The sequence below is a fragment of the Rhineura floridana genome, chromosome 1, assembly GCF_030035675.1.
Source record: "Rhineura floridana isolate rRhiFlo1 chromosome 1, rRhiFlo1.hap2, whole genome shotgun sequence".
Classification (NCBI taxonomy): Eukaryota; Metazoa; Chordata; class Lepidosauria; order Squamata; family Rhineuridae; genus Rhineura; species Rhineura floridana.
The window spans coordinates 53,271,815-53,538,875 of record NC_084480.1 but is presented as its reverse complement, the minus strand read 5'-3'; the positions used below and the strand labels follow the sequence as shown (position 1 = coordinate 53,538,875).

At 42.1% G+C, this 267,061-nt stretch overlaps 1 protein-coding gene and 1 long non-coding RNA gene across 6 annotated transcripts; both read right to left on the bottom strand.

Moving 5' to 3' along the window:
- Nucleotides 1-48,631: 48,631 nt before the first annotated feature.
- VCAN (versican) lies at nt 48,632-235,856 on the bottom strand. Of its 5 annotated transcripts, none has more exons than XM_061621973.1 (15): nt 235,502-235,856; nt 201,374-201,440; nt 178,283-178,660; nt 166,513-166,687; nt 166,273-166,400; nt 157,136-157,429; nt 144,102-146,324; nt 111,341-116,704; nt 109,110-109,223; nt 107,645-107,758; nt 91,140-91,298; nt 83,037-83,119; nt 51,280-51,424; nt 50,452-50,634; nt 48,632-49,786 (listed from the first exon to the last, which is right to left on the bottom strand). In XM_061621973.1, exons 2-15 carry the CDS (start codon nt 201,432-201,434, stop codon nt 49,656-49,658), a joined length of 9,552 nt encoding a protein of 3,183 aa, XP_061477957.1. In that variant the 5' UTR covers nt 201,435-201,440; nt 235,502-235,856; the 3' UTR covers nt 48,632-49,655. The 5 variants fall into 5 exon arrangements, with proteins under 5 accessions (XP_061477957.1, XP_061477975.1, XP_061477964.1 ...); XM_061621991.1 differs by having other exon boundaries at nt 116,093-116,704; XM_061621980.1 differs by lacking the exon at nt 235,502-235,856 and adding an exon at nt 231,335-231,651.
- A 19,118-nt stretch (nt 235,857-254,974) lies between these two features.
- LOC133379645 (uncharacterized) lies at nt 254,975-258,397 on the bottom strand. Its single transcript, XR_009761268.1, has 3 exons — nt 258,263-258,397; nt 257,934-258,108; nt 254,975-256,762 (listed from the first exon to the last, which is right to left on the bottom strand). It is a non-coding gene; the product is annotated as an uncharacterized LOC133379645 (long non-coding RNA).
- Between the last annotated feature and the right edge of the window lie 8,664 nt (nt 258,398-267,061).

Sequence of the window (267,061 nt, the reverse complement as noted above, 5' to 3'; positions counted from 1 at the left end):
AGACTAAGATCTGCAGGTCTGAACTACATTAATCTTTTCTTAACTGCCATGTGGTTTTGCGAGCAGTTGTAAACAAGGATGTGAATGGAATTTAAAGCAATAGTGCTTTATGAAGTTACCATACGAGAACTGTTTTGCTCTTTAAAATCATGCCTTTTAGCAAAACCGGCTTAATAATCTCATAACATTCCAACAAGCACAGCTATATCTTCTGAACATCATTCCTGGTTTTATTGTGTATGCAGTAGAAAATGTGTGTATGAATAATTAAAGAGTGGACCCTACTTCCTTCTTAATACAAACTAAATATGCCTGAGATAAATTGCATTACCTTTGAGTAGCTTTATGGAGAGTTGTTTTTTTTAACTCTAAAGGCTATTTTGCTAAGCAGCATTTACTCAGGGCAGTTACATATAAACAAACTGCTGGACAGAAAAAAAACACAATTGTATGAAATTTAGCCGCTTGGTTTCATTTTAGCTTTTAAAATAGTATCGTCTTTATAAACAAAACATTTAAATATTTAATATTTCTTTCTTTGTTACACGTGTGAAAGATAAACATTTGAATAAATCTTGAAACATATTATCCACCCTATGGACAAAAGAAAAAACTCTGAACCCAATTATGAAAGGGGAAAATGTTTCTGTAATCAATTCCCCATGTGCACCCAATATGCGCATGGAGCTCTTCTATGTGCTTCCTTACCCGTGTTAATGGAGACAGCAGCTCCATGGATACAGCTCCTTTTGCCTGTGGTGCTGTCCCTTCATTGCAGTGAAAGAGAAAGACAGCTCTTGTGAGCAAAGAAGATTTCTGTGTATTTTGGAATTCTCATGCCCACAAGTGATCCCTGCATCAGGAAGAATATTATCAACTTCATCAACGTTCTTAATTCTCATTCTTTGAGTAATCAGTATTGAGATCATGGGACATTTTCCTCAGCTGTAGAACCCAATATGCAGAGTTCTATATAGGAAAAGTTATCTGTTACATAATATCGCTGATGAAAACCATAAAAAGAGAAACATATACTACTTAGTGGGCGGAGCTGCCTAGAAGACTTGGGCTCTGGTCCATCCAAAGTTAGTCCTGTTGAAACTAATGGAAGAAGTTAGTCATGAGTAACTTAAGTCTCATTGCTGTCAGTGGCACTTATAGTGAAATTCTATACATGCCTGCTCAGAAGTAAGTCCCGCTGTGTTCAGTAAAGTTATTCCCAAATAAATGGATTTAGGATTGTAGCCTGAACTACTAGTTTTAGCTGGATTGGTGCCACTTAATCCATTTTTCAGTAATTACATCAGCTTCTCCCAATACCTGGGAGGAATACAGCCAATTGATGAGGGTCTTGGCTGGTTTATTTGAGGGGACCAGATGTACGATTGTGAAGTGTTCTCTCTTTCTCTCTCTCTCTCACACACAAATATTAGCCAAACTTTTGGTAGAAGCCATAGAGTGCCAAGTGCTAGTTGGTGCCTATGTCAGCAGCTCAGACCAATCTTAGGTGGTTTATTAATAAAATAGGAGGAAGAAAGGCAAAGGAAAGGATATATACATGCATTGATTACAACACAATGCAATCACATCAGGATTCCTTGTGGTATAGTTTTAATCTATGTGCAAATGTGCTGGTACTCACTTTAAGAGGGAAGGGAGAAAGAATGAAACTGCAGTGAACTTATACATGTACTGCCTTGAACAAAGACTGGGAATCAAAAATGGAAGAATGGTGGTTCACCAGTGCATTGGTGGGACTCTAAACAAGATCAGCTATAATCTGGAACCCCAAATCTGAGGAAAGTTTTGTAAGCGTCCTTAGAATTTTTCAGTGGACGAGCCCTCAGTGGGTACAGTTTATTCACTAGTTTGTGTTTAGACAAACACAACCTGGCCCAAGATAGTCAGGAAGAAGGAGGAAGTGAACCACAGCAATGAAATATCTGGAAAGAGGAGAAGTGTAGAGGTGGCAGAAAAAGGAGATAATCACTAAAAAAAGGAAGACTGCTTCACATACTTCCTAATATGTTTTCCTTTTCAGGAACATGCTATAAAAATATGCAAAGCTAAGGACTGATAAGTGAATAGTTTATAATCTACAGCAGCCTTCCTCAGCCTGGTGCCCTCCAGATGTTTTTCACTACAACTTCCACAGCTTGGGCTGATAGGAGTTGCAGTCCAAACTTTCTCAAGGGCAACAGGTTAAGGAAGTCTGGTCTAAAGAAAATGGGTGTGGGGAAGACTTCAACTGGCTTCCGTTTCAACAGTTCTTACTCTACATCTACCCTCTCCGCCTCTGAGCACCTGCAATCCTATATCTGCTTTCCTGGGAGTAAGCCTTATTGAACTCAATGGACTTACTTTTGAGTTGATATTATAGGATTGTGCTGTAGACAGTCTATTTGTCAAAATGCAAGTTTAGCATGCTGTAAGTTAAGTCACTTTCCAAAGCATCTCTCAGACAAAGGATCAAAAACATAGCTACCAGAACCAAACAATGGCTGTTGAAAAAATATAATATTAATCTATTACTACTTTACTGTTGAAGGCAAACAAAATATAGTACTCTTTTCTTGGAGCCATGCTTGAAGCCACATTTAAATGAGATAGTATTCTGTACTAGGACATAACTGATATCCCTTCATAAACGTTTCGGTGCAGGGTTTTTTTTCATTTTCTTTTAGTAAATAAATTGGTTTATTGAATCACTGAAAGATCTGTTAACTAGGTTACGTGGCATGCAGTAGTGTAGTGGCAAATTCAGAAGTGCAGAGTCCCTTATGATAGTCACCACACCCCCTCACAGCCATGCCCCCTTTTCCACTTTCCCCTGTCTCCCTTCTCCCTGTCATCTACCGAGTCCACACTCCACTACAACAGGTGTTTCTAGGCACCAATCAGCATGAAAGGGGAGGCTATGTGTTAACTACTGAGAAGAGTCATCTTAGTGACGGGCTCACCTCTTTTCACTCTGATTGGCTCCAATCAGCACAAAAGGACAAGGACTCTTCTCAGTGACTAACACATTCCCCTTTCATGCTCATTGGTTCATACATAGGGATCTGGCTGGGACCCTGCTCCCCAAAAGTAATGTGTCTACGACGTCTCACGACCCTGGACAACTACACTGCTGGTGGCATGAGTGTATTGGAGTATTGTGATAGCCATTATGGTTTCAAACAACTCATAATACCAAGTGTACCTTTGCACGAATTTGAAAAACATTTTTAGAAAAAAAATATAAATATTAACATATGTAAAAGTATAAGATGACAATCATGTGGGTGAAACAGGTATTTAACTTCCATGAGAGCCAGTATTTCTAGAGTGGATTTAACATTGTATTTGTAATTGGGATGAATTTAAAATTCCCTCTCCAAATGTTACCCTAGAGCTTGGGGTTCTGAGTTAACTGGTCCTGGCCATGAGATTGGACTGAAGGACTAATTTTCTCACAATTTCTTTTGGTATGGAGTTTTGGATTTTCTTCAATTTGCTCTTAACACAGCTTTTTGTTCTATGATTTGTTAGTTTTTTTTCCCTTTTTCAGGTAAGCCATGTGCCAGAGTGATTGTGCATGTTGAAACACCATTGTTTTTGCTTTGTAGTTAATGAAAAAATACAACTGTTTTAAGCTCCTTAATGTCTTTATCTGTTGAGAAGCACATAAGGGAAAAAACATATCACCTGGACAGCAGCATATCCCTTTTAATTAATAATGTGACTCAGTGCATGATCACATCATTCCTTTTAGTTAAGGAGGAAGTTAATGGGTGCTTTAACAAAAAACAAAGCCATCTATCAAATGCTTTAACTATTGACACATTTTTTAAAAAATCATTTGCAGACACAGTGTCTTCCCACCCATGTGCCTGGAGGTTTTAAGGATTTTTTTAACAAATTTACATATAAAAAAATGACATTGATTTGTCTTGCATCTTTCGCTAGAGCTAAATAGCCAGCTTTCTATAGCCAAACTTCAGTGTGCTCTCACAATCAACTTAGAATGCATGTGGGAATTGCATGTTTGAATGCTCCCTGTCCATAGACAGCTAGAATGTCAGAAGAAATATTATAATGTAGCCTTCCTTCTGACATGATAGTTTTCTAGCTTGCATATTACTTGGAGGAACATTCGGACATTGATCTCCTACCTGAATTCTAAAATAATACAATAATACACACACACATATATATGTAACATTTAACTATGTTCTTGGGGAATCTGGATTTCCTAGTTCAGCTTCTCTAGGAAAAGCTTTGCTTATTTTAATTTTATCTTTTTATCATGGGATAATCTGATCTAAACCATTTGTTCTAATGTCGAGATATAGCACTTTGAAAAACATTGACACTCTGAAATTTGAGTCTGGCCAAAGTCTGCAATATGTAGGATCTGGTAACCTTACAGTACCCTAGCAGCTCCCAAATCCCAAAGCCAGCCAACACAGACTGTGTCACACATTAGAACACACTCAAGGCTACTCCAATGTATGTCCATAACCAAAATGGCTTTTTTTCAGCTTTTGGCACATCCCTGGCAAAGCCATGTAGATCAAGGACTTTGAGGGTGGCATCCAAGCAAACCAGTACTGCATCAGAGAAATATTCAAATCAGTTATTCCAGTTTTGTATGGCAAAGGGACGATAGGACAAGGAAAGTGCAAGCCATTCCAACATAATTATGGTCAGTTTTGTTGAGCACTGCTTTTAGGTACAGTTAATTAACTGGTTGCAGTGGCTTTCCAGCATTGCACCACATCCAAATTGGTGTCTGTGCTACAGAGGTATCACATTATTTAAGAAAGGATGTATTCATTTTCTCATAAATATTCTAACCAAAGTAATAGTAGCCTCTAGTCACGACAGATGTCATAGTGCTGATATACAAGGTTGCATTCTAAGTAATTAGGTGGAAAAATAATAAAATGTAAGATCAGAAAGAAAATGAATACAGAGTAAGCAGAAATGATATTTATTTTATACAGTTGCTAATATGATTATTAATACAAAAGCTTTACAACATTACTGGGACTTCCAGAGTATTCTTCTATGTGGAAATGGTGCTTGGACAGTGCCTGAAGGGAATGCTTAAGAACTGGTTTATGTCTGTGCTACTGTTCTTGGAAATAAGAAATGAATTAATGTGCTGTGTCATTCTCTTGTATTTTCACAATGTATCCAAATTTTAATGTCCCCTGAAATGGCAACAATTAAATAATGTTGATCTTTTAAAAAACAGAACTACTTTCTTTATAGACAAGCAGTACTTTTTATTAGTAAAGAAGTATCTGTGTCACGTGTCCTTCATGAGGATTTATGAGGGAGGTAAGGAATGAAATGTAATATATGTACAACGCTTCTTATTTAATACCAAGAAAACTATTACTAGAATCAAAATTGGGTGTTGGGGTGGAATTAATACATCCCATGATTTGAACCCTGGGTATAATATCAATCTTTACTATCAGAACCAGGCATAATTATTGGGATAGCACTGGAAGCAATGGTGGCATTATTTGTGTGTCTCTGTTGTTCAGATCTTCTTGTTCTTCCTTACTTCTGCTTATAGTTACTGCCACTCTTACACACATGGCTTCGTTGACCTGTATCTCAGTCTCAGTTTGGCCAGCCTGCTGGGTTGAAAAAAGCTACATAGGTATGATATTATTGCAGACAATTGCAAAGTAAGGAATGATATTGTTTATTATTTATTTATTTATTGAATTTATATCCCTCATGAAGGAGCAGTATAGCAATGTTTACCCTTCTCACTTCTTCCAAACCAAAGAAAATATTTGCACTGTGGCGAAATACAGTTCACAAGGTATCTATGCCACCAAACATGATAGTAGGTATGTCAAAGTACGGGGCAAGGCAAAGCATCCCAGGACAGATGTTCCACTCTGCAAGGAGTAGGATCACTGCACTGATGCATTTGATTGATTCTTCCTACAGATAACAGACCCACAAATATTAAAGTTTATTTTCATTATGAAAGCCTGCATTTATTAATACAACTTTTATTTTCACTACATAACATTTCCTCCTGGTTGAATTCAGAGTAGAAATGCTGTAATATCCCACAGCAAGTATGAGTCATTGACATTTAGGCTGATAGAAACTCCTGTTAATTGAGCCATTCTTCACTTGACTGAGATGCTTCATACATTATATCTCAGTAATAAAAACATCCTTTGGCAATTGCTAAAAGTAAATTGCATGAGAAAAGGTTATATGAAGCAAATATTTGTTCTTGAGCATTTGTTAATTTATTTGTTTATATATTCAGCTGTACACAAAGAACGAAGCCAGCACAGCACAGAACAATTCTTTTCACATGATGGATTTTATCTAGTAACAAAACATCAACTCCCAGACTTGTCAAGGCTCCTCTGGAAACACAGAAAACAAACTATACTCAGACTGTAGTTGAAGGGTTGGAAGGGGGTAATGGAATATCTGCATGGAGGCTATGGAAGATGTTGGCTCTTGACTGATCTGCTGCTGGAAAAGGAGCCATCCGTAACACTCCTTCCTGAAAGTGTTCTCTCCCTCTTTCCCATCCAGTCTATGGGTAGAGAGAAACACACTGTTCTGCCGGTTCCAGTGCATCTCCACCTCTCCTGAGAATGGGGGCACACAATAGGGGCACACTTTTTACTGTAAAACTGGGTGGGATCAGCCTCTCTCCCTCTCCCCCCCCCCCTCTCTCTCTGTTTTAATTCACTTCAAAGAGATTTCACATCTGATCAGCAGATTAACCTGTTCCCTGTCCAGGTGGGGCCAATGGAAACACTTTGCTGTAGGTGACTAGGGTGCTAACAGACTAGCTAATTTGAGACCAACTAACCAGGAACAAAAGAAAAGAGCTACTCAGAAGCCCATCTGTTCTTTCAAGTCCCACAGAGTCTCAGTGACTGGATGGATGGAATGAAATCATTTCTTCACACTGAAAGACTGAAAACTGATATTTTATCAGACCTTGGTAGTAATTACTTACAAAAAATGAATTACTTGTAATTCATTACTTTTTTGAGGAATGAGTGGCTAATTCCTTTACATTTTGATTTTAATAGAACTAGGAGTAATTTTATTACTTTTGAGGAGTAATTGTAATGTTTCCAGCATCACTTTTGGGCATTACTTGGGGGGGAGGAGCAGGGGAAGTCTTCTGCTCCTCTAATTTGTGGATGAAAATCCTGTGCCTCAAACTGGGCTTCTGTGCAGCATTGCTCTTCCCTCGTGCTCTGTGGGTGGGGAGGAGGTGACGAAGGAGGAGGTGGAGAGTGAGACGGGGTGGAATGGAGAAAACAATTATTTTTAAAAATGGACAGTGGTGAATAAGAATGTAGTGGAGGGAGAAAGGAGCTGGAGGGCAAGAACATGGATAAAGGAAAAGGAGGCGGCAGCAAAATGAAGATAAAGAACTGTGGAGATGAAAGATGACAGTGTGTGTGAGTGTGTGTGTGTGCATTTGCATCAATATTAATTAAAGATTAATTAAAGTTTTAAAACTTTTTTTGCATCTCAAGGAAAAATGTTTGTTTGGGTGAGTGGCAGGGTCCAGGAGGTGTTTAAGAGAGAGAGATTATGCTTGCTGGCTAAGTGGGGAGGGGTTGCACTTGGTTTGATGTGCAAAGATCTGAGTAGTGGCCTCTGCCTCCCTCCCCATCTCCTTTACCAGTGGAGAGACAACCATTGCTGTCTTATGGATAAAAAGAATTATTCTACTACCTCTGTGTGTGTGTGTGTTTATTTTTAATGTTGTTTTAGGTGACTTAGGTGCGTGGCACCAGCAGCCAAGGCCAGCACCTTCTAGACACTCTAGGTTTTTTCAATTAACTAAAGTGTAATTGTAGTGATTACTTTTGAGTAATGGTAAAGTAATCAATTCCTTTCAGAACAATTGTAGTGGTAATGGTAATTTATTCCTTTTTAAATGGAATCTTCCAAGCTCTGTATTTTATTATCCCAGTCTTATCTTATGTCTGTTCAATTCATTGTGAATCTGGCTAAGGTAGGAATATGTTCCTTAAGTGATGCTGGGAATGGACTTTTCTGTAGTAGAGGTGAATTGTTCAGAAGAGCCATGGTCACAAACCAACTGTGTACACTCAAGACTTAAGCAGTACTGTCATGGCAAATTCAGAAGTATATGGTCCCATCATGTTAGTCACAGCCACACACACTACCCCCCTTTTTTTTGCTGGGTTGAGAATGAGATCCTTGTTAATGCCTTCTCCCACGACATCTCTAGGAGCCAGTAAGCATGAAAGGGGACAGTGTTAGCTAATGAGAAGAGTCTTCTCAGTGGCTGACTCACCTCCTTTCACTCTGATTGGCTCCAATCAGCAGGAAAGGACAAGGAATCATGTTAGAAGACTCTTCTCAGTGGCTAACACATTCCTCTTTCAACCTTAGTAGGATGCTGGAGACAAAGGGGTCCTGCTGGGACCCTGCTCCAAAAAACGTAAGGGGCCTACGATCCCCTGAGACTGGAGGACTACACCCCTGGGCTTAAGTTAACCTTGCATTTCAACATGCACCTGGTAGCCACAGGAGACAAATAATTGTATGGAGATGAGTGCATGGAACTGAATGCAGGCAAGTGAGCAGGTTGACTGAGGAGGGATGGAGCACTCTGTCCCTTTGCAAATTTTTGAAATGAAAAATGTGGGTTGAGGAGCAGAGCGCAGACCATGCCTGGTGGTACAACCCTCACACACAGCCCTATGTTTTTTTGCAGGTCCAGGTCAGAACCCAGCAGAAAAACATTCTATTTACCTAAGGTGTACAGCTTAAAAATGCCAAAGGAGCTTTTTAAAGCCTTGCTGCTCGCTTTTCTATCTACAGGTCCAAATGCCAGGTGGGGTTTTTTTTGCGGGGGGGGGGCAGTTGGCACCGTAGAGAGAAAAAGCCATTAGGGGAGAAGACAACTCTCATTCATGCCTTTGCTCCATTTCATTCACCCATTGCAATTTCTTGCTGTTTCTTAGTTGTTTATAAATAATTTCAAGTTAGATTCACACTTTTTATTAACCAAAAATATTTTCAGCCAAATCTTCTCAGTGTTCAAAGCAACAACCTCTCCCTGTGACCATACAATTCTGGTAAATTAGTCAAGACACTGTGCTTTATGAGACTACCATCAGTTAGTGAAATAGGCATCATAGCAGAAACTGTGATTGTTCCGTATTGAAGTGTGATCACAAATCCACTGAGGTCGTGGTTCAATTCCTATTAATATTAATGAAATGAATTTCAGTCCAAAGCTCTGAACAAAAGGAGTTCCCTTGCACATGTGGTGCTCCCACATGCACAAGAGCTTTCCCCATTTACTTCAGCATCCCTGTGAGCTTCAAGTGTACAGTGAATGTAGTAACTAACTTTAGCTGCTCCAAGATGGGAGCTTAGTACTGTAAAAGAGATATCACAAACAGATAACTGGCAACAGGTTGTTGTTAATGGATTTCCACCAGAAAAGGAAAAACCCAGTGGGCTGGCATTTTGATGACAATGTTGTGTAGATGTTGCCCCCCCCAAAAAAAATCTTGCATGCATGAGGAGCAAAAGTCCCCAAATAAGCATCCACCTGGAACAGAGCTTGGAAAAGTTACTTTTTTGAACTACAACTCCATCAGCCCAATCTAGTGGCCATGCTGGCTGAGGCTCATGGGAGTTGTAGTTTTAAAAAGTAACTTTTCCAAGCACTGACCTGGAAGCAGGTGAAAGGATAGCAGCAATGTGGAGACCAATATCGTGCTCATAGCATGCCGTGGTGTGAAACCAAACAGAAAAGCCTTATTAAAAAGGTAGGATTTCAGCAATCCTAACAACGGTTTCCTCAGAAGCTTTTGAACAGCATTATCCAATAAGAAGATTAGCAGATAGGCAATACTTAGAGATATAGCAATATATAGATGATCATCTTGGACACAGGCCTGACAGTCAGTCAATTAAACAATGCTGGCACCTGAGGCCAGCACACCAAGTCATTGATAATTGATGTGTTCCATTATTAATGAAGCACACACTCTCCTGTTAATTTTTCCAAACATTAAAAAGGGGGAAGTTTAGCTTTTTGGTTATGGCAGAAAACACAGTTTTATGGGCAGGTCTAATGAACTATTTGCCTCCCTTCCCCCCCATCTCTTCCCTAAAATGGATGTCAAAATAATTCCGTTACAATCCAATAATAACCTTTATTTTACTACAGTCAGGATTCAAAGTGCCATAGCTTCAATTTTGCTCCTGAATGCCGCCTCTTGTGCTTCCTGAAGAGTTGAGGGATGAGGGCTCATCCAGAGTGACTGTAACTGAAAAAGGAAAAGAGAAGAACCCTTCCATGCATTCGTGTAAGGGCTAAGGCTGTAACTAAAGTGCTTTTCACTCGTATACATACTACATTCCTCAATAAGTTATCAGAATTCAGTAGAATCTGCCAGGACTAAAGAGGAAACGCTGAATGAAGGATATTGGTTGTTGCATATCTGTTTCCTCCTCGGACTGGCAGAATATACTATTCTCGCCATCTTCCCTGTCCATTTCAGTGGTTGATCCTGTATAAAGGGAAATGTTGAGCATAGTAATGGTATACTGATGTGTGGAGGCACCCTGTGGTCAGAGGCTTCTCACAGTAGCTATTCCAGTGTCACCTCCAGTGTTATGTGTTAATGCAGACTGCCATGTTCACTCAAATGGTTGTTGTTATGTGCCTTCAAGTCGACTACGACTTATGGCAACCCTATGAATTAGCGACCTCCAACAGCATCTGTTGTGAACCACCCTGTTCAGATCTTGTAAGTTCAGGTCTGCAGTTTCCTTTATGGAATCAATCCACCTCTTGTTTGGCCTTCCTCTTTTTCTACTCCCTTCTGTTTTTCCCAGCATTATTATCTTTTCTAGTGAATCAGGTCTTCTCATTATGTGTCCAAAGTATGATAACCTCAGTTGCATCATTTTAGCTTCTAGTGATAGTTCTGGTTTAATTTGTTCTAACACCCAATTATTTGTCTTTTTTGCAGTCCATGGTATCCACAAAGCTCTCCTCCAATGCCACTCAAATGGAGGGGGTCAGAAATGACTGGGGAAGCCTTTTGACACATGCGCAAAGACGTTTTACAACCCAGAATAATAATAATAATAATAAATTTAATTTATGTGTTGCCTATCTGACCAATGGCCACTCTAGGCGACTTACATGTGGAAAATTAAAACACAATACAATAAATACAAAATACAAAATAGAACAGTGCAACAGCAAAAGCAATAATAATACAGGGCATGAGGCATTTAATCATAGCAGTTAGCCCTCCCCGGAAATCCCGAAGGCCTGTTGAAAGAGCCAGGTCTTTAAGGCTTTGCAGAAGACATTTAGGGAAGAGGCATGCCGTAGATCTTATGGGAGGGAGTTCCAGAAGGTGGGGGCCGCCACTGAGAATGCCCTCTCTCTAGTTCTCGCCAACCTAGCTGTTTTTGTTGGCGGGATTGAGAGAAGGCCCTGTGCGGTTGATCGTGTCGGGCGGCATAATTGGTGGCGTTGAAGGCGCTCCTTTAGATAAACTGGGCCGAAACCGTATAGGGATTTAAAGGTTAATACCAACACCTTGAATTGGGCCCGGAAAACAACAGGAAGCCAGTGTAGATTGAACAACACAGGTGTGATGTGATCCCGGCGGCGACTATTCGTAAGTAGTCGAGCCGCTGCGTTTTGTATAAGTTGTAGTTTCCGGACCATTTTCAAGGGTAACCCCACGTAGAGCGCATTACAGTAATCCAAACGAGAGGTGACCAGGGCATGTACTACCAGTGGGAGCTGATGAGCAGGAAGGTAGGGTTGCAGCCTTCGTATGAGGTGTAGTTGATACCAGGCTGCCCGGCTCACTGCCGAAATCTGAGCCTCCATGGACAGCCTGGAGTCAAGTACAACCTCAAGGCTATGGACCTGGTCCTTCAGGGGAAGACTCACCCCGTTGAACTTCAGGTCAACATCTCCCAACCTTCTCTTGTCCCCCACAAGCAGCACCTCGGTCTTATCGGGGTTCAGCTTCAGCCTGTTCCTTCCCATCCATCCACTCACGGGTGATAACGATGATGATGATGAATTAGATTTATTATCTGCCGTTCCCCATGAGGTATTAGGGTGGGTTACAAAAATAGAAAAATACCATTCTAAAATCAGTTAAATCAAATTATAGCCCAGAGAACAGGGTAGGTCCTAAAATATTTATTTATTTTATTAAATTTATATCTTGAGCTTCCTCCCAAAGGAGCCGAGGGCAGCAAACACATCTGTGATAAAAATACAATTAAAAAAACAAAATAAAAACATTTTAAAAACATTTTAAATGGTTAAAGCATCTGAAAACTATGAAGCACAAGAAAACCTGTATCCACTCATGTGTCTGGATAGGCCTGCCGACACAGAAAGGTTTTCTGCAGGCATCTAATGCAATTATGATGCTAATGTCAATTGGAAGGGAGTTCCAAAGTACAGGTGCTGTCACACTAAATGAGATATAAATATATATTTCATTTTCGAAGGCCAGAGTAAAGAGATATATCTTCAGCATACAATAAAAACTACTTAATGAAGGTACTCATAATGATTAACTACATAAATCTTTTTTTATTATTTTATTGTCAGGGCCAAGCCATGATAGTGGTAGTGCAACTGGATAAACGTAAGGGGGGATCCTAAGGGTAACCTGGTAAGAAAAATGCAAACAGGTTGGTTACAGACAAGGTTGAGAGGGCCAATGGAAGGCGAAGTAATGATCAGTAGGAAGCACAACACTATAGCATGAAGCACATCCAGGAGGCTCTAACTGTAACTTTTGGACTAGTCTACAAGGAGTCACTTCCTGCTTCCTTTTATAAGGACTGCTGGAAATCTGGACCAAAGACATTCTAGTGGTCTCAGATAAAATTCAAAGATAGGAAAGACAGACTGCAAAGGAGTGATTTTAAGCCTTTTCTAACATTATCAGTCAAAGCCTATGTTGTCTGATGAACAAATTTGCAGGTTGGTCCCAGGAGACTGGAAATCAAAGCCCCATACAACCTATACATTGGCATATCTATTGTGCTTGATCAAATTATTATTTCTTTGATTTTGAAATGAGAGCTTCTGGCTCATGGGATTATTGCCAAGTACTGGATTATTGTCAGTAAAGGATTTTGCACACAAAGTTGCATCCTGCTTGGGAGTAAGCCGCACTGAACTCTGTGAGACTAACTTCTGAATAAGCATAAATAAGATCAGGCTATAAAATTGCCCTGTAAATTATTTTTTAAAAAACATCTCTGGCCAGTGCAAATTCAGTGGCTCTGGATACAGTCATTTCAATTGTGCATTTGGAATTCTCACCCTAAGACTACATTCCAGGAGACGTAGGGTGCTTCCAGATAAGCAAATTTTTCATGGTATCCACATGCTGTCATTGATGTAGATGACAGTTAAGAGGGTTAGATGGACACTTTGAAATATTTAAGCTTTTAGATTTGGGGGGGGTAGGGATACACCTACCTGAGTGGATATCTTACATAATGGAGATGGTGGTCAATCTCTATTTGAGGCTTCTTCCTGGTCAGATCTCTATGTATGGATGTGAAAGTTGGACAGTGAAAAAAGCGGATAAGAGAAAAATCAATTCATTTGAAATGTGATGTTGGAGGAAAGCTTTGTGGATACCATGGTCTGCGAAAAAGACAAATAATTGGGTGTTAGAACAAATTAAACCAGAACTATCACTAGAAGCTAAAATGATGAAACTGAGGTTATCATACTTTGGACACATAATGAGAAGACATGATTCATTAGAAAAGACAATAATGCTGGGAAAAACAGAAGGGAGTAGAAAAAGAGGAAGGCCAAACAAGAGATGGATTGATTCCATAAAGGAAGCCACAGACCTGAACTTACAAGATCTGAACAGGGTGGTTCATGACAGATGCTCTTGGAGGACACTGATTCATAGGGTCGCCATAAGTTGCAGTCAATTTGGATGCACATAACAACAACAAAACCTGGTCAGATGTCTCAAGGATGTGTCATTTATTTGTTATTTAGTGTTAAGTAAATGCTTTTTTTCCTTAATTTACTTTTCATTTTTAATTTAATTTCTTTATTTATGAACCCTTTCTGGAGAGAGTTACTGAGATTATAATTGCTAAACATTGCCAGTATGGTTACAACTTTATTTCTGATAGCTTGGAGTTTCTAAATCACAACTGATGGCATGTTCTGAACTGACAGTTACAACATGATATGCAAAGGGTTTAGAAACAATGATAAAAAGTAAAAAAAAGTATGAAACACTTTAAAACATGCTAATAGCAGAGTCATCTTTCTTCAGGAGACACACCAGAAGAGAATGAGACACTACTCCATACTACCATCAGTGAATGGCCAATGGTATGAGGATTTAGAGGATCCAGGAGGATTTAGAGGATCTTGATTTAAAGAGGAGTGGCTGTGTGGGTTAGTAATCGTTTGGGCTTTACTTTGAAAGCTACACTAAGGGATTACCAAGGCAGGTAACTTTTCCTTAAAGGCACTCTAGGACAGGGGAGCTTTGTTCTAACCTTGGGAACAATTTACATTCCAAACACTAATCAAATTAGTTTCTTGTCACAAACTCTTGAGGCACTTGATGGCTTTAAGGAAGGCTCAGTAAGGGGGATTTGAATTTAGTTGCTAATCCAAATATAGACAAAACGGAAAAAATCCAGAATATCCTTTACCTCAGGTGATAAGCTAAAAGATCTCTTCCTTAAGTATGACTTTCTGGATGTTTGGCATATAGATCATTCAGTTAGTAGAGACTACATGTTTCACATGTAAAAATAGGGTTTTTACTAGAATTGATTACATTCTAATTTCCTCCTCACTTTCCTCTCATTTGAAGCCCACCAATATTGGTCACATACTAATATCAGATCATGCACCTGTACATATGACTTTGGAAGAGGCATCATCCAAACCTTGCTCATATACTTGGCATTTAAATCCATTACGCTTGGAAAATAAGGAAGTTAGAGATGAAACACTGGAAACAATCAAAATGTTCTTTGAGATACATGATTGCAGTTGAGGGGTGAAATAAAACACAGAGACGTCAGCTTGGGTTAAACAAGGGCCACTTTATTTAAATTATAGTAAACAAAAACCCAATTTAAAGTGACTTGCAGAGGGAAACCTAGGTGCGGGAACTGTCTATAAGCAAGTAGCTTGCCACACAGCTCTCGGGCGACCAGCCACTGCTGGGGCAAGGGCAAGCCCATCTGCTTACCCTTTACCCCGGCCACACCTTGCAGGTGAGTAGGGGGGCCTTCCCACATCATCCCCACCCGGGGCCGTATAACCCCTGGGTAGATGAGGATAAGTTGGCCCCAGAAGCAGCCCATATCCTGCCCTCGAGCCGTAAAGCCCTGAGAGACAGGCCTCTGGAACCGCCAATCACCTCCAAAGGTGCCTAAGGGGGCCACGTAGCTGTCCTTACCTATTTCCCTTCCCGCACCTTCCCGTACCAGTGCTAAATACATTGTCCTGTGAGGCATGACCTTTCGAATACTTCAATTAGCCAAATAAGCCAAATCTGCCTATTGAAAACAATACCCCCTAACCCGATTCCCTCCCAGTCCTATAGTGTGGAGCAGGCAAAAAACCTGCCCGCCAATGAGGGTGGGCAGGATAAAAATTCCTACTCGGCCCTGAAGCGACCCCATAGACATACCATTAAAGAGGGAGGGCGGGGTGGGCGCCGCGCAGCAGAAGAGGAAGGTAGGAGGGGTGGCTGGACTTAAATAGTCCTATAGTCCCCGCCCCTTACGCTGCATGTCGTGCTGATGTCACAGGTGCGATGCACAACATTGCCCAATTAACAGATGGGGCAGCGTCTTCACCCCCACCTGCAATCATGCCCCGCTTGTCAGCTGCGCGGCGAGTGGAGCGTCATTTCTTCTCAGTCGCCACCTGCTCTACTTTGGGATACCTTAAAGGCAGTTATCAGAGGAAATTCATTTCAGAAAATAGTAGACTCAGGAAAGCTAGGGAACACTCAAGGAAATTACTTCTTGATGAAATAATTTCCCTAGAAAATACATATAAGATGAACAGTATGAGTGTATATCGCATTTTTACAAGGGAAAAGGCAGAATATGATGCCTTAAGTACATGTACAATACTAACCTCTCTGCAATATGTTAATCAGACTTTCTATGAATTTGATAGTAAAAACTCAAGACTCTTGACAAATAGGCTTAAAAAAAGAAACAAAGGAATGTTGTCTCCTTCATTCTACTGGAAGGGGGAATTAGAACTTTTGCAAGAGATAAAATTACACAGTGCTTCCAGGAATATTATGAATCATTATATTCATCGGTGGATGTAAACGCCAATAAAGTAAATGAGTATTTACAGAGAGCAGGATTGGAAACTATTTCCACAGAACATAAAGAGAGGTTTCATGATTCTATCACGACTGAGGAAATAGATTGGGCAATTGAGAAATTAAGGAAATTGGGAAAGTCACTTGGAATTGATGGGCACATTGGACTTTTTTACAAAGTATTTGGCGCTGAATTAATGCCATTTCTGAAATTGCTTTTTAATGAAATTTGGAACAATCTCAGAAACTTGGAAGCTGTCAGGTATCACAGTTATATTAAAGCCAGATAAAAATGGCGAAGTAGTAGAGTCATACCACACAATATCTTTAATTAATATTGATGCAAAAATATTCACCTCAATATTAATGGACAAGTTGATAAATGTGATCCCATCTTACCTACACCAAGATCAAGTAGGTTTAGTAAGGGGTAGGACTATAGTAGACCCAATACACAGGTTGTTTAATGCAGTACACTATAATAACCGTACAAAGAGGTCATTGGCAATCGTTTTGCTTGATGCAATCAAGGCTTTTGATAAGGTTCTCTGGAAGTTCCTTTTCTAAGCCTTGTTTAAAATGAACCTTGGTGAGAATTTTATAAGCACAATACAGAGTCTCTATGAGGCTTCCAGAGGGTGTGTTCGGGTAAATGAAACAGATTCTCAGATGTTTGAAATTGGGAGAGGTACAAAACAGGGGTGCCTACTATCACCCTTACTCTTTGCTTTGGCAATGGAGCCATTAGCCCAAATTTTGAGGGCCAATAATGTTATTAAGGGATTATGCTTAAAGGGTAAATCACATCTGTTAAATCTCTTTGCAGATGATGTTGCTGTTCTGGTAACAAACCGTATGCAGGCTATTCCTAGGCTAATAGAAATTATAAAGGAATTGGATTTCTGGCTGGCTTACAAATTAATTTTGATAAATCGGAAATATTATGTTTTAATTTGGCACCAAAATTACAAGCAATTCTACAATGGGAAACTCAGTTAAAACTTTGCATTTCTACGCTCAAATATCTTGGGGTTTTCATTCCTAAAAAAATAAGCAAAACGGAATCATTTAATTACACTGCTTTGATAAAGAAGATAAGAAAATTGTTGCTGGATTGGAAACACTTGCCTCTTTCATGGATGGGCCGAGTTGCAGCAGTGAAAATGATGGTTCTTTCAAAGTTATTGTTTCTCTTTAGGACAATCCCAATTGCTATCACCACCAATTGGAAAAATTTGTTACTGAGTTTCATTCAAGGGAAAAGGCCTAGACTTCGTTTATATATTTTATATAAGAGGGCAGCACAGGGGGCTGCAGGAATACCAAATCTGAAACTGTATCATGATGCTGCTCACTTGAAAAATTTGTTGCCAGTAATTAAGAAAGATATGAATAATTCATGGTTGTCTATGGAATGTCCAGCCTGCTGGGAATCAAAAATTAGATTTCTACATTTTATGGCATACAGGCATATGGCATTTCCTAAACCCCTTCTTATTAGCAGACTTGTCTGTCTAGAGGTTGTGGAGGAAGCATTTGATATCTCAGCCAACTCCTATTATTCCATGTCTTCACCATGCACTATTTTATTATCAAAATAAGCTCTCAGACTTTGCTTGTTGGGAGGCGAAGGGGCTTTACACATTACATGACTTATTCATGAATGGAGTTCCCCTTGGTATAAAATAAATTCAGGGAAAACTATACCCACATTAATGTACTTGGTATCAGTTACTTCAGGTTCAGCACTTCATAACAATAGCTTCTGTGAAGGAGCAGGGACAGAAATCATTGACTTCGTTTGAGAAGTATTGGTGGGAACATCATTCACTGATAATGGTTCTTTATCATCTTTATATAAAATATTACCAGACCTAACTACTGGGACTTTACATACCTTACGACAACAATGGGAGGAAGATGTTGATATGGAGATTGATTCTGTAAAATGGGAAAATTTATGGGATAAATTCCCATTTCATTCAATATTAGCAAAACTGCGAGAAAACTCATAGAATATTATTCATAGGTGGTATTTCATTAGTTTTCATAAAATCAATAGCACTGCTACAGAGAAGTGTTGGAGGGGGTGTGGAGAGCTTGGAAGTTATTTTCATATGTGGTGGACATGTGCTGCTGTTCAGGCATTTTGGAACAAAGTGTTTCATGAAATTGGGATGATTACAGGGTAGAACATCAAGTCTGATCCTGTTATGGCTCTCTTGTCGATTTTCCAAGGAGATAATCTATCACTGCACTCTAAGGATTTAATAGTAACCTTACTAGTGGCAGCAAGAATTGTAATTGCTCATCACTGGAAAAAGATTGATTACAATTTAATCAAATTATGGTACTCTCAGGTATGGAACATAGCTTTAATGGAAAAATTAACACAACAAAGATTGGCGAGGTGGGATCCAAACAAAAAAGACAACTGTCATATTAAATGGTTTATATTTATAAACTATGTAGCAGTGGGGGAGCATAATTTCTATCAACCATCAACTCATGCCTCATTATGGAGGGATGTCTTCAGGTAGTCTATGGAGTTTATTGTGCTAAATCCTTCTACCAACAGTGAATTTCTAGATCTCTATGGTGTTCCATGTATTAAATGTTATGCTTTTTAAAGCATACATTCATCTCAGCAACTCTCTTCTCCACCTCTTCTTTATTTATTGATTTCTTTTTTATTCTCCCTTTTTAAATTTGTGTATGTATGTATGTTCTCATTGTATAAGCTATATGTCAGTACATTGTAACAGGCATTTAAATTGCTACAAACATTTTGATTTGTACACTTAAAAAATTGATTTTAAAAAAATAAAAAAAGAATTCAAGAACTCCCCGCTCCGCACGGTACTTACCGGCTGCGGGGCGAGATTTGCGGCCTGGGGTGAAGCCCTAGCCGCCATTTAGAGGAAGGGCAGGCGTGCCAGGACTGGCATGATGTCATCAAGGCGTGCTGCGGGCGATGAGCGGCCGAGCCTATTTAAGCTCGCGCCGGCCCCTCACCCTCCTCTTCTTCTTCCACGAGCAACGAGAGGATGATGAGGGACATAGCAGAGAGAGCTGCAGGACAGTTGGCGTTAGTTGGGCCTATTAATTGGTTACATCCAAAGGGGGTTTGGGGAGCCCCAACAGCTGTGGGTGGTAGCACTGCAGCGTGGCTGTGACTGGGGCAGGCCTTGTAAAGGGGCCTGACCAGCGGGCCTTGTAGCGGGGCCTAGCAGCGGCACGTCCAATACCCCCCCACACCTAGCAGTTGTGGAGGGGTTGATTGAGGCCTTTTATTAAGCAGTGCGACGTTAGTGCTGCTGCTGGTTAAAAGAAAGACACACAGCATACTAAAAGGAAGTTTAAAAATAAATGAGACTATACTGGATATACAAACAAAATTAAATATAGCCAGGCTAATACACTGGTTAGAGACAGACTCATGCACATAAAGGGAAATTAAAAATAAATCAGAATAAAAGGGATGAACAAATGAAATTGGATCTAATCCTTCTAGTTTAAATTCCCTCTGAGCACTCCCCCCCCCAACAGGTTCATCTTAGCCCCCCCCCGATGATACACAGGTTGGTTCTTTATTATATTATTACAGGGTGGATGCATGATGTGATGGCAGAGCCCTTTTGTGAGGCTTATGACTTCTTGCTAGGCCCAGACATAGGGGGAGGATTGCCCACCCCCGCCGGTTATCCAGCTTAGCCCCCCCGATGATATACACAGGTTGGTTCTTTATTATATTATTACAGGGTGGATGCATGATGTGATGGCAGAGCCCTTTCGTGAGGCTTATGACTTCTTGCTAGGCCCAGACATAGGTACAACTTCTTGCTAGGCCCGGGCATGTAGGAGGTTTGAAGTACTTAATTATATGATTATTATACTACATACTAGTATATTGGTGGGGCCTAGTGAGACTTTTTAGCCTTTGGGCCTTTCACAGTTATATGATAATAAGGGCGGAGATAACAGTTTGCTAGAAAATGTCTAAATCGCTGTATCTTAAGTGAGCGATCCTTTTGCATTCCAAGTGTTAATTTCAGGCTATTTGTTCACTCTGAGACAGAAGAGGCATTTACCTGAATTTAGTTAGAAATGGAAAGTTTAGCAGATGGTAATCATATTGATTGGGGAATAGGAATAAAGAGGAAAGCCCGATTTGCCTAATAGAGATCCCTCATATTACAGGATCTTAGACTCTTATTGACATGGGGCTGCCTTTTAAGGTCCAGGCAGACTCTTTCCCCCTTTACTGAGGATTGTGGCACCAACAACGAAACATCATTACCTGAAATTACATTTTAGTTAGGACTTCTGATATCATTACCTGGAATTACATATAGCGTGCAACTGTTGCATTGGCTCATCTATTTTGATATGTGTTGGAAAACCTGCTATAGTGCAGCCACATATTGGTGACAGCAACACATCCTCGGCATCTGCTGCTCTTGGATTTATGATATTTACTAGAAAGGAATATAGGATGTTAATTTTGCATTTTGGACATCTATTATGATAGGTGTTTGGAAGCCTACAAGGGGGAGGCCGCTGCAGTGGGCCAAATATGGGTGGCAGCGCCATATCTCCAGTATCTGTGCTTTGGGGAACTGGGTTGGCTGCACTAAAATGGTGGCTGGGAAAGTGTGCTTACTCATAAATGATTTCCTTTCTTTATGTGAAACAGGGAAATATGAGGCCAGTGGCCCTCACAGCGGTGAGGAGAAGCACCCAGCAGTAGCTGCTCAAGGGAAGCGTTCCTCCCCTGTTAAGCTGAAGGTACTGGGACCTTGCTTGCAGACTGCCCAGTTCCTGGGGAGGTTTGTTTTGTTATGGGGTTTTCTTTCAGTTTCTGGACCCCATATTGTAGTCTCAAGGCTTGCCTTAAGGGACTGCACTCTTAAATTTGTCTTGGGCATAGACGCAATGGCAATCAGTAATGGCTTCCTACCAGTTAGTTAATGCACTGCCTATGGGAAAGTATGACATCTAATCTGTTTTTTCATCTATTTATTTATTATTTATTTTATTATTTCAATTTATATACCGCCCTTAGCGAAATAGCTCTCAGGGCGGTGAACAAACAATCTACTGTGGGGATACAAGGGGATTTATAGCTGCTGGGTTTTTTGCCTTTTCAGTCAATTCTATGAGGTAGAGCATTACATATGGGCTGCTCTATTCTCGCATGGAGCGCTTCATCTCCTTTCTTGAAGGGGCTGTCGGGACGAGAGGGTAAAAAATTTGGGTGCATGTTAACACCTGATGTCACAGATTATGGAATGGCTATGTAACTGGTTCATCTCAATGGCTGTGTCAATGGACCATCCTGCCCGGTTTTAACCTTCCTGGGCATACCACCTAATTCACCACCAATTATACTCATGTGGTCAGTCAGTAGGGTTTCATGACAGTTAGGCCAAGAAAGTGTTTCTTGTCTGCCCTCCAGGTATTAGAGGTCTTTTCCGGTGGTTTATGAGGTCGTAGCAGGACTTCCACAGCCTTACTACAGGTTCAGGTTTGTGGCTGTATAATAGGGAGCAGAGTCAAAGATGGCCATAAGCTGGTCTGTTGCCCCAGCATGCTCAACAGCTATCAGAATGCAGGAGGGGGTTTCCCCAGGATTTCTGGGCCGGCAAGGGCTATGTGCCAGAGTGGCCTATTTGGTGAGTCACCTGCTGGGATTGCCTAGTGAATGGCTGGAGACTGGGCCTCTCAGTCCAAGCACTTCGAGGTAAAGGCTGATGATTTTCCCACTTATTCCAGGGACTTTAGAGTCCACTGTATGTTAGCTGGGTGGGCTAGAGAACACCCTGCCACCCTCGATCCCCGTTGCCCTTTCTCACGGGACATTTTATTGAGTATGGTGGGCCAGTGAAAAACAGTATGCTCCTCAAGCTATGAAGCCAGACTATTCCAGGTGGCAGCCCTTATGCTGTTTTTTGGAGCTTTTTGGATAGGTGAGGTGGAGGCCGGATCCAAGGGAGATTTGTCTCGACGGGCCCTCCAGTAATCAGATGTCTCCATGGAAGGGAGTTGTATCTGTATAACATTGATGGACTGGCAATGTTGCTGGACAGGGATGAAACAGCTGCACACCCTATCCTGGGCTTACAGTTAGGCCTCAGTCAATGGGCTGCAGTGTGGTGGCTTGGCTGGTGAGGAATACTTTGGGACGGGCTCCTACCCACTTTGTCCCAGCTTGGTTCAGTGCAGACATCTCCGCTTGTGGTGGTCATTCCCCGAGTTGGGAATGACCTCAGTATTTGAGGCAAGGCCCTCAGGTGGCGGGCATGTGGAGACATGCAGTTGGCGAGGCAACGGAAGGGCATGACCCTCAGTTTGGCAGGCATGTGCGGACATGCAGTTCAGGAGGCAACGGAAAGGCATGGCCCTCAGTTTGGCAGGCATGTGCGGACATGCAGTTCAGGAGGCAACGGAAGGGCATGGCCCTCAGTTTGGCAGGCATGTGCGGACATGCAGTTGGCAAGGCAACAGAACGGCATGGCCCTCAGTTTGGCAGGCATGTGCAGACATGCAGTTCAGGAGGCAACGATGGCCTCAGTTACTAAAGGGCATGGCCCTCAGTTGCAACGAAAGGGCATGGCCCTCAGTTTGGCAGGCATGTGCGGACATGCAGTTGGCGAGGCAACGGAAGGCCATGGCCTCAGTTTGGCAGGCACGTGCAGACATGCAGTTCAGGAGGCAACGATGGTCTCGATTACTTAAGGGCATGGCCCTCAGTTGCAACGAAAGGGCATGGCCCTCAGTTTGGCAGGCATGCGTGGCATGCAGTTAATAAGGTGACGTCAGCCTTGGGTACGTCTACTTTGGTCAGACATACTCCCACGTGTTGGCACACAGCTGGGGCTTAGCCAGTGGGCCACAGTACAGTGGTTGGGCCGCTGAGGGATGCGCTGGGACGGTCTCCTTCCTACGCTTTCCCAGTCGGCAGTGGTTCGTCATGTGCCACAGTTTTTGGTTATTCACCTGGGTGGTAATGACCTGGGTATGCTGAAAGACAGGGCACTTATCGAGCAGGCGTGTGCTGACTTCCGGGCCATCAAAGGACGCTGGCCGGGAGTGCACTTGGTGTGGTCTGATGTTTTACCCCGTAGGCATTGGAATTGCGAGGGGGACCCTAGGGGCATAAATAGGACCCGCAAGAAAGTCAATAGGCAACTCAGGCTGGCTCTTTTGGGATCTGGTGGGTCGGTTATTCACCATCCAGAGATAAGACGCAGTAGGATAGAGCTATATAGGTCAGATGGAGTCCATATGACAGATATGGGTAATGACATCCTTCTAGGGGACCTGCAGAGGGGTCTGCGTGAGTTGTTGTTTGGAGGTGGGGCAAGTGGGGACTAAACAGAGGTTTGTCCCCTCTTTGGTGGCAAGGAAGTGCGGGAAAGTGTAAAGGTGAAGGGCAGCTAGGTGACACCTTTAGGCATCTTTGGAGGTGATTGGCGGTTCTGGAGGCCTGCAGCTCCGGGTTATACAGCCTGAGGGCAGGATACGGGTCGCCTTTGGGGCCAACATGTCTCATCCACTCGGAGTTTCAGGGCACCGGGGGCAGGCGGTGACGCAGGTTGGCCTTCCTACACACCCTATGGGTGTGGTCAGGGCAAGGGGTTGGCAGATTGGCAGCCCCTTGCCTGGCAGGGGTTGAATCGCCCCAATAGCTGCAAGCAGGCTTTGCCTGACTCACCAGGAGAATCCCGCACTTATGTTCCCCTCTGTAGGTTCTTTATGCAATGTGAATTTGGTTAATAAAGTGGCCCGTTATTTAACCCAAATATATATTGTGTCTGTGTCTTATTTCACCCCTGGGCCGCAAACACAGTAGACAAATTTTGAGCATCTTGGTTAAGTTTTATTGCATATGGAGTTATGTGAGTGTGTGTATGTATGTACATGGACCACTCTAAAAAGACTATAGGAAAACTCAAAGTGGAAAAGAGAACAATTACTAAAAAAGGGCAATTAACACAAAATTGACTTCTTTATATGCAACAATGTGATTAATGGTCCTCTTTTTTTCTTTCTTTTGTTGTGTGTTATGTATTGTTTCATACTGTTCCAATATTTGTATGGCAAAGAAGAAATAAAATGTAAAAAAAAAAAGCCAGCCCATTTTTTTGTCTCCATTTAACCCAGATGTACCTTTCTGGAAAAAATCCCAGTAATTCTTTTTTTAAAAAAATGCTAATGACCCTTTTGTTATCTCTGAATGATGCAATCTTAAGCCCATTATTTTGTAGTTCTTAGTAAATACATTTTAAATCTCCTTCTCATGTGTTTGACGAATATCCTCTACCCAAGTAAACATCCTTTTGGTGCCCTAGAATCTTACTGACATCCAAGAATCTTGTTTCTAGAATATCGCATTACCTATCCATTTCACACTTGTGGGACAGTGTGCTCAACACCAGTAAATGTTTCCGATCATGGCTCTGCCTTTATAAAGTATTCAAGTATTCCATTAGAAAGCTCTGTTCTGCTTTTTAAAAGTATTATAACTGAGCATGAGATGGAGGAGGAAAAAACATGAACAACCAACTACATTAATTGAACAGAGTATATCTCTCTGTAGGAAAAAAATATATGACAGATGAAGTGGCTCTAAGTCTATGTGCCACGTCTAGTGAAAACCATATACAAGACTTCAAGGAAATTCCTCTATAAAATGTCTGCAAGTATTTTTCAAGTGTGTTTTATTTATCCCATTTGTATTCCACGTTTTCTTTGGGTAGCTGAGGATGATGTGTAGGGGATTATAAGGTCATTCCATTTTATCCTTAACCAACAACCATGTGAGGTAGGCTTTGCTGAGAAGTTGTCCAAGATCAAGTTGGCCTTGAAAACCTGGCTCTTCAGGCAGGCTTTTGGGGTGGGCTAGGTTTTATTATTGTTGTTGAGATTTTTAATGTTTTAATGTATTTGTATGTTTTTATTTTGTACGCTACCCAGAGTGGCTGGACAACCAACCAGATGGGCGACTAATAAATTTAATAAATAAATAAATAATAAATACATGCCGTGGAATCTTATGCATATTTAATGGAGCTTACTTCCTAATGCTGCCCTGGTATTTCTTCTTAAAATGAAAGGTGGTATCTGAATTCTACCAACAACAACAACAGCATTTGGGATCCTAGCCTTTGTGATCTACACAACTAAGCAGAGTTCTGCCTCCATGCCTCCCAGCTTAAGTCCAGCTATACAACTGCCATACACTGCCATTGTTTGTACAGTTAAACTAAACTATGGTTTAAAGGAGAATGTGCAAGGTGTTAGTGTATGCTGCCAAAATTGCAGACACTTTGCTCACCCCCACACTCTGTTCCTGCTGTGCTGCATGAGCAGAAAGCTAAGATAATTCCTTGGTTATAGGCAGCTCATGGTTTGTTTGGAGAGAAACAAACCATGAAGCCATGTTTGGATGTAATGCTAAGCCAAACCATGCCTTAGCTCCTGGCAGCATGGCAGCAGTAGGAACAGGGAGGAGAAAAGCCCCTATGATTTAAGAAGCATGCAGTAGCATGCTGCAGGTTCACCTTAAATCAAAGTTTAGCTTAACTACGGTTTAAAGTGAAATGTGAACAAGGCCATTGTGTCAGGTGGTTCAGAATGGATCCTGAAGTTTGAGAGCTACAGTAAATGCAGATGTTTTCCAGATGCTCATGCATCTGGAATTTTTACTGGAATGAAAATTGTTTCTCTTTCATTGGTTTATCATAGAAATGTCTGCATTAAATTATGATAAACTTTTGTTTTCATTTACTTGATGTGCATAAATTAACAAAACCACATTAACTGCCAGGAGTATGCTATGGAAAATAAAAATAAAAATATTCTTTGTTAAGAAACCATTGATTCTGCACACTGTGCAAATCATGCTCAATACTATTAATGCCAGGCTTCCCCTCGCCCCAGTGGATGTTTTGAGCAGTGCTTAGCATTCCAAAAATAGTCAGGGAAGAGAATATATATTCATGAGTACTGATCAGTGGCAGATCTAATATGGGCCCAGATAACCCACACACACACACAGCCAGCACAGGGATCTAGACACTGTGCTTGTTCAGAGGTAGAACAAATTAAATACTAGAAAAAAGGGTCCCTTTCCACGCTGCTATAGGCCCACTCTTCCACTGGCAGGTGCAGGAACGGAAGAGTACAAATACTGGAATTTCCTCTCTGCAGGACCATCCAGCTAATGGCCCAATCCTATGATACCGTCAGGGCGGCAAGCTCCCAATAATCCATGTGATGCCACATTTTCCGGCATCACGCCAGGTTCTGTAAAACAATACCTCTCCAGGCTCAGAAGCAATCACTGAACACAGATATTTGAGCTGTACTGCTGAGATGGGTAAGAGGTAGGAGCTCTTGAGAAAATAGTAGAGATATGCTTGATTGTGGGCAGAGCTGGCTAGCCAGCCTCTAACACACTTCAACAAAGCCTCTGACCTGCATAGAGTTTTCCCATGTTCCAGCCCTGGGGCTGAACAGAAAATGACCGGGGTTATGGTCCCTATGTTGGCACCATATAGCAGTTGAAGTGCACCCAGCACAATCTGAGCCAGAATTGAACCCCCAAACATACTTTCACTGCCAGTATTCATCCCTGGAACAGATGAAGTAATACTTAAGGGGAGTTGTTATTCATTTAGATCCCAGCTTTTCCGTTGTGGGACCTAAGGTGATGTACCTACAGTTCCCAGGCAGTCTGCCATCCAGACACTGACCAGATCCACACCTGTTTAGCTTCACCAACATTACTGCGTCACATGCCTTCAAACGGAGCCCTGGAATATCTCTCTGGGCTTGTACAGAAAGAGTGACCCTTCTTTTCCAGTGAGATCATCAATCATCCAGTACATAAAATGAGAGGAAAGGCTTCATGGAAGGACAGAGGCTTCCTACTAAATTTTAAAAATTTATGAGGCACTGAGTAAATAAGATTGGACTGCCCCTGTTATAAATCTTGAAGAACTGCATACTTCTGTACTCATAGAACTTAATTCTGTAACTGTGGTTACAAATTATCATTATGAACTTTTTTTGGTGAATGATCACAGTTAAGTAGCATTATCACTGCCTCTGGAATTTTTTCATTGCTGACCTGCCCTTCCAAGCAGGGGAGGCTGATCTCTCGGGCCACGTGTGGCGGCACCCTCCTAAGATTCTGACACCACTCCAACCTCCAAAACCCTAGACAGGTCTTTCTCTGACACCCACAGTAGTATGAATACATTTCCACTCATTGAGAGACTTCCTAGATGCATTTACCCTCTGTCACCTCAGGGGAAACAGTTTAAAAAATAAGCATGGTTACAGACTAGTTCATTTTCCCCCTCCTCCTTATTTTCTCTTAGTAGCTAATGGACAGGAAAATAAACAAAGATGTGGGTGGACCTCTAAACATCCCCCCCTCAGCCAATTAGGACCATGCATTCTTCTTTTGAGTATTGGCTGTTCTTTCTGAGTCTGTGCCCTGCATAATTCCCTTCCCTGACTTGCAACATACACTTGCAGCCGAGCTAAAAAATTGGGTGGGGCAGTAGCCATTTGTGTATATGAGAAGAAAGGAATTGATTGAGACAGCTGAGGTTTCCTTGGCTGAGGGGGAGGTAAGCTCTTGTTTTTTATTGTGGTGAGTGAGAGAAGAATGGTGGCTATTGAATTTACACAGCAGCAGGTCATCTTTCCTCCTTAGCTAAGTTGGAGTTTGAGAGAGAAACTGTTCGCTTGCATTGATTTGGGGAAGTGGCTTCCTACCTTCTTCGCTCTTTCTTGAGGTCTGGGGGCTATTAGAGGAAGTGGGAGAGAGAGTAGGGCTGTGTGTGTGTTCATCGGCAATTGCTTTGTTGGATGGGGAGAATATAGCATTCTGGAGGCTTCTGTATTGAAATGCAAGTGGGGAGGCTGCTTAAAGAGGGGTGTGTGTGTGTGTGTGTGTGTTCATTGCTTGGTGTTGCTGGGGTTTTTAATAACAGAAAGTGCTTTTGGCCTCAAAACACACACACACACACTAAAAAAATCTACCCCTTCAAGACTCACCAGACTTCAACATATTTTCCCCAACTTCACCATATTCAGACACAGACTACCTCTGAAGCTGAAGGTTCCATATAGCAACATATTGAGAGATACCTTTCCTTCCTCAGTTTAGAGGCAATCTTCTGGACTTGCTGAAGGAGGCAAACAATAGAAAAGCATTATTGACATCAAGCCCTGCTTGTGGGCTTCATTTATTTTCTGTTGTGGGAAGCAAAATGCTGGACTTTTGGCTTGATCTAGCACAGCAGTAGGGGGATGGCAACCTCAGAAATAGTTCCTCCCCGACCAAGCCTACCACTACCACAGGGCCTGTGCATGTAACAGTAACAATGGTCATTATCAGGGCTGGTGCCCCGGGCCTGCGGCAGCATAGCCCAACATCCCCACCCAATGCAGGCAGCATGGGGCTAGTAAGCCCACGCATGTGGCCCACCTCCCTCCTGCATCTTGTGAATGATATCCATGCATAGTGTGCATGCCTGTCATCAAGCCCCCACCTCCATCTTGGGTGATGGTAGGCATGTGCACACAGTGTGCACAGTGTTCACCCTGACAGGAGAGGTAGTGAAGCCCACGCTGCCTGTATGGAGAGGTGCCTGGGAGTTCCCTTTCTGGTATCTGTTGCAGTGTCAGGATGCAGGATCCGACACTGCCACGGATCGTGGAATGGGAGCTCCACCCACCCTAAGAAGGGGCCCTTCAGAGGCCCCTCTGAGCTGCAGGAGCTTTTGGTCAGAGTCCAGCCTAGCCACCCTTTGACGCCAGGCCTGATCTTTAATATCATTATTAATTATACATGTACATAATATTAAACCTTCACTTTTAGGAACTGTGTTTTGCATTGGGAATCAGCTGGTTAAACCAGTTGCAGCCCTTGAAAATCTTGCCAGCCTATAGTGTTCCATTTAGCGTAATCCTGACCATGTCATATGCTAGTGTAGTGTAATGGTTAGAGTGTTGGACTAGGACCTGAGAGACCAGGGTTCAAATCCCCACTCAGCCATGAAGTTCACTATATGACATTGGGGGAACTGTTATAATTTTATTTTGGTGAATGATGTATCAAGGTAATACACTTTTTGGTGCTATGTATTTGTACAACAGTACTGCTTAAGTGTTTACTTTTTCTTTTTTTTGCAAGGGAGGAGGATGATGACCTCACAGGCTCTGCCTGCATGACCTCATAGGCACCCCAACCAGTCCAGGATCCACCAGCCTCCACTGCCTCCAGCCACGTGTAACTCACGATAACACTTCAAGCATCTCATGAAGTGGATTGTGGTCCTTGAAAGCTTATGCCATAATGCATGTATTTGTCTTTAAGTTGCCACAAGACTCCTTGTTTTTGCTGCAACAGATGAACACAGTGACCACTCTAGTATCATTACTTTTCCTTTGTTGTACATGCAAAAAAGCTGTCCATGTAAAAAAAAATCAGCAGCATCAGAGTTTTTGTTTGGCATCTTGATGGTAAACCTTGCCTCTGATATATAATTAATTATTTTAATTAATGGCACACACATTGTACACTGTGCATCAAACACACAGTGAGCCATCTTCAAAACTATCCAGAAGCTCTTGCTCTGCATAAGATTCATTCAAAGGACTATAGCTAGTCTATGCCAAACAGACTTTCCAACAATAAAACAAGTCTCTCAGGGATCAGGACCCCAGCATTAAAATTTAGTTGGAGGTATGCCATGAACTCCTGTGATCTGGGTAGTATGGTTTACTTATTAATACTACACCTAAGAGTATTCTGGAACAGTTTTCAGGCGTCTTCCTGTGTATATTATTTTCTATTTGTTCTTAGGTGGATTGTTTAGATTCTAACTCCTCCATGCACAACCATGCTTACCATATCCCCTGCTTTGCTGGAGAACAAGAGAAGACCTGAAACAAGCATCCTGCTCTGTGTTTAGATTTCCAGTTCAGCCCAGCCATACATTTAGCAAATGCTTCTTTTTTCTCTTCACCAACAACTGAAAGGCTTGCTGCTCCTTGTGCTTCTGGGTATGCCAGTATAACTTCTGCAGACAGTTCACACAATATCTTATGACTGTGCAAAGCGAAAAGAGAACCAAGACATTAGAGTAAATGAAATGACACCTAAGAGCTGTCTGCGCCTTGCGGGACATGATAAGGTCCATTTGCCTGGGCAATCCTCCAGGCACTTCTGTCTCATCCTCAGGACCCTCCCCAGGCCATGCCTCCTCCCAGGCCACATCCCTTTCCCCAGGCACAATCCTCACTGGCCAGGCTCTGCAACCTCCTCAACTGCTTTTCCCTGGCTGGAATGTGCCTTTGAACTGTGGTACGGCCTCTTGCTTGCTTTGATGGAGAGGGAGAGGTGTGTGGATGTGTGCCTGCATAGCTGTGATGTGGCCTACTGTACAAAGATAAGAGTGTCATCCAGTACTCCACACACTGGCAAGGTTTATTATTATTATTATTATTATTATTATTATTATTATTTATTTTATTTTATTTTATTACATTTTTAAACCGCCCTATAGCGATAAGCTCCCAGGGCGGTGTACAGCATAATAAAACAGGTTAAAATACAAGTGGATGTAAATACAATACACAATAAAACATAATTAAAAATTTTTCAAATTTAAATTCAAGTTTTAAAATTTTTAAAATGCCTGGGCAAAGAGGTAGGTCTTTACCTGGCGCCGAAAAGATAACAGAGATGGCGCCAGGCGTATCTCGTCAGGGAGGGCGTTCCATAATTCGGGGGCCACCACTGAGAAGGCCCTAGCTCTAGTCATCTAATAATAATAATAATAATAATAATAATAATAATAATAATAAATTTCCATTTATAGACCGCTTACTATCTAAAAGATCTCAAAGCAGTTTACAATAGAATACACACAGTACAATAAAAAACATACCAAATTAATTTACAAAGCAAAATACATAAACAATATCCATATACATAAACATATACATAAGCACAGTAATGCAGCCCTTGGGCTGGAAAAAGGTTCCCCTTGGACTAAAGGAGCCATTTACATGACTTTTTTGTGGTTATTTCATACCAGATTGGCTTTCTTAAATATCAAATTGGTTTACTTCAGCAAGGAAAAACTTCCTAACTGTTAGAGCCATACGACAATGGAACCAATTACCTAGAGAGGTAGTGGGCTCTCCAACACTGGAGGCATTCAAGAGGCAGCTGAACAGCCATCTGTCGGGAATGCTTTGATTTGGATTCCTGCATTGAGCAGGAACTCGATGGCCTTGTAGGCCCCTTCCAACTCTACTATTCTATGATTCTAAGTAGTGATGGTGGGTGTCGCTGACAAAAGCCTAGATTGTCATAATGCCAGCCAGTGACTGTACCAGTTTCCATACACAACTGCTGAAAATTGCCAGATTTCGCACATGCAGTCTCCACACATGGCAAACATATTTCACACAACCTACCACAGCATGAAGATTAAATTTAGACTGGGAAATTTATTTATTTATTTATTTTATTATACTTGTATACCGCCCCATAGCTGAAGCTCTCTGGGTGGTTTACAGTAACTAAAAACATTAAAACAAATACAATTTAAAACAGATCTTATAAAAACAATTTAAAACACAATTAAAAAATTTAAACAGTATAAAACACATGCTAAAATGCCTGGGAGATAATAAGAATTGAAATAAGTATTTCAAATGTTTCTTGCCTGTTTTTTCTTTATTTCGATCGGTGTCATCTAGCCAACGTTAACCATTTTTAAGTTCCATTGATTTCAATGAAAGAGTTAAGTGCATGCTCTCTCGAATTGCCTGAATCAACTATATAACCATCCAAGCAACTCAGCCAACCAGTCAAGTAACAGTGTGTCTTTGTCATCAGTTTTGAAGCAAACATCCAAAATAACATACCACTTTTCCCAACATTTTTCTAGGGTGTGTGAGGAAGGTGATTCCCTCTCCCCACCCTTAAACAAAATATTTACACAGATCATTTCTTCAGTTACCTTGAAGAGGAATTTTCTATGACTATTTCAGACCAACTGTGGTAGGGGAAAAAAAGACCAGAAACACTTTCCTTGACATTTTTGGCTGTGATCATCTTGGTTTGGCCTGGCATGTGCAACTGGTTTTTGTATGACATACACATGGCCACACAGCAAAGCCAATTAATCAAAAATTACTCTGTTTTCACAATGTACCTCTCTGTTTCTTCTCCAGGACATCTGAGTAACGAAAAGTAAGTCAAGGTGTGAAGCCTGGGAGGCTCTCCACTCCTTTATTATCTGATTATCTGGATATAGTTAGGGGAGAGAGAGAAAATCCAGTGACTAAAGGAAAATGCAAGGATGTATCACTGAACACTAAAGTCAGGATCATTCAGACCATGGTATTCCCGATCTCTATGTATGGATGTGAAAGTTGGACAATGAAAACAGCAGATAAGAGAAAAATCAACTCCTTTGAAATGTGGTGTTGAAGGAGAGCTTTGGACCATGGACTGTGAAAAAGATAAATAATTGGGTGTTAGAAGAAATTAAACCAGAACTGTCACTAGAAACTAAAATGATGAAACTGAGGTTATCATACTTTGGACACATAATGAGAAGACATGATTCATTAGAAAATGGGACAATTTACGGGGCTTAAATCTCAATGGGAACAGGATTTAGGTTTTGAATTAAAAAATACAGAATGGAAAGATATTTGCTCATCTAAATATACTAAATCTATATCCGCTACCCGTAAAGAAATTAATCTTAAAATATTACATAGATGGTACTTAACTCCAACTCGATTATCATATATATCCTCTAATATGAGTCCATTATGTTGGCGCGGTTGTGCTAATAAAGGCACATATTTTCATTCCTGGTGGACATGTCTTAAAATTATACCATTTTGGAATATGGTGCATAAAAAACTTATAAATATTACAAAAGAAAATATTATATTCATGCCGGAATTATTTCTTTTATTAATGTTTAGAGGAGAAAATGCTAAACTGAAATCAAAATTATTGATCTCTAAACTTGTAATGGCAGCTCGCCAAACGGTAGTACAAAACTGGAAAATATTAGAAAATTTAGATAAAATGGCATGGTACAGAAATATATGGAATTTAGCCTTATTAGATAAAATTACTTATAATTTACATTCTTTACAAGAGAATACTAAATCTGACTTATATAGGGTTACATGGTGGTTATTTCTTGAATATGCAAATAAATATGGTTTACATGACAGTCTCTCATCTATAGCAAGATCCATATGGTTCACTTAAACTTTGGTTCTTATTATTATATATGGTATATCTATAAGTTTATCACATCTCTCTTTTAATGCATTGAAAAATGATGTATGTTATCTATTTCTGTTATATATATGTTTATCCTCTGTGACCGGGGTTGGGGAAATTGTTGTTGTTTATGTTGATATGTATTGTTTTGTTATTTAAAAAATTAAAAAAAATGATTCATTAGAAAAGACAATAATGCTGGGAAAAACAGAAGGGTGTAGAAGAAGAGGAAGGCCAAACAAGAGATGGATTGATTCCATAAAGGAAGCCACAGACCTGAACTTACAAGATCTGAACAGGGTGGTTCATGACAGATGCTCTTGGAGGTCACTGATTCATAGGGTTGCCATAAGTCGTAATTGATGTGAAGGCAGATAACAACAACAAAGGAAAATGCAGAAGATATTGCAAAGGACTGGATGTACAAATTTACTTTACAAATTTACAAATTTACTTCTTTATGTGTGTACAATTCTTTATTTGCTAATGATTTACACTTATGACACACTGGCAGTTTAGTTCTATCCAAGGCTTTTGCACTTGCATAAGACACTGTTTGTTCTGCAACACCGAAAGAAGAATCTTGTGTCAAATAAGTAGGGCAAAGTGCCCAATTTACCACTGAAAATACTTTCTATACATATCTCTTATTTTTGCTCTGGCTGTTGTATAGTCAAACACTATTATGAATCTTAGAAAATCCTGGTGTGTGTTTTTCTCCAAATGGTGAAGAAAATCCATTAGGATGTTCCTTGGGTTTTGAAGGGTTTTAAGATGGTGTTGACTTCACCCTGATATGGCTAGACAGGGAGGCACCATAATTCACACACATTATAAGCCCAATGTGTGGCATACGTTTGTTTTGTGCTGGCTCCTGAACTTATGGAGTCTGGCACATGTTATCAGAGCTAGATGTTCAAAGCCTCATCCTGATGTGAGAATGCAGACAACCATTTCTCCACAACTCCTGAACTGAGGCCTATAAAGGAGGGTAACTGAGGGAAATGTGAGGCAGGACTCTAAATGTAGTTTCACAACACAAGCTGCAGTCCCACAATTGGGACAAAGCCCCATTGAATTCAATGGGATTTTCTTCTGAGGAAACATATATAGGATTGTGTTGACAGTCTCATTACACATGAGTTATCGTGTATTACAGTTGTATTCCATATTACCACAGGATTTCAAAATAAAGGTGATGTGGTTAGTACTGGGTCTTGACTAGATTTGGAAGAAAATAAGGAACTTCCCCACCCCGATATATATATACTATCACCAATCCAGGGTCTCATCCTTGTCACTCCAAATGCTGTATCACCTGTGTGTACCTCAGGGAGACAGCCACTTTTACAAGCACTAGGACAGGCAGGACATATTACATCAAACAGAACATCACCTGCAGGTCCTGCAATATAGTTTACATCATCGAGTGCAAAAGACCAGGATGTCATATCCAATACGTAGGAAAGACCACAACTGACCTACGCACGTGCTTCAGGAACCACAAGTCGGCAATCTTGACAAAAAAAGTGGAGCAACCAGTTGCAAAGCATTTTAACATCAAGGGTCACAGCCTGTTGGACTTTTCCATAACGGCGATAGAGATGCCAGCAGATCCAGCAGCATTGACCAAAAGGGAGAACTTTTGGATATACTCTCTGGACACATTGGCACCACATGGCCTGAACCTGGAGGACAGTACCAGCACAGTAGCTTCTGCAAATGAAGCCTCTCTGAGCATTCCATCCTGCAAGCTCTATAACTGCCGCCTTGGTAACAGCATTTGTATGTTAGCAGCTGATGAAGGCGGAAGCTGAAACGTTTTTGTTAATATAATAAAAACCTCTGTTTGGTTAATCACAATTATGTTTATATATCAGAGCTTGGAAGTAACTAGTTACAAGTAACAAATTACTTGTAATTCATTACTTTTTTGAGTAACGAGTGGGTAATTCCTTTACATTTTGATTATAATAGAACTAGGAGTAATTTTACTACTTTTGTGGAGTAATTGTAACGTTTCCAGAATTACTTTTGGGCATTACTTGGGAGGGGAGCAGGGGAAGTCTTCTTCTCCTCTGATTTGTGGATGAAAATCATGTGCCTCTAACTGGGCTTCTGTGCAGTGTTGCTCGTTCCTCATGCTCTGTGGATGGGTAGGAGGCAACAAGGGAGGAGGCAGAGAGTGAGACGGGGTGGAGTGGAGAAAACAATTATTTAAAAAAATGGATAATGGTGGTGAAGAATGGAGTGGAGGGAAAAAGGATCCGGAGGTGAAGAACATGGATAAAGGAGGAGGAGGCAGCAGCAGAATGGAGATAAAGAACTGTGGAGGTGAAAATGACAACGTGTGTGTGTGTGTGTGTGTGTGAGAGAGAGAGAGAGAGAGAGAGAGAGAGAGAATACTGTGTTTGCACTTGGCACACAAAGTGGCCTCCACCACCCTTTCTGGCTACTGTGCTGCATTTGCAGTATTTTAACTTTTTTGCATCTCAGGGGAAAATGTTTGCTTGAGTGAGTGTCCCTTAGTTGGTGGCAGGGCAGGGTCTGGAAGGTGGTTAAGTGAGAGAGATTATGCTGGCTGGCTGAGTGGGGGAGGGTTGCACTTGGTTTGACGTGCAAAGATCTGAGTAGTGGCCTCAGCCTCCCTCCCCACCACCCTTACCAGCGGAGAGACCACCATTGCTACCTTATGAATAAAAATAATTATTCTACTACCTCTGTATGTGTTTGTTTATTTTTAATGTTGTTTTAGGCTACTTGTGCAGCAGCCAAGGCCAGCACCTTGTAGGCTTTTTTAAAAGTAACTGAAATGTAATTGTAGTGATTTTTGTAGTGAGAAAAGTAAAGTAATCAGTTACTTTCAGAGCAATTGTAATTGTAATGGTAATTACTACTTTTTTGGGCCATGTAACTGTAACTGTAATTTATTACTTTTTAAAAGTAATCTTCCAAGCTCTGTTATATATATATATATATATATTTCTCCAGCTTGAGTCATCATCTGGAGTGTCATCAGCAGTAGTGTTCCCCCGCAATGCTCTTAGTGTTATTCATCTTTATATTCTTGGCTCTCAGCTCGCTGTAACATTATCCACCAGTTGTGAATTATTGATTTGATTAAAAGGCTATTTAATAAGTTTACTTGGCAGAGAAAGTGTTTTGCTGTGCCCTCAGGCAAAGGCTATTAATGCTTGACTCTCTTCTCCGCAATCAGATAATTTATCCATAACCTTTTAATATTCAGGCATAAAGGCTCATGCCTGAAGGTTACAGCAACAGTAAAGGAGCCCAGCCACATTCTTCTTTCCCATATTTGCATCAGAACTGTGAAGATCCACATGAAAGCAAGTTTTAAACATTAACCATTTTATAGTCTTATGCGAGACAATATAAAACTGATCATGGAATAAAACCAAACACAGTTTGGACTTGCCCTTTTCATTTGTAGCAGTATAAATGCAAATACCAGTCACAAAACTAGTTTTGACTTTGCTTTTGTTGTAATACAGAAAAATCTCCACTTTTTGAAAATGTCACGGTTTAGCTCAACATCATTTGTCGGATACAGCAATAGCCATGGAGGCTTATCAAGCTGAGGGGGGGAAACCAACAGGCCTCCTTCCCTTGGCATACCAGCATGAATGTCACAAAAGTAAATTGAAAAGTGGGGGGACATGTCCCCTCCTAATCTGACTGGAGAAGGGCCTCTTCTCAAATGAAAACAATGTGCCCCTTTCCATTCTGGCTTCATGCTGCAAACCACACCCATTAACAATATTAGTTTGAAAACTCAGGCTTTGGACCCACAGAGATTCCAGCTGAGGCTGTTCCAAAATCAGTCAGTTCTGTAGCCCGCTGTATTCACTGGGCTCTGTGAGGTTCAGTTCAGTTCCCCTACAACCAGTGGAAGGTTTTCCCTGGACTGTAAATGGGAGATAAATGGTTTCCTTCAACAATGCATTATGAGTAAATGTCACAATTTTCCCATTCAGCAGCCAACATTCACCCTTTTCAAAACCGGTTTCAACAGATCCTGTGCAATAAGCCATTTGTGTCTGACATCTAGTGGTAGCACGCTCAAATTACAGTTTGTGGAAGAAAAAACGATGTGTTCAAAACCACATCTGTAGGAGGGAAAAAAACCTTTCATATGGTTGATCAGTTCATTGTAATCATATTCTTTCTACAGTGCCTTCATTATATACCAACATTTTCAACAGAATGAGGATCTGAGTGTTTCTGGGGCATCTCATTTCACCAGTGCCCATTCCAGGCTCTTTGCAGAAACTGAAACCATGGGCTGCATTTAGACTAGAGCTGTGCACAGCCGTCCCTGTGTGTCTGTGAACCCCTGGGAGAGCCAATCTGCCCGGTTCCAAAAAGGGGACCATCCACCCTGTCCAGAATCCATCCCTGAAGCTATATGGGGAAGGGGAACTTAGGGCTTTTAAAAAATTAAAAATACAGTTGGGAGGGAGTTTCCTTCTTCCCCCACTCTGAATGAGAGCAGGCGGGTGCAACCAGTGCCACACAGCATGGAACCGTCCTGCTTACCAGCTGGTAAGTGGGAGGATTCCATCCTGTGCATTGTCTGTTGCTGCTCCTTCGTGAACAGTTTCTCTGTGTGCAGGGAAACCACCCACAAATGAGCAGTGACTTACACTGCACAGGATGAATCCTCCTACTTACCAGCTGATAAGCAAGAGGATTCCAGACTGTGGGGTGCTGCTCCTTTACATGTAGTATTTGGATACTCCTTGGGGCTAGGGAAGGCCTGGTGAGAAGGAGAGTGGGGTGGGAAAGGCACCAGCCTTCTCCCATGATGTGGTGCCTCCTCTTCCCCATTTCTCTTTCTTCCTGAACATGCCTGCCTCTTCTTTCTGCCTGATGCCCCACGCCGTGATAGCCCCAGATCACTACCCAACCCAGCCCATAGAGATCTTGGGCTATCTCAACCTGGCTCAGCCAAGGCCCAAATGCCTCTGAATAGGCCTGATTTAGCCCAGGCATTAGCTAAATCTGGTGCACAGCCCAATTTAGGCGGCAGTTTATTCTGTGTTCCTGACATTTCTTTACCTGATAATTTCCACATTTTAGCTATCTTTCACACAACACAAAAGCCACTTCTGGAATTGTAGCAGAATATAGTGGAAGTTTAATGCTCATTTCCATGTTAGTTGCTTCCAGAAAAAAATACGTTTGAAACCCAATTAACCTAGAACATTAAAGTGTAAAGTGACAAAATTTAGTGTAGTGTACCGACATACAGTTCTTTCTTGCCATTTTCATGGGGGAACAGAAGTGCACATGTGTGGAAAGGGTAGGGGAGCTGCAACATGTCCAATGACAGTCATTGTTGTGTCACACCATGCCCACTGAGGGGTATGATATTCAGCACGACATGGTGGTATATAGGTCAAAAAGCCACAGTTTCATAAGGCAATGGGTCCTGCAGTATAAAAGGAACATTAGCAATCAGGACAGAAGTGCTACCATTATAATCTGTAAAATTAATGCAGTAAACCTCATGTCTGAATGTAGTCCATGTCTTCAAGTGTGCAGAGCAACACATGATATTTATATAATTATTTTGCTGATTCCCCGTATGTTATCTAAGGTCCCTTTATGACATCTGTGGAAGGATGGACAGTATATAATCCCGATTACAGAAGGAGGAGCCTGAGAGTGCGAGAGAATGATTTGCTTTGAGTACATGACTGAGGTGGACTTCATAGGTGCAGCCTATGCCTGCAACAAAAAACAAGCCTGGAGGGGCCCAGAGAGAGGCCTGGCAACCAGGGCGCAAGAGGTAGTTGTACACTAGCATAGGAAAGAGATGAAACATCATCCTTTTTTTTCTGGTGGAACCACAGTGTTTATGCCTGCAGGCTAAAGAAAGAAAGGGCTCATTTACGCAGTGGTTTAGTGTGTGTTTGGTGCTACTTACATCTCCTTTTAATTCGTATGATCCACATGACATTACTGGCAAACAAAAGCTATCACGCAGTTTCCCCCCTGTAAATCCCTACTAACCCAATCAGCTGATAATATGAAAAGTTTGGAACAATACGGCCCCACTCTGCTCCACAAGTCCTTGAAGATGGTTTGCTTTGATGGTTTTTGGTGGGCAGGTGAATTGTCACTTTCAGCTATTCCCCTTTCTCCGCCCACAAACTCCCCCATGAATTCAGTTTTGTTTCTGGTGGTTTATCTAGCAACTTCCAACTGCTCTGTCCTCCCCCCTTCACCGTTTGCTGCAGCCCTCCCTTCTTTCCTCCTCTTCTACCCAAGTAAATTTCCTTCACTCCTTGTAGCTGGTGATGGGAACTGCCATTGGATTTTATTATTTTTTCTCATATTCTCTGTCTTTGCAGAGAGAATTTTGAAGTAACGCCTCTCCACTCCTGGTTTCTGATTTTTCCCCTAAAAAATCTGAAGTGGATTTTAAAAAAAAGTCACCTCAAAAATATAAATATTAATATTGATGTTGATATTTTGAGATAATATTGACATTGTTTTCTCAAAATATTGATGTTGATATTGATATATTATTTAAAATATCAATATTATATTGATTTGTTTTTCCAGTGTGGGGAAGGTAACTCAGAAAAAGCAACCGCCAAACTCCAGGAAGAGTTGGGGCAGGAGGGAGTGGAAACAGGGCCGGATTATCCATTAGGCTTAGTAGGCTGAAGCCTAGGGGCCCGGAGCTCTTGGGGTCCCATAGGGCACTGGCCTGGCCCCTGGAGCTACAGAGGACCCTCCACTCTCCTTCCGTGATGCGCGGAAGCAGGACAGGAGCCACGGATTGCGGGACAAGAGCTTCTGAACACTCATCCTTCCCAGAGGAACGCCTACTTGTGTGAATGGAAAACAATGGATTTGAAGCTAAAAGTGCGGACCTTGCAAATCTATTACAATGGTAAAAGCAGTGTATTTGCTACGAAGAAAGGCTCCCATGTGGCTATGCTCCAAGGCCTTGTTTATGACCTATGGGTAAGGGTGGTCCTTCTGGAAATTTTTCTGACAGCTATTGTTCAGCTGCTGGGCCAAATTAACTTTGTCTGAGGCATCTCTCCTACAACACAATTCTTTAAACCCGAATAACTTCCATATGGCACTGCAATGTTTCTTGGCTTCCACTCTCTTTCTTGGACACAAAGGGACTCGGTTTGGAAGACACTTTGGCATCATGAATCAAAAATCTATCCTAAGCTATCAAGGGTGTTTTTTTTAAAACTTCCTTATTAAGTTTGGCTTTTTGCCTTCATTGCAACACAATTAACTTTTTATATATAAAAAAGCATATAGAAATGATACCATTTTCCCATGCTTTATGCTATGAGTGAGAAACAATGTCACTTTGTGGGTTTTTGGTTTTGAGCTTATAGGGGCAAAAGTGCACATGCAAATGCATGCACTAAGCCTTGTTTTCCAAGAGAAAAATTAAAAGCAGTGATTTTGAGTGCAGGAGTGAAGAAGGGATGAACCCTTAAAGAGAAAGGGCTGTAGGGCACAGCATATCCAGGTAGGGCTGAGAGGGGTCCCCTGTCAGAAACCCTAGAGAAGGTAGAAAATATTGAGTGAGATGGCTAAATGGTCTGTTTCGGTGTAAGGCAATTTCCTGTGCTCCTTTCAGTGCTGACTATTTTTCAGCTCAAAATCATGCCCCTCTCCCTGTTCCCTTCCACTCTGCAGAATTGACGGTGCATTTTATGAGAGTAATTGTACATCTGGAGCCAAACAGGGAACTATGTTGGGGAAGTGACTTGGACTGACTCTTAACTAGGTCCTCCCCTCCGTTCCTTTGCTCAGCTTTGCAGCCCCTCAAGACCGCTTTTCTTCTTTATTAAAAAATAACAAACTGTCAAGGCTTACATGCATTTGTATATAATGTGTAATTAACCTCTAAATTTAATCAGGAATTTGTCATTCTATTTGTTAAACCTTTCTTTCCAGAATAAAGGATTGTCCTAGTCCTAAAACCGTTATTTGAACATATGAAGTCTTTTTCTAAGGCCCTATATGCACGATACATGTAAAGCAATAGCATACCACTTTGAACAGTGATATTCTCTTTAATCCTGGTAACAGTTTTTTGTTGAGGACCCTCTCAGGAGTCGTTAGGAGATCCCTGTTCCCCTCACTGAGCTACTTTCCCAGTGTTCCATGGGAAGAGGGATTGCCTGTTATACCACTCTGAAAACTGTAGCTCTGTGAGGGAAACAGGAGTCTCTTAACAACTCCTGAGAGGGTTCTCCCTTAACAAACTACAGCCCCAGAATTCTTTGGGGGAAGCCATGACTGTTCAAAGTGGTATGACACTGCTTTAAAAGTATAAGGCAGATGTGGCCTGAACCAGACTATTGGTCCTTTAAACCCAGAATGGTCTGCTCCAAATGGCAGTAGGTTTTCAGGTTCTCAGGCAGGGGTCTTTTCCAGCTCTATCTTGGCTTTTTTGAATGGAGATTGAACCTGGGACCTGGAGCATGCAAAACATGTGCTGTACAACTTGCTTTGGGAGGGCCACAGGCACAGCTCAATGGTAGAGCATCTACTTTGCATGCAGAAGGTCCCAGGATCAATCCCCAGTATCGCCAGGTAGGACTGGGAACAATTACTTTTCTGAAACCTGGAGACCTCCTGCCAATCACTGTGGATAATACTGAACTAGGCGAACCACTGGTCTGACTCAATGTAAGGCAGTTCCATATGTTCCTATGAACCTTTGTGTACCTCCGCAAACACATGTGCATGTTTGGTGTTGGTGTGCATGGAAGAGAGATGGAGAGAGACAGAGAAGAGGGAGAGAGACAGAGAGAGATGGAATGAATGATATTGAATACAAGCTCCTGGAAAAAATAACTTTCCTAAGTCTTTCAGACATCTCATGCTACACTTTTTAAATCAAAAGAATGTTACTCTTACATATATAAAAACATAACACAGTAAGGCTTTATGCATTTCTCTACTTCTAGAAAACTTTAGGCATGCTGAGAACCCAGGTGCTACTTAGCAAACCCTGGCATTCTTGGAATTTATATATTTCAAGTTCTATATTTATGTGTATAAAACCTTTGCTTGTTTATAATGTTGTATTTTAAAATTGTTGTAACCCACTCTGGGACCTTTGGGTGAAGAGCGGGTAGAATCATAGAATCGTAGAGTTGGAAGGGGCGTATAAGGTCATCAACTCCAACCCCCTGCTCAATGCAGGAATCCAAATCAAAGCATTCCTGACAGATGGCTGTCCAGCTGCCTCTTGAATGCCTCCAGTGTCGGAGAGCCCACTACCTCTCTAGGTAATTGGTTCCATTGTCGTATGGCTCTAACAGTTAGGACTTTTTTCCTGATGTCCCGTCAAAAAGGTTTGTTCAGATCTGAGATTATATGATCATTAAACGTAGCCCAGTTGTGAAAGTTCCTGAGAAATCTAAAATATTTTTCAATTTTAAGAGCAGGAATGGGGAACCTTTGACCCGCCATATGATGCTGCACTACTACTCCCAACAGCCTTAGTAATCATGGCCAACGGCCAGGGATGATGGGAGTTGTAGTTTTGCAACATCTGGAGGGTTTTTCACACCTATTTAAGATAAAACTTAAGACATTTTTATTTCAATCCACAGTTTATTAATTGCTGTGATGAATTAATTTCTATTAAGGCTGACATTACCCAAGCCACAACTAAGCATTGACTCCAATGGACAGTTAAGCATATACTTAACTTTGGCTGGCTCATGCCCAGTAAATGGAAATGAACATCAATGAAATCAATGAGAGTTAGTTCCGTGCATCATCCAATCCAACTCTCTCCATTTATTTGGGAGTCATCCCTATTTTTCAGGTCTCCGTCTGCATTTTGTTCCTATTTTTGCCTTTTAATGATGCCTAGTTAACATTTTGACAGAGTTGCTCGAATTGTCAGGGTTTGGTTGCCCCCCCGGAGTTTCAAGAAGTTAAAACCTCTAGTGGGGCATGAGAATGTATTTTGTCTCTAATGCAAATCCATGAAGTTTCATACCTACCCAAAAGCTGCTGAGGAATATTTTGAAAACACATTGCAGGAGAACTATAACCCTGATCAGATATTCTTGTTCTCTAAAAATATGTTGTGTGGGATTGCACCTACTCACCCTTGCTGGCTTCTTCCTGCCTAGCACACTTCTTCAGCATAATGTCTGAGACATCTGTCCATTAGACTGTGTACCCCATCCATTCAAGGGTCCTCGGTCATATAGACAGAACCTATTGCTCATACACTGTGTGTGGCTTTAGGCTGTTTCAGACATTGCACCAAACAGGCATAGGCTAGGAGGTTCTGCCCTCCATGAGCATTCAGGGAACACCTGAACACTGCTTGTATTTTCAAGTTTATCTGACTTAGAGAACAAACACATGGATTTTAAATCAGTGGGAGATAGGTTAATGCAAAGTAAATGAATGCAGCATACAGAAGGCAGAATAGGGCCTTTGGAAATATGTAACAGTTGTATCATTGTTGATGGAACAAAGTAAGGGAGTTAGGAAAGAAAACAGGAGGAATAACTTACTGACACAGAGAAAAATGAAGATTAAGGGAAGAGCAACCAGAAAATAACAGAAAAGAAACAAAGCAAAAGAAAGCAAAAGGGTCATAGATGAGAGCAGGACTTTCCAAACTGGTTCGTGGACCATCAGTGGCTTGTGAGCTTCATTCAGGTGGCTTGCAGTGTGTCTGTGGATTCGTGGTTGAAGATGGGAGATGGCATATCCATTGCATTGGATATTCATATTGATTTTTAATTGTATTTTGATTGCTTCTTTTATTTCTTACACATACTTTTTTGTATTACAATTTGAATTCTATGGAATTACTATGCTACAACAGGTAGAAAAATCATTAAGTGGTCCAACAAGGCCCTCAGCAATTTTCAAGTGGTGGTCTGTAGGAAAAAATGTTGGGGAATCACTGCATTAGAGGAAATTTAGCAGCTCTGTTGCTTGACTGGCAGAACCTTAGGGATAAGGAGCACACAGTGCAAGAACCACTCCACAGAACTATGGCATAATGTGACCTTGTTGCTGTCAGATTCCTGGCAGGGAGTGCCTGCCATCACATTTGAAGCTTCCCCACTTCTCCAACCCCAGGCAAATTTGATGGGCCATTGAGTGGAAAGGGGGGTAGACAATGGTGAAGGCAGGCATTTTGTTTGAGTACCCATGGGAATTTTGTGCATGCTCACTTGTAAATTGAAAACATTGATCTTTTGCATGTGTGTGCTTACATTATGCACAAGCGATTTAGCACAAGGATGCTCATGCATTCCTAATATCTTTTTTGAAACTGGACATAAAAGGGGAAAAGGAAGGAGTAAATAAGAGCATAAGGATCCAAAGCTTGTTCTTGATCCAATAAACCATGGTTTATTATACTGAGATAATTATTACTGCCACAAGCCACTGACTTTGAGAATGGGCAGGGCCGGTTCTAAAGGGCTGCCAGGCGGGGCACTGGCCCGATGGCCCCTGGAGCTACAGGGGGCCCCTCAGCCTCCCCTCCACTCCCCTTCTGCGATCCACGCCCCCCACGTACCTGTCTACTGTCTTTTACCATTGCCCTTAACGAAGATGGCCACCATGGTTTCCTTAAGGTACTAAAGCCGCTGCCGCCATCTTAGTTGATGGCAGAGATGCGCATGCTTAGCATGCACGCATGCCATCAACAAAGATGGCAGAGGAGGCATCATCCCCTTAGGGAAACTGCGGCCGCCATCTTCATTAAGGGCAATGGTAAAAGACAGCAGACAGGTAGGTGGGGGAGCATGGGGGGCTGCATGCGTGTGTGCATGCACATGCGCGCACACACACACATGCCAGGGCCCAGGGCAAGCTGATGCCCAAGGGCCCCGGCATTCCTGAAGCCGGCCCTGAGAATGGGAACATGGAATTATTGTACAAAACAGAGGTGGTGAACATCTAGACGTATCGGTATTATTGGACTCCAACACCCAGCAGCACCAGCCAACATGGCCAATAGTCAGGGTAGATAGGAACTGTCATCTAGCAACATCTCGAAGGCCACAGGTTGGCCACCCTGGTACTGTAAAGGGTAAAATGTAGCTGAGGCATGCATGCATTCACTCATAGAATCATAGAGTTGGAAGGGGCCTATAAGGCCATCAAATCCAACCCCCTGCTCAATGCAGGAATCCAGTCACTGTCTAGATAAGTGTTTCAGAGCAGTGAGTCCTGACTTGGCAAAGAAAGTATATATGAAGGACAGGCCTGACTCCGAAATGCACATACTTAGCACCAGGCCAAATTATTTTTTTAAATACAATAGAGCACTTCTACTTTGCAAAGAATATTCCCATTTTCAAATCCTTTGAAGAATCTTTGTACTATTCGTTGGATAAGTTGGCATTCAGCAATTCTTCAGTTTCTTTTCCTTTACTTACCTTGATTTGACTCATGATCAACGAGGCACAGAAATAACAAGAGTGAACTTTGTGATGGTACCAAAAAGATCAAAATGTCCATTTCAATACAAAAGCTTAAAAGTAGTGATAAAACCTAAACTAGTCTATGTTTGTACAAAATGACATATATATCGTTTATTGAGAATAATAAAACAGATTTCATAAGTTACCTGCATCTAATTAACTATGGTCAAATCAACTCCTCAAAAGTCAATAAAAAACTGACCCTAGTTGATCAGCTAAAAAGTTATTAGAAAGGTAAAAAAGTTATGAAAGTGTTTGCATCTCTCAGTATTTGTTGTTCTCAGTTTTCTCACTTGACTCATCAGTAGAACTTGACATTATATACACTTAAATTCGAAGACATGCAATAAACAGTAGAGCAAATAAAGATTTCTTTGGTGAGCCAGAAGCTGATATGTAAAAAGTTAACAAAGTTTCTAAAGTTCTTTCACAAAAACAAACATTCACATTACACACTATACAAAATATAATATAAATAGTGGAAAGGGTATTCTGTGTATATGAAAGGAAGAAATGTACAGATCAAAACAGTGGTAGCTTTGTATGAAAGACCTTGATTCTTCTCAGGTAGATCTCACATTTCACAAAAGTGGTCCCAAATTGTCTCAGCCTAGGGAACTGAGTCTATTTTTGCAAGAGTGAAGCTAGGGAATGTGCAGCAAAGTGGCAAAAGATATCCTTGGTTATGTTCATTTGAGACCTTTGCTGAGCAAGCTCACCTACCAACTACCACTGTTTAACATGGAAGGTTAGCAAAGATATTTCCCAAGGTGGGGTAAGTTTTGTAATCACATAATGGGACACCTGAAATGGGGTGTCACCAATCCTCTCCGACTCTGGTTTTTGGCAAGCCAGATTTTTTGCATCATAGCCTTCAAACTGATTTATATGTTCAGCCACGTTACCCCAGTTCCTTTTAAATTCCTCCTTGTTTTGTTTGCAGAAGATTATTGCACAGAGGAAAAACTGATTATAAAAACCTTCAATAAATTTAAATATTATAGAACCTGTCTAAGGTCATCGTAAGTTCTCAGAGTGAAATAATTTGGTTGAAAGGCTTCAGGCGGTGGGAAACTGTAAACTACACAGGGGAAACCTGCCCAAACCATAGTTATTATCTATTTTCTTACATTTATAACTTGCCTTTTTAACATCATGGCACTCAAGGCAACATGCATGGAGGTCCCAGGAGATGTCCCATATTGTGAACTGACAGGCCCAGACTTGCTTAGCTTCAGCAAGGAGGTAGTCTTCACGTGCCTTCAGACCATACCCCGGGACCTGGGAGCTAACCTCTCTTGGTAAATAATTCACATCACTTGAGGCAGCATTTAAATGAACTTCTAGCCACACAAAATTGATGTGTAAAATCACCTTGTTGCACCAATCCAGGGCCAGTTTCTTGACATGTAAGCATACACATGGACTCTTGTTCACAGATATAGGGACATCACATACTAAAAACACACACCATAATTAGATTATGAAGAAGTCTATCAGCTAGCCCTTATTGTTTAATGTTATCTTCTACTTCCCTTACAAACTTCACATGTACTGATACTAGAATATTTTCTTCATATTGTTTTAAAATTCAAAGAACATAAAATTTAAAGTCTTTTCTTCTCTCCTCAGTGCTGCTAAAACACATTATTGTAACTGGGAGGCTTATTCTGGACTAGATTGGACAATATTGGTTCCCAAATCCATCCCATATGCTTGATGCAGAGAGAGCACATTCTGTCCCTCTGCACCCTCCTGGCATGCCAACAGAATCTCTGACATCACCAGACATCCATGCAGTGCAAGCCCATTTTTGTGTGCTTGATAGCCTAGATAAACTGCCCTCATGATCTGGACCTGTGTTCGATTTTATGCACAAAGCTGGATTAGAACATTGCACCCTTGTGTGTATATCTGGCAACTCTGGAGACAAGGCAGACACACCAGATGTATGGAGAGGGAAAGCACATACCTGGGATGAATCTGGAAACTGACATCACCAGCCCTTTAAAGTACCACTTCAAAGTACCAACCCTTTAAAACATTCACTTGTGCAGCTAGTGTATCCCAATAGGTTGTGATAGAGTTGACTATTGACTGGAGAAAACATATCCCCGCCTAACTGTCTCTGCTATGAAGAAAAATCTACAATATTTCTATGAACACATAAATTATTCACAAGTCAAGATGGTGATTGCATACAAGTCACACAGCTCTCATTCATGTCATCACAGACAAATGATCCCATTTATTAGAATATTTTTTTCTCAAGTCAAAAATATTTGAAGCCAACTCTAGTTCTTCCAAATGCATCAAGATGAGTTTGGTAGCTAAAAATGAGCTACCAAGCTATTTCAAGATAAAAAGAACATCCAATAAATTATATCAGTATGGCTTACTTCATTTATTTAGGTACGCTTCACAGCTGCAGCATTCATACACAAACATTCATTACTTTATAAAAGGATTAAAATGGTTATATATATTTATATATACAAAATTATTTACTTTTTCATTTTTTTATTTTATTTTATTTTTTACAAAAAATGTAGGTCTATCTATCTCCATCTTAAAATGCAGAGACCTGTAACATAGACCCACTGTTAGTGTTGTAAAAGTCATCTTTTTAAAAAGTGGCCCTGGTTGAGATTTATTGTATTAGCACTTTTATTATTATTATTCCTACAGGCCCTCCTTGTCATTAAAAAAAAAAGTCCTCCAGGCAAGTCCCTTTTAATCAGTGCCAAAGCTGGAAAGGACAGAAGTCAAGTTCCACATTGCAGTCCTTTGTTCAGGGCCATTCCTGCTTGTTGTGCTCCTTATATGCAAAGTTTGTATCACACAGTTCTCTATGGACCTCTATGGGGAATCAACAGTGTCCTTTGCTACTTTCGTTGTTCATCCTCAGGTTGTCATAGCCGTTTTCTCCCATGGTTACAAAAAAGAGAGCAGACTGCAATTTAAAACTATTTCCAGCCTAGTGAAGTACCTCAAGTCAAACAAAATAAATGATTAAAGACCTCTGAGGCCAAATAGCCATAAATAAGCCTGAACTTACGTGTGACATCTCATTGTATATACAGGTTTTTTTGAACGCAAAACACATTTAAACACCATTAAATCATCTTATTTACATTATCATTGGTGCTAAAATGGAAGAGTTTAATTATTATAGGATGCTGGGATAGAGAATCTAACGTTCCTCACCAATGACATATAGAAATTGACATACTATAGATAGGCTGGATATGACTCCCTTTTCGAATTTTCATTTGTAGCAATCACTGATATGTGTTGTGAGTTCTGAGGTCCTTAAGTTTTCCAAAAATGCTTGGTAATACTCCTATAATAGATTTTTAAAAGGCACAGTTAAGTTAGGACTTTGGCTGGCATGGCGAACATCTCACTTTCACCAGAGTGCCTTCAGCGCCTTGAATCCTGCCATGTCCTGATCCAACGGTGAAAATGTTTTGATGAATTTAATGAGTTTCCCTTTCCTGGTGAAGAATGTTTATAATAGTATTTCTTAGAATAAGTCCTTTGGAATGAGGATGCTGGAAACAAGAGAGAAAGAAGGAAAGTGTTGTAAACATGCCAGCAAAACTAGAAGCACAATGAAGGGATGCAATGTGTTATATACACAACTCAGGCTCAGACATTTCCTGACTCAGGTAGAGTGTTCATGTGGTAGAAGGGAGGGCAACCTCTTCCCTCCAGCATGGAGATGATAGGAGTGTTCAGACATTACATTAAACCAGTGTACAATCTGTGTATCTCTGAATACAAATATCTGAACTGCACTCATACAGTAATTAATGTGTATTATTCAACAAGTGTACAGTCTGTGTACCTGTGCAGAGCTGTACAACCTAACAAGTGTACACTCGTTCACGCAAACACTTGCACATGTGCAGACACAACTTGCACCTGTGTTCAGTGTAACATGTGAACAATCCTAGAGTCATATGTAATTTAGGCACTCTGTTTGGAAGCCGAATCATGCAGATGTTCAATTTGCACAATTCCCCCAGGTTATGGAATAAAATGAGCACCAGAATGATCATATACCTATATGGGGCAGCTTTTTTAAATGACACTACCTACAGGACGCAGCAGAGAGGGGAGTCTCTCTTCTCCATCATGCAAAGAGTCTTGATAGACTGGTAAATGTCTAGCCTGAACCTTAGCAATCACAAATCCCTTTGCAAAGACAACTCACGAGTCATGCAGGTAATTTTAGGCAAATCCCATCGTCCATTTCCTTGGCACCGGATGATTGGAACATGGCGCTGGATAAAACCATCTATACAGTGGTATCTGATCAACGAGTTAATTTCATAACGAGGCTTCATCTTCCCAAAAGTCTTTGCATTTTCTACGACTGGTGGCTGTCCACAGGCAACTAGAAGTATAAATTCAGGCTTACTGTCAGTATTTCCATGTCATAAATTCTGTCAAACCTCCGCTCTAGCACAGATCTCACTAAACCCCTCTGTTCAGCCTGGATTCTCAGTAGTGATTAAAGGAAAGGAAAATCAAAACCATAACATTTCTCACCAATACCTCTGTACCACCTGTCATGTTGCTCCAAAAGGTCCCACAACCCACTAGAATTTTTTTAGGAGAAACTCTGTTCATGGGATGTTCTCACAAGTGGAAGCTTAGTTAGGATCTAACAGCACAGTCCTAACCATGTGTACTCAGAAGAAAATCCTATTTAATTCAGTGGTGCTAACTCCCAGGTAAGTTGAGTTTTTCTCTTACATAGTTGTAACATGAAATTATAAGAAAGCTGAAGTTGGAATGAAGAATTCTTAACAGTTATTAATTTGTTTCACAGTATTTTTAATAATAGCATGCAGCCAATTTCAATAATGCATAACAAGGCCTGAGTTTTGGAGCACTAATATAGCCTGTGGTGTAATATGCCAGCTTTTGGACATCACAGTGTGAATACATAAGTTTGTTAAGACCTTGTTTTTTAAAGAAGTTGGAACTCTTGTGAATTTCAAGTAGCAAATTGTGACTCCAGTCTGAAAGTCTTTACCTGTTCCTTTCTTGCAAGTGTAGGTGAGATGATAGTTGCATGGTACATCATTCCACTGGCCATTCTCATGCCAAATCATAACAACACAATCTTCTCCAGAGGAAAAGAAACTGTCTGGCTGGTTTGGTCTCCAATTTTCATATTGCTGAAGAAGATGCAAAACAAAACACCAAAACCATGATTTAAAAGAAGCTGAATTCCACCAGGGCTTGCTAGTTAAGGACAGAAATTCTACCATAACAATGCCATAACTAGAAAAACCAAATACTGAGACCAGAATGTTTAGGGCCAAACTAAATGTGATGTTAATGCATCTTTGAAAGTACATACATGCATTTAAGGGGAAAGCTTTTATTTTAAAATACAGATAGCTGGAGGCACTAAAAATCACTGGGATCACAACAGGAGGGGAAAGAAAATGTAACTATTTCCTTCCTTGATGTAGTACTCAGCAAATCTGTCCTCTGAATTTATGTTGGGAAGAAATCTCCCTCTGCCATCAATGGAAGCTTCACTCCTAATGCAAACAGCAAACAGCAGCTTCAGAGAAGGGATTTTAATCAGCATCACAGGAAGGGGGGAAGAGTTAAACTCACTGGTCTCACCTGTTGCAATCCCAATAATATCCTCCTTACTTGAATTTTTGGAAAATGTGTACATTACATGCAGCAAGAGCGGCCGGGAGGATGGGCCGTACTGCCAACTGGCTTCCCATCACCGGTGACGCTGTGAGTGATGGGTGAATGGTGAGGCTGGTGGAAGGTCAGTGCTGCTATGTTTCCACAGTGCTGACCTCTCCACTGCCTCACCCCTCCTCCACTGTTGGATGGCCAAGTGTGTGCTACTGCCCCTCCCCACTGGCTGTTCCTGAATGCAAAGATGCATTTAACATTACATTTAGTTAGGACCTTAGTTTAGTAAAAAGGAGGTTATCAAATATAATGTATTTGAGGATTGTTTTGTTTGATCTCTGATTTCTAAATTTTTTAGATGTCTTGCCATCAGATTTTCCTTCCCCCCCAAAAATGGTAAAATACTTGTATGAATGGCAAAGAAAGCTGAATCGTTTAGTCAAGATCTTAAAAAGAATGCATCCATCAGGGTTTACCATAGGAACACTCTCTGCTATCCAGTCTGCACTACTACAGTCTTGTATGTTATTTCTCAGATAGCAGAGAAAGAGAAAATGCTTGCTTTTTCAAAAATAATCTGTTTTCATTTCTAGCTATGCTCTGCAATGTATATATCTAGCGCATGTTTCCAAGCTGTTATATAAATAAACAGTTATATGGCAAAGTAAATGCTAAAATTCACTATTCTTTGTCTTGGTTTTTCTTTTAAATAATATGACCAGAATTTGAGAGAAACAGAGACAGAGGGAAAGAGAGTGAGAAAATGTTTGAAGAAGTCTATTTAGCTATTCTTCATGGTGCTACACATTTTTCATTTCAAGTAGAATTTAACAGAGGATAAAAATAAGTCTCTAGAAGAGCTAGAATCCTCATAAATACCTGGCATTTACAAGTCACTCCGTCCATTAAATGGTCATAAATGGCACAATTCACAAGTGCTTTTATTTAATGTCAGTGCTTACATTTTGGAGCTAGTCCTCTTAAGTACTTATAAAAGGTCCAACTTGTTTTGCTTTAACTCTTTATAAAGTAATCCAAATACAATGTCTTTCTAGCACATTTTGCCAATAAAGTTAATGAAGCACACAAAAGTGGCACTTATTTCCTGTGGCTATGGAAAAGCTGAGTATAATATTTGAAATCTTTCCTACCCTATGTCATCTGATCAGCCTCAGCATTTTAATTATCTAAGCAAGTGAACTGCAGGATTCTAAATTGGGCTGTATTAACATTTTTGTGAGTGCCATATAATAAAACTAGGGCTACAATCCTATGCATACTTACCTGTGAGTAAGGCTCATTGAATTACTGTGGTTCTTTCTTCTGAGTAAATATGCATAGGATCAAACTATGCATGGTTATTTTTGCCTCTCCAGTGCAGGATGCAGCTTATCTGGTATAATACATGGGTAGGTGCCACACTTAGCAGCTGTTTAGCTAGATCAGGGGTATTAGCCAATGTGATGTCCCCCGGATCTTGTTGAACACTAATTCTCATCGGTTCCAGCCAGTATGCCCATGATCATGGGTGAGAGGGGTTGTAATCCAGCTATATCTGGAGGGCACCATGTTGGCTACCCCTCAGTTTGAGCAACTTAAAAAAAAAGACTATTGATTGCCTCATACCTTCTTCATTTTTTAAAAGCTCAGCCTCAGAACTAATATATAAGCAATTTATAATTACAGAATTATTACTTCCAAAGTGTCCTTAATGCAGAGAGGGGAACTGTGACCCTCCAGATGTTGCTGGAATACAATTCCCATGATTCCTGACTATTGACTGGGGCTGGTGGGAGGGCCACAGGTTCTCCATCTTGGCTTTAATGCATACATTTCTTTCTATTTGGCCCAATATAGAGGTGTATAAGATTATGTATAGTTTGGAGAAAATGAATAGGGAAATGTTTTCCTCTCCCATAACACTAGAACGCATGGGCACCCAATGAAGTTGAAACCTCTTCACACCATGCATAGTTGAATGATAGAATTCGCTCCCACAAACAGTAGCAAGGGCCACCAACCTGGATGGCTTTAAAAAAAGGCTTAGACAAATTCATGGAGGACAAAGGGAGAGTGTTGTGCTCAGGTCCTGCATACAAACCTCCCATATGCATCTGGTTGGTCACTGTGAGAACAGAATGCTGGGCTAGGTGGGGTTTTGGTATAATCCAGCAGGATCTTATGTTTTTATGTTCACTTAATAAACTGAACATGTCTAGTTTGGGACAGAGCTTGTGACCATGTTGCCACTCTTCCATATATTCATTGTACATGAATGCTCAAGGAACCAGGGCTATTTATAACACTTTTTTAAAATAATGTTTTTTAGGTGGGTAATTTTTTCCACTTTACAAGAGAAAAACTGCTTTCAATTTCTTTAGATTTACAGTCCAGCCAATTCCTAATACTCAGGACAAAAGTGTTTATCTTTTATTCAGTGCTTCTGCACAAAAAATAAGACACTATCATTCTGAATGGTGGACTGAGGCTTAGATACACTTTCTTAGCCAATCAATCTATGGTTCAATAAGTCTTAAACAAGCATAAAACATAAAAATGAGCAACTTTTCATCTGCTGCTATCTTCTTTAATAAATTTCCAATAACACTTGCCATGGAATATTACTCCCTTATATTCAATTAGGGAAAAATGAGATGGAAGGGGAGAAGCCCACTCCTTAAGGGGGATCCAGTGGTGGCTTTCCCCCATCCTCAGATTTTACTCCTGCCCCTGGTCTCTACCTGCTTCTATACAATGAAATAAAGCACAACTACTTTCTATGATTATACAGAGGCAGATAAATGATGATGTGGGAGCAACATCCAAGGGAGGAAGCCTACCCTTGCAGAGCCTCCAGTGAGGGTAGGTTCTCAGCTTTTGCCCCTGCAACCTCTTTCACCCTTTCTTATTTCTATTTATTCCATTACTTTGGAGACAGGCAGATGGAAATAGGCTCAGACTTTGGAAGAAATGGGTATGGGGCTCCAGACTAACTTTGAAAAATTACTCAAGCCCTTCCCATTTTTTTCCAGAAAAGACCAGGTAATCTCTGCATTAGTCTAAGGCAGCCTTTCCCAACCAGTGTGCCTCCAGATGTTGTTGGACCACAACTCCCATCATCCTCAGCCAGCATTGCCAATGGTCAGGAAGATGGGAGTTGTGGTCCAACAACATCTGAAGGCACACTGGTTGGGAAAGGCTGGTCTAAGGGAACTTTGGGGAGGATGCCCTTCCTTAGCCTGCATGATAAAGGTCCTACCTCCCCCCAGCCGTATATTTTATAATGATGTCAGGTTTGAAAGAACAAGGTGTTTCCTGTATGCACAACACAGGGTTAGGGATTAGCTGGTTTGGTCTGGAAAAGCAATGAAATCAGTTTGCTAAGGTAGCAGAAAAGGAAAACTGAACATCGCAAAGACGAGTAATGGGGGAATGGAATGGCTACATGCTACATACTGCAAATACAACTTCAATCCAGATGAGGCAACAGATGTTCTCAAACTAAGAGTTAATCAGTCTACTAAAAAAATGTTATGTTCCTGCTAGGGATCATCAGCACACAAACGCACAACTGGAAGATCACATGTTCCTTCACACTAAAAACAAACAAAAACATATTTGGATACAGAAAACTATCACATTTGGCAGAACAACTTCTATGTATAGCGAGATCATTTGATTAAGGTAAACATTCAAACATTCAATTGCCTACTAAAGTTGTATAAATTTATTGGTTTGGAGGTCTTATTAGATCTGCTCCTGTCACTGGAGGCTCAAGTAGCCTCGGTGGCACGGAATGCGTTCTACCAGCTTCGGCTGGTAGCCCAACTACGACCCTATCTGGATAGGGAGAACCTTGCCACAGTTATCCATGCTCTGGTAACCTCTAGATTGGACTACTGTAATGCACTCTACGTAGGGTTACCTCTGAAGATGGTTCGGAAACTTCAGCTGGTGCAGAATGCTGCGGCCAGAGTTCTTACTGGGACAAAAAAAATTGATCATATAACACCTGTCCTGGCCCAGCTGCACTGGCTACCAATATGTTTCCGGGCCAGATTCAAAGTGTTGGTTCTTACCTATAAAGCCCTTAACGGCATCGGACCGCAATACCTGGCGGAACGCCTCCCCCGCTATGTACCTACCCGGTCGCTGCGCTCGACGTCGAAGGCCCTTCTCCATGTCCCAACGCATAGGGAGGCACGGAGAACGATAACTAGAGCTAGGGCCTTCTCAGTGGTGGCCCCCGAACTATGGAACGCCCTCCCTGATGAGATACGCCTGGTGCCTTCTTTGTTATCTTTTCGGCGCCAGGTAAAGACCTACCTCTTCGCCCAGGCATTTTAAAAATTTAAAAATTTGAATTTAAAATTGAAAATTTTTAATTATGTTTTATTGTGTATTGTATTTACATCCGCTTGTGTTTTAACCTGTTTTATTGTGCTGTGCACCGCCCTGGGAGCTTATTGCTATAGGGCGGTCTAAAAATGTAATAAAATAAATAAATAAATAAATAAATTGGGGGCAGGCTATATCAAATGATTTTTCTATACAAAAATGACCCTTATATAACCCAAGTAATGAATTTGATTTAATTTCTATCCAGATGCAAAACTTCTAATATAACAGGACGAGTCAGGGCTTCCTTTCCAAACCTCATCCAAAACAACTAAGTGACTTCAGTCACTCTGCAGCCAAGCCTCTAACACCTTGTACTCCAAAAAGCGGAATATTCATTTTAGTCTCCAAATGCTAGTAGGGGATGTTGGTGGTCAACTCCTGGCAGAAATGACAGTACTGGGATTTCAACATATTACATTCTATCCAGCAAAGATTCAAGAGCCTTACATCAGGAGCCTGCAATAATAGCTGTGAGCCCTGGCTTGCATATGTTGTTGGCAAAGGCCTTCAGCTGAATGAAATGGATTCTGTGATTTTGCAAGATTGCACCACACACCCAGGTGTTACACGCTGTTGCTTCACATCTGATATAATCACTGTGCACATTTACTTTGGCTTTCTGACCCTCATGCTGCTTTTTACTAATGCCAGAACCACTTAACAGAGGAGGTTCAAGACTCCTGAAATGCTTTCTTAACTCTCCACACTACATATACTGAAGTTTTCCATTTCCTTATTTAGGCAAGCATCACTGATTGAGAGATTAGCCTTCAAAAAAACGGTTCCCTCAATCTGTAGTATAACATGGCACAATACAAATGCATTTAGATATTTTAAAATAGGGATGGATTTTTTGAAAGACAGGGACCTCTTTCTACAAATATGGGTAGAAAACATTTAACTGACACAGACTACTTTGTTGACATATCTCAGTGCAGATAGTGCTTTGATGCCTTCAAGGCTGGGATGGGGAATCTATGGTCTCCTAATGTTGTTGGACTCCCAACTCCCATCAGCCCTAGGTAGCATGGCCAGTGACCAGGGATACAATCTAGCCCAACAATATCCAGAGGGCCACAGGTTCCCCATCCATATCACATGCAGCTCATATTATTATCAAGCCAAGCTTTACATTCTGCTACTATCAGTGGCACATGTGGCATCAGATGGTAGTAGGTAGAAAAGTAATAGCAGGTAAATGACTCTCTGATGAGAAGAAGGGATCTCAATCTTCCACTAAGATCCAGAGCTTCAATCTGCCATTGGACTTTAAGCATAGAGATTTGGGCTATCACAATATCAATGCCCTGATGTATTAGCAAGGCTGCTGCTAGAAGTATGATCCAGGTGCACCATGGCCCATTCACTTCAGGATAACGGAGAGCTTGCAGAGACATAGCACATATAGAGGTCTTTACACTGAAGTGGTCAGAGCTTGGAAATGTTACTTTTTTGAACTACAACTCCCATCAGCCCAATCCAGTGGCCATGCTAGCTGGGGCTGATGGGAGTTGTAGTTCAAAAAAGTAACTTTTCCAAGCTCTGGAAGTGGTATATAATTTGTGTTGAACAAACAAACAAATGAATGAATAGCACTCTTAGGACTGTTATCAAGCTTGAGAGGAAAAGAGGAAGGTGCTCTGTTTATGGATCAAAGGCCTACCTAACCTCGGTTCAGATCCTTAGTCTGGGATGTCCATATGGGAACCATCACATTGGTTACAGTGGGTGACAGATAAAGGCCATCCACAATCTGATTAGTAATTAATCCATAAAGAGATTAATTAACTAGACAAAAACAGGCAATTTGGAAACTCAATCCAGCATTTCCAGATTAATTATAAATTGGGCCTGAAGGGTTGCATTCAATATAGCGCTAAGTAAGTAGTTTCATCAGCACAAAGATGGAAACATTTATCTGGTGCTCTGCAGTCTCCTCACCTGTCTACACTTCCTGATCTAGAAAAGCTCCAGGGAAGGAGTTACTCGATGATGTTTTTCCCTGACGTACAGGAAGTCAGTGAGCCTGTCTATCAAAAGCCTGAGACTTATGCTCACTGACTTTGTTTTTAAGTAGGGTTCTTTCTTTTATTTTATTTTTAAATGTCTACCCTAGTTACTTTGGGTTGTATTCAGCCTAGCACTAAGCAGATTGTTCTGTTAGCACAAAGATTTCTCCTTGTGCAATGGAACAATCTACCCCTCCCCTTGTGTACCCTCTAAATTTGTTCTGGGGATTGCCTCAACACTCCACAGCAGATTTGGAGGTTAAGTGAATGCAAAAAGAGCTTCTCTTGATACACTCATAGATGTCTCTCGTGCAAGAGCTTTTGATTGATTTCTGTCAATTGATTTCAATGGGGCTTATGCACAAGACAATCCTGTGGTTTGTGCTCCATGTGTTTGCACTTTCTATTTTATTCTATTTCCATATCTTTCAAATAACACGCTCAAGAGAAACAAAATGTTTCATTTCCAGTTTTGGCACTCCACTTTTTTATTTGAAGCTTAGCCAGCCAAATGAACGGGCAGATAAAAAAAACAAGACTCTTGTCTCAGTTACTTCCAGCTAAGCTGCATCTTTGTATAAATGGAGATGTGAAATTAGCCTTCAGCTAAAAGTCTAACTTTTACACTTGATCACTCCAAGTGTAGCTGCAAGCTTCCACCTATACAATAATGCCTGGAATATGTTATGTGTGTACAGAATAGTGCTGCTGCATGGGGTAAAATCTAGTGTATAAAGCACATGGGACTGATAGATGATTGGTACTCCCAGCTTTCACATCCATTTGAATCCAAGCTCTCCCTGAAAGAGAATCGAGTGCAGGGCTGGCTCTACCATTAGGCTGAGTGAGGAGCCTGCCTCAGACTGCAGGTGCTGTGGGCTGGAGAATCCTGCAGAGGTCTTAGAAGACAGACATGTATTTGGCACATTGCCTCCCCTGCACCACCTAAGCTAGCCTGCTGTCTTCAAGAACAGAGGGCACTCAGTCCCCCCGAATGCCGGCAGAAAGCTCCAGTAGTATAGATGTTCCATCAATGGACTTGTGAGGAAAACTGGGTATAGTGGAGAAAGGTGTGGATATACTACATCCAATGCCCCTTCATTTCCCCGACACACCCACAGAAATGGCACAATCCTATGGCAGCACATTGAGTGTGAGGAAAGAAGACCCTCCCCCTCCACTTTCAGGCCACCCCATAACAAAAGATCAAAGCAAGGGATGTAGAGGCTCCTCCGCCATAAATGTGCTCTGGGATTTCTCCAGAGCACACTGTAAGTATATTTATTTATGAGCTTTAAGAGATTTATTTAATTGATGAATTAGTTCATTAATACATTGAATTTGCATATTAATAGAACCATGGTTCTGAAGCCCAAAGCATACTGTTTTTGCTTTTTTGGTGATGCAAATGTGTTGTAGCAGACATTACCATAGAAGAGGCATTCCCAATTATGTGAGACAAAAGGGAGAATGTCTCTTTTAAATTAGTACGTGCAACCTAGAGTTTTCAAATAACTGCTTGTATTAAAAATAATAATAAAAACCATTTTTCACTTTGAGACGTGTGTGAAAGGTGACATCATCATCGTAGTATCTGCTACCCAATGAAGTGAAGCAGCTTTCAGTAGACTACAAATTCTTTAAATTAATGTAAATAAAATAAAATTCAACTCCACCTTAATCTATCAGTTTAACAAGTGCTGAAAATAGAAGACTATTTTTAATTATTATTTTTGCAAGAGTAGTGGAGAAGGATATGAGATTTTAACTGGAAAATCCATGGCTCAAATCTTGAATTATCCATACACTGTGAATGTTAAGTGCCACTGACAAAACATTCTTAGAATGTGTAGGTCTACATAATTTTCCAAGACTGCCCAATTGTATTTTTGAGATTGTAAACTACAGTGAGGTTTTTGGAAAGTGTTGTGTAAATATTTGAAAAACTAATTATTAGGCATGGAATTTTAGGTCCTGTTCCCAAAGTTAGAGAATTTAAGAGGCCATTTGGGGCAAACCAACATGTTGCTGAATTTGATGCTAGAACATGGAAGCTCCCGGTACTTTTGGAAGAGTTTCAGAACAGCAACCCCACTTGAATCTTTTCCCTGTGACACTTGGAAAGAGATCATTTTGCCAGTGGCCATTTCTATTTTCTCTCATAAATCTTCCTCCTCCTCTGAGTTGTGAAAGTATTTATCCCTCTGTATCTTCCAGCTCATCAGTGTGCGCCTGATAAGTAGAGCATTCTGGAGTGAGTGGCTGCAAAGTTGTATGTTGCTTTAATAAATACATATGGAGAACCATTTAGCAAGGATCACTGATGCAGCAGGATATAGCTCTTGTCCTGGCATGTAAATTGCTTTGTTTTATTGTACACAGTCCTGCCTACTAATCTCATACATCTATTAAAAATTTGAAAATGGGAGTGTCAGCTTAAGATTGCTTGTTGTTTTCATATTTATTTACTTTATTTATATCCTGTCCTTGCTCCAAGGAGCTGAACACAATGAATGTGGCTTTATCCCCCATTTTGTCTCACAACAACCCTGTAAAGTAGATTGGGCTAATAAACACTGGTGGGGCCCAAGGTCACCCAGTGAACTTTATGGCTGAGGAGATATTTGAATTGGAGCCTCTCCACTTCTAATCTGACAGCCTAATTATTATACCATACTGGCTCTCATATAGATCTTTCTTGACAAGATTCATTGCAGAAAATTAAGGCTACCTCTTGCCTTGCCAAATAGTCATTAACACTTTCCAGTTACGTAAGAACATAAGAAGAGCCTGCTGGATCATGCCAATGGCTCATCTGGTCCAGCATCTTGTTCTCACAATGGCCAACCAGTTGCCACTGATTTATTGTTGTTTCAGAGCAAAGAGAGTTTATAGTGTGGTCATTCCTTATTAGTTATATGGCTGCGTTCCTACTGCTATCCATTTCCATGTTATCTAACATTTAGGTTTCCATTCAATCATACTGTCCCATGCCACCTGAGATACAGAATTACTTCAATGAAATTACATTTAAACGAAACAAGATGAAACAACAATAAATTAATTTTGTTAACCACTTGCTAACTTTTGTCATTCACTGATGAGACACATCTACAATAAACAGCCCTAGCTTTTCTATCTTGAAATCTTCTCTAATATTCTAACATATTTTGGCTTTGTAATAATTTAGTTACTTGGGTACCTAATAAGTAATCCTCATGGCTCTTCAGATGTATGAATGTTGTCAAGGTGAATCTGTCATAAGCTGTAACTTAGCAATGCAACAGATACTGAGTGGTAACAGCTATACTTTTTATCTCTGAAATGCCCACCAAGAGCCTGGGATCAATAGCTGGGATTTCACATTCCAGAGCAGTCAAGGGGTCACAGAATGTAGTGAACTACAACTAAATCAACGGTCAATGCAAAAAACATAGTTGATCATTCAATGTGTGAAAAGCCAATAATCCCCTCTACATCTAAGGTCAAGTATGTAACTATTTACTATAAATAAGTCCCCAAATTAGATGTATGTCATTTTGTTTTCAACATTTTGAAATGCTTCATTAAATGAGAATTTCATTTTCTTCCTTTCACTGTCCCCTGGAATTCTTTGTCAATGGGGAAAAAATGATATGACCCTTATACTAGCCTTTCATAAAGCCCAAAAAGTGTATATCAGGAAGTCCAAGCAAGGACATGTTCAGTTCTGCCAAGTAAAGTAAACCAAAGCAATAGATGATTAGAGTTTATCAGTGACTGACTTAAAACTGAGCACCGGAAACCTTCATTATGCTATGCCATTAACTAGTGTTGTCTTTCCCGTAATCCTCCCTGTCTTTTGGAAAACACTCTTCCACTGTGGCAGATAAGCCCTTTGAAGTTGTTATCTAGAAAGTGTGCTTCCCACACTGATGAATTTCTTCTGTAGTTTATTTAATTTTCAGAAAATCCCTTCCATTGCCTACATGAACAGCTGGGCTGCTTAAAAGTTGACCCATCAAGGGGACCCTCCATTCAGACTGAGCTGCATCACAATGAACTAAACATGCCTTCTGTTTCGTTGAAGAAGCCTTTCAGTGAGTGTAACTTCACACATTGCTTAGGGCACATAGCTTTAAAAAAATAAAAAACCCAAAGATTTTTCAATGCACACCTAAAATATATGTTACAAACACATTTCAAGCATGCACTATATAAAGAAGAGTTGGATTGACTGCAATTTGTTTCCTGATAAAAATGCAATCTGTAACAGAATCAGGTGTGTTGTCGTGTACTGTGTGAAACTTTTCTGAGTTGTGAAAGCAACTGAACTTATGTGATTAAGAAAATACCTACAAGATTCTGTCTAGCCTATGAGTATGCCCCCCTAATCACTCTGCTGTCATTTTTATTAACCCAAGAGAGCCATAACACCACACCAATCTCAGAAACACCTCAGCCAATTTTTAATCGAGTGTATTCTCTTTAGCCCATTTCCCCCTAATCATTTTTTCTCTCTACATGCGATAATTGCGTGTGGCAATGGCATGCTGTATCCTGACAAGGCCTTAGCATCCAAGGTCCACCACTGTACAGATTCCTGCTCTGGATTCCCTACACCAGGCAACTTGGAGCCACCATTAAAATCTAGCACAGTACCTCTGTTGTAACATTGCCTTCTTGTTACTGCCCAGTGAGGCCCAATTGACATAGGAAGGGACCTTCCAGAGGGCACTTTGCTAAGGGTTCCTTTAAACTCTAGAGCCGACTGTACTTATTACAGCTTCTTTCTTTACTCAGGTCTCTTTGCACCTCACACTCTGATAGTCCTCCCAGTTTTTTCTCCTGCTGCTTTTTATAGACCCCCAAGTATACTGTCTCTGCACCTTGTTTCATGACACCACATCTCTGTCATATTGTTTTAAAGATGCTTTTAAAAATGTTTTGGTTTTAAGACTTTTTTCAAAGGTGTTTTTAGGGCTTTATCACTTGTTGTTTTCCACCTTGCCACTCTCCCAATCGCCATCAGCCCAGCACTTGCTTAAATACACCCGATTGTTCCACTTCATACATCAGCATGCTGTGCATGCACACCTACTATGTTGGGTGATGGTAGGGATGTGCGCTGATGAATTAACATGCAAGTTGGTGCAATCAGGCATATTTAAGTGCATGTGCATGTAGTGTGTATGCATTCACGTACACACACACAGAGGGGGAGGCAGGGCCCGCGGTGGGCTGGTGCCAGCCCTGGTAGCATATGTTTCCCGGCTCCCATTTTTGTCCTCACCACAATCCTATGAGATAAGGTTATGCTGAGAGATTGTGAATAGACCAAGATAATCCAGTGAGCTTCATGGCTGAGTGAGTATTTGAACCCAGATCTGCAAGCTTGATCTGTTGACCACTGCACCACACTGGTTCTGTTGCTTTTTATGCTTTCTTTAAAGATATTTGCTTTTTGTTCATTTATAGTCTCCCTTCCCCTGCTGCCCTTTTTGTTTCTATTTGTATGTACTCCTGCATGAACTCAACACACATCGCATGACAGCAAACCCGGGTTTGCAGCTGATGGTACTGCAGCCTCCCTTGAGTCTTTAACAGTGTGCCAGAGCTTGGAAAAGTTACTTTTTTGAACTACAACTCCCATCAGCCCCAGCCAGCATGGCCACTGGATTGGGCTGATGGGAGTTGTAGTTCAAAAAAGTAACTTTTCCAAGCTCTGTACACATCTACTCACAGATAAATCGCAATTAGGGATGGGAATGTCTGTCCATTTCAGTTCTCTCAGGTTCTCATTTTCCCATTCTTAAATTCAGTTCTGCATTTCTGCAGCAATTTGCAAATGTTTATTTAAAAAATGATAATTCTTCAACATTTTAGTGTGATTTTCTCCTAATAAACACATTTTATAGGCAGTTATGAATAATGGTCACATTTGTACAAGCAATTTCTCATTACATAATGCATTTTTGTATGTTATTTTCACTCATATATGCATTTTTATGCACACTTTCCCCTAACATATGGGCTCCTGCTGGGAGGAAGGGCGGGATATAAATCAAATAATAAATAAATAAATAACATATGCATTTTTGTAAACATTGTTTGGTTGGCGAACTACATTGCAAACGTCAAATAAGTGCAAATTTCGAAGGATGGGTGTGTTTCTGTTCTCTCATTGTTTCAGAAAGTGTGAATTAGATAGATTCAGCTTGAAATGTGAACTGAATCAAATTTCTCTCCCATCCCTATTCACAATGCTTTAAGTGGAGCCTACTCCCAGATAAGTGCAGAGACTAGGGGTAAGGAATTTGTGACCCCCTTGATGTTGTTGGGCTACAACTCTCATCATCCCATCATTGGCCATGCTGGTTGAGGCTAATGGGAGCTGAAATCCAACAATATCTGGAAAGGCACAGGTTCCCCACCCTGGTGTATAGGATCATAACACTAGAAGTTGTGGACAGCCAATGAAGCTGAATGTTGGAAGATTCAAGAGAGACAACAGAAAGTACTTCCTCATGCAGTGCATAGTTAACTATGGAATTTGCTCCCACAGGAGGCAGTGATGTCCACCAACTTTGATGGCTTTAAAAGAGGATTAGGTAAATTCATGGAGGATAAGGCTATCAGTGGCTACTAGCCATGATGACTATGCTCTGCCTCCAAGGTCAGAGGCAGCAAGCTTCTAAATATCAGTTGCTGGAAACCACAGGAGGAAAAGGCGCTGTTGTGCTGCTTATGGGCTTTGCATAAGCATCTGGATGGCCACTGTGAGAACAGGATGCTGGACTTGATGGGTCTGATCCAGCAGGCTTTTCTTATGCAGTGTGCTAGACTGATAGATGTGTTTGCATCATTCACATATTATAATGTACACTTAAAATCTTATGCACATACAAAAACAGGGTGTTAAGGAGTCACGAGGGAGTCTCACAGTTTGTTTTTGCAGTGGGGCTGGCTGGTTTTGCCAGGCTTGAAAAACTGCACCTATGAATCCTGGGAGAGGAGATGTGGTGCAGAAGAGAATGCAGGCAATCTTCCACCCCAGGCCCCATTGTATACAATCCTATATGAGCTGCACGTGTTCCCACAAAGAGGTGGGAAAAGACAAATATGTATTTGGAACTGCCCAGGATGCTGAAGACAACGAGGGGAGAAGGGTACATTATACTTTAGCTGCATGTTTAAACAAGTCACTGTGTAAATGAATAAGAGGGTTGATGGGTGTATTCAGGAGCAAATGTGCAAACTTTAATGCTAAACAAGAAGTGGAGGAAGGAGGACAGACAAACCATAGGCAAAAAGTTATACAGGTCACATGTGCTACCCACACAAATCCCATTAGCCCCCCACCCCCGGGTCTGTTGATTTGACTAGTGTGGATTGTCTTGTACACTTCAGTTACAATGAGTTGGCACATTAGACACCTGAGAATTCTCCACATGAGAGGACATGATTCTGAGTGACTGTGTGCCAGATTTTAAGTCTCTGGATCTCTCACAAAATGTATGTTCCAAGACGTATTTTCCATGAGTCTTGCAATGATTTCCTGTTATAAAATAACTACCTGCTTTATAGTAAAGTATGCTCTGAAGTTGTATTTTGCTATTACAAAGCAATTATTTAGGTATTTGAAGCTATTTTCTACCTAAACCTGAAGAGATCGCTCAGCAGTAAATGCTTATTCAGCACCACAGAAAATATCCACTAGATGGAGCTGTTTAATCATTACTGAACCAGGATAATAAACGTCCTTGATTAAATGAGGTTAAGAGCTTTAATACACTGGAAATATGTGATTCCTTTAGTACTCAGTACAAATACCAAAGAAATCAATCACAAGCTTCCCATGGCCTTCCGTAAGCTTCATACACACACAAACACATATAAATAAATAAATAAGCTTTATCATATGGTATGTTGTCTCTAGCTAACTGTGCATAGGAGAAGAGGAACATAGAGAAGAATCAAAGGAGCTTGGATTTTTAGAGCAAGTATTAATAAATTGCAAACTTAAGCATACCTTTGCTATGCTAGACCAGTAGTTTACATGAAGCCCTTATCACTGAAGACCACAGTCTCAGAACTCCCATTTCAGGCATTTGTGCTGTCCCATAGTATCACACCTGGCAACAGGACCTGACCTACTATTAGGCAGACTGAAGATGCCATCTCAGGTGGCAGATACTGGGGAGCAAGGAGTAGTGGCAAGGTGCTGTAACACAGGTCTGTATCACAGACCTGTGTTTTCCATGCAGTCCGGCCTGCACTCTAAGCCAGCCTGCTGCCCTCAGGTACAGTGGAGAATGCTGTCCTGTCCCCGGTGTTGAAAGAAGATTCAGCTTCCAGTCCAGTCAGCTTCTGTACACTGAATGGGAAAGGGACACCATCTTGCCTTTTCCCCCAGGCAGCAATATATCTTGGGGCAGCCCTGACTGGCAATGAACAAACAGTCTATCTACCTATCTATCCATCCAAAACATTTTATAGGCTTTCATTCCATATGATTAAGATGGATTTTTCAACTTGTCTCAACTATAACATTAAAAACAATAAAACAGTAAACAATTTATTACAGTCATCTATCTCCAGCTTTGCAAATGAATAAGAAATAATGACCCATTATTTGTCGGAGAGTCACAATGCTGGGAACAGAGAGTTCTGAGCGAGCTTAGTGTGTGTGTGTTTGAATCCTTGCTAAAGATTCTACCTTCCATGCAAATTAGTCAGACAGAGACTTTAAGCTTTAAAATAAGAATAACTACTTTATTCTGGAAGTAAATGCTTGATAGGAAAGAGTCCTATATCTAGCTAACTAGCTAAGTTGGAGCTGCAAACACGGAGCCCAGTGCTTGCCCTCATGCTTTGGAGGAGAGGGAGAGACAAAGGAATATGTCTGCTCCCCTCTCAAGAGAAAGAAGAAGTAAGAAGGAGGGAAGGAACTGTAATCAACATCCTCTGCATATCAGTCTAGCAGGAAGGAAGAGACAGCAGGAGATCAAAGGACAGGTATAGCCTAGCAACCAAGAGGTCTCCTCTCTAGCTACCCTTTTTAACCCCATGCAGCCTCAACCCACAAGTTGGAGTTGAACCACATATATTCCAACATTATACAGATGGCAATCATAAAAGCAATATCTTGCAACCTTTCCTAAAAACAGGAAAGGGAAAGTAGGCTCTCTGCTCCAAAAGAAGAGTATTTCATGGTCTCAGGACAATCACCATAGTGGCCTATTTTTCAAGCAGATATTAGGAACATAGGAAGCTGCCTTATACTGAGTCCATTGGTCCATCTAGCTCAATATTGTCTATACTGGCTGGCAGTGGCTCTCCAGGGTTTCAGGCAAAAGTGCCTCCCAGCCCTAGATGCCTCTCCAAAGTACCAGAGATTGAACTTTGGACCTTCTGCATGCATTTTTGCCTAACACAGCAAAGCTGGATCTGAAGAATGGAGATGTAATCTCTCCGGTCTGTGGGTCTGAGGCTGTGACGAAGCTAAAAGGCAATGATTAAGACCTTGAAGAGGGCTCAGAAGCATACGAGGAACTAGGGTGACCACTTGCATCTATCGGTATATATGCACTTACGTAGATTTGTTTTGTAGATCTGTGTCCTGTTTTTCCCTCTTTTTTAATGATGCATTTTTGGGGGAGGAGGACACATAAGTGGCCACCCTACAGGAAATCAGTGTAACTGGAATAGCACAGGCTCCAAATCTGCTCAGAAGGGGAAACTACAGTCCTATTAGTCACAGGCAGATCTGTGTCTCCTCATAGGCCTGCCGATTCCCCATCTGCATGTGATATGCCACACAATGGTCTGGGAACAAGTAGACTAAATGCACCTTTCCCTGACTGTGTTGGCAACCACACCATCCCTCTTGTGTTTTGCTACCATTTTGCAACAGAGCTCCCTTCCCAGCCCCCATATGCCACTGCATCTAGCTTGACTCTTGTACTCAGAAGTATACTGCCTCTGAATTTGGCACTGCAAGGTTTGCCTTTTGTTTACCTCTGTCCATGGATGTCTGTCCATTTTTTGAGATTCCTTTGAACTGCCAGTTGCAATTCACTATTCTCTCAGACTCAGTCCCACATCTGCAAAATGGGGATAATAATAATGGGCTATCGTACAAGGGAGGCTGGCATACCACAGTGGGGAGGAGAGCCTGGCTGGGAGTCCAGAGTCTGTGAGTTCAAATCCCCGCTCGTGTCTCCTGAGTATCAAGGGCCATCTAAAGATCACCCCCACAGTGAGTGGCTCAGGGGTTACGTGCCCTGCCACCTGTGCACATAGTCCCAAGGAACCCATTCCCCCCCCCCGCTGGCAGGTGCAGACAAGGAAGGGGCTGGCAGGTGCAGCTGCGGCAAGCTGATCAGGCCCTAGCCACTGGGGAGGACTAGCCTCAGAGGGAGACAACGGTAAACCCCCTCTGAATACCGCTTACCATGAAAACCCTATTCATAGGGTCACCATAAGTCGGGATCGACTTGAAGGCAGTCCATTTTCATTTTCATCTTGCAAGGTTATTGTAAGGATGACTGAAATGATACCTGTGAAGTGCTTTGAAGCACTTGAATATACTATATAAATGCTGTGTGTCAGTAATATATACGACTGGTGTGGACTACAAAGAGATTTTCTGTGTAGAATGTTGAGAAATCTGCTGGAAAAACACATGCTCTGTGAGCATTTCATTGAAGAGAAAAGACCTTGGTTGCTTTCACACTGCACTTTATTCCATTATTCTGATGATTTCTTACCCGGTAATTTGCGCATTATATTTGATCTTTCACACGACGCACAAGCTAGCTTCAGAATTCTAGTGGAATGTAGTAGAGGTTTAGCGCTAATTTCCATGACAAATGATACCAGAAATAATCTGTTAGCAAGGCTGGGAACCCAGAAGATTGCAGGAGCTTTTTGCTAGCTGCAGCCACTCACATGACAGGCATCCTAGCATGCAGTGCATTCCCACCCTTTAGTTCCGCAGGGGAGGGGGTTGCCTGACGAACATTGTACTGGTATTCTGCCATCGGCACAGATAGCAGCAGCATTTCCCACACACACCCGTCTTGATACAACTAAAACAATTTTAAAAGCCAGATCCTAAATGGAGAGGGGCTTGCATGGCAATGGGACAAGATCTTAGACCTCCTACACAGTGGGGAACAGTGTGCATGGGTGAGGGACGAAAACAAGCCGTGTGAAAGACAGTTGCGTGAAATCCTGGTATATCAGCTGAAAAGCTGCTGTTCCTTAACGCAACAGGTACTGCAGTGTGAAAGGGATTTTAGAAATCAGGACAGAAGCGCTACCTTTTAAATCCGTTAAGCTAACGCAATCAGCCTCATGTGTGAAAGCAGCCTATATAAAACATCTGTTCTCTGTGCACAAAATTACAAAATGATAAAAACAAATAAATTTGTGTGAGTCCAAAAAGAGAAGAGAAGAGCTCTCCCCCAGTCCCCCATTTTTTCCAACTGTTACTGCTTTTTTAAAAAAAAAAATGACAGGCCCAACCCACTCATGGCTCATGAAGATAGTGGCCTATCTTGTTTCACTAAGCAAAAATACAGGCAAATGCCTCTGTGACTGGCATCCTTACTACTTTGAGGAAAGAACATGATTTTGTCATTAAACAATGTATTTTTAGTAATTATAGCAATAGGCTTCCCCCCACTTTCTCAGGGTAGGTCAAATGGATAACTCAAATAGAACCTGTACCAACTGAAAATGAAAATATTTGTTAAGTTTTAAAATCCTTTTATTCAAGGTTCCCAGGGAACTCTGGCACAACAAGCTTTTTGTCTACAGTCTGCCTACAGCACTCTCAAGCTCAATTGTTTGTTTTATTTAACTCTAAGGCAACTTTCTTCCAAAGGAGGCTCAGGGTCTCTTCTCCTGCTCCCCTCCTTTATGCTGTCTCTGAAAGGGGGACAGGCACAGATTTGTGTAGGGTAAAGCTGTGGAAAGAAAGAAAGAAAGAAAGAAAGAAAGAAAGAAAGAAAGAAAGAAAGAAAGAAAGAAAGAAAGAAAGAAAGAAAGAAAGAAAGAAAGAAAGAAAGAAAGAAAGGCTTTGTTTTGTTAGCATAAATAACTTCTGTTTTCTTCTGTTATAATGTTGCCTCTTCCCATTGGCAACGTAGGGTCCCATATTACAAACATGTGAACTGTGTCTGCATGGAAGGGAAGGGAAATGAGCATAGGTCTCTGGACAGTTTTAAAGTGGCAATGTGCCTGTTTGCTTGCTGCCAGCGAGTCAGGGTTGAGACACAATCTGGCTGCAGAGACTGGTCTGCTCGTTTCATAAAGCACTAATCTTGTGTAATGTGAGTGAGCTCACTGCCATACAAAGTCAGCAGCATTGTCCAGAGGATATGAATAACTCCCCCCTGTGAGAAAGAGGCCCAGAGCACAACCCTGAGTAGCGGTAAGTGGTTAATCCATAACATGAATGGTTCCAATGGACTCCTTTTCAGCTCCGCCTGTTTGCAAATGTCTTCAATAGCAAAATGGTAATCATCCAAGTTCAATGGAAAATGCGCCAAAAACAATACCTGCTTTTTTTGTTTATATGATTAGGCTTTGCTGATATCAAAGCTGGCACTCGCCATTCTAATTGAATTATTTGAAATTCAATTTCTCTACAAGGTTTTTAAACACCTCCTAATGATGTCTGAAGGGGTTTATTTACTTGTGGCATGGGCATACAGTTTTTTTAAGAGTTCAAATAATTAAAACTGGAAGATAGGTTCAGTAGAACTTTAGGGACTCAAATTTAGAGACAGGAATTGTTTGATCAACGGATGTCCCTAAATTTGTTTGATAAAGAGCCTTCCCCAGCTTTAGCAGCAAATCAGTCTTGCCAAAACTTGAATCATAAATTTTCCCTATGCTTTTAAGGAAGCCCTAGGAAACCCAACAGGACTGAAATGTGAGGAAACTATGGTCCAATTCTTTTAGGGTTCAGATCTACCATGGTACCATAGTTTATTTAGCTAAATCATGGTTTGTTTTAATGGGCTGGTTTAACACTAAGTCTCAGTTAAGAAGCTGAGTGCTGAGCAGATGGGGAACAAAAGTAGGTAAAAAACTCTAAGTTATTGTTTGCCTGTTTAACATCTGGAAGGCCAAAACATGATGTGGGGGTTCTTAATTATGGTTAACACCAGTAGTGTAGTGGCAAATTCAGAAGTCTCTTCATGATAGTCCTGCCATACTCCCTTTTCCAAGGTTGCCCCAAGGTTGCAGAGGAATCTTTCAAAGAAGTGTGCAGTTGCACAAAACAAGTACCTTCTTGCTATTTCAAAATCTTTTTGCACAAGTTGAAATGGACAAGGGACCAAGGAAACGATGAAAGTGGACACATCAGCAAGCTGCTCAGCTAGACACAGTAATTGTAAATACAGAATAAGGCATAGTTGTTCACCTTGATAACAAGGTGCACAGCAAGGGCATGCATCTAAATCAGTGCAAGCTAAACTGGACAAACAGTTTTAGATAGCAGCAAGCTATATTCCAATTCCCAGACGTTTTCCGTAAGAAATGCTATAAATCAGATGCTGGTAAAATAAACTTCTGCAGTGACCCACATAAAATGTAGACAATCTCTGTTTGCTATTCAGCTTTGTTTAGTGGGGAACCTGGTTAACCTTAACCATAATTAAGATTGGTAATAGCTATAATATTCTGACATAGTTAAGATGGCGAAGGAAAGCACACCGAAGAGGCAAGGGGAGAGGAAAAGGATGTGTAAAACCCCATGGCCTGATACCAGCCTCTTAAATATTTTTACCCTGATTATTGTTAAGAGATTTACCAGTTACATCTGCACAACTAAATGTCTATTGGGAGGGTCTGACTCCTGTCTACATTTGTCTTTGAAATCTGCCCAACTTTTGGGTCAGAACACTTGATGAAATAAATCTGGACAGACCTATTTTAAAATTCTAATAAGATCTTAGCTTGGAACTTTCCATTTCCTAGGATATCAGTATATTGGATCCTGTGTAAATGATCCATTGTGTAGACACTTGAAAAGATTATTGAGACAGCTTCTTCCACATGGAGACATGAACTGATTCTATTTCAGAGACATTTCCCCTTGATACACGACCTTCTAAGTGCCACTTCATTTAAGCTATATGAAGCACATAGGAGCCTGCCTTATGCTGAGTCAGACTGTTTATCCATTTCACCCAAGGGCCTGAAGTTGTGGCCCTCCAGATACTGCTAGACTACAACTCCCATCATCCCTGACCACTGGCCATCCTGTCTGGAACTGGTGGGAGTTGGAGTTCAACAACATCTGGAGGACAACTGGTTCCCCATCCCTGATTTAAGCAAATATTGTCAACTCTCAGTTGCTTTCCATGGTTTTGAACAGGCTATGTAATATCACCTGCTTCATTCTCTTCTTAACTGGAGATGCCAGGGATTGAACCTGGTACCTTCTGAATTCAAAGGGGGTGCTCAACCACTGAGCTATGGTCCCTCCCATTGTATATATTGCTATGTATGTATCACTTCCATGGAGGAAACCATGTGTACCTTGCATGTACACTATCACTGACGACCTCAGTGTATTTATTTTCTTGCATCTGTATTTGACAGCCATATCTAATGGCTGTGCCAGGGATATGGTGGTATATGGTGTGTACACACCATGAAAGAGGCATGTGAGCTATCTCACACATGATGGTGAACATGATGATATGTGCAATTTCCTGCACAGGAGTTATGGCCTTATAGTATATTTCTCTTGTGTGGATGTGACCAAACGGGGAGCATGTCTGACTGCTTGATCGATAAACCCATCCTACTAGACATCACATCAAACCGGAGCAGATTTGGAATTTTATTTCTTAAATAACAAGCCTTTTAAGTTGAGACCTATCCCAGTCTGCATCTGTGTCAGAATTGTTTAATATGTTTTTAATAAAGTTTTTAACCCTTTTTTAAAGTTGTTTTTTTAAAATGTTTTTAATGCTGTTTTGTTTTAATGCATTTTAAGATCTGTTTTTATGATGTTTTAAAGTGTTTTAGTGCTTTGTTTGCTGCCCTGGGCTCCTGCTGGGAGGAGGGGCGGGATACAAATTAAATAAATAAATAAATAAGATGACACAGGATAGTACAATTATTTGAAGTTTTTAAAGCTTTGGGCCTTACTCAAAGTTGACCATTTACTCTGAAGTACAGTCTCATCTTATTGCTGGAAGTTTCTTTGAAAAGGTGCTTGGTCAAGAGTTGTAGATTATGCCTTTACTTTGGTAAGAGATGTTACTTGCTTTAATTCATGAGGTTCAGCTCAGTTCATATGCACACCGCTGCAGCAATTTTAATAAAGCTGCTTTACCACTAAGGCATGAAACCTACAAAGAGAACAAAGAGAATTCCAGACACCTCCAGGATGCAAGATACTAGGACTGCATTTTTCCTCTTTTTTTTATTCTTGGGTGGTTTCCCCAGATTTTTTTTTTTTAAAGCTTTGGAAAAACTTGAAGTATTACTGGACAAATGAATGAAAGCATTTTTCTTTTGCCCACAAAAATTAATTCTACTGTAACAGCTCATGATTGGCTCTGCAATGATCTAAGCAGTTTTCCTGCAAAGATTTGCTTGTCAGTGAGTCCTCATAGATTAGAAGCTTACTCCACTTACTGGAATTATTTTTGTTAAATTCACATACATTCCAGTCAGGGTATGAAAAAAAATGTAGTACAGAAGTCTGGTATTTTTACAGTTGTTAATTCTGGTAAATTGACAACAGCTGATCATTTCCATGGGAAAAAGTAATCCAAGAATTCTGACAATGAACATGTAGGCTCTTGACTTAACTCTACATCTCATCTAACACATTGTTTGATGAAGTATCAGTGGTAGCTTCTTACTTGTATGAAGATATTATGCAAAGACTGTACAATTTTTTATTTTTTTTTGCAGCAAGATGGTGGTCAACTCACATTTAGGACTGAGTTCATTGGCCTGTCTACAAGGCAGCTGCCATCCTGCCTCACCACCAAAGCCCTTTGGGGACCAAAGTTTGTAATGCTAGGATGGTCAACTAGAGTGTGACCACCCCCACCCCCAGTATCTAGGCCATAAAGCAATTTTATTTGGTCACCAGCAGGCCTACCAACTTTGAAGGGTAGAGCACATAATTTACACATGGAAGGTCTTAGGTTTAATTCCCGGGCTCTCCTGGTAGGGCTGAGAAAATTTCCTTGTCTGAAACCCTGGAGGGGCACCACCAATCATTGTCAACACTGAGCTAGCAAGACTAATAGTGCAACTCAGCATAAAGCAACTTGCTATGTTTCTTTGTTCCAAAGGTGTTTTCAGTAGAACCCTGCTGTATGATCTTAAGAGATGTTCTACTTTGCTTTTCATCTCCCAGGTAAAAGTCATTGCACTAGCACAATATAATGGATAACAGAACAACAGTGAATGGCTAATAAATAGTGGTTATTTCTAACAGATCATGATCTGTTGGTTGATGAAAACACTAAAAAGAAAATTTATGTAAAATTGAACTATGATGCATTTTTCAATTTCAAAGCAGCGACAATTAAATATTAGTGTTCAAAATCTGAATGTTGGTGTGTGCTGAAGTTCAGATTAAGATGCTTATAGTTTATATTTTATTACTTAATGCCGCATACATATCCAAACTCTCAGCACAAAACATGAAAATTCACCTCACTGCAAATTTATGCAAATTCTAGCAAACATATATACAACTCCAAAGCTACACGATTTCACGATCAAATTCAATTTCCGTATTCCACCAAACCATGTAATGAAGCTTCAGAACATGTGAGTTGTATCACTCGTGCACCATTTGGTTAAATGACTTGATTTTTAGGAGTTTTAAGCACTTATGATTTCTCTTAATTCAACAGAACCTGCTGAGTGTTCAGACTTAATTATTTTCAAAGTCAAAAATATTAAGTCATCAAAAGGTAGGTAAGCAGAGAGTGGGAGATTACCATCCAAGTGCCAGCTTGGTACTGAATTCTTATTATAGGTAACTTCCATTAGACAACTTCTCCAGAAAGTCAATAATATTTTTAACAGTAAATTCATCTCACTTTAGACATGCTTTTTTTACCCAATTACTTATCACCAAAATGTTTCTACATTATTATATGGGTAAGAGATTTGTTTTTCATCACATCTATTCATATCTCATGTCATGCGGTAAAGCCTGCTTCACACTATATGGTTTAAACATGGGGTCCCCAATGTGATGTCCACAGGCACCATAGCACTCTCAAAAATCCCAGTAGTGCCCATCAAGGCCCCCTACTGCTCCCATTTTTATTTTTATTTTATTTTTTAAATGAGGGATTTTTGGCTTTTTTGTTGTTGTTCTTGGCAGAGAGGGTTACCTTATCGGAGGTATTGCCTGCTTTTGCCTGTTTTTATTTTATTTGGATGTGCGTGTAGGTATTTTGCCTGTTTTTGGTGGGGATTCTGAGCACTACTATGTTTTCTTCTGTGAGATTATTTTGTGGTACCCATGACAGTTTCTAAGATTTCCAAGTGTCCTCAAGTCCCAAGAGTTGACAGACTCTTGATTTAAACCATGCTTTAGGTGACCATGAGTGAGGCATGCTACGACTAGTGCTTGCAAATTCCCACTATCCTCTTTTGCACATCAGAGGAACGCTTTCACGTTAGAACAAACCACAGTTCTGTATTTCATATGAACTTTGGAAACAATGGTTCGTTCTAGCCAAAATCAGTTAAACTAGGATCTGAAGCCACACTTCAATGCTTCATTCCAAACCTAAACCATGGTTTAGATCAGAGATGGGAAACCCACAGTCATCCTGATGCTATCCCATCAACTCCAGCCAGCATGGCCAATGGTCAGGAATTATGGGAGTCATAGTCCAACAACATATGGCTGTAGGTTCCCTGTCCATTCTTTATATGATCATCTGAACCAGGTGGTGTGGCTGCTGCCAATAGTAGTTCATCATGTGGTTTAACACTACCATGCAGAAGAGTGAAGAAGTTATTGAAATTAAGTATCTATTGTATTTCAGCCAGGGCCAGATTTACATACAAGCTAAACAAGCTACAGCTTAGGGCCTCACATTACAAGGGGCCTTGTGTTAGAAAGAAAGAAAGAAAAAAATGTTTACAACATTGCCACTGGGAAACCATAAACATAATAAAAATGAAGATAATTTTCAGTAGGTATTGAGTATCATTGTTGTGGCTGGTTTGCCGACAACAGTAAACAGTAAACAATTCTATAGAACTTCGTACACATGCGGCCTTTTGGATTCTTGCAGAAAACAGCCCACGTGTATATATAAATTATGTTATATCTAATTTATATATTATAACCTTATATTCTATTGTTTGATTGTGTTATGTTTGACAAACTCCTAAATAAAGAATGTGCAGACATATAACTTGCATTTTTAATACCTATATTACACAACTATCAAATTGTGTTTAATTGTACAGCCCGTATTTTGCATTTTAAAATTTTATTATTTGTTGAAGAGGGAAGGGCCTCAGTCATTATACCTTAGGGCCACAACAAGTTTAAACCTGGCCCTGATTTCAATGTGCAACTTCTTCCAACTTCTACTTCAAAGAAGTCTTTTGTCAAGTTCTAGTTCTAAAAGGAATTTCAGGTAGAAGCTGTTTATTGATTGCAACCATACCCCCCCCAAGATAACATATGATAACATGTGAAGCAAGCCTTACATGTACATATATGTAAACATTTATTGGTGTCTGGGATACTGCAGATTTCTCCTTATCTGCTGAGCTGCACATATTTTAAAATGTGCAGAAGATTATGTTCTGAAAGTCCATGATACTATGCTCAATTCCCTAGACTCTAGTAATCATCAAGTTTACAAGCCGTAGTTAAAAATATTAACCAACAAATGCACAAATACTATTTTTAAAAAGGAAGGATTCCTTTAATTTATCTTTGTATTTCTTTTAAGATCCAAAAAAATAAAAAATGAGGTTTTTTTTTCAAGAAACAAATTATTTCAATAAAGAATTATTTTCTTCCAAGATCTGAAAACAGGAGATGTTTCTCCACATGAGACAAAAGATATGACTACAGCTGGAAATAAGATATCGAATGGTTTTGAACAGAAGTGCTGTGGGATTGTTCTTGAACTCTGCTACAATTTTTCCAACTGTCAGTAATCTGGGAGTTTCTCCTTCCCTTTCCCATTTTAACCAACTGGAGCAAAGCTTTGTTATGGAGGATCCTTGGACTTCACAAACAGCTGGACAAGATAATCTATATGTTTCTTACAATCCTATAAAACACAAATGCAGTCAAACCATCTTGCCAAATGAATTGCCTTAAATGGACAGAATAAGAAAGTCGAAGACTTCCTCAATCACTTCATGAAAAAAAAATAGGCATTGAAGCCACCCCAAAACTCATTCTTCAATTTGATGTGTTTAGGGATGGGATTTGCTGCCTAGTTCCAATCCACGTGTATTCAACAGATCCAACCTTTTTGTGCCTGCTTGCTTTGGATTCGATGTGCTGTGGTTTTTTGGGGGGTGATTCAAGCTGCGGCTCTTTTTTATTTTGGCGCAAAAAAATGTGTAATTTTCAATGTAAATACTTATGTAAATGATCATGGTGTTCTGCATGGGTTTTTTTCCCCTATTTACACATAAATGAGGCAGATAATTGCCTTTGAGTCTGTCTCTTTTCTCGGGCTAACTAAAGTGCCGCTTAATGATTCCCCTACCTTTCTCTATTAGCTATTCTTGCTTTGTTTGCCATACTATTTTAATGTCTTTTTCCCGACTAAATGTTAAACTTTCTTAATAAAAAACAGTGTTATGAATGCAGCAACTTAGAGGAAATTATGAAGATAATTACATAAAATGGGAGGGGGGCATTGAAAAAAATCCTTGCCGATTGCAGCGGGAGTTACCAAAATCAGCTGATTACAGCCATGGCCCACTGCAAGAAATCACTGTTGGTCTGAAAAGATAGTGAATTGTTGAATTCAGTCAAAATCCAGCATTAAGTCTGATTTAGCGGATATTCTTCCCTATCCCTAGTTGTGGTGGTTTCCCATTAAAATGTGCTGTTTCTTTGATGAAAAAAGAAAAGGGAGAAAAACAAACACAGAAGTGATGGAGGAAAAGTTGTGAAGACAAAGCTGACTGGAGTTAAAAATATGTCATTGTTCCATTTCTTAATTTATTTTAGATGTCATTGGTTGGGTGTATTTATCTTATCTCTTTTACCTACTGATTACACTTACATATCCCACTTTTTAAAATTGACATTTATTCTGCTTTTCTTCCATCTTGGAACCCAAGGCAGCATGCAGGGCTGGCTCCAGGCATACTGGGGCCCTTGGGCATCAGCCTGCCCTGGACCCCTCCACTCCCCTTCTGCGATCTGCGGCAGGAGCCGCACCGTGGATTGCCGGACAGGAGCTTCCAAGCTGCCCGCCATCCCCCCGCTTCACCTACCTTTCTCTGCTGCTTTTCGCAGCTGCACGCATTGCGCGCACAGGGTTGCCATCAATCAAGATGGCGGCCGAGGTTTCCGTAAGGGGCTGAAGCCTCTGTCACCATCTTTATTGATGGCAACCCTGTGCGCACTGCAAAAAACAACAGAGAGAAAGGTAGGTGAAGCGGGGGGATGGTGGGCAGCTCGGGCAGATCACGGAAGGGGAGCAGAGGGCCTCTCAGGGGCCCCTCGGGGCACCTGTAGCTCTGGGGCACTCGGGCCAGTGCCCCACCTGGCCACCCTTTGCAACCGGCCCTGGCAGCATGCATGTAATTCTGAGGCTATCACCCATCTAGGCACTGACTAGACACAAACCTGCTTAGCATCACCAAGGCCATGCCTTCAGACCATAGCGTGAGATTTTTCTTTCAGAGGGCCTCATGGATTGGATATCCCAAATGGGTGCAATGTACAGTGAAGCTACTTTTGTTTGTTAGGCATCACTGCACTGGTATTTTTTGCAAACACATCTGCTGCTTGTGGGGCATAATATATGGAATATAATGCTATCTCCTTGGTTTGTAATGACATTCAAAGCTACATGCCACTGAGAAGTGGAGTGAAAAGTGTGAGTTTTCAGTCATGCACACTTTTTTTGTTTTTCTTTATCAAACAACATGAGAAGCAGGTGGTAAATGAATGGTCACTTTTTCATTACTCAGGTTCACCTTGTGCACCTCGACAGCCAATTGATGGAAGTTAATTGAAAGAGAGATCCCTACATTAACCTGTAGTGACTAAAAGAGGCTAAATCTCCAAAAATAGCCGCAAAGGGGGAAATATCACTCCCCAGCAAAGGCCCTGTTACTCCAAGGGTAACAGCCACACACACACCTAGCTGTTTCTGGGGATCCAGACTCTTTCCATCCATGCAAGGTAATGGAGGTATCACTGTCTCAATTAATTTACATAGGGGGAAAGAAAGGGATGGATCCCCAAAAATGGCAGATGAAGGGAGAAGCCTACCATTTTGTCAAGGTCGCTTGAGGTAACAGGGTCCTTTCTCTGTGTGTGTGACATTCTCCCTTTCCCTGAAGAAATGACTTCAGAGAAGGATGTGGACATAACAACCATCACAATTACATTACTCTCACAATCACAAATGTCATCACACCATGAAAAGTGAAGACTTGGGCAAAGGGGCTTTTAAATTAAGCACAGCTGTGTAAATAAGTGCACAAAAAAGAAGCATCCACTATACACACATATATATGTATATGTGTAGATAGATGTATAGATATAGATATATCATGATGATGGTTCAATTAATTATTAATAAACAGATAAAAGAAAGATTAACAAAATAATAAAAAAAAGAAAAAATAAAAAGAAAAAAAAAAAACTGAGAATAAAAAAACCCGTGTTGAGACAGTTCTGCAGGATCAAACCCCCTCCACTAATAATGGCACATGGCTAGTTCACATGGAAATCCACAGTGAAATAGCACCACCATTAGTAAAAAAAGGTCATTATAAAAGTAGTCTGAAAAATCCTGGAATAAAGGAGCATGACTTGTGTGCCTCATGCACAAATGAGAAGCAGCAGCAACAGGAACAAAATTACTAATATGGGGCATGGTGTCCAATCAAGGCTGGCCTTGTGAATACAAGACTTGGGTTGCTAGTGTGCATTCAGTCATGAAAGGGTGGGGCAAAGGATAAACATGGTGAATGGAGAATAAGGCTATTCAAGCCCATAATGCAGCCAAAATGTGTGAGGTTTCCAGGAATGAGACAGAAGTAATGGGAGGGTGCCCTGGGAAGAAACAGTCTCTCTCCTGCCACACACCAAGAGAAACTGTTCCTCAAGGTACAATAAAGCACATTTGTTCCAGCAATAAAGAATCTCAGCAATAGCGCACATTGGAAAAGGAAAGGGTTGCTCACCTTTTTCATTTTCTATCCTGTCACCTGCAACAAATACCAGTTCTTTAAAGAAAAGGGTCCCTCAAAAATAACCCTCTCTGGCAAAGTCCAAGTGGTAGTCAATCAAGACAGATTCTTCAGTCACTTCTTTCTGAAGCTGTCACATCTGATAGTCAGAGAAATGACCCATGTTTGTATGTCTGGAACACAAGGATCAGAGATTTCCCTGGACTCCTCACAACAGAAGGCAAATAATGATAGCCATAGTACCTGTGAATGTTTAATGGGCTAATAAATCACCAGTTTCATATATGGAAGAGGGTATTTTCACCTGATTAAGGCCACAAATGAAAAGGACATCTGAGTGAGTTGAAGCTTTGTTTACTCTGCTTTTGTACTTTGTTTAATGCTCTGTAAAGCAAGGCAACGTTTTGTTTCAAAGCATCTGCCCTTGGGTAGGATAGTGATCTGATTTTAGTTCACACAATTCAATCTTTAACTACCCATGGTGTGAATGAGATGTAATTAGCAATCATGCTGTGGCCTTTTACAAATTAAATAGTAAGTCCAGGGAATGAATTGTCCTCAGGAATGTAATATGGATGAGGGAAGGCTTAACCTTTCCCTCCTCATTTTTGCAAATGGTGAAAATTCCATCCCTCACAGCTGTTTGCATTAGGAAAGAAGTCCACATTAACACCATTTAGACCTGGGGGAGGGGAAGAGAACGGGGAACATTTTCAGTCCCCAGGACTATTTCTATGGCTGCAGGCAAGCAGCCTTTGCACAATGCAACTTGGGCAAAACAGGTCTTGATAGACTGCATTTAGGGGATCCTGAATGCTCCACCAATGTTGCCTGTAGCTTTGTATTAAAGGCCCAAAAGACAGCATAGGAAATGTTAGGGCAAATGTTCACTTATTCAGGGCTGGTTGTGGAAATCATCATCCAGCTGCAAAAATAAAACTCTTCAGGCTATTTGTGAAGACAAATGTCAGCCTGGGACTTTTACTGAGACCAGAATCTGCTATTAGATCCTAGGTTCATTCAAAGAAACAGAGTGTTAAGGGACCAGGGAAATATCTGGCCTCAGCCCCCTTGCCTAAGCAAAATGCCTAAAGCAGGGGCAGCTCACCAGCAACCCTCCAGATGTTGCTGAACTATGGCTGCATCCAGACATGGGATTCATTGCATTAGTTTTCTGATTATAATGGTAGTGCTCCTGTCTCAGTTTTGAATATTCCTTTCACACTGCTGCACCTGTTGCCTTATGGAACTGTGGCTTTTTGACCTATAAACCACCATGTTGTGCTAAATTTCATTCACACCAGTGGGCGTGGTGTGACACAACAGTGAATGTCACTGGACATGTCATTACTCCCCCACCCTTTCCACACATGCGCACTTCAGTTCCCCGATTGCTTCCTCCATGAAAATGGTGGGAAAGAACTGTATGCCGGTATACTGATTTACTCCTATGATTTTCTGTGTTAATGGGTTTGGAAATGGATTTTTTTCTGGAAGCAATTAACTCAGAAATGAGTGCTAAATATCCACTACATTCCACTAGATTTCCAGAAGTAGCTATTACATTGTGTGAAAGATCAAACAAAATGAAGAAATCATCAGGTAAGGAAACGTCAGGAAAATAGAATAAACTGCTGTTTGAATACAGCTTACAACTCCCATCATCATCTCTGCTCATTTGCCATGCTGGTTGGGGCTGATGGAAGTCTTTGTTTAGCAATATTTGGAGGATCCAGATTAGCTACCCTTGACCTAAAGGGCCTACAACGGATGAATATAAGCCAGGTTTTAAAGTGATCTAGTTATCACCGTTTCTCTTATTTCCCTGTATTATATAAGTGAAAGACAGATCTTTGTCCCAAGCATACAATCTAATTTAGATGAGAGGGACAACAGAGGGGAAAAGTGTGAGAAAAATGCTAAGAAGGGAAAACTTTGAGCAAACACTGCTATGTGTTATTAGGCTTACTTTTATGTTGAGAATGAGGACAAAAAGGTTAAGAAAAGAGGTCAGTTTTTTAGCTGAAATTTGAAGAAAGACTGGAAGGAAAGTTGCATATAAACCTCTGAAGTATGACATTGCATGAGGCTTAAATCCAAAACTATCTTGGCATTATTATCTCAGACCTTGCATTACAATAATAAGGAAAAGTAGGCATCATATCAGAACAGATCAGTCTGGTTGTTTGCTAAGAGACACATTTGTCCATTATTGCTGCAGCCTGACCTATTTCCCTTTCTCAAAAGCAATGTCACAAATAACTGAAACATTTTCCAGAAAAATGTTTTATAGATATCTTACCAGCACGCTGCCATCAGTCCAGCGGAAGTCACTCTCATACATCTTATCATTTAGGCCAATCCATTGATAATCATGTCCTATTCCTAAAGGGAAACAGAACCAGGATTATGATTTTTTTTTACTAACTTTCCCATAAAAGGGAATTATCTCAAAATGAAAGCATTTTGATCAACCAAATCAGGCGTTGTGTTTGTGTATTATAAAATCATTATTATTTCTTGGAGAAGATGAATGTTTCCAGAGTTCTCCACCTTTTTTAATCTGAAGATATTTATATATTTAAAAAACCCTACATTTTTTTCAAATGATTTCATCTTTTGCTGCTGACTACCATCAGCTGGATAGTTTGTTGTTGTTGCGACCCAGGGGTGAAATAAGACGCAGACACAATATGATGGGTTAAACAATGGGCCACTTTATTAAACCAAATTCATATTATGATAATGAACCTGCAAAGGGGAACATAAGTGCGGGATTCAACTGGTGAGTCAGGCAAAGCCTGCTTGCAGCTATTTGGGCGACCCAAACCCCTGTCGGGCAAAGGGGTGCAATCTGTCAACCCCTTGCCCTGACCACGCTCCAATTGTGCGTAGGGAGGCCAACCTGCGTCACTGCCCCCCGGTGCCCTGAAACTCCGGGTGGATGAGACCTGTTGGCCCCAAAGGCGACCCGTATCCTGCCCTCGGGCCGTAAAACCAAGAGCTGCAGGCCTCTGGAACCGCCTATCACCTCCAAAGGTGCCTAAAGGTGTCACCTAGCTGCCCTTCACCTTCAACCTTTCCCGCACTTCCTCAATAAAGCGACCATTAAATATTAAATTCAAACAGCCAAATCAATCTAATAACCACAGAAAAACACCCGTACTAACCCTGAATGCCCTTCCTGCTAACCACAGTATGGAGTAGGCAAAAGAAACCCGCCGGCTAAAATGCAGGCAAGCCAAAAATTCCTACTCGGCCCCAGAGGCGACCAAATGAATCACACTGCAGCAGAGGGAGGGTAGGGCGGGTGCCACAATTATGAAGAGGGAGAGGGGGTGGACAGCGCGAGCTTAAATAAGCTCGTATGCCCCGCCCCCTCTAGAAGCGCGCCGTGACTGCATCACACCAGTCCGGCGCGCTTGCCCTCTCCAGGCATGGAGGCTCCGGATTCACCTGGGCCGCAAACACACCCCGCAACCCGGTAAGTCCCGGGTGCGAAGAGGGGTTGTCTGAAATAGCTCCTGTATATGACAAAATGCTTCTCAGTGGCAATTATTTGAACAGGCTTGCTTAGTTTGTTACATGTAAATAATTAAAATTTAACAATGGCCTTATTGTATCAGACCAAGAATTCATCTACAGTTAAATAAGGTTCCCTGGCATAGGTAAAATAGAATGTCACCTTTGTATGTAGATAGCTGTGAGTACACTCAAGTCCTGCAGATAATTGAATAATGTCCAATTGAAAAAGATTCACATGTTTTCTTCCAAGAACGTATTCAAGGACTGAACATCTTACCTCAACATTAACACAGGTAATGATGAGCATTTGGAAACAAAGCTTATGTGCATTAGCATGGAACGTTATTCTTGTTTTTCAGACAGCACCTGGGACTGTAACAACCCCGCTTCGCACTCGGGACTTACCGGGTTGTGGGGCGTGTTTGCGGCCTGGGTGAAGCGTGAGCCTCCATGCCTGGAGAGGGCAAGCGCGCCGGACTGGGGTGACGCAGTCACGGCGCGCTTCTAGAGGGGGCAGGGCATACGAGCTTATTTAGGCTCGTGCCATCCGCCCCCTCTCCCTCTTCATAATTGTGGCAGCAGAGTGCCTGCACTCTCGGCGTTACTCACGATGCCATTTTGAGGAGCACGAGGCTCGGGCGCCAGCCTTGTCAGGCCACGCAACTTAGGCCTGAGGGGCCTTGCTGGGCCGCGATTGCGGTGCGCAAGGCTCGGGCGCCGGCCTTGTTTGGCCGCGCTGATGAGCAGTTCCACGCATCTTTGGCCTTGAGGGCCTTGTCGAGCCACGCTCGCGCCGACAGTCAGCTCCGCGGCGCGATGGGCCTTCCCAGCGGGGCTCTGTCAGCTCCGCAGCAGCGGCAGCGGCAACCTGCGGCAGCGCGGCAGGCCTTCTTTGACGGGCCTTCTGGCCTTCCCGGCAGGGCTCTTCTCTCCTGGCTCCGCGGAGGCGGCAGGAGTTGCCGGTGGTGGCGCGGCGGCGCCCCGCATCAGGCGCAACAACGCCAGTTTAAAGCACTCTTCCCCCCCCACTTACAGACTTTTGGGCTGGGCACTGGGAGGGAGGAGGCGCATACACACATTTTCCCTAAGTATTTAGGGCAGGCCTAGCGGCCTTGGAAGGCGGGTTGGGCCTGATTCTGGGAGAGAGCGAGTGGGTGCGTTCCCCCCCCAATATAAGGCATTTGGTTTGATAGGCTGGTGACCTGGCCATGGAGGGAGGAGGCAGGAGCATTTTCCATCAAATTAGGCCTTGCTAAGGATCGCCTGCCCATATATATTTTAAATATCCTTAGAACTTTTGTCATGGCGCCAAAAAAGGGTCAGGGTGGGCCCAAAGGGAAAGGGAGGGCACCAAGACCATGCCAGGGATCTTTCCCTCCCGGGGTATCTGGGGTGGGGGATGGCGAACCACCATGGGCGGCTGTCCTGGCTCGTCTCACAGCCCTAGAGGGATCTTCCTCCCGTCCATCCCCACCAGCACAGTTAGTTACTGCTGTGGCATGCGCCCCCCCGACGAAGCGCACCAGAGGGCAGGCCCGACGAGCGTCCAGTACAGTGCAAGCCTCATCTTGTGGCAGCCAGTCCAGCGCAGCCACAGGTCGGCCAGCGTCTGTTTCTAATCAGTCACTGTTGGATTCAATTTTAGCCCGTCTGGATGCCCTCGAGGCTGGTCCCAGCAGCTCAATCGGAGAGACTCCCACCCGGGACCTATGTGCCACCACTGAACAGTCATCCATGGAGGCTGGGTCAGAAGGGAAATCCGGTGAGTACGCAGTGACTGGCTCACAAGGGCCGGGCCCTGCGTGGGGCTGGCCACCATGGGGGTACCCATATTGGGGACTGGGGCAGGTTTGGCCTTTTTCTCCTCCACACAGCACTGAGACTGACAATCAGGCAACACTTCCAGCTGCCCAGGCAAGTGATGCACAACAATTACAACCCTCATCGCTTGAGGCCTGTGACCAAGTTTGGGCGGCTCCCTGAACAGGAACTGGGGCTGAGGCAGCTATTTCTACCCAGCCCACTGCTTCTTCGGGGGTTCCAACGGTTCCCCAGAACATTAGTGACCCCCTGGGACATATCAAAGAGGGTGCCATTCCTTTTGGAGAGACTTCTGCTCCTTTAGGTTTCCATTTGCTCCCAGCAACTAAAGAAAAAATCTGGAATGGGGAATACATTGACTTGTTTTCCCTGTTGTATAGGGAGCCTCTTAAGAGGGACAAGGAGAAGGGGGAGGAGAAGGAGCTGGACAGGCCCAGGAGGCGCAGAATTGAGCGCACTTGGGCTAACTGGCTCCCCGCCTACATTACATACATAGGAGTGGTTATACAAAAACAGCCACAGCGCAGTTTGGTCCTGATTAAATATTTAGATATTATCTACAGGGGCTATACAGAGTTTATGGGGTCGGCGTGGCTCTCTTACGATGTGGCTTTTCATATGAGGGCGGCCTATGACACCTCCTTGCCATGGGATAGGAATGAGGCTGAACTATGGTTACAGTTCATGTCTCATTCAAGGCCGGTGGCCAGGGACAGGACTGATAGCAGCCACCTCATAGCTAGACAATTGACACCAGTTCCTTCCCATGGGCCAGCGGGGCAGGGGGTTCAACCCCGCCTGCTCTGCTGGGAGTTTAGCTCCCATGGCTTCCGTAGTAGGAACCCTTGCCGGTACAGGCATGAGTGTACACTCTGTGGGGCCAACACACACCCGCTGCCTGCCCTAGGAACCGACCTTATAGAGGTGGCAATAGAGACTTCCAGGGGCAGCGTAGGCAGGGAACCCCTGGTGCAACTCAGGGAAAAGGGCCCCAGCCCAATTAAGTTACCAGCTTTGCAAAGTTTATTAAGTTTTTACCCTTTAACACAAGTGGCTCGTTGCCTCTTAGATGGTTTTTCAAATGGTTTTCGGATCCCTTATTCAGGGCCCCGAACTTCCTTCCGGTCTAGGAACCTGAGGTCTGTCTTGGGCATGAAACAGATTGTTTTGGATAAGATTAATAAAGAAAGGGAAGCGGGCCGAGTTTTGGGCCCCTTCGCTTCCCCTCCTGTTCCGTCTCTTAGGGTTTCACCACTGGGTATTGTGCCTAAAAAGACGCCTGGAGAGTTCCGCCTCATTCACCACCTCTCCTATCCACATGGGCAGTCGGTTAACGACTTTATTCCACCTCACTTATGTTCGGTACGCTACACCTCTTTTGACTGCGCAGTGAGCATGGTTCGAAGATGCGGTGTGGGGGCCCTCATGGGGAAGTGTGACATAAAGTCTGCATTCCACCTCCTCCCCATCCATCCTGGAGATTTTGATCTATTGGGTTTTGCTTTTGCGGATCAATATTACGTGGATCGTGCACTGCCCATGGGCTGTTCCATTTCGTGCGCTGTATTCGAGCTTTTTAGCTCTTTCCTGGAATGGGCGGCAAGGAGGCGGTCTGGATCATGTTTTGTTGTCCACTATTTAGATGATTTTTTATTTGCTGGAAGGGCACACACGGGGGAGTGCAAAGATCTTATGGATCAATTTATGGAGCTGTCTAGGGATCTTGTGGAGTCCCACTGGCAGTGGAAAAAACAGAGGGTCCATCCCCGATTATTACATTCCTGGGAATCGAAATAGATACCTTGGCCCAGGCATGTAAGCTCACTCTGGCTAAATTACAGCTGCTGCATGAAAAGTTATCTCATGTTCGGACTTCCAGGAGCGTAACTCTACGCACCCTTCAGGAGCTGGCGGGTTCATTGAACTTCGCTTGCAGGGTAGTGGCACCGGGGCGGGCTTTCCTTAGACGAGTATATGATGCCATGTCAGGTTTGTCCCGTCCTCATTATCACATTAGGCTCTCAGGTGCGCTCAAAGACGATCGTCGGTCTGGGCTAAGTTCTTACAGGACTTCAATGGGATTTCTTTTTGGAGGCGGGACCGCCTCCTTGAGGCTGAACTCCAGGTGCACTCCGACGCCTCGGGGGCATTTGGTTTCAGTGTCATCCTTAATGACTCTTGGAGCCATGGCAGCTGGCCACAGACCTGGGTTCAGGAGGGATGGACTAGAGACTTAACTCTCCTGGAACTTTTTCCCATCGTGGCGGCAGCGCATCTTTGGCTGGACAGGCTACGTGATTCCACAGTCCACTTCTGGTGTGACAACCTGTCCACGGTGCACGTTATTAACTCCTTGTCATCAAAGAACCCCAGAGTTATGCATCTAGTGCGCACCTTTGTTTTACAATGTCTCCATTTTAACATTCTGTTCCTGGCGCGCCACGTACCGGGTATTGATAACAGTATTGCTGATGCTCTGTCACGGAACCAGATGGAGAGGTTTCACCACCTGGCGCCGTGGGCCAAGGCTCAGCCGGATGTGGTCCCGCCAGATCTGTGGGAGATTGGCAACTTGAGTCGGAGAGAGCGATAAGCCTGTCCATTGTGCCTAGTACTATGGCCAGCTACCAGAGAGCAGGTAGGGAGCTATTGGCTTTTAGGGTAGAAAGGGGTTACGTACAGCAGTGGCACATCCCAGTGGAACACCTCATAGAGTTTTGCGTGGAAGGCAGGAGGAAGGGCCTTGCCGTTAAGACTGTTCGAGGTAAGCTCTCTGGCCTATCCTTTTTGGCCAAGTCCCGAGGTTTGCGTGACTTTTCTGATGACTTCCGACTTCGTAAGATGTTGGAAGGCTGGGCAAGGGAACACCCTGCCACTTCCGATCCTCGCTCCCCTATTCACCCAGAACTTTTGCTAGGACTCTTGGCCCAATTTGAACGTTTATGTTCATCGTCTTTTGAGGCCCTGCTTTTTCATGCGGCCGCACTTACTGTTCTTCGGAGCTTTTCGGATCAGTGAGGTGCTGGCGGGGTCCAGGACTGACCTATCCTCCCGTGCCCTCTTGTTGTCTGACTTTAGTTGGAGGGAGGGACAGGCTACCCTCCAGCTGCGCTGGTCAAAGACCGATCAGCGCAAGAGGGGACGTATGGTGGTTCTTTCCCCCTCACAGCGGCACGAAATTTGCCCTGTAGCCGCTTTGGCTAAGTTCTTAACAGTCCGTGGACAACAGCCAGGATACTTATTTGTACATAAGGATGGCCTCCCCCTTTCTAGATTTCAGTTTTGGGCGGTTACTAGGTTAGCCCTTGGGCATATGGGACTCGATCCCAACACGTTTGGGACACATTCCTTCCGTATTGGCGCAGCGTCTATGGCTGCCTGCTTGGGTTTTTCCCAAGGCCAGTTACAATCCATGGGCAGATGGCGTTCTACAGCCTATAGGTCCTATATTCGGCCTTTTCGAGGGGTTCCAAAAACCAGTTTGTGACTTGTTTCTGTCACTGTTATGAGTTTCCATTGTTTGTTTTGACAGGCCGCTGGAAGGGAGACGAAAGTGTGCGCATCCTCCTCTGCGGCCATAGTATGGTCTTTTGGGCAGGCCGCAGGGCGGCGAAGTCGCGTTTGGGCACACAGCTTGGGCTTAGCCGGTGGGCTACTGTGCAATGGTTGGGCCGCCGTGGTATGCGCTGGGACGGGCTCCTTCCAGCGCTCTTCCAGACGGCAGTAGTGCGGAATGCGCCACAGTTTTTGGTCATTCACCTGGGGGGGAATGACCTTGGCATGTTGAAGGGCAGAGCCCTTATTGAACAGGCGACTGCTGACTTCCGGGCCATTATGCAACGTTGGCCGGGGGTACACTTGATTTGGTCCAATATTTTACCCCGTAGACACTGGAATTGTATGGGTGACCCTAGGGGGATAAATAGGACCCGCAAAAAAGTAAATAGGCAGCTCCGTCTTGCACTATTGGACTCTGGTGGTTTTGTCATTCACCATCCAGAGATAAGGCGCAGTAAGGTTGAGCTATATCAGTCAGATGGAGTTCATATGACCGATGTAGGTAATGATATCCTTTTAGAAGACCTGCAGAGGGGCTTGAAAGACATCTTGTTTGAGGGTGGGGTAAAGGGTGACTAAACAGAGGTTTGTCCCCTTTCTGTGGCAAGGAAGTGCGGGAAAGGTTGAAGGTGAAGGGCAGCTAGGTGACACCTTTAGGCATCTTTGGAGGTGATAGGCGGTTCCGGAGGCCTGCAGCTCCGGGTTTTACGGCCCGAGGGCAGGATACGGGTCGCCTTTGGGGCCAACAGGTCTCATCCACCCGGAGTTTCAGGGCACCGGGGGGCGGTGACGCAGGTTGGCCTCCCTACGCACAGTTGGAGTGTGGTCAGGGCAAGGGGTTGACAGATTGCACCCCTTTGCCCGACAGGGGTTTGGGTCGCTCGAATAGCTGCAAGCAGGCTTTGCCTGACTCACCAGTTGAATCCCGCACTTATGTTCCCCTTTGCAGGTTCATTGTCATAATATGAATTTGGTTTAATAAAGTGGCCCATTATTTAACTCATCATATTGTGTCTGCGTCTTATTTCACCCCTGGGTCGCAAATGTCAGCTACTTGTAACAGAATGTAACGTGACTGATGCTGCAGTCCCTGTGAGCAACAGTAGTTTTAAAGTGCCTGGAAATGAGATTGTCTAAACAATGATCCTAAAGTAAAGTAAAAAAATAATAATCGGAAGATAAAATGCCTCACTTCAGTTTTCCTTCCAGTGTCTTTGCTCATGAACTAAGTTCCTTAGGATTGTACAAGATTATTTCCTTCAAAGACCAGCAATTTCTACCGCCCCAACTAATGAGTATGCCAGATCCTGGAGATGGACTGAAAGGGACAAAGTAGTGGTCATGGACAAAAGGTACTCTTTTAAAAAGGATAAATGATAACACAAATTATGTAAAGCAAAGCATAAAATAAAATATTTGGAGGCCTGCTGAGTATTTTCTTTACAGCTATTTTATTCCCTCGGCATCCTTAGGCACAGCATTGAATTGAAATGCCACGTACGGTTCACAAAGAGCTGTTCTTCATGAGACAGGATGCTAGTCAGATGAGCTCCCTGGAGGCGGCACTCTCTCTCGGCTGCATCCCATGTGCGGCGATGGGCAAAGTATTTGTAGCACTGCCCTTGGAACTTGTGCCATCCATAATCACAGGTTTCAGTATCTGTAAGAAATAAAGTGCAAAACTCTTTTACTAAACATAGGTCGGCAATGCCTGAAGACTGCTCATTGACTGTGTCAGTGTCAAAATGACATTCAATGACAAAAAGATCCAAAGTTCTGCATACAGAAATCTCAGATGCTTCACTCAAAAAATAAATTGAATATGTGCATAAGGTTTACATAAATGTGTCTATGTATTAATAAGTTTATGCCTTTTGTATGATTTATTATTTCTCTGATTTATTTATTTTATTTAACTAAATTTATATACCACTTAATTTTAAAAACCCTCTAAATGATTTTTTTTAAAATAAAAATTATCAATAAAACAATTAAAAACAAGTAATTAAAACATTTTTAAAACAATGAAAACAGCAATAACTAAAAAGATTAAAACACATCAACATCTATATGCCTGGATAGGCTTGCCTAAACAAAAAGGTTTTAAGCAGGCATCAAAAGGAATACAGTGTAGGTGCCTGCCTGAAGTCAGTAAGCGGGGAGTTCTAAATAATAGGTGCAGCCACACTAAAAGAACAAATGTTTTGCAAATGCAGAATGTGTGCCACCTGTAAAAAGTACTGATCTGATTTTTGATTTATTTATTTTTATTTGCAAAAATGTCTTAACATCAACATTAATTAAAAATATCATGGTGGTGAATAGCATAAAATCAAGAATAAAATTACAACCATTAAAAAATCAGAAATCAGTAGATCAAGTTAATACATCAACACAACTGGATCATGCCTCAGGGATAGCCTGAGTTAATAGGTGAGTTTTAAGCATGTGCTTAAATGCCAGTAGTGTAGGTGCCTGCCTGACGTTCATTGGAAACTCATTGCAAAGGACAGGTGCCACCACATTAAAGACCCTGGCCTTACTGGGCATAAGACAAACCCTAGGAGGATATACTAAGAATATATCTTTGATGCCCACCTTTGAGGAAGAAATAGTGCAAGTGAAGAAAGAGTTCTGGAGAAGTGATTTTTATGAAGGGTTGGAAAGTAAATGCACACTGGCAGAGATCACAAGGAACTGACAGATAAACCTTAGTGGACCAAGAGGCTTCAACCCAAACACATAACAAACTTTCCGAGGACAAGGACAACAACTCCCAAAGAAATTGTGTACATTCCCAGCAACAGCTATGCCTGAAGCCAGAGCTTTCTTTGAAGATTTAATCACAGTGACAGATCTCACTATGATAGAATCAGGAAGCTTCTTAATCTGAATAGCTCATAGGTTGCCTCCTCAACAGAGGGAGCTGCTACAGTTAAATCTTCAAAGAAAGCAATTTGCATATATAGCTTTTTGGATTTTGGCCATTGCTTGTAAGTGTTCCAGATGCGTATACTCAACCATTAGTGCTAGAAAGCAGAAAGGAAATTCTACATCAGATGCCAGATACAGCATTCAGAATTGCAAAAAAATTGAACAATCCCATCTATGTCATTTAAAGGCTTAGAAGACTGTAATATCATTTAACATTTAACTGGAAAAAGAGAACGTAAATGAAGCTGAAAGTCTTGTACACACCCAGGAGTCTGATCTTATGGGCCCACTTTAATTCTTTTAGCTAATACTATACCCTATGCTTGGCAATTAAATATCATCTATTTCCCTCATTAACCATTATTGAATTACATAGTGATTTATGTATTATTTATTATTTCAATTTATATACCGCCCTTAGCAGAATAGCTCTCAGGGCGGTGAACAAACAAGATAAAATACAAAATATCATAGTAAAAAATCACAAAAACATGTGCAAACAAACAACAGAAAGCACAACAAAAACGAAATACAACACAAATTAAGAAGGATACATGTTAAAAGTAGAAAGATTAAGAAAATTAAAAGATTAAAATGCCTGGGAGCATAAAAAGGTCTTTACCTGGAGCCGGAAAGATAGAAGTGTAGGCGCCAGGCGTACCTCTTCGGGGAGGCTGTTCCACAACTCAGGGGCCACCACAGAAAAGGCCCTAGATCTAGTAACCACCCTCCGGGCTTCCCGGTGGGTTGGTACCCGGAGGAGGGCCTTAGATTCTGAACGAAGTGAACGGGTAGGTTCATAGCGAGAGAGGCGTTCCACAAGGTATTGAGGTCCCACGCCGTGTAAGGCTTTATAGGTCAAAACCAGCACCTTGAATCTCGCCCGGAAGCAAATAGGGAGCTAGTGCAGACGCGCCAGAATAGGTGTTATATGCGAAGACCGACTGGTCCTCGTCAATAGTCTGGCAGCCGCGTTCTGCACCAGCTGAAGCTTCCGAACTGTCTTCAAGGGCAGCCCTACGTAGAGTGCATTACAGTAATCCAATCTTGAAGTTACCAGAGCATGAACAACGGAGGAGAGGTCATCCCTGTCCAGATAGGGGCGTAGTTGGGCTACCAGATGAAGATGGTAAAATGCATTCTGTGCCACCGAGGCCACTTGGGCCTCGAGAGACAAGGAAGAATCGAAAAGAACCCCCAAACTACGTACCTGTTCTTTCAGGGGGAGTGTAACCCCATCCAGAACAGGGTGAACATCCACCATCTGAGCAGGGAAGGCGTTCACCAGCAGTGTCTCGGTCTTGTCTGGATTGAGTCTCAGTTTATTAGCTCTCATCCAGTCCATTATCGCGGTCAGGCAACGGTTCAGCACATCAACAGACTCACCTGAAGAAGATGAAAAGGAGAAATAGAGCTGCGTGTCATCAGCATATTGATGGCAACTCACTCCAAAACTCCTGATGACCGCACCCAGTGGCTGCATGTAGATGTTGAAAAGCATGGGGGACAAGACCGACCCCTGAGGGACTCCACAATGGAGAGTCCATGGTGTCGAGTGATGTTCCCCAAGCACTACCTTCTGGTGACGGTCTGCGAAGTAGGAGCGGAACCACTGCCAAGCAGTGCCCCCGACACCCAACTCCGCGAGTCTCCCCAGAAGGATACCATGGTCGATGGTATCAAACGCCGCTGAGAGATCAAGGAGAATCAACAGAGTCACACTCCCCCTGTCCCTCTCCCGACAAAGGTCATCATACAGGGCGACCAAGGCTGTTTCGGTGCCAAAACCGGGCCTAAAACTGGATTGAAACGGATCTAGATAATCGGTTTCATCCAAGAGCACCTGGAGCTGGCCGGCAACCACCCGTTCCAAAACCTTGCCCAAAAAAGGGACATTCGCCACCGGTCTATAGTTGTTCAAGTTATCTGGGTCCAAGGAGGGTTTCTTTAAAAGAGGTCTCACTACTGCCTCCTTGAGGCTACCAGGGACTACTCCCTCCCTCAAGGAGGCATTAAGCACTTCCTTGGCCCAACCGGTGGTCCCAGCCCTGCTAGCTTTCACTAGCCAAGATGGGCAAGGATCCAGAACAGACGTGGTTGCCCGAACCATTCCAAGCACCTTGTCCACTTCCTCGAGCTGCACCAACTGAAACTCATCCAATAATGAAGGACAAGGCCGTGCTCCGGACACTTCAATGGATTCATCTGTCGCAACATCGGAGTCAAGATCCTTGCGGATACATGCGATCTTATCTTGAAAGTGTCCAGCAATTTCGTTGCAGCGGGCTTCCGATGTTTCCGTAGTATCGTGGGGGCCAGAGTGTAAGAGCCCACGCACGACTTTAAAAAGCTCCGCTGGGCGGCATAGGGATGATCTAATAGAGGCAGCAAAATAAAGCTTCTTTGCTGTCCTTACCGCTTTTGTATACAACTTATTGGTGGCACTTACCAAGGCATGATTGTATCCACTGGGAGTTTTCCTCCATCTGCACTCCAGCCTCCTCCTCTCATGTTTCATCGCTCTCAGCTCCGGGGTATACCACGGAGCTGTATGAGATCTACAGCGGAGGGGGCGCGCAGGAGCGATCGTGTCAATAGCCCGGGTCATTTCCGTATTCCACAGTGCGACCAGGGCCTCAACAGGAGCACCAGTCCTATCAGCTGGAAAATCTCCCAGAGCCCTCTGAAAACCTGCGGGATCCATCCGGCTCTGGGAGCGGATCAACTTAATAGATCCTCCACCTTTGCAGAGGGAAAGAGCCGCTGTAAGTCTAAATCTCAGCAAGCGGTGATCTGTCCATGACAATGGGGTAGATGAAAAACACCCCACCGCCAGATCACCATCTCCATGTCCAGTGGCGAAGATCAAATCAAGAGTATGTCCCGACACATGCGTTGGGCCGGTAGAAAATTGAGACAGCCCCATTGTTGTCATGGAGGCAATGAAGTCCTGAGCTGCGCCAGATAAGACAGCCTCGGCATGGACATTGAAATCCCCCAGTACCAAAAGTCTAGGGGATCTCAAGAGCACCTCCGAGACTATCTCTGTCAGCTCAGCTAAGGAAGCTGTTGGGCAGCAAGGTGGACGGTACACCAACAGTATTCCTAGTCTGTCTCCCTGGCCCAATACAAGGTGGAGACATTCCAGACCAGTCGCCATCTGGACAGGGTGCTTGGTGAGAGGGAAAGAACTCCTATAGACCACAGCGACCCCCCCCTCCCCGGCCCTCAGATCTACCACAGTGCTGAACCAAATACCGGGGTGGACAAAGCTGGGAAAGAGCAACTCCTCCCTGATCAGCCACCCAGGTTTCGTTTATACATGCCAGGTCGGCACCCTCCTCCAGAATTAAATCATGGACAAGTGAGGTTTTATTATGTACCGACCTGGCATTCAAAAGCAGCACTTGGAGATCCGAGAGCTGGCTGATAGGACAACCAACAAACCTGTGGGTATGAGGAGAACCGGAACAAGGCACAGACACAATTTGTCTGGGACGAGTTCCCCTTACCTGGCCTGTTCTCCTCCTAACGCCTAATGATAAAGTTATAGGACTAGATGGGACACTCTAGTCCAGCTTCCTACACTCAGGCACCATGCCTAAACAAGGTCTAATACACCCATAAACAAAAAACATACGTAATGATCAAAACCCATTGTGGCATCATACAACCAGACAGCATGATTCATTGAGCAAAGATATGTGTAGGACAGTCAGATTTACCCAAATAAGGAATGGAGTAATCCACATCTTAGTGGTCAAGTTTCCACTGATTTTAATTCATCAGGCCTGTGTAAATAATTTTTGAAACAGACAAAGCCAGAGTCACTACCACCAACTTTATTCCCGATTTCTGACAGTGTGAACATAGAGCTCTAGCGAATTCACTTCTGTAATGAAAAGGATACATTAAGACAGGGGTGGTGAACCTTTGGGCCAATCATGGCCACCCCAGAGGGCTCAATTTGGCCCCCAAAGCTCATTTCCCCCAAACCACGCCCATCCACCCATCAGCTGAGGTCACTAGTGAAGTCAGTTGATGGGGGGAGAACAGGGTTTAAACCTAGATTGGCTGTGCGATACTGTTCCCAGCAGAGAACAAGACTGTGCAGACAAGGCAGCAGGAAAGTCCTGCACAGAAGCACCCTTTGAACCAGCTCATGCCTTGGAGTTACTTCAAAGAAGTTTTTGCAAAAACTTTAAGACAGCTCCTGTGCTCTGTTTACTCAAATGGGAGCACAGGGGCTGTCTTAAAGCCTTTTACAAGCCTCCCTCCTCCGCTGTAAGTCACCAATCATAAAGGAAGCACAGGGAGACTTGCAAGTCTTCCCCCTCCCCCTTTAACCCCTTATCTTAGAGACTTAAAAGAGGCACAAGCAAATTTGACAGGTGGGCCCTGTCCTCCTGTCAGTCATGTGATATCATAATGATGTCATGTGATAGAGAGCTGACTCCACCCTCTTGTCAAATTTGGTCCACAAGGCGGATCCTGATAAGGATTTGGCCCATGCGCTGAAAAAGATTACCCACCTCTGCATTAACATTACTGTCAATTAATACTCATAAAAACTGGAGCCCCCACCCAGACAAAGCAAGTAATGACTAAGTGCCAAAACAGATGTGACAAGTCAGCAACCAGAATTTTTTCATATTCCTAATCAATTTACATATAAAGCAGGGGGTGGGAATCCACTGTTTATAAGAAATGCAGCAAGAGGACAAGGGGAGGGAAAATCCACCTTCAGCTGAGCTAAAAATTATCATTTTTCTGGATTTGGGGGGGGTTGGTCCCCCCACAATGAAAAAGAAGGTTACTTTTCAGAATTTTCTGAGTATTTCCTACCTTTTTTTGTAACAGACATTATTCTCTCTCCTCCATTCCACACACAAACACACACCACCCCAGAAGGATGTTAGACTCAGGGTACTGTGAAGGACACAAAATGGTGCTGTTGCCACTTCTTGCAAGAGGGAAAAAACCCTTAGGAAAAGAGAAAGAAGCTGTGCTACTGCCTGACTTGTGAGAAACTGTTGGAAAATTTCTCCTCCTAATAGAGAAACCTTGTGACATGGTCTCCCCCTCCCCTAGCCACAAACATCTCTGCTCACATACAAGATGGAGATGAATCTCAAGAGGATATTTTAACACAGCTCTAATTTAATCCCAACTTTCCCTTCTCTTGTACTTGTTGTGCTCCATTGCTTGAAGCACTTTCACCCGTAGCTAAATGCTAATATCAGAAATGAGCTGGTTTGGACAGAGAATAGTTTAAAAGCAATAAATTATACTGCAGGAGGGGCAAGGCCTTTGCTCACCTCCTTGTTATGTAAAAACATGAATGTCCCCAACCCCCTATTTTTCGTATGTGAAGAGAACAGATATATGAATGAAATACACATGACTGCACCATCACATCTAACTTGGCCCTAAGTCTCATTGAAAGCAATGGGATTTGAGTTAGCTGCAGCTAATTTGTTCCACCAGTTTCATGAACAACTTTAGCTGGACCAGGGCCTGTGCACTGGGTATTGACAGTACAACAGATACACAAGTTATATCTAGAGACAGAGAGAAAATAATAGATCCAGGTGGATTGCTGGGACCTAATACGGAAGTGTCTTGTGTTTTTTCTCCATCCTCTCCCACTCTCCTTCATAAAAACATTCTTTGAGTTGTTCATTTCAGCAATGTGGTCTGGAAGAACTAATGAATGAAAATAGCCATGGAAGAAAATAATTGTCATTGTGCTGTTCACAGATGCAAAGCTGGAGTGCTACCGCAAGAGAAATTAAGACTAGCCAAATAATAAAAATGTCCCAGAAGGAGTTTTTAAAAAAAATTAATGCAAGGGATTATTTTCTGAAGGCAGCTGTAAAACTGGAACATAAAATAATGAAATGCATTGTCTATCTTCACTCAACGGATGGTACTGATGAGAATGCAGAGCAGAAATGCATTTGTATCAGCCTATAATTCAATTCTGCTAAAGGGAAACAAACATGAAGCTTGGCACTATAGCACATTTTAATGGCTTCAGGTCAATTATACTGCCAATCCTGCAGAATCCCAGATATGAGCTGACAAGTGGCATAAATTCCAGTGCTTCTTTGGATGGTGCCTACTACAAGCTGTCTACAAACGATGGTGTATTTACTTTTAAATTATTATTCTATAGAAATTTTATATTATATAATAATATAATACAATGATTATAATATTTACAAACTCATTTTCTCCAACAAAACCTCATAAAGTAACTTAAAATAAAGCTATACAGCTGTACTCCATACATCTACCAAAGCTGGAGTTCATGGCCCTGATCCATATTACATTGAAAATTGTGCAATCCTACACACCCTTATCTTGGAGCAAGCCCTATTGAATACAGTGGGAATTAGTTCTGAGCAGGTGTTCATAGGGCTGCACTGTTACTTTATCTAGTTATCATTTTCTTTAATCTGTTTTATCTTGAATGCTCTTTTACATTGTATGTATATTTTATTGCTGTCATCCACCTGGGGCTCTTTTTAGTGCAAAAAGGCAATATGGGAAAGTTTAATGGACAATAAATAAATACCCATGGAAAGCAATGTGGCTCAAATTAGTCATGGCAAACTTGTTCTATTGGTTTCAAGTGGAATTAGTCCTACCTAAACTTAACTGGATGAGGCTCCAAGAATCTTGAATTCTGTGTCCTGTAAAGGCTGCAATCCAATATGCATTTACCTAGGAGTAAGTCCCATTGAATTCAATTGTTCAATTGACATGTATTGGATTGCAGCCTAAAACATGAAACTCTGAATGAATTTCTACAATAAGTGGAACATCTTCTTGCCCTTGAGGTAGGCAATATACTAAAGGCAATATACCAAAATGTAGGCAATATACTAAAATTAACTTCAAGCACTGTTGTGATATTTCTTATCCACCCTTCACCATGACATCCCAGGACAGGTTACAATTTTAAAATGCAATATTAAAATCTATTAAAACAAATTACAGCCAAGAGAATAGGGTGGGTCCTAAAAATATATTATTTATTTATTTATTTATTTTATTTCATTTATAAACCGCCCGTAGCTAGTAGCTCTCTGGGTGGTGTACATAACAAGGTTAAAATACAATATTACAATAAAATCAATAACAAATAGCAGCCAGATTCAAAAACTAGAGACATTAAACAGAAAGCATAAAACATTCACATTAAACATTAAAATGCCTGGGAGCATAGCCAAGTCTTAACCTGGCGCCTGAAAGAAAGTACCGTAGGCGCCAGGCGGATCTCCTCTGGTAGGCTGTTCCACAGTTTGGGGGCCACTACAGAAAAGGCCCTAGATCTAGTAACAATCCTCCGGGCATCTTGATGAGTTGGTACCCGGAGGAGGGCCTTAGATACTGAACGAAGTGAACGGGTAGGTTCATAGCGGGAGAGGCGTTCCACAAGGTATTGCTGTCCCACACCGTGTAAGGCTTTATAGGTCAAAACCAACACCTTGAATCTGGCTCGGAAACGAAAAGTCAGCCAGTGCAAGCAGGCCAGGACAGGTGTTATATGCGCAGACCGATTGGTCCTTGTCAACAACCTGGCTGCCGCATTTTGCACTAGCTGAAGTTTCTGAACTGTCTTCAAGGGTAGCCCTACGTAGAGTGCATTACAGTAATCCAATCTCGAAGTTACCAGAGCGTGAACAACTGAGGCGAGATCGTCACTGTCCAGATAGGGGCGTAGTTGGGCTACTAAGCGAAGATGGTAAAACGCATTCCATGCCACCGAGGCCACTTGAGCCTCAAGCGACAAGGAAGGGTCAAAAAGGACACACAAACTATGAACCTGTTCCTTCAAGGGGAGTGTAACCCCATCTAGAACAGGATGAACATCCACCATCTGGGCAGGGAAAGGGCTCACCAGCAGTGTCTCCGTCTTGTCTGGATTGAGTTTCAGTTTATTAGCTCTCATCCAGTCCATTATCGCAGCCAGGCAACGGTTCAGCACATCAACAGCCTCACCTGAAGAAGGTGAAAGGGAGAAGTAGAGCTGCGTGTCATCAGCGTACTGATGGCAACGCACTCCAAAACTCCTGATGACCGCACCCAGAGGCTGCATGTAGATGTTAAAAAGCATGGGGGACAAAACCGATCCCTGAGGGACTCCACAATGGAGAGTCCATGGTGTCGAGCAATGTTCCCCAAGCACTACCTTCTGGCGACGATCAGCTAAGTAGGAGCGGAGCCACTGCCAAGCAGTGCCCCCAACTCCCAACTCTGTGAGCCTCCCCAGAAGGATACCATGGTCGATGGTATCAAACGCCGCTGAGAGATCAAGGAAAATCAACAGGGTCACACTCCCCCTGTCCCTCTCCCGACAAAGGTCATCATACAGGGCGACCAAGGCTGTTTCAGTGCCAAAACCGGACCTAAAACCGGATTGAAATGTAATTTAGCCAAATGCCTTTAAAAAGTGACATTGCTCCCTGCCCCCAGTCCTTCTCAGCTGTGAGAAGTGATCTAGAAACTCTTTCCAAATAGAAATGCTTCTTTCCTTCCCAACTACAATGACTTCCAGAACCAAGCCTGTGGGCAGAGACAACTGCAATCACAAACATTTGGACAAGGAGCTCCTTTATACAATGGAACACTTTTACTAATGAAGAAATCATTTATTTTGTTTAGGAAACTTGAAAGAAAAGATTGGAGCAGGGAGAGACCAATCCTGACTATACTGTCCCAAGGAGGGTTGTCTATTCACAACTGCATCTGCACAGTTTTGGCAGCCGGTTCAAATGCACATCTGCATTTGGTAAACAGTGCAAGCAAAGGAGGGTCTGATGGGATTCAGGCACATGAAAGTTCAATTTTACTTTATAACAATTAAGCTGAGTTAAACTGCCGGGAAGAAATGGAACCAAAAGGAAAAATCTGAACCACTGGAGCAGAGTAAATGGGGAGAGATGTGAAAAAGAACACAAAAAATTCAGAAAAAAGCCTGTTTCTTCCCTTTTTTGTGTGTGGGGAGAAACAACTGGAAAAATGTGAGGAACATGGAACAATTGCTTTTTTTCTTCAGAATATTTCCCTTCCCCTCCCCCAGGCCTTTACATCTCTATGAAAGGATGAAAGAAACAGAACCTAGTTTAAACTATACCTTCGACTCTGGTTCAACAACTGGAATAAATATACAGAAGTTGCATTTCTTCAAAGTATACAGTTATTTTCCCCAAAACTAGGCAATTAAAATCCAAAAGCCAATTTTAGGTGAGGCCAAACTCTAAAGTGAATAGGGCCAAATAGGGCCGGTGCCAGGCATGGTGGGCCCTTGGGCACTAGCCTGCCCCAGGCCCCGGCACTCGGATGCACACCCCACCTACCTACCTTTCCCTTGAAGTGAATGGTACCCGCGCTGTGCGTGCATTCCTGCCATCAATCAAGATGACAGCCAAGGCTTCCCTAAGGGGCTAATGCCTCCACCGCCATCTTGGTTGCGTATACCTGCCATCAACCAAGATGGCAGCAGGGGCATCAGCCCCTTAGGGAAACCTTGGCTGCCATCTTAATTGATGGCAGGTTTGCGCCTGCAGCGCAGCCAGCATTTACTGGAAGAGGTAGGTGGGGCATGCAGGCAGGCATTGGAGGACTGCACAGTAATACAGGGGTGCCTGGGAGCTCCCTCTCTGCAATCCACGTCAGGATTGGGAGCTGACACTGCTGCAGATTGTGAAAGGAAGCGCTACCCACCCACCCTAAGGAGGGGCCCTTCAGGGACCCTCAGCCAGGGCCCAACCTGGCCGCCCTCTGGTGCTGGCCCTGGGGCCAAAGCAACATACCCAACTTGTTCACATACACGTATCCATCCACACAAACACCTCATTCAATACATGAACCACACACACACATCCCATCAACACACAGCCTATTCACACATATTCATCTATCACACAAATACACCTCAGTCACACACATCCATCCACCCCCCATTTCCATAGTCATTTAAAACTCCCCTCTCCTTATCTCTCTATCTGACCTTCTCATTCTGTCTCCCTCTCCCCCTTTTCCCACCTTCATCTATGGCAGTTAGGCTGAGAAAAATGAGCAAGGAATCTTTTTCTAAGCGCAATTGCAACAGACTAATTTTTAGAGGGTGGCAGCATTTGGGGAGGGCTAACTATTTTGTTCCAAGCTGCCCCCCCAAATCCTCCCCATGCAGCAGTCAGGCTTGGAAATAAGTTCATGTTCATGTGAACAGGACTTTAAAAAAAAGTCTAACTGCACCATGTAGGGCAGACCTGAGGAGGGAGGATCTAGCCCTCGAGCTGGACATTTTCCACCCGTTTTACAGTCTGATCTGCCAGATGAATACACTGAATCCAGTGTCAGTAACAAATCAAAGAGGAGCAGAAATCATAAAGTTTTTTTCACAGATGATGTCTGCCTCTGCCGATGGGCCAGCGCTCAATGGTAGAGCATCTGCTTTGCATGAAGAAGGTCCCCGGTTCAATCCCCAGCATCTCCAAGTAGGGCTAATCCTAGTCTTAAACCCTGGAATAGCCGCTGCCAGTCCAATATTGAATTAGGCGAACCAATGATATGACTCAATATAAGACAGCTTCCTATGGTCCTAATTCAATCTGCAATCTTCATCTTTAGTCTAAGAGTAAATGAGGATCTCAAAGCTTCAACATTTAGCCTAATTTTGGAAATGGCTGAAGCTCAGTGGGAGAGCATCTGCTTTGCATGCAGAAGGTCCTGAGTTCAATCCTCTGCATCTCCAGATACGGCTGGGAGAAACCCGTGTCTGAAATCCCAAAGAGCCACTGCCAATCGGTGTAGACAATGTATACATTTTTTAAATTTTATTTTATAAATATATTTGTGTACTGCCATTTTGTTAAAAACATCAAAGCAGTTTACAACAAGTTAAAAACAAAACAAACAACAACCATACAATAAAAACATTTAAAAATGCAATAAAAACAAAGGTCAGCTATTGCAAAAGGACATCTTAATTGCCTGCATAGCTTGAGCGAGGTGGATCAATTATCTGATGTGGTATAAGGCAGCTTCCTACATACCTGTGTTTCTCTGACTATTGGAAGAACTTAGGGAAGTCAAAACAGTAAAACAGTAGTGAAACACAATGTTTTCATATTTCAATTCTTACTTCTTTTCCACTTCTTTTCAGCCAGGATTCACTAGCTCTTGCACCTTTCTTAGCCCTGATATTCCCACTCTAAGCTGATATGACAAAGAAAATATGAGAATGGGCTGAATGTCACCTGCCCTGCATACAATTATCTTATTCTCTTAGTACAAAAAAAGGTCATCTACATCAGTGGCTCCCAAATATTTTTCCCATGGACCACTTGAAAATTGGTGAGGATCTTGGTGGACCATTGAATGTTTTTTCTGTCTGTTGTAGCAACTGTAATTTACTGTGCTAAATGCTGTATGATTTTTAATTGTATTTTATTGCTTCTTTTATTTCTCATATTGTATCTTACTGAATTACAAATTGAATTCCATAGAATGAAATAAAAACAAAATATAAGAAATAAAAGCAATAAAAATACAATTATAAATCAATATGAATATTTAATGTGATAGATGTGCTGTGTCCCATCTTCAACCAGAAATCCACAGACATGCCGCAGACCATCTGAATGAAGCTTATGCACCACTGGTGGTCCCTCTTCCAACATAAGAAATCAGATTCAGTAGCATGAAATCAGGTCAGAGAGCCAACTGAGTAGCATACATTTTTTTATTGTCTGGAAGAATGCAAAAAAATGGCACTGAATGCCTTCCTGAGATCCCAAGCCACCATAGGACATTCTGTGGAGGAAATTTAAATTCCAGAGTTGACTAAGCTGAGGTTTGTTTCAGACTGATAAACTAGAAAATGTTCCCATTAAAGCATATCAAATGCACTTTCCCTGGTTGGTCATAAAGTACAACTTAAAGCTACCATGAATTTCAGACCGTTTCAGCATTTCAGGATTTGTTGGGGGAAGATATTTTCGGAAATAACCTCCTGCTGTAAAAACATTGTCAAATTCTTGTGTTAAAGAGGAGATTTCAGGAGGCTTTTCCAGACTAGGTCAGACTACTGAAAAACTGAAATAAAATGAGTATTGGATGTAGTCCTATGCCAGAAGCTTCAACATTAGCAAAACAAAACAAAGTCCCTTCAGGTTCACAGAATATTTGTGAAGCACTTGCAAATTCACAGCCTTTCACCCAGTACGCTTAGGATGAAAGACAAGTCTGAAATCTGCCAATGTTTATGTAGTTATGTCTAGAAGACACTCTTGTTCTAGCAAATCCAGTTGGAGCAAGATGGGGGGAAATACATTTTCCTATAGGTGATGGTGGGATAAAGGGGTAAAATCTGCACCCTTATAATGTTCCACTCATTTTTCATCTTGGAAATTTCCCTATTACCTTTGCATAGGACTACACCCATGCTGGGAGATTCAAGTTTTTCTGTAATACCACATTTCTAAATGAAGGGCAGAGAAGTAATATTAAAAAAAGGCTGGGAAGCCCACAGCGATATCATGTAATTAACATTTTCTGAGGGTCACTATGTTAACATGTTTCTTATGCCTCTTGACTAGAAGACCCATACACAAATGGAAAGAAAAACATTGTGTCACCTTGAGAAAGAATTCTGAACAAACCCAATAAACCTATCGGGTCCCAAATGTTCTCTCCCACCACAGGCATTAAAATTCACATGGCATAGCTTATCTTGTAAATGACAGAAATATCATATACAGTACCTTTTGCATTTCATGGTCTTTTGGTCCCAAATGTTTACCTTTTTCCCTCTACACCACAGATGGGGAACCTGTAGCCCTCCAGATGCTCTCCATCTACCATCAGCCCCAGCCAGCATGGTGAATGGTCAGAAATAATGGGAGTTGTAGTTCAACAACATCTAGAGGTCCTCATGCTCTCCTTCTGTGGTTTACTCTAAGCAGATTTTCTGGGTTATAATTATGACCAGCCAGGCCATTCCATGCTCACCCCACAGAGTTCTAGATTCTGTCCTACTCCACGTAATTCTGCCTTGGCATCAAATCATCTCCTAACAGATTCCTTGAGACTCCACTGCCAGTCCCTCTAGATTGCATCCTGGTGCCTACTGCAGCTTCCCATATTCATCCAGCTGGTGCCACTCTCAAAGCCAGTATCTTTGTAATCAAAAGCCAGCAACATAAAGGTTGCAATCCTAAACAGACTAAAGTAAACAAACTGAGCACAATAGGTCTTATTTGTAAGTAAACTTGCTGAGGATTACACTACCTTTACCACTCTTTTTTTGCCTTTTCCCATAAATACAACCACAATTATCTCACCCTTATTTGGATATAGAGACAACGTGGATGTTAGGTAGTTCCAAGAAAGATATAGAAACATAGTGGGTGGAGAAGATTGCCAGAAATGCAGGAGGAAATACACCGTGTAGCTAAAAGAACTTTTCCAGTGCAGTTCATTTTTTGCCTCAGGAAGCAGCAGTGAGAATATTCATCCCGCTATAAGGCAGGGTAGTAGCACACTGTCCCTGAAGTAGGATTTTATCTTGTAGCAAAAGGAGAGAGATTGCAGCTCATCCTCTTAACCCCTTCTGTTGGCCTGGCTGGACCTAAAGGGAAACTAGTTTCTTGCTATGTAAATGAGCCATGGCAAGCCAGAGCTTGCACACTGTCCCCACTCCTTTCCTCTTATTCCACTTGTCAGAAGATGGTACTGGAAGCTTTCCACATTTAAGCAAACAAATTCCTCATTATGTCCAGCCTCAGAAAACTGTGGTTTGCTTAAACTCTAATTCATAAGAAGAAACCAAAATCATAATGGGTTTCTGATTCTGGCTTAATTAACTAGATCACAGTTCTCCAAATGTCAGACATAATGGAGTTGTGTTTTCTTCCTCTAGCACACAGAGAGGAGGATTGGGGAAGGGGGAGTGTGAGAACCTGGGATTCCCAAATAGTGGGAAACAATGGCTTTCCATTCCTTCTGAACTGGCCATTATGTAACTATTAGTGGAGAAAAAAATCTGACAGTTTTCACAGCATCCTGAAAATGTTTAATAGCATTAGTTTGAAAGTTAAGTTTCTATCTCTTATGATTTTGGAAACAAATTGGAAAGATATAACAACATGTCTAAGACTTCACAACCATAAGGTTTCTAGATCAGACTTTGAGCAATCAGGAGGCAAAATGTCAATACTGTGAATAATTCTCTATCCCTCTTGCACACCAATTTTTAATAAACTTCCAGACAAGTTGACTTCACTGTCCTGCCAAAGTTCAACATTTGCAAAAAAAACCCAGATCCAATCAGAATCAATGTGCATTAAAAATGTGCACTTTTTCTTTCAAACGTATGGCATTCAGTTATCACAAGTAGTTCACCCTAAAAGAAGTTAGTCAGCATCAGCAATTCACATAGGATGGCAAATTTCAGGTTCTGGAGGCCAGATGGCATAATGATTCATAGGGTCGCCATGATTCATAGGGTTGCCATAAGTTGTAATCGACTTGAAGGCACATAACAACAACAAAAATAAAATAAAATAAAATAAAAGTCCTTCTTTTCATTTGGGAACCTAGGGTGGTATACAGCATGATTAAAATACAGCTGGTTAAAAAACTTTACATTAGTACTCTCTACAGAACCTAACTTAAAACTTAAACATCAGTCTTGAAGCCAAACACTGGAAACATAATGAAAAAATGAAATGGTGTGCCTTCAAGTCGATTCCAACTTAAGGCGACCCTATGAAGAGGGTTTTCATGGTAAGCAGTATTCAAGCTAAAATCAGGCCCCAAATCATTGGCTACCTCAGTAACAGAAACTATAGCAATTTCCCTCTAGCTATGACTATTACCAGCAGGAAGGAGAAAGACAGACTAACAAACACACAAAGAAAATAAAAGCTAAGACAAAGAATTATCCATTAATCACCACCATCATCCTCCCAATAGAGGATTGATTTGTTGGCAGATTTGCATATTTGATTCCACTGTAACCCAGAGTGAGTTAACTATACATTTCAGTGAACTCACCTTTTTCACAAAGACCTCCAACATAGCTTGGAAGACAAAGGCAAGTGAATGTACTGACACCATCAATGCATGTGGCTCCATTTCTGCAAGGGCTGGATTGACATTCATCAATGTCTGTCCAAGAAAATAAAATATGTATTTAAAATGAGGTGTCCTCACTTGAAATATAAAATAATATTTATACATATTAAACATGTCAAATAAGAATGTATAAATTGATTTCAGATATCAATACATAAGAACCTAACAATTTTCTTCAACATCTGCACACAGCATTGAGCAGCATTTGCATCTCAGAATTGGGAAGACAGTTCTAAATAAAATGAACACATTTGCACTTTTTAAAAGCTGGGCCTGTAACCTGCATCCTCAGTTTCTACCTGTCACAACTTGTACTATTCAGGGAAAAAATATTGCAACTCATTGTTTTTTAAAAACTCTGAATCTCTGTGAAGTATCCAACCTGTTCTAACCTAGGACCATGGAACACTGAGTTTCTATATGCTGCAATGCATACATATCACTTTAATGCTGTAGACATTGCCATCTGTTCCTACCGTTTTTTGTTCTTTCATATCTTGGTGCTCATACAAACAGAATTAATAACAGTAGGAATGGGCTAATTGAACATCTTTAAACTAGCTGATCACAGAGCCCATCATCACAAGGAGTCTCACCATCACCACATTTTTTTCTGTCTTCATGCAACATGGCTGGGCCAACCAACCAAATAAAAACCCATTCCTTCATTCAATGAATGTTCTCATGCTACTGCCTGCAATAACTGCTCAAAAGGCTTCTCTTTAACTGATATTCAGTAAATGAGAAGGCACGGAGAACTGAGCAAAGTTGTGGGGATTACAAACATTTGAATGAATGAATCTTCTCCACTAATGCAGCTTTCCTACTTCCAATGTGCTACTAATCTCAAGCCATAACTGGAAGAATTTTCAAGGAACTATTAGCATCATTCATAAATCTGAAGCAGTTATTTTTCCTTGTCCATTTATAAACACCAGATATTAGCATCCCTATATATTTCTACAAAATTTATATGTGTATAATTTGCACTTGATCTTAGCTCTTATCCAGGTGAACATGGTAGCGGCATAAGACTGATCTCACAGAGAGTTGTTGCTTGGAGTGCAAGCTTGTATACAGACTATTACATGGGAAATCATGTAGAATAATGCATGCTTTGCTGCTTTACTGAACTCAATCATCCTTTCCTCAGATGGCTTTTGTCCGCTTAGCACAGTAGATTGGCACATGAAATTCCCATACACAAATTGCATTTGGTGGTGGAGCTAAGCATACATAAACTTGGTAAGCAAGCAAGTGCTTATCTTGCTTAGGTCAGGCTGAGTTTTCTGTATGTCTTGTTGTATACTTCTGCAATATCATGTCCTGTTAAGCACACAGAATAATTAGATAATCAAATACCAGCAAAGAGTTTGCTTCTTACCTACTTCACACCGGTCACCGCTGAAACCCGGCATACAGGTGCAGATGTAGAAGGAGTCACGTGGATAGCAAGTGCCCCCATGCAGACATGGATTACTCTTGCATGGATCTTGGCCTATAAAGTGAGTTCAGTGAAAATTGCTATATTTTCTAAAATTGCTTGTTGGATGCTAACTCTCTTTAAAAAGGAACACATTTCCTTCTTTTTAGCTGGTATTGTCAAATTTGCTATAGTTGCAGATTAGACAGAAACCAAAATAAATTCATAATAATATACAGCAGTAATTGTAAATCAGCCATCAGTTTTCCATGTTGGCAATGCAACCTTATTCACTGGTGAAAACAATTTATTTTCAGCAATATTTCACTTTCTTCAAATGACATTTTTGTATTATTTTTGGCAACTGCAATATTCTACTGAGGATTTAGTTGGCATGGCATGACAATTAATTACAGCTGAAAATAGTTAAAACATATGTGCACAGTGAATGAAATATGCATTTATCTGGATGGGGTTAGTTTATGTGCAATGACTGGGTACACAGAACATGCATTCTTATACCACGCTTGTTGCTTGTCGTTCTGGATATCATTCGCTTTCCACCCAACCATATTCCCATTCTATTTCTTTATATGGTTATTAATGGACTTACTGAATAACAGCCAAACCAATATACATATTATTATTATTTCACATGAGATCACAAATATCTCAGGGTCTTATATCATTTTTAATGCAAAATAATAAATTAATGCTGTGAACCAATTTCGGTCTTGCACGTGATATATGCAATTTAGACCAGTCCCTCATAGGCATTATATAATGCTATATGCTATTTAAAAGTCCTTAGTGGAACTACCACAACAGTTTCAATCATATCTATACTCTTACCATGGGAAGACTTTGAGGAAAGATTAAGATAATCATCTTTTACATGAATAGGCTACAATTATATAGAACTTCCATGACATGTCATTATCACACAGTCTTACCATGACATGAAAGCAACATTGATCAAAAGGGAATCATGTTTATGTTTGATAATAAACACAGTGAGTAGATGTGTAAATCTGTCCTGTCAGAAAGGAACAGATCATGCCTCAGAGTACCTCTTTTAGTTATTTAATTACAAATACAAATAAAAGATTATGTGTCTTTTAAACTTATTTATTTTGCACTATTTGCACAGTATGAAACTCCAGCATGGAAGACAATGGGAGATCTCCATTAAATTCAAGAATTTTGACAAAAGGAAAAAAATCTAAACAGAAGCTAATGAGCACCCATACATACTTTTAAAAAAACAAAACTATATAAAGAAATTTAGAAAAATAGCCCACATAATTCTACCAACATTTCAGCCATACCAAAAGTCACACCAAGAGTACTACAAAATCACCCAGTTATCAGGTTCATTCACAATGGGAGCTCATCATGTGTGAAGCAGCTGTTCCACATGTAAAACCCTACACCAATAGCAAATCCTATATATGTCTACTTAGAAGCAAGTCTCATTGGGTTTGATGGGGCTTATGCCTAGATAAGTGGGTATAAGATTGCAGCCTGAATCTCTTTATACCCCATGTTCAAAAAAGTAAACAACAGAACCACTGCAGATTTGATGGAGTAAGAAGAGAATTACTATCCACCTCTTTTGTCAGGTGTGAATTGCTTTCATTCCAGAATTGGCAAACAAATGGGAATCATGTGAAATTTACCATGAGTGGAACTAGTTATGCAGCTCTCTTTTATACATGGGTATATCTGGATCAAGCCACATATATCTGCAATATTATGAAAGATCAAAGTCCAATAACCTGAGAATACTTATTATTCTAAAATTATTTTACCATATAACTAAAAGTTTTATGGCTGGCTCACACAATATGTTTTTTCTTCATGCAAGCAGACCTCACTATCTATAGGCAATTAATGGACAAATGTTTGGGAAACCCAGATACAGCCAGCAGTAATTCCTGGGGAAAAGGCTGCTGTATTCAAGCACATTTCTGTTGGCCATGCCCACAATTATACTATACACATACCACATCTGTAAATGTGATTGTGTGCTCAAAAATGTTGAGAACGCAAACACTTAGGGAAAATGTACTATGTGACCTAATATTATTATCTTCAGAGATTTCCATATCATAGCTGCAGGCAAATATTTTCATGTGGATAAAGAACATTTCAGAAGGAAAAAGGATTTAATTAGAAAATTAAGCTCCTACCTGGGATCTGAACTGCTGTGCCTTCGACTGAACCCCCACCTGTGCCAATCAGGAAATCTGATCCATTAGTAACATCCAGAAGTAAGAGTGGTGGTGTTACAAATTCAATGCTATCTATATCCCCTGTGTTTGTCTGCTTATTATATTCTGGAGTGTTTTCAGGACCTGGGTTTTTGGTTGCAGTCTGGATTTCTATAGTTGCGTCCATAGATGGTGGGGGTGAAATTGGCCAACTATTGGCTTCCCCATCAGCACCAAATACTCCACCTGTTTTACTTTCATGTGGAATAGAAGAAGGTGTGGTGCGTATCCATGGCAAGTCTCCATCAGCACTATTTTCATCTGACTGATTAAACTCCTTCACTTTCGCTGGATAAATTTCCTCTTCTGAGCTAGATTCTAAACTTTCAGTTCCTGGATGTATAAAGGTTGTTGGTTTATCATCTTTTGAAAGAAATTTTCCAGGAGCAGTGGTTTCTTCTGCAGTAATCAGTTTTGTTGAACTTCCTGGCTTTTCTGTCATGTATTTTATATGAGAAGTAAGTGTCGATTCAGTGATCTTGCTTTCTGATTCCAGTTTGGGAGTAGATGCTAATGGGAACTCTGTGTTACCTGAAGAATCTTTCAGGGAAGGTTTATAAGTTGCTGCAATGTCAGCACTAGCTTCTCTAAAGGTTTGTATCAATAACAAATCATGCTTGTCGTTGTCAGTTGATGATGAAGTACTTGGCATGTTTTCTTCAGGGTACTCAGAAGCTCTATCGAGTAAATAGACAGTCACAGGCAATTTTGGCGATTGAGTTACATGACATATTTTTTCTGGATCTGTTTCTATGGATTCTGTGGCTGCAGTTTTTTTCATTCCTTTGTAATCCTTATGACTTGTTTCTTCAGAATGTGTTACGCTTTGGGAAGCAAATTGTACAGTAACAGCACTTTCTTCAGATTTGTGTGTTGTCAAAGTTTGCCATGGCTTAACAAGTAGGTATGGTGGTGCAGAGGAAGGAGCCACAAATTTCTTTTCATCCATCTCTACTTGTCCTTTACTTGAAGAGCCAGGAGTAGAAACAATTTCACTTTCATCAGCAATTGCTTGGTTATCTGACAATGTTTGTACTTCAGAGTTGTCTTCTATCATATTTCTGGAATCTATATGTTTAGTTTCAAAATCTAATTCTTTGTCCTTTTCATCAATTTTGGAGCTGGATGGAGCTGGCATGGTAGATCTGACAAGAAGTGGCATGGTTGGAAGCAGAGTGAATATTTTTGGCAGCTCTTGAGTGACAGGAGTTTCTGTTGTGAAAGGTATGACATCTCCTGAACCCACATCATCTGATGTAGGTGTTGGTTCAGATATCATGGGTTCACTATATATGAACTTATTGGTTACAGAACTTCCCGGACTATCTCCAAAGCCATCTGATTTATTATCAACTAAAGTAACTGAAGGTGTCGCATTCTGAATTTCCATTATGGAAGTATAAATACTATAGGTTGAGTGTCTCTTAGAACCTACACTTGTTTGGCCACTTATATCCTCAGTATTTGATATCAAGTGATCAGAATCTATAATTGTTGTTTCATCAGATATTAATCCATGGCCTGCTCCAATAGCATCAGTAAAGCTAGAAATATCCCCTGAATAATTTTTTTTGTCACCAGCCAGTGGGATAAGTTCTTCATAGTCTTTTATGCTGTTTGTGGAACTTTCATCTGCAAATGTCTCTGAAAGATCACTATCCAAGTTTGATTGCATTTGTTTTTCTTCTTCATGGTCAGGTGATGATACCAATACCGTTTGGGATCCATTTATTGCTTCAGCTGGGTTCACAAACTCTGAATAGTTTTCACCAGGAGTATGAGATAACACATTTTCTGGTAGCCACGTAGGTGATTCAGAATATTTTTCTGTAATGTCCAACCAGCCAGAACCTTCTCCAGATCCTTCATGAACAGTTACACTCAACAATTCCATTTTTGAGGTGGTGTTATATGCTTTAGCTATTCCAAGAATAGGGCTTCCAATAAATGATTCAGAAACAGGAGTTGTATCTTCATGCTTCATCACTTGAGAGGCTTCCCCCTGGGAAATTCTATCAGCAGCAGCTGGTGCTGATGATATTGTATTTCCTCCATCTTTATTGCTATTTTCATCTTTTTGAGAATTTTCAGGAATGAGCTGCTTTTGCTTTACTGTAGAAACTTCAGTGCCTAGGGTAGATGCACTAGGGCCTATTTTGTCTCTTGCTGCAGGGAACCCTTCTGCTATAGTATGTGGATATTTAAGTTCATTGCTATAATTCTTATTTGTTTCAGTAGGGTATCTGTCAAATTCTTTCATTTTTTCCTCTGAAAAACTTGCTTCTGAACTTTTAGGATGAAGAATATCAATAGTTAATGTGTTTGCACTGTCTTTTAATATAGCAGAACTTACAGGTACAGTAGTAGATGGAACAGTAAAGACTGCATCTCCTGAACCTTGTTCTGAGAAAAATGGAGCATTGCTGATTGCTTTGCTTACTGGCTGGTACCCTTTAGACATGGAGGAAGGTTTGTGGCTGTCTTCAGTAGGGTAAAGATTTTGTACCAACAGTTCTTTCTCTCCTGCTGTTGGTGAAGTGCTTACAACTTTATTTTGAAATGTTTTATACTCAGTTATGAGGATTTTGTCATATGGAGAGGGAGTCTTTTGCACAGATCCAGATCCAGATGCAACATCAAATTTAATTTCTTCTGTGTTTGGGCTAAATGGAAGAATGCTTAAAATTCCTGACTGTCCAGTTACAGGTTCTGTACTTTTAATGAAAGATTCTTGTGTTACCATTCTAGAGGTTTGTGCCATTTCTTCTGAGGTTTTGGCAGCTGTTTCTTCATCAGAATTAATTTCAACTTCCAAACGAGGGTTTGTAGTAAAAGTTCTTGTTTCCAATTCAGCTGGTGTTTCTTCTTCCATGTTTGATACAATAGATACTTCTCTTGTCATTTCTGTATTTGCTGAAGTCATTGTGGTGGTGTGGACACTATGCATGTCTAACTTTGAAGGCGCATCTGTATACAGCTGGTATCTAGATGTCATGTTGCTATCTTCACTTTCATGTTTTATTGTTTGAGCTCCAAGTTTTTCTACCAACAGTTGAGATAAAACAGTTGTTTTTATAGGAGGATCTGTAAAAGAACCTATGTCTCCAGAACCTTGTTCAATCAATGGAAATTTAGTATTAATTGTTTCTTCTATAGGACCATGAGGCACAAGTGCCACATTACTTCTGCTATCTCTTGATTCCTCTCCAGAGCCCACATCCACAAGGTCATTTTTCTCAGCAAACGTCGTTGGAGAAAAGTGTATTGTACTTTCTGGTTGAGCAGATTCTATTGTTACATTTATTAAAAATTCAGAACCTCTTTCTTGCAAAATAATTTTATCTTTCAACAGTGTAGGAGTACTGGCAGAAATTACTATACTGCTTCTACTTCCAGTTGATTCCACAGATGATGTCACACCAGATAACTCAAACATGTCAGTTTTCTCTTCCACTGCTGTAGAAGATGTTATCACTTCTTCATTTGATTCTGGAACAGACTTTTCACTAAATGGCAACAATATGACTGTGTCCAGGTCATGCTTTACTGGTTCTTGGTTACCAGTTACATCATTTGATACTTGACCGTCAGTTTTAGTTTCCATGCCCCCCCCATGTGATTCAGTACTTAACACTTGCATTGTGGGATTACTAATTACTGCATATTTCAAAGGTGATGCATCTGTACTGAGCATGTCTATCTCTTTCAACTGTGAAGCAATGCTTCCAGGTCCAGACCTCAATGGGAATGAAGTCAATGTAGTAGCTTTAGTGATAATATCGATTTTCCCAGAATCTGGATCAATAAATGGGGAGTCAGTACTTACCACTTTGTTTGTGGGACCCCCCAAAAGTATGTCTGTGCCAGGTTTCCTCCAAACATCTGTGGAACCATCCCCAGATCCTTCATCTATGGGAATTCTCTTCTCTGTGGACTCTTTGGTTTTGAGAGGTAGAGCATCTGTCACTGACATAGTTTTAGTGAGAGTTATGGATTCCTGGCTCACAACCCTGAGCAACCTTTCTGTTTCAACAGCAGTTGAATACTCCTTAGTTGAAGAAATGGTGCTCTTACTCTCTTTCTCATCATCCTTCATTTCCACTGCATTTTTGGAAGAGTTCAAAATTAATTCAGTAATAGATTGGGTAGTAATAGCTTCTACAGAACTTTGTTCAAGCATAAGACTAGTCTCTTTATACAAAGATGCAGGAGGCTGTGAAACCCCAGGGCTGCTTTTGGTAGGAATATGTTTGTCATGATCTGACAAAATTTCCAGAACAGGATTTTTTTCTGTTCCTGCCATTTTTATAACCACAGTTGTAGATTTAGAATTCTCTTGTTGAACATCTCCAGAGCCTTCTGGTATGTTCAGTGAACCAGGACTTCTGGTTGCTTCTATTGAACTTTGGACAGAAAAGAGTACATCAGGTCTAATTGTTGATTTATAATCTACTTGCAGAACAGAAATGGCATTTTCTAGTGTTGCACTGTTTTCAGTGCCTATGGAAGCAGGTTGTCCATTTGGAGCAGAAGTTGCAGCAGAGAACCTTTTAGAATCTTTTAGTGGTGTTTTTACTGAGTGTGAAAAGGTGTAACTGTTTGGCTCAGGCTTGGTAGTAAAACCTCCAGAGTATTTTGCATTAATTAAAGACAAAATGCCAGGGTGCTTACTTGAGATTTGATAAAAATCAGTTCCAGATTGTGTTAATTTCTCTGTAGTGTCTGGTAAAGACTGGCCATGTAGAGATGTTATTTCCAGGATTTTATCTGTAGTAGAAACTTCAGAATCTCCACTAAAGACCAGTTCCGTTATGGCAGATTCTGCTGTTAGCTTCTGTGTTGTTGATTCTCCTACAATTTCTGTGGAGTCATTTGGCTGCATTGTGGCAAACACCTCATTTTCAGACACTATGTTAGTTTCATTAATGTGTGAAAATGTTACATTTTTTGAATGTGCTAAACTTTCAATTTGGTCACTCCTTGCTTCTTCAGCTTTTGTATCTTTAGGTACAGTGGTCACCTGCTGCTTTCCATTGATAAACTGCAAAGCAGGTGGAGTTGTGACATCTGTATTATTCTCACAGTCGTCCTCTCCTTCTTCTTCCCCAAGACTATATATTTCTGGGTAGAATATAGGGTCCAGAATTAGAATTTCTGCAGATTCTTCATCAGGAGTTGCTGTGCAGGGTTCATCATGTGTCGATTCAGAATCTGTAGGGTGTTCATCTCTTTCATGGGGATGAACTTGGTAATCAAATAAATCCCAAGCGCCATGCAATGGATCTGCAAAGAAAGAGAGCTTTTAATAATATTTTTAGCAACTAGTTTGACATGGACATCACTTATCACCAAAAGGAAAAAATAGATCAAAATTAGATCAAACATTCCTTGTTCTCCCACTAGAATCCATCTATTGAATGACTTCTAATATTTCACTATCGTATTGTTTTGATTGTACTGAGGTGGGGTTTTTTCAGTTTTGCAACACTGTGAAATAAAAATTTAAAAAATCTTCCCAAGATACATATTTATACATCAATACCACAGTCTATGAAATTGTCAATCATCAGGTGAAGAAACTATTATTCATATCAGTCAGCAGGGTAAATAAACATACACACACACACCATTGCAGTAAATTTTATCATAAATTAATCTTCTATAAAGTGAGAAAAATGAGAACATATATATAATTCAGCTTAGTAAAACTTCAATAAAAAAATTAGCTTGTCAAAGAGTTCCAGCACTAACACTGGAGGGACCCTGCTGGCACCTTCCTGTGTGACAATACTGTATTCACCAGGAAAGGGATATGGCAAGGCAATGGCATTTGGTTGGGAGGAGCTCTATCAGGCTATCAGGATGGTGACAGAGGAAACTGACAGCATCTGAGACATCTTGGAATCTAGTGAGACAATGAAGAGTTGTATGGTGACTCTGAAAGTTTATAGAGCCTTGATATGTTTGGGTGGATATAAGGCAGAGCTTGGAAAAGTTACTTTTTTGAACTACAACTCCCATCAGCCCCAGCCAGCATGGCCACTGGATTGGGCTGATGGGAGGTAGTTCAAAAAAGTAACTTTTCCAAGCTCTGATATAAGGTGAATGTGTGTGGCTGCATTGAGCCAGTTGGCTGTGGCGGGAAAGGGCTTGATATCTGGAGGTTGTGGTAATTGACGGACCAAGGACATGGCTAATTGCCCTAGCTTTTCACACAACCTACTTGATGGACTAATGAAATAGAAGTATTAAGAGCTATTTAAACATCAGGATTATTTTGGGGCACACAATTTTTTAATTATGAAGATGAAAGATAGATAACTGTTCTCTAGTTTTGTTTCTCCAGCATTTTGTAGAAAAGGAATGTCTGGAGAGCCTTTATTGTAACTTAAGAGGCCTATAATACGAGGGAGGAAGCCTTGTATTTTGACTCTCACCTGAGATCTACTCAGGCCTACCCAGGTATAGCAACATTTCTCAGAAATGCTTTACCCTATAATAGTAGTTGCATGAAAAGATAAAGGTTGTGGAGCTGTCTTCACATACTGCAGTAAACCAATCAGTCCTCTGAGGTTATTTGAAGCAATGACAGCAAAACAAGCTACCATGATGTGAAAAACTCAGCAATAATTTTCCTTACTTAGACTCAGTCTTCAATCATTTTGAAACTTTAAAAAACTCTCTGCTGCTGTGGTTTCACACATTTAGCTAATCAATTCAAAATTAGGAACTGAAAACTATGTTCTGCAAACTGTCTATTAATAAGACTAACAATTTCCTTGCCAGTGGATTACTTTTCTAATAACACCACACCAGGAAGACCCACTGCTTGCTGCTTTAGTATAAGCCATTTATAGTGTAATGACCCTAATAAAAAACATCTGTTTTAGGTACCCAGAGAAGAAATAAACATATATGCGTATGTATCAAATAACAATCTATATCAAGCCTAACTATATCTCCTTAACCTTTAAAACAGCTAATGCAAGGGGGGGGAAGCAATATACATAGATGCAATGCTCAAACATGATTCTGCTACAGATTTTAAATAATCTTAAAACCAGGTTTTCTTCTGAAACATTAAAAAGTTATTCCCTACTATATAACAGTTCCCCTGAGTGGGAGGGAATGGTATTGTATAGCATGCGTTATTATATCAGATTAAATACTTTTTTATGCTACATTTTTGTAATTTGGTTGTGATCATCAACTTTTCAGTCCTTATAGGTATTGCTCCCCTCCTTTTTTCCCTCCTGCTTGAGTGCACATTTCCCCTATGAGGAATCAGATTCATTACAATTTTCTCCATCTGGATTCTTGCTGCTCTGTCCAAACTTTACCCCTATATGAGGCATGACTACTGGAAGTCTAGCTAACCACCACAGATAGAGGGCTTGATGACAATATAATTTTCTACACACCACACACACACAATCAATTGATTGATCGATCGATCGATCGACACACACACACACACACACACACACACACACACACACACACACACACACACACACTATTACTTCTACCTGGCCAGAGGGGAGAAAAGGTGTTAGCAACTTTCAGTGGTTTCATTTCTTCTCCAAATGGAGAGATCAGAAATTCATGCAGGCCATTTAGGGGGTGTATCCATACTGTTCTTGTTCAGGAGATTTGGAAGACTAAATTATACTTTAGCATAATCTAGTCCCTCTCAGCTGACTGACAATATGGCTAAGGGAGGCTCAGCAACTGCAGAATCATCAGGGTATATATAGTTCGTATCACTAGCGAGTAGCATCAGCCTCAACTGGATGAAGATCTGTTAATGATGCCACACACCTCTGCAGTAAAACGTGCTCTGACTTGAGCATGTGCTTTCAGCATTGTGGCACCAGTTCTCTGGAATTCTCTTCCCTTAGAAGTGAAGCAATCCCCAATATTGTTATGTTTTTGATGTTTGATTAACACTTCTTTTCTCCCAAGCCTTCCCAAATTCGTCTATTTTATTTCTGAAGTTTTTAATTCTTGCTGGTTTTCATGTTTTATGATCTGCATGATGGTTATTTATGCACATCACTAGGCTATTCTCTGAATATAGAATGATTTATAAATTTTGAAATAAATAAACTTAGGAAAAGGTAGCATGCTGTGGCATCCTTTGATCTAGCAGGTTGGCTACATTCTTTCTACAGTCCTGAGGAGTCATCCCTACACAAGACTTCCTTGACTGGGCACCAATGATCTTACTTAAAAGCCTTGCCAACAAAAGTTTGCTTCCTATCTTCTCTACCACCTGTTCTTCAATTCCTTACTGCCATGGACAAACTTCTCACCTGATACCTTGGCTATTGCTCTCTGACTTGGTTCTCAGTTGTGCCAGTTGCAAATTGCCTTTTAGGAACATAGGAAGCTGCCTTATGCTGAGTCATACCATTGGTCCATCTAGCTCAACATTGTCTACACTGACTGGCAGCGGCTCTCCAGACTGAGTTCTCTGGAGATGCCAGGGACTGAACTTGGGACTTTCTGGATGCAAAGCAGATGCTCTACCACAAAACTACGGCCCTTCCCTAAGCTGCATGTACACCATACAGTTAAAGCACTTGACTTCCCCCAAAGAATCCTGGGAACTGTACTTTGTTAAGAGTGCTGATAACTGTAGCTCTGTGAGTGGTAAACTGCCGTTCCAAGAAGCGTTTGGGAGAAGCCAGGGACTCTGGCTGTGTGGACACTATACATTTAAAGCACATTTAGAGTCCCTGGCTTTGGCTTTCTACTGAGTACACTCTTTTCTTGCCCTACTAGTTTTACCTGCTAGAATGCAGGGACTAGGGGTTACAAATGATAAGACAGTCATATGAACTATATTATGGACCTTGCTGACCCTGCAATTGCTAACATGTCAGCCATGTTGCCAGCTAGCCAGGAGGGATACGATTATGCTAAAGCATTGTTTAGTCTTCTAGAACTCATGGCTAAGTGTTATGCAGAAACAACCTTCAAGTGGCCTGGATGAATCTCTTGATCCCTCCATCTGGTGAAGAACTGAAACCAATGAAAGTTGCCAACAGTTTTACTCTCTCTGGCCAGATGGAATCTAGAATTTGCACAATGACAGCAAGTTAGTTGTGAAAAAACATAGATACCAGTACAAATAAGGAAGTAAAACAAACCAACCTATGCAAAAATGATTAATTTTTATATTATTTTCCTTTCTCAGAGTTGTGCATAAGAAAATGTATGTTTCAATTAGCAGAATCTTCTCAAGTTCCAATTATTTTATGAAGGGCCCAATTTCAGATGATCAAAACTGTTGGCTAAGACAGAAACATCTGTGTGGAGTGGATGTCATCAGAGGGAACGTCCTCACATGCTCGACTCTGGCTTTATCACAGCTTTGTAAATGATTCTTCCAAGCTCAGAATAGTAATTCATTCATTTCAGGTCCATGCATTCATTCATTTCAAGTAATTTCTTGGCCCAGCAGCAGAGTAGCTCTTTAATCTTATTTTATTATGCTCTAATATTTTAAATTAGCACCTCAGCTATATCCTCACTCCTGTCTAAATTATAAATTTATGGCATCTCAGGACTCTCCATTAATTTTCGTCCAAATAAGAAGGGCCATGTTTTTCACACCTGCCCTTCCTTACATTGATAAATTCCAGTAGTGCTATTTGTACATAGGCAGTTCATACTTATCAGGGCCACTTTCACACAAGTAGATGCTGGAGGAGAATGGTTCTCCGTTCTACAACATATCACTGCTTTACAATTGTAGGTTGTAGCCTCCGCTTACTCCCATGTGAGCAGATCCTCTAGGAGAGGAGGTGACTTCAACACTAAGATGTAAGAGGATCTGTTTGTGAGGAAGGCTCCCATGTGAATCAGCAAGTTAAACTGTTCCTGTTTGTGAGTAGACCCACTGGTGGGAAAACAATCAATACAGTAGGGCCCCGCTTCCCGGCGCTTCACTTCCCGGCTTTCCGCTAATGCGGCGGCTTTCATTCCCCGTTTTAAAGCCAATTTTGCACTTTTGCGGCATTTTCGCGCAACACGCCCCATTATACTCAAAGGGGTTCCGCTTTACGGCGATTTCCGCTTTACGGCAGGGGTCCAGAACGGAACCTGCCATATAAGCAGGGCCCACCTGTAAATGAAAGAAAATGTTCCTTAATACTCTAAAATCCTATGGTGAGTTACTACAATCATTCACTGGGCATATCCTGTGAAAGATTAGTGGCACTGTATCAAAACATATTATGGATATACTATACACTCAGCAACCACAAAGTTTCTCTACAACCTATTGTCACATGCCTTTGGCATCATTGTTACAGGGAAAAGCTTTTTGACTGAAAGACACAGGAATAACCCTTGCAAACTACCAGTACAAAAACAAAAGCTGTTACTTCCCTCTCTTGAAAAAAAAAGAGATCACAAAGTTGTGTCTAAAAAGAAACAAGGGGTTGCATTCAGCTAAGTCCTACTTAGAGCAGACCCACTGAAATGAAAGAACCTAGGTTAGTCATGTCTATTGACTCTATTCTGAGTAGAACTAGCATTGGATATCACTCAGGAAACCTAATATCTACTCTTTGGTTTTCTAGTATACTATGTAAATGTTACTGCATTCTTTTATCAAAAACCTTTATATGGTGGTGGTAAGGGAAGAATTTGTGCTGAAATGAAACAACTGGAACAGGCACATACCTGAGGTGAAAATACAGGAGATGCAAGATGAACATAGAGGTGGGCTAGGTTTTACTATTATTGCTTCAGATTTTTAATGTTTAATGTATTTGTACACTTTATTTTGTACATCGCCCAGAGTGGCTGGACAACCTGCCAGATGGGCGACTAATAAATTTAATAATAAATAATAAATAGAGCCATCTACAGTTTCCTTCTTTCCTACCCTATACATGTGTCAAGAATTTTTCCAGAAATTATCACATTGAGTACGCTTAGGAGGTGACTTTTAAAAAATAAGATATATTTGAACAAATAACCAAATATGACAGACAAAAGTTCACAGGTAAATAATTTGGAATACAGGATAGGTTGTTTGCTTTGGTTTAATCTGGAGTTATTTATACCACCAGAGGTTAAGAACAAACTCTTCCAAATTTACTAAAGAGACCATTTATAGTATAGCCAATAATGTCTGCTTTTGGACAATATTACTGATGGAATGTTCAAGGAAAGAACATTAGATTTCAAGATTTCAAGAGAAATGGAAAAAATGTTTTACTTCAGATTGGAGAGGGGGGGAAAGCTTTGCTGTTCTAGTTTTAGCATCTCTGCCTCTTTTCTTGTACCTTTCATTTCTTTTTGTGATTCATTGTAGCCTGATTCTTTATTATTTACTTCTTCATTGGCTGTAGATGTTCAATATGACTGAACATATATACTTTTGGATTGTGTAGACTGGTTGCAATAGCCTTAATATATATTTCACTGCAGTTCTAAAGAAAGTTTAAATCAATACCACACTTGTTAAATATCGACAATGCAAATGCTATTTCTTTCAGCAAATTAGTTAATATTCAGCTGTCCAAGACTTTTATTTTTAGACTATAGTTGAAATTCTCAAACCACTTACTCTGAGGTAGTGCCACTGCAATATGTATAACTACTCTGAAGAAAGTAGTTTGAAGTAGCAGCTTATGATGATTAAGTGAAAGATGTGGATAAAAGAAAGTTATAAACTACAAAGGCAGCATTCTTAAATATTGTTCTGGTTCTGAAGCTATCTGCATGCCTGTATATCGTGCAATTAATAACATGTGTGGTACAATTTTCAAACGCAGAAATATTTATTTATTTATTTGTATATACCAGGGCAGCAAACAAAAACACTAAAAACACTCTTAAAACATGTTAAAATAAACAACTTTGAAATATAATTAAAATACAACATTTAAAAACATTAAAACAAGACTTCTTTAAAAACATATTAAAACAAAACATCTTTAAAAACATATTAAAACAAAATAGCATTTCCATTGAAAATTACTGAGAGAGGTTGCCTTGTCACACATTGGTCAGGTACTACAAAACTGCAGTTTTGAGAGTGGAAGAACCCCGCAAGTACCTATTCTATTTATTACCTGTATTTTTTTTCCTGGTTGTGTCAGTTGTTCTCACTTCTTATTCTATCTAAATATTTGTTCTGCAATGTATGCCCAGAAGCCTCTAGGCCTTGGGGTATGCTGCTGAAGAAGGCAATTCTAAAGGCTTCGGCATCTGCTGTGACCTTCACAGGATAGGCTGGGCTTTCCCTTGCCACCCTCTGCCAGCTGGAAAAGGGCAGCACTTAAGGCCCAAATTCAGTATGTACTATTTCTATCTAGGTCCTGACCCTGCCACAGTCTGCATAGAATAAACCTCTAGGATAACTTGAGTCAAAGGGGAAGAGGCCTATCCAAACTGTAGGTATAACTGACTGCCTGGCTGAATCCAAAGAGAAGACACCACATAATGTGATGAGCCTCTCCTTGAATTCCACAGCAAGTTCCACCTCACTAGACTCTGAAGGCTTCTATCAAGATCCATTTTTTCCAGAATCTTTGGGCAATTCACACAAATGATATTAATATAAGAGAGGACCTATTGACACAAATGGGCACTGACTGTGCATTTTTAATGGTACTGTGCTCAACCATACACTGGCAACAGTCAAGCATGAAGTTGTATTACTTTTTTTAGCCAGTACCTAATTTAACCATTTCAGCTGTTAATGAATGTGTCTTTAATAAGGAGCTAATTGCTTTGCCAAAAGAAAGACCTTATTTCTCACATGTTCTTAACTTAACCTTATGTTTTAAACAATTATTAGCTTACAGGATAAACCAAGGAATTTGTTAATGTTTATTCTTCCTTTCTAAATGAACTTCCATGTTGCCTTTTAAAGTCATGGAAATCCTCCTATAGCCCAGTCCCAGGTCTAAAAATGTAACTTCAGAAGGGTTTGTTCAAAAACTATTGGTTTGCTGTGTATCTGGCTTGGCAATAGAGATTTCTTTCTTGGAAGCCCCATCATGCATATATTCCTAGTGCATGGTTTAAAATCTGACTTAATGAAGAAATTCCATAGTATTTTTTAGTATTAAACACACAATCCTACAAACTTATTCTGAATCATTATTTCTTCACTAATATTAATATGCCAAAACATGTTTTCTTATGCTGCCTTTAATCAAAGATTATTGGCTTTTTTGTCAACAGAACTGTTAACATAGACACCCACCCACTACCGTACACATTATATGAAGATATTATACCAAAACTATCTTTATACTCAGGCAGCCTGCATGCGCCACCATAAAATGAGAAAATTAAGGTTCTTGTGAGCTCAGCATCTTTTATATGGCATTAAATCCTACCCTTAAAAAATCCATTAAGACTCTAAAAGTTCAGCATTGCATATAGGACTGGTAGGGTGAGATAAATACAAAAATTCATCCTTTGGTAAAGCAGTAGGATTAATGGGATAATGAAGCTTTAACGATCAGTGAACCCAATAAGAGGTTTGAAGTCTTTATGCAGATTTTTCACTCCAATCTATGGATTCTTCTCCATGCTTGAGCAAACTGGTTAGTGAAGATTGCCACATAATTTCACTCCAATGGTTAATCATCTCCAAAGCAGTGGACATTAAACACTTACATGGCATAAGTCACATTCAGGAGCATCAATACTGTGATGCTTAGAAATGCCATTGTGGGCACAACCAGTTACTTATATATTTGCTGAAGATTGGAAGAGGAAAGGTCAATTAAGCCTTCTCAAAGTTAAAACATGCTGAGCTTTACTGGTCAGGTTAATAGAGAATCCTGAGCAGCGGGGTAACTGCTAAACTCAAGCGAAGGAAGTAGTAAAAAATGTATCCTTTTTTCAAAGAACACCTATTTGTTAATATCTCACTAGAGTCAAGGATATGATAACTGTTAATGATACTAAAAATTTCTTCATCTCTTTACTCAGGAACACATTGCTATTAACTTTACTGTGTGGTATGTATGCAGAGTAAGACTACAATCCTATGTACTATTGCTTGGGAGTAACTCTCACTGAATTCAGTGTATTTGAATCCAGCAAATCATGCAAAGGATTGGGCTATAAATCAATTCATTTGGCAACTAATCCAATGAGTTAAAAATGACATGGTGGAAAAATTATATTTATTTTCTAATAATCCAACACACAATTTGAAATTAGAAAAACCGGTTCAAAATTTAAAGTAATGAGTCTGTTATTATTCATTCTGGACTGTTTGCATGTGCTGTGCCTTCAAAGAGAAAATAAGCTGCAATCCTCAACATATTTGGTAGGGAGCAAGCTCTATTGAATATAGTGGAACTTACTTTACAGTACACATCCATATTATTGCACTGCAACTCATTTTGGGCGTGCATGAAGAGTACATTCAAACTGATACGTTATTGCATGGAATTAGATAAGAATTTTCCATCATGTCATCTTTCAGGTCAAAGAGTCTGAGGACTAACTCATACATACATTTCTGAGGGAGTAAAGTCCCTTGTAAAGTGGGGATGGGGAAACTGTGTGGCCCTCCAAAGGTTGTTTTCTCCAGCTCCCAACAACCCCAGCTAGCATGGCAGAAATGAAAGGAGTTATAGTCCAAAAACATCTGGAGGGCCACAGTTTCCCCATTCCTGCTATAGATGTTTGTTTAGAGAAAACAATAGCTAGTATATCAAAGAAAGAGCTTGAAATCCTACCATCTGTCTACTGTGGCAAGTTCCATGTTTTTTATGAGAATACTGTCAGACAGTATGCCTCCCCATGTAAAACTGAGGTTACAAAATTATCCATATAGTACCTTGGAAGGTAGGGAAGGGAGCAGAAAAAGAGGAAGAGCAAACAAGAGATGGATTGATTCCGTAAAGGAAGCCACAGACCTGAACTTACAGGATCTGAACAGGGTGGTTTATAACAGATGCTATTGGAGGTCACTGATTCATAGGGTCGCCATAAGTGTAAATTGACTTGAAGGCACATAACAACAACCTTGGAAATGCATGCATAAATTCACCCTGAATTTTTAAAAAGCCTTTATCAAAGGAACATACTATATAATCTATGACAGGTATTGAAAACATTTCCTTGCTGATAGCTCTCTATGTTTATAATGGTAATTCTCATATTTTACTAAAGAAAATTGAGGACTAAAATTAGCTTACTGGGGCTAAGTATAACATTCTTGCATGATTAACAGTGTACATAACCTAGCAAATTCCATAAAAAGAACAGGGCTGTGCCAAGCACAGTTTATCTATCTAGCTGTGATTTTGACTGCTGGCTTTACATTGGACTTGTAAAGGTAGCATTTGAATTTGGGTATAAATTGCTAAAAAGATACTTGGACTACTCAGTGTCATAATTGTGATTCCACTCTTATCACATATATGGGGTGTAGCTCTGAATACCTATGCTGTGGGATTCTCAAAAGCAATATTAGCAGTGAACCAGCATTTGGACTCAAAGTGGATAATAATCATGGACCTCATTGTCCAAATATTCAATAGCAACTACATGTGTCATATCAAAATACTTTGATTCTAGATCTGTGTCTGCAGACTTTTTACCTCCTATCACTGGTCAGAAACTGCATTTTTCATTTAGTAGAAGACACAGTAATTTGGTAATGAGACACCAAGTTAGTTCCTAATATTTACCTCTCTAAATATAGGTCCTGTAAAAGTGAATTACTGACTAGAACAGAACAGTCTTACCTCTGTTATTTCAAAAATGTTCCTATAAAATATTTATTAGATACACAAAGCAGTAACTGGTTTCCAGAAACTTTAACCCAAAATAAGAGCTCTTACCTATCCTTTTTAAATTTATTATGTTCTGCTGATTGTCCAAATTAGGCTGGACTAGATTTTTAAAAGCAAGCAGATGATGCTTCCACTTTCATGCAGTCATTGCCCCATGAATCAAAATAATAAAGTTACAATGGCAAAGGCAGTGGTGACAATCTCTTTCATCAATGATCCCTTGTTATGTCACCTTTGTGATTCCTTCCTGCACCGCTTAGCCAATGTCAGAAATTTTGGACCACATGAGAGGAATGAACACTGTGGTTCAGCAACATGCCTCCCAGAAAATGGGATGGTGCTGATATAGAAAGGAGTGAAGCACAGGGCAGGTGGAGGATGCTGGGGTGGGCAGTGAAGTGCTGGAGGAATGGTGGCAAAATGTTAAAGAGGACTGATTTTTGAATCCTGCCCTTCAATCCTAAACTAGCCATTAGTTAGAGTGGAGGATACTGTCCCATCATGAGTGTAGAAGTTAAATTCAGCTACTAGTCCAGGTGACTACTGTACATGTCATGGGAGGACACCATCTTGTCCTTTGCCTCAGGCAGCAAAATGTGCTGGTTCTGGTTCTGTTACAGCGTGGGCTCTTTCCACATGGTCTGGAGCTTCTGATGTTACCAGCCACATGGAAGGAGTCTCACTGCAAATTTAACTTAAGAAGGAATCCTGTTATCTAATCCATATTTCCATCCCATTGTTGATAATAGACACACACACAAGCAACCACAGTTGGGTGGCTGAAACATATTTTTATTTGCTCTTCATGAATGGTTCTCTTCTATCATTGCTGAGGTCATTACTCTTTTGGTTTTTTCCTTTTCTCCTCTATGAAAGGTTCATAACCAGATATCTAATTTGCCTCGGCACTAATCCCCTCATAGCTTCCCAAGACTTTGGTCTGAACAGTATATTGGTCATTAGAATCATACTTAAATAGCTTCTCATTCATTCACTAATTCACTGGCTCCAGAAACTGATTCCCTATTCTTAGGTCAAGTCATCTAACCACTCCCTTACTCCCCCAGCCACCCCAATGCATAGGGTGGACTGGTCATGGGAATTCATGAACCTAAATACATACTGAGTGGCATGCGAAATGTGTTGATCTGTGAAGACAGTAGCTGATTCACACAAATAGTTCCATTTGTGCATATTCAGTAGAGTTTTTTATAATTATCTGTTTATCTTGACTGAAAAAGAAACCCAATTTGTGATTGTGTGAAATGGCCACAAGTCCTTTCTAATTCCAACCTTTGCCTAGGATATTCCAAATATGAATCTGTCAGTTGATTTTTAGATATGTTGCCTATAATTGTCCCCTGAGGCTTTTTCCCAATTTTCAGTGTGACCACAGAATCTAACTTGTGGGAACTCTTCACTAGTTCTGACAACCCGGTATTTTACAGTCACATTTCTTGAAAAGTGCCCCCTAAGTTGCTATTTGCCCCCTCATCACTTAAACAGGATAGAACGCCCCAGTTTTTGGTTAATAGCAGTTGCCTCTGGCCAATTCTGCATTCTGTGTGTCCTGAATCTACTGCCAAACAATTTTATTGTAGTAACACCAAGTACTAGTCTTATGAGACTTCTTATAAGGAAAGTCACAGGGAAATGCACTGGAGAATATGGGATAACAATTGCTTGATGCAACGTCATATAACCTCCCTGCACACCATGCAGAAGGAATATTCAGACAATTGCTGACATCATCTAACCTCCTTGCAAACTTTGTGCAAACAAATCAGGATGAATGCTCAATCAGCAGATCATCTGAAAGTGACTCAAGTCTCCCTCTACGAGGAAGGGATTTAGCACATGAAATCTTCCAGCACTTTCTAGAAGGACCACCTGTCATCTGTGATCTTTGAAGGCGCAGTTTCTAATATTTTCTTTCAATACATACAGCATACAAATGTAATTAACAAACAAACAGCAATTAAGACAGATGTCACAAGCTAGAGCTAGAATTACAAACCAACTAGGGGGAAAATGGCCTGGTTCAGATTTAGCTTCTTTTCTTTTTTAACAGAAAAGCAAAGGCCAATGTCAATTTTTCCCCTCAGCCATCGTTGGTATTTATTTATTTATTTATTTATTTATTTATTTATTTATTTATTTATTTATTTATTTATTTATTATTATTATTATTATTATGCCACTTAGAATAGGTAGCTTGTGTGCTGGGCTCTACCCCTACAGTGACCAAAGAAGTGCTCAACTGTCCACAGACGCTCCAGGCTCTTTCCTTTGGTCTAGAAGGTCTAACTTCTAAGCTTTTCTCAAACATCAGTTGTTACTGATGATGATTTCAGAGCTGACAAACCTGGCTGAAAGTGATGGGAGAAACATTTAACATGTGGGTAGGAGATTGTCAGGCCTGACTAGGTGGGATTATTTACGGATGATGGGTAAATTTCTTTGAGGTTAGGAATGGTTCATTTTCCTATTTCTGCTACAGTGTTAATATGCCAAAAATGGCTATGATAATAATCACACTTGATAAAGTACTGGACACTCCCTGCAATTTCAGTGATTTCATGACACTGGATGTGCTGAAAAAGAGTGTTCAAAGTAGTGTGCTGTTTACAGAATAAACTATACTTTATCGATAATAATAATAATTCCTCAGTCTTTTAAAAGCACCATTTTGACATTTCTACACCGCTATGAAATTTGCTCGAAAAACAACACATGAGCTTTTTCTTTTTGAAAAAGAAAAAAGGCTTCTGCCCATATAAAGCTATTTGCATTCATGGATGCCAAATGCCACATTTGTTCTGAATTTGGTTTTATGAGCTTAGGCCCATTTTTTTGGAACTAAGGTTCTCACTATGTCCAGATATTTCCCCAGAGGTGACAATTAGCTAACATTTGCAGCAAGAATGGCAAGACATTCACTTTCAATAATGCCTCAAGGAACAGATGACTACCCACTTGTTCCAAGAAGTAAAACATTTTCCTTAGTAGAAAACATATGTTAAGAGTTGCATGTATGTAAAATATGTAAGTTGTTCATGTTAACACTCCATAGGTCCTTCTCTATAAGTACTTCAGAAAGGGATTTTTCTATTTTCTGATGAGAACAGTGAATACAACATGGCACCTATGAATAACATGACCATTCGTTTGTTTCATGAATACACAAAGAACCCATAAGGAAGCCTCAAGTGTTATTTGTAGGGCCTTGAGGTTTCCCTGGCAACAATGTAAAAAACAGCAGAGAATGTGTATATGACTTATGAACAGGGTGCGACACAACGATTTTGTTTTCTAGTGTCTATAAAGGATTCTGAGGAAAGATAATCATTCTTTTAAAAGCTTCACAGAAACAGCTTACAATGGAAGACAATGGACTATTGAGTAAATTATTTAAAATTTAAAAAACTTACAGTTTACTGTAGGTTGGCAATTAACATGAGTTTTCAAGCCTACAATTCACATTTTGAACAAGAGGTGAAAATAACACACAATAGATGCTTCTTCTCTTTCAAACACATATAATAATTTCTCAGACGAAAATCCCTGTTGACTTTATACTATTTCTGTGTTCACTTTGTTTAGAAAGGCATCCATAACCTTCATAGAATAAGTATAATAAACAGATCTTTCAAATAAGCAGACTTAAAACACTGTGGTTTCACATATACTAGTGAAAAATTAAGTGAAACAAATTATAATTAGGGAAGTGACTGAGCCATGTTCTAATGTCCACTTCAGAACAGATTTATGTTCTCACTCACACCACTGAACTTGCTCCAATTCTTATTTGCCTTTTAAAAAAAGCAATGGCCTACTGCCACATTCACCTCAGTAGTCAAAGCCTTTTAGAGATATCACAACCATGGGCGTAAGGGAGGAGTAAGATCTCAGCAGCAGACCCCAGCCTCAATTTATATGTGCTTGCAGAAATCTATGTATGCATAGATTGTGTACACACACACACACACACACACATATGTTCATAGGTTATCTCCACTGCATTGGGAAGCTTGGAAAAGCAGGGTAGCTGATTGTGTGGACAGAGATCAACAGGAACACGGCTGTTAACGCATAAGCTCCACACAGGCATTCAACTGGACCTGCATAGATCCCCCTCCAATAGGGGCATTCACTCACCATGGTTCAGTCACCTAAAAAAGGGTATAAGTAGTTCATTTTCCTCTTGTTTGTATTATCTGAATAGTGCTTCAGTGGCAATTAAATTACTAGTGTTCCTCAGTGCTTTCTCTCAAGACTGATATCCCCTCAGTTGTTTGCAACCCATTTCACACATTATTCATGCACCAAGGTTGGCCCTCACACAGTTGCTTATGCGGAGCACTGTCCATGTGGTTCATACCAAGGCTTGTGGAGGGTTTGTGTGTTCCCTACCACAGTTAGTTACAATGGTGACACAGAGACATTCCCAAAATCACAAGCAGCTAATTATGAGGAAACTTGCTCACACAGTTTACATTCAGCAAGTTTACATTCTTGATGACAGAAGGCCACTAGGGTACCCTTTTAAATAGGCCTCTGAAACTGCATACAAAGAATTTTTCCATTGAAACTTTTTGTACTTAATTATTTCTGTCTAACAAGAAATCAGAATAATTCCACAGGGCATCCTTGGGTAAAAAAGAAAAAAAAGATGGCTACCAGTGGGGGCAGCCATCTTTTTAATCTTAATTTTTAATTTTTATTTTTACTAAGAATGCCTCTGGGACAATGCAATGTGAAGACACCGCATTCCTTCCATTGGACCACTCCATTACTAAAGAGGAACACCACTGGACTGCTGCATATCTTTAAAACAAAGTGGCAGCCAAGTTTTTATGTAAAAGGAAGAAGTAAAATCCTCTGCTGCCTTGCCTGTGGTGGTAAGCCATTTGCCATCTGAAGAAATTTCAGATTTCATCCACCCGAACCCCACACTTTCCCAAACTCTCCAAAAATCACACCCGCACACACGAACACACTTTTGTAAGAGACAAATGGCACCAGGAAAGTGGTATCCCACTCAGCTTTATCTGAGATCCAAGCCTTATTATGGTAAATAATTTTCAGTTGTAAATCAGCAGTCAATCACTACACTGTGGGATAATAATGCGATTTTCCTCATTAGAAGGGCGGGGGAAGAATTGGATCATTAAGAATATGAGAATTAGGACAGCTGTCTGAGTGATTAACTAAGAAATTAACACTCTCGCTGACAAGATGACAACCTAATTACAATGTGATAGCGTAAATCACAGAGTGCCTAAAAGAGCTGTACGGTTTTAGACATGGAAAAGCTTGATCATGTTAAAGGGAAAACAGGCAGGCAAAATCCAGCTGATCTGGGATAAAATAATAATGAAGACCCATATTCGGTTCTTACTGGAAAGCTAATACACTTGGGGCAAGAATTCAATCTTAACCCTTTCTCTCTTACACTAGTTTTGTTTAGGCAGGGGAAATTTATGTCAGTCCTTCAAACAAACAATCCCCCATATACCTTCTGATGCAGCACAGGTTTTTATCTTGTGTTGGGTATTTCTGAACTGGGGGAGTCCATTTATCCATCCCTATCCTAAAGTTTCAGACACTCTAAATAGGTGCCAGCTCCACTCTTTCCACACATCAAAACTACCTTAAAAAAAGTAATTTAGGAATTCCTCCCCATAAAACATCTAGATTTCACAATAAAAATATCAGCAATAAAAAATAATACAAAAGCCCACGCGCACCAAACTAGAATTCACTGATCCAAATGCTTCACATCTTGCTACTTTGTCAAAATGAGGTATCTACCTATATACATCTTGTTCTGAAATCTTTCCTCCCCAGCAACATCTAGTCTGCCACCAAAGCTCATTACATACTATTTGATGTTCATTAGTGATTCCCATTTCTGCTCTTTTAACTAGCTTCTCATACATCCATGACATTTTTCATGCAACACTTACATGCTCACCATCTGGCCTCTCATGTGAAGGATTTTTTTAAATATAAGTAACCATAACATCCAGTCTCAGACAACAGTATGAGTCCTAACAAGGACACTTGTTCTGTTTATTCTAAAGTTTAAGGTTATGATTTTATCTTTGCATTGCGCAAAAGGCTTTTAGTTTCATCAAAGTTTCACACACTTATTAAACCTTGGAGGCAGGAAATATGCACAGTAAAAAGAAATTACATGCTAAATAGCGTTAAAAGGTTGCATTCTCTTTTCATAAAAAGTTGCATTCAAAAAGCAATGCCCCCCTCAACTTCAGACCGTTCAAAAGCAGAAGGGGTCAAGAAACCTGGGCTCCAGCAACCACTTCTAAACATACTAAGTAAATGCTTTTCAATGCCTGCACAAGATGCAGGTGTGCAAATTATTCTTGACGCAGACAGAAGTCATGTTTTCAGTATCCCCTCAGCTGCTATTAAACAACAGTCTCACCTCAATCCCCCAGGATTTGTCAGCTCATGAAAGCTTTATAAGCTGAAGAAAAGTTCTTTTTTCTTCTGCTAATTCACTCCCTCCTTAGTCTTGAATCATAACTCTTCACTACTGCTCTTTTTAAGCTATTACAACAGAAATGACACATGTTTTCCCCCCAGTATTAATGCAAGATGCATATCACTTGCACAAATAGAAAGATGGCAGCATCAAACTGTTGGAGAATAGTTTTTCCTCTTATATCACCTTGCCTTCAATAATACTCCAGAGGTAAAGACATGGAATCCTACTGAAAGTAATGAGCCCCTAAGAAAACATAGTAGTGGCCATATATGTAATTCTGTTTTTAAGGGAAAAAACCCAAGGATGGTTCTCCATACCCACATATCTTTCCTCATTAATTTGCACACCTGCCCTAGACCCCCTCATGACCAACACTATGTCCTGCCCATAGTTGAGGGATTCAGACTCAGCTGTGATTTTTCTCTTTTTATTAACATAATGGATACATTATTTATTTATTTATTTATTTATTGCATCCAAAGCAGTTTGCCGTATTAACCTAACTAGTCATTCTAGGAACTCAGTTCTGCTCTGACTCTAACTAAGCATGACTTCGTGACTCTAAGATGTTGTCTCAGCAACTGGGTTTCCCCCATGAATCCACTTAAGTAGGCTTGGATTATGCTCGCAAACAAAGACTCTGCCTCAGCTTAGTTTGTTGAACTTCCTGCCTCAAGCACCTCCAAGCATGGGGCAAAGGTGGTTTGATCTCAGCTTCCCCCTCCGACAGAGGGGGTCTGCCAACTGTCAGTTCAGATGTGGGAAGCTGGGTAGCACTCAGCCAGGAAATGTCTGACGTGCAAGGTTCAATCTCTGGCAGTGGTGTGTCCAGTTGGAGAGTGTCAGATGCACCAGGTGGTGCTTCCACAGGGGAGTCAGGAGCTGAGGGGGCTGAGCAGTCAAAGATGGGGGCTGGGGTGCCCTATGAGTTGACCCCCTGTCTGCCCCCTCCCCGGGTTCCCAGTCCAAGTCCTCTGTTTCACCCTCGTCTATCCGCCCCCTACCTGCATGGCTCACAACATCATCCCCCCATGCCGATTCCCCCCCCCCCAGGGGCTTGGGCTTGTCTGGATAAGCTTCATGGAACACTCTCACCAAATCCAGCATGTGGCTGTCTGTCGACGCCTCCCAGGATCTTTCCTCCAGACCGAACCCCCTCCAATGAATCATATACTGCAGCTTTCCTTGACACAGGCAGGGATCCAGGATCTGCTCCACTTCATAGTCCTCTTGACCATTGACCATGACTGGTGGGGGTGGAGCCTTGGGTCCTTGGTGGGGATCTGGCGGCTTCTCTGGGGTGAGCAGGGATTGGTGAAATACTGGGTGGATCTTTAAGGAGGCGGGTAGGAGTAAGTGGAAGGTGACCAGGTTGATTTGTGCTTCTACTTCAAAAGGTCCCATCCTCCATACCTCTAACTTGTGGCAGGGGACTTGCATCAGCAAGTAACGAGTGAAGAGCCACAGCCGGATTACAGCTAGGAGTGGCAAAGGTGTGTGAGTGGTAGCCAAAACTGGCAAAGAACAGTGTCTGCTGAGTGGATGTGTGTACCGAATTGTAGTAAGTGAATTCAGCTAGGGGCAGGAAGGATACCCAGATTTTGCTGGTAGTTCACATAACAGTGGAGGTACTGCTCCAAAGCTGTGTTCACTTTCTCCATTTGCCCACGTGTCTGGGGGTGATGCGCAGAAGACATCCTCAGCTCACTCTGTAACATCTGCCAGAGGGCACGCCAGATCCGTGGCATGAACTAGGTGTCCCAAGAGACCAAACTGGTGGGGAGTCCGTGCAGCTGGAAAACGTGTTGAACAAACAACTGGGCCATGTCCCTCGCAGTTGGCAGTCCAGCGCAGAGGAGGAAATGAGCCATTTCACTGAAGGCATCCATGACTACCAAAAATCAACATTTTCCCCTGAGAAGCAGGCAGGTCTGTGATAAAGTCCAAAGTCACCATTCACCACAGTCCTTCAGGCATGGGAAGCGGCTCCAGCAATCTAACTGGCCACCCCAGGGCGTGTTTAGCTCTCATGCATGGGGGACAGGATTGTACATATCTTTCTACATCATGCTTGACCCTTGGCCACCAAATGCCTGTAAAGTTTTAAACACCCCAAAATGCCTTACAGTTGGGGAGTTGTGCCACTGGTGGAGGACGTTGGCTTGAATCTCTCCTGGAGGCTCATAAAGGGCTTCATAGTGATAGACCATCACTCCCCGGGAGAAGCCTGGTGCACTGTCTTGGGAGGGCTGCTCCAGTTCTCACACCCTCTCCTGAGCAAAAAGGTCTTGCTCTTGAGCACAACGTTAATTCCTCAAACCATGGATCTGGAGAGGCGGCCACCACCATTTTGTCCAGTGGTATAATAAAACATAGTGAGGAGGGAGGTTGATCTTCTTTATACTCTGGGTTGTGGAATAAAGCGTCAGCCCGGCAGTTCTGCGCCTGTGGAGTGTAGTTAATACAGAAGTGGAACATAGCAAAGAACTGAGCCCACCACACTTGCTGCTGGTTCAACTTGCGGACCATCTGGAGACTCTCTAAGTTCCAGTGGTTGGTGCTGACCTCCACTTCATGCCGAGCTCCCTCCAGGAGGTGCTGCCAGGTCTCAAACACATCTCGGATAGTAACTTCTTCTCCCAAATTGTGTAGTTTCTTTCCGCACTAGTCAGCTTTCAAGAAAAGTAAGTGCAGGGTCGTAATACCCCCCTTTGGTCTGGTTGTAATAACACCGTTCCAATGACTACGTCTGATGAGTCAGTCTCCACCACAAAACGGCATTGGGGGTCTGCATGCTAAAGCTGAGGAGAACAGCAGCTTTAGATCCTTCAATGCCTATTGAGCCACTTTAGTCCATCGGAAGGGGCCTGGCCCCTTTAGACAGACAGTGAGTGGGGCTGTAAGTTGGAGAAGGCTGCGATGAAATGTTGATAATAGTTGGCAAATCCCAGAAAGCGCTGCATGTCTTTCTCAGTTTGGGGGGGATGCCAGGAGAGCATGCAGCACACCTTCTCTGGATCCATTTTGACTCCTGTGGGGGTGATATGGTAACCCAGAAAGTCCAGGGTGGTCAAGTCGAAACCACACTTCTCCAGCTTGGCGTACAGGTGATGCTCTCTCAGTCTCTGCAGCATCACCAGCACATGCAACTCATGCTGCTCTGGAAGAGTAAATAAGGATGTCATCTAAATAAACTATCATAGAGCAGTCCAGGTAGTCCTGAAAGATGTCATTCATGAAATTTTGGAAGACAGCTGGAGTATTTGATAGCCCGAAGAACATGACCAGATACTCAAAGCGGCCATATTGTGTCTTGAAGGCAGTTTTCTATTCATCTCCCTCTTTGATTCTGACAAGGTTGTCTTGAGCTTGATGATTGGCACGCTGTTCCTTTTGGTGAAGCTCAAGTCCATAAAGTTGCAGGATGTGCCTGAGTCTACCATAGTAAATACCTTAATGTCTTGCCCCTTGGGCAAGCTTAGGCACACTGGCAAATGTAGAGCAGACTTCAGTGGGAGAGGCTTAACTTGAGATCGCTGACTCACAGTCGATCCCAGCTCATGGACCTCTACAAGAGCTGGGATTTGAAGTTTTCCTTCAGTGGGGCCTTTTCCAACTTAGAGGGGCACATCTTGGCCAGGTGCCCCACCTTTCCACAATTTAGACACAGTCCCTCTTTCTGATGCTTCTCTTTCTCCACCTCCATCAGGCGTGACCATGCCCTTCCATCTGCATGAGCTCCACTCCTGGTGGCATCGAGGTTCCCACACCAGGGGAGATGCATGTGCAGGGAAGTGGTAAGGGGAGGCAAGCGTTGAGTTGTCTCAGCTTTGCACTCCTGGTGATGACCTTCAAGCCAGCTGTCTATCTGCAGGCACAAATGGATCAGCTCTGGGAAAATACTCAGCTGGGGGCTTGCGCCAACTCATCCAGGATCTCCGCGCTGAGCCCACTGTGGTACAAATACATTAAACCAAAATTGTTAAAATCTGTTTCCTGGGCAAGGATACAAAAGGTGCTGGTGGAAGTCCCCTGCTGCATGTTTCCCAGTTGGCAGGACATGGTTTCTCTCTGCTGCGGGTCTCGAAAGATCTCAGCCATGGCATCAATGAAGGCGGTATACTGGGATAAGATGGGGTCATTTCGGAGCAACAACAGGGTGGCCCACTGGGCAGCCTCTCCTTCTAAGAGGCAGATGATGAATGCCATGGGAATTCTAACTGCCGCACTCATATGTAAAGCTCACACTGGCAAATTGCTCTACTTCCTCACCATAGCGGGTGGGCATTCCCACCGGTGATTTGACTCAGGGTGCAGGCACAGGCAGGATGGGTCCCTGTCCTTGCTGCGTGGGGATCACCTGAGTCACCAGTTGAGACATTTGCAAGCACAAGTTTTGATTCTCAGTTCTTAGAGACTGGGTCTCGGTTTGGAGGATCTGAACTTCGGTTATCAGGGTTTCAATAGCTCTCTGGCTCCTCTGCTTGCTTCCATTCGTTCCATCAGGGGGGCATCAGTTGGAGGAGGTTGTGGCTGAGTCAAACTGTCCTGCCTGAAGTTGAGGGATTCAGACTTAGACTTGGCTATGACTTTTTCTCTTTTTATTAAAGTAAAACATATATCCAAAGCAGTTCGTTTTATTAACCTAACTAGTCATTCTAGGAACTCAGTTCTGCTCTAGCACTTCCGAGTGTGGGGCAAAGGTGCTTTGATCTCAGAGGGGGGCTGCTAACTGTCAGTTCGAGTGTGGGAAGCTGGGTGGTGTTCAGCTGGGAAATGTCTGGTGTGCAAGGTTGAATATCTGGCAGCGGTGTGTCCAGTTGGAGAGTGTCAGATGTGCCAAGTGGCGCTTCCACAGGGGGGTCAGGAGCTGAGAGGGTTGAGCTGTCAAAGACAGGGGCTGGGGCTCCCTGTGAGTCCACCCTGCTGTCTGGCCCCTCCCTGGGTTCCCAGTCCAAGAGTCCTCATCCTCTGTTTTGCCCTCATCTATCCACCCCCTCCCTGAATGGCTCACAACACACTAATGGTTTGTTTCATATTCTTCATTAACTTGTACACCTGTCTCAAATTTGTTCATGAGCCATTTAAGTTGATGGTACAATGCATTTTCTCAGATAAACCACCACATTCAAACACAGAGAAAAAGTAACCACTTTAATACCCTCAGCAATATTCAACATTTTTGTGAAGCCCCCAAAATGAGACATAATGAGCTTGGTTTTCAGCTACATCTCAATCAGCCCCTTCGTTCCACAGGTAGAATTCTACAACACAATTGATTTTGTGTACCAAACAACATTTTATATGCTGTAAGGAGAGAAGAAATTAAAGGTCACCCATAATCATTTCATGTTGTGCTGTATTAATAGAAGCTATTAAAATGACACCAGCACACTTCATAGGAGTATATATATTTCAGCTGGTTGTATATCTAATAACATGGTGTGAATCTGAAGTAACATGAAACCTAGGAAAACAATTATATAGATCCACAGCAGTCAGAATTATAATCTGGAGACAGTTATAGGTTGTTTCTGCGTTTTACAAATAATATGTACATATAAACACACACCACCACCACCACTAGCACCACCACGCACATATCCTAGGACTGTTGCAAAATGCTCTTCCCTCAGGTCAGTACTCCTTTAGCAAGTGCTGAAGGAAGTGGTGAAGATGGGCCACTGACCATTTTCTGGGGACGTACAATTTGTCAGAGGATTTGTTCAAATAGTGTTGTAGTATGTGCTCACAATTGGTGGGTTCTCTGTTATCCCTTTCCCCCTTATTCTGCTGCTATCTGTTGTGGGAATGGAATTCTTTCCAGCAACCAGGAGAATGCCCTGGAATGATGCTATGTCAACACATAGCATTGCTTTGAAGGAGGTTCTTGGGGAGAAATGGCAGTTCTATCCCCCCAAGGGTCTTCCAACAAGCCAATTGTAGCCAGACATACATCCTTAGCTACTGTCAGCCAGTCACAGAACTAGGTTACAGGACTCCATTGTGTTCTTTAACAGCCTTCTCATATGAGTGACAGCATTGTCTATAGACCATATTTAATTGTTTGGTCCAAGGAATGTATTTTCTGACAGTATCATGAAGTTAAGATAAAAAGAGTGTCCACATATATTACCAATCTAGATTACTGTAATGAGCTCTATGTGGGGCTGCCCTTGAGGATGGTCCGGAAGCTGAAGATGGTGCAAAATGCAGCAGCATGACTCTTCACTGGAGCAGGGGATCGCCAACATATTACCCCACTGCTGAAAGAATTGCACTGGCTGCCCATTAGCTACAGGCCTAAGTTCAAGGTTCTAGTTGTGGTGTACAAACCCTTATTCAGCTTCGGACCAGGATACCTGAAAGATCATCTTACTCCATATATACCCAGTCAATCACTGTGCTCTGCAGGTGAGGACCTCCTTCAGATACCATCTTATGAGGAGGTCCATTCCGCACAACTTAGTGTTGTGGTACCTACCCTTTGGAACTCTCTCCCCTTTAATATTAGACAGGCACCATCTCTGTTATCTATTGAAGAACTTCCTCTTTCAACAAGCCTTTAAAGTAGAGATCTTATCCCGGTCTGTGTCTGTGTTGGAATTGCTTTTTAAGATGTTTAAAAAGTTTTTTTAAAAAGATGTTTTTACGATGTTTTGTTTTGAGATGTTTTTAAAGATCTTTTGTTTTAATATGTTTTAAAGTCTTTTGCTTTTAAGATGTTTTAAAGTGCGTTTAGTGTTTTTGTTTGCTGCCCTGGGCTTCTTCTGGGAGGAAGGGTGGGATATAAATTAAATAAATAAATAATAAACATGCCAAAATGCTGGAAAAAAATTCTTTCAGTTTTCTCTGGGTTAGAACTGTTGCTGGGAAAGGTTGAACCACTTAAAGGAGAACAAATATTAGAGGAATTGTGTTATGTCTTTGTACTCACTCTGCATCTTCAAGCCTGAACACAGATCATGTGGCACCTTCCTGAGTGGCATCCATTTGGCCAATGAGACCGACTTGAGGGAAAGATCCAACTGGCTGTAATTAATGGTGCAATCATTGCAAATTGGTTCAGTAAAACAAATACTGAAGTCCAACAATATGAACTGTTTTCATATGCTCCTTGGCAACCCCACCTTTACCCTGAATCAATGTAACAAATTGGCACCTGACAGGAACATGAAAGGAGAGGGCACAAATGGAAATTGGTTATTAAACCAATTCATCTCTATGACAGGGTCACAGCCTATCTTCAGGTGGCCAGGCAACTTAATATGAGGATGAAAAGATTTGTGTTACATTTTAGCAGGAAGTATGTGAAAAGATAGAAAACTGAAAAACAAAAAGAGAGAACAAAGACAGAAAGAAGAGGTGTCATAAAGGCAGCAAAGTAAATAGGCTCAAAAGTATAGGGGGAGAAACAGAAGACCATGTTTGTGTATGCATACTTTGAAACGCACAAGGCAGAGAACAATAACTTGTACTGATTCTTTTCTGCAGATTCTTTTTTTTGGGGGGGGGACTCAATTACTCCTCCACATTACATGTTAATATTGGCTCTTGTGTTGCAGTCTTCAAACAATAAAGACCTGACATGGTACCAGGACATTTGAAAGGCCTGTTCTGTCCATACAATCTTGCCTGCCCGTTGTGTTCAGCCTCAGAGGCCTTGCTCTATATCTCACCTCCTTTGGAAGTATAACTGGTTGCAACACCCAGGTTGTGGCACTACATCTCTACAGAGGTTCAGTTGACTTGCTCCATTTTAAATTCTAAGTGTTTTGCAAACACTTAAAAAAAATCATCTAGTTTTAAATCTATAAGCTTTTTATCTGAAATGCCGTTGTTATCCCTTGCTGATTATGTTGGTATTTCCTTCTGATCTCATTTTATTGTATTTTAATTGGTTTTTGTTATGCTTTTATGTAAGCTGGTTTGGGAGCCCTTTTTAGGTCTGAAACGCAGCATACAAATAAATAAATACATAAGGCAGCTTTTCTGCTGCATGTCTGGAAAAGCCCTTGTCCTCTTCCAAGATCCCACATAACAAAGGTGGCTATTCTTACACTTTCCTTCTGTATGCCTAGCAACTTGTATTACTACTCGCATGCAATTTCACATCCTAATTCCCTAACTATACTTCCTGCACAGCTGTGTGCTTAAGCAATTTTTGGATTGCTTTCAGTGAACTGTGCCCTTTCAGATCAAGAAAAGGACCATTCAAACCTGGATCTGTGCAACAACGTGGTCAACCTTATCTTTGGTGAAGAGCTTGTTTTTATTTTTACATAATGCCTATTCAGCCATGTTATCCTCCCTTCCTTACACACATCGACAACATATACTCTTATACACGAACAAACTGAAAACATGTTTGAAGACACCATAAACATTTAAAGGGTATCTATTATTCTTGGGAGAATGAATTACCATACAATGCTGTAATCATTTTGATGAAGTCTATCTGATCAAGTCATGGAATTCCAACTATCAAATCAGATTCATCATACAGGATTCTAACCAGTGATAATGAAAGATGTATCAGATAATTCAAACACAACAGACTTTTTCATAATGCTTATGAAAACTTCTGTGTTTCTTTCACTCTCAGTCTTGCTGATTATAAACGTGTGAAAAAGTTACTAATTATTACCACTTATACTTAGGTATGATTACTACTGAACTCTTGCTATAGTGCTAGTATAATGCTAACCACTGGGCATAGCCAACTAATTCAAGTTTTGTCCCCCTCCTGTACCCGATGAGTTCAATTAGGGTAACACTGAGGCCACATCTGCACTATACATTTAAAGCCCTATAATAACACAGTCATGGCTTCCCCCAAAGGATCCCGAGAACTGTAGCTTATGAAGGGTGCTGAAAATTGTTAGAAGACCTTTATTCCCCTCAAAGAGCAACAATTTCCAGAGTAATTTAACAACCAGCCCCTCTTCCAGGGAACTCTGGGATCTGTAGCTCTGTGAGGGGAATAGGGGTAGGTTAACTCTCAGCACCCTTGACTGTTGAAGTGGTATAATTGTGCTTTAAATGTATAGTGTGGATATAGCCTGAGAATAAGAAGGAGGAATTGATAGGAAGCACCACCCCCTGGACTGGATGTGAGTAAGAAGGCAGGCAGGTGGGGGCTGGCTGAGGGCAGGCTGAGGTTGGTGGGACAGTGCCCCAGTTACTCTTAACAGGCCAGTTTCCACTGGAAATTACACAGTCTCTGCGCAACTAGCTTAAATATGCATTCATAAGATATGACGGGTGGAGGTCAGGAATCAATAATAAGCAATGAGAATGGGATGGGGGGTCACACAGCAATGGGGGAACTGGAAATAGTTTAGGGTCTATTTTTGTTCAGTTGAGACTTCCACATTAATTTGGAGTAATTCTCAGTATTTTTTAGTGAACTCAGTCTACCCACACTCTTTCATTGTAAAAGACACTAGACGCAGCCAAGAGTAGTTTATGAAACTATGATTGAAAAAGAGTATTCTGTAAAGCTAACAGAAGTACCTTACCAGTTAGAAAGAGTACTGTATATGAAAAGTAATAATATGGAATTTTATATGAAAAGGTATACAAGCCAAAATATCCAATAAACTATCATGACTATTTTCTCTAATAATATTTCTATCCGACTTCAAAACATATTATCACTGATGAGGTAAAAAAAACAATGTCTCCTGTCAGATCTCTATTCAGTTGACACATTGACCTCTTTCTTAACAGAGAAAAAAATCGTATCACTTATTAGGTTAGTGACAGTTGATGTCTCTGTTCTGGATACCCACAGGACTAAAGCTGCATAGACAGTGCCCTCAGCTAAAACAGAACAGAATAAAACCAAACAAATGTTTGTTCTAATTACAACCTGCCAATTTCATGCAATATCCCTTTCTTTCCCCAAATTTGATAGTACTCTTTGGCATAAGCAAAAGAACCTACACTGTGTTTAGCTGATAGCACTGCAGATGCCATTGTTAATAGCTACAGATTAATGGAATGTTAACACGCTCCAATGCTACACTCAGAAGTAGTAATGAATGGTGTGGAAGCTATGAAATTAAAATGCCTTGTTCCACAGATAATGGAAGTCAATTCAATGATTTGATAATATTAGACAGGAAGCTCACATATATTACTGTTACATCCGCATCTAACAATAATGATAATCCACTTATCTATATTACTAATAACTATTACTAATATCTCATTTCAAAAATATAAACTATTTCTAACACAGAGAAGTGAAGAATAGGATAGTTACATGCTCCAGATGTCAAAGAATAGGTCTTCTAATACACGTTCAAACTACGTGCTGTGGCCAAATGCCCATCATGTTGGGCATATGGCCTAAGAAGCAAAATCTTACCTGTATCATTGCCTGAGATAGCAACAACAAAAACTTTTATGCCAGGTCTGCTTTCCACCTCTGTGTCAGCATCTGAAGTAGAAGGAGGCTCCTCTTGAGACTCTAAAACCTCAGTGGGTGGTCCTGTAGGCTGTGCAGCTGCAGTAACCCTTGATGATGTGAAATATTCTGTATCAATTTCTTGCTCTACCATCTTGCCTGTAAAATCATCATCAGTAGTGGTTTTAATGGGAGTAATAGATTCCTCAATTATTACCATGTCTTTGCTCGTATCTTCATCAGGTTCCCTGTCAATTAAAGGTGGCTGTGTTTTGGTAATTAAAGGCTTGGATGGTGAAGTAGGTAGGATCTTATCTACCGGAGCAATGGTGGCTGTGGCTATGCCACTTACCATCGTCGGTTTACTTGTTGCAATAGCTGAGAACAAAACCAGTTCCGTTCCTATCGCCTCTTCTGTTGTTCCTGAACCTTCTGGGCTATGAGTCGTAAGAGTCTGTACTTTTTCCACATCGACAGATTTTTCAGTGACAGGAACAACAGCTTCTGTAGGAAAGGGAGCTACAAATTTGATTGTGGGCACTCTGGTTTCACTTTCTGTGCTTGCCATTGTGGGAGGAACATCAGTAGTCTTTAACTTATGTTCAGTGATGGCATCCATTCCAGGAGACAGTTCGGGCTTTGTGATGGTTTCATAAATTCTAATTTTCACACCTGGGCCCAAAGCTTTAGTAGTTGCATATTTTTCTTCATATGCAGATCCTTCAGCAGCTATGTCATGTTCAGGTGACAAAGGCAACATTGAAACCATTAGCCTGGAGTCTGGGATAGTAGCCAGTTTTTCCATAGCTTGATCTCTAGTACCAGGTTCCTCTTGAATAACGGTTGTAACCTCTGTTGTTGTATGAATAGTAACAGTGACCACATCTTTAGCAATTTTATCTACTGAGGTTTCAGGAACCAGGGAAATGCCAGGCTCCTTCTTTGATATTACAGTAGGAGTTACCATCTTTGTTGCATCTGTAGATATAACTGTTTCTGTGCCTGATATATCTTCAGTATCCACTGCTAAGGGTATAGTAGTTATTTGTCTGGGAACTCCTAAATCTGGTTGATGCTCAGCAGAACTCCCTTCAAAAGTCCAATCATATTTCTCATTTACAGTTCCTTCAGTTTTTTCTCGTTGCATCTCTGGCGTAGGTGCTATTATGTCATGATGTCTTGACACTTCATCTTCTTCAATTTTAGTGAAAACCCCTGGCACTATGGTCCTTGCTAACTCCACAGAGCCTAACTCAGAGGTAAAGGATGTTGTGCTCCTTTCAATTGGTGATACTGAAGTCATATCTAGATCTAAAATTGGGTGTGTGGGGAAGAGTCTTATAGAATCTTTACTTTCATCTAATTCAGTGGTGGCCACTGTATGCCCTACTTTCCCTGTGGAGTCAATGTGTACTACCTTGGTTCTATCAGTTGCTGCAAAAACTGGTGTTTCATCACTCTTTGTATATCCTGTACTTGTTGGTGTTTTACTTTCAAATGAAGTTACTGTTACACCTGGGGTAGATGTAGCATTTTCAGCTAAGAAGGTTGTTGACACTATATTTTCATCTGGCACCAGAGTGCTGCTAGAGACAACTGGCCTCTGATCAGGCATAATATTGTTGTTATCCTGCTCTATAGGTTCATGATGATCAGGGATCAGCTGTTTGGGGATGACAACAGTTGTGAGTTTTACGTCACTTTTTGCTTCCATTGATTTTTTTGTGGGCTCGATGACATAATGAGTTTTTTCCTTTGTTAAACTAACAGAAGTCTCTGTTTCTACAGGTTCACTGAAGTTATTTCTCAGTAGAGCATCTACAGAAGTTCTTATTGGTCCCACCTCTATTTGTTCAGTCTGACTTTCTGAGCTTTCCTCGCTGAGGTCAGAGCCGTCTTGTGTGGGTGAAATCACTACTAGGTCACTTGGTACAATACCTGCTTCCATCTCTTCTGACGAATCAGAGAAGTCTGTAACAGTCTGAGGTAGAATGGTGGATAAACTAACAATCTGCTTAGGTACCTTCTCTTCCTGTTCTGCCTTAGTCACTTCTTGTGTGACTGAAGAGATAGGAGGGTGAAGTGCAGCTTTAGAAGGTATTAGGTCAGTTAATAAATTGGCAGATCCACTTTCCAAAGGTATATTCAGTTCAACAGATGCAGAATCAGATATATTCTCCTTAGCTAAAAAAAATAAAGATTGACAATTACAAAAATGTCATGTTTACTTGCTACAATATCTACAATCTAAAAAACATTTTTTCTAAATTAATTCTGAACATATATCCTTTATCTCTACAATATCTTTACTATATGCCAGTAGGTCCCAAAATGCATTTGCTGAACATCCTGTCAAGAAAGTAATTGTAATTAAGCTGATTTAGTCCCATTTACTTCAAGAGTAAAGCAATTTAATCCAATTTAGTTAAAATTAATTATGGATTGGACTATTAATATATTTAGGATCACAAGATCAGAGTGGCATTAACAACAACCAAGGCCCATTTCGCATGATCACTAGTCCATAGCATGATTTGAAAAGTCTTGTGCATGGCAGTTCGCAGCTTATGGTAAGTAGGTCATATGAAGCCACACAGATACAGACTTTTTTCTCACTACCACAAATTAGCATTGGCCCTGAATGTTAAAATAAAAGCCTGAATTAGGCTGAATGACTGATTGCATGCTATAGCACTGGAGTTGGGAGACCTGAATTCAATCCTGCTCAGCCACAAAGCTAGGGTCATTCCTCTTACAGACTAACCTGCCTCAATGGGTTGTTATTAGGGATGGGTGAGAATTTAAATTCAGTTCGCATTTCAAGCAGAATTTATCAAATTTGCAATTTCTGAAACAACATGAGAACCAAAACACAGCCACCCTTCGAAATTTGCATTTATTAGAATTTTGGGATGCAGTTCGTCAACTAAACAACGTTTACAAAAATGCATATATTATGGGGAAATGTACATTAAAATGAATACATGAGTGAAAATAACATGCAAAAAGGCATGAAATGATGAGGAATGGCTTGCAAAAATGTGTACCTTTGTCAAAACTGCCTACAAAAATGTGTTTATCTGGAGAAATTTGCACTGAACTGGTGGAGAATTTTCATGAGGATTTAAAAAAAAAATTCACAGAGCACTGTAGAAATGTAGAGAACCGAATTTAACACTGGAGAAATGAGAAATGGAGAGAACCAAAAGAGACGGATCTTTCCATCCCTAGTTGTTATAAGGATAAAATTGGATAAATCTATATATGCTGCCCTGGGTTTCTTAGAGGCCGGGTTGAATGTACATGTGGTAAACAAATATGCAAAGGAATTTAAGTGGCTGCCCCATGGTCCATTGATCTGTGAAATAGCTTTCATTCAGTTATTGTTATTGTATTTCATCTGCCTCCACGATCAGATCTGAATTCAAACACTTTCTGCTTTAGGCTGCAATTGAATACACACTTACCTGGGATTAAGTCCCATTGAACCCAATGGAGCTGACTTCTGAGTAGACGTGTATTGGATTGCAGCCTTAGTCACACTTAGTACACGATTCAGTGCTGTCCTCCAAGTGTGATGGGATACCATGCTTAATTTGTATAAACTCCTATACTTTATGAATTAAGCGTGGAAAGTGTCCAAGTCCAATTGTGCCAACTAGGCACAACAAATAAAGGCCCCAGCATTTATTCCAGAGTTTAGTTTTCCAAATCATATTCAGCCAGCACATAATACAGTTTATCTCCAGCAAACTGGTCAGATGCTCAAACTGATTTCATCTGATTTCTGCCAACAATATTTTAATCCAGGATTGTTGCACCAACATTGGACTTTGCTTTATTACCAACACAGTTCAGGTTTTAAGTTTCAAAACTTAACTTTTTGTAAAAAAAAGAAAAGAAAGGAAAAAGGATGTATGTTAAAGCTGTTTCTTCTCAAAGAAGACATCCTCTACAATTCAAGGATGTTTGTTTTTTAAAAGGGTCTGCTCCAGCTTTAACCAACTCCCTCTCTGTACATATGTTTTGCATTATTAAACTCCTTGAATCATGTGTTCAATGGGATATCATCTTTGCGCTCCTTCTAATGCAAGACATGAGGCAGTTTTTCCTAATAAAATATCCACATCTAATACAGCAAGAAAGCAAATTATCTCACCAACAGCTGCTTACATCAAAGTCTATCCTGAGTTCTTTTTTTAAAAAAAAAAGTGTTATTTTGCATTATGCACAACCTGAATGAAGTTGATTCTTTTGGAACTGGAAGAGGTTCTGTGCTTTTTTATTATCCACATATTTTCTTTATGTTTTTATATTAGAAACAAACTTTCTTTTTCATTGGCTAGCTTTCTTTTAAAAAAGTTAACCAACTGCGATCTTTTCTTGAAATTTTAATTATGAAGAACATAACTCTTGAATATTTAGGTCACAGAGTATTATGGGTAATACATTTGCTTCTAGCATGCTTACTAGAAAACATTTTGCCCCATAAGGAACAGATAATTGGGGAATAAGAGGGAAGTTGCTTTTAATGGTTCCCCATGATGCCTGTTATCTTTGTATGCAGCTGAATGCTTTGAGAATCAGTGGCGTAAGAAAATGGCATAATCGCTGAAGCAAGCTACTGCACAATAATGACTCACTGTCATAACAGAGAGCCATTAAAAAAAGCACAGCACTCCAGAATGAGAATTCACATCACCTTCTTCCCTCTGCAAACCCATATAAAGATCTACATGGGACACTGAATTATGTGAAATGATCCTTCAACAATATATCTACCAAAACCTTCAAGGTGCTGAACACATATTTGTCAGGAACCCAAAAACATGTTGGACCACTTCAGTAATCTACAGCCACAATCAGTGTCTGATAACTGTGCTTGACTTATGACTAAGGGATGGAGAAACAGGAGCATACCTCCTTTTCTCATACTTCCCTCAGCTCCTCATCCAAGTGGTGGTGGCTTAGGAGACAGGCCTGGGATTGCCTCTCCCCAGTTGGCAAAGAACTGCGGCCTGCATCTCTTCCATCCCCTGGTCACACTATCACACACACACACACACACTGCATTTCAGACATAATGATGAATCATGGTTTGTCATTGCAAGTCTTGGCCCCTGCACTCCCCTCTCCTCTGGTGCAGCCACAATGAGAAGCTTTTGCTTCCATTTTCAATTACCCATGATTTAGCATTACATCCTAACTCAAAAGTGCTTGCTTAACTTTAACTATAATTTATTGATTCAAAGTAACTTCATAAACTGAGGTTTGATATTGGCTTGTTTTTGTAAAACATAGTTAAGACTAACTGCAGTTGGTATCCAGTTGGACATAACGCTGAACTTTAGTCAAGATCGGAAGGGAAAGCTTCTGATCTCCTCCTTACAGCTGGCCTGGAAGGGGGGAGGGGTGCACAAGCCTGAGAGAGTTCCAGCTGAATCATGCTTCTCAATAACACAAGTCTGCCAAGAATTTCAATGACATATTTAGCTATAACTACTTAAAAAGGCAGCTCTTTTGTCTTATAAAAACTAGAGCAACTACATTATATGCCCATAACTAAACCTACATATTTAAAGGATCAGGATATGTGGGAACATCTTCTTCTATATACTAACCTCCTGCCTGTACATTAAGATGCCAAGGGCAGGTATTGCTTTGAGTGCCACCACCACATGAGGTTAGATTAACTACTAATAAAAATAGTGTTGTTTTTCTGGTGGTTAACTGCATTTTTGAATTCTTTCCCCAGGAAAATGTAGTGGGCCAGTTTTATTTCAACTTTTAGAAGATCTTTGAAGATTTAGGAATCAATCTAGCTTAATATTGTCTTGCACTAAACGGCAGCAGTGCTCGAGGTTTTCAGACAGGAATATTGTCCAGCCCTGACTTGAGATGCTGGGGGTTGAACATGAGACCCCTTTGCATGCAAGGCATGCTCTACCACTGAGCCATAGCTTTCCTTTAATGCCTTTTAATCCAACAGACTTGATAAGGGCTGGGAGTGTTTGTTTCTGCTTAATTATGAAATGGACTGTGTACCACATTTGTCCATTGTTTATTTTGTTCGATAAATTAATATTTTAATGATGTGATTTTCTTGTACACAGCTTTGATGGCCTTCATGGTTGAAAAGCAGCATTCAGACCTCTAAGTGTTTTAAAAGGAAAACTGCTTTAATTTTGTACACTTTAGCCAAAACTTACAAACTCAGTGGAGAGACTGCTGTTGACTTCATTGGGGTTAGGTCTTAAGAAAGAGGAGGGAAATCTTCCAAAATACTCTATGCCTGACCACAAAACCAGGATCCACTAGGAACAAATTGTTTTGGGCTAAAGTCATTTTCTACTTTACTATGGCTAGGAACAATCAGCATTTATTAGAAGTCCCTCTTTAAATTTTTCTTTAATGCTTCCCCTCCCACCAAAGTCTTTGCTTTTGATGCACAAAAGACTTCTTAAACAACAATCCAGATTCAGCGTAAGCATAAGAAGTAAGATTGTGCCTTACTGAAATTACTTTAGCTACATTTATAAGAGCTTTTGAAAATGAGGATGGCTTTGAATATTATAAGAACAGAAGAAGCTTAAGAAACTGAGATTGTCCAAGTGCCCCCAATCTGAATTATGCCATAACATTATCTAAAGCCTTTATGGTTGTTGTCCCCCCCCCCGCCCCCAGCTATGGAGCCCCTTGTCCAGGGATGTTAATTTGGACACCTTCCTCCTAGCCTTCAGGCAACAGACCAAAATGTTTGTATTTATTTTATTCAGTGCTTTGCTTTGCTTTTCATTTTCTGCTAAGGTATTTCATTCCTTGTGTTTTTGTTTTTAATTTTTTATCTGGCTTCTTATATTGTATGCCTTGATTTCGTACATGGTATTTTATTGCATTTTATTTTAAACATTTTCTCTTTTTTTACTTTTTACCTTTTTTTAGCAAGCAACTATCATGCAGTTTCAGGGGGAGGGAGAGATTTATTTATTTATTTATTTGTTAGATTTTTATACTGCCCCACTAGCATAGCTCTCTGGGCGGTGTACAGCAAAAAATACAAATATACACAATAAGAACCCATAATATAATACAACAAGGACACATATAAAAGAATGAAAGATCTAAAATCAGTTACAGCAAGTTTTAAAAACTAAATTAAAATTAAAGTTAGATTAAAATGCCTTAGAAAAGAGGAAAGTTTTAACCTGGCACCGGAAAGATAACAATGTCGGCGCCAGGCGCACCTCATCAGGAAGACTATTCCACAGTTCGGGGGCCACCACTGAGAAGGCCCTAGTTCTTGTTACCACCCTCCGAGCTTCCCTCTGAGTCGGAACTCGGAGGAGGGCCTTCGATGTAGAACGCAGTGTACGGGCAGGTTCATATCGGGAGAGGCGTTCCAGCAGGTATTGTGGTCCCGCGCCTTATAAGGCTTTATAAGTTAAAACCAACACTTTGAATCTGGCCTGGAAGCATATTGGCAGGCAGTGCAAGCGAGCCAGAACAGGTGTTATATGTTCAGACCACTTGGTCTTCATTATCAATCTGGCCGCTGCGTTTTGCACGAGCTGTAGCTTCTGAACTGTCTTCAAAGGTAGCCCTACATAGAGCACATTGCAGTAATCCAATCGCGAGGTTACCAGAGCATGTACCACTGATGTTAGGTCCTCCCTGCTCAGATAGGGACGTAGCTGGGCTACCAACCAAAGTTGGTAGAAAGCATTCCGTGCCACCGAGGCTACTTGAGCCTCAAGTGACAGGGAAGGATCTAAAACAACTCCCAGACTGCGAACCTGTTCCTTTAGGGGGAGTGTAACCCCGTCCAGGACAGGGTGTATATCCACCATCTGATCAGGGAAACCACCCACCAGCAGCATCTCAGTCTTGTCTGGATTGAGCCTCAGTTTGTTAGCTCTCATCCAGTCCATTATCGCGGCCAGGCAACGGTTCAGCACATTGACAGCCTCACCTGAAGAAGATGAAAAGGAGAAATAGAGCTGCGTGTCATCAGTGTACTGATGGCAACGCACTCCAAATCTCCTGATGACCGCACCCAACGGCTTCATGTAGATGTTAAAAAGCATGGGAGACAGAACTGACCCCTGCGGGACCCCACATTGTAGAACCCACGGTGTCGAGCAATGTTCCCCAAGCACTACCTTCTGGAGACGACCCGCCAGCTAGGAGCGGAACCACCTCCAAGCAGTACCTCCAACTCCCAGCTCCGCGAGCCTCTCCAGAAGGATACTATGGTTGATGGTATCAAAAGCCGTGGAAAGATCAAGGAGAATCAACAGAGTTACACTCCCTCCATCCCTCTCCCGACATAGGTCATCATACAGGGCGACCAAGGCCGTCTCGGTGCCGAAACCGGGCCTAAAACCGGATTGAAATGGATCTAGATAATCGGTTTCATCCAATAGCGCCTGGAGCTGGCCAGCAACCACTCGTTCCAAGATCTTGCCCAGGAATGGAACATTCGCTACTGGTCTGTAGCTGTTGAAATTTTCTGGGTCCAAGGAAGGTTTCTTCAGAAGTGGTCTCACTGCCGCCTCTTTCAGACAGCCAGGGACCACTCCCTCTCGTAAAGAGGCATTTATCACTTCCCTGGCCCAGCCAGCTGTTCCATCCCTGCTAGTTTTTATTAGCCAAGAGGGGCAAGGATCTAGTACCGAAGTGGTAGCATGTACCTGTCCAAGCACCTTGTCCACGTCCTCGAGCTGAACCAACTGAAACTCATCCAATAAAACATGACCAGACTGAGCTCCGGACACCTCATTAGGATCAACTGCTATAAACTGAGAGTCTAAGTCCCGGCGGATGCATAAGATTTTATTCTGGAAGTGACCAGCAAACTCATTACAACGGGCCACCAATGACCCTACCATGTCCTGAGGGCCAGAGTGAAGTAACCCTCGGACAACTCTAAAAAGCTCCATTGGGCGGGAAAGAGATGACTTAATAGTGGCAGCAAAATGTTGTTTTTTTGCCACCCTCACCGCTCCTAAGTACAGCTTAGTAGAGGCACTTACCAGCACATAATTGCATCCATCGGGAGTTCACCTCCACCTCTGCTCTAGCCGCCTCCTGTCTTGTTTCATCGCTCTCAGCTCTGGAGTGTACCATGGAGCTGTATGAGCTCTACAGAGGAGAGGGTGTGCAGGAGCGATCGTGTCAACAGCCCGGGTCATCTCCGCATTCCACAGTTCGACCAGGGCTTCGACAGGAGCGCCAGTCTTATCAGCCGGAAAATCCCTCAGAGCCCTTTGAAAACCTTCAGGATTCATTAGTCTCCGGGGGTGGACCAATTTAGTAGGTCCCCCACCCTTGCAGAGGGGAAAAGCCACTGTAAGTCTAAACTTCAGCAAGCAGTGATCTGTCCATGACAACGGGAGAGATGTAAAACTCCCCACATCCAGATCACCATCCCCATGTCCAGTAGCAAAAATCAGATCTAGAGTATGCCCCGACACATGTGTTGGGCCACTAACATATTGGGACAGCCTCATGGTTGTCATGGATGCCATGAAGTCCTGAGCTGCCCCAGATAAAGTAGCCTCAGCATGGATGTTGACATCCCCCAGTACCAATAGTCTGGGGGATCTCAGCAATACCTCGGAGACCACTTCCATCAGCTCAGTTAGGGAAGCCGTTGGGCAGCAAGGTGGGCTTTATTTAGTTTTATATTGAGCATTAGTTCAGAGACCAAGATAATACACACTAAAAATAAAATAAAATAAAATACAGAGTAACGGAGAAAAGTAAAACATGAAGGAATATAATGGTTCAGAAAGTCTTGCTGTCGAGTGATATATATACCCATTTAATAAATAAGCAAATGTGTTTAATTGGAAGAGCATTAGGGTATGGCATCTTCTTTGCCTGCAGAAGATTCCAGGTTCAATCCCTCGCATCTGCAAGTACAGCTGAGATGGATGCCTGTATGAAACTCTGGGGAGCTACTGCCAGTGTACACAGCCCTTAGCTAGATGGACCAATGGTTTGACAATATAAACAGTACAAGGCAGCTTCCTATGTTCTTATATATAATATAGGAAGCAAGAACTCATTCATCTTCTGTACGCCGCACATCTCTGCCATCAACTAAGATGGCGGCAGCGGCTTCAGTACCTTAGGGAAGCTGCGGCTGCCATCTTCATTAAAGGCAATGCTAAAAAGCTGGCTGACAGGTAAGTGGGGGGCGTGGGGGGATGTGGATCACAGAAGGGGAGTGGAGGGCCCCTCAGGGGCTCCTCAGGGGCTCCTCAGGGGCTCCTGTAGCTCCGGGGCCCTCGGGCCAGTGCCCAACCTGGCCGCCCTTTAGAACCGGCCCTGTCTACAAGTTCTGACTGATATTCCATAGGAGATGCAAGAAGTGCAAGTGCAAATCACTTGGACATATCTGTTGTTCCTAGTTTTTTTAAAAAATCAGAAATTCTGTTGACTGACTTAATCTATGGCACTGAATAACAGATGGCTGGGACTGACAGGGGGATAGATATTGCCATGATACCCTGTTAGTGAACCTCTCAATGACATTCTTCTTAGCCACTGTGACAAATAATGCAAGGTAGATGGGCCATTGATCTGACCTAGCATGATTTTAACGTCCTGGTGAGGACTTCTGACATTCAGAAAGCTGGCAAGAAAGAAATGCAGTTGTTAAATGATGGGAATGTAGGCAAGGGCTTTGTGGAACAGATAAGTAAGGAACCTGTGATAGGGAAAGAACTTCCAGAGCTAGAACCACTATTTTAAAAGTGTGTGATGTTGAAATTGTACTAAAACAACAGAGTTGGACAAAGGGACTTTTGGTTCAGATCCTCAAAACACTTTCATTAGGCTTTGATATTGTCAGTGGGATAGGATCCATAACCAACAGAGAACATGAGAATGATTGGCATTTTAGAAAGCCATGTGGTTTCTCTATGAACAAATCCATGATCAAAGTGGCTATGGCCAATGCTGTGAGTTTCAGTTTTAAAAACTAAAAGCTTAGGGCATAATCCTATAATTCCATTATAGTTAAGTTATATTTTGGGTAGTTACTAGAAGCATAATCCAGAAAAAGTTGAACATGCATGAGAAACCACTGGGACTTTAGCTCACAGTTCAGCATTTGATCCCCACTCATTTCAATGTGAGTTAATTCTACATATTAGGACTGTGTGTTATATTTTACATTAGTTGCTTATATCTTGTGATTTAATTTTACTGGAATTAGATTTTCAGAGAATGTCTTTTTAAAAAATCAGGGGCTTTATTTTCCTTAACTGAAAAAAAAGTTGATTTCAAAATGCTCATTTTGCTCCAAAGAATGGTTTTACTCACAAACAGCCTCAAGCTCAGACACAAGGAAAAGGCTGTCTGTTATGCTGACAACAATGTTTGTTTTTTTATTATTATTAAGACAGATGCCTTTTCTGGCAAAGAACTGCTGCTTTGCTGGATGTGAAAACACCAGTGTCTAGCTGGCTTCTAAGAGGCCTAAATTCACTCCTCCTCCTCCACCACCACCCCTCCTCATTTCCTGGCTTTGTTAGTAGTGACATTGCAAAGCAAATCTTTACATTAATGGCTGCAGAATGGAACAACTCCCTAAGTAAAGGGGTAGGATTTGAGTACTCTGCATTACAGTAAATATGTAACATGTGGTTTAAAAGTACAACAGTTCAACAATTGAGAACTTATCCTGCTCCAAAGCAAAGGGGCAAAGGGACACAGTAAAAGGGTGACATCATTGCTTTTTTTACTGTACGAACATCTGTTCTACAGACTTCAGACACTGCTGCTAGCTAGATCTTAGCTGCATTTTGTCTTTCTTGGAGGTGAATACTCTGTTTCCTGTCCTTACCCTCATTCCCACAATTAACGGCTTCTAGTGTGACATAAATGATTGTAATTATAAACTGTGCTTTGTTTTTATTTCTACATGTATTTCTTACATCAAAAATAGTTGCCTTTCCAAGTAGCTGAGGATAGGGATGGGGAGGGAGTGTAACAGTTTAATAACCATGGCAATCCAAAAGCTTATACAGCTTGTTAAAACTCTCACATGCTAAACTGTCCCTTCTCATTGGACATTAGATAAAGTTGCTTCTTTCCGAGGATGATTCTCGTAGGCTCATAAATTCAAGGACACCTCTGTCTATTGAACAAGGGGATTAAAAGCTTGAACTTCATAAGGTTGTAGACCGGTGGGGCGGGGTCATGAAAATGTTTAAAGCCATGTAAGTAAATTTAAGTATTGCTTGTTATATAATAACAGACTGGACCAACAACTGGAAGCATTATTCAGGTCAGGCCATTCTCATACAAACGGAATGTTGTGTTACTTTCTTTATACCCCTAAGGCATCCAATGTTCACATAATATTTCAGCTGCCGGGTTCAGTCCTGAACAGGTCTCATCCATTTATTTGATGGATGGGACACTGATAGTATGTGGCAGTCCTAACGCTTCTGTCTGGGAGAGGTAGGGTAGGGAAGACGCACAGCAATGGAAAGGGAAGACAGTATTGAGGGGGTGCATGAGAAAAGAGCCAGAACCTGTATTCAAGGCAATAGTTACAGCCAGCCCTGCTTCAATAAAACAAGGTGTATGCTCATATCAGGCATAAGTTTTTCCTTGCGACTCCAGGGAAAGTAATGGTTCAATCAAGCTTGTGCAATATACTATCTAACCCTAGGAAACTGTAATCAACCTTTGTGAGCCTGATAAAAAGTATTTTCACAGAGGTGAGGCATTATAGTATTGAGATGAAAGCTTATATCGACATTTCTTTCCTTTCAAATGTGAAATATCTATAGACAATTAATGTTATTTCACTAATTATTTCAGCGGAGCTCCCTTGCTTGGTTTGTAAAGCCTCAGTCATGAGCTGCTTTTATTACAAGAAAGTGAATTCGGTAGATTGATAGGCTATATTACATCTTCCACTTTTTTTTAATATTAATTGTGATAGGTATGCATTCTTAAACATCAAATAAACTTACGTTGAAAGCAGTAGGCGTCAAATCTGCTGTCTGGTGAAGGAAAGCCTGTTTGATTCTCATAGCGATACAAGGTTCGCACACCAAGTAAGCCTCCACCACACTGGATTCTTGCCACAGAAACAGGATAGCGCACGCTGCCATCAGCCAGCCAGCCATAGTCACATTGATCAAAGCCATTTCTCCAGGCAGCATGCAGGTCACCAACGGAAGCAAGAACTGCACCGTTTGCCTCACACTGATCTTTAGCTTCTTCAAAGGTTAGCTTGTTGGGAGAAGTAATATAGAATACATCACCTAGAAGAAGAAAAACAACATGGCACTTTTACTTCTTGGCAAAACAAATCTAAACATGTGGCTGTGTCACATTCCTACAGGGGTTTAAATGGGGAAAATCATTTCTCGCATTATTGTAATAATGAATTGGTTGTATTTATTTGTATTACTGCTATAATTTGTCTGTCTTGAGCATTATGTATAAAAGATATTGTGTGTGTGTGTGTGTGTGTGTGTGTACAGAGAGGGGCACATTGACATTGAATTGTAAGCATGGATCCATTGTGATACTGATTTGTTAAAAGGATTATCCTGCCCAGATCACCCAATATGCCCCTCCCCATTTTTTTAAAAAAACTCTCCTACTGTCTTAAATAAAATACTCTCTTTGCCCATTCTTCCCAGTTGCCACTTGTTCCTTAAAATTCACTTCCTAAAGATGCAGGTCCTGCCTCTCTCTCTCTCTCTCTCTCTCTCTCTCTCTCTCTGCCAGCTCGTCCCACTGTTTCTTGAAACATTTGTCTTAACTACTTAATTCTCATGCCCAACTATAACGATAACCAGTGCTTTTTGGTTAAAAAAAAAATGAGGTGCCGGTGCTCACATCTTGATAAAAATGCTATGGATGCCAGCGCAAAATGGCTGCCATGGGCAGCAAAAACCAAAAAGAGAGAGTGAGATGCCTATATTCCAATCTGGTGAGTGCTGTCACAAAAAAAGCCCTGACTACAACTATAAACCCAACTGTAACCAAACCTAAGTGCATATAACTCCAGACAGCCACTTACCCTTGTCCCTCTCTCCCTCCCTAACTACATTCCTATATTGACTTTCCAATTGTCAAAATTTTGATTTTTAGTTTCTTACGTGCAGGAAACTTTCTCTTTGTCCCTCCTTATGAAACTTTGTAAAGTACTATGTATATTAATGGTACTATATAAATCATTGGTATTAGCTCTAAATATGATCATAATTACTAGATTTTTCTTCCCTTGTCTTTCTTCTCTCTTCCAGGACAATCAGATTGTAAAGCGCTGAGATCCCTGACTCACTTTCTATCTAACCACCATGCTGTTACTGCAGCCCATTAAAGTGTTGAGAAAAATTCAGTTGGAAACCACTAGATTGCACAACAGACAAAATCCAAAATCAGATGCAATACGTTTGGCCTAATATTCCACTAAACGTTGAATACTGCCTCAAAGTTTTGCGGAAAAACTGCCGCAAAGACTGAGGATGATGATATTTAACATTTGTATAGCACTTTCAAGGATTCAAAGCACTTCACATGCATTATCTAATTGTAATCCTTACAACAACCCTGCAAAGTAAGTTAGTATTATTACCCCTTATTGCAGATGGGGAAACTGAGGCAGAGAGAGAGAGAGAGAGAGAGAGAGAGAGAGAGAGAGAGAGAGAGAGAGAGAGAGAGAGAGATGATTTCCACAGGGCAACTACTGAGTTCATGGCAGAGACAAGATTTGAACCAGGGACTTTGTAGCTCAGTCTCTTAGCCACTATGCTACACCAGCTACACTATGTTATTCTACTAACAATGGCAGCTTCATCCCTTAATTCAGAAACAGCACTAAGGAATGCGGGAACAAGACATGGGGTCCAGTTGGCCTTGAACTCCAGTCAATATATCCAGCCTTCTGCAAAGTACTTCAAACTAACCTGGACTAGAAGAAGGGCTTATCATACCTGATGGTTATCAGCAGTGAACCTTTAAAGTGTAGTGTGTAACAAACACACAGTACAACATTCCATCGCATGCATATATCAACATTCCATCACAACATGATGAATAAACAGGGCCTAAAATGGGCCCATATTGACTGGGTTTAAAGATCACCTGAAGCAGAAAGTAGGTTGAACCCCCATCGATACAGTAGGGCCCCACTCATATGGCGGGTTACATTCAGGACCCCCGCTGTAAAGCAAAAACCACTGTAAAGCGGAACACAATGAATAGAATGGCGTGTGATGCCCGAAAACTGCCGTAAAAGCGGAACAAGTGCCGTATGAGTGAGGCTTTAGTCTAATTGCGTCTAATTGAGACCGCTGTATTAGCGAAGCGCTGTAAAGCGAAGCGCCGTAAAGTGGGGCCCTACTGTATTCTATTAGTTTCCCAAATAATTTCTCCAATATAACTGAATTTCTGCTGTTCATTGCTGTGGGGTGGAGAGTAACATGATCCAGTTGGAAGACTGCTTCACTATTTCAGTGAGAGAACAGCTTAACCTCCAGCCCTGATAGTGGGCAGTTCAGACTTCTCTGACAGAGGTCCTTTTGGGTGGGGAGCATGCTCCTGGGGTCCTTGTAGTATAATAGCCTTCCCTCTTCATACACCCTGCTCTATCCATCATGATAATGGGCATTTTACTAATGCAAGAGAACAGCAAATGCCAAAAGATAGTCACAGGTAGTTTCAAAGGATGAGTTGGGGACTTGCTGATCTCAGAGGGTATCATGGAGGCAGAGAAAGGGCTGGCTCTGTGTTTATGCACCTGAAACCAGAGATTCTAGGCTTTCTTCCCAAGGCACCTAACTAATCAGGTGACATGCTTAATACCTCTGATAACAAAACACTATTTACTCAGATGACCAAATCACAGCAGAAAGTTCCAAAAAAACAATGAAAATGCCAAGAAAATCAACATTACATTTGCATTGCTATTCCATCAACAATTTTGTACGGATCCATGCTACTATGAACACAAAATGTTTAATTATGTTAACGTGCCCAGTTAACATCTATGCCAAACAATTACACCATAGAATCTCTAAATTTCTAGTTTAAAAAACAGCCACTAAGCCAATGGCATAGTAAACAAATTCCAGTTAATGTGTGTTGCCACAAAGAGGCCATAAGTCTTCAAAATACACCATCTGCTTTGCAAGGAAACCACAAATCCTTATGTCAATATTAAGCTGATCTGCATCTCAAGTGGAATACACAACCATTGCAACATGTTAACAAAACAGATTATCAACAAGAAACAATGATCCATTGAGACTGAAAAAATGTTCAAACTACTCTCTTTTATTTTGCTGAATTACAATAGAAAACATGTTTGTTCTATTACTTTGGTGAGTACATTTGAATGTGGTTTTCAAGCCAATAAAATGTTCCGATCTCATTTTGACTAAAGTGGAATATATGTATGGTTTGGGAGATTGTATTTTATGAAATAATGTTTTCACTACCACCAAAAAGGGCATAAAGCCAGTCAGGGATTCCCAAAGTTGCAAACCTGAATATATTTACTTAGAAGTAAATATCATTGAAAACAATTGGATCTTCTGAGTTTGGAGGCAGGGAGAAAGTCCTACTGAAATTACTAGGATACAATGTGTTCTTAGGCATGGCAGCTATTCATGCATCTGCATTTTGATTTTTGTATTCATTGCATAGAGAAAGCCTTGCAGACCTAGGTTTCATGAAAAGGTACATATGTGTTTGTAGCAATAATTCAGTGATATGCATGTGACATGCTACTTGATGGTCACAACTGTGCAGGACTGAATTAAGTCATAGTTCACACAAATTGGAAATTAAATGGTAAACCTGTTCTGTTTCTGTACGGTACCACCACTTCAGATTAGAGGTGGGGGTAATTTCCTGTATATTTGATGTTGGGGAGAAAGGTTCTTGCCTAGCCGCCTGCTTGATAGGGTAGAGGGGTTTTTTATGCAGTTCTTTCATGTACCATTGATGTACTATCTGACTATGAAAACTCCCACCTGCAATCTGAAGTCCAGAAACAAGCTGAGAACCTCATATACTATTTGTGATATGTCACCAGCTGCAATCTGAAATGGTATAGTCCCAAAATAGGCTTTTACAACTATTATCCCCAACTTTGGTTAAGTAAACCCTAGGGAAGAGATCAGAATATGAAAATCCGGAGACTATAAACTTCTTAATAGAGAAGTGTGATAATGCATGAACCTTCACCTCCAGAAACTAAACTATGATTTGATTCTATATGCTGAAACCTAGGCTCCAAGGCTCAGACCCAACTATAATTTTAATCCTGACTACCACAGATAAAGACAAGTTAGGTGGTGATTATTGTCAGTTTTCCATCCATAACATCAAAGGGGGAAGGTTATTTGGACCTGTAAGCAACTTCCCTCAACAAAATTATAACTGTTAGTGAAATCAATAAAATTATTAAAAGTATAATCTCCAAAATCAACTGTTATTCTCACTATGGCAGTGTTACAGTCCACTTTTAAGTGGGGGGATTAGTTCTATCATATACTCTGAGGTGCTGAATTATGTATCTTCACGAGCCAAGGCTTCCCAAACAAAAACAGTTTTAATGTATTTTTTCCACATGTTCCAGAAACACACAGAGAAAATCCATCTGGCAAGTTTGTGAGTGACGTAGCCTTCAACATCAGAGCAATGAAGAAATACTTAGAAGGGAGGAGGAAAAATCAAGAGTTAAAAGTAATCTGTAATGTTTTGATAGCTGGAATCCACACTGAGAGTAACTCAGCAAAATAATCATGGCAAACAACAGGGCCAGGAGCAAGAGGGGGAAGAGAGCTGGCTGTGCCCTGCAATAACAGGGGTGACATGGAAACCATGACAATCTTTGGATTATAGACAGCAACATGATTTCTGTTAGTTTTGGCCCCTGTTTAGGTTGATTGCCTCTGCCCAAAAGTCAGAGCACTCTAAGAATCTCCAGACTTTTCCATTGTGTGTATTTGCATTGCTTAGTTTAAAAAGCACCTGACTAAGCTGCTTTTTATTGCTGTTAAATACAGCAAGATAGACTTGGCAGCCAAGCTTTTGTGTGTGTTAGGCACACACACACACAAATACTCTGCCTCATGCCAGAATGCTTGAATTCCAGAGAGATTATCAGTTAGTGTTTCCTCTGAGACTCAGTTCATAGAGAAGAAGAATAAAGCAAAACTTAATCAGGAAACAATATCTACATGCACCTGCACTAGGGTTTTTCCATAGGGCAATGGCAGTTTGAGCTATTTCTGACCTGTGTTATCTGCATGAAGGTATTTGGGAACTGATTTAAGCATGAAGGTATTGTATTTAGGATCTTTCAGAGAGAGGATCCCCTCCCCCCCCACAATACCCCAGCAGTATGAGGCATCTGCTTAATGAACCTACATACATTATCTACATAGGGATTCTGCCAAACTCTCTGTTGATCATGACTAAATCCAAATGACATTGTTTAATTGTGCCCTGCTTTGGGAAACTGACAGGGTTTAAAAGTGGCCTAAAAATGAGTTGCACAAAATAAAAAATTAATAAAGAAATAGAAGGATCAGCAAGGATGGCACAAAACCCCGTTGATACCTCTTACTTGAGATATCTTTGCCCCACTGCTGGCCTAGCACTACTAAGTGAAGCTGTAGAAACACATTTCTTCAGCTCAGTTTACCAAACTACCAAAATAACCACACACAAAAACACATGTGTGAACCAAAATATTTCTTGCCAGATGTTGTGGACAATGAGCGGGGGACAGCTATCTCCACAATGCTCTGCTTGGGGCAACTGGTCCACTGTGGGAACAGAGTGCTGTATTGAATGTACTTTAGGCCTGATCTAGCATAGGTAATTCTAATGTTCCCCCTTGTTCATTCCTTCCCCCCCCCTTCATGGTTAAAATGTAAATTTTGTTACTTTTACTCTTTTTCTTGCTTATTCTGCAATTATGCAGATGTGTGAGGTGAGCACTGATAGTCTCAACCAGGAGAGGCCAACATGGTGCTCTCCAGATGTTGTTGGACTCCAATTTCCAACAGCCTCACCCAGCAAGGCCAATTGCGAGGAATGTTGGCAGCTGGAGTCCAAAAACATCTGGGGGACACTGGCTTGACTGCCCCTGGTCTCCATCATCTCATCACCCTTCAATACCATCACCATTGTATCCTTCTGGATCATCTTTTATGGGTTGTAGTGGCCATGTTGTAGTGCACCTGGAGCTGGGCTCTGCAGCTGAGAAACCTGCTCCGCTGGTCAGATGTGTCACCTTTGTTAATCTAATAGAGTGGTCAGTGGGTTAATGGGTCTGTCAAGTGCCCATTAACTGGCAAATGGACCAGGGAGATCCTATTGTTATTTAAACTCCTCAGGAGAGCCTCCCCCCCTCTGGTGTCAAAGAGAGGTCTGTGTTTTTAGTTAGTCTGAGGAAAGGCTGGGAACTGGAGACATGCAGAGAGGCCTGCTCCCTGCACAATGGCCGCAGGGTGCCTCCTATAAGCCTGATGGAAAAGTAAGATCTATTGGACTGCTGATGCTTTGAACTCCCCCATCTTATGCTCAGGTTGTGACTGCATGTAAATAAACCATATTTCATAAAGATACCATAGACTCCGCTGACCTTCTTTCCAAGGAAACCAAACCCTGGGCAAGTGCAGGGACCCCTGCAGATCTCTCACTGCTCAGAGAGTGGGGTGGCACGCAACAGTATATTACAGTGCAACTATAATCAAGCATTTAGGGGCAGTGGTGCTGAGAACAATATGCATAACGTTTTTGTTGAACTCAATGAGACTGAGTCCTTAACTTTGTAAAATATTCACTGCATAGTAGACTTCCTTTTGTAAACTTTTTTACATGCTTGATAAACATGCAAGAAAGCTTTCTGAATGGTAGGTGCACAATGCACCTTTTTAGAGAGAGAGAAAATGCATAGGGCCTAAAAATCATACTTTAGAACAGCTGCAGCTTTTGATTTTTCCTACAATTAACATAATGTAAAAATCTATCAAAATTAAGGTTAGCTGTCCTTGCTTTTTCAAGTGCAAGAAAAACCAAATTTGCTAAATGCTTGTGAATCATTCATCCCTGAAAAGGCCTCATGCTGAGCTGCACACACCAGGAAACTAAGAAATTAGGCCTGAGTTGCAGCCAAGGTGGCCAGCCATCCATCTAACAGAAGTGTCCATAGCAGTGTTTCTATTCTTCTAGAGCTGCTTTCATCCTTTGCCAAGTACTCAAGAAAAAAATGATTGTGACTATAGTGAATGCTTTAAAAGAGTAAAGGTTAACTTAGGGTAGCCATTTTTCAGATCACTTTAAATTATCTATTTATTTCACCCTCTAATAATAAGCAACCAATTCTACTCTACTCATTACAGTAACTGCAGATTAAAGAATGTCTTAGTCTTACTGCAGGCAAACAAACATGCTTTTTTATTGCTATCTGGATAGAGAACACAGCTGAAACTGAAACTGAAAAGCAAAGGAAAGAAAAGTCCAAGGGGTGGAGTCTAACTCTAGTCCCTAATACAACGTTTTAATATTTATCTTTTCTAGGCTGCTCCCCCCCCGGCCGATCACTTAAGTAATTGTGATCATGAAAAATCCACACTCAGGGAAAGTTTTGAGTGAGCAGACTTTTGGGGGCTATTCCAGATGAGGCCTTTGTTGTGCTTTCGCCCTGCCTTATTCACAGGATTTTTCAGTAGGTCCTATTCTTAAATTGCTCCTGTTCTTAAAACACGCTGACATTCTTCAAATGGAGATTGTCATTGTCTGTCATGTCACAAATTAAAAAGAAGACAATTTTCCAAAACAATCCTAGGGAGGGCAAAGCACAGCTTGAGAGGTGTGCATAATCCCCCCCCCCAGCTACAGGACTGCCTGATGCCTTCCAGATGTTTTCAACTGCACCGTAATAGCCTCAGTCAGCAAGGATGATGGTCAGGAATGATAGTCCAAAACATCTGGACAGTACCAGATTGGCCAAGGCTGCTCTAGGCTAGCCTTCCCAAACTTGATGCCCTCCAAAGGTCTTGGATTACAATTCCTATCAGCCTCAGTCAGCATGGACAATGGTCAGGGATGATGTAGTCCAAAATATCTGAAGGGCACCAATATATTAGATATATTCAGGTCATTTCTTATTTTTTTCCGATCAACTTCTTTGGCTAGAGAGAGTGTTTCTGAAAGTTTCAGACCATTCTCACTAACTTCATTGCTGCTTACTTGCTGATATGTTTGTTTAAAATTGCAGCGAGAAGAATGTAATGTTTGCACACATTACAATCTGCATTCTTATAAGTAGAGCTTTCCCCCACTCCCAAACTATAAGTTGATCCCAACTCTATGCTCTATTGTTTAACATCTCTCTTAGCAAGAGACTAAGAAGGGCTTAATATGGGAACAAGTTATTAAAGAAAGCACTGAATCTTTCCTTTTAAAAGATAAAAGTAAATATTGAGCTGCTATGGAAAGCTTAAGTTTTCTTAAAGCTTACTGTATGATGTTGGTGCTCTGAAAAATCCCATGAGCTATAAAGAAGCTTTCCCCATCCTGGTGCCTACCAGATGTTTTGGACTCCCATAAGCCCGGACAATTGGCTCTGCTGACTTGGGCTGATGTGAGCTGTAGTCCTAAACTTCTGGAGAGCATCAGGCTAAGGAAGGTAGCTTTAAAGTAGGGGTTCCCAGACGATGATCAGTGGGCCATCAGTGGTTCATGAACTTCATTCAAGTAGTCCCCGATATGTTTGCATTTAATATTTATATGGATTTTAAGTGTATTTTTATTGCTTCTTTTATTTCTTATATTGTATTTTATTGTATTACAATTTGAATTCTATGGAATGCAAATTGTAATGCAATAAAATACAATGTAAGAAATAAAAGAAGCAATAAAAATACACTTAAAAATAATGCAGCATCTAGCATGGTGCACTGCAATTGCTACTACAGGTAGAAAAATCATTAAGTGGTCTGCCAAGACCCTCAGCAGTTTTCAAGTGGTTTGCAGGGGAAAGGTTTGGGAACCACAGCTTTAAGGTGTAGCTGAACCTCTTGACTTTATTTTATCCAACATATACAGTGCTATAAATAAGGATTATGCTTACCATTTAAGCTTCCTACATAGCAATAGGTATCATAGGTTTCATTAAGATGACGATATCCATAGGTTCTGACTCCTTCCTTGCCCATCATGTCTCCATAGCAGCCAACTCTTGGTTGTCTGATGGGATATCTGCAAAAGAGGAAGTGAAAGCTAGTGAAGGTGAAGTTTAATTTGTGGCTGCAGATATACAAAAGCCATTTATTATAGGATGCACAGTCAAGAAGCAACTTAATCATCTCACCTGACAGTCTGATCAGACAACCAGCCAGCATCACACTGCTCAAATCCATCTTCATACGCAGCTTTCAGCTGATCAGGATTTGCTAAAGCAGCACCATTCTTCAAACAAGCCTCCTGAGCCTGCTTGAAATTCAGGGTGTACCGACTGGTTGCTGCTCGATAGTGAAACACAACACCTGCAAAGACAGTGAATCCATGCTAGTCACTACTGTTGCATCAACATATATTATATTTGCAGTGAAATTGAACTAGTCTGGTTAAGCAGTAAGGTTAGACATAACATGAAGGGAGGCTATCAGATTTTATTCTTCATCACCATGATTGCGGTTTTGACAACTAATTTTGGTTGACTTACTTTTCCCAGTGTACTAATCTGTAAAATAAGAGTTATGTTATTTATAATTTTACATACTGTATTTTTGCATTTCTGTTGTGGCCTATGGCCAATGTGGAAATAAAACTGAAGTTTTACCCCTACTGAGATTTCCTGAAATAAAATCCTCTGCCCTCCACTCTGCACCCCAAAGGGAAGAGATAATTGGACTGTATGTATTCCTTCAAAGCTCAGGTCCAAAACTTTTAAGTTTATCCTAGATCATGTATAGGACTTTAGAGTTGTAGAAGTGTCTCATAGTCACCACTTGGGACTCTGCCAAGCTGAAATTAAGAGAAGACAAGTCTCAGCTAGGAGACATAGAGAAGAGCATGTGTTTGGACTTTTAAAAGGTTTCGTTATGAATCTGAAATCAATAATGGTACTTGCATTTGCAACCAGTGTTGTCCTTTACATAGTTGTGCTACAGCTATCTCAACATTTTCCTTAATGAATAATTCTGTATAAATGAGAAAGCTTGTCAAACAACAGAAGTCAGAAACAAGGGTTTATTTAAAGAGATACAATATATCTTCCATGATAGAATGTGTCACTAAAAGTACACGGTAATTTTTTTTACAGAAACTCTGATTACATCTAACTAAAGACTATTAGAATAATGTGCATATTATTATCATCATCAACAATAACAACAATATGAGAGTAATGCACAAAACATTACTACTTGGATGTGACTTTTGAAAGAATCCATAAAATTCAAGAGCATTTGAAGCATTTACATTTTATGAATCCATAATCTGCAAGAGATCTCTTTCTAGGCATGCCAGTTCAGCACCTTAACTGGACATACAAAGAACAGCACCGAGGGGAAATGGTTTCATTGTTTGAGATCTGCACATCTTTCCATTGTGTCAGCTGCTATGATCATGCAGTTCCCAGGACTGCTGCATAGACTGTCACAGCAAAGATCCATATGCACATAAAGTATAACTGTGTACCTTTCAGAGACTAGGTGCATACATTCAGTGCATTTGCTGCATGACTCTCTCCAAAAGTAGGGTGGAAAGGCAAGCATGCCTTCAGAATTGTCCCATGAAAATCACTGGGCTGCTCCAGAGTATGTAGATTGTGTTTGTGAAGAGCTTATACAATGTCACAACCAACAACTGTTATCCCACATCCTGTGCATTTTCCAGTCACTTTGCTTTCTGCAAAAAAATCCAATTTTGAGGAGGTTTGTTGCACTAGAATGCCAAATCTACTTTAATTTTGCAATTGGAATTTGCTGGTATGTGACTGAATCCCTCCTGCAAAATAGTGTCAGTCTGGAAGCAGCCTCAGAATGTGGCCAAATGTCTTTTCTTATTTTATTTTTTTATTTAAAATATTTCTATTCCGCCCTTCTACCCTACAATAGGGCACTCAGGGCGGCTACAATAAAATTGCACACATATATAATAAAATACACAATAAAAACACAAACATTACAGTAAATTAAAATGCATAGATACAATTAAAATACATTAAATGTATTATGCATACACATACACACACATACAAACATACATACTTGTATATATGTGCATACGCATATGAGGGAGTGAAAATAAAAGAACTTAAAAGATAAAAATAAAAGATAAACTTAAACCAGTGTCAGGCTGATTTGTCAGTCCGACCAAAAGCTCTATGGAACAAAATAGTTTTTACAAGTTTCCGGAAAACCATCAGAGAGGGAGCAAAACGGGCTTCTTGGGGCAGGGAATTCCAAAGTCTGGGAGCCACAATTGAAAAGGCTTTCTCCCACGTGCCTGTCAATCTAACTTCTTTCATTCCAGGCACGCAGAGGAGACCAGAGGCAGATGATCTTAAATCCAGGGTAGGCACATATGGATGTAAGGTGTCCCTTAAGTACACTTGTCCAAGGCCATTTAGGGCTTTAAATATCAAAACCAGCACTTTGAATTGGTCCCGGAACAAATTGGGAGCCAGTGAAGTCGATAAAGTGCAGGGTAATATGCTCCCTGTGCCATGCTCCAGTTAACATTCTGGCTGCTGCATTTTGGACCAACTGTAGATTCCGAATCATTTTCAAAGGCAGTCCCACATAGAATGTCACCAATGCAAGTGTCACTTCTGTGTTTTTCTTCTGTGTTCTTTCATCATTGTTATGTCCATGTCTTTTCAATAACCTTGTGGCACCAACTGTGAGCATTACCTAAAATGTTTTAACTCAAATAAATATTTCAACATGATTAATTATGTGCAAGATTGCAACCCAAATCCTACTGAAATTAGTGAGACTTAGGCATGCTTAATGGGGATATAGGCTTGCAGAGTTTCACTGTAAAACACTCTTACTATTTCCACAGAATTTTTATGATCAGACTATGCTCTCTCACTCACTGACAATGTGGAATGATTCCATGTAGTCCAAAAAGTTACTCCAAATGTATAATTTATCTGCACTGACAGTTACATTGCTAACAATTTAGCCAAACAGTGTTTGGAAGAGGCTTGGAATAGTCTTAATGTTATGAGAAGATGGCAAAGAGCCAGCTCTACAAGGTGTTTACCACCCTGGAATGTCCTACATGCAATTATCCTGCATAAACAAATTTATAATCCCTTTTTTCTGCAAACACAACTATCCAAGTAATAGCAATAACAGTAATATTAATAATAGCTTGCTATTACTTGATACTGAAGCATACACAACCATAACAATGCTGAGGGAGCTGCCTGGTAGTTAGAAACCTGGACTTTGACTAGGTTGAAGGTTCAAGACCCAGTGGGCCCCATAACAGATGGCTACCTCCTGTCTATTCAGCTATAAAAGAAGAGATTGATCCATTGCTTCAAGAATAGCAGAGGCAATCAGACATGTTATTTGCTACTTCTCTTCCCTTGTGAACAATAGACCACAGCAACTGATGTCCAGGTTAATGAACTAGAAAATGGCTCCAGGTTTTGACCACAAATAGGTGAAGGTATTGAACTGGTCAGGTTGCATCTTAATATTCATTAAAATGTAATTTTCAAGTTAATTTAGATTTGGTGATGTGGCAGATTGCCAACTAAATTTGTGATGTGGCAGACCCAATTTCAGTCTGTGAGGTATTCTCCACTGCTACAGAGATATAAAAGAGGCTAGATGAAGTAAAAAAAAATGTTTCTTTTTACCAGTGACCATTACACAAGGACAAAGACATTTCCAAGGGCTGAGCAAGGATCTGTTAAAATGTAAATAGAAACACAACTCATCCCTCTGTGATAACTGAGCATGTTTACTTAGAAATAAAATCCACTGATTACAGGGACTTTCAGACCTTACATGCAAATAAGGGCCAAGCTTACATGTGAGCTGGGACTTCTGTGTTTGGAACTCCTGACATCTTTTTAGTTTGGGAGAAGAAGGTGAGATATAAATCTGATAAAAATAAATAAATAAATAAAATGGTTTACAAAAAGCAGCAGCAGAGCCCTGCTTTGGATCAGGGGCATTGTTAGGGTGTGGCCTAGGGTGTCCAAACCCTGCGTTTATATGTCAGATAACAAATCTCCTTCCACTTCCACCTTTTTTATTTAAAAAAAAGTTTTTACTTCGCATACCAGGCATCTGAGCATGCTGCAAAGTATAGTGCCAGTGAGACTTCAGCCACGCACCATCTTAATTTATCCACAGGCACTCTATACATTTTTATGTATATGTCTTGTTGGCTTGTGCCTCGCATTCTTTTTATTACTTTAGCAATGGCCCATATCAGGGCCATGGCACAGCCAAGAGGAGTTTAATCCTTTGCCCTTACCTAAATCATCCCATGAAGCTGTTTTTACCAGCAGAGAGGAACAACTACAGGTTCAGAGCACAATCTACTCATACACATCTACTCAGAAGTGGGAATTTTAATCCAGGAACATCTGAAGGGCCACAGGTTCTTACCCTACTCAAAGGTTTCCCACTCAATGGCTAATTGCAGCTTCAGGGCCACAATTCAAGAACAAAGGGTTAGATCCTCCTTGCTCTTGCACCATAGCCCAGGTTTAAGTGGAGAAGAACACCTGCATTTTATTAAATAAAAACAAGTCAAGGATTCCAAACAGAACTTCCATGTCACATGTAGCTTGCCTCTTATATTTAAGCTACATATATTAACTCATTGCCAAATCACTCATAGTTAAGGATGGCTGAGAATTTCAATTCATGTTTCAAGCTGAATCTATCGAATTATCACTTTCTGAAACAATATGAGAACTGAAACACAGTGAAGGGTGTTAGTGAAGGGTGCTGAGAGCTGCTAGGAGATACCCTGTTCCCCTTACAGAGCTTTAATCAGAGTGGCTGACTCTTGAACCACTCTGGTCACTGGAGCTCTGTCAGGGGGATAGGAGTCTCCTCTCAGCACCCTTCACAAACTACACTTCTCAGGATTCTTTGGGGGAAGCCATGACTCTCTCAAGTGAAAGAAAGGTCTGGTGTCGGTGTGGCCCCCTGATTAGGCAAGCCAAGCAGCTGTGAGTCTGGCTTTTAGAACACTTACAGTTGATTCTTACTGAGCATACCCGGGTGTATCATTGACTCCAATGCCAAATTTGTACCCGTCCGGGATTTAAGATCATCAGCCTCTGGTCTCCTCTGCGTGCCTGGAATAAAAGATGTTAGACTGACAGGCATGTGGGAGAGAGCTTTTTCAGCTGTGGCCCCTAAGCTTTGGAATATCCTACCCCAAGAAGTCCACTCTGCTCCCTCCCTGTTGGTTTTCTGGAGACTTCTGAAAACAATCTTGTTCCAGAGAGCCTTTGAGAGGGACTGAAGGTAGAGCCTGACACTGATTTTATGCCTTCTACATTAAATTTTACCTGGCCATTAATTCGGCCAGATAGGCGACTCAGAAATATAATTTTATTATTATTTTATTTATTTGTTGTCCCTTTAATACGACCTCCTATATATTTATATGTGTGTGTGTGTGTGCATAATGTATTTTAATTGTATTTTATGTATTTTAATTTATTTTAATGTTTTTGTGATTTCACGGTTTACAATTTTATTATGTATGTTTGATTTTATTTTTGTAAGCTGCCCTGAGTGCCCTATTATAGGATAGAAGGGCGGGATAGAAATATTTTAAATAAATAAATAAATTTATTAAATTAATTAAAAATCAGCCAGGCTTTTTTAAAAAAACTTTTAAACTGCAGAAGATGAAGGTCAGAGTATGGGGCAAGATCAGTAATAGGATTACAGGTACTCTGTGAACATGGCTGATTTTTAATGAATTTCAACAAATTATGAGAACTCTGACAGAAAAAAGTCCAAAAGGAGCTCTGATTTTTCTCTCTCTCTTTTTACACTTTGAACTCTCGATTCTCTCTGACCATTTTGTGTATCACCATGAAAATTTACAGGGTTGTTAAGCAAGCGTTTCTGAGTTCAGGACTATACATTTTGTAAGGTTTTGTTTCGAAATGAGTTTATGGGAATCATCAGAATGGCATGGGTGGTATTTTTAATTTAACATTGCGGAGTGTGAAAAATCCATGCTGACTATAATATACAGCCACCCTCGTGGCTGATGTTGTGCTCAGTGCACAACACTGAGGGCTTGGCTGTGAGGTACAGTTCTACCACACCCTCCATGTATTCCACTGGGATGATTTATTTGTAGACCCCTAATGAAATAGTTAACAAATGTGCAGAGAGATCTGTGGTTGTTCAAAGAAAGTGCTGTGGGATAGAGAGAAAAGCAGGGGTAAAAAGACTGAGATACAGAGGAATTTGTGGAGTAGGGAAGTAGAGAGAATTGAGTGGATGGCAGAAAGGTGCAGAACTCAGTGACTGAGCTGTGCACCCACTCTGGTCATTTCCATATACAAGCAGGAAAGAGACACAAAACTCAACACCTCTCCTGCACAAGACATTCCTGGTGGATTGTGCCCAATAGCTCCAGCAGCAAAGAAAAGAGTCAACATCCTTCAGGAAGTTCTCCTGTGCAAGGCTCATTGAAATAAGTGGAAAATGAGGAAGATCATTCTCTCCTACTCCTCGCTAAAAAGGAAGAATCTCTTTTCTCCCTTTAAAGTTAATTCTTCTAACTTGCTACTGAATCAAATTCAAACGAACAGGCTAATATCCATGAAAACAGTCCTTCTCCATGAATTAGTCAGTGAGACAAAGAAAAGGTTGATCTATTGCTGACATTCTGAGTTAATGAGGTTTTAAAAGAGAAAATAAAAGTTATAAATAAAGATGTCAACTGTCACTGCCACCCACTGGCAGTCTAGACCTGTAAAAATCTTTTGAAGTTGTTCTGAAATTCTTGACTTTTCCAAGGGACATTTATTTTGATTTTGTGTTCTACTTGGCTTGAATGCTATATTGAGTGTTGCAGCTTATATCAGAGTAATGCTGGTTTACAAAAGCAACTGGAAACAACATGGAACAGTTGCAGCTGCCCCACAAACTGATGATGGTGGGGGGGGGAGACACAGTTTGATCTTCAGTACATCTATGGGATAACAAGGAACAGAGGCGGTATTTGCTTTCTTTTGCATACTCCCTAGGAGAACTCATTGAAATGCATTGGGTCAGTTCAGACATAATGGCCATGATCTTATAAATCATGCCTGTGTACTCTGCACTTAATGTGTCCACCCCCCTTCTCTCCTCTCTGCTCATGCACCGGAATGAAAGATTCCAGAGCTTGCTACACCAGTTTCTGGTGACATATGAATCAGGAAAAAGTGGTTTAATCTCTGTTTACTAACCAAAATATGAAATCAGAATCAGATATGGTTTCACAAACCCCAGAAAGCCTCAATCCCAGCACACAATTTACTGGAGGGAGAGAGTGGAAATGGAACATGTGGATACAATGTTCAATCTCGGCCTAAGAACATAAGAACATAAGGAGAGCCTGCTGGATCAGGCCAGTGGCCCATCTAGTCCAGCATCCTGTTCTCACAGTGGCCAACCAGGTGCCTGGGGGATGCCCGCAAGCATGACCCGAGTTCAAGAACACTCTCCCCTCCTGAGGCTTCTGGCAACTGGTTTTCAGAAGCATGCTGCCTCTGACTAGGGTGGCACAGCACAGCCATCATGGCTAGTAGCCATTGATAGCTCTGTCCTCCATGAATTTGTCCATGCTTTATTAGCCAGGGGTTATTATGTCTGAACTGACTCATCTTTCCCAGAACCGTCTCATTGTTTTCAATGTACCTGTATCAGCCAAGTTTAATTTTATTTATTTATTTCTACATTTGTATCCCACCTTTGCTCCAATAAGCTCAGGCTCACATTTACCTTCACAAACTACTTGTGAGATAGGTAACAGGTTCAAGTTTTCCCAGTGAAATTAATAGCAGAGTGGAGATTTGAACCCATGCCTCCCAGATCCATATCCAACACTCTATTTGTTTATTATTTCTATTTATATCCCACCTCTCTGCACATAGCATCTAAAAAAATCAATTCAGTTTCTCCCCAAAATGTTTGCATTGCATTGACATATCACAGCATTCAGTTTATTACATTCATGAAAGATCAAATGAACTGCAAGTGGTCAGATCTGATTCACAGAAGGAAAGCATGTGCATATTTTGAAGTGTCAAAACTACACTGTGTCATGTGCACTCCAGGAGCCCCAAGAATTTCAACATTTCCCTCTACTGACACCATGAATTATTAGGAATATCTACCCACATTGTGAGTCATTGGGAAAAGACAAAAGAAAATACTTCTTGACACAACATGCAATGTATTTATGGAATTTGCTAATACAGTAATAGACAAATCCATGGATTTATAGATACAAATAGCTATACCTCATGGTAACTAAATGGAACCTCCAGGTAGGGTATGCTGCTGAACACCAGCTGCAGGGAAGCAAAGGTGGGATAGGTCTATTACTCTGATCACCTATTAGTGGGCTTCCCAGAAGCATTGTATGTTTTATTGTTGTACACCACCCTGATGTTTTATATTATGGCAGTATATAAACAAACAAACAAACAAACAAATAAATAAATACATTTTGTTGGCCACTGTGGGAATCAGAATGCTGGATTAGATGGAGCCTTAATATAATCCAGCAGGGCTCTTACAATTTTTCCTATGGGAACTGGCAAACGTCAAATATGATGATGTTACAAAGTCGAGAGTATTCACTGTATGTGTGAGCATGTCAATATGAGGTCCGCCTTCTGTGTGTGACCATGGTTGCAGAGCCAAATGCAGTTACAATATCTTGATGTGAAATATAATCCCTCTCTCCTATTTTCTCCATCTCTTGTTTTGTTTTTGTACATGTTAAGGTCCTGGGTTTGCAGAAGCAGTTTTCAAACTTTTGAAAAACATAATATACACATGAGACCAAAAGTATTTTGATAATGAACACAGATACATTTCAAAACATGATAATATGTTATACATTGGTGATGCTAAGATATGAGATTTTTACTGCTGACATGATATGTCACTTATCTGTTAGTGGAGTTCCATAGATGTAAATATGGCCTGAACAGTAACAAACATGGTTTCTCTTCAAAATATTAAAAACTTTTGACCCAGCTTTATGATTTTTGAAAACCCATGTCATACTTGTTAAATATTTGTGGTCAGTAGTGTTTTCCCTATTATTGTGTTGAAGAAGACATGCTATTCCGTTTATGAATGCAAACAAAGTTACTACTATGTGGGTAAGGGGTGGTTGTCCAGCCTTTCACTAGTTTCAAGGCTGCAGTGTTAATATAATCTCTATATCATCCAACATGGACACCAGCAGCATTTGAGTTTGGTTGTGTTTAGTGTGGAGCTGGACAAAGAATTTGAATTGCCCGGATAGAGTAAAGAAAACAGATCTCCACTGCTCCTGAAGAAGGATAAATTCCAAAACGTGTTGAGCATACAATAAATTTATTCAGCACCAGAGCCTGTCTCTCTTTCCTGCCTTCAGTTTGGTGCTTTTTTCCTTTAGTTTCCATCGTTAAATACTGCCACCATGGCTTTCAACAAATGTCATCTGTTCCGTTATATTTTCACTCTGATAACCTTGATTTATTCTGATAAGTTACTCTGTTGAGGATATACTGTATGCTTTGAGCCCTCGTGGTTGAAGAATAAAAATTGGAAACATGATTGCATGCTTGAATCATTAGCAGCTGGAACGCAAAGGAAACAGAAATGCTTATTTTGTCATATTTGCAAAGTCTCTTAGCTTTTCAACCAGTTTGATGAAACTGGGAAAGTTAGTTAATCATTTGCGGTTGGTAATGCTTCCCATATTATTATTGTGAAGGAAGTATGTTATCTCCTCTCTGCGTGCAAACACCACCAGCTTAAGAAAAAGGGGAAAGTTCCCAGCTTGTATTTGACTGTCTTTCGTGACACAGTCCTGATTCCTGCACAAAATCAGATGCAAGCTGGAAACTTTCCCCTCATTTTTCTTGTAAAGTTATATGATGAACAGACCAAGAACAGCAGTTAGAGATGTTACAAGATGGGCATGCAAGGAACAGAAGTAGGGGCAGCACCATTTGCAGGGCTGGAAGTTAGAGTAACTATACAAGGGCATTAAAAAAGAACACAGAGCTCCCTGCCTCTTCAAGGAGCAATTCCCTTACTGTGTGCTCAGAGAGTTAAATCAGAGCTGTGAAGAATCAGCCTGGGGAATCCTGAGCATTCTTCATTATTTTTACCCTTCCTCATTGCAGATAACTTGGCTTGAGCATCTGGTTACCTTTACTTAGCTCTTCCTTGGCCCCAGCTACCTGTAATGGGGGTCGCCTTGTGTGCTTCTAAGTGTCTGCGTTTGTAACACTGTAATCTAGATTATATTGTACAAGTGATGAGGGCAAAATAAGTGTTCAAATTTTGGGGTGCCTGCCCACCAGTTTAAGTGCTGTAATTCTGGTAACAGTCCTATGGCTGTAAAAATTATCACATTTCTATTTTATTCGATTTGATTTTATAGCCTGCATTCATTGTAACTCATTCCTCCTACATGTAATAAAAAGAATTTGGCACCATAATATATGGAAGCTACTGTGGTGGTACAGATGTTATACATGATTTCTTAACAATAGTTAATGGATGAGTGCAATCCCCTTTTCCTGACTTTTTGGCATGAATTCCTTGAACTCAGCCACTGCCAGCTTTAACCACCCTGAAGCTTACATAAGCATTGACGTTAACTGCAGTTAATAATAACTAACTTTCTTTCTAAACCAACAACTTCAAACTCAGGTATCAATTCCTGGTTAAAAGGGTTAATGGTTTTAACACAGTGATGAAATAATTCTGGTTAACGTTAGAGAGGAGTGGGGGAGAGTGGGCAGAGAATGTCATCCCATATTCAGTTCCTGGTCTCTTTACTAACTCCTAAGAGGTTACAGCATTACATCAACTCTAGTGTGAAAGTAGAAACAGTGGTAACGGCAGTGGTTTCACAGGAGCCCAAACTGGAAATATTTAGAAATATAAAAAGGTAAGGCAGGAAAAGAATTATCTGTTTTGGGGTGGTTTTCAGTCATATACCAACATATTCAGGTTGTGCAATGTTTGCTCATTTGGAGATCTTGCGCAACAAACTTGCTTCTCCCAAAGACTGGACTTTTGTGATAAGAAAAGTGATGGGGAAATGCACTGAAAAGTGTGGGATAGCACTTGCTTTGACATGGCATCATTTAACATCTCTGCAGACAAATCACAATGAATGCTCATTAAATAGCCCATGTCGTCTAATTCTCCTGCAAACAGTTCAGGATGTATGTTCAATAAACACATGGTCTAGAAGCAGCCAAAACTAAGGAAACCTTTATCATGAGAATCAGCAACTGGAGGCTTTGTGGCCCAATAAGAAACAACAACAACACCCCCATTGCCAGCCCAGAGGAAAGAGATGGAGTGTGTCCAGTGTCAGCCCTTACTAGCAGCCCACTTATTTATTTATTTATTACATTTATATCCCACCTTTCTTTTCATAAAACTGAAGACCGCTTACATATGGTTCCCAGGTGATCTCCCATCCAGGCACTGACCAGACCTTAGCTTTAGCAGGGAGCCAGCCTTATGTGCTTTCAGACCACAGCCTGGGGGGAACAGAGGGAAAGCCCTGATCCAACCCTCCATCTTCTCCTCAAACTCACTCTCCTATGAAACTAGGATAATAGTAGGAGTAGAAAGAAAAGTTAAGAAATGTAATTGATATTGTATTTTTGAATTTGTAATACCTAAGCTACCACGGAGGAGGATTTCTTGGAACGGCAGCATATAAATGTTTTAAAATAAACAAAGTAGAGAAGTGTAATGTAACAGTATCTTGCTAGCTAGGGAAAAGTTTTGTGAAGGGTATTAAACATGCTGCTTCATTATATCTAATGATTAGTGTTGTAATTTGAAATTAATACAGAAAATGAACAAATATAGCAAATGCAATCTTACCATCCACAGTCAATGAGACAACATCTTGGGTATCTTCAATTCCATACATGACATCACAGCGGTAAACCCCAGCATCGCTTGCCCGCAACTTCACCATAGTTAATGATGCATCACCAATGTCTTCTGGGTGGCTTGGAACCGACACCCTGCCTTTGTAGCCTTGCCCTATCTTAATATTCCCACTTTGGGCCACCAAAACAGTGGTTTCTCTTAGATCTTTTCCACCTTTATCCTGTTCAATCATCGACCACTTAATCCGGAGAAATTCACTTGTATTGTGATAGCTAGGAGGCAAAGTAGGCAAGGTTGAAAAGAAGCAAGGGAGGATGGCTTTTCCAGCGAGTGAGCCCTTCACTGGTGGGCTTTTTTCCAGTTTAACTGAAAAAGAAAATACCATATTAGTGAGCCAGCAAAAGCTGATCTATATGAAATCCACAGAGATGTAAACATCAGGCAAAAATCTATTACTACAGCTGAGGCTCAATTAATAGTGAAAATGAGTAGGAATTGAGGCCTGCTTTACATGTCACATTAAACCATAGTAAAACCTTGCCTATTACTCATGGTTTATTTTTGGGAAACGAACCACGGTACCATGTTTGGACAACACAAGCCAGACTGTTTTGTCTGTGGCACAGCAGTAACAAGAGAGGAGTAGGAGCACCATGTAGCACATTGCTTTAATGGCTTTTTTGAATTAAATCATTTTATATTTTATTGCCTTGTAAATAACTTCAGGACTCTTTCTCAGAGTGTGAAGTGATATATGCATTTCATAAACTTAAATCTGGGAGACTACAAGTTGGCTACCCCTGTTCTAAGTGCATCCTTGTATGACAAATACAACCACATAAAACTCAGCCATTGAAAAAACACATTGCATTTCAAATGCTGAACTGAATTTTCATTATATGGGGGTGCATATATATGAAGAAGTCACCTCAGGTTTAAAGCAAATGTATATGCTGGTGCAAAGGTTGCTGATTATCTTCTAATTATCCCCTTTCCCTTATCAGATTAATTTAGATTCCTGGGGGCAATCACTTGAACCCCTTTACACATTGAAATAAAAAGTGTAGAGGTCATGGGGTTGTGATACATAGCTCTAATCCCTACCAGCCATGCATTGGGTGACTATGGGAATGACCCTACACACACATAGAGCTCCTTTGTGGGGTGGGGCAGTTCCTGAGTATGTGCATAGGGCCCCTTCCCATATTCAATGCATAGCCAGCAGGAGGTGTGGCCAAAGGGTACATTGATGGTGGCAGGTAGGACTAGTCCACACAGTCCCACAACTCCCTCACAACTTGTAACACATGAAAGAAGTCGTGTACTCTCTCATATTTCCAGTCATACGACACCAGTGATATTCAGTGGCCAAGCATGCTTTCACTAAGCTCAGTACAGAATTGTAATATGTCCCCCCCCTTTCCCAACATGAAAACCCAGCCTGGTATAAAATTGAAACCCTTCGCCACTCCCCAGCTACTAAGGCTTTGTCTGTCTTGACAAATTGGGGTACTGATTTGAATACTTTAGCTTCATTGAGTCCCTTTGTTAAAGTTTATGTCTCTGGCTCCTTAACTGGTATTTATAGCCAGACATGGCAGTATCAAATGTATTTATAGCACTATTCCTTGTCCCTGGGATCTACTGTCAGTTGTCCAGTGCACTCTGGAGACCACAGGCCCAGCTCATTTACTCAGCTACGTTCAGGGTCCTGTAAATCTTTTCAGCAACACTGGCTCCTGCTGTTCCTAGCTATTATGGTGCTTGTCACTCTCTTTCACTGCCACGCCTTTGATAGTTCCTGTGGTGGTTGGACAAGCCAAGAAGGTGTGGCAGTGAAAGAGAGCGACAGTGATAATCATGTAGTTCTTGACATGCCACATAGGATGGGGTGCTTCTGGATCTATCCTTGGCACTAGAAGCTCAGGTGACCTCAGTGGCTAGAAGTGCCTTTTACCAGCTTTGGCTGGTAAGACAACTGCGTCTGTTTCTGGACTGGGATAGGCTGACCACTGTTGTCCATGCACTGGTAACTTCCAGGTTGGATTACTGTAATGCACACTATGTGGTGCTGCCCTTGAAGTGATTCAGAAGCTGCAGCTAGTTCAACATGCAGCGGTGCGACTGCTCACTAGGGCAGGGTGTCACCAACATGTCACCCCACTGCTGAAAGAATTGTAGTGGCTGCCCATTAGCTACCAGCCGAAGTTCAAAGTTCTGGTTTTGATGTACAAAGCCCTATATAGCTTGGGACCATGATACCTGATAGATAGTCTTACCCCTTATCTACCCAGTCAATCACTGCGCTCTGCAGGTGGAAGCCTCCTGCAGATACCATCTTATCAGGAGCTCCATTCCACGTAACATAGGAAGCAAACCTTTAGTGTTCTGGCACTTACCTTTTGGAATTCCCTCCCCTTAAATATTACACAAGCACCATCTCTGTTATCTTTTCAGGGCCTAATGAAGACCTTCCTCTTTCAACAAGCCTTTTAAGTACAGACCTTATCCCAGTCTGTGTCTGTGTTGGAATTATGTTTTTAGATGCTTTTATGGTTTTTTTCAAAAAATGTTTTTAAAGATGTTTTAATATGTTTTTACAAATGCTTTATTTTAGTATTTTTTAAAATATTGTTGTTAAGATGTTCTAGAATGTTTTTAGTGTTTTTGTTTGCTGCCCTGGGCTCCTTCTAGGAGGAAGGGCAGGATATAAATTTAATGAATAAATAAGCAACAGCTGATTTCTATTTACCATATATCTAGAAGAAACAGCCACCTTTCCATTATTTCCAGAAAAAATGCTCCAGGCAATGTCATTCTCTATTAATTATTGTCCTTCCATTCTAAATGCTTAACATATCACTGAAATAATACATCCCTCAGCATTTTGTGGGAGAAGGGCCCAAAGAGGAAGTGAAGTACGTGGATAGTCACTACTTGATTAAAGGACTTTTAACCCAGTTTTATACATCACCAGCTGCAAACACTTTACAGTAAAATGTTTCCATACAACAAAAGAATAAGGGTAATGCTGGCTACTGTTCATCTAACCTGCCTGCAGCATGTCTGGAAATGGAACTTTATATTTGCTAACATTGTATGCCAACCCTTAATCCCTCATTAAGCTATTCAGTGTGACTTGACAGACCTGAATACAAAAGCAAGCCCTGTCCTTATTCTGTTCAAAAAGAAGAAATGTATGAATTCAAAACAACTGAGAAACATAGTATCTGTGGACTAATACTGGCCACCAACAGTGTAAAGCAAGAAATTAGCACTGCTGATACATGAAAGTTATTTAACTGTTTAGGAATCAACTTTTACTTGCATGTAGGATGTTCACATGTAAACAGCCAGAACTGATTTAAAATGATTTAAAGTGCCCATTTATCTGTACTCTGTAAAATACACAACAGGTCAAGAAGCTATTATGCACTAAGATACATGAGGGAGAATAAAGAAAACTAAACACACAGGGATGGAATGACAAGGCTACTAGCCATGATGACTATATTCTACCTATATTCTACTATTGGAGGCAGTATGTCTCGATATGCCAGTTGCGGGGAATCACAAGTGCTGTTGCTTGTGGGTTTCCCATGGGCATCTGGTTGGCCACTGTGAGAACAGAATGCTGGACTGGATGGGTTTTGGTCTGTTCCAGCAGGGCTCTTCTTATATTCAGATTACAGAAGATTCCTTGCCACCATCCAAGGAAGAAAGAGACTACAAACATTGTGCAGCGCTCATGAGTCCATTGGCACTCAAGTACCACAGCTAGACATTCAAGTCCTATTCTTGTCTTTTCTCATTTGTAGGGCACTCATGTGTAATACAAGCAGTAGTATGGCTGAACTTTGGATCCCACCCCAGACATTGCATCCCCATCACAGAGCCATTCACCTTTGCATGTTGAGTACAAAGGTCTGAAAAGGAGTCCCATACACATGCAGCTTCTTGCAGCTGCCTGTGGAAAGGGTTCCCCATTTCACACCTCCATGTTCAACGTGTGAAGTTCAGAAGCAGCATGGTGATGGCAATGCAACATCAGGGGCAGACTAGAAATGTAGGCATGTTCTGGCTGTTACACATGAGCACCCTACATGGGAGTAAATTCATAAATAAGGCTGCAGTAATATTAGCTTTGGAAGAAATGTAGGGACACTTCACACATTGCAACACTATTACATCCACTGTATACTATAGCCAGCATGGATTTTTCGCATTCTAAAATGTTAAATTGAAAATACCCCTCATGACATTCCAATGCTTCCCGTACGCTCATTTCAAAACAAAACCTTACAAAATGTGTAGTCCTGAACTCAGAAACACTTGCTTAACAACCCTGTAAATTATCATGGCAATACACAAAACAGTCAGAGAGAATTGAGAGTTCAACATGTGAAAAGAGAGGGGGGGAAAACTAGATCCCTGTTGGACTTATTTCTGTCTGTTTTCTCATAATTCACTGAAATTAATTAAAAATCAGCCATGTTTACAGATTACCTGTACTCCTATTACTGACCTTGCCCCATATTCTGACCTTCATCTTCTGCAGTTTAAAAGTTAAAAAAAACCTGGCTGATTTTTAATTAATTTAAGAAATTTTGCATTGGAGTCAATGATAAGACTGATCATGCTCCGTAAGAACCAACTGTCAGTGTTCTAAAAGCCAGACTTGCCCCTCCCCCTCCTTTGCCCCTTCCCTTCCCCTCCCCCATTCCCTTCCAATCGCTTCCTTCCCCACCTCCTCCTTCCCCACCTCCTCTTTCCCCACCTCCTCCTTCCCCTCTTCCCATGTGCTCAGAGGCATATGTTGTCAAATTCTTCCAAGCTACACAGGAAGTGGACTGGACTGTGAAAGACCAACCCATATTGTATTTGCATTTTTACAAATTTGTAGGGCAGTACAATATCTCGGAGAGGAGGTCAGGTCTCCTGCTCCCCTGGTGTATTCACTATAGCTGCCCAATTTCCTTGCTTTTAAAAGTTTGATAGAAATATATGTTGGCTATAGGTATGTTCTTAAACCACAAGGGTTTTTTGCCTATTAGTGAATATCTACAATGTTTGCAAAGGAAGAAGAGCTATTTCTTTCCAGCTTCAGTGACCCTGATTACAAGAGTATCTGCACAATCAGTTATCTCAAAATCACTGCCATCAACAGTTGCCAGTCCAAGATACAGAACATAGGAAGTGGCCTTATATTGAGTCAGACCATTGGTCCATCTAGCTCAGTACTGCCTGCACCAACTGGTAGCAGCTCTCCATGTTTTTAAACAGGGATTTCTCCCAGACCTACCAGGAGATGCCGAAGATTGAACCTGGCACCTTCTGCATGCAGAGCAGCTGCTTTCCCATTAAGCTATGCAGCCACCCTCGCCAAGTCAAGGTACACAGTACCCAAAACGGTTATTCTGGAACTTTCGACATAAGATCCCAAAAGTACATTTCACTGGGAGTAAAAATGCAACAATAATAAACTAAATAAATAATAATCAGCTGCCCTTTCTTAATATACAAAACCAGGTGCTTGCAGCAACCAATGCACAATGGTAGGACCAGCCACAACACATGATACACAAGCTTTCCTTTCCTATCTAGGGCTCGGTTTGGAAGAGAAAGAGACAGTGTAGCCATAGATATATTCAACTACTTCATAACAATACGAATCCCAATGTAGTTTCCCCCTTAGGGGTTTTTTCTGTTCTAGCTTGCATTTTAATCAACTCAAACCTATGATTGGAGAGAAATGAGGAAGGGATGATAAAACAGAGAGACTGAGTTATGATACTTCTGCTTCTTTCTAAATAAATAATCCACACTCCCTATTCAGGAATGATTGATGGCCCTGTATGATGAAGTAGCCATTTTATCAGTTTAGCATTCTACACGTACAATGGATGCTATTTTGAAGTAAAATTAATTTGCCTCAACCATAGAACCATAGAATCATAGAATAGTAGAGTTAGAAGGGGCCTATGAGGCCATTGAGTCCAACCCCCTGCTCAATGCAGGAATCCAAATCAAAGCATTCCCGACAGATGGCTGTCCAGCTGCCTCTTGAATGCCTCCAGTGTCGGAGAGCCCACTACCTGCCTCTCCTACTGCCTCTCCTAGGTGCAGGAAATAATACATGTTCATTTTGTGTGCAAATATTTGTTATAGTCACTTGTAGAAATTTAAAGTAAGTCTAGAGATGAATAAGAAAACCTTAACCAAGTAGCATGAAATTGGCCAAATTAGTTTTCCCCAGCACAGCAGCAATCCTGCTTAACCTTTCAGAGCAAAAAATAAAGGACTGGAAATATTAAGCGATAGTTCACATGTCCAACAATGGGTAACAGCTTTGTAAATATATGTACTCACTCTCACAAAATACACCCCTATCAAAAGATATGTAAAAATGCAGTGTACACTAGGGTGGTCACTTACACATCCCCAAAAATGCGAACAAATGAGGACACAGATTCCATAACATTTCCACGAACAGTAGGGCCCCGCTTTTCGGCATTCCACTTCTCGGTGTTCTGCTAATACCGCGGTAGCATGCCATCATGTGGGTAATAGCGCCATCTAGCATCCAAAGGCAAGAATGCACCGAAGTCAAGACCTGGGGCATCCATGCCCCTCCCACTCCAGTTCATTCTTGCCTTCGTCCAAGGCACTTACAGTCACGTGTACTGTGAGAACTGAGTCTTTAAGTTAAATGTGTGTGAGAATGTTGTGTGTGAGAGAGTGTGCTGTTGGGTTTTTTGTTTCCGAGCTTTTTTCCTCCCTCCTCTTTTCTTTTACCTTTTCAGAGACAGTTGGGCTGGTTGGGGTGGTTGTTTTCAGTTGTGTCCCCCCCTTTCGCTTCCTCCTGCCCTACCTGTTTCTCTCTTTTTTGGGGGACAGTGAGGGCTGCTTGTGCCGCCTCTCTTTTTACAGCAGTGGTGGTGGCTCCCCCCCTTCAGGGCTGTTAGCGGCTTATGCCGCCTATCTTTTTGCAGCAGCGGCAACAGAGGTTTCCCCCCCCCTTCAGGGCTGTTAGTGGCTTGTGCCGCTTCTCTTTTGCAGTGATGGCTCCCCCACATTCAGGGCTTTTTCTTCACCCATGGGCAGAAGTGTCCATCAGCAGCAGCAGTGAGCTTGAAGCTTGCAGCGGCAGCTTCAACTCGTGTTCTGCTTGACTGCCGCAACCTGCTTACCTCGCCGCGGTGGTGCCTTTCCCCTTGGGCTGCTACTGAGGCCACGAGGATCTTGCGGTGGCAGCAGCTCCCTGCTGTTGCTCCTGCATCACATTTGGTGCTCACAGCGGCGGCTCTTTCCCTCTAGTCCTTTCTCTGCCCCCCCAGAAGGCTGTCTCCTCTACTGTGACGGCCGCCATTGCACTCCTTTGAGCTATGTTCTCTTCACCTCTGTGATGGCTGCCATTTTGTTTGCCCGCCTTTTTACTGCCATTTTGATGCTATGTTCCACTTTTTGGCAATTTTTGCTTTTTGGCAGGAGTCTGGAACCTAACCTGCCATATGAGTGGGGCCCTACTGTACTGATTTATATGTATAAATACAAATTTAAAAATAATTGATGATAAGAACATAAGAACATAAGAACATAAGAAGAGCCTGCTGGATCAGGCCAGTGGCCCATCTAGTCCAGCATCCTGTTCTCACAGTGGCCAACCAGGTGCCTGGGGGAAGCCCGCAAGCAGGACCCGAGTGCAAGAACACTCTCCCCTCCTGAGGCTTCTGGCAACTGGTTTTCAGAAGCATGTTGCCTCTGACTAGGGTGGCAGAGCACAGCCATCATGGCTAGTAGCCATTGATAGCCCTGTCCTCCATGAATTTGTCTAATCTTCTTTTAAAGCCGTCCAAGCTGGTGGCCATTACGGCATCTTGTGGGAGCAACTTCCATAGTTTAACTATGATGATGATGTACTGCCTTCAAGTCGATCCCAACTTATGGTGACCCTATGAATAGGGTTTTCATGGTTAGCGGTATTCAGAGGGGGTTTACCATTGCCTTCCTCTGAGGCTGAGAGGCAGTGACTGGCCCAGTGAGCCTCATGGCTGTGTGGGGATTCGAACCCTGGTCTCCCAGGTCATAGTCCAACAGCTTAACCACTACACCACAATCAATACATCTCACCAAAGTGAGGATGACTGACCAGGTGACCTACATGCATTTCCTGTCCAGATGTGAACTGTTGGTGGAAAATTCCCAAGTGCCTGCTCTCCTGAGCCCTTTTTAAATGTTTTAAACCTGATTTGGCTGGATAGTTCTTCAAACAAAGAATGGTTTCAAATAGTGTATAGATATTATCACTCTAAGTCTGCTTCCAGACTCTTGGAACAAGAGTATTTGGCTGTATCTGAACAAGATCAGGACTACCAAAAAAAAAATTCTAGAAGGATGAGTAGAGTCAAAGACAGACAACCAAAATCTACACAGTAAAGCATCCAAATTAGTGTGTGAGGAAGTGAGAAACTACTGCTGCTGTTTCAACAGAGGCCCAGATGTAACAGAGCTACTTTCTGAAAGCTAGATAAGTGCAAGCAGGCCACAACTTCAGTTACATGGCATTTATCATCCTTTTGGAAGCACTACTGAGCCAAGTGGGAGCACTGATAAAAAAAAAACTGTGCGAGAAGCTCAGAAAGAAAGACCCACCAGATAGCTGCTGGGAGGTGAGCTTGGAAAGCTAGCCAACAACTGCAGAGACCTCATCTAGGAGCAATTCCTAAGGGAACTGGGCTGTCAGGTTGTGAATCAACAATTCAAGTTGCTGAAAAACACTGCACTGGAGCCTACAAAAACTTGTCCCTGTAAAAGTGCCTCAGAAGAGCAGTTCTTTATAGTATAGCGCATTTGTTGGCTGCTGAACAACTGAAATGAAATGAAGAGAGGAGTTGGAGCAACTCCTCTAAGAGGAAAAGCAATGTTGTTTAGGGCTATTTAATTTAGGGATGAAAGGTGTGTAAGGACAGGGGGGCATGACAGTGTATGAAATTATATATGCGATAGAGTACTGGTTCCCAATTTATTTCCCCCACGGACCACTTGAAAACTTTTGAGGGTCTTGAGGGTCCACTTAATGATTTTACTGCCTTTTGTAGGAACTGTAATGCACTATGCTAGATGCTGTACAATTTTTAATTGTGGTTTTACAGACATGCCATGGACCACCTGAATGAATGAAGCTCATGGACCACTGGTCCACAAAGCACAATTTGGAAACCCCAGGTGAAGAGAAAGTGGATAAAAAGAAGTGCTCTCTCTCTCTCAGAATACTAGAACCCAGGGTCATTCAAAGAAGCCGAATGGTGAGACATTCATGACAGATAAAAGTAAGTACTTCACACTGTGTGTATAGGGGTGTGCCTACCATTAGGCAAAGAGGTGAATGCTGGGCAGGGTGGCAGTAGCAGCAACCGCCTCCCCGTCCCAGACATTCTTCCTGAGTTCTTCAACATGGTTCAGATCAGGCTCCACAAGTAATGCCTCATAAATGCATGGGGGGGGGGGAGAAAGAGAACAAAGCATACATAAACCCATAGAATATAATGTATCTTATAGCAACTATTTATCTCTGGCCCTGCATTACTTCTTGGGGTTTTGGGGGCCCATATCTTCAGCCCTATAGAAAGACAGCATAGTGGTATGAATTCTTCTTGTTCTACCGACTGATATAAAATAAAATTTTCCTTGTGTATGTTCAGGGGTACTATGCAACTTGACGTGGGAGAGCAGGGGAGAACGCCATTTGGAAACTTGGTACTAGGATGCCTAGCAGATAGCTTCCCCTGGGACATACCAAGCTGATCGCTAAGATCTTCTAAGGGGACCTGCTACTCGGTCCACAACCAGCAGAATGTCTCTCAGTGACAATGAGGAAGTGTATCTTCTTGGTGATAACATGCAATGCAGTCCCTCAGGTAATTCATGAGGCAAAGACAGTAATGACCTTTAAATGCCTCTTAAACACATACATGTTTACCCAAGCTTTCCTGTCCTGAATTAAGTGACTCTGACTCGTCCTTTTTTGTTTGTACACTGCTCAGTTTCATTTGTGATTGTCAGGGAATGCTTATACTGGGCTCTTTAAAGGTGGTTGCTGATGGATTCTGAAGTCTCCAGAGGCTCTGTTGCTCTCACCAGGCTCTAAGTGGCTCTTCCCACAGGTCAATTTCCCCAAACCACCACCCCAGCCAAATTCTCCCACAACCCACTCCAGCTACTGAGGACAATCTGCCTCTGTGCCCCCAGAGTTCCTCTGGTTGTCCTGGCTGCTTGGACAGTTCAGCCAATCTTATAACCCACTTGTGACACTTCCATCTGGCGACTGCGGTTCTGCAGTCGCAACTCCATTACAGCCAAACAAGACTGCCACAACTACAAAACCCACAGCAAATTCAAACTTTCGCGCTCTTCTGGCCAGTCTCAAAAGCACCTGCATGTTGAAATGCAGATTAGACGTGCTTGGGCAGACACGGGGGAAGCTAGCACACGTCATATTTTGCAACCAATTGGCTCATAGGGGCACAGTGACAAGCATAACTTTGGGAAAAACTGCAATGAATGTATTTCACGTCTGGGCATGAGAACAGATTTGTTAACATTGAAAACAGTGGACAAACAGGCAAGATGGGGACTCCCCAATGACAAAGCGAATATGGAAAATATGGATTATTGAGGTAAGTTTGGATGGGCTGTCAGTCACTGGCTCCCTTCTGATCTTTACCAGACAATTATTACCAACACAGTAATTCTCTGGTCTTATTCCTCACATTGTCCTCATGAACCAACTCCCTATCTCCTTAACTCCTAACTCTAACCAACTCCCAACTGACACAGTATCTGATTGTCCTGATGCACAACCTATACTCTGGACAAGAGGCTACTGTAAGGACAGAATATGGAGAAACCGAGATGGGTGCATTTTATCACCCTATTTGTTTAATCTATACACAGAACATATCATACGAAAAGCAGGATTGGACCAAGATGAAGGAGGTGTGAAAATTGGAGGGAGAAATATCAATAATTTAAGATATGTAGACAATACCATACTCTTAGCAGAAACCGGTAATGTTTTGAAACAAATGCTGATGAAAGTTAAAGAGGAAAGCACAAAAGCTGGACTACAGTTGAATGTCAAAAAGACTAAAGTAATGACAACAGAAGATTTACATAACGTTGAAGCTGACAATGAGGACATTGAACTTGTCAAGGATTATCAATACCTCAGCACAGTCATTAACCAAAATGGATAATAGTCAAGAAATCAGAAGAAGGCTAGGACTGGGGAGGGCAGCTATGAGAGAACTAGAAAAAGGTCCTCAAATGCAAAGATGTATCACTGAACACTGAAGTCAGGATCATTCAGAGCATGGTAATCCCAATCTCTATATTTGGATGTGAAAGTTGGACAATGAAAAAAGCGGATAAGAGAAAATTCAGCTGATTTGAAATGTGGTGTTGAAGGAGAGCTTTGTGCATACCATAGACTGCGAAAAAGACAAATAATTGGGTGTTAGAACAAAGTAAACCAGAACTATCACTAGAAGCTAGAATGATGAAACTGAGGTTATCATACTTTGGACACATAATGATTCACTAGAAAAGACAATAATGCTGGGAAAAACAGAAGGGAGTAGAAAAAGAGGAAGGCCAAACAAGAGATGGATTGATTCCATAAAGGAAGCCACAGTCCTGAACTTACAAGATCTAAACAGGGTGGTTCATGACAGAAGCTATTGGAGGTCGCTGATTCATAGGATCGCCATAACTCATTAGGCATATAACAATAACAACAACAATAATCCAGGCCCCATCTAATAAAATCTTAAAGCAGTCCTGTCTCTCTCCTCTCAGAACCTGTCACCAAGCAACCACTGCTCAGCAGGCTTGTAACAATGTAACAACACAAGGCTTCATGACACTAACAGAATATTTTTTTTCTTCTAACACAAACAAATGTAGATCCAGCATTTCTCTGCAAGGATATGCAATTGTGTTTTGTTTTTATCTAGATTTTCAGACATTTTATTTAATGTTGTTGTTGTTGTATTTTTATAATTTTATGTAACTTGATTAGATATCTGGATTGTATTAAGTATAAAAATTACATTATAATTTTTATACTGCTTAATTACATTAAGCAGTATAAAAATTACATTAGTCTCCAAATATCTAAAGGGCTGTCAGCAGGAGACAGAACAGGCTGTTCTGTGCGGCTCCAAAGGACAGGACTGCAACTAATGAGCAGAAATTGCAAGGAAACAGATTTTGGCTAAACATTAGGAAGAATTTCCTAATGGTAAAAGCAGTTTGACAGTGGAAGAGACTGTCTTGGCAGGTAGTCGGGTCTCTTTCATTGAAAGCATTTAAGCAGAGGCTGGATAGCTATCTGTCAGGAGTGCTGTAGTTGCATCCTGCATTGAAAAGGTGTTGGACTAAATGACCTTCCAAGTCCTTTCCAACTCTAAAATCCTATGAATCTATGGCAAAATACATCCCATGGATTATTCTATATTTTAACATGTTATTCCATGTTGTTACAACAGCCAGGATGTTGTAGTGATCAGAACGTTGGGCTAGGACCTGGGAGACCCAGGTTCAAATCCCCACTCAGCTATGAAGCTCCCTGGGCGACCTTGGGCCAGTCACAGTCTCTAAGCTATCTCACAGGGTTGTTGTAAGAATAAAATGGGAGGGAGGAGAACCATGTGTGCCACCTTGAGCTCCTTGGAGGAAAGGTGGGATATAAATGTAATAATAAATAAATAAATAAATGTTTATTGATGGATTTGTTTTTCCTGTTTTAACATACTAACACTTCAGATAAGGTTCTACACCAACCCTCTTATTTTTTAGCTACAAATTTTCTCCTGTCATTGAGGCAGCTCAAAGGTCCCACTCTTTAGTTAATGTCCATAAAACACATTGGCAGAACTTGTGGTCGTAGTCTTCTACTGAGAGAGCTAATGTATCCAGTTGCTAGGTAGTCATAAGGGCTGTTGAGCTGTTTAATTAATTTAAAGGGAGGTAGTTACAGGCAGAGATCCTGGAGAAGCTATAAATTTTAAACCCTACCTCCTAGAGCTCTTTGTGAGATTCTACATTGAATAAAATCTGCTCTCTTTTTTTACCTTAATCAGGATTGAAGCGTTCTCTAGTTCAAAGGGCCCAACCCTCTTGGTTAAAAGTCTGTGCTATTAAACCTCATATTCTTATCAATGGCAAAATTGGTATTTGTTCCTGAAGTTTCCCTAATTAAAACAACAGATTTGCTATGGACTTGGGAGGAAACAATGAAATTGTTACATGATTTTTGCTATGACCATAGAAACATCCTTCATCTCTGCAGAACTTTGCCTCTGAAACATGATATTCTCATAATCACAATAAATATAAGGCTTTCACCCAGCCCCATGATCAACTATGAAGGCACAGATCCATGTGTGCTCATTGTTCTGTGGCCAAAAATAGGAAAGACTTATACAAATAAAGTATTGCAGAATATTGGGATGCCTCTGGCAATCCAGAAAGCTGCCTTTGTCTCCTGCACAGCCCCAGAGCTGGCAAAAAGGATGTTCTCCTGAGCCATTGTTCAAAGTTGATGTCAACCTTTGGATCATTCCTGTTGTGGGGCAACATGAGAATCGTATTTGGTCCAACAATCAAATAGGATTTGGTCAGTGGGCCTGGGGGAGGAGCAGAAAGTAAATAGCCTTAGCTGCAACTTCATTTGCAAACAGGGCTGTAAGGGCTGGCAATCTTAGCAGAAAAGTCTGATTAAATTTAGTGGGCCTGTTCAGGGGCTATCAGAATGTGTCATACTGTATCAGTATGGGGTGAGAATGGTGGACCCCACAGGAAGGAAACATCTTTATGAACTAACCTAGTTAAGGGCACTATTGGTACGAAACGCAGCATGACTGAGTAAATGAACAAAACAGCTTATAACAGATTGTATTTACATGACAGAAAAAAGGTTATCAACAGCCTGATGGCATGTGCTCCACAAGAAAGAATGTCATTCTCACACTGATGCATTGGCAGACAAATGCCATGCTTTGTGACATTTTTGCTGTTGTTGCTGTTGGAACACTAAGGGTAACTTCCAGCTGATTTCAGACCACTGCTCCCATCATGCCTGACCATTAGCTACATTGGCTGAGGCTGATGGGAGTTGGAGTCCAATAACTTCTGGAGGGCCACAGATTACCCAACCCTGTTCATAGATTATCATGTTTGATAAACGTTAATCAGTGCATTGTGGTCCAAATAGACTTTGTGCTGACTTGCTAGAACAGATCCAAAGTCCATCCAGTCTTATTCTCTGTCAAACCGTGGCCAACCTCCTGAAATTCTGCTGAAAATCTCAGAAGCCATCCCCTGTTGTTTGTCCTTGATATGTAGTTTCTTTCAGGATTACAAAGCCTTCTATTTAGTAATCAGAGCTAGGGATTTCCAGTTCATATACTTTTGTGTATTCACTTATAAGTCTTTTCCAACCTGTTTCCACATTAAACTGTGGTTTATTTAAATATATATATACAGTATGCATGAATATTTGTATTTAAATACTATTTTAAATATTTAAATAATATTTAAATATGTATTTTTGAATATCTTTTTTCACAGAGTGCATTTCTGAACATATTTTATCCTGAAACACACATTTGGTACTTTTTTGAGCTGCATGCTGTATCACAAAATTCAGAGAAGTGTGAAATCTGAAGGATGTCTATGTTTTGATCTGCACATTCGTCCAGGAGAAGTGATTCAAGTCAGTTTGTATCAGAATTCACAAAGATCAAATTCCTCAAGCATTCCAAATTTTCGGCTAATAAATTATTGATAGACATATCTTCTGTGAATTTGCATAATAATTTATGAAGCCATCTATGACGCTGAATTCTATAAGTCTCTTATGCATTGTGTGAAGAATTCCAGCTTTTTTGAGTGAAGTTGTACATGTGCCAGGAAGTTGCTACTAGCAATCTTGACTTCTCAGTAATAGTGCACATTGTACAATGCATATGCGTTTAATCATCAATAGTGATGATCTACATATGGGCTACAGGACACCATTTGGAAAGGGCAACAGGCAGTGCATCCATTCTGACTACTTATGGTTTCAGACCACATATGGCTTTTCCTTAGAAGAATCTATATATCAGGTTATTATATTTTGAGGCATTGAAAACAAATGCTTTTAAAACACACTTTTTTCTTTTCTTTTTGTAGTTCAGTTTTGAATATAGCCATGAGCAGTTCTTTGTGAATCCTAAACAGAAAAATATATTTTCTCCCCCTCCCCCGACACACATACACACATGCCCCTTAGGCACATGTAACGGGTTCACCAGATATTATCTACACGGAAGTGCCTTCTGTGCATGACTTTCATCAGATGGTCTGCCCTTAAGATCTCTCTGTTAATGTATAGATTACTAGAGCAGATATACAGAAATATTCAGGTCTACCAGCAAAAACTTGCATGAGGCTTTGACAACGAAGGTAGTAAATTGAATCCCAACAACTGAATCCCTTTCTGTCCTACCGGATGGCTTCTGGTCTGAGTTTCTATACTAAAGAGAGGGAGGATGTAAACCAGGCATAATGAAGGATCAGGTACTGCTCAAACTGACGGTAAATCATGTGAAACTAGGCAAATGTACATTCCATCTACAGCAGTAATATTTTGGAGGGCACATACATCTAAAAGTAGTAGTATGAAACACCCATGTACATGAATATGGAACACATGAATACATGCTTCTATGAGCCTGGACTTGGTGGTGGGTTAGATGAGGGTCAACAAACTGACTCTGAATCCTGGAAAGATAGAAACGCTGTGGGTGAGTGATTCCCACATCTGGATAATTGATCAATTGCCTGCTTTGGATGGGGGCATATTCCCCCTGAAGGAGTAAATTCATAGTCTGAGGGTGCTGGTAGATTCATCTCTGTTGCTAGAGGCCTAGGTTACCTCAGTGGCTAGGACTGCTTTTTACCAGCTTTGGCTGGTAAGACAGGTACAGCCATAGCCATTTCTGCATCAGGATATTTATTGATTGATTGGTTGATTGATTGATTGATTGATTGATTGATTGATTGATTGATTGATTGATTGATTGATTGCACTTGTATACCACTCCATAGCCGAAGCTCTCTGGGTGGTTTACAGCAATCAAAAACATTAAAACAAATATACAATTTAAAACACATATTTTAAAAACGATTTAAAACACAATTTTAAAATTTAAAACAATATAAAAACAGTTTAAAACACATGCTAAAACACATGCTAAAATGCCTGGGAGAAGAGGAAAGTCTTGAACTGGTGCCGAAAAGATAACAGTGTTGGCGCTAGGCGCACCTCATCAGACAGATCATTCCATAATTTGGGGGCCACCACTGAGAAGGTCCTCTCCCTTGTTGCCACCCTCCGAGCTTCCCTTGGAGTAGGCACCTGGAGGAGGGCCTTTGATCTTGAACGTAGTGTACGGGTGCATTCATATCGGGAGAGGTGTTCCATCAGGTATTGTAGTCCCAAGCTGTGTAAGGCTTTATAGGTCAAAACCAGCACCTTGAATCGAGCTTGGAAACATACAGGCAGCCAATGCAAGCGGGACAGAATCGGTTTTATATGTTTGGACCGTCTGGTCCCTGTTACCAATCTGGCCACTGCATTTTGCACAAGCTGCAGTTTCTGAACTGTCTTCAAAGGCAGCCCCACGTAGAGTGCATTGCAGTAATCTAATCTGGAGGTTACCATGGACAACTGAAGCTGGGTTATCCCTGTCCAGATAGGGACATAGTTGTGCCACCAACTGAAGTTGGTAGAAGGCACTCCATGCCACCGAGGCTACCTGAGCCTCAAGTGACAGAGATAGTTCTAGGAGAACCCCCAAGCTACGAACCTGCTCCTTCAGGGGGAGTGCAACCCCATCCAGGACAGGTTGGACATCCACCATCTGGTCAGAAGAACCACCCACTAGCAGCATCTCAGTCTTGTCTGGATTGAGCCTCAGTTTATTAGCCCTCATCCAGTCCATTGTCTCAGCCAGGCACCGGTTCATCACATTGACAGCCTCACCTGAAGAAGATGAAAAGAAGAAATAGAGCTGCGTGTCATCAGCATACTGATGGCAACACACTCCAAAGCTCCAGATGACCACACCCAACAGTTTCATGTAGATGTTGAACAGCATGGGGGACAGAACTGACTCCTGCGGAACCCCATACTGGAGAGTTCAGGGTGCCGAGTAATGTTCCCAAAGCACCACCTTCTGCAGGCGACCTGCCAAGTAGGAGTGGAACCACCACAATGCAGTACCTCCCACTCCCAACTCAGCTAGTCTCCCCAGAAGGATATCATGGTTGATGGTATCGAAAGCCGCTGAGAGATCAAAGAGAATCAACAGAGTCACACTCCCCCGTTTCTCTCCTGACAAAGGTCATCATACAGGGCGACCGAGGCTGTTTCTGTGCCAAAACCAGGCCTGAAACCTGACTGAAATGGATCCAGATTATCGGTCTCATCCAAGAGTGTCTGGAGCTGGCCTGCAACCACTCGTTCCAGGACCTTGCCCAGGAATGGAACATTTGCTACCGGCCTATAGTTATTAAGATTTTCGGGGTCCAGGGAGGGCCTCTTCAGGAGTGGTCTCACTACTGCCCCTTTCAGGCCGCCAGGGACCACCCCCTCTCGCAGAGAGGCATTAATCACTTCCCTGGCCCAGCCAGCTGTTCCATCCCTGCCAGCTTTTATTAGCCAAGAAGGGCAAGGATCCAGCACAGAAGTGGTTGCACGAACCTGTCCAAGCACCTTGTCAACGTCCTCAAGCTGCACCAACTGAAACTCATCCAAGAAATCGGGACAAGGATAGGTTGACAAATGTCACCCACGTGCTGGTAACCTCCAGATTGGATTACTGCAATGTGCTCTATGTGGGGCTGCCCTTGAGGCTGACCTGGAAGCTGCAGCTAGTGCAAAATGTGGTGGTCTGACTGCTATTTGAGGCAGAATATCACCATCATATTACACTGCTGCTGAACAAACTACACCAATTAGGTGCTACTAGGTTCAAGGTACTTGTATTGGTGTATAAAGCCCTATACACCTTGAGACTAGAATACCTAAAAGATTGCCTCATCCCCTTTATACCAAATTGATCACTGTATTCTGCAAGAGAAGGCATCTGCAAATGCCATCCTATCAGGAGGTATTTTCCACATGGAATTGGGGCTTTAGTATGGTGGCCACTACCCTTTGGAACTCCCTCCCACTGCATATCAGACAGGCATCTTCTCTATTGTCTTTCCAGTGCCTGCTGAAGACATTCCTCTTTCAACGAGCCTTCTAAAAACTTTATCCCAATTGGTATCTGTCTTGGAGTTGAACTGATTTTATGTGTGTTCTGTTGCTGTTTTTACATTTATAACGATTTAAAATTGTTTTGATATATGCAATAGTTTTAACTGAATATGTATACGTTAACTGTTTTATATATGGTATTAACAAGAACAACAACAACAGCAACCTGTTAAGACTGACTGGCCTTTTCAAAACCAATACTATAGAGCTATAGGCAGCTCTATGCATTTCTGCCTTTGGGAGAACATCTTTTAAAAACGTAATGTGAGTGAGCAGCAGTAGAGACTGGTTCATTAAGGCAAATGGGGCACTGCCCCACCAACTTCAGTCCACCCTTCAGGCCAGCCCCACATGCCTGCCTTCCTATTTACAACTGGTAGAACTGCCAGTTAGCTTTCTCCTCAGCCCCAGTGTTGCCATTACAGAACTCAGTAGGGAAGAGGACGGAGATGAATTGTCCATCCTACCAATCCCAATGAGCACCAGCCACTAATGGCTAGCAGAGTTGTCATCCTTCAGGGTTCAAGGTCCCCCCAGCAGGGACTCTAGAAGTTAAATCTGAGTAGGAAGTGGGTGTATTTTATCTCCAGAACACATGCAGGTAAATGCATGGACATGAACACTAAGGCACCAGGCAGAACACAGCCTGCCATTTCACAGACTGCAAGTCCTGAAGTATATTTTGAATAGCTGAAAGCCTACTGTACAGCAATGAAGTTTATCTTAAGCATATCTATCACCAAAAGAGCAAAAGGTTCCTTGGCTTTTAAATCAGTGGAAGATGAAAGACTGCAGAATAACTGGATGGAGCCCCCACAAAAGGGGGAACTCCCAGCAATGTGTGGTAGTGGTGGAGAGAGCCTCAAGTGGTGGAGAGGTCCTTTGCATGAGATTTGGGTGTTACAAGTGTTTCCCTATTTTTCACTCATGAAATGTTGTGGGGGGGCGCTATGGGAAGTAGAGCGGGATAGAAAATGCAGGAGATCAGACAGAGCAGAGAAATCCCGTTTAAATTAGGCTAAGAGTGAGATGCATGTGGCAGCTGCTGTTTTAGATATGAAGGGGAAATCATAGAGTATTGTGGCAGCTTCCAGGCACTTTCCTGATGTGGAGTGGTTTAGAATTGTGCTGTGAGAGAAAAAGGGAGAGGTGTAGGAGGAGGCCATGACTGGAGAAATCTTCTCTGTCATGTATAAGAGTTCTGGACAAAACCCAATAATTTTGAGTCTCAGATATGAGGCTTCCAAACTTTGACCCCATCTGCACCATACATTTAAAGCAGTAGCATACACTTCAGATGGTCATGGATTCCCCCAAAGAATCCTGGGAACTGTACTTTGTTAAGGCCGCTGAGAGTTGTTAGGAGACCCCTATTATCCTCACAGAGCTATTGTTCTCAGAGTGGTTTAAAAGTCAAGCCCTCTTCCCAAGAAACTCTGGGAATTGTAGCTCTGTGAGGGGAATGCAGATCTCCTAACAACTCTCAGCACCCTTAACAACCTACAGTTCCCAGGATTCTTGAGGAGCAGGGAGCCATGATAACTTAAAGTGGTATGATACTGCTTTAAATGTAAAGTGCCGATGGGGTCTTGCAAGTTGCTCCCTAAAATAAATTAAAGCAGCTGTTACTAATGTTTAACTATGGTTGAATGCAAACAAGAAGGGTGCTGCTGCATATTGCTCAAAAGTCTCTGCTTTTGTTGTGTCCCTGCTCCTGGCCGTGCTGCACTAGAAGCAACAAACCACAATCTTTGGCATCCAAATCCAGGCTTGTGGTTTGTTTTCCCCCAAGCAAACACAAGGAGTAAGCCAACAAATCTTGACCACCACTTGTTGCTTTGTTTGGAAAGAAACAAACCATTAGTCTGGGTTTTGATGACATAATGCCAAAGCTTGTGATTAGTTGCTCCTGGCATGGCCTGGACCAATGGAGGGGTGAAGAGGAGACTTCTCAGCAGTGTGTCCCAGGACGCTGCTCATGCATGTGAAACCCTAGCTAGACATTGGCTATGGTTAATATGATATGCAAATCAGGCCAGTGATAAAAACCATTGATAAAATTACAACAACTGCATGGGACCAATCCACTGCATGGGACCATTACAAGGGATAACATTAATTCTTATCAAGATAAACATATTTTTGTTGTTATAACTGAAAAGGCAGGTAGTATTTGCACATTTCAGGAAAAATGGGGCAGGGAGTCTTTAAGGACAGGCTTCTAATATGGAAAAATATGAAAGTGTAAGAAGGATCAATTAATTTAGATCATGTGCATTCTTCTTATGCTAGGGGATTTTCTCCCATACCATCACAAGCATTACACCCACTTGCAGATATTTAAATTATATCACAATTCATGTCACACAACAAATCTAGCCTGTTATCAAAGGTAACACCTTAACAACAGACAGTGCAATCACCTCAGTGAAACATATAGCCTGTAAAAGTCTTCTAGTGGCCTAATCTACCAACCATTGAATCAAGTAAAACAAAGTAAGATACAAAATTCTTTACACAGAAAATACTTCTGTGTAGGAAACAGCATGCAATCTCTGTGTATATTGTCATATGTGAACAACCATGTGTACATATAGCAAAGTACCTGTGTTCGATTGCAAGTTGTACACCACTTCTTTCCATACAGCAATATTGTAATGGTTGAAGTTACCACAATCCTTCCAGTTTCAGGTTAAACTGGAATCCTATGCAGATTTACCTAGTGTAACCCAATGGGACTTTCTTTGTACTATAAATCTAAGTGTTCTGGTTTAGCTAGTTTGAACTATTCATGCAGTATTAGGTTTGCCAAACAACCAGAAGATAATAGGCCTGGCTGATGTGCAAGATGTGTAAAATCAGCAGATGAAGCTTTCCACATAATAGAGATAAATATTATCACGTCATAATGTCTGCACTGTGCACAGCAGGCTGCTGTTATAGGCACTGAAGCAGTGGCCAGTTTAAAAAATGGCAACTTTGTGCAGTACTAAAAGATTTAGATATAGAAAATCACCCAAGGCCCATTGTGGGTGGGTTCTTCTCCTCTTAAAAGAAATATTTTAAAATGTATGACAAAAGCACTATTTTGTCAACAGCTTTCAGTGCTATTGCCTCAGTTCAGACAAAGACCCTTTTCTGATGTTCAAAGACTATGGACGATCAACCTCTGGAGAAGGAAGCTGGAACGTGCGACTGTCCCTACTCCAAGCCTCCATGAGCTGGTACAAAAGTCTTAAAAGAGCCTAAATGCATTACAGTTTTTATTCATAAGAGCTGATACTCTGCCTTTTGCAAGTAGACCTTTTTGCACAGGTTAGACCTTCTGATAAGCACATGAAGGTCAGGATCAGGAACACCTGGTGTGATCCCATTCCACACTCTGATTATCCACTGTTTATGAATGCCTGGAAGATTAGAGCAGGGATGGGAAACCTGTGGTCCTCAAGATGTTGTTAGATTTCAAATCTCATCAGCCCCATATAGCATAGCAAAAGTTTGGAATGATGGAAGCTGTAGTCCAACAACATCTAGAGATGCACAGGTTCCCCATCCCTGAGATAGAGTGTACAGCACATTAAATATTGCCTTCCCCTTACCACTGAAATACCTCTACTCAAAGGAACCAAAAAGATGAGACACAGATCATTGCTGGCACGTAAATATGAACACATGGAGCTGCTTTACACCAAGTCAGGCCATTTGTCCATCTAGTTCAGTATTGTCCACAGCAGAGGCAGCCAATGTGGTGTCCTCCAGATGTTATTGGACAACAACTCACATCATCTGCAAGCTGCGGCTGATGGGAGTTGGGGTCCAACAACATTTGAAGGGCACCATATTGGCTACCCCTGGTCTACAGTAGCTGGCAACAGCTCTCCAGGGTTTCAGACAGGACTCTTTCCCAGCTCTGCTTCAAGGAACTTCTGCATGCAAAGCATGTACTCTACCACCAAACAATGACCCATTCCTCTGTCAGCACAGCTCCTCTTACAACGCAATTCTCACTCAGAACTTTCACTAGCAGTTATGTGAGGAACAGAGTGCTCTCTCATTGGCTGACTTCACATGGGAACACAATTTAAAAAGAGCATTGTCATCTCCTTCCTCACCAGTCACCTCAAAAGGCACTCTCTGCTGCGTGATAGTGAGATGTTTTTTTTTCCTCACCACTGGAGGTGGTAACAGCAAACTCCGTATTTCATAATTTTTGTCATTGTCAAGAAGCTGTCACATGCACATAGGAATCCTGTCAAAAAAAGGAAGTGGCAACCCTCAATGATATACAATGATTTTCCTTCATTTCTGTGTAACTTCCATCAGGATAAAAGAACCACACAGGTATGCATACACACTCACACACACACACACACACATATTAAAGTTATGTACCTCAGAATAACTAAATGTAAATGTACTGTCTTCAAGTTGATTCCGACTTATGGCGACCGTATGAATAGGGTTTTCATAGTAAGCGGTATTCAGAGGGGGTTTACCATTGCCTTCCTCTGAGGCTGAGAGGCAGTGACTGGCTCAAGGTCACCCAGTGAGCTTCATGGCCGTGTGGGGATTCGAACCCTGGTCTCCCAGGTCATAGTCCAACACCTTAACCATATTCCCACTGCCAAAAATCATCAGGACAACTTTTCCAGCATCTCTAAGTAGCCAGCAAATTCAACAGATATTCTTGTCCACAATGACCTTACCTTTGCGGAGTGCGTATGTTATGGCTAAAGTCCAATAAATCCATAAGATATTTTTTAACATCTTGACCTACAAAAAGTGAAAACACAAAATAAATTAAATTGACTCTGTTGTGGCCTTATAAAAGATTATAAGTAAATGCTTGTTCTGGTAATTATATAGATGTATCAAATTAAACACATTATGCAAGTTTATGGGCTATTTTGTTGGCTTCATTCTGGCTCTGAGGATAAGGAATTCTATCCAGTAGTGTCCTTCCACCCTAGACACACATGCATTGCAAGTGACAAGCACCATTAAAATAGGCATTCCCCATTTCCCCATCACTTAGGAGGGAATGTCTCTTCTCTCTGATTTTGCCTTGTATAAACTGAAGACTGACGTGTTTATAGTATAATTGTTGGTTCAAAATATTGTTTTTACACATATGGAAATATAATCGTTAGCTTAATTTATTAATCAATTAAAATAATACAATTAAGATTAATGAATTCATACAATTAATATTATTTTATAGGGGGACAGTACCATTGCCATTTTTCAGTTCAGATACTCAAAATCACCACGTCAGAAGTTTGAAACCGAGGCTAGCTCTCTCTCTTAGAACATCAACAGCATCTTCCAGTCTACTATACTGAGTATAGGGAGAACTTGAGAAAGACTTTCAGTTACAGACCAGGAACCTGAGGCTCCTCAGATGTCGGACTACAACTCTCATAATCTCTTATCATTGCTCATGCTGGCTGGGGTTGATGGGAGTTGGGAGTCCAATAAATATTTGGAGAGCCACAGGTTCCCCATCTATATTCTAAAGTTTATCTTGCAAGCTGTATTAGGTCCTGATCTTAAAGCATCATCTGTTATCAAACTGCTTACAATGTGGTATCATATTGTTTCAGTGCCAGTGGTTCCCAAACTTGTTTCCCCCATGGACCACTTGAAAATTACTGAGGATCTTGGCAGACCATTTGATGGTTCTGTAGCAATTGTAATGAATTATGATAGGTACTATTTGATTGTCAACTGTATCTTTATTGCTCGTTTTATTTTATTGTGTTTGAATTCCATAGAATTCTATAGAATTCAAATTGCAAGGGCTCTTCAGACATGCCACAGACCACCTGAATGAAGCTCATGGACCACTGATGGTCCACAGAACACAGTTTGGGAACCTCTGTTCTACATTAATTGCTTATTACTGTACAGTGAATGCAAGAGAAAATATTATTGATAACAATATTTCCAGACAGTTAAAGCTGTAACGAAGCACTATATAGTCCTATTGTTAGAGATTTTGACAGCTTCTCCTTCTAACCTGCAAAGAAATGAATTCTTTAGATTTATACACACACACAAATAAAATATAAACTGTGCATGCAAGCTTGGAACTTCATGTTTCTAGTTGTCACTGTGATTTCCTTGCCATATTTCTTGCAGCTGCTTTTCTTAGGTATCTAGTAGTAATGAAAAGTACTTTTCATATCCGATGAATAGTGTGAGATAATGGCTACATTCCAGCCCACAGTTATGCATACTTAGACCCATTCACCAACATGAAATAAATGTGGGTAACTTAACTGGACTGCCGCCATCATTAATGTACGTTATATTATGTATGTTTATTCTCTTGCAAGAATTGTAGTATGAAAGAGTTTTAACAATGTCCGCAGCCTGAAACAATGTCTATTTAATGACGTGAGGATTAAGAGAGAAATCAGATAAATTAGATACCTACAGAACTAAATAAATGTATAATACTACTTTTGCTTCCACAGATTAAAAGCTCTGGCTGCTAAAACGTTTGGTGGAAGGTATGGTTTACAATATGTATTTTTATATTCACTAATATAATAGGCAAAAAACCTTGCGGTTTAAGAATGTACCTATAGCCAACAGATATTTCTATGAAATGTTAAAAAGCAGGGAAACTGGGCAGCTATAGTGAATGCACCAGGGAAGCAGGAGACCTGACTTCCTCTCTGAGATATTGTACTGCCCTACACATTTGTAAAAAAGCAAACCCCATTTCGGTTGGTCTTTCACAGTCCAATCCACTTGCTGTGTACCTTGGAAGAATTTGGTAACATGTGGAAGAATGTGGTAACAGAGGTCAGATCTTCTGCTCCCGTGGTGCATTCACTATAGCTACCCAATTTCCCTGCTTTTTAACGTTTCATAGAAATATCTGTTGGCTATAGGTAGGTTTGCCTACGGCCATACTACCCTAAACTCGCCCAGTCTCATCTGATCTCAGAAGCTAAGCGGGGTCATGCCTGGTTAGTACTTGGATAACAGACCATCTGGACCAGCTGCTCCACGAGCTAGAGGGAGCCCCAGCTGACAAAGCGTCAAGGCGAGTTAAGCAGCAGAGCGAGTTCGGCAGCAGGGCGAGGAGGCCAGGGCCCCCCACTCTGCCCGTCTGTTCCCTGACCTCAACTAAACCGCAGTCTCCAACCCATTGACGTAATAAACCTTAAACAAAATGATGCAGGTAAGAAGCCAGCAGGGGTGTGGGGGCTTTCCAGTGTTTTGCACCGCCTGCAGCATGTACGACTATCTGCCTGTTGGACAGAAGTCGTGGGTATGCTCTCGGTGCAATGAGCTCCTGGCTCTCCGGCAACGACTTCATTTCCTTGAGGCCAAGGTGGCAGACCTGGAAAAGCTGAGAGAGGCAGAGATGTGTATGGAGGAGGCCTTCAGGGATGTTATAGCTGTGTCCCACTCCAACGATGATAGCTCTCCTGCTATCATGGAGAACGATGGTCTCGGGGAAGTAGAACATCCAGCTGAGGAAGAGGGAAATGATCCCTTAGAAGGGACCCATTCCTTGGGGGATGAGCAGCTATCCTCTCATGCCGAGGATACATCTCCAGGGGGTGGAGGGATCCTTGTAGTGGGTGATTCGATCATTAGGAACATAGACAGTGGGGTGTGTGATGGGCGTGTAGACCGCAAGGTGTTTTGCCTGCCTGGTGCGAAGGTTGCGGATATCGCCTGTCGTTTAGATAGTTTGGTAGACAGTGCTGGGAAGGAGTCAGTGGTCGTGGTGCACGTTGGCACCAACGACATGGGGAAATGCAGCCGTGAGGTCCTGGAAGCAAAATTTAGGTTGCTAGGTAGGATGCTGAAAGCCAGGACCTCCAAGGTGGCTTTCTCTGAAATGCTACCAGTTCCACGCGCAGGACCAGCCAGACAGGCCCAGCTTCGCAGTCTCAATGCGTGGATGAGACGATGGTGTCGGGTGGAAGGGTTCGGATTTGTTAGGCACTGGGGAACATTCTGGGACAAGCCGGGCCTGTACAAAAGGGACGGGCTCCACTTGAACCAGAATGGAACCAGACTGCTGGCACTTAAAATTAAAAAGGTAGCAGAGCAGCTTTTAAACTGACTGAGGGGGGAAACCCGACAGGAGCTGAGAAAGGTCCGGTTTGGAATAAACCTCCCCCCTGGGATAAAAACCAAAGAAATGATGAAATTTTAAAAGGGGTAGGCCTAGAAGTAGGCATTGTGAGAGCAGGGGCACAGGATATAAATTCAGAAGAGCAAAATTACCACAGGCCTAACCACAAGTGCCAAAGACACTTCAAGAGAGACACGGCTTACAAGTGCCTGTACGCTAATGCTAGGAGCCTCCGAACCAAGATGGGAGAACTGGAGTGCTTGGTCTTAGAGAAGAGCATTGATATAGTGAGCATAACGGAGACCTGGTGGAATGGAGAAAACCAGTGGGATACGGTTATCCCTGGATATAAACTATATCGGAAGGACAGGGAAGGACGTATTGGTGGCGGAGTCGCTCTATACGTGAAAGAAGGCATTGAATCCAGCAAGCTCGAAACCCCAAAAGAGGCAGACTCCTCCACAGAATCGTTGTGGGTGGTGATACCGTGCCCCAGGAGGGACTTAATACTGGGAACGATCTATCGTCCCCCTGATCAAAATGCTCAGGGAGACCTTGAGATGAGATATGAAATTGAGGAAGCATCCAAACTAGGAAATGTGGTAGTAATGGGTGACTTCAACTACCCAGACATAGACTGGCTGCATATGTGTTCCAGTCATGACAAAGAAGCAAAGTTTCTAGATATTCTAAATGACTATTCCCTAGACCAGTTGGTCATGGAACCGACCAGAGGGACGGCAACCCTGGACTTAATCCTCAGTGGGGACCGGGACCTGGTGCGAGATGTAAGTGTTGTTGAACCGATTGGGAGCAGTGACCACAGTGCTATTAAATTAAACATACATGTAACTGGCCAATTGCCAAGAAAATCCAACACGGTCACTTTTGACTTCAAAAGAGGAAACTTCACAAAAATGAGGGGATTGGTAAAAAGAAAGCTGAAAAACAACATCCAGAGGGTCACATCACTCGAAAATGCTTGGAAGTTGTTTAAAAACACTATATTAGAAGCTCAACTGGAGTGCATACCGCAGATCAGAAAAGGTACCGCCAGGGCCAAGAAGATGCCAGCATGGTTAACGAGCAAAGTCAAGGAAGCTCTTAGAGGCAAAAAGTCTTCCTTCAGAAAATGGAAGTCTTGTCCGAATGAAGAAAATAAAAAAGAACACAAACTCTGGCAAAAGAAATGCAAGAAGACAATAAGGGATGCTAAAAAAGAATTTGAGGAGCACATTGCTAAGAACATAAAAACCAACAACAAAAAATTCTATAAATACATTCAAAGCAGGAGACCATCTAGGGAGACAATTGGCCCCTTGGATGATAAGGGAGTCAAAGGTGTCCTAAAGAACGATAAGGAGATTGCAGAGAAGCTAAATAAATTCTTTGTATCTGTCTTCACAGTGGAAGATATAGGGCAGATCCCTGAACCTGAACTAACATTTGCAGGAAGGGATTCTGAGGAACTAAGACAAATAGTGGTAACGAGAGAGGAAGTTCTAAGCTTAATGGACAATATAAAAACTGACAAATCACTGGGCCCGGATGGCATCCACCCGAGAGTTCTCAAAGAACTCAAAGGTGAAATTGCTGATCTGCTAACTAAAATATGTAACTTGTCCCTCGGGTCCTCCTCCGTGCCTGAGGACTGGAAAGTGGCAAATGTAACGCCAATCTTCAAAAAGGGATCCAGAGGGGATCCCGGAAATTACAGGCCAGTTAGCTTAACTTCTGTCCCTGGAAAACTGGTAGAAAGTATTATTAAAGCTAGATTAACTAAGCACATAGAAGAACAAGCCTTGCTGAAGCAGAGCCAGCATGGCTTCTGCAAGGGAAAGTCCTGTCTCAGTAACCTATTAGAATTCTTTGAGAGTGTCAACAAGCATATAGATAGAGGTGATCCAGTGGACATAGTGTACTTAGACTTTCAAAAAGCATTTGACAAGGTACCTCACCAAAGGCTTCTGAGGAAGCTTAGCAGTCATGGAATAAGAGGAGAGGTCCTCTTGTGGATAAGGAATTGGTTAAGAAGCAGAAAGCAGAGAGTAGGAATAAACGGACAGTTCTCCCAATGGAGGGCTGTAGAAAGTGGAGTCCCTCAAGGATCGGTATTGGGACCTGTACTTTTCAACTTGTTCATTAATGACCTAGAATTAGGAGTGAGCAGTGAAGTGGCCAAGTTTGCTGACGACACTAAATTGTTCAGGGTTGTTAAAACAAAAAGGGATTGCGAAGAGCTCCAAAAAGACCTCTCCAAACTGAGTGAATGGGCGGAAAAATGGCAAATGCAATTCAATATAAACAAGTGTAAAATTATGCATATTGGAGCAAACAATCTTAATTTCACATATACGCTCATGGGGTCTGAACTGGCGGTGACCGACCAGGAGAGAGACCTCGGGGTTGTAGTGGACAGCACGATGAAAATGTCGACCCAGTGTGCGGCAGCTGTGAAAAAGGCAAATTCCATGCTAGCAATAATTAGGAAAGGTATTGAAAATAAAACAGCCGATATCATAATGCCGTTGTATAAATCTATGGTGCGGCCGCATTTGGAATACTGTGTACAGTTCTGGTCGCCTCATCTCAAAAAGGATATTCTAGAGTTGGAAAAGGTTCAGAAGAGGGCAACCAGAATGATCAAGGGGATGGAGCGACTCCCTTACGAGGAAAGGTTCCAGCATTTGGGGCTTTTTAGTTTAGAGAAAAGGCGGGTCAGAGGAGACATGATAGAAGTGTATAAAATTATGCATGTCATTGAGAAAGTGGATAGAGAAAAGTTCTTCTCCCTCTCTCCTAATACTAGAACTCGTGGACATTCAAAGAAGCTGAATGTTGGAAGATTCAGGACAGACAAAAGGAAGTACTTCTTTACTCAGCGCATAGTTAAACTATGGAATTTGCTCCCACAAGATGCAGTAATGGCCACCAGCTTGGATGGCTTTAAAAGAAGATTAGACAAATTCATGGAGGACAGGGCTATCAATGGCTACTAGCCATGATGGCTGTGCTGTGCCACCCTAGTCAGAGGCAGCATGCTTCTGAAAACCAGTTGCCGGAAGCCTCAGGAGGGGAGAGTGTTCTTGCACTCGAGTCCTGCTTGCGGGCTTCCCCCAGGCACCTGGTTGGCCACTGTGAGAACAGGATGCTGGACTAGATGGGCCACTGGCCTGATCCAGCAGGCTCTTCTTATGTTCTTATGTTCTTATGTTCTTATGTTCTTAATATCGGGTGCCGTAGGCTTAGAGAAAGGCAATAGTAAACCACCTCTGAATACTGCTTACCATGAAAACCCCACATATAAAGATTCATACGGTTGCCATAAGTCGTAATTGGCTTGAAGGCATATAACAACAACAAACACGTATGTTCTTAAACTGCAAGGGGTTTTTGCCTATTAGTGAATTTCTCTGCTTTTTAATCTGGGAGGTAAGAAATGGGATCCTGTGCAAGTTTGCAGAGACTGTATTGATTATTTGCATGCTGATTAAGTTCAATGGGATTTACTCCCTTGTAATCATGCTTAGGATAGGTGAAACTGACCACAGGGGATGGGAAGGGGAGGAGGAGGAAGGGCAGGGGTAGCAGAGGAGGAGGAAGGAGGGAAGGGCAAAGGGGAGGAGGGGGATGGGAGCAGAAGGAGGGGGAGGGGAGGAGAAGGGCAGGTTTAACATCTGCATGTTTATTGAGTTCACTGGGATTTACTCCCATGCAATCATGGGGAGAGGAGGAGGGAGAGAGGGCTGGAGTGGGCATGGGAGGAGGAGGAAGGAAGAGAGGAGGGAGGAAGAAGGGAGGAGGAAGGGAGATGAGAGGGGAAGTAGGGGAAAGGCAGGTTTGATCATTTGCATGCTTATGGTGTTCAGTGGGATTTACTCCCGTGCAATCATGGTTAAGATAGGTAAAACTGACCATGGGGGAGGAGGAAGGGAGAGGGGAGTGGAAGGATGGGGAGGGGGAAGGAGGAGATTGGAAGGGGAGAGGAGAGGGGGAAGGAAGGGAAGGGGCAAAAGGGAAGTGATGACAGGGAGGAGGAGGGGAGGGCAGGTTTGATCATTTGCGTGTTCAATGGGATTTACTCCTGTGCAATCATGCTTAAGATAGGTAAAACTGACAGTGGGGGGGAGGGGAGGAGAAAGAGGAGGAAGGGGAAGGGGCAAGAGGAAGGGAATAGGATGGAGGAGGAGGGGAGGAAAGGTTTGATCATTTGCATACTTTTTGAGTGTAATGGGATTTAGTCCTGTGCCATCATGCTTAGGATAGGTGAAACTGACCTGGTGAAGGGGCAGGGAATGGAGGAGGAGGACAGGAAGGAGAGGGGGAGGGAGGAGATTGGGTGGGTGGGCACTGGGCAGAGAGGAAGCTCCTTTCCTTTCCAAAAGGAGAAATGTGAATAGTATCATTGCTTTTCAGGGTTTTCCCAACCTTTAATTCTACAGCAGGCACATGCAGTCTCCCACCCAAATTTAAACCAAAGCTGTCCCTGGACACATCCACACCAGACCTTTCTTTCACTTTAGACAGTCATGGCTTCTCCCGAAGAATCCTGGGAAGTGTAGTTAGTGAAGGGCGCTGAGAGTTGCTAGGAGATGCTCTGTTCCCCTCACAAAGCTTCAATCAGAGCGGCTGACTGTTAAACCAGTCTGGCCACTGGAGCTCTGTCAGGGGAATAGGAATCTCCTCTCAGCAGCCTTTATAAACTACTCTTCCCAGGATTGTTTGGGGGGAGCCATGACTGTCTAAAGTGAAATAAAGGTTTGGCGTGGGTGTGGCCCCCTGACTAGCCAAGCAGCTGTGAGTCTGGCTTTTAGAACACTGACAGTTGGTTGTTACTGAGCATGCCCAGGTGTATCATTGACTCCAATGCTACATTTCTTAAATTAATTAAAAATCAGTCAGGCACTTTTTTACTTTTGAACTGTGGAAGATGAAGGTCAGAGTATGGGGCAAGGTCAGTAATAAGATTACAGGCACTCTGTGAACATGGCTGATTTTTAATTAATTTCAAGAAATTATGAGAATTCGACAGAAAGAAGTCCAACAAGGGTCTGGATTTTTTTCTCTTGTTTTACACTTTCAACTCTTGATTCTCTCTGACTGTTTTGTGTAGTGCCATGAAAACCTAAAGCAAGCGTTTCTGAGTTTTGTTTTGAAATGAACTTATGGGAAGCATCAGAATGGCAATAGGGGTATTTTCAATTTAATATTGCGGAATGTGAAAAATCTGTGCTGGCTATAGTATACAGCCACTTTTATGGCCGTATAATGAATAATAAGTGAAACAAATGTTCATTTGAAATTGTAATTAAAACCCAATGCTATGTAAAAGGAACTTCCACTGTGTTTAATAAGACACATTTCCAAGTCTATGCGCACTTATTTGAAAATGTTCCACTATCAGCACAATCTTATGCATGTTTGCTCAGAAAACATGGGATCTTACTGCCAAGTAAGCATAGATAGGATTGCAAGCCTGTGGCTGGGAACACCAGGGTAGAGCAGAGCAGCAAATCAACTGATGCAACCCAAGTCCTGCTGCTCAGCCTAACCAGGTTTGAAGATGGGAATGGGTTTTTTCCTTTATTTTTTGCTGAACCAGCTTCAGGCTGACACAGTTGAAGGGCCTAGGTTCTCTGTTTCTCCCCACCCCTGACATACCACCATGTTTTGAGGCCATATGCTAAGTATCACCAACCATGAGAACATTGCTGATGGTAGTGTTCCATACACCACATTTTCTGTGGGTACAGTTGCCAATACCACCAGAGGCCAGTGAGCAAACTCATCCAGTATACTCTAACCCCCTCCAGCAGCTACAATCAAGGGGTTAAGATTGCCCTCTCAGTCATGAGTTTTAGTTCAATTAATATATTAATAAATCTGCATACTCATATGAATAAAAGCAATAGTTCCAAACCACAGGATTTTTTGTTTGTTTTTGGATTATACATGCATACATTGAAGCAAGCATCACCTTAAAGGATGCATTCCCCTCTGAGAGGAAATATATAATGCCTCTTTTAAGACGTTGTTTGCTATGTACCATTTTTATACATACTTAAACCAATAGTGCTGTCTGATTAGTATGAGGCATCTTTTTAGCTGATCAAATGTTTTAAATAGATTCATTCAACTATCCACTCAGCAGTCATGTACCTGCAACTTGCTAAATAGCCTTGGTACTTCTGCCTTTACCTACTAACGAACCCCCCCCCCAAAGGTTCCTCCTTCAAATGGCATTCAGAAGAGGAAATTGGTAGTCCACCAGCAAACTACCACATGAACAACTACTATTATATATGTTGGGAGTGGGGCAAGAGCAACTCCTGTTTTGTTCTTTTGTTTATGTTCCAGAAGGGAGATAGAGCTAGGGCCCTCCAGATGGATAGGCTTGTTTACCTTTACCTGTGATACTCTGACTGACTTCCTTCTGTTGCTAGACTGTTATGTCTTTAGGGAAGCTTACCTGCCCCTCCTCCTTCTGCCCTTTCCACTCCTTCCTCCTCTGACTGTCCGGGAGAGAGGAGACATCCCTTTGTCTCTGCTCTCTCCTAGCATGGGGTTAACTCCCGCACCTGGGCGTTAAGCCTCCAACTTAGTTTGTTGGAACTAGTTATGCCTTTCTATCTACTATGTATTTCTATAATAAAGTAGCCAAATAAGAGATGGATTGATTCCATAAAGGAAGATACAGACCCGAACTTACAAGATCTGAACAGGGTGGTTCATGACAGATGCTCTTGGAGGTCGCTGATTCATAGGGTCGCCATAAGTCATAATTGACTTGAAGGCACATAACAACAAAACATTAATTCAAGTTTGTCCTGTTTGTTTCCCATACTCTGGGCATTAGTATACAGACATCAAAGACCATGTGATTTATGGCCTGGATTCCTTCCTACATTTGTATGAAGACTATTACAGGGCCCTATTAAAGCCATTCCCTCAGTTCCTGTTACTGTGCACAAGCATTACCACCTAGTTTACATCTCCCTCCCCCTTAGGATTCAGTTTAAAGTTCCCCTGATGAAGTTCTCCATGCTGCAGCCAAACACGTTCTTCCCATTCCTTGTGAGGTACAACCCATCACTTGCCAGCAGTCCGTCTTCCAGGGAGCATTACTCTTCTTCTTGTCGTGGGGCGTGGTTTCATTGCCTCGGCTTGACTGAGCTTCAGCCTCTCGCTCACTGTAGTGTGGCGCATCCTGTAATTCTTCCCCTGTAGGCTGCCCTCCAGTCAGAGCTTGGAAAAGTTACTTTTTTGAACTACAACTCCCATCAGCCCAATCCAGTGGCCATGCTGGCTGGGGCTGATGGGAGTTGTAGTTCAAAAAAGTAACTTTTCCAAGCTCTGCCTCCAGTCTCATCCTCAAGTGCCTGGAAGTGGTTCTGTAGTTCCACCCGTGAAGGGTGTCCTCCAGCTCTTCTACTCGTGTCACCCTTTTCCATGGAGTTTCCTCCACTTCGTTGTTGCTCTCCACAACAGTCTCCTCTTCTATTTCAACTTGCTATTGTTCTTCCACCTCCTGTACTTCTCTTTGCTGTTGTTGTTCCAGCATTCTATCTAAGAGCTCTTCATCTTCTCTTATACTCTTCAGTGTGGCCACCCATTGTTCCAGGCCCCTCACTTTTTCTTCCAACAGGGCCACCAGCTTGGACTTGTTGCATGTGTACGCCATGTTGTTCTCAGGCAAGAAAACAAACACCTTGCAGTTCACCACCACTGGAATGTCCTTCCCGTCCATAGTCTCTACTGCCTTTTGTTTCTTTCTTTCTGCTTGGATTGGAATGACCTGTGCTTTGTGCTGCCCTCCTTCAGGGTAAATAGGAGAGTCCCACTGGTATGTGGTGTGCTGCACAAGAGAAAGAATTAGGGATCTCCCTGTTGACCTCCCCCACCAAACTCCTCTGCCAATCTCCTGTTAGATCTCCCTGTTAGCTCACTGTCTGAGATCTGGCTCACTTATATCTCCTCTGGACCAGCTGACACAGCTCTCTGCTCTGCTCAGTTAGGAGTCAGGAAACAAATGAAAACTCCTAGCACACACAGCTGCTCCTAGTTGCATTCACCAGCTATCAGCCCATGCCCCTTCAGCCAACAGCTATCAGGCCATGCCCCTTCCAATCAAGCTGCTATGGAGCCCTTCAAAGCACACGGCCAGAGCATATGGCCCTCTTTGTCTTTGTCTCTTCCTCCCTACACCTCCTCTGCCAAACTCCTGTTAGCTGTCCCTGTTCGTTTGCTCTGTTCACTCGATCTCTGAGAGCTGTCTCGCTTGTATCTCCTCTGGACCAGCTGACACAGCTCCCTCTGTTCTGCTCCATTAGGAGACAGGAAACAGAATGACTTGTTTTTTTAAGTCCAACTCTACAAAAAAAAGCACACTTTGTTTTGAAATCTTGACAATATAGAGAAAATAAGAACACATTTATTAATGAAGGGAGCTCAGTACCTAGCACCAAACAGAAACCAGAGCCATAGTCATGTTCTGAAACAAGTTTTGTTGTTTGTCTAATTCAGGGATGGGGAACCTGTGGATCTCAAGATGTTGCTGGACTGCAACTCCCATTATCCCCAAACACTGGCCGTGTTGCCTGGAAATGAGGGGACTTGGGGTCCAACAACATCTGGAGGAGCACAGGGTCTTCCCTCTTGAGCTAGTTGGCCAGATCAGGAAAGGCAGTGAAGGACATGGAAAACATGATATGGAATATAATGAGAAAAGCATGAGTAAAGATGAGTAATTTCTGTCTCTCAGTTGGAGTTTAGCAATGATGATGAAAGCAGAGGCAAAACATTATGGTATTTCCAGGAAGCATTTTCTTCACATTCATTGTTAGGCCTAAATTTCCAACAGAACATGATGAGAACTTCAGGAAGCGTCTACATTCATCGCTGCCATGTAGTATTAGTAATGAAGTGGTAGTCAGTTTGAGTTAAGGGAGGCCTGCAAACCGAAGTGATTCTAAAACAAATGGTCTGGTGGTACATAACTAAATTTCTCCTAATTACTAATTTTCCTGACATTGGAATTTAAAAAGTCAAGCCAATTAGCTGCCTTTCCTGCTATCTTCTGTCTCCTGTGAATCAATCCAAACGCATTCCTCCCTGCTGGAACAAGTCTTGACATATCTGGCAGGGACAGACAAGGATGCAGACTTTTAGTCTTCAATTCTGTAAGAATTCAGGATTTGACCAAATATCTTTCCCCCTCCGTCATTCATTTTTATTGGGGAGGGAGGCAGGGGATGGATGACATTAAGGTCTGGACATCTTATTGGAATTTGTAGGAAACAAATACTGCAGTTGAAATGACACTGCAAGACACAGGATGGCTCATTGCACCAACATTGCATGCCAGTTATTTACATCAACAAAAACTCCCCCCCCTTTTGATTGTTGACCCACCCCATACACCAGCATTCCCAGGATCAGAGGGCTTAACAATAAATCCTCTGCCTGGTGAATCACTACCAATACAAGGGGGTTATTTATTATTTATAAAAGTATTTTTATACCAGCATATCATAAAATATTGGGGCAGTGTACAATGTTAAAACACAAAACACAATTTAAATAATAAAAATACAGATAATCATTAAGGTGACTGGCTAATCAAAAGTATAAATCAAAAGTATAATTAAACACCTGTAAAGGCTTGTTGTTGTTGTTGTTATGTGCCTTCAAGTCTTGTTACTTTACTAATAAGTAAAGGCTTGTTAGCATTTTTTAAAAAAGTCTTCAAGAGATGCCTGAAAATCAGAAGCAAGGGTGTCTGCCAAACCTGTGGCTAGGTACTGTAGAACACCTCTCTGTAGCAGCTAACATAAAGGGCATCCTCCATATGGGCACCTGAGTGGAAACCCTGAGGCCTGATCTGGGCAACAACAATGGATCCATCTGACTACCCGCTGTCCTTCAGATCTAATAGTCTAATTCATAGATCTAATTCATTTAAGAAGCAAGGACCAAGAGTAACTGGTTTTCGAATTGCATTTAAAGCCATATACTGGGAAAACAAATACACTATATTTGAGTCTACTGCAGATAAAATGGGAAGATGCCCAAATGGTAGTCCTTACGGCTCAATATTTCAATCAATAGTGTCTCTCTCTTCTTGTTTTTACAGGATACATTTCCAGTGTTTACATGCTCTCTTTCATTTTTAAAAGGATAACAGTCCTGTATTACATGTTCCAGCTTGAAGGAAGCTAAAGCATTAAGCAAAATCAACATCATTTCAAATTGATGTAAAGAATGTTACAGGGCATTTTTTTATTTGGATTTTTTTTTAGCAATTACTCATATTGCCACTCTAGTTCTTCAAACAGCAGAGAATAAGAAAACCTCAAATATTCAAAATTACTTGGGAAACTAACCTCTAAGAATCTATATTAATCCTGTGTAATTTTAGCCAGCCAATTTCAGCAGCAAGACAATGCAAAGGTATTCAGGGAGAAGGCATATTAAAAAGAATACTCCTGACTACTTCCCTCCTATTCATGTGACTGTGGCTGACTGAGCGTATTTCTAGGTCATTTGGAGGTAACCCAATCAGAATGGTTTGGTTTTATGATGATTTTATTGTTCTAGTGTTTATTTTATGTTTGGTTTCTTTTGATGTACACCACTTAGAAATGCAAATGATTAAGTGGTATATAAATGTTTTAAATAAATAAATGAGGGTGACAAGTTATGAGGTACTGTATTATATTGCCCTGCTACCAGAGTTGGCTGGACCCTGAAGACACAGGATGTATGTAAAAACTTCCTAAACTAAACTTATTTTGATAGCTAGCTAGCTAGCTAGCTAGATGTGTGTGTGTTTATTGCGGGATTTGTGTTCTTCATGAAGGATTTTTTTTTTTGCAGGGTCTACCCAACATCATTGGCATCAGAATGCCACCCTGTAACCTCCCCCCAATTAATCCAGATTTACACTTTCCAGAGGCAAAACCAACAAGTAAAAAACCCTGTTGCCAATGACCCATTTGTGATATCTCAACAACCCATTTGCAAATTAACCTCCTGTCTGGAAGCCACGACAGGCGAAGGAGGGCATGAACTATCTTAACCTTCTGTAATACATTTTTTAAAATGAAGTCGATTTATTAATTGAGGAGACATTTGCTCCACATACCCTGAAAGAAATGACAATTAAGCCAAGAACGAAGTTTGAAGCATCAGTGATTGAGCAGCAGGCATCAGCATTGTCATGTGAACTAGCTCATTATGAGTGCATGCTTTTTCGGATCTACAAGTTGGGAAAAGTAATGGGTGAGGCAGCCTCCAGTGGATGGACGAGCAACTGTGTGTACAGCTCTGTGAAAGCAGGTTGGAATTTCAGTATCTTTTATGAAGTTGAGGTGTGCACAAAACTGAGCCCAGGAGCTCAAGGAGATGCTTGAAGGGAAACATGTCTGAGCTTGGAGCACTTTAAATGAAACATGATCAGAAAAGGGTCTATGGGAACTGTGACTTTTTCTGCCCTTAGCTTGGTATGTTGCTTGTCAGAACTGTTTCTTGATGGGAGAAAGTTTTTTGCCTGCACCCTACTTCTTCCTCCATTTTTAAAAGTCTTCTTATAAGCATACTTGTAATAAGCCCTTACTTCTTGGGCCACAGAGTCAATCAGTGTCTTGTCTCTTCCTGTTCATCTGCTGTTGCTGCCATGAAAGAGCCCTGGGGATATCTATTCAGTTAGAAGAGTCTTATTCCGCTTTTTGGATACAAAAAAATGACAGAGATGCTAATCTAAACTTCCCCAAATAGGCAGACAGATATTGTTCCTTCTGGTTTAGTTAATGTCTATATCTTACTCCCGAGCTGGGGAAGTGTGCTGAGCCTACTGCACATATAAAGCTATGGCAGTGTTTCCTCTGATGCTTCAGCAAATATTTTAATTAGGTATTGCATGCTTATGTAGTACTCCAAATATCAGGATGGTTTTGCCTTCCCGTTACCTGTTTGTGAAGGTTTGTGTCATTTACGTCATAAGCAGAGTGATCCAAAGCATGTTTACTCAGTTCCACTAAGGTCTGTTTGACTTGCTTCCTGGCAAGTGTGCTAAAGATTTTAGTCATAGAATCATAGAATCGTAGAGCTGGAAGGGGCCTATAAGGCCATAGAGTCCAACTCCCTGCTCAATGCAGAAATCCAGGTTAAAGTATACCCGACAGGTGGCTGTTCAGCTGCCTCGTGAATGCCTCCAGTGCTGGAGAGCCCACCACCTCACTAAGTGATTGGTTCCTTTGTCATACTGATCTAACACTTAGGAATTTTTTTCTGATGTTCAACCAAAATCTGGCTTCCTGTAACTTGAGACCATTATTCTGTGTCCTACACTCTGGGATAACCAAGAAGAGATCCTGGCTCTCCTCTGCGTAACAATTTTTCAAGTACTCGAAGAGTGCTTTAATATCTCCCCTCAGTCTTCTTTTCTCAAGGTTAAATATGTCGTGGGCTATGCTCACACCATACATTTACAGCACATTTCGTTTGTTACGAATTGAAGTTCTATGAGCCGTAAGCTACAGTTCCCAGGATTCTTTGAGGGAAATAACTGTGCTTTAAATGGATGGTGTGTATGCAGCCCTGGTCTCTAAGCAGCCATAGCACTCTGACTTAGGGTTGCTAGATCTCTGGTTTTTGCCTGAAGACTCCAGTTTTTTTGGGTCCTCTCTGGGTCTCCTGGTGAGTCACCTTAATCTCCAGACTCTTAGCTTTCATTGAAAAAAAAAGTTTCTAGGTGGCCTGGTTCAAAATATATAAACCAAAATGTCAGCCACCCCCTCCCCCGCAACTTCTGTTAGTTTCAGCTGCTCTAATCCCTGCCCTTTTAGGTTTTTAACCAATAAGTGAAGTCAGGGTTGTGATTGACAAGATTTGTTGACCCCCAGGCAATAGCTAAACCCACAGTTGCCTTCTCATGCTTGTCTCACATCAGGAATTCAGTAAAAATATAGGTTTCAGGAGCATAAAGAGTACTTTCTCTGTACAGGATTTGAACTTGCTTCTGAGTAAACATGAATAGGATTGCACTACAACAGAAGATCACAGCAGGAACTTGGTAGGTATTAAAGTGTACATGCAGGGTTTTTTTAATTAATTGCAAAAATGGCATATTATACATTTTATCTTTCAAATAATTTTTGAACAGAAGCTTTAAAAAGTGTACATGCTGCAGTGTTATACTTTCCCAATTAAGGAGTCCAACAAGTTTAAATTTTACTGGACTGTTGAAGAGGGCACTTTATTTGTCTTATTCATTACCTATTTTGAAAACCTTCCCAATAAGAAGGTTTTCTGGGGAAAAAGCTGCAATGGTAATTCCACATACGTGGGAGCCAACCACACTGAATTCAGTAGGACTTACTTTTGAGTAGACATGACTAGGATTGTGCTGAAAATCAGCAGTGTGAGTGTATATGGAATATTTCCAACAACCCTGTGAAGTAGGGTTGGAAACCAAGGAAGCTCACAACAAGAAATAAAGCCATTTAAAATCCAATAATCTTAAAACAAGTATAAAACAGCTGCAAACAGCTTAACATGGCATGATTCTGAATTTTAGATTGGGGGAGTGAAGTTCCTTATCACTTAATTGCAGTCCTGTGCATGCTTCCCTGACTGAGTAAGCCCCATTGAATACATTGGGACTTGCTTCTGAGTAAACATGCATAGGATCGCACTATAAATATGTAAATCATAAACATCTTTGACATACATGCTTATATACATATTTCTTCATACTATGTCTTGATATGTATCTGATTTCATACTATGGTTGTAAATTATTATTTACAAATTATTGTTTCCTTTACATTTTAAATGTGCCCTTCTTCCTTGGGGTGGTCATGCCCCACCCCCGTTTTTTTCACCCTGACAGGCAGATTAGGCTGAGAGATGGTGCGTAAACTTTGTAGCTAATTTCCATTTTAAAATTTAATTAAAATAATTTATAAACAGGCAAAGGTTATGAAGTAATGCAGATCCACATAATATATTTAAAGCACATCCAACTTGCATTTAAAGTGCATGACTTCCCCCAAAGAATCCTGGGAAATGTAATTTCCCCTTCACAGTTATAGTTCCCACCACCCTTAACAAACTACTGTCCCGAGGATTAATGTGCTTCAAATGTATGTTGAATCTGCTTTAAATGCATGGTGTGGATCTGCCCTAGTATGCTGTGTATTCATTAGTGAATTGAAAAGAACAATTTTAAATGATACTTTTTTAAACAGGGCTGTACGTCAGTGCTAGGGCACATGCTTTGCATACAAAGGTCCAAACTTCAATATCTGGAAGAGACTATTGCCTGGAATTCTGGACAGCCAATACTAATCCATGTCATCAGCACTGAGCTAGATGGTACCAGACTCGGTATAAAAGAGGAAAGAGACCCAAGGGCCACAGTGACTCTGAAATTTTATTTATGTATTTTATTTACAACATTTATATACTGCTTTATTGTAAAAAAAACCTCAAAGCAGTTTCTAGAAGGAATTAAAACAATAAAATTATTGGCAAAAACAGTTAAAGACAGGTATTTAAAAACATTCAAAATAATAAAACCAACAATGAGTTAAAAACAGATTTAAAAAATAATAGCTTCTACATGCCTGGATAGGCTTGACTAAACAAAAATGTTTTTTAGCAGGTGCCAAAATGAGTACAATGAAAGCGCCTGCCTAATGTAAATAGGGAGGGAGTTCCAAAGCGTAGGTACTGCCACATTAAAGGATCAATTTCTTACAAGAGAAGAACAAGTACTATGTGGAACCCGAAACATGGAAACCACACCTTGAACTTGACCTGGAAGCAAAGCAGCAACCAGTGCAGATTTCAAAGCAGAGGTATTATATGTTGATAGGGTCTCACTCAGGTCAGCAATCATTCTGCAGAATTCTGCACTAACTGCAGCCCCCAAGTCAGGTTGTGTTGCATGGGGATTTCTGTGACCTTGGCTGACTGGCTGCCAGGATATTTTTAGTTTTGTTTAGGAACCCTGGTTGTGGGATGCTGAGTTTTCTGCCTTACTCATAGGAATCTTGTTGTGGTTGGCGTGGTATTGCATTTAGGAAATCATCACTGTCTTTTGGTTTTCTTTTTCTATTTGTGTTTCATTTACCTTTGGCCTTACTCCCTTACATACCTAGAAGCAACAATAGTGTAGTGGTTCCATGTGGTCAGCTTAACCCTCTTAAACCCACTGATGATGCACCTTGTTGGTTTATGACAGTTTGTTTCTTGCCCAATAGTGGTAAAAGGGGATCCACATACTGGGAATTGTGGCTTCAATTGCTGTTGTTGCCAAGCTACTGTCTGTGAAGGTAGACCAAACCATGTGTGTTTTCTGTCTGTCAATTATTACTCACTGGAATTGGGCTGGCTGTCGAATGAGTTTATAGCAGCCCACAGAGTAGGCAGGAAAGAGTAGAGAATTTTCTTAACTCTTACTCATTTCTCAAACCTCTCTCTGCAGTGAAGGGTCAAGTCTGTAAAGATGTTTGGACCAGCCATGTTAAAAGACAGGCAGGGCATTCCAGGCAGTGGGTGCCAATCCTGCTTGGATATGGATATCTTTGCAGAGGATCCCTAGTCAAGCCTTACCAACAGCAAAATCCTAACAATTTTTACACAGAAGTAAGTCTTGTTGAGTTCTATGGGGCTTAGTCCCTTAATTGTGTTTAGAATTGCAGCCTTCAGGGGCATCCATCTTTTCTCCTGAGTGCTCCCATCTACCGTCTCCACAACATTAGGCTTTCTTCCTACAACAGTCTTCTGGTGACTGGCCTGGCCTGAGGGCACTTAAACCCTTATTGCCAGAAGCAAGTAGGGTAGACTAAATGTTCCTTACCCAGGCTCTCTAAGCAGGTGAGAAGGAATGATCCCGTCACTTCAGCTGGACCTGGAAACACACTAATTTAGCTGAGATTTCTGTCTTAATTTCCAAACAGAGAAATTTTTTTGTTTGAGTGGCATGCTCCAAGCAACTGTGGTCGATGCTTAATGTATCATAGTTAATAACATCACTAGGGCCCCCTATGACATCACTAGGGCCCACCCCATGACATCACTAGGGCCTGCCCCCATGATGTCACTAGGGTCCTCCCCTGAAATCTCAGCGTTTGGGATGTTTCTGACCTGGCCCTACTCTGACTTGTTGCTTGTTTTCAGGGATATTGAAAAGCCTTATTCTCGGTATGGGCTATTGAAGGGCATAGATCCAAAACAAGCACTTCCCTGCTTTATCCAGTTTATAAGCTATGATGGAAATTAATGCAGCAGCCACAACACATAGCTGTACCCTGTATTTTCAACCATCACCAATATTTCAAAACTCTCTGCTAGACTGTTAATTGCTAAACACTGATTAGCCTCACCATAAATGCCACAGCTTAAATATTCTACCCTCGTTTAATTAACTTTGCCAGTTTCACCACATTACTGCCAGTTGATTAATTGCTCTGTTGCTCACAGTTGGTTAATTTGCACTATATTCAATTAATCACTGTCTCTTGATGAACTCATTATCACTTGCCATGTCCTGCAAGCACTAGCTGCCAGATCATCAAAATGATTGACCCCAAGGCAGACTTGAGTCCTTGTCTTCACACCAAACCAAAAGCATTACTATATTGTGAAAGCTCCAGAATAGTTTGTCTCACACTGGAGAAGCTAAAGAGTGTTATACAGATCTAGGTACAGAGCAGCAAGCCTGCACAATTTCTAATTCGTCAAGCCAAAGTAAGTCCACATGCAAAGCAGCTCATCAAGGCGACAGTCAACCTTCTAGTTTTTCTGTTTGACAGGGACTGCAGAAATAATAATCTATGTTCATGTTGGCAGATCATTGTGCAGGCTTGATACAGAAAATGAATAGAATATTAGAATAGAATATTTATTGCGGCCAAAGGCCAATAAAACCTTATCATACCATTAAAACCATATTTACAAGAAATAAAACCAGCCAATCAAGGTTCATTATATAAACCATTAACTTAACAATGTTCTACGAATTGACATAGCCGTGGCACAGAATTTAGCGACAGCAAACGTAATCTGGGGTTGTCGATCTTGCAGAAGATATCTTGTATAATATAGAGTGTCTCGGCCAGGTATCAACTGAATGATAGGATTGATGCTGAGCAATCGAATATCGTTATAAAAAGGACAATATAAAAGAACGTGGGATATTGTCTCAATTTCTCTGATTCCACACGGGCACAGCCTCTCTGAGCGCAGAATCCCCCGAAACCTGCCCTCACGAAGAGCTGATGGGAGCACGTCGAATCTTGCCATGGTAAAAGCTTTTCTATAGCTAATATTAAGGAGATCGCTAGGATATTGGGCAGGGATAAAACCCCTGGAGTAGGTGATGACGTCAGCTTTAATGGATGCCACAGATAGATGATTTTGCATTTCTATGTCCATTATTCGTTGTGACAAGTCTAACCACGCTTTAGAATATCCTAAGTTAAGAATTTTGGATAGCGAAAAACCAAGAGATGTCAATTTCTTATTCACTGACTTAAGCCAGGATGATTGACAAGCATCATATAATACTAGGGGGGCCTATCCGACGGGGGAAAATTGAAGCTTTAGCCACAGCTTTAACTTAAGTTTCCAAATTCGTGCTTCAATGGAAGGAAGACCAGCTTCCAATCTTACGATCGAATTTGGAACACATGATGGAATCCCAAACACGGCTCTCAAAAATTTTGTTTGTATAGATTCAAGCGGAACTGTCTTCGGAAATATCATCGTATGTGTGGCATACATTAGTTGTGAAATTACCTTCGCCACAAACACTTGGATGGAGGAAGTGCTCTATAATCTACACTGGCTTCCAGTTGCTTTCTGGGCTCAATTCAAGGTGTTGGTATTAACCTTTAAAGCCCTGTACGGTGTCGGCCCAGTATATCTGATGGAGCGCCTCCACCGTCACAAATTGAGCCGCCCTACAAGATCTGCCACGCAGGGCCTTCTCTCAGTCCCACCAACTAAAGTGGCTAGGTTGGTGAGGACTCGAGAGAGAGCTTTTTCTGTGGCGGCCCCCTCGATCTGGAACTCCCTCCCAATAGATCTTCGTCATGCCCCTTCCCTGGATATATTTCGCCGGGGCATGAAGACTTGGCTTTTTAATCAGGCCTTTGCAACCTTTGAGACCTCTAAGGTGAATCAGCTTTGAACTAAAATGTTGATAAATCTATCATATTGTGAACTTTGTATTGTACTGTACTGACTATATTTATTATTGTATTTTATCGTGTTTTATTGTTCGCCGCCTAGAGTGGCCATCGGCCAGATAGGTGGCTTATAAATTAAAGTTTATTATTATTATTATATGTTGACCACCCTTTGTATAAAAAAAGGATAGCAACGCTCTGGAAGTCCTCCGAGCCACCAAGATAGTATTCTTTATGTGGAGGTGCCAGGAACCTGAGGAGCAAAAAGTCACCCTCAGATATCTGAAGGAAGAAACTTGTTCTATTTTCAGCCCGTTCAATTGCCAGTTATGCCTCACTTTACTTTTGGAAAACACCAATACTTTTGTTTTATCCTGGTTAATAATTAAATGATCTTTATTACAGTGTTCTGTTAAAGCACGCAGGACACGGTGTAATCCACTACGAGTTAAAGACAGCAAAACTGCATCATCAGCATAGAGTAATATCGATATCATTCTGTTAGCCAACGACGGGGGTTGCGATGCAATCGACGCTAAGGATCCGACCAGAGAATTAACATAAAGATTGAATAAGGATGGAGCTAAAACACATCCCTGTTTAACGCCCGCATAGGTGGAAATTGATTTGGTCAGATGACCTATATTATCACATCTGACCTGCAATCTAGTATTTTCATGCAATAAGCGTATCAACATTAGCAAGCGCCTGTCTATGTTGGTTAACTTAAGTTTTTCCCATAGTTTGTTTCTGGGTATAGAGTCAAAGGCGCTTTTAAAATCTATAAAGGCCGCGTATAGGGCTCTCCCCTTTTTTGCATATTTTTCCACCAAGTGTTGGATAACTAGAAGATGGTCAATTGTGGAGAGTTCCCCTCTAAACCCCACTTGTTCGTCAGCCAGGATATTCTCTTGAGCCAGCCAAACCGATACAGAAAATGTTGGAAAATCAAGCCCTGGTCATTCATTCTGGCTATCACACACACTATCTTGCAAGGAGGAAAGTGTGGATAGACCCACTGGCCCTGTCCCCACTTGCATGTCCCTGTCACCACTGGTGCAGCCCCTTACCCCACGTGATCTTTCAGAGTTCTTATTTGCACAAAGAACCAATGCAAATAGAGCAGGCTTCCCAGTGCAAACATTCAGCCTCTTAACACATGGGTGGGCTACAGGAACATTTGGTTCCCAAGGTTGTTTTCCAAAAACTATGCCCAACCTCCCTATCATATGTGATATCAGTTGTAGGCACATAGAGACACAGCTGGAGCAGCTGCTCATGCAGCCAATCCCTGTAGAAAGCAGGACTGAATTTAATCCTGCTTGGTTCAGATGTGCAAGACAATTCCCCGTGGGGTGGGGAGATAAAGCTCTGCTCCTCCCATGCTGAAAACATCCCCCACTCCTGACCTGCAGGGATATGTGAGATGGGGAGGATCCAATCAGATCTTCCCTGCATTTCTCCTCATGGGAAGGTAATTGTGGGGGAGGCAAGGTGAAAAATAAAAGTAAATACAGCTACAGTGTACTCAGCATTCATACACAGTTGTAGCTGCTTTGCTCCCATGAGCTACCAAAGTAATGAACTAGTTAGAAACTGTGGCAACTCATTTGAAATGTGGTGTTCAAGGAGAGCTTTGCAGATACCATGGACCATGAAAAAGACAAATAACTGGATGTTAGAACAAATTAAACCAGAACTATCACTAGAAGCTAAAATGATGAAACTGAGGTGATCATACTTTGGACATATAATGAGAAGAAGGGAGTAGAAAAAGAGGAAGACCAAACAAGAGATGGATTGATTCCATAAAGGAAGCCACAGACCTGAACTTACAAGATCTAAACAGGGTGGTTTATGACAAATGCTGTTGGAGGTCACTGATTCATAGGGTCGCCGTAAGTCATAATCAACTTGAAGGCACACAACACACACACAAATTGGTGGCTCAGGCCCAAAAGTCAATTTTTTTTGGTATCTTTTTGCATTCCCAATAATCACATTCCCAATTGAAATCATTTTTAGTAGTCATTTTGAATTCCCAATAATCACATTCCCAATTGAAGTCATTTTTAGTAGTCATTTTGCATTCCCAATAAAGGATTCATCGCATTCCCAATAAAAGATCCTCCTGTGTGCATATATTATTGTCTACTTCATTTTATTGTACAAGACACTTGAACCTACAAAGCCCATCAGTCTGCAGTGTGATATGAATCTGGCCTCGATTTTTGCAGCAAATACATATGATGTGCATCCTCTTTTTTATGCAACTGCATGTTGGCAGTCTCTGTGTATGGACAAAAAAGTATGGGCAAACACAAGCCCATATTTGTGCCATACTACTCTAGCTGCCCTCTGTCCTGCCCCTGTCTTCCATTAATGACAACAGCCACTACATTTGAGGTTCTCTGTTTGGGGTCCATTTGTCTTTCTAATAATGTTTTCCTCCCATTGCTCCCAGTGGGAGAGAAACTACCTCCAAAGCTGGGATAGTTTTTCCCCAGCTCCAGGGACATGTTGAGGGAATGGGAAGGCTTTGGATCTTGTAGATCCACAGGTTCTTCCAGCACACCCCTATCATGCCCTCAGCATATCTCCTTTTTGTCCTCTCCAACTCTGGAGCTTTGATGTTGGAAAAGCACCAGTTGAGGACCTTTACACAGCTATAGGTAGAAGGGTTGCAAGGTCAGATCCCCCTCTCTAAGAGTGGGCACGTCTCTTCACTCTAAGAGAAGGGAATTTCTCAAAAGAGTAGGGAAATTTCAAACAATCCTATGGTCTCTGGGACACCCTCCCAGGGACCATCCAATTGTACTATAAGAGAAAGACATGATATTCCTGATATTGCTGGTTGGCTGGGCCATTCAAACAATCAGAGACATGAGTCTAAAAGGATGCGTGCACCATAACTAATATCTGGCACACTTGAATGTGGCTCCACAAGTGCAACCTATCCCAGCCATGTGTACCCCATTTATGTTGCAATGTTCAGAGTTAAGCCTATCTAGACAGCAGTCTGTCATTATCTGTGTAATCAAACCACTGGGGCCTTCACATACCCCAGCACCCAGTTTTTACTAATAATGTACAGATGCTAATATTGTTCTCCATTGTTGAATCTCTTCCAGGTATACTTCCATGTGACAATTTCTGTGGCTAAGGAGATCGACCAGAAGTTGGAATGCAGTTTGTGCAACACAGGAAATCTGCCTTATATAACTGGTCCATCAAGCTCAGTATTGTCTAACAGACTGGCAACAGCTGTCCAAGGATTCAAACAGAAATCTTTTGCAGCCCTACCTGGAGATGCCAGGAATTGATCCTGAGAGCTTCTGTGTGCAGGGCCTGCACTCTACCCCTGAGCTATGGCCTTTCAATATGAAAATCTGACATTCTGAACTTGGTCCCCATGAACTGTACAGAATATTTAAAATTCAAATTGGTTATCAGTGTCAAAGTACTTTTACGGTACATATGAAAATTACAGTGGAGGGACCAGAAAAATATAGATGAGGGAGCATAGAAGGGCAAAGTGCATTTTGGTATGGATGAGCTTTGTCCAACATGTTAGATTATTAAAAGAAATAAAAATGGGGAGGGGGAACACCCGTCCCTTACTCCCTTGGTACCATCTATGTAAATTACTATTCTAGAACTAGAGCTTCAGGACAGCTCTTGTTTACATGAGCAGTGTAGTCTCTGAGTTTATATCCAGGTTGGTTTCCAGGAACAATACAAGGGTGCTAGCTTTATTTCTATTTATTTACAGAAGTATTTATATACCACCCTCTCATAAAACATCAGGACAGTTTTAACCTTTAAAGCACTTCAGTATGTGCCAAGTTAGCCATATATCCCCCATATATCCAGTAGCAGACAGCATGGAGATGTGGTGCCACTTATGTGATCTCTGGTCAGGCATGCTGCTGATGCTTACTGGGAGGTAGAGAGGGAGGGACAAGGTGGCAGTGAGGCCTGAGTGGTGGCTCCTCCAGTGCATTTGTAGCACACTGACCTCACTACCTCTTCACCCCTCCCCCTCTACCTCCCAGTAAGTAGCAGTGAAAAACTGATTAGAAATTAGGTGAGCTGCAACACTCCACCATATATACTGCGTTATATCCCAGTCCTTGGACTTTAATATCTTCTAAGGAAGCCTTGTTCCAAGAGTCATTAGCTGAATTACAGTGGATGTTTATGAAATTTAGGGCTTTCTTAGTAGTGGAATTCCTCGCTCAAGAACACTCATCTGGCCAAGTCTCTCTCTCTCTCTCTCTCTCTCTCTCTCTCCTTTTAGCTAACATGTAAAAAAAGCACAAAATCCATATTAAAGCAAGACCTTAGGCCAACCAAAATGTCACAAAAGAGTGTACAAGATTTTGAGTTCTCCATAACTGATCAGGCTATGGTAAACAAAGGAAATGTGAGGGGGAAGGAGTTGGCTGATGGTGAAACATCTGGCTGCATCTGTCCTGATGAAGAGTTCTGAAGAACTCAAAATGCTTGCACGTGACTTTGCAACATGCTGATTGGCTTAATAAAAATATTGCCAAACAATGGCTTTTGGATTTTTCTTATGGACCAAAACAGCTACCTTTTACTTGTTATGTAAAAAGGCAGGTTTATTTCTGGAAGACATTTTCCCTTCCAGAACAACACTGGAGTTAAATGGCTCCTGGGTACAATTTTAATGCTTTCATTCCTTGTTTGGTTTGTTGGATCGATTTGTTGTTGTTGTTATGAAGTGATTCTCTTTTTACAGTCTTATTGTACTACCTATATTGTATTTTATGGTGAATTTTATTGTTAACCTCATTTGGAGCCTTGACTGGGCACACGCTACAAATATGAGATATAAATTAATAAATATGCCAATTCTAGGCAAATAACAACTGTGTTTATTATATCCAAAGTATTTTAAGACAAACTTTTAAATCTGCCTTTCCCCTCCTCTTCCCTTCATTCATAGCCCACAGGTCTTACCAGTTGAGATACAATGGGTCAGATAATGACCATTGCATTTGGAATAAAATTAGTCCCAGAGGGATGTCTCATTATATGCATATCTTATAGACTCTGGCAGCCTATGTGTCCTATAGCCATTTAATTTGATAGGATCTATATCCTCTGTGGACTTTCAAATACACGCTCATATACAATTCACACTTGGAAGATTTGTAAGTGTTTGCTTAGAATGCAACTGATGCCAAAGTGCCTATAACAGCCTTCTTCAACCTGGTGTGCTGCCAGATGTTTTGGACTACAGCTCCCATCAGCCCCACCAACATGGCTAATAGTCAGGAATGATGGGAACATATGGAGGGCCCCAGGTTGGCAAAGGTGGTCCTAGAATATTTGCTCTCCTTTCTTTAAGCAGTAACAAGGGGGTTAAGAGGGTAATAATAATTTTAAAACATATATGATAAAACTATTCAGAATCACCCCAGCCAGTGCTAGATGACTGATTGCTAAATATTCGTAATATATGCAAAGATATAAATTGTTCTCTGCGTAACAAACCTGATTAGTAGGGAAGGCCCGTTAGCAGCTACCATGTTAAGAAACCTTTAACAAAGCTGGCATGTGGAAGCAGTAATGAGTATGTTGAGGGGGGGATCTAATATAAATTGGAAAGTTTGAATCAGTGAGATTCCCTCCCCCCACAAGAATTTAGGGACACTCTTCCTATCTCACGCGATGAAACAGGAGGGGTGCTTCAGATGATGCAGAAAAGACAAGACTGCTATATGTCCATTGCTTATCCATTAAGGTCTTAAGATAGAGACCTGTTTACAAACAGGTAAGAAATGCCAGGCTCCCAGACACATGGTTATTATTACACTGTGTTTGTTTGCAGGCTCGCAGGCCCCCTTCAAATGGTATAGTGCTCACCACAGCAATACATGATGCAAACATCTCTGCTCCACATTGTGTGAAGCACTCCTGAATGATGGGATATTTCACAGGATCCAAGGATAAGGAGGTGTGAAGGCAGAGGCACATGTTCATCCTGCCTCAGTACATGTAGAACCAAATGATTAATACTGGCCTGCTTGGGGGAGCCTATGCAGAACTCTATGTTATGCCAAACTTCTCTGATTCATATCACAATCTGTCTCTTGCTACACTCACACACAGCAACAGACATCCGTCTTCTTTCCCGCTAATCCTGCACCTGGAATGTCCCTCTATATACTGAGCTCTTTCATTCTGCTCATCAATGGGAACATGCCCATTGATAGGGTGCCTTGTGATAAGACAACACTGGAACTGTGGGGAGTATAGGAAGTAGGATTGGTCCAATCACACAAAGGCACTGTCTGATCATTCTGTCACTGCAGGACTCTCTATTTGCATATTTACCCAAACAACTACATCATCGCTGCCTATCCATCGCTAATGCTTAATCCACACAGAGAAATGGCAGGTCCCCCTTGAGTTCCTGGCCTGGCGTCTCTGTTGGAAGAGATCTGAGAAGATTATCTGGGTCAGTGTATTCTTCTTGACCCTGGGCATACTTGCCCTTGCACTCTTGCCTCCTCCAGGGAGTTTATTGCCCTCCTGTGAGGTTTGCAGATGAAGACTTAAAGCATGGTGATGAGTAAGTTCTAATGACTTAATCATATCTCTTTCCAAAGTCAGAGTCTGTATGAAAAATTACCCAAGGGCAGGGGGTTAGAAGGAAACTTGGTCCATGCAGAAACTCCCTACCTCTGCAGGAAATGAATGGGAGGGTCATTCTGAGTCCACAATTTCCTATCCAAATCACAGCAGGCAAGGGTTGTACATGCACACGTCCTTCATGCTAGCTGGTGAATATGTCACCTTTGACAGAAGCTGATGTGTTGTTTTGGAATATTGGAATTTGGAATATTGGGGGGATTGAACCTGGCCCCTTTCAGCTCTGTCCCTCAGCTTTGGAAAAGGGAAGTCTTAAATTAAAGCACTCCATCCCACCCAAACATGTGATTAGTTCCATCCAATCTGGCATCAATCATCCGTTGGGGGTCTAGGCCAGCACAACATACTTTGGGTACCCTTGAAACATTAAGGGGAAATCAGAATACCTGATAGAGGCAAGATCTAATTCAATCAAGGAATTTGGAAAGCCCAAAAGAGACTCACAATACAGGGATTGGGTTTAAGAGCTTGGTGCAGGGGTGATGGAAGCCATAGCCATTATGGAGAGAAACTCCAGCAATACCACTTTATAAATGCTTTTAAATAAATATGTGTGGACATGAAAAGAGAATAGGGACCATCAGTTGAGAGGGTATGGCTTTTCTAGAGTGACAAGATGCGGATGATCTTGCACCATATGGATAAGATGCGAATGTACAATTGGTCAGATAAGAGTAGTGGTGCACAAATGGTAACTTTTGGGTCAAATCTCACCACTAGATGGCCTAATTCCACTTCTGGTTTTTTTTTTTTAAGGCAAGCTGGCTTCCAAAGGGAGAGAAAATGGCACAAAATATATTGGCTGTACTGCCCAAGTATGTCCTAGAATATCCTCACATAACATGCACTGTGCTCAGCTGGGACATTCTGTCTCAGGTAGCTCAATGTACATGGCAGTAAGGAGTGAATTATGGGTGGGTGAGGGGTTCAAGCATCCCTGTGCTTTGCCTCAGATTCAGTGCATTAATCCATTTCCTCGCCAGTCACTGTATAGCAGACCCCCAAAATAGCTATGCTGGCTTTCAACAGCAAAAAAGGAGATTAATTGTGCTGTGATATATTTGAAATACTGTTCATAGGAGCATGTGATTTTGAAGGCAATCAGCAACTTCATTTGTCATTCCCTATACCTGCTACAAGATGTAATAAGGTGGCTTTAAAGGCAGTGTAGTGTAGTGAATTAGTGAAGGAAAAGTCACATTATTAGTCAGGATGACCAGATGGAACCTCCAGGTTCAGAGACAGTATAGCTCTGTGTACCAGATGGTGGGAGATAAACAGTGAGAGAGGGCCATTACCTTCAAGGCCTGGTTCACAGAAGCATCTGGCTGGCCGCAGTGGGAAACAGGAAGCTGAACTAGACAGACCCTTGGTCTGATTCAGCAGGGCTCACCTTATGCTCCCACCTAACACATTCTTTGTCTTTTTCACGCAGCTTTATTGGCTGCCTACCGAAGCTGATGTCATAGGAAACCAGTAAAGTCTCCCACAGCACTCTTTGGAGGGGAAAGACCAGCTAATTCTGATAAATGCTCACAAAGGCACCCTATCCCACCGTGTGATCTTTTCCCTCGCCCTCCCCCCTCCTCCAGTTTGGCCCCGCCCCGCCTAGGGGCTCCTTTGCTAATAAAGCGATCAGGGGGGTACCCCCCGCCTGCCCTGTCGCTTTTGGGTGGCACGACCTTAATATTGCTTAGGCGTCTGAGGACGGCAACTCCCTGATCATCTCTCCGACTTCCAGTCTCTCTCCAGGCTGCCTTTCTCCCTCTCTCCCTGCGCTCGTCCTAGTTAAACAAAAGGCGCCAGGCAAACTGCTCCGCAGCTCCCAACTTCACGCCAGCCGAGGAAGGACAAAGGAGCAAGGCAGCCTCCCCGCCGAATTTCTCAGTCCACGTGGCTCTCGGAGACCAAGACCTCCCAGGCTCCCGCTCGCTCTGCGAGATCCAGGCATTGCCGGAGAAAGCAGGATGCGCCGGCTGGGAGTGCCCCTCCCCTCGCCTCGCCTCCCCTCGCCGCCTCCGCGCACACACGCACCCACCCGCCGGCCCAATTTCGCGCGTTATCCCGCGGGGAAAAGGAAGGGGTGGGGCAGTTATGGATCCCGAAGCCCTCGGGAGCTGCTCAGAGCTCCACCTTCTGCCACATTGCTGAGAAAGGGACCCCTCCCAAGTCCTCGGGTTTCCTTTGAGAAGCAGATCCAACATGTGATAGGAGCCCTTCCCGCTGCTGTTCTCGGAGCCTGGACTCATCTTCAGTCACTGTCGGAATTCCATTTCCCCAGGGAACAGAGTCAGCGCGGGCGGGGACTGGGGGGTGAGAGATCCTCCCTTCCCCCTTCCTCGCCCGCCCGCCCGCTCGCTGGCTCTGAAAGAAAAGGGGAACAGACTGTCCATTCTCTCGCAAAGGAAAAGTCGGCTTAATTGCCTGTCTTGGAGCACATCTTATCCATCGCTCCTTACAGAGCTAACTAAAAAAGTTACATTCACGCAGACCCCAACAATTCCCTTTACATAACAGGACAATCTGGGGTTTATTGTCATTAATTGGTTTCGTTTGTTTATTTTTTATTTTTTAAAAAATATATATCAAGAGGAGTTTGGCAGTTAAGTCTTTACCAGCCTCTAAAGCTGAGCAAAGATTAAAATCAAGCGAGGCAGCATGAAATTGAAAAGATGGTAAGGCAAGACAGGCAAGAAGCTGAATGAAAAGGCGGCGGCTGGAGCTCGTGGTCTTTTTTCGACTCTATGCTCTTCGCGGGCGTAAAGCTCTCTTTGCTGACTAAGGCTGCAATCCAGTACACACTTACCTGGGAGTAAGTCCCATTGAACCCAATGGAGCTTACTTCTGAGTAGACATGTATTGGATTGCAGCTAGGGATCTTGTACCCTGTTGGTACCATATGCCGGGGATGGGGAGCCTGTGGTCCTTTCGTCCTTCCTGCCCATTAGTCGTGCTCGGTGGGACTGATGGGAGTTGGGAGGGACACATGATTCTCCAGCCCGGCTGCATGCATACATAAAAACATACATAAAGTATGCCAGAAAGTATGCCTCCTTATTTGAAAAGCCCTAAGCCCTGCTTCCAGATTTTTGGAGCAGAATAGAACGGTCAACCCCGCCCCATACACACACAAAAACCTGCCTGTGCTTAGAAAGTCAGTTCACACGTGCATGTGACTTTTTTAATCCACTCGCAACTTCATGAAAAAACAGTGTTTAAAGTACTGTGACGTGACCCTGGTGTGTGAACGTTTTCTCTGTGATCCCTAAAGGCTCGTTCATTCACACATGCGAGGTTTCACTTGAAGACACAAGTCCTCGAACTAGTCCGGAGTCAACGCCTCTTTATGATTAATTTCATGTGTTCCAGGCTTGAGCACTGGCATAGAAAATAAAATCTGGGATCCCTGGCTTCAATAAAGTTAGTACACATGAAGCCTGAATGAACTGGGCTTTATTATTATCATTATTATCATTATTATATTATTAAAGCGAAATTCATTCCCTACAACGTTTGTTGTACAGAACGTTTCTTCCCTACTTCCCTTCCGCGCTCAAGAAAAGGGTATGTGTATGGAAGCGAACTGTAAAAAAAGGCGCTAACAAATTATGAGGAAGACCGTTATTTGGCATTAATTAGTACTGTAATTGCATTAAGAATTCCAGGGCAGCGTCACGCGTGTGAATGAACTCCCCGTTTCCCCACCCCCTCGGCATTCACACACCGTTTCCCCAGCAGGGGGAGCCGAGGGTCTATCCGAAGCAGCCCGATTCCTAGATTTCAGGCTCTGGAGTGAGGTGAGCGCTCTGCGCTGGAAACCTGCCCTTTCGATGTCCCGGTTTAAAGCGTCGCCTATCAGGACCTGTGCGCGATTGGACCAGGAGGCTGGCAAGCAGCGGAGTTCTCTCTGCAAGCAGCCTCTTCATTCGCTGCAGCAGGAGGGGAGGACGGGTTCTATTTCTAAGCCCGTCGAGGATTTCCAGGAGGAAGATCCTGGGAGGAGGAGAATGGGAGATGTGCTTTTGGACCGGGCCAGCCCAACGCTTTTGTTCTCCAGCTTTTTTAAAAAAATCATCTGCCAAAAAAAGCCTCCTCCCCCCCCCGGACTGGGAGGGTTCGGGAGTCTGTCTAAAAGAAAGCAGCTGGGCGGTGGGGGGCGGCGGAAAGCGATTCCTCGCCGAACTAACAACGATGACATAGACTTTTCCTGTAGCCCAGAAAATCGTGACCCCTCGCCCCACCCCGCGTGACATTTTGGAGCCCGCCAGAAGGGCTGGCTGTGCCTTGGGAAGTTTCACTTCGCTTGTTGCAAAGAAGAAACCTCGAAGCTGCTCTCCCAGACAGAAACTCCCTCGTTGCTGCCACTGTACACAAAGCAACAGACGCACCGAAAGCAAACGCGGGAGCGGCCAGAGGAAGGTCTCCCTCTCCGCTCCTAGAACATCAGCAACATGCCCGAAGCAGAAAAAACAACGCTCCATCCTCCGACACAATGTTTCAACGCACAAAACCAAAAACTTTTCCCTCCCCCACCATCACCACACCCACCCTCCGCTTTTTTCCATGTTGCATTAGCGCTTGCTGACCTGCCAAGTCTTAACTCAGTTTTGGATAGAGTTATCTCCCCTCTCGAGATGATGCCTTTTGCAATCTGGATCAGTAGGTCAAGATTAAAGTGTGTCCGTGTATTTATTTATTTATTTGTTTATTTATTTATTTAAAAACCTCTCGGATACTTTGCAAAGCTCCTAGCCCCCTGACCGACCTCTCAAGCAACCCCTTTCTGAAACCGGGCTCGGACACTGATGCTAGAGGCAGACAAACGAGACGGCCTAGGATGCGACCATCACAGAGCACGCTGAAGCCTTGCTGGAGTTGCCCAAAGGTGGATTTCCCCACCCTTTCCCCAGAAGCCATTCAAAGGGGATTTCGGTCACTTCCCCGAGGCAAGGCGTCTCTGCTTTCGCGATCCTCTTTCTGCGCAGGGGCTTTTCCCCTTGCCAGTTCAAAGTAACCATTCCTCCCTCTTAAAACCAAACAAAACGGGCGTGCGGGGTGGGACGACGAGAAGCAAACACGGAAATGTCCCCCAAGACCGGCTAAAGCCGGCTGGGGGTGCAAAAGGGAAGCGAGGGAGCGTTTGTTTCCCCAGACCCCTGTGAGGGTTTCTCCTTCGGATCGCTTCCCAGGGTGGCTGGGGAGGTTCTGTCTCTCCCCACACACACACACACAAACATTTCCCTCCCGGGAGATCTCCCGAGACCACCACCCCACTGCTTTCCAAGAATCCCCAAAGCCGCCTCAGCGTGCCGGCAAGAGGTCCGGCGTCGCGGGCTGCTCGAGCCCATTTAGCCAAACCTGATCAGAGCGAAGGGGGGGGGACACCCCCAACCTCCCACCCCGGGCCACTTCGCTTTCCTCCACCACCACCTCCTTCCTCCAGCGCCGCTTTGTGCATTCAAGCCCCTACAAAGACTTTTTCCTCCCTGCCGTTAACCGTGTGAGCGCCGCCAAACTCCAACTCTACCTTGCCTGCCATTCAGTGACTCGGGCCACACACACTTCCTCCATTCTGTTCACTTTTCTTTGTCCTTTCTCTCTCCCCCCCTCCCCAGATTTTGTGGTTCCCACCAAAAATAACCCATTCCTTCCCCCTCCCCGTGTTTTTCTTAAAGATCCCTGTCTGTTTTAAGTAATAAGAACAATCCATTTCTTCCGCCTCATCCCTTTCGCGTCTCCCAAACTCTTTGTCTCACAGGTAAACCACAGCAGCAAATCCTACATGGTGAGGGAACCTTCCCCGGCCACCCCCACCAGACAAACGCAGAAAATAGCGGGGGGATAGTTACCTTTCAAAGTAGTTTATTGTAGAGACTGCCCAAAAAAAAATCAAAAAGGGGGGAAGGAGCAAAAATAACCCCCACATACACACACCAGAGCGTGCTGTTAATCCAGAAGTGCCCTCCTGAAAGTCCTTTGCTTAGTGGCTGGTCCAGGCTCGGGCTTTTCTCCTCGCCCCCGCCCCCGTGGCGAGCACCTGGTTCCAGGCTGCGAAGTCCGGCTGGAGAGCTCCAGGAGAGAGAAGCACCCAGCCCCGCTTTGCCTGCAAGTTCAAATGCGAGTTCCGCCACCCATCATTATTATATCATGGTACCGTCAGCGCTCCAGAGGAGGGGCCCTGCCCTGCCTCTCCGAGAGGAGGGCTCTTTCTCGCCTGCAACACGCGCTGAGGTTCGCCAAGACTGAGCCCGGAGCCAAAGGGGGGCAGGAAGAGAGCGGCGGCGACTGCTTCCTTGCAACCCGCCTCGCCTCTTCCCCACACCCAGTCTCTTCTCCCCCCCCCCCCGAACTCACCGAGTCCCAAGAGGCTATGCAGAGCGCTGCCTCCTTCAGCACCTTACCAGGGATGCCTCGGCAGCAGCTGCAGGAGACCTTCCCGACTACCCTCGCCCAAACTGGGAGAGCAACTGGCGTCGATGGAGACGCGCGCGCGCGCGCGTGTGTCTACGTGTGGGCACTTCTGATTAACTAGTGAAATGCCCTTCATGATGGGGTGCTGTGGGGAGTGTATCTTGCGGAGGATGAGCTGGGGTGCTCTTCTTCATAGCTCTCCATGTCACTGGCCGCCCACTGTCCCCATGGTAGAGCTTGGGAGCTCATCAAAGTTTGCCTCCGCTTGCAACATGGTCCCCAAGTGTGGCTGCTTGCTTTCATTCATTTTCTATTGTCCTAGTCTCCACACAAGAATAAAAGGCAAGCAATTCCTTTAGAGGAAGGGAAATGAAGGAATGTTCTCAGGGACATCTCTGAGGCCAGGCTGAACCCTCTCCCATTGGCCACTGTGAATCCACAGTCTGGGTGAGAGCAGTGTTTAAATTGGGAAGGACCTTAGCTCAGTGGCAGAGCATCTGCTTTGCATGCAGAAGGTCCCAGGTTCAAATGATGCACACTGGCGCACAACATCTTAATGTCACATATACGCTCATGTGGTCTGAACTGGCGGTGACTGGCCAGGAACGAGACCTTGGGATCATGGTGGATATTCCAATGACAATGCTGACCCAGTGAGCGGCAGCTGTGAAAAAGGCAAATTCCATACTTGGGATCATTAGGAAAGGAATTGAAAATAAAACTGCCAATATTGTTATGTCGTAATATGCATCTACGGTGTGAACAAGCGTGGAATACTGTGTACAGTTCTGGTCACCTCACCTCCAAAAGGATATTGTAGAGCTGGAAAAGGTTCAGAAAAGGAAAACTAAAATGATCAAGGGGATAGAGCAACTCCATAGGAGAAAAGGTTGTAGCATTGGGGGCTTTTTCCTTTAGAGAAAAGGCGAGGAAGAGGTGACATGACAGAAGTATATAAAATTCTGCATGGCGTGAAGAAAGTGGAGAGAGAAACATTTTTTCTCCCTCTCTCATAACACTAGAACTCAGGGACATCAAAAGAAGCTGAATGTTGGACAATTTAGGACAAACAAAAGGAAGTATTTCTTTGCACAGTGCATCGTTCAGTGGTGGAATTGCCTCCCACAAGAAGCAGTAATGGCCACCAACTTGGAGGGCTTTACAAGAGCATTAGACAAATTCACTGAGGCGGTGACTACTAGCCATGAAAGTTCGGTTCTGCTTCCACTGTCGGAGGTAGTGTGTCTCTGAATGCCAGTTGCTGGGACTCACTGGCGGAGAGTGGGCTTCTTGCAGGCATAGGCCCATCTGGTTTGCCACTGTGAGAACTAGGTGGGTCATTGGCCTGGCCCAGCAGACTCTTCTTATGTTGTTAGGTTCTTAATTCCTGGAATCTCCTGGGATAGCTGGGAGAGACTCCTGCCTGGAACCCTGGAGAGGGGCTGCTCGCAAGTCAATGTAGACAGTCCTGAGCAGGATGGAGCAAAGGCACCTTCCTATGTACTGGGGAATGCAGCGGAAGGCTAATGTTTGGGATGGCTCCCTTCTGTTTTTAGAAGGCTACTGGGGGATTAGGTGGGGGCTTGTGGATTCAGGGTCCTCCCTCACCTATTCTGCCCCAATAATTTGAGTGCTACTTTATTATTATTATTTTCACAGTTATATCTGCCAAGGAACACAAAGAAGAATACATACCCCCTTTCCCGATCATTTTCACTTCTCAACAACCCTATGATAAGTTTCATAGCTGAGTGAGGATTTGGAGTCAGGACTCTCCCAGTCTTAGTCTTCTGTGCTGGCTGAAGGGCACATTTTGCCCCCTCTCAGCTGTGACCCGGATTGAAGCCCATTTGCTTTAGCCCATAGGAACCGCTGAGAACTGAACCAGTCCCTATCTGTGTTGCCTCACATTGAGCATAGATAGATAGATAGATAGATAGATAGATAGATAGATAGATAGATAGATAGATAGATAGATAGATAGATAGATAGATAGATAGATAGATAGATAGATAGATAGATGATAGTGTATGTAGCACTTTTAAACCTTGTTTGCAGAGTAATGTGATCCCTTGGCAGCCATGTTTTGTTTTAACCACCAGCAGCTGGCTTTCAGTCATGCTAACATTGGCTGAGTCCAACATTTGTTAACCTGGTGCCTTCCAGATGCTTTGGACTACAACTCCCATCGGCACCAGCCAGCCCAACTCCCATCAACTGGCCAAAGCTGATGGGAGTTGCAGCTTAAAACACGTGGAGGGCACTAGGTTGATGAAGGATAGCCAGCCCAGTTGGGTGATGGCTAGCAGTATGGCACTCAGTTCAGCACAGCTGTTGATTAGCCAATAGTGGCAATTTATATATACTGTCAGCAATCAGTATGATTGGGTCAGCCTCTAGCAGTGTAACTTAAAGTCAGCATGGACTGATGAGAACACATGGTGACCAAGGTCTCAGCTTGCTGTGAAAACGGCTCTTCTTTTACAAAAAAATAGTGGATGGCATTCAGTGCTAGTCCTACTCAACCCAACAAAGTTAATAGACATGATTAACTCAGGTCCATTAATTTCACTGGGTCTATTCTGAGTCGGACTTAGCTGAATACAATCCATTCTTCTTGCAAAAAAGAAGTTTAAATCATGTGTTGATGTTTGATTTAAAATTCCTGATATCCCTGCAGTGCCATCCCATCCATCAGCACTTTGACTGGAAATAAATAAATGCCCAAAGTTGCCCTTACTTTTCCTGTCACCATCATCATTCCCCTCCCACTTCTGTGTGGCAAAAAGAGCAAGCTGTGGGCAGGAATGCACAGCTTTTGCATCCACATTTGTTCTGAGGCACATCTATCAGTTTGTTCAAATTAAATAACCAATTTTCTAGGAATTCTAATTAAACATTGCTGTTTCCAGTGTTGCCAAATATATCTGCCAGCTCAAGAAAAACCTGTGATAAGGACAAAATGCATTCTTCGTATATATCACAAACATATTCACAGCACTTTACAATCCTAGTGTGTTGTTTCTCATAATAAGCTGCAGTGCAAATTCTTAATGCAACCTACCCATTTTATAAATGAGGGTGATAGACTCCATGAGTTTGGCAAGGTCAGGGCTTTAAAGTGAGGTTTCCTGGGCTCTATGCTAAAGACTACCTTTATGGTGGCAGGCATGTTTGGTGTATTGACACTGATTTTCCTAGCAGGGAATACATCACTTGTGTTGGGTATGGAAATATTACTGACTTGATATAAAGTAGATATCGGTTTATTTCCTGATGACCTGACCCCAAACATTCCAGTGGCTAAGTGAATAAAAGCCTGATTGAACTGGAAATGTGCTCCCCTCCCATTTCCTTGTGAATATCTATACTCAATGTCTTATATGATGTTACCAACTGTATCACAAAAGAATGCCTATGCTTCATTTACATGGTTGTAGACCCTGACACGCATACTCTTACAAATGTAGAAGATGTAACCTGAGTGCATTCTTAGTTTAATGATTCCACTTGTAACCAAACCTCCCCTGCTCCTATCTATCCTTTGTTCCTCTGACTCTGAGTGCTTATCTCAAGGTCGTATAAACTATGCAAGCCTATGTCTGAAAGAAGGCAAGATGTTCCTGGCTTTTGTTATCCTAAGCACCCCTTTTCCCATATCTAAAATGTTACTATGTCTAGCAATGTTTTCTATTCTTTATGACGTCTGCTCCCCATTTTGTAACCATTGGGGAAACTATATAAATCTTGTGTGTATCAATAAACGGGGTTCCCACTTCTGAAAGGCAACTTGCTGACAGGTCTTGGGACCCCTTTGCAAAGGTAATATTGTATGTTATTTCCTGGCCTCTGGCAATAGGTTCTTGCTCTCAACTCCGCACCTTCCCGGGTGTATGTGAGCTGAGTAGACAGTGACAGCTTGCGTGTTGGGTTTGGACCTAACAATTGGGGGCTCGTCCAGGATCTCCTGTGCGAACTGTGTGCTGCCTGTGTATTTCTCCCCTCTTGACAACAGGCGCCAGAGAGATATTCTCTCGGTTGTCGTGGGAGGTGAATCGGCTGACAGCACATGGGTAAAGCAGCAGTTGAGAAATCTTTGCCAGACGCTATGGGGCAAAAAGGGAGCGTTCCGGTGGAGGACGGCCCTTTGGGAATAATGTGTAAATTGTGGGAGGAGAAGAAGTTGCCAGTGTTAAAGGGCATGAAGAAGAAAAGAATGATTGAGCTCTGCGTGGAGGTGTGGCCGCGGACAACTGCAGTTTCGGTCCCGGGTAAAAGGTGGCCGAGAGGTGGTTCCTTTGAAGCCGCTCCGTTACGGGGAGTTAGGAAGCGGATTGAGGTAAACCACCCAGATCAAATAGATTTCTGGCTCCTGTGGCAAACCGGAGCGCAGAAATGGAAAGGATTTACTCTAATGGCAGTGAGATCTCTGACCAGTGAGGATCCCCCTCCCAGTTATTTTGCTGATGATGAATCAGATAGAGGAATGATTTTAAGTCGTTCCATTATACCTTCTGCCCCGCTTCCACCTCATAACCCCGGAGGTGGAACTCCTCAGGCGAGGCAAAAGGATTTCCCTCCTGACTCAGATGATGAGCTTGGAGAGAAGGAAAATATCAGCTCTGCACTGAGTCAGCAGTGGGGGTTGGAAATACCTGGGTCGTTAGCAGGGAAGGGAAGTCCTTAGCCGGCAGACTGGTTGTAAATCTACCAGGCCAACGAGGAGGGAACCTGATAAGGGCCAGGCCTGTCTGAAGCTTACTTGCCAAGTCACAAGTCCAGAAGCGAGGTCAGTAGAGGTCCGGGATCAATTGCCAAGGGGTCAGTCCAAGAGATGCTGCAGGGAAACTAGGTATACACGAAGCCACGCCTGACATTGCAGTCAGCAACAAGCTGAGGCCAAAGTGTGCCTTATAAAGAGCAGGTCTGACAGAGGTGTGAGCCCTCAGCGTTTGGGCCTTAAGGGGACAGGCCTGCCTCTCTTCTGCCTGACCTTCTGCTGTCTATGTTCTGCAGGTGAGGGGAAAGTATCCTGTTCACTGTCTGTGTCTGGCTGCAGGGCCTCTGCTGTATCTGGGGTGCTCTGCAGCTGAGGGGGAGAAGGAGCTGGATTCTCAGGAGTTTCCTCCGTGTCTCCTTCTGGGTCTGCTGCTCCTGGGTCTGCTGCTGTTACTCCCGAGTCGTCCTCATCGGAGGAGTCCTCTGATGGGGCCATGACAGAAAAGGAGGAGGGGGCCTCAGGGGGAATGGTCACGCGCAAGCGAAAAGAAGAGGAAGAGAGGAAAAGGAAGGAGAAGGAACGGGAATTAGATTTGCTTTTGATCATAGAGTTGCCTTTGATTGTGCGCGACCAACCGTATCTGGATGCTGCTCGACAGGTCCAGCATACGGAGGTGGTTGAGCACAAGACTTGGCTGGAATGGGATCTTAAGGAGTGGAGCAAGTTAGCTGGAACTTTTGGAGAACAACCAAGAAGAATAAGGGAATTGCTAAGCAGACTGTTTGAGAGCCACAATCCCACATACGGGGATGTGGAGCATCTGCTTAGGAGAGTTTTAACTGGAGAAGAGCGTAGTAGATTGTGGGCGCTGGAGGCTGCATGGGCGGCTGAATCTTTGGCGCGAATGGCTTGGGCAACCACAGCACAAACGGCAGCGGCTTGGAGTGCGGGGGACTGGACGCAGCCCCGCCGCACCCAGTTGCAGGCCGATAGGGAGAGGATTTTGGGATATCTGAGACAAATGTCACAGAAGCCCCCCAACCAAGCAAAATTCATGGCCATTAAACAAGAAGCTAGCAAATCCCCAAGGCAATTTTGGACGCACCTGTTGGAGGGAGCGCGTAGCTTCACTAATTTGGATCCAGAAAAAGTACAAGATCATCCCACCTTGATCTCTTCGTTTGTCCATCAGGCACAACTGCCTGTTTGCGACTATTTTCTAAATTACTGGCCAGGATGGGGAGGGGAAGCTGTGACAGTGATCTTAGAGGTAGCGGATTTCATTTGGGATAAGGAGAAAGAGCGGAGTAAGAAAAAGGAGAAAAAGGAGGATTTTCAGATGTTGGCACTGGCAATTCGAGGCCAGCCGCCGGGTAGAGGTTTCCGAGGGAGAGGGAGAGGATTTCTGAGGGGGCCTTGGGCAGGAGATCAAAGAGGAAGGGGACAGGCGTGCCAGTCCTGGCAAGGAGATAGGCAGAGCTTGGAAAAATTACTTTTTTGAACTACAACTCCCATCAGCCACAGCCAGCATGGCGCTGGCTGGGGCTGATGGGAGTTGTAGTTCAAAAAAGTAACTTTTCCAAGCTCTGGAGATAGGGCTTGTTATCAATGTGGAGATTTTACTCATTTTAAGCGGGATTGCCCATGGAGATCGGGAAACTCCGATCAATCTCAACAATATTCTAATACTTCATATTCAGATTTTTCAGGTGCGCCTGCGGATTTTCCTCCTCCGCCACCTCCAGTGCAGCAGCAGCAGGCGGCACAGCAGCAAATGCCACCTGCGTGGGTGCAGTATAATCGCCAGCCGCCTGCTTCCCAATCACTAAGCATGGAGGATGGCAATGCACATGTGTCGGGATTAATGAATCTTATGTCTTTAGCTGGTCTTTTCCTTTCTTTGTCTTCCCCCACCTCGGAACTGCGACTTTCCCTTAATATACAGGGTATCAACATGTCTTTCTTGATCGATACAGGAGCCACCTACTCCCTGGTTAATATTGCGCTGCTGGAATGGCTGAGTAATGATATGAAGTTAACCATGGGAGTGGATGGAAATCCTACCTCAATGTGTCTTACCTCTCCCCTGACTGTTAATTACAAAACAGAACTTTTAACCATGTCTTTTTGTACTCTGCTTCTTGTCCCATTCCTCTGATGGGGCGCAATATGTTATGTAAACTTGAGGCCACTTTAACCTGCACTCCTGAAGGGGTGGGATTATTAATGAATATGTTGGGATCATCCGATAGTCAAGTAACGGAAAAAGTTAAGGGATACCGATTACCGGAAGATCTGGCTGGACTGCCAGTGGAACTTTGGGGTACGGAGGAAACTGATGTAGGATTACTTCGGTCAGCGCATCCAGTAAGAATACAAGTAAAACCTTTTCTTCCCCCGCCACGAGTTGCACAGTACCCATTGTCGCTGGAAGCAAGAGAAAGCATAAGACCCATAATAGAGGGTTTTATAGAGAAGGGCATCATCCGGCCTCAAAGAACTCCATGTAACACGCCTATCTTACCAATAAAGAAACCCCCAAAGAAACCAGGGGATTCATTGGAGATTTTGCCAAGATTTAAGAGCAGTGAACAGGTATGTGGTCCCTTTGCATACAATCGTACCGGACCCAGTGACTATTATCAGCCAGATACCATGGAATGCCAAATGGTTTACTGTTATTGATCTGAAAAATGCTTTTTTTAGTATTCCTTTGCACCCAGACTCTCAGTTTCTTTTTGGTTTCTAATGGGACCAAAAGTCTTTCATCTGGACCCGAATTCCACAGGGCTACTGCGATTCACCCGGAATGTTCAGTCAGTGCCTACGAGAAGATCTCGAGGGGTTTGTTCCAGAACAGGGTTTGACCCTTGTTTTGTACGTGGATGATATTTTGATGGCAAATGAACAACAAGAAGGGTTACAACATGACGGTAAGACCTTTCTGCTTTATTTACATACAAGGGGCCATAAAATTGACCTGAAGTAAATACAGTGGCTGTCACCAAGAGTTAAATATCTGGGCTTTATTTTAACCCCGGATGGACGGGAAATGGACCCAGGGCGAGTAGCCACAATACAGAACTGCCCACTTCCGCAAACGAAGCACCAGCTGAGAGGCTTTCTGGGGCTTATTGGATTTTGTAGGCCTTGGCTGCCCTCCTGTGGTGAGTTGAGCAAACCACTCCATGTGTTAACTGCAAACAAGGCACCAGATCATATCAAATGGGACCGGGACACTGAAAGGGCTTTTCAATTGCTTAAACAGAGTGTAGCTACATCAATGTCTCTGAAGCCCCCGAATTACAACAAATCCTTCCATCTGTTTGTACATGAGAGGGCGGGGGTTGCAAGTGGGGTTTTGACTCAGTTATATGGCCCTAGCCATTTCCCGGTAGCCTTTTATTCACAGCAGATTGACAATGTTGCGCGAGGTACACCTACTTGCACGTGCACGTTAACGGCAGCAGCCTTGCTTTTGACTAAAGTAAAGGGACTTACACTTGGACATTTTACGACTGTTTGGACTTCACACGCTCTCTTGGCATTGTTGCGTAAAGGCACTACGCAAGTTTTCTCTGCTCAGAGACAGCAGCAGCTGGAAGCGGAGCTACTGGAGGATCCAAATTTGCGTTTTGAGCGCTGTGGCCCATTGAATCCTGCCACGCTTTTGCCCAACTTACCCGTCCCACTTCCTGATCATGATTGCGTGCAAGTTCTGCAGTCAACGTTGCAGATCAGACCGGATCTTTCTGACGAACCGTTGCCAGACTCAGACCTCGTTCTATTTACTGATGGCAGTTCTTACTATCAAGATGGGGTAAGGTATAAGAGTTTTGCTATCACGACTCAATGGGAGATCCTAGAAGCGGCTGCATTGCCTGGAAAATGGGGTGCACAGGCAGCAGAGATATATGCCCTTGCACGGGCTTGCCAGCTTGCTTCGGGAGGAAAGGTGATGATTTACACGGACAGCAGGTATGCTTTTGGGGTTATCCATTGTCATATACATCTGTGGTGATATAGAGGGTTTACTACAGCGGGGGGGAAACTGATTCAACATTTACAGCTGGTGCAGAAGCTGTTACATGCTATTCTTGAACCCCTGGAAATAGCTGTGGTACATTGTAAAGCACATACTAAGGAACAAGATCTAGTGACTTTGGGAAATGCCTTAGCTGATCAGATTGCGAGACAAGCTCCTCTTTTGCCTTTAGCATTACCTACATTGGCATTAGCCACAACCGCTTTTGTGCCACCTCTAACTGTTTCAGTTCCCCCGCAGGAAACTAAGCGATGGGCTGCCCTAGGAGCAATGTTGCAACAAGGGCTCTGGACCATGCCGGATGGCAGAGCGTGTCTACCGCGTTCATTATATCAAGTAGCGGCTGGATGGCATCACGCTCATGGAGGGCATTATGGCACACGTGCCTTAGTGGAAGCGGTAACTCGGTCTTGGTATGCCCTGGGGATCCAGCCTGTTTGTACAGCAATAGTGAAAGCATGCCACACTTGCCAGGCAAACAGCCCTGCTCTTCCAAATAGGGCCCCACAAGGGGGTAGACCGATGCCCGCTGCTCCATTTCTTCATATTCAAATAGACTTTGTCGATTTGCCAAAGGCGGAAGGAAAGCGCCATTTACTCGTGTTGGTCTGCCCACTCACAGCTTGGATAGAAGCATTCCCTACAGCAAACGCAACGGCAACCACAGTAGCACGAATACTACTGAAATAAATTATTCCTCGCTTTGGTGTTCCAGCAGCAATTGACTCAGATCGAGGAGCACATTTTACGGGACAGGTTTTGGCTAAAATCGAGGAAGGCTTGGGTATTAAACATTTATTTCATACTCCGTACCATCCACAATCATCTGGGACGGCGGAGAGATATAATAAAGAAATTAAATCAGCTTTGGCTAAGTATACGCAGGAAACAGGGTTGAAATGGCCTCAGGTACTTCCTATAGTTTTGTTCCACTTGCGCACGCATCCTACGCGGGCTTTAGGGCTTTCCCCATTTGAGTTAATGTATGGGAGACCCCCTGTGAAAGGCGGTTCCTTGCCAAGTGTGGATGTTTCACTATTGGGGGGGATCATATAATTGTATCCCAGTATCTTTCATTACAGCAAAAGCTGCGAGAACTGTGGAGAACCGCCCGATATTCAAAGACGGTGCCTCTCGAGGACCAAGTGCACCCGTACCAACTGGGAGATTTCGTGTGGGCTAAGAAGTTCGTGAGAGGTGATTCATTACAGCCACGATATACGGGACCGCACCAGGTCCTGTTATCCACACAGACGGCCATCTTCCTAGAGGGAAGAAAATCGTGGATTCATCATTCTCATCTGAAACTGGCAGTAGTATCAGTCTCGCCACCACCATTAGTTCCCAAACTCCATTTACGAAGAAGTGGAGAGACAGGACAGTGGCACACGGACCAGCTTCCGTTCCAAGACGTTGATATTGACTGAATTATCCTACACTGCCATAAGACTTTATTACGTTACAAACATGTTTTTTTCTCCAGTTCAGTTTTATGTATTATTTTTCTTTTTCTCTTATGTAACGTGCCTGTGTTGTCCGCCAGGCATCAAGATCTGTGATGATTCAGATTATCACAAACTTGTGGACTGGGGACGAACAGTCCCAAAGACACTTGAATGTCCGGATCCCTTTTGGTACGATATAAGCATGATACCTGAAGGTCTGATAAAAGCGGGAATAGTAGGCCGTTTGTGTAAAGCAGCAGTAGTGTTGCAACATAATCACATGGGAAAAATGGCCACTCATTGCACACGAGTAGAGATAGAATGGCCAATCCGATTAGCACTGAATTGTAAGAAACTACACATGCCGCCAAACCAGCAGGGCTGCCTCCCCGACGTGGATGAAAATACCATAATGAGAGAATATAACGTGATTTCTTACAGGTCTAAAAGAAACAAAGCTGTGAAAATTTGTATAGGTATTGGTGAGTTAACATGTTACAATGAGTTAAAAGACAAACTCGAACAACGAAATAAGGTGCCGTCTCTGTCAGACCCAGCCCGTTCGAACATAAATTTCAAAATGTTACAAAATACAAAAGCAGTTACAGGATGGGGTGGGAATACTTTTGTGGCGTTATTGGAAGCAACAGCACCAAAACAAAGAACTTGTTATGTTTGTGCTCATACTCCACCACATGGGCAGGCGGGAGTCCCCTTAACAGGGGCCCCTCTGCCGCTTAAGGAGTATGTTTCTTTCGCCTCCCACTCTAGTTCTCAGGTACTAGAGGGGGGCCTGGTTATTAGTGGATCCGTAAACAGCGAAGTTTGTGTGAGCAGCAAAACGCAAGTACAAGGGGGAATGGTGTGTGGGAATGTAATATTTCCGCTTGGTAACGGCAATTGGACTTTGATAAATGGAACACGTTCAGTAGGTAATATGACGTGGCTTTCGATTTGGCAGTATTTATTACAATTAACATTTGCCGATCACCATGCGGTTCCCTTTTTGCTGAATTTAGCAGACCACCAGACACCAGCCGGCCTTTGGTGGCTTTGCGGGCATTCCGCAGTGCGGAAGTTACCAGAATATGGCTCATGGACATGCACACTGGGTAGGGTGGTCCCAGGGCTCCGAGTGACCCCCCTACTCCTGATATCTCACCACAGGAACTGTAGGGGAACAGGGGAAGCTATAGTAAGAGGAGCCTTCCCTAATTACGGTGCAGCCCAGAATTACCAAGAATTAGTACAACTTTCTCAATCTTTTGAGCGGTTTATGAACGAATCTGCTATTTCCTTTTCAGATTTGACTAATGAACAAGGCCAAATAAGAACTGTAGTTTTACAAAATCGATTAGCCTTGGATTTTTTATTAAGCTCCCACGGCGGTATATGCACGTTAATTGGCAATGAATGCTGCACCCATATTACAGATAGTAAGGCTGATGTTTTAAAACATTTAAACAACATTGGGAAAATTTATCATGACGTGGAAGGTATTGAGAAGTTTTCCCTATTTTCAAGTGTGTCTGACTGGTTTTCTAGCTGGCCCAGCTGGAACAAAATACTGTTTTATAGTGATAATAGTTGTTTTGCTTATATTGGGCTGTTGCTGTTTTCAATGTATTCCTAACATAATCCAGTTAGTGTCTACTTGCTTGCGTAGGTCTTTGGCTTCATTCTCTAAAAGACCAAAGCCGACCTTAATGGAAATGGCGCTAAGACCTCTTTGGGAACAGAAATAGGGTATTCAGCTGACTGAGTGAATATGGATTCACTCAGTGCTGAGAGGGGGGACTGTTGGGTATGGAAATATTACTGACTTGATATAAAGTAGATATCGGTTTATTTCCTGATGACCTGACCCCAAACATTCCAGTGGCTAAGTGAATAAAAGCCTGATTGAACTGGAAATGTGCTCCCCTCCCATTTCCTTGTGAATATCTATACTCAATGTCTCATATGATGTTACCAACTGTATCACAAAAGAATGCCTATGCTTCATTTACATGGTTGTAGACCTTGACACGCATACTCTTACAAATGTAGAAGATGTAACCTGAGTGCATTCTTAGTTTAATGATTCCACTTGTAACCAAACCTCCCCTGCTCCTATCTATCCTTTGTTCCTCTGACTCTGAGTGCTTATCTCAAGGTCGTATAAACTATGCAAGCCTATGTCTGAAAGAAGGCAAGATGTTCCTGGCTTTTGTTATCCTAAGCACCCCTTTTCCCATATCTAAAATGTTACTATGTCTAGCAATGTTTTCTATTCTTTATGACGTCTGCTCCCCATTTTGTAACCATTGGGGAAACTATATAAATCTTGTGTGTATCAATAAATGGGGTTCCCACTTCTGAAAGGCAACTTGCTGACAGGTCTTGGGACCCCTTTGCAAAGGTAATATTGTATGTTATTTCCTGGCCTCTGGCAATAGGTTCTTGCTCTCAACTCCGCACCTTCCCGGGTGTATGTGAGCTGAGTAGACAGTGACAGCTTGCGTGTTGGGTTTGGACCTAACACTTGTAAAGGGGAGATGTTTTGGCCGAGGATGATGGGAATTGTAGTCTAAAACATCTGGACAGTGTCAAGCTGGCAAATGCTGATTTGGGGGATTGTATAGCTGAACCATGCTTCTGCTTGTACTGGTCTGACACACACATACATGTGAAACTAAGGACTGTTCAGTTATTATATCTCCACTGGGGATGGAATGATCTGTCAATTTTGGTTTTTTCAATTTCTCATTTTTCTAATCTTAAACTCACTTCTCCACATTTCTGCAGCAATTTGCAATTTTAAAAAATCCTCATGAAAAGTCTGCAGCATTTTAGTGTGAATTTCACCTCAGAAATACATTTTTGTCTGTAGTTTTGACTAACGTACAAGTTTTTGCAAGCATATGTTAATATAATGCATTTTTGTATGTTATTTTTATCAATATATTCATTTTATGCACATTTGCCCCTAAAATATTGCATTGCAAAATTTGGATAAGTGAGAATTTCAAAGGATGGCTTTTGATCTCCGACATGCCCCTTCCCTGGATGTATTCCGCAAGGCCCTGAAGACGTGGCTATTTCAACAGGCCTTTGAGATCTTTGGGATGGGTTAATCTCCATGATTTTGTCATCTATTATATGATGTATATGTAAATGTTTTTATAAATGTACTGATGACTGTCCAGTATTTTATATATTGAGATTAATGTGACTGCATTTGATACTATTGTATTTTATCCCATTTTAATGTACGTCGCCTAGAGTGGCTATCTGCCAGATAGGCGACACACAAATTAAATATTATTATTATTATATTATTATTATTATATATTGGTTCTCATATTGTAATGGAAAGTGGAAATTTGATCAATTCAGCTTTAAATGCAAACTGAATCAAATTTCTCCCCCATCAATCTCCATACATACACTGTACATGTGAAGAGGGAGCAGGATTGCCATCTCAACATCTACAGAGGTGGAAAACCTGTGGCCTTCCAGATGTTGTTGAACAACAAATGCCATCATCCCTCACTATTGGGACTGAGGATAGCTGGAGTCCAAAGATATCTGGAGGGCCACAGGTTTCTCAGCCGTGATTTGCCCCCCAAACATCCATGCATTAGACTATCAGAAAGGAGAATCTATCCATCTGTTTCTTAGACATATTTGCTTGTGAGGCAAGACTCTACAGCTGGAGGCAGTATGCTTCTGAATAACAGTTGCTGGAAACCACAGGAGGGGAGAGTGCCCTTATGCTCAGGTCCTGTTTGCAGGTTTCCCACAAGCATCGTGTTGGCCACTGTGAGAACAGGATGTTGGACTAGATGGGCCACTGGCCTGATCCAGCAGACTCTTCTTGCATCTGAAAGCTGATTCACGTGATACAAAAGGGCTCTCTACAGAATGCACAATGCTGGGAACACCTTAGAATCACAGAATAGTAGAGTTGGAAGGGGCCTACAAGGCCATCGGGTCCAGCCCCCTGCTCAATGCAGGAATCCATATCAAAGCATTCCTGACAGATGGCTGTCCAGCTGCCTCTTGAATGCCTCCAGTGTCGGAGAGCCCACTCACTACCTCTTTAGGTAATTGGTTCCATTGTCATATGGAGAGAGAACCACAGCATGTGTGAATCAAGGTCTTCACAGGGGCAGGGGCAACTTAACCATGACAATATAAATGTGTAAATAATGAAACTATAATATACTTGTGAGTTGGTGTTGTGTAAGATCAGAATCACTATTATGAAAATGCTCCTCCTCACACCTAAGTTAGAGATAGGTTAGAGATTTTGTCATTTTGCACTGCAGAATTCTTGCCCATTTTATAATCCTAAAAAATAATTAACTGGCCCATGGGGGAAAAAATCTTCTGGGCCTCCCTTATAACCTTCTCATGCCACTAAAAGAGGGGTGTGTGGAGGAGAGAAACATCATCAACTCTTTCCCATTTAGAGGGAGTTTTAAAGAAAAATACATTTGTATTGTTAACTTCATCTCCTTCTCTGCCAGAATTGCGGACAGTCCAACATTCACAGCTTTTCCTGCCAGGGATGTTTTCCTCTGAGGTTTAGCAATCTCCAGCCCTTTAACACCAGGATTCTTACAGTGTGATGCTGCCAGCCTCCCTGCAGAGCGGATGCCTTTTGTTGAAGGTGACAGTGGGTGTTTCTTTGTCAATGTGCCATCCCTTTCTCCACAGTTTTCATGCTCTCCCCTTGTGGTTTGGCCTTGTGGTTGGATTGGAGTTTGTTTGTTTTCCCTTAATTACACTTGGAGAAGCTCACGCTTTTTGTTTCTTGGCCTGGGGAACTTTGTTTACAGCAAAGGTCGAAGACTTCTGTTTTAAATCATTCAGTTCTTCTCTTTCAGGTTTCCTGGATGTGCTCTAAGGTCTGGTTTTTGCAGCATGGGAGTACCTTGATTGTTACTTCCCTGAAGTTGCTACCTAATATGTCATCCCAGTAAAATTAGCCGAGCAAGATCACATGGGAGGGGCCGACAAAGTGCTTCCATCACATGTCTGTCCTGCCCATTCCAGGGGATAGAGTGAGGCTGGTGTAGCAAGGAACCATGTTGTTATCCCCTCCCACATCATCACTTTTAATACAACCAGAGTAGAGTGGGAAACAACTATGGGGGAGCACCAGCTATGCTATTCATGCAACATAAGAACTAGCCCTAGAATGACTGTCTGGCTCTATTATAAGGATTCCCACTGAGGCCACATAGGAAAAGATCTCTGTTAGTGCTTCCATGTGTAGGTCTGTACTTAATTATTCTAAGGAAAAAAAGTTGTCTGATATTATTTTCTATAGTTGCTGCTGCTAGATTTTTTGACTGTTGTTAAAAGTACTCTTGATCCCCATTTTCTGCTTAATTCCTGTACTTACATGATAAGAATGTTTACACTTCATGATTTCCAGAGAAGTAGCCGTGTTAGTCTTTTGCATCAGAAACAACAGAGAGTCTTGTGACACCTTAAAGACTAACACATTTATTATGACATTAAAATTTCATTACTACAGGCTACATCATCAGATGCACAAAGTGTTATCCTGAGGCACAGATGCATACAGTGCCTTGCAAAAGTACTCAGGCCCCTGACCAATGCTTTCATATTACTGAATTACAAATAGTACATTATAATTTTGTTATGTATGATATTTTATTTTGCAACACTGAAACTTGAAATCAATTGTTATAAGGTGACATTGGTTTTATGTTGGGAAATGTTTGTAAGAAACATCAAAAACTGAAATATGTTGCTTGCATAATTATTCAATCCCTGTGTTGTGGAAGCTCCCAGTTTATACAGATGAAAGGAATTGCCCTATCAAAGACACAATTACCTTACCACTGGCCTCCACCTGTGAACCATTAAAGTTGCTGTCACATTGTCAGAATAAAACCCCCACTGTTGAAGGATAATTGGTCAGGCTGTGAATCTGAAGGAAAATGAAGACCAAAGTGAGAGATAATGTAATACAAATGCATAGATAAGGGAAAGTGTACAAAATAATATCCAAGTGTTTGGATGTCCCAGTGAGCACAGTTGGATCAATAATCAGGAAGTAGAAGCTATAATACCACCCAGGCACTGCCAAGAAAAGGCTGTCCCTCAAAACTCAGTGCTCGAATAAGAAGGAGCCTTGTGAGAAAAGCCACAGAGAGGCCAACAATCACTCTGAAGGAGCTACAGAGTTCAGTGGCTGGGAATGGAGGAATGGTGCTCCAGTCAACCATATCAAGAGCTCTGAATAACATTGGCCTGTATGGGAGAGTGGCAAGAAAGAAGCTGTTACTCAAAAAGTACCATCTGAAAGCATGTCTGGAATTTGCCAACCTGAACAAACTGGAGTGAATCTGCCAAGAGGAATGGGCCAAAATCCCTCCAAAGCTGATACATACCTACCCCAAAAGACTTAAAGCTGTTATTGCCGCAAAAGGTGGCTCTACCAAATATTAATGTGTGGGGGTTGAATACTTATGCAAGCAACATGTTTCAGTTTTTTTATGTTTCTTACAAACAGTTCCCAACATAAAACCAATGTCACCTTCATATATGATATGGACTGCCTTCAAGTCAATCCCGACTTATGGCAACCCTATGAATAGGGTTTTCCTGGTAAGTGGTATTCAGAGATGGTTAACAATTGCCTTCCTCTGAGGTTGAGAGGCAGTGACTGGCCCAAGGTGACCTAGTGAGCTTCATGGCTAAGTGGGAATTCGAACCCTGGTCTCCCAGGTCATAATCCAACACTCTAACCACTACGCCACTGTTACCTTACAATAATTGATTTTGAGTTTCAGTGTTTCAAAATAAAATATCATACCGAACAAAATTCCAGTGTACCATTTGTAATAACTCTCTCTCTCGCGCGCGCGTGCGCTCTCTCTCTCTCTCTCTCTCGCGTTCTCTCTCTCTCGCGCGCTCTCTCTTGCTCGCTCTCTCACGCTCTCTCTCTCTCGCGCGCGCGCTCTCTCGCGCTCTCTCTCGCGCACTCTCTCTCTCGCGCGCACGCTCTCTCTCTCGCGCACGCGCTCTCTCTCTCTCACGCACGCTCTCTCTCTCTCGCGCGCGCTCTCTCTGTCACGTGCTCTCTCTCTCTCTCTCTCATGCGCGCGCTCTCTCTCTCGTGTGCGCGCTCTCTCTCGTGTGCGCGCTCTCTCTCTCTCTCTCATGCGCTCTCTCTCTCTCACGCACGCGCTCTCTCTCTCGCGCGTGCTATCTCTCTCTCTCTCGCTCTCTCTCGCGCTCTCTCTCTTGCGCGCTATCTCTCTCTCTCTCGCTCTCTCTCTCTCTCGCGCTCTCTCTCTCTCCCTCTCTCTCTCTCGCGCGCTCTCTCGCTCTCTCTCCCCCTCCCTCCCTCTCTCTCTCTCTCTCCCTCCCTCTCTCTCTCTCCCTCTCTCCCCCTCCCCCTCTCTCCCCCTCCCCCTCTCTCCCTCTCTCCCTCTCTCCCTCTCTCCCCCTCCCCCTCTCTCCCTCTCTCCCTCTCCCTCTCCCTCTCCCCCCTCTCTCCCTCTCTCTCCCTCTCCCTCTCTCTCTCCCCCTCTCTCTCCCCCTCTCTAACTCTCTCTCCCTCTCCCCCTCTCCCTCTCCCGCTCTCCCGCTCTCTCTCTCGCTCTCTCTCGCTCTCTCTCGCGCTCGTGCTCTCGCTCCAGGACAGCTACTTGAAGTTTATTTACAGAATGCCCCAGAAGGTTGAAATGTCCCCCCACCAGTTTTGGAATATAGGCATTTCTGATAACACATTTTGCCCATTTTTTTTTAATAATGTCTGGTCTGTTTGTCTTATGGAGAATGCAAAAGGTGTTGCTGGGAGATAATGACATACAGCAGATGAGAAGGTGAATGAACCCCTGATTTGTGGGAGACATTATTAGGTCACTGTAATAGCATTGCCAGAATACATACATGGAGAGAGGTGGCATCTGGTCTGCCACAGGGGCTACACTATTACTCTTTGTTGTTTTTACACTTTGTTTCCTTGCTTTATGGTGTAAGGGAATTTGGAAAATACAGCTATGACTTTACCCCACTGGCATCAGGAATTGGCAGGGTTGGACACTTGCCAAGGTCCATAAACCTGCCAAGACATATATCTTTCAGTTGCTGCCTGTTCACCTGACCCTCTTGAAGGAAGTGAGTGATAGAGCCATATTCTCCACTTGCCTTGATCTTCCCCAATGGGTGGATTGGGCCCAAAGGAAGAGGGATCAGCAGCAGTGATGGAAACAAGAAGAAGGCAGGCCCACTTAGGGATGGGGATCCATTTAAATCATCTTGCCCAAGCCCCCCCATCTGAAGATGGCACTGCTCTACCCAATTATTTGTGCTCAGAAGTACAAACGTAATTCCTAAAAAAGTGTATTTCAACTTCAAGGATGCCCAGAAAAACATCTGCATCTTGCAGCTATTGCCAAACAAAAAAAGTAACACTAAACTACTGAGTTGCAAGTGTGACCCTAAGCTCACATTTGTGTGATAGCACCTTGAAAGTTCTATAAACTCTAAGCATGCCTCCCTTTGCCAAACAGGTGTGATAAGAAGCAGGAGGATCCCTGCTGACACGTGGCAGGTGATACAGGCTACACAGCTGTTCCAGGCCTACAATCACATTATGCATCCAACACAGTCATGATTTCAGAGACTGTTCTGGATGATCCACACACATCACTCTAAGTGTTCTAGGAGCTTCTCTGAGGTAACATTTAATACATGTGAACAAGGCTAACCAGATGCTAAGCTTCTATATCACAAGACTATTTAAAGACTCCCCCCCCCATTGCAGGCAGATACAAGTTCCCAAGGGTTCAAAAATTTGGAGTAAAACTGACATCGTTTAATGCACACTTCTCTAATTTAAGTTTGGTGGCTTCCAAACTATCCTCTATTACTCCAAAAAGTAGCATGTCTTTAGGTAAGACATTCTAAGCCATGCTGTAATCACAGAAACATAGTGTGTTGTTGACTGTGACCTCTTACCATGAGGCAAGCCCACATCACAGCAAGTCTTCTTCCTGCAACTTCAGCTTAGAAGCTCCTCTAGGTAGGGACAATCATGCTGGGATGATTATTCTGTCAGATATCAGCCACTTAATGCAGTCACACAGCAATTGTTTTTAAGTAGTTCCTGGTAGAATATATATCAACCAAAAATAATGAAGCAGAAAAAAGTGTGAGCCAACTTCATTCATTCATTCAAGGCTTGCAGCGGGCACAGAACCTGTGGTATGGTGAATCAGAAGTTCTGCTTCCCCTATGATATTTTTACAACACGAGCATTTCTTGGAAGCAAGCATCAGCACTCATCTCTTTTGTGGAGGAAATAACTTGCACTAACCCTTCCTACAAATCATTTTGTGGACAGATTTAAGAATGGGCTCAATATGATATGCATCTCATTAGAAAGTCCAGAAAAACTTTCTGAACTGGCTGAACTTGGCTGAACTGTTTACTGAACGGATCCTTGGTTTCATAGATCTCAACACTGGTATTGAGATGTTGCATCTCGTTCTTTTGGGTGCTGCCCTCTCCTTTCTCGCCATCCTCCAATATTTGGTTGTATTCCTGAGGATTTACCATATTGTTGATTGTTGTTCACAGTAATGTTCCACTTTTCGTCCAAAGAGCTCAGAACAATGCTCAGGCAGTCTCCCATCCAACTTGTTTACAGGGCCAGTCTTGCTTAGCTTCTGAAGTAAAATGCTATCGTGTGCCTTTAAATTATTTTTAAATTGCAACTAGTGAGAAGGGTGCAGTGATACCTCTTTCTTCAGCTGATTATACCAGCTCAACCAGTGTAGGCAGCTACCTGGAGTGACACAATACCAGTGGGGTAACACAATTCAGTGGTCATCAGCTGTGCTGGAAGCTGCATATGAGCTGGTGCTCTTGCACTGCTCTTGGCATGCCTGGCCCTTCATGCAATCTGAAGGAATTGCATTTCAGAACCTTCTGTAACATCTTGGGAGGTAGAGGGGACAGGGAGAGGCCATACTCTCAAGCTGATGATTCCAAGTGCCTAATCTGCTATAATTCTTCAGAAATAAATGAGATCTGAATGCAGTCAGAGATCAGGAACACAGACTACACTAGAGGACCGCACATGAAGAAATCTTAAAAACTAAAAATTAATGCAATAAAGATCAACATGAGAAACCTTTTTGGTCAGAGTAGACAAAGTTAGTAAGGAAAACAGAAGCAGTTTCATCTGAGCATTTGGCCTGATTTGATTCAGTTTCTCAATTCCTTAAATTAGGTGTACATTTCAGGATGCTGGGTAGGGCATTTCCCATTAAACTGATTTCAGAGGGCAATCCAATGCTGCTCCCCCAGCATTTGCCTTTGCTGAGCATTTTTTTCCCTAAAGGGTTTTTTTTTTTTGTACTTCTGAAAACCTTGGGGATTTACCCACATTTGTTGATGCTCCCCTCATGTGTAGGTGGTGCCCTTTTGACTACATAATCAGCGACACTGCTGGCTAGAACATAAAAAAGAGAGATCAATTTAGCTAACAAGCCGTTGTCTGTAATAAACATGTATTATATATGCCCACTGTAAAGTTTAATATATAGGCATTTCTTTATAACTTTTTATATAAAAATTGTAACTAAACCATAGAAACATATTGAAGAATGAAGCTAATTTGGCCTTAATACGTGGCATATGGTTTTGTAAATGTGGGAGAAAGTGATACTAATTTAAATTAACTTGATAATTGCGGTATTCACACATTCAGATGAACACCTTGATAGAGGGTGGGCCAGTAACATGTGAGTGCACCTCTGCACAAATGACAGAGTCCCCAGTCACACATACAGACACTGTGCTTGCACACAGTAACACAGGAAGCTGCCTTATCAGACCAATGATCCAGTTAGCTCAGTACTGTCTACACTGATTGGCAGTGGCTCTCCAGGATTTCAGACAGGGGATATCCCCAGTCCTACCAGCACATGCCAGAGACTGAACCTGGCACTTTCTGTGTGCAAGGCAGATGCTTACCGCAAAGCTATAGCCCTCACCCTCTACCTACCCAGCCACATTACAATTGTACATACATGGGTTCTGTTGAGAGCTACTGCTGAACATGTGAAGGTTGATTCCATGTATTCAGTGAATGCATTGTGGTCACTTCCAGACAACCCATTTAATGAGCATTCAACCTGATTTGTTAATGGAGAGATTAGACCAGCCTTTCCCAACCAGTGTGCCTCCAGATGTTGTTGGACTACAACTCCCATTTTCCTGACCATTGGCAATGCTAGCTGAGGCTGATGGGAGGTGTGGTCCAACAACATCTGGAGGCACACTGGTTGGGAAAGGCTGGATTAGACAATGCTGGCTGTTTAATGAGCATTCATCCTATCTGTACTTTGGACTATTAGGCAATGTTGCATCAAGCTTTTCTCCACACTTTCCAGTGTGTTTTCCTGTCACTCTCCTTATCATAAACAGTCATATTGGGGGGAAGTGGGTTTGTTTCACAAGAGTTCCAAATCAGCCTTGATTGTGCAGCCTGAATTTGCCTGGATGTGACTGAATCTCAACTGAAAATAGTCACAGTCTGGGCCCCTCCAAATGTCCCTCTTATTGCACATTCATAATTATTTGTCATGTGCCACCCCACCTTCAATATTGTTTGTACCTACAAATGTTTTGGGGTTGTCACACCGCTTCATTTCTATACAGTGCATATCCTGTAACTTTGTGCAAATATCCTGTAACTTTTTGTGCCACAAATACAGGCATGTAGTCATTCAGGGTCTTGGGGAGTCTTAGACCCCTTACTTTTTGGAGAGCCAGGGGGGGTCCTCTGGAAGCATCCTGTATAAATAGAAATTGAGGCTCATAAAACCACAGTATGCAACTTAGCCAAAGATAAATGAATGATTAGCAATGACAACCTAAGATCCAGCTAGTTATTTCACATAACTCTGTGAAATTTGCCCCTCTTTTATGCCCTTGACCTTCCTCTCACCTCATTTCCCGACTCACGACTTCTGACTCCTCAGCTTCTTGACCTTCCTGTTCTTTTCCCAGCAGCGACAGCTAGTTCTCTCTCTCAATCTGCCTCTCCCTCTGACTTTCTCTCTCTCTCAACAGAAATCTTATCTTTTCCCTTTCCTCACATCAGCTGTACTATCTGTCATTACTTGGACTCTTTCATCTTAGCAATTAGATTGGTTACTAACACATGCCATAATATCATTGCAGTTCAGCTAATGCCTGGTATCGAGGACAGCAGCTAGGTGGAGGAGCTCACATACAGGTGACGGCTATCCTCATTTATTAAGAAGGGCATGTATAAAAGAATGAGCTGGCCAGAGACATCCATTTAAGGGAGACTTAAATGGATAACTCAAGCACCCATTACAACCTATGGTTTGGACACAAATGCTGCAATTTGGAACAGAGGGGCCATCAAAGGCCATACTCTCCCTTTTGAGAAAACCTTAGATAACATATATCTAAAGCCCTTCTGACTATGCTGTGCCACAACCTGTCCTCCAATTTCTCAAAAGTTTTCTTCCCCAGGAAAGAGGCTTCTGTTTTCCTGCCTTATTCATAGGGTGCTTTAGAATGTTTTTAGAATTTTAATGGCGGTGTGGCTGAAGTTTACTTAGCATTGCTGAGGATGGTAGGTGTTACTTTCTTTCCATTCAGCATTTGCCAGTGTTCTTCATCTTGCCCAGCTGCCCATGCTTCCAACACCTGGGAGGGGTCATATTATGGATGCTTTCAACACTGCACTTTATTCTGTTATTCTGACAATTTCTTACCTGGTAATTAGCGCATTATATTGGACCTGTCACACAACATAACGGGTAGCTCCGGAATTCTGGTAAATGTAGTGCAAGTATAATGCTAATTTCTGCAATAAATGATACCAGAAGTAATCTGTTAGCAAGGCTGGGAACACGGACGATCGCGGGAGTTTTGTGCTAGCTGCTGCTGCTCACGTGACAGGCATCCCAGCATGCAGTGCATTTCCGCCCTTTAGTCGCACAGGCTTTTTTTTTTTTGGCCTGATGAAAATGTGACAGTATTCCAGCACAGGCGAAGTGGCAGCATTTCTCCTGTCGTGTCATGATCGGAGCTGTGCGCATGTGTATAATGGGAAAGGGATGAAAACAAGGCTCTGTTCATTGCAGCCATGTGAAAGACAGTTGTGCGAAATGCCACTATATCGGCTGAAAAAGTACTGTTCCTTATCATAAGAGGTACTGCAGTGTGAAAGGGATTTTAAAAATCGGGACAGAAGTGCTACCTTTTTAATCCGTTAAACTAGTGCTATTAGCCCCACGTGTGAAAGCAGCCTATGCCAACTTTCCCTGGGCTTTAATTGAAGAGTGGAGAACTGGGGAGTCTGGCACCTGAGATGGAGGCAATTTGCTAATTTTGTTTTTAAGGGAAGTCCTTCCTTTTACCTTAAAAAAAATCTTTCTAAACAGATTCTGTAAAAGTACAAAGACTTCACTTAAAAAAAATAAAACAAATGTCTATCAGGTGCAGAGTAAGCAGCCTCTCTTCTTTCCGGTGCTCACAGGAGAACCCAGCCAATGACATTCCGGGGTTTTACAGGAAGACTGCAGAGTCCAGACCACTAGAGAACCATTTTCACTCATTGCAGAATGAAATAAAGGGTAGCCATATACACCCTCTTTGACACCTCAAAAATAAGACGAGTGCCACAAAACCTCCACACCCTATCCAGGAGGATTTTTCTCCTTTTATCATTTTTGAATGCAATTTCTTTTTTAATTAATTGATGGGAGAATGGCCAGGGGGAAAACAGAGGAGAAATTTCCCACAGAGTACAACTTTTGCTACTATTGGTAGGGAAAGAGCAGAAGTGAGGGGTGAGTACTTGAATGGCAGCTGGTTCTGATGTGAGATTAATGGTTTTGAATGTTAAGGCAAGCAGAAGTTGGGTTGCATAAACTGACATATTTTGCTGTATAATCCAAATGTCTTATACTGCTATTTGGGCTGATGTAAATTCAATTTCTAGATGAAGAAGCCATCATAATATGATCCTGAATATGGACTTACTATACAGAACATTATGCTGTAGATTAGCCGACACAGAAGCAACTGGAAGGCAAGTGTAGTAGCTTATCTTTAGGATTTTGTTTGCTGGTTTTATTAATATCTCCTCCAAAATTTTGTTGGGAACTGCCTTTACTTCATTCAACACTAGGTCTCATTCCAAGTCACTGTTCCTGGTGACAGATTTGAAGGGAGGAAGAAGATGGTTGTTCCAATTCCAGCCCTCACAATCTGCACAGTTTGATCTTGCTGTGCTAATTCAAGGAGCTTCTTTGCTTTGTACATCACTTTGAGTATATTTTTTATGGAAGAACAATGCCTAAATATACAGATGGATGCAGTGTTGATTTCTGGTTTTGGAAGATCCTTAGGACCGATCCCCTCAGTGGCATAATCTCTGAGCAGGCTCTCCTAGCTACCACTGTCACCACTGCCAGTTTGCTTGCTTTCTTTGGGCCCAATCCACACAATCACCCAGTGGGATAGCTCATGGCAAGTGGAGGATGGTGCTCCACCTCACCTGCCTGCTCAGAGGGGGATAGGGTTGCCAGGCTCAGGGCCTGAGAATGATTGTGTATCTTTAATGGAAGAGAACATTCAGCCAAGTGCAGGTTTTCTTGCAATACTGTAATGGGAAAAACCACACGGTGAAATTCTCCCTTCCCCCTGCACAACTTTAGGTCTTCTGTATCTTTAAAAGTTGTACAGGGGGAAGGGAGAATTTCACAGTGTGGTTTTTCCCATTACAGTGTTGCAAGAAAACCTGCACTTGGCTGAATTTTCTCTTCTCTTAAAGATACAGAATCATTCTCAGGCCCCGAGCTTGGCAACCCTAGGGGGGAATATGCAAACAGGCAACAACAGCAAACAGGAGAAGTACCAGTGCTGGGAGACTCTAGAGGTCTCCTATGGCAGTGAGCTGAAAGGGATGCTCCCCAGTTCACCACTCTGTTCTCAGGTGGCAAATTGGGGATATTTATTTATTTATTTATTTATTTTTAAAACTTATATACCGCCCGACTAGCAATAGCTCTCTGGGCGGTGAACATAGATACAATAAAATACAATATAATACAAAACATCAGTCTAAAATCAAATTTCACAATCTAAAAACAGCAAAGGCTAAAATCAAATTACAAACATTACAATCATTAACAAAAAATTAAAATGCCTCGGAGTAGAGAAAGGTTTTAACCTGGTGCCGAAAGGATGATAGTGTCGGCGCCAGGCGAACCTCCTCAGGGAGACTATTCCATAGTTCGGGGGCCACCACTGAGAAGGTCCTTGATCTTGTCACTGCCCTCCGGGCCTCCCTATGAGTCGGGACCCGGAGGAGGGCCTTCGTAGCAGACCGTAGTGTACGAGCCGGTTCATAGCGGGAGAGGCGTTCCGACAGATATTGAGGTCCCGCGCCGTATAAGGCTTTATAGGTTAATACCAACACTTTGAATTTGACCCGGAAGCGTATTGGAAGCCAGTGCAAGCGGGTCAAAACAGGTGTTATATGGTCAGACCGCTTCATTCTTGTTAGCAGTCTGGCCGCCGCATTTTGCACCAGCTGTAGCTTCCGAACCGTCTTCAGAGGTAGCCCTACGTAGAGCGCATTACAGTAATCCAAACGTGAGGTTACCAGAGCATGTACTACTGATGTAAGATCCTCCTTACTCAGGTAGGGACGTAGCTGGGCTACCAATCGAAGTTGGTAGAACGCATTCCGTGCCACCGAGGCTACATGAGCCTCAAGTGACAGGGAAAAGTCTAGAACGACTCCCAGACTATGAACCTGTTCCTTTAGGGGGAGTGTAACCCCATCCAGGACAGGATATGTATCCACCATCTGATTGGAAAAACCATCCACCAACAGCATCTCAGTCTTATCAGGATTGAGTCTCAGTTTGTTAGTTCTCATCCAGTCCATTGTTGCGGCCAGGCAACGGTTCAGCACATTGACCTCCTCACCTGAGGAAGATGAAAAGGAGAAATAGAGCTGCGTGTCATCAGCGTACTGGTGACAATGTACTCCAAAACTCCTGATGACCGCACCCAACGGCTTCATATAGATGTTAAAAAGCATGGGAGACAAAACCGAACCCTGCGGGACCCCACATTGGAGTACCCACGGTGTCGAGCAATGTTCCCCAAGCACTATCTTCTGGAGACGGCCCGCCAAGTAGGAGCGGAACCACTGCCACGCAGTGCCTCCAACTCCCAACTCCGCAAGCCTCTCCAGAAGGATACCATGGTCGATGGTATCAAAAGCCGCTGAGAGATCAAGGAGAATCAACAGAGTTACACTCCCTCTGTCTCTCTCCCGACATAGATCATCAAACAGGGCGACCAAGGCCGTCTCAGTGCCGAAACCGGGCCTGAAACCCAATTGAAATGGATCTCGATAATCGGTTTCATCCAATAGCGCCTGGAGCTGGTCAGCAACCACTCGTTCCAAGATCTTGCCGAGATATGGAACATTTGCCACTGGTCTGTAGCTGCTGAAATCCTCTGGGTCCAGGGAAGGCTTTTTCAGGAGTGGTCTCACTGCTGCCTCCTTCAGACAGCCAGGGACCACTCCCTCTCGCAAGGAGGCATTTATCACTTCCCTGGCCCAGCCAACTGTTCCCTCCTTGCCAGTTTTTATTAGCCAAGAGGGGCAAGGATCTAGTACCGAAGTGGTTGCATGTACCTGTCCAAGCACCTTGTCCACGTCCTCGAACTGAACCGACTGAAACTCATCCAACAAAACATGATAAGACTGTGCACCAGACACCTCACGAGGGTTAACTGCTATAAAATGAGAGTCTAGGTCCCAACGAATGCGTAAGATCTTATGCTGGAAGTGCTCAGCAAACGCATTGCAGCGGGCCACCGAAGTATCTACAGTGTCCTGAAGGCCTAGATGGAGTAGCCCTCGGACAACTCTAAAAAGCTCCGCTGGGCGGGAGAGAGATGCCTTAATAGTGGCGGCGAAATATTGTTTTTTCGCTGCCCTCACCGCTCCTATATACTGCTTGGTGAAAGCACAAAGCAGCGTATAGTTGCATTCATCAGGAGTTCGTCTCCATCTCCGCTCAAGCCGCCTCCTATCTTGCTTCATCGCCCTCAACTCTGGAGTATACCAAGGAGCTGAATGAGCTCTGCAAAGGAGAGGGTGCGCAGGAGCGATCGTGTCGACAGCCCGGGCCATCTCCACATTCCACAGATTAACCAGGGCTTCAACAGGAGCGCCGGTCCTATCAGCCGGAAAATCCCCCAGAGCCTTTTGAAAACCTTCAGGATTCATTAGTCTCTGGGGGCGGACCAATTTAATAGGTCCCCCACCCTTGCAGAGGGAAAAGGTCGCTGAAAGTCTAAACTTCAGCAAGCAGTGATCTGTCCATGACAAAGGGAGAGATGTAAAACTCCCCACATCCAGATCACTATCCCCATGTCCAGTAACAAAAATAAGGTCGAGTGTATGCCCCGATATATGTGTTGGGCCACTAACATATTGGGACAGCCCCATGGTTGTCATGGAGTCCATGAAGTCCTGAGCCGCCCCAGACAAAGTAGCCTCGGCATGAATGTTGACATCCCCCAGTACTAATAGTCTAGGGGATCTCAACAATACCTCCGAGACCACTTCCGTCAACTCAGTTAAGGAAGCCACTGGGCAGCAAGGTGGGCGGTACACCAAAAGGATTCCTAGTCTGTCCCTCTGGCCCAACACAAGGTGCAAACATTCCAGACCAGTAGTTGTATGGACATGGTGCTTGGTGAGTGAGATGGAACTCTTATAGACCACAGCAACCCCACCTCCCCGACCCTCAGATCTACCATGATGCTGAACCAAATACCCCGGTGGGCAGATCTGGGAGAGACTAACTCCTCCCTGTTTGCCCACCCAGGTCTCGGTTATGCATGCCAGATCGGCTGCCTCGTCCATAATCAAATCATGGACGAGGGGTTTTTTATTATGAACCGATCTGGCATTAAAAAGCAGCAGCTGGAGATCTGAGAGTTGGCTGAGAGGACAACCAACAACCCTGCGGGTATGAGAAGGACCGGAACAAGGCACAGCCACAACATGTCTGGGCCGCATTCCCCTTACCTGGCACGTCCTTCTCATAACACCATACCTCCCTCTGCCCGTCACTACGGCAATTGGGGCCCCCTCATGTCTCCCCGCTAGATGGAAAGATCTCTTCCCCAGGCACATTATAAACTATAAATACAAAAAGAAAAATACAAAAAACTCAAATACATAAAATACACAGTCACTCACAACATGCATTCATATAAGCACCCAGAAAGAAAGCAGCAAGAGCAGCAGCCTCTCCTTCCCTTGGGTGATGGTCTCTTCCTCCTGCAGGCCCTGGGTCTCCCAGGCCACCTCAGCCAGCCGGCTTATGTATCCCTCCAGAGAGGGACAGGTGGTAAGAATCAGTCCTGGCTGGCTGGGTACCTGGGGCCTGGTCCTGCCAGGCAGAAGTCCCTCAGGGAAGGGTGGTGGAGGTGGTGGTCCCACAGCAGCAGCAGCAGCAGCAGCACAGCAGCAGCAGCAGCACAGCAGCCTCTCCTTCCCTTGGGCGATGGTCTCTTCCTCCTGCAGGCACTGGGTCTACTTTGTGAGTCTGTTCTGGTTCTACTTTGTGAGTCATGATTCAACCCCACCCGCACCCAAATGGCTTTGGGGAAGAAGGTGCTTGTGGTTCTGACTGTGAGAAGCATCTTACCTGTTTTCTCTCCCTTGTCTCCCCCCCCTTTAGAAACTTTTTTTTAAGCTGCTGGCTTTGCCAGTGGCTTTAGCAGTAACCATGCCATTCCCAGAATGCCCAGTTCTTGTAACTATTAGAATATAAAGCCCTTAACAGCATGAGACCAGTTTATTGGAAGGATTGCCTTGCGCACTCGACTGCTTTAATTTGCAGAACTGTTCATTCCACCCTTAGAACCAATCGATCCTTCAGTATGGCAGCATCCATTCTTTGGAACTCCCTGCCCATTGATATTAGGCAAGTGCCTTCACTGTATTGTTTCTAGTGCCTGTTAAAAACTTGCTTAGGGAAGCCTACCCAGACACTTAATTTTAACGTACAATTTTTAATGTATAATTGTTTTAAAATGGCTGATTTTATTTATGTTTTGATAAATTTTGTGTCAACTTCCTTTTAATGTTTGACTTTATCTGTATTTTTAATGAATATTTTAGATTGCATTATGTAAACAGATTAGAAGTGTTTGTTAATTAAGTGGTATATAAATCTTGCTCAATGAAAATACATATGACTAGCAGTGGCGGCAGCCAGAGCTCCATTGCTGTGCTGCTGAAGGTGCCAAAAAAGACTGCAGCTTTAAAAAAAAAGGCTGCTTTAAAAACAAGAAAGAGATAAAGGAAAGAAGCCTCCCTCCTCCCACTGCTGCCAGAATTGTGAACCCTCCCCCTTAATACCATCTCACCATATTTCCTTTCAGGGATTTGTCCCAAATTAAGGCACATACACAAAACAGAACAAAAGGAGACCATCCCTAGTCAGTAGTGGGCAACTTGCAGGGTTGTGAGCCTCAACAGATGCGTGATGATGCTGGCCCTGTATGGATGATTAAGTATATAAACATTACTGTTGATGTTAATCTAGTTAGTCAAGGAAGGGAAATAGGTTCCAATGCCTTAAGATTTCCTCAAAATTTCTAACCCCGGGAAAGCCAGTGTGGTACCTTCCAGAGGTTGTTGGACTTCCAAATCCCATCAGCCTCAGCCAGCATGGTCAGGGGTGACGAGAGTTGAAGGAAATACTCCCTGCACACCATTGGGTGCAAGCAACTTGCTGCACTCAGGTTCAGGTTCAAACTTGCTGCACTCAGGAAGGAGGCCAATGGAGGCAGTCAGTTGGTGGGAAGAATCCTGCACATCAGAGCAGTGTGTATGGGGAGAGCAGCAGAGCACCGGATCTTACCCCATGTGTCACCTATTCATTGCACATACTTTAATAACTATCTACCATTACTGTTTTCAGTGTAGTATTCATTTATTATCTGTGCTGTGCATAGACAGGGTTAATGAGTTTTAAAAACATTTTTTAGGATAACATTGAGAAATACAAGGGCTCAAATATCCTACCTACAGTAGCATAAATATTAATTATTTAAAATGCATATTTTGAATAGGAATATAATCAAAGCTGCCCCCCCTTTTTTAAAAAGGTATTTAGTTCTGGTGAAGTTGTTGCAAGTGATGCATGTGCATTTTGTCCACAGATATATTACTTCCAAATAAATAAAATAATATATTGAATGTTATATTTATTAAAGGTGTTTCAAAATCCACTCTGTCTCAGGGCAAAGTAATATTTAATGACATAATAAATCAGGGGTTCCCAAACTGTGGTCCGTGGACCACCAGTGGTCCTTGAACTTCATTCAGGTGGTCCGTGGCTTGTTGGTGGATTTGTAGTTGAAGACAGGAGATGACACATCAATCACATTAAACATTCAAATTGGTTTTTAATTGTATTTTAATTGCTTCCCTTATTTCTTATATTGTATTTTTGTATAACAATTTGAATTCTATAGAATACAATATATAAGAAATAAAAGTAATTAAAATACAATTAAAATAATACATCATCTAGCACTGTACATTAAGTGGTGCACTAAGAGTCTTGGAAATTTTGAAGTGGTCCATAGGAAAAAAAGTTTGGGAACCACTGTAATAAATAGTTGTTCCATTCAGAACAAAACAGTTAAACAACCA

Excerpts from the sequence above, each read along its gene's own strand:
- VCAN (XM_061621973.1), bottom strand. The coding sequence starts at position 201,434 with ATGTTAAAAAATATCTTATGGATTTATTGGACTTTAGCCATAACATAC. Across the intron at positions 178,661-201,373 it reads AACATACGCACTCCGCAAAG|TTAAACTGGAAAAAAGCCCA; the intron begins GTAAGGTCATTG and ends TTTCTTTTTCAG. Across the intron at positions 146,325-157,135 it reads TGACGCCTACTGCTTTCAAC|CTAAGGAGAATATATCTGAT; the intron begins GTAAGTTTATTT and ends TATTTTTTTTAG.